Source organism: Molothrus aeneus, chromosome 18 (genome assembly GCF_037042795.1).
Source record: "Molothrus aeneus isolate 106 chromosome 18, BPBGC_Maene_1.0, whole genome shotgun sequence".
NCBI lineage: Eukaryota > Metazoa > Chordata > Aves > Passeriformes > Icteridae > Molothrus > Molothrus aeneus.
The window spans coordinates 8,489,433-8,697,091 of record NC_089663.1 but is presented as its reverse complement, the minus strand read 5'-3'; the positions used below and the strand labels follow the sequence as shown (position 1 = coordinate 8,697,091).

The window sequence follows — 207,659 nt, the reverse complement described above, 5'->3', positions numbered from 1 at the left end:
CGTTCGGGCTGGTGCTGTTCGCCCCGGGGCAGCGCTTTGGCCCCGCGGAGCCCTCCTCGCTAGCCGGGACGCCTCACTACAAACATACACACACAAACACACAGACTCCTCCATCCCAGCAGCGACCCAAGGCTCGCTCTCGTCACTCCCCTCGTACCCAGTGTCCCGCGGAAGAGGTCGGGCAAGAGCCCGTCAGCCCCGTGGCCTGGCGCGGCCGGCCGCTGCCCCTGCCCCGCTGGGCTCTCCCTGAGGGTGTCGGAGGCGATGGGCGAGCGCAGGTGCAGCCCGGCTCTCCTCTCCTTGAAGCCGCGAAGGCACGGACGGACACGGCACAGGGAGAGAACGCTGCAAACTTTCTGAGGGACGCGGGCGGCGAGGTGCCAGCGCCGCACGCTGCGATTTGGGGCGTCGTTCTAAAAGTGGAAAGGCAGCAGCCGCCCCGCAGACCGGGGAGCGCTGGCAGAAAGCAGCGCGGCTGCTGAAGCCGCCGTGTCCCCCGTAGGCCGCGTCCCGAGGCGGGCGGAGCTGAGGCCGGGCGGGGGCCGCTGTCCCGGCCGCGGGTGGCAGGGACAACCGCACAGACAGAATACAGACAGCCACACAAACAGGAACACACAGCCGCACAGACAGCCACACAGACGGGAACACACAGCCACAGGAGCCTACCACGCCCAGGGACCCGGGCATTGGCGGGCGGGCACGGGCACGGGGACGTGAGGGGGCACCCACGCCTACAGCGCAGCACACCCAGAGCGACAAACACAGCGGCCAGCAGCTCCCGACCGAAAGTGGCATCGTTGCTTTCTGAAAATGCACGTGCAGAAAGATAGGGTTTGGATTTGTGGTTTGTTTGGTTTGAGTTTTTGTTTGTTTTCATCTACCTGATGATCCCAAAGGACAAAGTGTCAGGGTGGTAATGTCAAACAATCGTCTAAACTTTTACAAAGTCCTTACTTGGCCTGTGAGACATTTTAGTAATGGTAGAACAGCTTTGCTAAGAACCAACCACACTAAAAAAACCCCCACACTAACAGTTAAAAAAGCATTGAAAAAGTTGCTTTGTCAGGAACAGAAATAGGGCAAACATCCTTTGTGCAAGGTACATCCTTGTACCCCCTTAACAACACTGCTGTGTAATCAAATAGCAACCCATACAGGCAGAGAACAATTTGTCATTCTGAAGGGGAACAATCAAAATACAGTTTGTAGGCCTTAACTATTGTATCAATACACAGTGTCGATGCATCTCACTTTTAGCATACAGAAACCTCCTGCCATATAAAGTTGTAAGGTTGATTTTGAGGGGGAAAATATGCTTACATTTCTTTTGGCCTTTGTGACACATATAGAAAGCAAAAAACGGTCTTCATACAGTAGCATGGCTTTACACATATATTTTAATATCATGGCATAATATGCCACGTTCTTATTTCTTTGAGCTGAATTCATTGTGAATGTAGCATTTTTGAGTGATGAAATACTGAAAAACAATATCAGTGTTCTGTTAGCTTGGCACTGTGCTTTTTTTTTTCTTTTTTGTGACAGGTTCAGAAGTATTTAGTTCTTCCTCATACATACAGTCTTCTTTCCAAGGGCTGGAACCCCATTTTGTTTCCGTTCACTCAATTTCGATTCCATTTTATCTGGCATTCTATTACTTGTGAACACTGGAACAGAGAAGGATTAAAAATTTGTAACAGTTGCTAACAAAGTTCAGAAAATTAACCATATCTCCATTAACCATCACTCAATCCACCAGTATTCCTGGCATTTTCATTCACTATGCTGCCCTCTTTCTCCACTAGTCAGTTTCACATACAGTTCAGTGTTTATACATCAGTTGCACTTTTTTTTTTACCTGTAGCACACTAGCAGTTTGTTGCCAGTGGTCATCACTAAATTATTATTTAAAAAGTCATAGCAGTTGCTATTTCTTTAAGAGGTTCATTTGTGTTTTCAGTTCAGTCAAGGCTTACCTCTCCTTTCTGCATAAATAACCCAGACGTCCCAGGACCGCAAGGCCAACTAATCCAAATACACTGCCAATAACAATTACTTGTTTGATAGCTGAAAAACAGAGACCAACCACAAAAAAACCATGAAGACTTTGATATACATATTTTCATATCTGTTTGAATGCAATTGCACGACAATTTTTGAAACTGTACATATAGTGTTAATTTTTCTATTCTCTTTATTTGTGGAGCTGCCTCCCTTGGCAGTGAGATTGGACTGAATGATGTCCAGAGGTCCCTTCCAACCCTTTACCCTTTCAGATTCTCTGAAACTGGTAAAGATTAGGAACTCACAGAGTTCCTACATTTAACTGTTAGGGCAGGTGGCTGCAAAAGCTTTGTAACACAAAGGGTGGCTAGTGGTTAATTTGTAGTCAACATTTTGAATGTGCAATATTGATGTGGAACTGTCAATCCCAAGAACTGAAATGGTTTTCAATCCTTATTCCATATGGTTTGATTACTTTAAATTTTGGCATTATTTTTTGAAACTACCTTTGCTGCTTAATAATCTACATAAAAGAGAAGTGACTGCTCTGATGTGGGTACACTGAACTGCATCAGAGAGTTTTAACACACTAAAACACAAAAAGTGTCAACTTGATTCTGTGACTGCCTAACAAGGACACCTGAAAGAGAGAAACAAACCAGATTATAAAACAAATTTTGAATAAAAATTATCATTTTGTTTTCTTATTCTACTAAGCAGTGGCAGATTAGATTCCCATATAAGAATATTTGTAAAAGTTAGGAGATGCAACATGTGGAATGAACTGTCTGGGAGAAACAATAATTCCTGCATTTTGTATCTGAGCCTTAATACATCAGGGCTGCATTTTTGTCAGCCCTTCCTTCCATCACTTTGTCACACCTGCCCAACCCACAGCCTAGCACACAGTGATGGCAGAGTGACAGAACAGACACTTCTATGATCCTAGAACAGATTATTCAGCTGCTGATCTGGTTTATAGTGAAGTTTAAGGAAAGAAATGAGGTACATAAACTGTTTCACAAGCATTGATCCATCATCCAGTAAATTCTTAACAAGGCTTAATGTTTGTCTTACACATCCCTCACAGGGAGGCACCCAGTCTCTGCCAAGTGATGAGAACTCACCACTGGCTAAAGTAGTTAGTCCAGTAGTGATTTGCCTCTGTTGTGAAATCTTTGTGTTTAGAAAAAGCATAGAAGACTAATGAGATTTCTGACAGCTTTTCAAAATGAACAGCATTTACACAGAGCCTGAGACTGGAAAAGGAAACCTAAATGTGAATAGAGGAGGAGGGGGGGAAAGGAGAATGTAACCCAAAAGACAAACAAAACTAGATTGCCCTTGATATCACCATATTGTCTGTCTCAGAAAGACTCTATGTACATATGTTGCCACTATCTTATGATTTTTAGCTGGATATTACATCTCATTTTACTAGAATCTCCTTTTTGCTTTTGCTGGATGTCTTCTTTGTTCTTCCTCTTTGTGATATTCAGTGAAGAGAGCTTGCTGTGGTACTGGCAAGACTTGCAGTGGGATTGTAATTAGAAGCATAGCAAAATAATTATTAGCAGAGGATTTCCATGGAAACTTTAGTCCAAGGAAGCAAAACTCAAAAACAACAATATGCATGCCCAACAACATAATTTGTATTTGAAGTTTCAAAATACCGAAACGGATTTTGTAAAATAACTGGCATTACATTTTCTTGTTTCCACCTCTTCCTATCCAATTTCCCTGGTTCCCATATCTTTATTTTAAATATTCTCTTTTGAAAAGGCATATAGCAACTAAAAAAACCTTGATGATTTGCAAGACAGAGCTTGAATCTGATGTGCTACACAACTGCAGCATCATGAGCACAGCACTGTAAAGAAATACACCTGTAGGCTTAGAATAACAGAGGGCTGGGCCCTGTGCTCCTGAGCAGCCTGAAAGAAATAACTTCAGAAAGTGTGTGTTTAATAGTTCACTTTCAAAGTAAAAAAGTGACTGCTGATCACAGTGGCTAGGTCAGTGATCACCCATTCAGGCACCCAGAAATTGGGAAGGGCTGTCCATTAATTTTGTCACCATTTTCCTGGTGTCAAGAAGGTCTTTGTCACAGGACTTGATAAAATGGATGTTGGTGAAACAGCAGCATGCTGCTGTGTAAGGAGGAAAACAATAAAGAAAACTGATCTCAGGAACAACAGATTTTGACAACACAAGGATCTTTTCTGTTCTGGAGAAGAGAAGGAGGCTTGGGGGATGGAGAATAGAGAAAATAGCCAAATAGAGAAGTAAGACAAGGAAAACTGGCACTGGATTTCAGCTGTGTCTTGGACCATGGGCAGAAGTTTCTTTAGTGAAAAACAAGTGCTAGCTGTCCATGCTTTAAAAATATGAGAAGTTTAGCTATTAGTAAAGGAACTTTGAACTGTATTGCCTCTCTTCTCTGTAGAGACCTGGGCCTGCCAATAAAATAGCCTTCTCTGACAAACACTGACATCTAGCAGAGCTCCTTATGGAAGAAGGAGAAACAAGGCTAGCTATAAATGCCACTAGTAGGGCATAGCAGTAAGAAAAAAAGAATAGAGAAATTTGTATTTTATATTGTGTTGCTCAGTTGTTGGTGTTGTCAGCATCCTGCTGCTGTGGACAGCATTGGAGAAGTTGGAGTATGCTGCTGTGGACAGCATACTCCAACTTCCTGCAGCTAATAAAACCCATCCATTTTGGTTCACATTGCATATTAACTAGAACAAAAAATATCAAATAGTAAGGAAGATCTTTGTTGCAATCAGATCAATAAAATTCTTTCACACCTTGTTTTTCTTTGTCACCTTCCAGGAAAGCATTGGAAAACACTGTGGGTTTTGTTTGCTTATCCACAAAGCTGTGTCACATCTCCATCATTCTGAATGCAATCAGTCACTGCATATCTTCCAGCTCCTTTCCTCTGATCTCACAGGGCTGCCTTTCTGTCCCCCTTTTGCTAGTGTAAATGTCAGCATCTGTTTTGCTTATTGAGACTGACTGGCTCTTATCCAGTATGTATGTGGTTGATGGCAGCAGTGGAAAAATATTCTTAGCTTTCAGCTTGGCAGAAAGTTTTGCCATTGCCTATTTAAGATCTAGCCTTTGTGAATTTTTCTGCTGCCCAGACTCACTGCAGTTCATCTTACAAATATTACTAAGTTCAGAACTGCACTGGAAATGTACAAGCAATTGGTACAGGCAGCAGAGGCTGATGAAATGTGCCGGCATGTCAGGAATTTGTTGCTGATGTGAAGTGCACTTCCCACATTTCTTTGGAAGGGTCTTAGAATGGAGAATCTGTTAGTATGAATTATTTGATGAGTGCTTTTGGGAGCTATTAACTCAGCATTGAAAGTGCTTCAACATGCCATCTGGCCTTGCACCACCCTGGTGCTTTGAAATATTGCCATCTTGAGGACATTTGGAGTGTATGTGGTGAATGAATAAAAAGAAAATTTTGGGCCATTTTCTGTAAATCATAGAGACAGCCTATGCTACTAAAATCCAACAATCCCAGGCTAACTGATAATCTATTAGTAGTGACACAAGAGGGAGAATAAATCTGTGTTATTTATACTAAATACTATTGCATCATTCACAATACTTTTACTGCTATAGAATAACAGAATTATGTTTTGAGATAAGATAATATTTTAGAAAAAAAAGAGTGGAAGGGTTCAACAAGTGTGGGCTGTGTCTGCTGTCCAATCACAGAATCACAGAACAGTTGAGGTGGGATGGGACCTCTGGAGGTAATTTTGTCCGACTCCCCTGTTCAAGCAGGACCACCCAGAGTGAGTTGCTCAGGACCATGAGCTGACAACTTTTGAATATCTCCAGGGAGGGAGATATTCAAACTTCTCTGGGCAAACTGTGCCAGTGCTCAGTCATAACCACAGTAAAAAGGGGGTTTCTGATGTTCAGAGGGAAGCTTCTATGTTTCAGAGCATGCCTGTGGCCTCTGGTCTTGTCCCTGGGCACTACTGAAAAAATCCTGGCTCCATCCTCTTTTCACCCACCCTTCAGGTACCTGTACCCATTGATGAAACAAAAATACCTCCACCAAAACACACAAAACCAGCATAAGTCACCTGTTATTTAGATTTGAATAATAGTCTTTCTAGTAATTCAGGCATCTCATGTCCAATGTTTTACCAAGTAAGAGAAGTTGCTTTTGTCAAGGGCCATCATGGTATACTGAGATGGCCTTGTTCTTGATAACGATTTTTTAGTGACAATATGTGATATCTAAAAGGCAACAGACCTGTTACTTGGCTGCACTGGGGTGTGTCCCCTGACCAGGCTCCTGACACTTGGCAAGTTCTTTCCTGTGACCCTCCTGTGAGTTCATAGCCCTCACTGCAGGTGAAATTGATGGTTGAGCCCAGCAGGTAGTTAGTACTATTCTTTCTTCCATTGGTTGGATGATCCAGCCAGCCACAAGAGATCACTAATAAAAGAAACATATCTGGTTAGAGTATTTAGGACTTAGACCAGCAAATCTCCATTGCAATGATTCAAACAGCATTTTAGTGGCAACTCATGGAAAAACAAAGATTTTTAGGCTATCTGAGAGACAATACTTCCTGCTACTTTTAAAATTTATTTTGAAGTCCAAGGAAGACAGCTTAATGTGTATAAAATGAAGATAAACTTTCTGTGCTGTGGTGTTATTATGGAAGAAATGGAAAGAAATTTATTTTGAGTTTGCCTAAGTATTCTATCAGTACAGAGATTTCCTGGTACAAAGACGATTCCCCAAAATCAGATTATTTATAGATGCATGAACCTACAGTTAAGCAAAGCCTCCTCAAACAGTGTTAACTCTTTAGATGCCCTGTAGAAATATCTATGGTGATGCTCCCTATGGGCCATTCACTTAAGGATTGGACTTGATGACCCCAGTGGGTCCCTTCCAACTCAGAATATCCTGTTATTCTGTAATGATGTTTTGTGGAATGTTGTATCACCTGGCTCTAGATGTTCTACCAACAGCTTGTGATTCTGATGGGAAAGTCTTGTGGAACTTCCCACTTGAAGGTTTCTTGTTGTCAGGACATCAAATCTGCAGAATGGGTCAGAGCCACAGCGTGAGACCATCTCTTCTAGCAGGGGATCAGCAGGGTCTTCATGAGGGGAGAACACGGGCAGAAAGGAGGCATTGTGCTTGTCCCCATAAAAGAAACTGTCCAGTAAGAACTCCGTGTCATAAGTAAAGAGAGAAGTTCCATTTTCAATTGCCCCTTGGGAGAGAGAGACAGAAAGAGAGATTCACATGTAACATTGCCAACACAGACCACCTTCTGCTATTAATCCAAGTGTTTATCTACAGAGATGTAGCTGGAGCTGGAAGAGATATAGGTACAAAGTGCTGCACATTCCATCATGGTTCTGTTTTCACTCCCCAGATGGGCAGAGGAGGGCATATTTCTCTTACTCCTTTTCTTCCCCCCATACTGGTTGCTTGGCACAGACTTAATTTCCTAGTCCTTAAATCATAAGCTGTCTTAAATTTGTAAAGAAAATGTAATAATAAAGCATAAAAATTACTTACAGCTAGCTCCAAACTCAAACACCTGCTGGGGACTTGCATGAACTGACATGGTGGTTTTATTCTTGAAGGTGTAGTCATCCTGTGGATTGCCATTCATTACTCCAAAGAGACCCCATGTGTGATTCATAAACTTCTCTGGGAGCAGAACTGTCAGGGTCAGAAATCCTCCATTTCCCCTTATTTCCACTCCTGACCCAGAAGAGAACATCACTGTGATGTTCTGATCAGGTGTAGAATAGAGGAAGAGACCTATAACCATGAGAGGAAGAGGACAAAATAGCGAATTATCCATAGTGAAAAAATTGTTGTGTTTTAGCATCAGTTTAAATCATCAGTTTTAGCCATTTTTCATACAGCTTTTCCTCCCTTCCACTCTGAGCTGCACTCTGAGAAGCATTTAAAGGGAAGCCACACCTTCACACTACAATTGTGACAAGATGGCTACTAGAGAGTGGCAGAAAAGAGAGGTCCACTGTTGATATAAGATGCCTCCTGCCAGTGTCTCAGGAGCTAAGATATGAGATGTCCACATCAGAGAGTGGCTGTGAGCTGGAAGCACTGCTCTCAGTGGTCACAGTTTTCCTCTCCTTCTCCCTTGTCTTGTCAACACCTCCCTAATATGGCTTCTTCTCCAGGCCCCCTCGATGGCCCCCTTTCATTTTGTTTTCCTCCCTGCATCTCTGCTTCTGCAGCTCCCTGGCAGTGTAGCCCTCCACCTGCTCTTCAGCCATGTGAGGAATATGAATTGCTAGCCACAGAAATGTTCCTCTGCTGAACAGGGAGATTACTGTTAAAATTTAAGTGATGTATCATGAGTATTTGTCAAATTATCATTAAGACTAATCAAATGATCACAGCCCTGTTGGACAGAAAGTCAACTTTTGATAGTCTTTTTGGCAGAAGAATAGAGGAATAATATCTGACCAATTGAGAGAGCTCCCAATAGGTAAATATGAAATTGAGTTATATTTTAGTATATATTTTAGTTACATTTCACTATATTCCGTTTTATTTGTTTGGCTTCATTGTACTAGATGCAGTAAGTTCAAAGCAGAATGCAGAGGACAGGGTTTTTAATTCCATTCACTGTCCACAGGATGAGGGGGAAAATCTCTGCTCTACAAACAAGTGAAAGAGGACATGGAAACCATGGACACTGAAGCCACCTGTTAGAACACTTGACAAAAGGATGCTGAAAAAAGAGTTGAAATGCATACACCTAGAGACACCTTTAACTCTCCATGGGCTCCATCAGAATGGAATTGCTTACAAGGCTGATATGTGTAACTAACCTTTCAAGTCCATCCAAGTTTGTTCAGAGAAGCTGAGAACCCTCTGGTTTAGGAGGACCTCCAGATGCAAATCCTCAGAGTAGCGCACTTCAATCACATCAGAGTTGTTCTCCTGCATGGCCACTGCACACAAGCCTGTCCCCCGAGCCTCAGTTCCTTCCAAATAAAAAAAAAAACAACAATGCTATCAAAATGCATCAGCTGGCATTGACTGATTTCTAGAACTGGCCTTCTGTTTCCTTATTGATGAGAATGGGCATGGAGAGAAATAAGAATTTTTTTGGAGCTCTTAAACACAGTAGAAAACTGTACACTTCCATTACTCACACCCAATAAAAAAACCTAGCAATTAAACTTTGATTGGGAAGCTTTTCCTGAAGATGTTGTCTGCTTTCTGATTATCTTCAGAATGGAGACTGTTCACAAATGGCCAAAAAAAAAAGACTAGAGATGACAGGAGGATTGCTGCTAAGTGCAAATCAAGCAAATATCAAATCTCAGTTCTGCAAATCTCAGAAGTTCTGCGATTTGCAGAGCTCTGCTTCCTCTCTTACCAACTCACCATTGGAAAAGTGTGCCTGCTGTGTCCTCCCTTGCACTCTCAAGGATGTGAGATTAGACTCTACCAAGGTGTATTCTCCTAGGCCATTGAAGGTGAAGTTCAGACCATCAAATGTAAAGAAATGAGGATCCCCAAAAGCAGATGCTATTTTTAAAAACAAAAAGAGAATAAAGATCAAGCAAAAATCACAACCTGTTACTCCTCAAGTTCATGAGAAAGGAAAGAGAAGTCTCTGTCACATGCAATATATGGGGAGATTTGGACATGAATACAGAGCTACTGCTTTATCTCTGCATCCATATCCTTTGCACCCTTATCCCCTTTTGCATTTCCAACTTCCATGTAAATTTCTCCAAGTTCCCAATTATTTATCTTCCTTTGTATGCTTTAATCTGTATGGTAACTAATACAATGCACCTTGCCATCAAATTGTAAAGTTGTATTTTCACAAATTCAAACTCTGCTTCAGCCAATACTTTTGATGGGTTTTCTTTAAGCAGCCAGACCACTCATTCATGACCCCTAACTACCTAATACAATGCCCTCTACAGTTTTCTCCTTTTTTCCTGATGCAAACTGCTGCCTCTTTGCACTTCTTTATGGGAGGCCAAGTCCTGCTGGACACCTCAGCATCTCAGCAGCATAGAAGGCAAAATGTGGTAGCAACAGAGGTATGGCAAGACTTGAAGACTGAGTTGAAAGCAAGTGGGAGAAAACCAGACACATTGTAAATTGTAAAACTTTCTTATTTGATATGAATATTTCTCATCATGACAGCTTTTCCAGCTGCTTCCTACCTGTCATTAACCATCTCTAAACACCTTTTTTTCTGAAGAAGTCCACACTGATGATATAAAGTCGTGGGCATTGACTATTATGCTTTGGCTATTTAGGTTCCAGGGATGAGTGAGATGCTCAACAGCAGAAAATCTTGCAGCACAATTAAAAAACACATACAGATTTTGTAAGTGATAGATCAAGATAAACCTTCCATGGAACTTTTCCACAGGACATTGTACCCTCACCATTGTCAACTCATATATGTATGCACATATAGAAATATTCTAAAAGACAACACTATGAAAAATCTACACTCCATAAGGAAATTCTGGAGCCCTTACCAGCTCGGGGCGGGCGGTATGTCCTGCAGTCACTAGAGGGCCGCCTTTTCATATAGAAGTCACAATTGTCAGACCACAGGCAGCAGTAATAGAAGCTGATAACATCATAAAGCCAATGGGAAAAGCCAGGTATCCGGGGAGGCTTCAAGAAAGGTGGAGAACCCCAGTCATGTCCTCGATCAGGTGTGCTGCCTCCGGTGGAGTCACGTGTGAGGATTTGGGTTCCCGTGGAGTCATAGCAGCACTGCTGTCCAGCCCCATACTGGGGACTGGGTGAGAAAAGCAGCAAGAAAATCATCATTTAGCTCTGTGGGGTCCGTTTCTATTTAGGGGTTGCTTAGTGACTTTTTATGGATACAGCTAAATATTTTGTTTGCCAAGCTTTATCTGATGTCCAGTTAGATTTCACCCCTGACTTCTGTGATCCTGCTGTCTCTGAGGTGAAAGGATTACTCAAAAAATTGCAGTTTAAAAAATGTTCTTTACCTGGCTTGAATGGCTCTTACACAATGCACAGCACCAGGATGATAAGTACACACGCTCCCCTTTTCAATGTCACAGCCATAATCTGTCTGAAAAAGATCAATATTCACACTTAATGGGGTTCTTGCCTTGTTGTCCTTTCTGTTCTTACATTCTGTTCCCACCTTTTGTATCTGACATGTGTGTAAAGTTGACATGAACTGGTTAGGGTTGTGTTGAACAGCATGGAATGATAGGAAAAATGGTGAATTTAATACTCAAGTGTCTGGAGCACATGTCTGACCTGAACATTTTGCAGTCTGTTACAACAGACCTTGAAGAACAAAGGCAGCCAGATGGGAATTCAACTGTAAGTGTACAGCAAACACAGACACAGAGTAAATGTTTATCCTATGTTCTTAGATAGAGGCAGTAGATCTATTCTTTATCTTCACAAGCTTTTTCACATCATGTTTGGAGCTTCATAACCAGAGTAGTAACAATTTTTATCTAAACTTTTTTTTTTAAATGCATGAACACATGCCACCATTTGGTATCATAAATAGGAGAGGAAGTCACTCTCATCTGGTCCTCAGATCAGCAGTGTAAGTGAAAGTGTAGACTGAATGGCAATTGATTTCTTAGCTTTTGTCAGTTCCTTGATAGCAGTGAAGCGAAGGAGGAAGGAAGCAGGTTAAAGGAAATAATGGATTACAGCTCTGGGATTGAGCTCTGATGTACATGGCAGAAGGGTTTGCAGCAAAGTATGAAAAACTAGGCAGAAATAGTTTGCCACAGCACGGGATATCACCTTCAAACACAGACTGTCCTCTTGTAGGATCTTGAAGAAGCCATACCTGCTCCCAGCTCCACAGAGTGTTTTCAGTTTGCCATTGGAACTACTGCTTTAATTCCCTGTTTGAATGTCATTTCCATCTCCTATTCTAAAGGCACTTGAATTCATACTGCCTAGATAAGCAGTATTTACCTCTGCCATTTGGTATGCTACTTGGGAAAATCTAAATGTAACCTAATTTCCTTGTAATGATGTTTAGAGAAGGGAACAGGGGTGTGTGTGGAGTTTGGCACTCCTTAAGCTTCCACCTGGAATTGTAATAAGCCAGAGGGATCAGTTAATAACTTACATGGAACCTGCCAGTGTCAGCTCTTGCCTGTGCCAAGGTGCAAGGGCAGTCTATAATTTCTTCCATGAAGTTTGGAAGCAATTCTTCCTTCCTGTCCCATTCCATACATTTTGCAGTTGCCCATGCACTTGGGTCATTTCTGAAGTCTTTCTCAAGGTGCCAAGCCAATGCATGGTCTGGGCTCCAGATTGATGGAATATTGCTGGTAAAAAAAAAAGAAAAAAAAGAGAAAAAATAGATCTGATAGCTGAACAAGCACTACTTGGACAGTAGCACTGTGGCTCAATTGCTAATTATAATTAAAAAGCATCTTTTGACTTCCAAGTTATTTCATTGCAAAGCCCACTGCTTTCTTTTTCCTTCAAAAAGTTATGGCACATCAAAATTTTCCAAATTCAGGAGGTGGCAGGACAGCATGCAGCAAGTATGCAATAATCAGAATACATTTTAGTAATAATGATTATGGCTTACATAGATCCTTTTAGAGGAAGGTTTTGTATTCATGCCTTTTGACATTGCAATTTCATTTAGGTCAGAATGAAGAATATCTGGATTCTTTAACAAAACATAAAAACTGTACCCCAGTAATATCAGGACTAATGGCTACAGAAACCATTTAGAATCCTTGAAATGTTCCAAAGCCACTCTGCTTTTCCCCCATGAAAAAAATATCTTACACAAAGTGTAATAAAAAGCCCCCTAGAAGGGGAAAAGGTTATCCTTCTATGTTCAAAAAGGTTCTGACATATTAGCAATATGTTGAAACACTAAAGAGGTGGCATTTATATATTTATATACTCACAGTCTATACCATCTACATCAAACCTGCAGATATGGAAGAATTATGAAAGAATATCCATGGAGCACTTACACAGGTAGTTCACCAAAAATCATGGGGAAATATGCAATGAAATAAAAGAAAATGGCTATAAAATTTGAAGGAATGCAAAAACCTGCACACAAAATAGAAGAGGAAGGCCTGTGGCTGCAGTGATTGAGCTCCACAATTAGGGACTCCTCCACAGTTGTGACAAAACAAAAGAATCAGCAGATCCTACTCTGCTGAGAGCATGGGTTTGGCTGGAGTAATTTTCTTCATAGCAGCCACATTTTAGATCTGTGACCAAGACAGTGCTGATAACACACCAGTGTTTATCTCCTGCTGGCACAGTGTCAAGGTCTTCTCTGTGTCTCGTGCTGGCCCCAGGGAGAAGGCCAGGAGGGAGCACAGCTGAGACAGCCAACCCAAACTGACCAAAGGGATATTCCATGCCCTAGACCAGCATGCCCATCAATAAAACTGCAGGGGTGTTTTTCCAAAGCAGCCCTTACTGGTGACTACCTGTGCATCAGTCTGCTCATGGGAGACTTCATGATTCTTCCTCCATGCTCCTCTTTACTTAGTAAACTTTCTTTATGTTGACCTATAAGTTTTTCTCACTTTTGACCTTCCAGTTTTCTCCCCATTTTTTTTCCCAGGAAATGGATCCTGAGTCTCAGTTTTGAATGCCAAAGGAGACAACAGCTTATAAGGTAGCTATTATTATTATTATTATTATTATTATTATTATTATTATTATTATTATTATTATTATTATTATTATTATTATTATTATTATTATTATTATTATTATTATGCACTTGCCTCTGCCCATCAAAATACTTGCTGGGTATAATTCTCAAAATTCCATAGTCCCATGTACTGTAATTTCCCTCAGCAGGCACAGGAATGAAAGAGTACTTCCCTGTGTTGGGGGTTTCTCTTGCCAAAGTATAAAGGTATTTCCATTCAGCCATCCAGTTTTCGGAATAACTGTCACCTGTCAGATAGAGGAGGAGAAGGGTTTTGGATGCTGGAAAAGAGCAATAGCCACAAGATTGAAATTAGAGGTTTCCTCCCATATGTAAATGAAGAGGAAAAGCTGACATTATTGTAATCAGTTATTTATACTTGCAGGTCTCAGTGAAAGTGATCACAAGCTGTGCAGAGCTCTGCACAAGAGTTATGTGTGTGATAAATGCTTGTAGGAAAAGGGTCACTTTACCTGTTTCCTGGTATCCCCAGACTTCTATGTTGACGTGGGTTGCTGCAAGTGTCTGGTGTGTCCAGGTAAGAGTTAAGTTTCCAGCAGTGTTGGGGGTGCCATAGTATTGCCATTTTGTCTCATTTACCAAAGTGCATTTTTCTCCATCTGAAACTTTGCTGTGATGTACTGCATTGCAGAGCAAAAAAGGAGGGCTAATGACATTTTGGTTTCGCGTAGTTCTGAAAAAGTGCTACTCTATTATTTAAGATTTAGCAGGATTTCCCCTGGTTATGTTTTACACAGCACAGGATGCATGACATGAAAATAATAAGCTGAAGCTGAGAATGCAACCCTTACTAATACTTGCAGTCCTTAGATTACAACACCACAATGCAATTATTTGAAGAGGGGACAAAAAGGGGTAGAAGTAGGGATGAAATGGGAACAGTTTTGGTCAACCTCATTTTTAAGCAGGACTTTTTATCAGTTAATGCTGCTGCTGCTACTCAATTGCTGTGAAAGTTCATCTCTCAAAAGATGAATTAACATGAAGCCAGTGAGACTTTCTTTTCTGAGGCCTGTTAAGGAAGAATAAAAGTGATGAAAAAGAAAAGACTTCTATAATCTTGCATGCATGGAGGAAAAATATAGCAAGAAGAGGGATGCTGTAGATATAAGTAACCTGATAACCAAGTTCCAGAGTAGGGAAACGTTGAACCAGCATCTGTAGAAACTTCAAAAGGTATGAAACCAGTCTCATAAAGCAATGGGGAGATGCAGTGGGCTTTTCCATCCTCATCAATATAGCCACTGGTTGTGATTTGCTGCTTGAACCTGTAGATGTTGAAAATACTTTTTAGTGTCACCATAGATAGAAGGAAAATTCTGAATATTCTTCAACAATCAGCCTTGTGTCATATGTGGATCATTTCAAGTCTGGGGCTGTTTTGCTTGTAGCAGGGAATATAAACTGGAAAAATCTGCCATTACATCAATGTGAATTCTGCTGTGAATTGCACAAATATACAGCAATCCACAAACCTTCAATTTACTATTTAATTTCTGGGGGAGAGAGATATAATAAATTAACAACAAAGGGGCAACAGGAAGAGGAAAATAACGTTATAGCATTAGTAAGATTACAGGGTGGCTAACAATGACCGTGATGCAGTTATTGCAAATTTCTGATTTGTTGATTTGGTTTTTTTTCCCCCTGGTAAGTCCTGTGAGGGCAACGAAAGGAATTTCATGCTGTTGTAGAATTTCTGTTGCAAAGGTTAACTCAGAAGGCACTGCTTGTTATTTAACCATTTGAATCCAGTTAGGGCTCTTGCCCAGAGTCCTGGGGATTAACCCCACCTGTGACTATTCAAAATTGATATATGGGGACTGAATATCTATTCCAAGTATCAGGAGCTGGGGCCTGCCAGGAAATAGGACCTTTGCTTTTCTGCACTGGAATTTGCCTTGGCTATAATTATGTAACTCTCTGCTTCGAAGTACACAGTTATGTTCTACAGAATGAATGCCTTGGTCAAAGGTTTTCCAAATAAAGAATTGAAAACCTTTTCAGGTACTGCTACCCAGATGGGAAGGACTCCAAAATCTCACTCAGAACCTTCTGTGGAAATAATAGCACAACATCTGGGTCATCAAAATTCAGTGTACTCTGTGTATTGCACATGCCATGTGCACCTAAGTGTGATACAGGCTGACACATTTAGGATCCACAGCTTTCTCTTACAGGAAAAACATCAGGTGTCCTACCTACATTTCTGTCTTGCTGTTTTCTCGCTCAGATTAAGAAATAAATACTTCTTTCCCACAAAGGGAAATGCTAGAAAAATATTTACAATCAAGTGCCCTGAAGGGAAAATCTTTTCAAAAAGTCACTGTTATAATATGTTAAGGGAACAATGAGCAGGGTTATGATTGTACCACACAATAACTCCACCTAAAAGAAACAATCCTGTGTGGAAACACAGTCAACAGGTATCCTTGAGGGTGAGATTGAGCAGAACTTTTGCACATTACAGGATTCTAACAACTTTACAACATTTTCACTCCTGTATGGACTGGTGGTAATTGCCTATTGCTGGAGAGTGAGATTTCAAAGTTTTGCCTCCCTTTGGCAGAGGAATATAAAATCAAGGCCCACCTGCATTTTAGCTTAGAAGAGAGATCAAAAGCTGTGTTGTTAATCAAAAAGTCTTTGCCTCCCATAAGAGATCCTGAGTATGGAGAAATTTGAAGACAAAATTCTTTATAATCAGGACAGCATGTCCCCAAGGACTGGCATGTCACCTGGCAAGAACAGGTACCAAGCAGCTCCCCACATCTCTGTGCACAAGAGTCTTCAGCTCCTTGTTAAAGGAAGAAAAAAAGAGTCAGGAATGTTATTGAACTCTTCTAGATGTTCTCTGAAGCACAAGTGCATCATCCAAAGGACTGCTGTAAGTAAATAAAATAGGCTGGTTAAGTTAGTTTAGGAATGTATTTAGGTGAAGGTTATAATCACCTGCATATTAAGGTTGCTCCATTTTGAATAGCGAAATACACTTATTTACCTCCCAGATAGTACATAATTTCATTAATTCCATAGGTATTTTTACATGTAATAGACAGATAAATCTCCAGAGCAGCCCCTCAGTGAGTGTCACTAATTACATTTATTTTTGAGGATAAGTCTTAAATGTACCAGAACCCCACCATCAACCTTACATGGGAATCATTAAGAACAGAAAGCCAGTGCTCTTGGAAAGTTAACATCAGCAACAAAAATGGGCTCCAACACAAGTTTATTAAGAACTACTGAAATGTCTTTGTTTTGTGCATTTCATTTGAGTCTGGCCTTAACAAGGCAGGTGTTAGGAGCTCTGGGTACACAGACAGGTGAGGAGGCTCTTGGCTTACAGACTGTCAGTAATTACTGGACATCACATGGGAAACTACTCAACAAATAAAACAGTGAGAAGGAGACAGACATTACAGTAGCACTGTCAAAAATTACTGGATTTCACAAACAAGGGGGAGTTAATTGAGATGAACAAGCTGCAGAGACAGCTGGGAGCACTGAGGACCTTTTGGGAAGTGGAATCTTGCAAGGATAACACTGCTTGGGAACTATGTCAAGAATACCATGCAATGCTGAGATGATCTAGGTAAGTATCAGAAATTCTAAACTTGGACATGGATCTTGCAAAATTGGAGCCAATTATGAAAAAGTAACTAAGGAAGGATTGATTATTTGGGAGGACACAAGCAAAAAGAAAGGCAGGGATCAAGGTGAGTGGTGAAGAAAAAAAGCACAGGAAAATGCAAAGAAGGGAAGTAAAAATATGAGAAGCTGGAAAGTTTTTCTATGTCTTTAAATATATTTACTGCATTCTCCAGATTGTCTGTTTACTTACAGAAGAATCCACTGACCTGCTGGAAATTACAGAGGAAGGGATTGAAAATGAAACCATGCAGGTAAAATCTGGCCTGTGTGCCTTTGCTTTAGCTTGTATAGATGGTATCAACAATTTCTTGCCAAAGTGTGCATTCTGAAGTGGAGAAGTCAAAAAAGTTTGCAGTTAAAAGCAGCAAAATGTTTGAAAATCACTTACCTGCATTCCAAAGAGCAGTGAGGGTGGAAAGAATGAAGAAATAAACATCTAAGCCAATGAATTTCATATTTTGTCCAGATGATTCAGGATGGCTGATTGTGGCAGTCTTCGTGCTAGTCTGGGAGAAACCTTCAATGGAAACGAGTGTCCAGAAATAAACAAGATTTTCTCTGTTCAAAGGTTTGTTGTAAATTACTGAAGCAAAACAAACTGAATGAAATGCTCCATTTCAGAGGTCGTGTCCAATCCAGGAAAAGATTGAAGGGGAGATAGTCATTGCAACTCCTTCACATTAACAGTCAAGTTTTTCTGAAAGGGGGGTAGATGTTTATTGCTTTACAAGCATTTCTGCTTCAAAGCTCAAGGCCATGGGGTCATTGGCAAAAGTTCTATGCTTTAATTTTGCTGGAGGAACTGAAATCTGTTATCACTTAGAAGAATGATAAAGAATACATGCTGACAGTACAGTTTAGTTCAGAAGATAATGAGATATAGAGGAAGCATGCTCACTGCACTGGATGTGACAGCATGAGGACTGATTTAAGTGAAGGCAGACCCCTCCTTTTGCCTCTTTTTAAGGGGTTAAATTGAAGGAAACTCACCCTTTTTCATCATTTTAAGGGCTTAAATCAGAGGGTTCCCCTCCATTTCAGAGCACTTCTGCCTGTTTCCCAGCACCACGTCTCTCGTGTGGGAGCAGTCCTTGGATATATGCAATTTTGGAGGTGGAATTGAAATTCCAGCAATGGGATCCAGGCAGAGAATGACAGCAATGACAGCTCCTTTCCATAGGAAGGAATGCACGTAGCCCCAGTGTCTCAGGTGCAGGTGACAGGCTGTCCTGGGGAGGTGAAGGTCCCCAAGTCCTCTCTGTTCTGGCAGCTTTTGTCTGGGAGCAATCCTCGGATATATTGAATTTTGTGGGTGGAATCCGAGCGGCGGGCACATGAGCAGAGGCTGAAATGACTCGCTGGTGGCACCTGGTGACTCACAGCGCTACTGCAAAGCAGAAATGAGCCCTTGTGCAGCTCTTGCAAGGGATATTCGTGCTCAGTAACTGCAAACCATCACCATGCACAGGAACAAGAAACTGCAGGCTGGAGCTAGGCTCTGAAAGCAAGGGAGCTGAAAGTGTTTCTTTGGATAAACCCGTATGGAGAAATTCCCTTTTTGTCTCATCAGTCTGGGTCTGTAGGACTGAATCTTTGCAATCAAGAGACAACAGAGTTGTTAGTAACACTTATCTCAAATCTCTCAAGTGTTGTTATCTCTCAGAGAACTGGGCCAGCACTGAGCTACTCCCATGTGCCTGGAGAGCTTTGAGGAAGGGCAAGATGATGTCCCACTTCTGTCTGGAAAAAATGGCAAGAAAATGAAAAGTAGTTTCCTTTCTCTCTCTCTGAGCCATAACTGAACCAGTTCTGTAGGACAACATGGACATCACTGCTCCCCCCCAGTTTGGGTGAAATATTAATGTAGTTCATAAATATTCCCTTTCCCTGCTCCTTCGCTGCTCCTCAGTGCTTCACTGCACAGAGAGCACTCAGATTTACTTTACAGATTTACAGATTTACTTTGTTCCCAACATTACCTTTCCATCCCGAATCCCAGTTCTCACAGGCACAAACTGAACAGACCTAAGGCATTGGTCTGTTATTGCCTGGGATTCCCAGCTCCATGCTCCCTGGATTGCTCAAACAAACACTCACAGCAGTCTCACCTCAGCCCAGAGACTGTGCTCAGACTAAGCCCATCACCAGTGGTGGTGGCTCAGATCAGAAAGATGGAGGAGCAGCAATGGTAGGATGGCCTTGGCACGGCTTTCCTGGAGCTCCAGGCTCTTAGAGTCTCTCAAGCCTAAGCCTAGCCCCAACCCTCATAAAAAAAGAATGCCTTGTGTAGGTTGTTGAGTCCTCTGCTGGAAGAGAGGGAGCAGCTCATCAGGAATGCATTTCCTTCATCTCTCTTGGCTCTGGAACACCTTCATTATCATGCACACCCAGGATAAACAGGTGAGATTAGAAACCCTCTAAGCAAAATCCGTGCTCGGGCGAGTAAAGCTTTGCAGGACCCATGCTAATCCTGCTCTACAAAGCACATTCCAAACATTTGGCACCTCCTGCATTTATAGGAATGAAGGAAATCATGTCCCTACTGGCCTTCACCTCCTTCAGGGGTATAGATGGGTCCTACCTCTCAAAGCTCTTGGCCCAGTGAGCCTGCCAGGGAAGCAAGCTCATGGCTGCCCTTGGAAGCTGTCTCTAAATAGTTTCATTCTGGCAGGATGATGGAGTGGAGCCTGGCTGTTATTGCTACCCCCTGGGTCACACAAGGTAGCAGTGACGTGATGGAAGAACTTGGGCTCTGTCACAGCAACTCATCTGTCACTGCCCTGCTGAGATGTGCAGCAGAGCTGGTGTCACTGCCTGGTGCCGCGGGGACGGTCCCGGTGCTGCTCCAGTGCCCACAGCAGGAGCTGTTTCTCGTTAGGAAACTGAAATGCTTTTCAACATGCTGCCAAAGGCCATCTGTCTGTTTATTTGCTGCTGTCCACCCTGCTGGGAGCTGGTGCAGAGCTTTGTGCTTTGCCCTGTCCTACCAGAGCCTTTGGCATGGGCAGGATGAGGTGGCTGCAGCTGGGTGAGCTGGCACGTCTGCAGATCCTGGGCAAAGCCATTCAGGTAATGCCTCTCCTCCCACGGGTGTCTGAAGACTGGTACAGGCTGACTTGGGAAGTGCTTGCCAAGGGATTGCTGACCCTTCAGCAATTCCTGTTTTCTTTGGTCCCTATAGGAGGCTGCCCAGAGAAAGGGGCTTGACCAACACCTGCAGGGGCTGCTTTCCCAGCTCTGGAAAGCATCCTTGCTGCTCTGCTCCCAAAGCATGGGAAGGGCTCTAATGCTATCCTGAGCCTTGCAAAACAATTGCTGAGTTTTACTTCCCCTCTGCTCTCCACTTTCCTGTGTGTGTCTCTGAGGGTGAACAAGCAGAGAGCTGCCAGCAGGCTGCACTGCCAGGCAGGGCTGAGTGCTCCTGCCCACGTTATCTCAGGTTTGTTTGGGCTGGGCCAGGCAGGTGTGCCCAGGGGAGCTCCAGGGCTGCACCCCAGTGGAAGATTGCAGAGGGAAAGTGCTGCATTGTTCTCTGCCTGCAGTCACCTTGCCTGAACCCAGCTCTGAAGCATGCTGGCACAGAGGGATGTGAAGAGCTATGGTAAATGTTAAGGAATAATTCTAACATGGATCAGGAATACCCAACATAGCACTGAACTTCTGAAGACAGATATTTTGGGTGTTCCCAGCACTGCAGCAGAACAGTTTGTGTAGCTGCTGTGTCTGGTTGAGCCCATTGCTATGCACAGAGCAGCGAAGAGAGTGTTGCTATTGGGCTTTTTGCTTCACTTCTTACTTCTTGAAGCCATGATTGCAGAGCAGATTCCAATTTTTTTTTAATGTCAGAAGAAAGGCCTGATGCAGTAGTTAGTATTGTTTAGTACTTGGCAAACCATGCTGGATTAGGGCAGGGTGAACAGTAGAGAAATATTAGAAGTTAATTCTAATCTTGTTTTTTTATATGGATTACAAGTTATGTCACTAGGGACTCATATTCCAAACTGGAGACAAGCAGCCCCTTGTGATTGCTGGTGAAATCAGCACCAGGAGTGAAAATGGAGCAGCAGCCAGCTGGGGAGACAGTGCCTTCCCAGAGCTCCTCAGCTCAGTCCTGGTGCAAATACAGGTCCCTGGTCACAAACTTCTCTGGTGGGTGTTTGACTCAAGGCCTGTCTTCTGAATCCTTTCCTCAGTGCTCCCAAGCTTCCCTCCTTGGGCCATGAGCCAAGGAATCAGGGATATCAACCAACAGACCGTTTGTTTTTCCAGGGCTGTGTAAATTGTGCTGTTGTTATCAGTGAAACCAGGTCTGCTCATGGCCTCCTGCTCTGCGGGCGGTGGAGGGCTCTGATCTCCTGCTCCTGGGCTTTCTGAGGGTGGGGCAACACCTTGCACGGGTTTCCAGAGCACCAAACATGAGGTGAGCACTCTGAAACTGCTTCCAAAGACAAGCTGGTCCCACCACAGCTGTGTATTTGACTCGCAGCAGATGTGAGAGTGGTGGGACATCATACCTGTGGGGTTGTGCAGCCAGAATTGCTGAGCTTTCCAGTGGTCCTGCCCTTGCTCTGAGATAAGGACAGGAAAATGCTGTTGTTTTGAAGGTGCTGTTTATCTGGTTCAAAGTTTGATCTGGTCAGGTGGGATGTAACAAGGCTGCAGCAGTTTAGAAGAAGGTCCAGATCTGGATTTTTGCCCAGATCTGGAGCAAAAGACCTCTATCTTTGGGTCTTTGGTTCAGTTCTGCTCACAGCCCCACAGACAGAGGATTTACCCGTGGGAGATTCTTCTCTGTGCTGTTCTTCATAATCAAGAGCCACCCTTGATGCACACCCTGATAAGGCTCCAGGAATCCACTCATCCTGCTGTGATAAAACTCCCTGTGCTGGTCTTCCAGCACACCTGGGCACAGCCCTGGAGCAGCCTCTGCCTCTCTCGTGTGCTGGTTTGGCTCATACCCAGCTCTGTCTCTCTTTTGCTTCTCCCATCTCACAAAACCAAAGGCAATCGTGTGTGTGTGCTTCAAGAGCCCTGCCAGGAACAAAGAGAAGTCCAAATATTTGTGTTGGGCTGTTACTCTTTCCATTCAGGCAATAAATGACAGACTGCAGCAGAGTCTTTGTGTGCTGTGTGGGATTTCCACTGTACTGGCTCCAGCTTCACAGCCTCACCAAGATGAAACACCTACAATTAACAGTTGGGTTTTAACTGGAGGGAAAACGACTGAGTGTGATTGAAATATGGCCTTAAAAAAAAACCCCACCAAAACCCAAAACAAAAACCCACAAACAAACCAACCACAAAAAAAAACCCAAAAAAACAAAAAACCAAAACCAAACCAAACCAAAACAAAAAAAAGAAACAACAAAAAACTGAGAAAAATCACCAGACCTTTCCTGTGTCAGATGAGAAGTGCCTGGTCTCTGTGTCCCTGCAGAACAGAATTTTCTCACTCTGAGGTCTGGGAGCTCTGTTGTTGATATCTGTCCCAGAGCCTGGGACACAAGCTGTCAGTCTGTACACAAATATTTCTGAGCTGCTTTCCTCTGCAATGTTCCAAGCTTAAATCCATGTGGAGGCCTGAGTTTCCTTGGGACTGAACCTCTTTTTGTCTGAGCTGACCAAGGGGATGAAGATGTTTGCTAACAAATTAATTCCTGAATTTCAGATCTCTGCTTCTGGGAAGATGCTGGGCTTAGTGCTTGGTAAACCCAGGAACAGAATGGTGAGACAGCTCCAGGTGTGAGCTAGCTCAGGACAACAAGCTGGCCTGGTGTTACTGGGCCTGTTCAAAATTTGGGATAAAGGAAGGAAAGGCATCATCCAGCCTTGTGGGATTTCACATACCAACATGCCAGACAAATTCTGCTTGCTCTCTCAAGTAAATTTGGTGCTCCCTGCTAGTGCCACCATGAGTTTTCTCACTCAGAAGTTTCTTATCAGGAATTAATTAGCCCTAAAACCTTAAGGATTGACTCTTCAAACATAAATACTCCCTATAATTACCTTCTCTTTGGATGATATCTTTAGTGTTTCATTTTACACAGCAGACAGTACTAATATTATAACATCAAGTTAAATCACATCTACTCTAGGCAACTGAAAAGCTATCAAAAGTGACAGGAGCTTCAGAAAAAAACCCTAATATGAGAAAAGAATCATGTCAGAAATCTTTCTGGCTTCCTTTTTATCCTATTCATTACACCCAGCAGAGAAAAGAAGCACTGTTTGAGTCTGCTTCAGCTGCTGTTTCCTACAAGGATCCATTTTGGCAGACTCTTTAAGCTCCTTCCTTCTTAGGTCACTTCTGAGATCACATAAGAGCTGAGGAACCTCCCAGCAGCCTGCTTCACTAAGTGCTCTGTCCTGTTTTGCTTCTGGGCTCAGGCTGGCATTTGAGAGTTACACCTACCTGGGCTGTAATAAAGTATGTGGATGTTCCAGGCAGAGAGTAGAAGGTGGATAGAATCCATATGGTCCACATTAGAACTGCCTAAATTCAATTTATTACCACAGCCTGACCCTAACCTTCACTGACTGACACCTTTGAGGAGTAGGTGGCAGAGGGATAAATCCTTTCCTGCCCTTGAGTCTTCATTACTGGCAGGGGAGAGGTTAAGGGTACAAGGAGAGAATTTTACTAAACATATTTATTTTTCAAGATAAATGAAATATAGGTCTCAAACCCTTCACCAAGGCTATGTGTGCATCACTATTTAAAACCAGTTGATTGATAACAGTTCTTGCAACCAGTCCAAGGAATTTTGTTGGAAATTTTCTGGAAAATACAAACCTGTTACAGCCAAGTACATGATAAGGTGTATTACTCTTCAATGAAATAAGAGGATAAACAGCAAAGAGGCCTTGAGTTTGTTTTGGTTTTGGATAATAAAAAGAAAAAAAAAAGCAGATGGTATGTAAGCCAGCAATGTATAAGCTGGTCACTTTATGTAGCTACAGAATAGGTTTAACAGTGCCTGAAATCATTGCTCCTTGTGAATCTGAAGCGTATTTTCATGATTTATGTTCTCCTGAAATTTTTCATCTCCCCTTTCATCTGATAAGCCATCAGACTTGTCCACCAGCCCAGTGGTTCTTCACTCCCACTTGTAACCTGTGGCACCCCAGTGAGGAGCATTTGTATGGAAACAGCCCAACACTGGCAGGTCTGTTCTGAGCAGCTGAAGCAGTTTGGCTATAAAGAAACTGAAACCTGGGCTGTGGTGGGGTGCTGCTCAGGAGCTGCCAGCTGGGATGCTCAGGAACTCTGCTGCAGTGATGCCCTCACATGCCCATGGCAAGCAGCTGGCCAGGACCAGGCAGGACATTTCCTGGGTGATGCAGAGAGCTGTGCCTCCTGGGTCCCAGGGAGCTGGCCAGGACCAGGCAGGACATTTCCTGGGTGATGCAGAGAGCTGTGCCTCCTGGGTCCCAGGGAGCTGGCCAGGACCAGGCAGGACATTTCCTGGGTGATGCAGAGAGCTGTGCCTCCTGGGTCCCAGGGAGCTGGCCAAACGATGACACAGGGCACACTTGATTTGCTGTGTAACAGCAGACCCTCTGTGATTCAGATAAGAGCACACTTATGTTGTTAAAATGGTATCATTTGCTCCAGGACCTATTCCTTCTAAAGGCATCCAGCCACAAGAATTTCTCTGATCAAATTAGGCAGGTTGGCTCGAAGTGGGTGGGTCTGTGGGTGGCACTTCTCATCCTCAGTGACAGAGCTGACTTGCAGTGCCTGGCAATGTTTGTGTTTCCATTGTTTCTGGTATATTTTCTCTTTTTATATGTACTTCTTTAAGTGCTCTTGGGGCATCCTATTTAAATGGGAGAAACCTTCCTCTGAAGCTCACTGTCAGAAAAACTAAACCTCCCATCTCCCAAGGCCTGTTCCTGCCAGCTCTCCCTCCCCTGGGATGACCAGAATGAACATGCAGGTGTGACAGGGAATGAGTGTGCACCTTGCTATGGCTGTCCCTACCCTTGTCCAGTGGCTTTTTCTGTGTCACAGTCACAGGGGACAGCTCTTCTGTGCTTTACACAGCAGGCTGTGCTCACACAGGTATCAGCAGGTTACTTCTTTATCATGGCCTCAATTTTATGTCCTGTGACACATTAAATTAATGTTACACATGCCTTTCAAGTTGATTCTCCTCCTAAGTATGTTGGCTGGCATTAGCCAGCTCCTCTGCTGGCTCAAGTCAGTGTAATTAGAATTGTTTCATCTGGCTGAGGGAGGCCCCAAGCTCCCATATGGGTGCTACAGTAAATTGAGAATGGCTGAGTAAGATCTGAAAACATACAGCCTGAGGATGATGAAGCACTTGGGAGTTTTTAATGAAAGATATATTAGTTAAAAAAAATTAAGACTGTTGACAGAAAAATCTGATTCTCAGTGTAAAATCTGAAATCTAAAGCAAGTTGTGCCAAGCTCAAAGCCTAGTCTTGTGAGCCACAGGATAATACCCCTAAAAATCAACAAGTTTTCTTAAAGCAAATATTTCTACTGTACCTCTCTTACCCCTAGCTGCCATTTAAACTCTATTATTTTGGGTTTTGGGTTTTTTCTCTTTATCCATCATATATAGCTTCTGAAGGAGAAAATCTTAAACATACAGTCAGTATTGGTGAAATGATACAATAGCTTATCTAAACCAAACTGACTGTTATGCTTTGAATGGAAAATGTACTACATTGCTCCCCAGGCTTAGGTCTGTAATATTATGTCTACACAAGAGAGTTCAAACAGGCCTTTAGGGTCCTGGATATAGAAAGGATCAGGCTGAGACTGAATGCCAAATTAAAATTATGGGGCATTTTCTATCTCCTGTAAGTCCCACAGTGGACAAGCTTTCCAATACCAATTCCTTTGTGTTCCTCAGAAATTTATACCTTTGACTAGCATGATCCCAGGCTTTCCTATGGCCTCTGTTACTGCAGCTGACCACTGCCCCCACAATATTTATTGTATTTCTTTACTCTTCAATTCCACTCACCCTATTTTACAGAGGGACAGAGCTATACAGGGGTTAGAGAAGTCTGTGCATGACTTAATTCTCATTATGTTGCTGCTAATGGAGAGGTGCCCCGAGCTTCCCAGGAAATTCATCGCAAAGCAGGGAGCACAAATAAACCCAGGACTTTGGAAATGTATTCAAAACCTCTCTTCCATGCCCTGTCCGTGGGGTCAGACCACTCTTTTTGTAGTGTTAAGCAAGTTCATAACCTTTTTGCAGAAGAGGAGACAGATAACCTTGTTTACCATATTTTATCTTGTGGTTCATTTATGGCCCCATTCTGGTTTCCATCTATTTGTCTGATTTTGTTTATTTGCACTAGAATGGAAGGGAACTGCAATTAAATACAAGTGGTATTAATAGCTTGCTGCATGTGGCTCTGCTTTCTGTAACCAGATTATACTAATGTTGCTATTCAAGCCTTGAAGCTGCAAAAAGTGTCCCATCCTAATTACATAACCCCAGCTGAGGTCCCTTGGTAATAGGTGAGTGCATAAAACTCTTCCTGACAAGTTTCTCACGAGTCAGAGGATGTTGGCATCCTGCTTATTATGCCATATTAATTTTAAAAGGCTCTTGTCAACCAATAACCCAATAACTTTTCTTCCCTCTGGGTTTTGTTAGGTTAATCCATGAGTCATGGAATATTTGACTATGAATTCATGACTCATGGGAAAGCACCACAGCCATCACAGTCCTGGATGATCCTGCTGCCTGGTGCTGCCTGGTCAAGTGCCTTCCCAGTGCTTGGATGGGCATCACAAATGCATCCTGCAACACTGCAGAGCATCAATAAACCCCAAACTCTCCACTGGGAAATATTAGTGTTAACCTGGCTTGTTAGCAGAACAATTCTCATTATTTGTACCCAGCTCTGGGGAGAGCATTGGTGATGGACAGAGAATTAAAAATAAAACCAGGGTCAGCCTTTTTCCTCTTGCTTTTATTCAGATATTTGCTTTTATTAGTGATGGTGTCTTGTTGCATTTGACAAAGGACAAATGACAAATGCTGAGCTGTGTATATTTCTGATCTTTAATTGGGAATAACCATTACTGCATTAGTTGCTACAAAAATCAAAGTAGTACAGAAATAATGATGAGAAATTTGGTCTTTTAAGGCCTTGTAATTCACACAGATAAGGGAAAAGGAGAGATAGCAGTCTAGGGGACTGAAATATCTAAATACTTCTCAGAAATGCATTTCTGATTTGTCAGGCTAGAGACCTTCAGTCCCAGACATGTGCTTCAGCTAAACTGCATTTCTGGGAAATTGCTCTGTGAATTTGTGGACCAGAGAGCTCAGTCCAGAAAAATACACACAGAAAAAAAATATCAGATATCAGATTAGAAATAATTTATCACCTTGTCCTTAGGTCTTCCTTTGCTGTGGGGCTATAAGTGCTGGAGTATAGGTATGGGTGGGCATGATGTCTTAGCAGACCAGTTGTTTTTTTAATATAAATTATTTTTAAAAATTTTAAAATGTGTTTGAAAGCACTAAATACAAAAGAAATCTTTCTCATGATCCACTGAGAGCTTTTCTTGCATGCCACTAATTACTGCAGGCTTTCATGTGGGAGAATGGTCTCTCTGGTTTCCTAGAAATACACAAAGACAAGGAATCATTGCTTTGGAGTGCTGCAACACAGGGACAGATCCCAGCTGCTGCACCCAGCAGTGTCCAGCCTTGCTGCAGGGAGCTTCTGTGCTGCCTTTCACATTGCTGGGAGCGTCCTGTCCTTGTCAGTTGACAAAACTGATAACAGGTTCAGAGGAAGAACTCGAGTTTGTCTTTTTTCAAAGGATTTTTCTGTGTATCCATAGGAGTGGTAGTAGCATGATAACTTTCAAGGCCTTTTTTTGGAGTAATTCCTCATCCTGGGCTTTTAGGGAAATTTTCAGCCTCTGCCCAAAACCAAAACACTGAAAACAAACCACAGAACAGGGGACAGAGCTGGGCATGACACAATTTGCTTATCCAAGGACACAGTTTGTCCTTAGCTGTGTCACTCCTGCCAGGTGTTTGCCCAACTTATCCCACGGAGGCTCTAGCAATGATCTGGGCAGCCTGCTCCCCTCCTGAACCCTTCAGCAGGGGCAGAGATCTCCTTCATCACTGGTGAAGCTTCTTATGCCTGGTCCTATCTCCTGTGGCCATTCCTTGTTGTTATTTACACATCTGTAAATAAAGGAAGCTATCATTTCTGCCCAGCTTTACACTGCATGACTAAGGCCCTGGCTGGAACAATGCCTATTTAAAATTGTATGTGCTACTGGTCTGCTTGAAAACAGAGACACCTCCGAGCCAGTTAGTCATAAAGAGGAAAGTTTATTAACAATCCCTTCCCAAGGCAGAGCTGGAAGCTTGCTGGAAGCAGTTAGGAATCACAAATGAGCTGGTGCCATGAGGGACAATGCTCCTGGCTGTGCCTCCCTTCTCCTGGGGCAGCAGTGCTGATGCACCAAACCCCAAAAAGAGCCCAGCTACAAAGAAAATGCCTGACAATCCTATTTTTAAACTGGTGCATGTCCTTGACCTCCTAGGTTCATGACAGAGAGGAAGAAATGACTGTTCTACAAGCCTGCATTCTTCTGTGGCTCTTTGCTGTAATCCAGCAGTGAAAGGGGGTTAAACCTGCTCTTAAATGGGAACCTCTTAGAGAAGGAGAAGCAACCAGGGCTCTGATTCATAACAGGACAGATACAGGTTTCTCTAGGAACTCACTGCAGTCCCGTAATATTGTAGATTTCATTGGTGAATTTTGTCTCAAGGCTGCTTTTGAGAAGGATGGAGACACCAAAGGTGACAAATGTGAATTCTCTGTCCACTTGGATTGCTTTGGAAAGACTTTGTTGGGCTGAAGGGTTCTTTCTGACCATGAATTTCAGCTCTCTGCTAGAGAAAAGAGAGGGTCCTTAAACCTGGAGGCTTCCCCTGCATTAGTCAAGCAGAGGCCAGGAAAGCAGGGGCTGGTGCTGGAGAGTGTTGGAGCTGCTGCAGAGGATCCTGCTGACTTGAATGGACACTGGAGGGGATCCCAGAGCCCAGGCTAAAGTGAGGCCCATATCCCACCCTGAACAACCCTTGGCCTCACCAGGACTGGCACGAGGGGATGGCACACACCAAAGTGTGTGTGTGGCTGTGGGGGGAAGCTGAGGGTGGTGAGGGAGGGTCTGTTCCCAACCAGGACAGAGACAACATCTTGTAAGGAACTGCATGATGAAACCTGCTGATTTATGGACAAGCAGTACTTGTTCTGGCAAAAAATAGCTTCCAATTAGCCTGAAAACAGACTGCTCTGGGTGGATTTGCAGACTCTTATTTATTGGCAAACTTCATTTTAATATAATCAGTTGCTTGGCAGGCAGGTTAGGTAATGATCCTTGATGTGAGCACTAACAGATTTGAACACTGAGCACAGCCTTTAGTGCCCAGAGCCCTCTGCCAGTAGCTGAAATGCATTTGATACCAAAATGCCATGGGAACCCAGGAAAGCCCTTGCCAGAGCACCTTGCTGAGTACATGAAAATGCCACCTTCAATAATTCACAATGTCTGTTCAGTAAGCTGGTGTGTATGTGCAAGGAGGGGAGTAATAAAACATCTCAGACCTGGCCTGCCAGGATAATTCAGTGGCTAGTTAAATCTCTCAGCACTATTAATCAATAGAGTGGCTCAGAGCATAAATAAATCCAGAATGTAATATGACAGGGCTATGGAAGCACATGGAAAACAACTCTCCCTCTCCTGTGTGCCATGCTAAGTGCCACACTGCTCCAGCAGTTATTTAAATAACATCAATGCTCTAATACTTCAAATATTCAGACCTCTCACCAGTGCTATCCCATGTTTGAATTTTACCTAAATGTTTTAAAATCTGCTCTGTGTGTGATGTAGGGAGCTGGCTGTGAAAGTTAGGGAGCAGATTGCAGACTCCATCACTTAATTCAGTGTCTCATTTCAGTGATCAAGAGCTGATGTTGTGAGTGGAGGATCTCTCCTTTCCTAAGACAAAAGCATTTTACCAGAGCTGGAATTATGTTTCTGCAGGTCCCTGGTGAGGTATGAACAATACTCTTGACACAACTTCTACTGCTGCTGTAAATCTGCAGATGTTTTCAGAGCTCCAGATTAATCTACTCCTTCAGCCTCTGTAGGAATGCAACACAACAAGGCAGTGTTCAAAATTTGCTTATCCTGGTGAATTATGTTGTACTGTAATCTCTGTCTTATCCTTACTGTAACTGAGCCAGAATCTAGCCTACTAGCAGACATCACAAACCAGTATGACTAAATAACATAATTTAAATTTTCCATTAAATTCAGCCTATAACTTCCCTTCTTCCCTTCCATTCATTAATGCCAGGCTAATATTTACCTTTAAAATTTACAGATATTTGTAGACCTTCCACATATTTCTTCCACCAAACTGTTCTTCAGCCAAGCATATTCAGTACCTTCACTCCTTCCTGATGAACCTGGCAAAAATTCCAGCTTTCAGGTTAGTGTTGGCTCTGCCCAGATACTGGTGGTTACGCTCAGCCACTGGGATGGTTGTGGAAAGCGGATGTGTAACTGCCTCAACATGTCTAAATTTGCATCAGATTTTTGAATCCACATGAGTACAGAGTCTGCTTTTCATCCAGATGTACTCTGAAACTCTGATCTTTCCTCCTTGTGCTACTCTGTCCATTTTCTTTGGCTGTGAAGTATCCAGTTTCAAGCACACATTTCTGTGAAGAAAATAATTACCCAGCAGCAGCACACCTACAACTGAGCTATAGCACATATTAAAGCTCATCTTCAGGCTTCAGTGCTCATTTCACACAAAGAGGAGACGTGGGACCAATTATAAGGCTCAGCCCATGTGCAGTAACATGTTCAATCACATCTTGCTCATGCACCCAAGCCTCATAATCCAGCACTTCCTCCAGAAATATTGATTTGCTGTCCTGTCCCTTAGTGCTTGTGTCCCTGGGGCAGTTGCTGTAATGAAAATATTACACTGGAAGGCCTTGGAGATTCCCTCTGTATCGAGCAGAAGTCTGAGTTCAAAACAGAGATTCACAGCAAGGGAAAGAATTTGTTCTTTGTGCTGCTGTCTGGGCAAGGATTGCCCCATGCCTTTCAGACACAGGGGTTCAGCTTCATGGGTGCCTGCTGGGAAGCTTCTGATCTCTCACTGGGCACTGAGGGGAGCACCAGGCTGGAGCTGCTGAACTAGAAAAGCAAAGACAAGATCTTAGGAAAGATGGCTGGCTGGCCAACAGAAGTGCTTGTATTAAGAAGATGGAACTGTCTAGAAAATAATCATGAAAAGATGGAAAATTCCTAATGGAAATCTTTATTCTGTCTTTATTATAAATCTATACTCTGAGTTTGCTTACAGAATTCCCTCACACTTCTGTAGCTTTAACCAATTCCCCAGCTCAGAGATAATTACATTGTGCCAAGAGGTAAGGATGGCACTCTTGGATTACAGGAGGTAGAAACAGCCATATTTATTACTCCTGATTAAAACATGGTATTGGAAAAGAGCATTACTTGAGTCATCAGGATATCACTTGTCCGTTGCTTCCCTTTACATTTAAATTAGAAAAAAAGAATATAAGTGCATTAAATTATAAAGAGACTTTCAAGACAATATTCCAAGGCTTCCCACAGTGGGTGGATTGTATGCTTATATTATTCTCCACCCATTGTAAATCTCAGCAGTGGATCTTCCCCCGCTGATGTTTTGCATTAGTAAATGGAACTCTCTACTCTGTCCCCTCAAAGATTAATGCCTCCATCTGAGGAAGTAGTTGAATACGTGCTGGCAGTAGTGCTTTCATGATTAGCAAATGGGAGACTGTGGGAGGAGAACAGAATTTGCATGTGTTGGATGTTGGCCTAAACATACTCTCACTGAATTCTGGACATCAGGGAAGAATTGATACAACACAAGCTTTTAATCAGCAAACCACAAGAAAAAAAAATAAAATTGAAGAATCCTACATTTAATTAAAAAGCTTTTCAGCCCTCTTTGTTCCAAAATGAACAAATGTGTCTGCAGAGTGCACTCCAAACATCTCAAACCCATATTTGCTGTCAAGGGGCATTACATTTTATTAGTGGTCCTGGGGGAAGTTTCTAAATTTTTGTAGAAGTTCAAAATACTTTCACCAAGCTATTTTTTTTGAAGACACACAATTGAAAGATGTTTAATTGCTACAAATATTAAACTGATCATTCAAAGTGCATGTGATGCCTCATGTGCCCATGGCATCCAGTGCTACTTGGTCCTGATCCTAGTACAGACTTTCATTCTGCTGTCCTGAAGTCCTGTTACTCATTAGAAAGCTACCCAGTGAGCCTGCTTAAAAACAAAACAAATTTGCCTAAAACAAAACCAGAATGTCAGCAGAGAGGAGGTTGACTTTGCCACCTGGCTCTGTAAACAGCTGCATGCAAAGAGCTGCCTTAGGACCCACGTTTAGTCAAATCTAACTTACGTTTGACTTTTTTTTTCACAACCAGCAGCATGTGAAGGAACAAATAAGCACACTCTGTACAGAACAAAGGACATTCATCAGTGGGATATTTTGGCCTCTAATTGAACAGCAGTCATATCAACTTCCTCCTTCACCCAGGACTGAATGTCTTTGCTGAGCTGGGGAAGGAAAGGCAGAAACACCTGTGGGCACTGCAGATTTTACCACAGCTCTTGCAAGAGTGCACTTGCTAACCGGAGTGCTCTGGCTGCTTTCCAGCCAAGGCAGATACAAGATTTTGCCTGCTCAGAAATCATCTAAGTAGTTTCAAAACATTTTCTTCACTTCCTGCCTAAGCTTTTTCAACTGTTACCTTCTGCATTAGAGACAGTGGCTTTTAACAAGGGGTAAAATTAATTCCCAAGTCTGGCATTTGCCAAGCACTATTTTTTGATGATGTTTGACATTTTTACTGGTTTCTGTGTTAGTTTTTAAATTAAACCATTATGATCATTGATAAAGGCCTGAAATTGTAGATGTGGATGATACAGAAGTGTGAAAGAAAAGTAGGTAAATATATTGTATGTTTTTTTAAAGGAGTTCTAAAATGAATTTCTGCTGAAATTACAAAGGTGCTCTAGTCTTCTTTTGGTTTAAGGGCTACTTCAACAGAGGCAGTTTTCAGATTCCCACTGAATAATATCCTTGTCACTTTCACAGTTCCCGACAAGCACTAAACTGCTGGAATTCGAGATGCCAATCCCTACCAGCCAGGCCCTGCTACTTAGTTCACACTGTCATTTTCCCACTAAAATTTGAAGTGGAGGAAGGTACCTGAACACCAGTTATGTGGGAACCAAGGACAACAGCCTATGGGCCAGATAGCATATCAGACAGCCACTGCCTCTGTGTAGATAACGTGTCCTGACACTGTGAAGTGCTGTTTGTGCCCAACTTGTGGTGAGACTGGTGATAACTGCAGCCACCCAACGTCACAACACCAGCACCCTGTGTGCTGGGTGTCTGCAGAGCCACTGGCATCACCCTGGCACTGCGTGTTTGGAGCTGCAGCGCTGGCACGGGTCGATAGCTGGGTCGATACCGCACAGTTGGGTAAAAAACAAACTTCAGGCAGAGCGTGTGAGCAGCGGCGCTGCCCACGGGGAGCGTTGTTTTCCCTGCAGTTGGGATTTGACGTTGTGATAAGTGTACAAACAGGAGCGAGTGCGCAAGCGGTGTGGGTGCTGCCAGGGCTGGTGGATTTGGGCAGCCTGGAGCAGAGGATGGGGCAAATGTGTGAGAGGTTCCCGCCACAGAAGGAATGACCTGTGAGCCCACACCCACAGGGCAGAGCTTGTGGGTCACTGTGCAGCAAGAGATGGGATGGCCAAACCACACACCAGGCTCACCAGGCTCCGGCCAGGAAAGGTTTCTTATCGCAACAGTGATTCCATGCCGAGCTCTGGAGCAGGACATCAAGAAGAGTCTGTCAGAGGAGAGCTCCATGGAGGCACCCTCGGGCACTTCTGGAGGCCTGGCTGGTTCCCCAAAAAGGAGCCGTGGTGCCCTGGCACAGCAGCGAGTGGAAAAGAGCCAGAGCCTGTGGAGGAGGAGGTGGGCTATGCTGGGTGAGAGGAATGGGTGCTGGGGATGCTGGGACCAGCTCCACCTGGACACTTTACAGCTCTTGGGGTGAACTTCACCCAACCCGACGCATTTGTTTAATTGTTTGAAAGATCAGTTGGGTCTGTTCAGCCTGAAGACAGGAGCCCTTATTGTGGTGTACAACTGTGGGGTTGGGAAGGGAAGTGAAAGGGCAGGCACTGATCTGCGGGTGACAGTGACAGAACCCCTGGGAATGGCCTGAAGCTGTGTCGGGAGAGGTTCAGGATGGATATTGGGAAAAGGTTCTTCGCTAATAGGTGGCTGGTCACTAGAACAGGCTGCCTAGAGAAGTGGCGACCACCGAACCTGACAGAGCTCAAGAACCACTTGGACAATGCTCTCAGGCACGTGGTGGGATTATTGGGGCTCTGCTGGGCAGGGCCAGGAGCTGCACTTCAATTTCGTTGTGTGTCCTTTCCAACTCAGAACGATCCCATGGTTGTGTCACCTCCCAAAGGCCGGGACGGGTGGCTGCCAGGAGCCCTCCCGGGCCGCCGGCTCGGGGGCCGCGGCAGCGCGGCGCTGACTCAGGCGCTCGGCAGGCGGCGCCTTTAAATGTGCCGGGCCCGGCCGCTCCGCCTCAGGTGCCGCCGCCGCTCTGCCCGCCTGCCCGCCCGCCTGCCCACCGCCTCCCCCGCCGCACATCGCGCCTGCGCCGCCCGGCACTCCCGCTCCGCTCCGCACAGCTTTGTCCGGGCCCGGCCGAGCCAGCGGCGGCTCCCGCGGAGCGACCCCGGCCCCGCGACCCCGGCCCCGCCAGCGCTCACAGCCGGGGGCGCGGGCGGCCCTTAAGGTGGATCGCGCTTAAGGTGGAGCGCTGCCGTGAGGCGGACCGGGCGTTAAGGTGGATCGCGCTTAAGGTGGACTCTCGGCGAAGCCGCGCCTGCCGGCGGGGGGGCCGGGGCTCGGCATGGGGAGCCCCGCCTGAAGCGGGGCCCGAGGAGCCGCGCCGGCCCGGCCCGAGGAGGAGATGGGGGAGGCCCGCTGCTGAGGAGCCAGCTTCGCCCCGGCCGCTGACAATGCCCGGCTCCCGGCCGCTCGGCAGGAAGAGGCAGCCCATGGACGAGGGCGAGGTGGGCAGCGCAGCCCGGCGCGGAGCTGCCGGGGCCGGCGGGAGCGGGGCTGCTCCGGCTCCCGACCGCTCCGAGGGGGGCGGTGGCGGGGGGTACCCCCGTCGTGTTTGGATTGGGAGAGGTTTGATTTTCTTTAAAGGCAGCTCCTTCATCACCGCCATCCTCCTCCTCCTCCTCCTCGTCCCTTTGCAGCTCTGAAGCCGTCCCGGCCGCAGCCTCGCCGCCGGCCCCCGGGACCCCCCGGCGCAGCGCCATGGAGACGGTGGGAAAGTTTGAGTTCAGCAGGAAGGACCTGATCGGGCACGGAGCCTTCGCCGTCGTCTTCAAAGGCAGGCACAAAGAGGTGAGAATCCCTGCTTTTTATTTCCACCCTCCCCGCTTCTGCTTTTCATTTATTTATTTATTTCCTGCTCTGGGCCGAGGTGGGGGCAGCGCGCCCCGGTCGCCGCATCCCCGCCGCAAGCGGCGGCTCTTGCCAGCCTGGGCATCACCCCGGGCTTGGGGTGCTTATTTTTATTTATTATTGTTCGCCTTGGAGTTTCTTCCAAGCAGGTGTGTGTCCCGGCAGGAGCCGGGCAGGTGGCTTCACCTTGGGGCTGGGAGGCCGTCAGCTGCCTCCCAGATCCACTCAAAACCCGTCCCCACCTCCAAAACAAGGGAGAAAAAAATCCCTACACACTATCTATGAAAAGAACTCTTTACTTTGTTTGGGATTTTTGTGTGTTTGTGTCTGTGAAGTCTTCTCCACTTAATTTTTCAAGGAGGAGGAGAAATCTCTTACTGGTAAATAAAAGGAAACCAATCCGGCAGTGGATTTTCCATCATTAGTGCTTGGGATAAGCCACGGCTCCCACAGTGCATTTATTTCTAGTGATTAAATAAGAGGATAATCATTGCATGAAGTAGTAACAAAAACCTAAACCTTGGGCTTTTCTCCTTGGGCTGACAAGCATAATTCAGGAAAGGGCAAGTCTGAACAAGTAAAGAGAAGGCATTAGGATGTGAAGTGAGAGGCCTTTACCGGTGCTGCAAGACACTTCTTTCAATAGAATTTGTAATCTGTTAAGAGGCTGCTTATCCTAATGTGAATGAATGGTGAAATTTACATTTGTTTGTGTTATTTATGTACTGTTTCAGAAACCTGAGCTGGAAGTAGCTGTGAAATGTATTAACAAGAAGAACCTTGCGAAATCACAAACACTGCTAGGCAAGGAAATAAAAATTCTTAAGGTAAAGGAAGACTGGCTTATTTTCTTCAGTCTTTATTCTATATGCCCTTTGTTGCTCCTAGCTTATGGTTTTTTTTTTTTTTTTTTTGCTTTTTCTAGGAATTGAAACATGAAAACATTGTTGCCTTGTATGACTTCCAGGTAAATACATTCAATTATGTCAAAGCATTCTAAATTTGGGAAAAGTTGAATGGCGTTTGTGAAATTTCACTTTTTAACAAGTGTTTGTATTCTGATGTGTACTCGGGGTGGGGGGAGGTGGGGGGGAGAGAAAGCCTTCTGATAAGTTATGGAAAGATAAACAAATACAGCAGATCATGTGTTAGTTGTTGGCTGGACCAGACAACTCATGTGTAATTGGGAGTTGAGGTGGGAGCTTCTGCTCCAGGATGTTACACAGTGAAATGCAGTGTGGTGAATACGTCTGTGCTGGAAGCTTTTAAGTTCTCAAAATGTTAGAAATAAAATTAGTAGTTATTTTTGGCATGCCCACTTCTTTATTTTATTTCTCTGGTCTGGATACACTCCCTGAGAAAATTTCTTTTTCGTAGGCCATGCGAAAATAGCGCAAGCATGACTTTGTAGCATATGATTGTCTTAGCTCCAGAGGATTTTAATTTGCATTTTTTCTGTTGTCCTTGTGGTCGTCACTAAGTGTTAAGTGTTAAAAATTGCAGCAGACATTTTTCCTTCAAAGCCAGCCCTGACAATCTAATCTAGAGGGGCTAAAACCCATCTGCTGCGAAACGCGAACCATCCAGTTTTAAATTTATTTTTTCCTCCTTGATTATTTGTTAAATCCTGCTTGATAACGGGGCAAGTTTTCTTTGCCGTTTGTGAACGCTTTTTAAAAAATAACGCTGCGGGATGGAAAGGCGGTGCTGGAGGATGAAGGGCTGCGGTCCAGGCGGTGCTGAAGGGTGAAGGGCTGCAGTCCAGGGTGGGTGACCGCTGTGTGACCACCCCCGGCCGGCCCTGGCGTGGCTTATCGGCCGTGTCCTGCCCTGTCGCCGGTATCACGCGTCCCGCAGGCCGCCGTGTTTGTTGACATTTCCTCCTTGTGCCGTGGATTGGCTCCGGTGGCTCCGCGTCAGCCCCGGCGGTGCCTGCTGGGTGCTGTAGTCCGCCGCTGTCACTCGGTGTCACCCGGTGTCACCCGCTGTGCCGCAGCCCCGGAGCTGGGACAGCCCTGGGTCCCTCCCTGCCGGAGCGGGGGGCTCTGCAGGGCTGCCCTGGGGAGCAGGATTGCTGCTGGGAACTCTCCTTGGATGGCTGTGCTCTGCTCCTGAGCTGAGCTGGCAAAGCAGCCTTTGGGCTGATGAGCGCTGCAGAGTAGCTGGGAAAGCTTCCTGTGGGCTCAGCCCACTTGGAGCACTAGGTCTCATGGTCTGGATGTTTTTGTTTGTTGGGTTGCTTTTTTTTTCCTTTTCATTCTCTGTACCTTCCTAATTTGCTTAATAACTTTTCACTTGAGAGAGTGACTGGCTGCTCCTGCACTCCATAGTTAGCATTTGTATGAAGTATTTATTCTTACTGAGATCTTTCAACACTTTTGTTAGATTCCTCTCCCTGCTTCAAATTACTGCTGAGTAGGAAGCAACTCAAAAGACATTTTCTGCAAAAGGAGCAATTTCATCACTGTTGCAATTATATAAATGTGTTTTTCTCCTTTTGGGATGAGCTTTATCAAATTCTGTGTTTAGCAGTGTAGTCTGGTGAGATTTTAGCAAGAAGCTATGTCAGATATCACAAAACAGGAACTTAAGAATGGTCCAGGGCTCAAGGCATGCCCAGGTTTGTGCTTAGTTACCAGCTTTGTCATAGAGTCCTTGTATGACCTGGGTAATTTGATTTCTCAGAGAAAATGAGATTATTTAGGGGGCATTGGGTGTGGACTCTCCTCTGGTGGGAGGTGATCTATTACCAGACAGTCTGTCACAGTTAACCCACATATGTTGTGTGTTTAGTGTGTCTGAGTGTTTGGTCTTGCTCTGTGTCTGCTTAGGGGTTGTGTGAGAGTAAATTATCTGCAAAGGTAAAAGTGCAGGTCTGTGGAAGGCTGGCTTCTGCCCACCTTTCCTTACTTTGTGGAAAAGACAACTACTCACATTGCTCCCCTGATACCAGATCAGGAGCTTCATTCATAGCTGCATGTGTATCCTCAAAAATACCCTCTTTGCAGTTAATTAAATCCTTACTTGTAGGCTTTCTAAAGTAGAAGATGTTTAGTCTTGTATTACAACATAGAGCAAAAGGGAAAAAAATACTTCCTGTGAAACTTATTGTTGCCCTGTAGCTTTGTCTGTCATTGCATTTTGTGTCCTCCCTTCCTCTGCACTGCCTGTCAACAGTGACTCTGACTTTTACTCGTGTGTTTCTTGCACACAAGGAAATGGTTACCAAAACCACAGTGGCTTTAAGCGAGTGATTACACCCAATGATGCTTTCATTTACATTTTCCTGGTTAAAAACTCATGTTAGCCAGACCTCTCACAACATGAGATTTTTGATGTAAGGCTAGATTTGCTCCAGACAAACACTTGCAGTACTGACATTTAGTACTGACGAGCAGCTCTCACCCTTAATTCATCCTTCAAATCTGGGAAAAATTGCTGTGTTCCTTCTCATTTCACAGATCTTTGTGATATTGGTTCATAAATAATGACAAAATAAGAAACTTCCTAGGAATAAAGGATTCTGATGAATGTTTAATCCATAAAAGTGCAGCAACTGGACTTTTATAGATCCCCTTGCTGGAGTCCTTAGTACAGCATCAGTACATGAGAATGGCTCACAAAATGAAATATGCATATTCCCATTATATGTGCTCTCATATTAATGAGAGGTGATGTTAATAGTTTAGGAGCCTAATGCAAGAACCCCTGCTCAAAAAGAGGATAAATCTTACTAAACCACATTTCTAAAGGTGCTGTCTATTTAGTGTCAGTATGGAGTTGTGGTGTGGGTTTTTCCTAGGCACAGGAGGTGTTTGGCAGACAGTAAAAGCTGTGTTCCACCCTGTGTGGGGTATATTAGTTGCTGCTGAGCACTACCTGACCCCTCAGCTGGCAGGCTGGGGTCCCCAGTCTGCAGCAAAGAGGAGCTGAGTGCTCCAGAGGGACATCTGGGTACCAGAAATCCTTTTACTCTGACAACAGCCAAATGAGCCCTTGTTCCTTAAGGTGCAAATTAGTAACAACAAATGATGGTTTCTGCCAAAGGAGGACTTGGTATAGAAATAAAGTTTCTTGGAAAACTGGTCTCCATGACTCAGGATCAGCTCAACTCTTCCTGTTCATTGACAGGAAAAGCTTAGCACATGTGCTCTGGTGTGTGGGGCTTGCTTTGGTTTCCTTTGGGTCTCAGGACATTAAATCTGTGATCAGATCAGAGACCACTTGATGAGCTGAGGAGATTGAATGATAGGAAGGGAACCCTTGGACTTGTCAGATCCTGGGAGCCCTGTGTGCCAGAAAATTTCTTCCAGCACTAGGTAGAAGTTCCTGCATACATAGCTAAGATCTTTGGGCAGTGGGAGATTCTGGGTGTCTTTCCCTCCCTGTTCTGTGCCAGCTGCCTCAGATTGAATATGTGTCAGCTGAATATTTCATATATGGCTGTGTTGGTGCTAGGGCAGAAAATCTGCTGAATCTGGACGTGTCATGCTTTGGATATTAGAAAGCATTTTCCTGCATGAAATAAGAAGGATTATTTTACTGACAGATTTTTCCCTAGTTGTGCACTGTGAGCTGAACTTGTTTCTTAAAGCAGCCTAGCTATGACTGTGCTTGAGTGGATATCAGGTGGTTTTTGTGTTAGGTTTTAGCCCCCCAGTTTCTGGATGGGTGGGATGGACTGGTTGCAGTAACACAGCTGTTAAAGGCACACGAGACACTGTGCTGTGCCGTTTCTGGCTCAGCCTATGTTACCTCAGGGTCTGCTTTCTACACTTTGGTAACAGGTAGATTGATTATACTCACCAGTTTGGGATGAGCTGAGACAAATGCTTTACTCAGTCACCTGGTACAGACTCACCAAAAATATTTCTGCAGCGATGACTGTATCACCTGGAGACAAAGAACACAGAGTCCTTGCAGTGCAGATTTTTCTTGTGCACATGGATTAAGGCATGGGTGGCAGAACAAATGCTTCTCAGGTTAGTGATCAGTCACCCTGGGCTGGTCTTGAGAGCCAGGTAATGACAGCCTTGTGTTGCTGCTGTGTAGAAAGTCCTTGTGATCAATAGAGCTATGGCTGCTGGGCTGTGATGTGCTGTGCTGGCTGCACCATCACCCTTTTTCTGACACAGAGCCTTTAGATGCTACTCTGCATCTTGTGTACGTGCCTCCTGCTGTCCCCCAGGACCCTGTGGACAGCAGTGTCCTTCTGTGTGCCCTCCAGCACCGCTCACCTCTGCTGCAGCAGTGCTCTGATGAGCGTGGGGCTGGGTGAATCAGTGCTGCTGCAGTGTCACCTCATGCCTGGCCACCTCTCGTGCCACCTCATGCAGGATCTTCTGTTCCTCAGGCACTGCTGTTTACATGCTCTGTCTCTGGAGACAGCGCTCCACTGAGGCACTTGGAATGACTGAAGAGGCACTCTGTGTCTGGGAGATTGCTCTCCTGAGGTCAGGCTGCCTGCTTAAACCCTGTTTTAATTCCATCCCCTAGCAAAACTGGCAGCTTGCCTGGTGAGTGGGTGTAAAGTGCAGCTCTCTGAACTGCCAAGCAATCCTCTTTCTGTTTGTGCTGCAGACAAGAATGGGGTGTCTGCTGTCCTGCTCCGTCAGCATCCTCGCATCTGTTGAAGGGAATCACTCTTACTGAAGATTGAATCTGGCTTAATTTAGAGCTAGAAGAGGAAAGGATGAAAACACAGCCACCCTCTGCCAGTTGTTTTGTAGGGAAATGTTTGGGAATTTAGTGGACCAGAATGGCCATGTTTGCGGAGAGTTGAGAGTTCTGTAGTGTTGAACTTTGATTTGATGCTGGCTTCCCCAGCCAAGTATCCCACTGTGCAGGTCACAGAAACATCCAGCTAATGTTGACCACTAAATATAGACCTCAGTCATGGGCTTTTTTTAGAGGGAGTTGTCTTGCCACATTTCTGAAATTATGGTCACTGTTTTACTCATGCTGTGTGTGAAGCACACACCTGTGTTCCTCTCACATGATTAAGGTGTCATGGAAGAGCCAGCAACGTGGTGGTTAATGGTCTCCAAAGCTCCTGTGGAAGGTAGCATTACTCAGCCTATAATGACAGATTAAGGAATGTTTCCCAGCAGTAATAGGAAACTGGAAGGCTGTTGTGTTCACAGTTTGATAGCAAAGCTCTGGTGGCTGCTGTTTGTGCTGCTGGTCTTGAAGCTCCACCAGTGTTTCCACCATGAAAATTTCCACTGTGTAAATCCTTGTGAGGACTGAACACATTTGGAGTGAGCAGAGCAAGGAGGTGAAGATTTGGATGATGGGTGGGAAGAGGTGTCTCCTAATCAGTGGCTGGGTGGGATTAAATTCAGGTGGAAAAACACTGTTTAAATTTATTTCAAATATTTATAGGATCAAACCAAAGCCTACTTGAAAGATTTAGTTTTGTGACTAGACTAAACTTGCCACTGAACTGTGAAACTGCAATAAACCTGTGTGTCTCAAAAGCTCATATTAGTGCTCATTCTTGTATGGAGAATGGAGGGTACAATTCACTTTGTTGTGTCCTCCCTTTTCCTCCTGCATTCCCACCTGTTGATACCACCTGAAAAGCTTTGCACAGACCAGCAAACAGAGGGTTGGTGCTGGTGGTAGGAATCCAAGCTGGATGGCTCTGGTTTGCCTTGGAAAAACATCCAGAGAACTGGATGTGGGTTTTCCATGAGGCAAACTGCCTCCATCCCAGAAGTGAGATCCAGTGGGAATGAGAAGCTAAGCACAGGGGTGGTCAGCAGAGGGGGTGGTCCATGCAAAGGCAAGGAGAGGTTTTTGCTTTGGTTTTGTTTTCAGAATAAGTATACATGGTTTTGCTGTGTGTTTTTTGTTGTCTGGCTGGTGCTTTTTTTTCCCTGCTGTTACTTATGTTCATGTAGCAGGAGCAAATGGCACATTTGGTGGAAAATGAACATGAATGATGTGATCTTCCAAGGCAAGGTTTCTCAGGTGCAGACCTAAACATACTTTGATTAAGAGAAAGCATCTTAATTGTCTTCAGATGTTAGGTTTCCTGTCTGAGAAATGTAATAACAAATGTTCACAGCAGAATGCAGGGACGAGCCCTGCCCATAGATAGCTTTGGAACCTCTGCTGTGCTTATTGTATAGCAAAGAGGCCCTTTAATTGTGCATTATCTCCAGCTTTATAATGTGCAGACCTTTAATACTACCATAAACACAGAGATGCTGTGAAAATGCAGAGTGTGGATCTCAGAGCTGCATCTGTTTACTAAGCAAGGTTGTTTCAAGGGGGGCCGATAGAAATGAATCAAATTGTGCATCACTGGTTGCTTAGGGCAGTAATGTTCAGTCTGGCTGCAGGAGCACCTGGCTTGTCTCCTAGCATCAGAATAACAGGAGGAATTAGGTCAGCTGAGCTGGCATAGTGGGGATCAACCAGACTGTGGTTCCAGTGGGGGGGAATGAAAGATGCATAATTTTAAGTCATTAGAGATCTCATTTAGCAAAGCATCTTAAAAACCTCCAGGGAAGGGGAGACTCCCAGCCAGCTCTGAGTGCATTGGTGGCCCACGGTGTGGGAGCTGCTGGTGTGATAGGGACCCCAGGGACTCCAGGCAGGGCTGGGAGGCAGCCCAGGGGCTGTGGGGTGGGCTCTGTGTGTCCCCTTGGGTGCTGTGTCACCTCACCCTGCACTCACCCTCTTCATTTGCATTTGATGCTCTTTTCATGTGGTTGGCAATCATAGCCAGCATACTAAATACGTTAAAAAGTGCTAATTTCTCTGTTATTTAAATAGTGCAGATTTGATCTTGTGTTTCTCTGGCTTCCAGTAACTGGATTTTTTCCCTTCTTAAATTAAGGCTGTTCTTATTTGAAAGAAAATGCATGCTCTTTTTCTTTATACCCCTTGTTTCCACCCCTTTGTGGTAACAAGTGGGCTTGTTTTCTTAAATCTGGTGAATGAAGTATGAAATAAATGGATGGAAAAGAGACTTGCAAAGGCCAGTCACTCATGCAGCTGCCATAGAAAACCCTGGGAGGTCAGACCTCTAATTTTCAGAGTTGCTTTAAAAAAAAAAGAAAACAAACACACCAGAAAAACCCAAACCAAAACAACTCTTGCAGAGTATCAGATTGTGTTTGGAATATCCCATTAAAAAACAAGCAGTTCCCAACTTTATCAGGGGGACTACGTTAATCAAACCTCAGGACTGAGTCACTTTGCTTGTAGTTGCACATATCTCAATAAATTAATGTATCTCAATGAGTGTGATTAAAACTGAAATATCCACCTCAACCCTTAGCTCTCCCCCACTACCCCTTCTCATTGGGCAGGCTCATAAAATGCAACTTTAAGGTATGCAAGGATTTAATTCAACTACATGTGACTGAGCTTAAGGAAAGGGGGAATTCAACCTTAAATGTTCAGTTTATGGTATGGCTGTGATACAAGAAGGAGATGAGGAATAAATACAGAAAAGCAAATCGGGTCTTGATTATTTTTGTCATTGTTTTTAGAATTCTGTAGTTTCCTCTCTTGATAGCATTAATATAATGCATTGCTATTTGCATAGGAGCTTGCTTTTGTTTGAAAAAGCTTCTAGATAATATTCTGCCTGTTGGCAAAGGGCTAATACTTCCACCCCATGTCAGAAAGTCCAAACTTTTCAGGATTCTGCTGCTCTTTTTTTCCTACATTCTCTGCTGCAGCCTGCATTCAGTGGTCTTTGGGCAGTGCATGGCTGGGGGGTCCCAGATGCTGTAGGAGCTGCAGTGTTACCCCCAGAGCAACGTGACTGCTCTAAGAAGGGGTTGCCTTTCAGTGCTCCAGCAGCACAAGTCTTAATTTGCTCTGATGTGCATGTTCTTGGTCTTGCCTGGAAGCTCTGTGACCTGTGAAACCCAGCACTTTTCTGTACCCCATTAGGATGTGCATCCCATGCTTTGGTTTCTGTGGTTAGGTTCAGTGGTGGCTCCAGCTGTGACTTGCTGTAGTGTGCTGCCCTGCAGAGGCCCCGCAGGAGGAGAGTCAGGTTTTTCTGTCTGAGCTCTCTGCAAGTGTGTTGGGTCTCAGTGCTCTGTTTGAGGCCAGCAGTGAATTTGTGAAGCCCAGCAGCAGGGCTGTGCCCAGCTGGGGGGAAAGGTGGGGCTGGACTGAAGGACCCTGTTGGAAGCTCATGCCCAGTGGAAGGGATGGTGAAGTTTCTCCTGGTCACTTGAAGGCTGAGCTGCCTCACCAGCAGTGATCCCATCTGGCTGTGGTGGTATGAGCTGCTTGGGAAAGAGCAGCTCCACGGACATGACATTGTCCTGTTTGTTTTCTAATGTCATGCAAGCAGACTTTAGAACTGTTGCCAGGGGAATGGGAAATAGTCTCCCTCCCTTCCTGAAGCCTGTGTAGTACCAGAGAATGTGGTTTTCCTGCTGTTTTTAATCTGCCCTGAAGTACAACCTGAAGTACAACCTGTCCTGAAACAGCTCATCTGTTGTACAGTGGAGAGTACAGTAGTGCCTGGAATGGGGCAATGGGCAGTGCTGACCCTTGGCATCACTGTTCTTCCAGTTCTACAAAAATCTGCCTGCTGCAAGGCCACCCATCAACCATTTTTGTGCTGCAGGGCCTCCCTTCTGCTTGCTCCATGTCCTAGAGCAAGCTGGCAGGTCAGAAGGAAGCAGAATGCAGTCAATGGCCAGCTGTGGGCTAATTGTGGACAGAACATGGTGGGCCTTGCCAGGTCTTGTTTCTGATGCTTACTCCATGGGATCTACATTAAGAAATTAGAAGCCCTCATTATTTTGGAAAGTCACAGATCTGCTGACTCTGGAAATAACACTTTCCAGTCAGTAGCAGTAGGTTTTACCTTTCTTCATCGGAGTTAATTGTCTCCTGAATTGGAAGCCTGCTCAAAATGTTCTTGAGTTCCTTATTGATGATGTTCAGGAGGAGTGAGGAGGATAACCAGGGCCAGAGAACAAAAGGCTCTGAGACCTGTTTTTCTTTTCACTTGGGGTCAAAAGCCATGTGAATATCTTCTATTTGCTTTAGATCAGTTTTCCAAAGGATGAGCAATGATAGGTTCTCCCACACTTCTGATGGATGTTGCTGTTGTCCCTTATCTCCCTTTCGTTCCAATAGATGAATCAGAAGATAATCCTTGCATATCATGACAGTTTTCCTTTCCCTTTTCAGAGGCTAGCCTGCTCAAGCCAAGCTGTGAGCCACAGTGAAACAGTTCTAAGAGATTTTACTTTTTGCAAAGCTGTTTTCCTCTCTTTAGAACAGCAGGTTTGTTTTTCCCAAACCCAGTCAGTTTGGGAGCCCCTGCCTGAGCTAGGGATTTTCCAAGTGCCATTGGCCTAAGAATTGGCTTCTGTAAAGCAAAGTTGTGTTTGTTTGGACTGTGTTTGACTCCAGTGCCACTGTCAGAAAGCAATAACAGGAGACCACAGGTCAGAAAGGTACTGGCTCCATGAAGTCCTGCTGGCAAAACAGGAGGATGTGATACACAGTGGTTCTGCTGCAGTGAGAAGGGGAAGTAACAAAAAAGAAATGGAAAAGCTTAGCTTTCAGTTGGTGTTGAGTTATCTTCCACTGTCAGACCCTCAGCTTTATGTTGTGCTTCTGTTGTGTTAGTGCAGTTGGTGAAGTTCTGGCCCTGCATAGAGAGATCCATGTGCAGCAAAATTATCTTAGCTTGGCAGCATCTCTGGGTGCTGTTGGAGAGGTGGTGTTGAGCAGCTTGTGGGAGATATGTCCTGAGAGGCACAAACCCTCTGCCATCACAGGGATGCCAGCAAACACCCAGAAAAGTGGTAAAACAAGTCTTGAGACTTGAGTGCTTATGGTTCCTCTACTGTAGGCAACAGGAGCCTTTTCAGCCCCACAGTGCTCAGCACATGGGTGTAACCCTGGAGCTGCCTTCATCTTCAATGTTCTTCCCAGTTGCCCTAGAAAAGAGGCCTTGTGTGAGGTAGAAGGCATTCTTAGCTGGTTTTCCCCCAGAGTGTACTACAGCACTGGTCTCACACAGATTGGTGAGAACACTGCACTGCTGAGAGAATCTTGGAGTGTTGTGTAATCAAATTTCCGCTTTTTGCCATTCCTGAGCATCTTTCTAAACTTGGTGGCAGGCTGAGCTCAGGGGTAGAGTGCAGAGGAGGATTTTTCTAAGGAAAATTCCTCTCTCAGACTTTTTAAGCTGTGGTAGGAGGATGACTAACTGTGGGTACACCCAGACATTTCCCTTTGGACACACCTAAACACACTCTTTCCAAGAAGAGGATCATGCCACCTTCCAGTATGGGTGGAGAGAAAATTTAAAGGGAGACAGGACAGTTGGGTCTTACTGTCCATAACACCATGTCTCCTGGTGTCACAGTGAGGAATTCTAACAGAGCACAGTCTTGGGGTGATTTATGGTGTATTGCCAAATGAGGTTTCTTCATTTCTTTGTCCTCCATCAGCAGATGTGTGTTATTTGTAGACAGCAGAGGCTGTTGCCTATTTTTACACTCAATTAAATTTTAACTTCATCACTGGGGCCTCTGCTGCAAGAACAAGCCAGGCAATGATCCAGACTGATTAATTATCAGCTTAATGCCTTTGGCAGAGGCGTTTTGCTGCCATTGTGGGGCATGGTCAGGGTACTGCTGCCCTTTGTGATGACAGGAAAAGTTAGGGGTTGTGTCTGTGCTGTTCCCTTCATTGAGCTTGTTTAGGGACAGGATTAGGCTTGGCTGTACAGACTGGCACATGTGAATAAGAGGTCCAGAGGAAATTATCTGTAACACTTCTTGAAAATAAGCCTCTGCAAAAATAGAGCAAACTGTAATACTTTTCTTGATGTGGAAATGAGTGGGTTGGGCATTTTGCTTTGGTTTTCAGAGAAACTGGTAGCTTGCAGAATTTGGCTTGCAGTATTTTTTTCCTTGTTTTGTTAATGAAAAAATCATAAATATAGTGGAAGGATAAAAATGGACAAGAAGTAGTTTCTGCTGCTGAATCAGCTTGAGAGAAGTCCATCAGCCTGTTTGAGAAACCAGATGTCTCTTTAGAAAGCTGAGTCTATTTTAACCACAGTAAGCTCTACTGGCTTTTTCCAAACACTAGTTTGTTTCTGGGACCCTTCTTGAAATAAGTGTTTAGTTTTGTTGGCAAAATTTTACAGATCTTTCTTGTAAGTGGATCTTGAAATGCTGAAGCTGCACATGTGTTTGTTATCCTTGCTACAGGCAACTCTGATTTGAAAATTCCCTTGCTAGGTGTTCTGGCCAGCTCTGCCTGGTGAGGTTGGGTTTTCAGAGGGTGCTGTTGCCAGTGATGGTTGGGGGAGCCACGAACTTCTCTCCTCAAAGCCTTTCAGGCATTGCCCTCTTATCATACCAACACAGAGTGAAGAGATAAAACCACCAACCACCAAGGTCATGTTGTTGTTGGGAAAGTCAGGCAGAGCATCCCCCTTGCCTGTGCTGGTCCTTGTTTAACCCTGGTCACTGCACACGCTGCATGCCAAAAATCAATGACTTCCTTGGTGATGTTTGTTTGCAGAGTCTTTAAATAATGTAGAGTGGATAAACAACCATACTGCAGAGTGTACATTAGCTGTTGGCTAATAAGTTATTACAAATATCTTCTGGACTTGGTTTGTGTAAGCTCTGGTTCCTCTTCATTTCCTATATAGGTAATAATACACTGAGCTTCCCCAAACCCTGCTGGCACTATGCATATTACAGTGCAGAGTTACTGAGCTGCAGTGATCACAGCACATTTAGCCTAGAAGTGTCTGTGAAACCTGTTTCTGTGGCAGTGATGAACCTGGTCTGGGCTGCAAAAACCACTTCAGACACTTCCTGTGTGCCTAGCAGTTGTTCTGCACTGAGTTCCCCAGCAGCTGCATTGCACTTCTGGTGTAGCTCGTATCTTCTGGTACATCTGGGGCTGCAGTTCCTGTAGCAGTGAAAGACCTGGGTGTCTTTATCAACCTTGGCTTTCTGCTCTTCTTGCTTAGCACAGCAGGAGCTGGTGGGCTTTGAATGCTCCTGAGAATTCTCCCTCAGTGCTTTGTCATGTGCAAAGTCTGTGATGATGCTTGGGGTTTTCTTCTTGCACTGCTTCCCTGGGCTGGTGCTTTTAGCCATAGACTGGTTTCCCACTTCATCCAATGTGTGTATGAAATTGGATGACTTAATGCATGCTGCTTTCAAATGCAGAGCTTGAAAAACAAAGCCTGTTGAAAGAAGTGTTTGTCATGCAGGGAAGTGCAACAAACACTTTCTTGAAGTATCACAGAAAATTGCTTTTTCAACAAACAAGGGGACTTCAGAAAGCTCAGCAGAGCTCGGCAGTGAGAACAGCTGTAAGAACAGAGGGTGGCTCTGGGCTGTGGTGGATGCTTGAGCCCCTCCAGGGAAGGTGGCCAGTTCCCCTGCAGCTGTGGCTGTCTCAAATCACAGATAATGCATCTTCCTCCAACCAGTCTTCAGCAAACATCTGGAAACTCAGATTTCAGGTGGTAAGGTTAAAAGGATAGAAGAGAAAGCAAGAGGTACTGAGGACTCCAGGCATTGACAAAAGCAGGGAATTTGGTACAGCTTGGTGGGAGGCAGAGTTCTGTGGACAGACCAGGGCGAAAGGGATGAGAGCAGACAGTGGAGGCTGCTTGGAAACTAAACAGCTGCTAGGGTGGATGCTGGGGGTTTTGGAATGGTTTGGGTCAGAAGAGAAATCAGGTGCACAGGTATCTAAACAGCCTGAGAGTAAAGTCATGCTGCCCTGAGAATGGAGTCCCATGCTCTGCCTGTGCCTTCAGGACTTCTCCACTCACCTACACAGTTGTTGCCTGTGAGTGTCCCCAGCTGGGTCTTGAGTTTAGGAGTGACTTCTAGCTTATAGGCTGTAGGAGTGACTTCTACCTTACAGATTTTATATAGTAGGTCTACTTCTGTCTGACTTCTGTTTCAACAACAGTATTTAGTCATTTGACCTCCTGGGTCTACCCAGGGTTGAAGTATTTGGCTGTTTTCACATCTGTTCTTTGGCAGTGGTTTGGTGGCTCTGCTGGACATATGCCAGGTTGGCACTGGTGTCACCACGTGCTTCACAGCCACCAAAGCTCCTGCTGTGGCTCTGTGCTGCTGTATTTTTGTGGGACACATCTCTGCACTCTCCTGTGCTTGTAGTATGGATATATGGATGTTTCCCCAGGCCTGGGGAGGGGTCAGCCAAGGCAGGAGGTGAACTCCCAGGATGGTAAGAGCATCACAGTGCAGCACCTGTAGTGAACTTAGGAAGATGAGGATTTGGCCTGGACTTTGCTGGTGTTGACCCCTGTTATGATCCAGAAAGCTTTAGCCTCCTGATAATGGCACTGCTAAGGCATGTAGAAAATATGGTTGGCAAATTTTACATTTTTTGTCTGAGATCTTTCCTTTTTGCCCTCTAATGGAAGGTGTCACTTGGGCACTTTTCAGCCACGGGGTTGAATTGCAGGTCCCAAAGTTGTGCTGCTCTTATCTTTCTGTTCAGCCTAGCCCTGCTCATGTGGGCACAGCTGCTATAAAGGGCCAAGTTAAATGTGGAAATGATTAAGGCTCTAAGATAGCAGTGTGCCAGCATCTGTGTTGCGTGCCAGTGTTAATCCCTGGAGCCTGAAAGGACATGGAGACCCAAGCCACAATACAGGAGATCAGCTTGGTTAAACAGATGCACTCTCACAAATCAATAATATGCTTAAATACCTGGCATTTTCAAAGCAAACAGTCTTCCAGGAATTAACCTATAATGTTTTTACCCTTTCTTCAGTCTGACTCATAGCAGAGAACAGATTATCTGTTTAAAAGGTAATACAGCAATTAAATGTCTGAAATATTTCAGTGCATAAATCCCTTAATTTTCCACTTTCTATTTCCCCAGGAACTGGCAAACTCTGTCTACTTGGTTATGGAGGTGAGTGTGTTGGTTTTTTTAACCTCCTTTCCCTCCCTCTTTCTCTTTTTGAATATTTTAAACCCATTTCAAGCAGATCAGCAAGTTTCACAAGTGGTGCTTCCTGCTGGCAGTCTCACCTGTGAGGCTTTGTTAATCTAATCTGCAGCTCAGGCCTTGGAGCCTGTGGGCGCAGAGAGCAGCCAGGGGATTTTCCTCTTGCTGCTCTCAGAAGGTCCTGCAGGCCCAGGCTTAAGCAGACACTGAACCTCAGGGGTCAGGACGGTGCCACAGGGGAGTGAGTGTTCAGGCATCCATCCACCAGAGAGAATGTTCTGGACACACATTACCTGCAGAGCCTCTCAATGTTTCCCTTGCTCTGCAGTTCTCGCTTGGAGGTCTTGTTGACTTTTCCTAATGATGTGGAACATTGATGTGAGGAGTTTCAGTTTTCAGCTGTGTCCACTCCCAGGCTTTCCTCAAACAGCTTTCTGCTGCTGTCTCCAGTGCTGACCCCTCTGCTTCGTTCTGGTTCTGCCTTTCTCTCTGAAGTGCTTGAACATGGATGATGCTGGTGTATCATCATGCAACATAACATTTAGGAGAAATAGGAGAGGAACTCAGAGGAATGGGGTCTTCCTTCCCAACTTCTGAATATGTATTTTGACATGTGTAATTATTTATGTTTAAATACTGTGATAAACCTGCCACCCTCCTGAAGTTTACTGTTTTTCTTGTTAATCTTTGATTTGGCCTGTATTAACTGAGCTTTCTCTTCTGTTTGCAGTACTGTAATGGTGGTGACCTGGCAGACTACCTTCACAGTAAGTACAGCAGAATGGAGAATATCCTCTGGGAGGGTCACCCTTCATAATCTTTGGAAAACTGAGAAAACATGACAATAAAAAGTGGTCTTGTAGTCCTTTCTATGTAGGTCAGTAGTGACTGTTGTCAGAAGCTAAATATTTTAGTTACAATGGCCTTATAGGTTAACCATATTCCAGCACTACTAGGGACACAGTTTGTGTTTTCTTGGTGACTGGAAAAAAGCTGTTTATACTGAAGCCTTGCAGTTCTGTAGTGTTGGATTAGAATAAGATGCCAAGAGTATATTCTCTAAGTTACCCTTAAGGTGTTCCAACATCTAGGGCAGAAAAAATTTCCTGTTTCAGCATATTGTGGATGACTGTGGTGTAGCCAGTAGTGCTGTGAGGGTGATCCCATTAATTTTGGGGTCTTCTGGAGAGTGTAGCACAAGTATCTGGGACCATGGTGCCTTGAAGAACCTTTTGGTGAGACTCAGGGCTGTCTTTGCCATCAAGCCAAATGCTTTACAGGTCATCCAGCTGTACTGCTGGGACTCAGGCAACCCCTCAAGGTATTTTTCGGTGCAGCACAGGTACAGGACCCTGGTTTGTGAAAATCACCTTGCACCTCAGTACCTAGGACAGGTAGGAGGATAAAATGTTTAACAATATATTTGGCTGCACCCAGATACAGCCCTTCTATTTTTTTTCCCCCTGACTTTGTTTTTTCCCTTAAAGTAGCTTTCTGGTTGTTTTGCATGTTAACTAGAAGATTACTAAATGTGAAAAGACAACTTTAATCTCATTTCATGTGTGGCTCTGGGTCATGGTTAAACAAAGTTTGTTCACATTGTTCAAATTAAAAGCTAGTCAGCTGGATAATACTTCAGGCTCCTTATTGAGGTATGTGATGCCTGGAAATGGCAAAAATTGAAGGATTAAAAGATAAATTTACATTTGCCCTACAGCTAGTGTTGGTGTCCCTAGAATAGTAATTTGGGTCTTGATGCTAGCATGCCACACTCTTCCTACAGGGTAATGAATTATAATGGTGGACTTGAATTTTCAGAAAGGGTTTAGTACTTGAAGGAAAAAGAATATTCTGTCTTTGATATGCTTTGTTTGTTTAAAGTGTGGGTGAGATAGAAGTGACAGGCATTTGTTTTTTAAAATCCAGGTTTAGTGTGCTTTGTCTTAGATATGTTTTGCATCTGTTGGGTATTGCTGTGCTCTTTTTAGATCTTTAATGGTGGTAGAATGTTCTTATGAACACCAGTGGAGGATGGTTTTGTATTTGGTACCTTCTTGTTCTTTCTGATTGCAAATGCAAATTTTATAAATCAAATGCTTTTAAAAAATAGCAAAACTTCAGTTTTACCAGTGCATGGGCTTTGAAAGCTAAATTTTTTAGCTTTCATGCACATGAAATGAACCTTGATCTTAAAGCAGTGGGCTGTGCACTCTCATTGGCAAAACATGTGTGCAAACAAGAAATTATAGAAACAAATAACAGAAACAAGGATTTACAGGAAATCATCTGGTCTGTACTACTACTTCTGTGTGTACATTGATGTTTTCCCTTCTGCCACCCTCTTCCCCCCAAAAAAACCCTCAAGAAAAAAGTGAAGCATGCAATTAGTTAGGCTTTAATACAGCTCACTTCCTGGTTCAGGAGGTTACTTACTCAGAAGTTGGTGGCTAGTTTGAGAAAGTGACAATGAATTGTGTTTTCCAAATAAAATTCAGTTTTACTCCAGTTTGGTTTGTTTGAGGTTTACCTGGTGCAAGACTTGATCTTTCTTTGCCTGAGTTCATGTTAGAAAGTTAACCTTTAGCTCTGTTTTTACCAATAAAATATTTTGGTTTGGCAACTGTAAAGATTGTTGTGACTGGGAAGTTGGTGCTTAGTTTTGTTTTAACTCTTAACACTTGTGTGCTGGTTGCCAGTGAAGAGAACCCAGCAGGCACCAATTTCCAAGGGAGGAGTCAGGAAGGGACTGCAGCAAGAAGGTTTAGTTACTCCCATCACTGCCAGATGCCAGAGCTTAGATAATGTCAGATTTCTGCATCCCACCACATGCTCCTGTGGGCTATCTCCTCTTCCAGCTTCTGCAGGCACCCAGGGTGCTTTTGACAGGAGTGATTTTTCACTGAAAACTCATCATGGAAAATTTAGATTTCTTCAGTATTAGACTGGTAATCAGGAGGCTTATCTCTATTGAGTGGTTATTGTGCTGCTTCAGTTATTTTGATAATTGTGTGATGGTGTTTAATTGCAACATCTACTTTCCCACTGGCTCCTCAGACATTTGTGCTGGTAGTTCCTGTAACACTTAAGCAAGCAGCACATACAAATCCCTTGGTTCTCATTGAACGAGTTGCTTGTAAGCTTCCAGATCCATTCTGCCCTCTAATTACAGGCATTAGGCAATCTAGTAATTCCATGCTGAATCCAAAGGCACTCCAATTCTCCTTGTCTTCATGACTGGAGGACGTGCACAGGTGCACGTTGCAGTGCACTCTGTGTGTGTCTCTGGCTAGGTTTTATGGTGTTGGGCAGCCCCATCCATCTCTGGTACAGCCCAAGGCTCTGTGTGCTCTGCTGTGGTGGTGATGTCCTTCAGAGGTCCAATGCAATTGGAAAATTTCCCTTCTGGGAGATCTCTAGAAGTTGCTTTCAGTGGAGGCCATTGTGAGTTGAGCTGAGAGTGGCAGGTCTGTGCTGTGTGCTGGAGCTGGGGGAGGTGTTACAGCAGTGACCAGCTTCTGTACAGGAATAGCTGGAATTGTGTCCTCAGGGACTCAGGAGCAGGATGGGCTGAAATTCCTTCTTAATTTCTGTGAGTTGCCATTGGCACAGGCTGTTATGGGCACTTCATAAGAGCATATTTGTGACCTTTCTTAAAGCTGTTGCTTTCATATCATAACAGGGAGTTTCTTGGTTTGACCATGACACATGCAGGGAGCTTTGATATTTCTAGTCCATCCCAAGTGGTGAAGGGACCCTGTTGCAAACCAGAGGTGTGAAGCATTGCTCTGTAGCTTTCCTCCCTCTACAGCCAGGTAATTAAGAAGGTCTGGTCCTATCACAGATATACCTGGAATAAGTCTTCTGGCTTGTACAGAAGATCCACAGGAGAGTGAATCTGTGTCACTGACCTTGGGTAGATGGGATAGGTTCAAAGCCAGGCCCCAAACAAGTCAGCTTGGTCTCAGACTTCAGTGTGACTTGGATTGGGCCCATGTTAGAGATACTTGTGACACCTGTGGGTAAGAGGAGATGTTCTTTTTCCTAAATAACTTTTCCACAATGATGATGTAACCCGGCGTCAGTGGGTGCACTGCAGTACATCTACTCCTGGATCAGCTGACAGGGGCTGTTTACTGCAGTTTCCAGGCTGAACTTCTCAGAACAGGCTGACCAGGGCACTTCTTAGGTGGCTTCATCCTTTTTCTCTGCCTTTAGAGCTCAAGGCATGTGGGCCCCACAGTGACCCAGAGTAAATATTTTCTCTGATCTACTGACCTGAGCAGTCCAAGGCACTAAGAGTGCCTCATCACTGAAGTGGAGCCCATGAAAATAAACACAGGGATATTATTGCTTCTCAGTAAGGGCAGAGTAGGGCTTGTGAAACAGCATCCTCTGCAAGAATGTCTTGCTCACCACAGACATCCACAGGGATACCCAGACTTTAATGCAGGATTAGTATTTTGCCAGCAGTTTTCTGGTGAAGATGAGAATATCCCCTTTTTACAGGGACAGACTTACAAGTTCCCTGTTTGAGATGTAGCAAGGGAAGAGAGTTGTTTTGTTCTCACCTTTTTTGTTTGTTTGTTTTTGGTTTTTTGTTTTGTTTTGTTTTTTGATGGCACCTAAATTGAATGAGTTTTCTGTATCTTCTCATTCCCTCTGCTGTTGGTAGCTGGTCTGGGAGGATTTTGCAGGCCAGTATTGTGCAGTCATTGCAAATGTCAGTTGTATTTATGTTTCTGTCCTTCAGTTGCAGATTGCTGCTGTCCCACAGTAGACTGATGGGCTGAGGATGAGAGATAAGGAGTTTTGTTTTCCAGTGTTACAGCCTGTTTGTTAATGGGGAGAGGTAAAAGGGTATTGCCCCTGCTCTCCCCAAGGAACTGACTGTCCTTTCTCTGTTCCTGAGGGCAGAGCCTCAATTTCCCAGTCCTGCCTTCCTGCCTGGATTTGTGAGATTTAATGCTGCCAGAGGATCCAGCAGACTTCTGTCTGATTTTGCAGCCCTGCAATGGTAGCTCCACTCTGCTACTGCAGTGGCACTGTGGGAATATGTCTGCACAGGCTCATGACACCAGTTTAGATTCTGTGTGCCAGGAAAACAGTTCTTTTACAGGGCTGAGAACTTTGTATGGACCTCTGTGAAGTGGAAATGTCTAAATTCTGCAGGAACAGGTAGATTAGAAGCCCTATTTTCTATGGATGAATGGATTTTTGTGATCTTGGTAGCAATGTTGTTGTTTTCAGTATTATGAAGAGTTAGAATTCCCATCAGGGAGGCTCAGCTGGTTTGCTGAGGGCTGTGGCTGGTGCTGTGTTATCCTTATAGCCCCCAAATTATCTGCAGCAGAGGGAACGCCTCAAAGCCGTGGCACGCTCCTGGGACTGCAGGTCAGGACAAGGCTCTCCACAGTTCCTCTGCTAGAGGCTGAGTGTGTTTAGCCAGGAGCTGGTAATTGCCTGCTGCCTTAATAATAACAATTATCAGGTTTCAAGTCTTGCTTCATGTTTGGAGGAGGGTGATCACCCTGTCCTTTCCTGGGCCGGAGCTGAATTGGGAAAAAACAACTTTTGAATTCCTGCTGTTTTGTTGAAAGATCGTGTTTTAACCATTCCTGTATAGATTTCCTTGAGTACAAATTGCAGAAATACTACAGAGCCCTTTTGTTGGAGAGAATATAGAGCACAGCTAAGAGATGCTGGACTTTTAATAGACAGAAAATGGTATGGGACTGAGTACACAGTGATATTTCAGCAGGAGGTTGGGGAGAGCTTTGTTAAAGATGAGGCAGTGCTTTCTTTAGAAGATGCAAGTGTGTTTTGAAGACTTGCATCTGAGCTGCCTCTTAGTATCCTTAAAATCCCTTCACAGAATCTCCCCTTCTGGGAGAGGAGTCTCGTGAACTCCAGCTGAGTGCCAGTTCATGGGGAAAAGGCTCAGTGAGGGGAGAGAAACTTTATGTACATGTGCACTGCTCTCACGTGTTGGGAGGCCAGGACCACCTGATAGCCATGGTGACACTTTAGCTGTGCTTGTGCCTCCTAGACCAGTGAGGCTTGGGAGTGGTGGGAGTTTATTTTCTATTCTAAGCGCTGCTTAACTTATCTGTGTCCCTTGCTGCTTCCCATCCATGTATTTTACAAGTTAGATTTTTAATTTCCTGTGTTGTGTTAAAGCTGTGTGCAGCCTCAGCTGTGTTTTCATAAGGATTCCTCCCTTATAGCAGACTGGCTAGAGTGATGTTTTGAAGCTCCTGCCAGCCTGTTTTAGTGTCTTACTAGAGAACAGCTGGAAGAGCTCTAATGAAGTCCCAAGTAATTTACAGGGACCTTTTACAAAAGAAATTATTTTTATTCAGCTGGAATGGTGCTTGCTTGAAGCCTGACTTGCTCAGTGACTGACAAGGAGGCAGGCTGGTAGCACTGTTGATCCTGGGGTTTGTTCAGCAGGCTGTTCCCAGCTTTGGCGAGAGTTTCATACGTGTAGTTCTTAAAATAACGAGAGCTGATGTTGCACTGCTCTGATTAGAAGAGCCAGTTGAAAATTATTTTAATCCCTTCAATGTTTATTTTCACACCATGGTCCCTGGGAAGCCTGTATCTCAGGAGAGGCCACTCCAGAGCTTCTATATTTGCAGATTTTGATCACTAATACATTCTTTTAAAAAACTTGACTTGTGAAAATATTTTGAGACATGCTTGCTGTATCTGTGGGTGGAGGGTGGCAGGTGATGGTTTGCAGGGGTCATTTGGTAAGGTCTTTTGTCAAGTACTGAACTGTGGTTCACCCAAACACAGGGTTTGGGATTAGATTTCTGGTTTGGTTGGGTGATGATGCACAAGGGTTAGGCCTAGACTTGGATTCATAACCTAAAGGTACAGATCCCTGCTGGCCATGTGCCCTAACCTACTGTGAATTTAACCTATCAACCCTTCCAAGGTCCAGCATGAGCCTTAATGACTCTTTCAGGCTTAAACCCTGGTCCCAATTGCCTTTCCTCTTAGCTCCACCTTTAGACCTAGTCTTTGTGATAAAGCTCTGACCTTGGGTATCCAGCTGCTGACCATAACTCACAGGTAGCCACAGCCCTGCCTGGTGCTTGCCTGGATCTGCCTGGCAGCCCTTGCTGAGGGAAGCCCTAAACCTCACCAGATGCCACTTTTGGACACAGTTAATGACCCAGATTCAGCACCCAGGGCTGGCCTGAGTTCACCATGAGGGACTCGGGGCTGAAAACAGCCCTGACCACAGAATAAGCTGGGAATGCAAATGCTCTCCCTTGTTGCCTGTAGGAATCATTCAGAAATGGTGTGTGGGGAAAATACATCATATGTGGGAATAAAATGACAAATTAGAGTTAATTGCTGTGAGACACTGCCCTGTGGGCTCCTCAGAGAACTGGCACTGTAAGTTTTTCATCTGTGGTTGTTTTTCTTTCCTCCTTGCCAGCTATGCGGACACTTAGTGAAGACACCATCAGGCTCTTCCTCCAGCAGATAGCAGGTGCCATGAAAATGCTGCACAGCAAGGGCATCATCCATCGGGACTTGAAGCCCCAGAATATTCTCCTTTCCTATGCTGGGGGCAGGAAATCAAATCCCAACAACATTCGCATTAAGATCGGTAAGGAGCCACTCCAAGGTCAGCCTGACCACTCAGGAGTTTGGTGATGGACACATGGAAACCTCCATCTTACTTTGGAGAGCTGTCTAGGAGGAGAAAAGCTTTTCTCCACTTTAAAAACACCGTAATGTTTCTCATTCTTAGCTCCTCTGGTAAATGCAGCCTTCTGCTGCCTGCAGGCAATAGGAGCAAAAGCTTTCTGCTCTGCCAGGACACAGATTTGACACAAAGGAATTGGGCAGGCCTTGCTCTGCTCTCAGTTGAAAGGTGCCACCCTCAGTAAAAACAAACACCAGCCTGCCCTAATTGGCTTGTAATCTCCAGGCTTACCAGGAAATAAGCAGAAGATGTGACTTTTGTCTTCAGCTTCTATTGAGGTTAAATGTTGTTGTCTGAAGACCTGACACTAGTTGCTCTCTTGGCTTGCCTCAGAGTGGGTTGTCAGGCAGACCCAAAAGTGGGAGTTTTCTCAGTCTGAACCAGAGACTGGCTTCTCAGCTGCATCTTGAAGAAATTCACATTCTGCACATTAGGCAAATGGCACAGATGGACAGTAGTTGGGATGAGTGCTCCAGAAATCCAGTTACAGAGCACATATTCCCTGCAGTCTCTCAAAAATAAGATGACAACACCCTCACATGTGGGCTTTTGGTTATGTTACAACTCAGAGCTGAAGCTGACACCAGTTAGGTAAAACTGTTCCTCACCTTAACCCTGTGCTGTGGAGAAAGTGTTAGTGCTTTCCTTCAGCTGGGAAATGATTTCCAGTGGAAAAGTTTGAAATGTTGCTGCTTGTTTGACTGAAGCATTTTGATGTGGTTTTTTGTTTTGTTTTTTGTCAATGCAGAGTTAATATGTGTAAGGAAGGGATTGGGAGCTGCAAACAGGCAGGAGGGCTGTGGGCACAACTGCTCTGGGTGTGATGTAACCTGCAACCCTCCTTGTGCTCCCTGAGGAGTACATGGTCCAGGGAGAGCCTGGCTGTACCAGTTCAGTAGTGACAGATGACAGTGTAAACAGCTGTGTCAATGTCCTAGCTTGAAATATCTGGTAACCTTGAGAGAACATCTCAGTGTCATACGATCAGATGCCCAGTAACCTGCAGAGGTAATTCCTCTTGGTATTCCTTGTTCCTGGCTCTTCTACTTGCTTAATGAACTGTGGCTCAGTTATCTGTCCTAGTGCTGGGGTTAGCACAGTTGGTACTCTTCTAAAGGAACAGAACAAGCCTCATTTTGGTAGGGCTGGTCTAGAAATGTGGTTATGGTGAGTAGAGGTTCCTCCTGAATGTGTTTCACATTGCAGCCTTTTCAATGGAAGGCAACTTTCAGTTCCCCAAATGAAAGGCTGAGGCAGCAGCAGATGAACTGGCTGGTTTTGAACTGGCACATTCTCACTGAAGTCAGGAGAGCCTTCCCAGCTGACATTTCAGAGTGCAGGCAAATGGGTTCTGATCCCTGAAAGAGGGATGGGAGTTTGTTCATCTGAGTACTGTTGGGCCTTGCTCTGTCCTTTTGTAGTGTCCGTACTGTGCATTAATAACTAGCACAAGGATGCTCCTGCTCAAGAAGAGCTGTCAAAGTCTTGCTAAGATGGGATAGAGGTTGCAAAAATTGATGGGAAGTGAAGGTAAAGTAGGAAGAATGAACTGGAGAAGGTGCAGGCTCTCCAGAGCTGGTGTCTGCTCCTGACCTACCTCTGTTTCTCTTTGCAGCTGACTTTGGGTTTGCCCGGTACCTGCAGAACAATATGATGGCAGCAACATTGTGTGGCTCACCCATGTACATGGTAAGTGTAATTTTTCTAGAGGATTTTCTGTGTTGTTCTTGCTTTGCTCCCCAAAAGCAAGGCTTTGTTTTTATCTAGTCTTTCCCCCAGAGGTGAAATTTTGTTTACTTGCCTGAAACCAGCACATTCCTGACGTTCTGGCTGCTGGTAATGTCAGACAGCAGGTGCCTGTGCTGTCATGTAACTTCCAGGTGAGATGTGGATAAACCATGCTTTCAGGATGGCTGCTTAGACTCTGAAACTGATGGGTGTAAGAAACCAAACTGATCCCTTTTACCCTCTTTGTACTTTGCACTCTAGGATCAGGTTGTGATGAGGTGATCTCTTATTTGTGCTCGTGGCAGCAGTCAAGGTCTCGGTGTCACATCAAGTCAATGAAAGGAAAAATGAGAAAACCAGACTGAAATAAAAATGTCATAACCAGACTTGTAATAGTTCCTGGGGACGTGGGTGTCTGAGCTCAAAGTAAAAAGATGATGTGAGTCAATTTAGGTTGAGGTTTTTACAGGTGCCCTGGGGTAAAGGGCACCTCATTTCAAACACTGTCTAATCCACTCTTAAGTTTTTTGTCTGTAGTGTTTGGGCAGAGTTAGGCTGGACTGTGCTGCACTGCTCAGGCCTAGTGCATTTGGTACCCTGCTCCACAGAACTACCTCAAGCAAAACACACTTCCTCTGTCTCCCTTATTTGAAGCCTGATGTTTATTTGAGCTATGCTATATGTGAAGATGATGTAACTCTCCTCTCCTGTGAGAGTTTCCTGAGTTGTCTATTTTTAGTGATACTTTTTCTTTCAGAGTCCCTTGTGAAAGTAATTGAAAACACCCAGCTTATTTTCTGAAAGGGCTGGAGGAAACTTGTGATGATGGTTTTTTCTATTTGTTTTTTATTTTTATTTTAAACAACACTGGATGTTACAAGAAATCTCAATGTTTCATATTGTTCTCTGTTTATTGATGGGTTTGAAGGAAGATGGGAAGGGAGGGTTCAGTTGGGATTTAGGGAGCATTTTGAAGTCTTTGCCTACTGCTATTGTAGGTCTTGTGCAGGAGCCCTGGGAGCATCTGCTGGCAAGGCAGGACTTTATTCCCTGCTTTAGCTCACAGCCTATTGCTGCTTTATGTCGTTTTGCTCTCTAAAAAAAACCAGAATGGTATTTTACCCCTACAAAAGGAGCTTTCTGTCTGAACCCCAGTATGAACTATGCCATGGCAAGACTTGAAACCTCCTTGTGCAGTTCTTGTCCTGCTGCTTTGGCTTTTTTTGGTGTCCTGCCTCCTTCCCTTAGGGACAGACAAGCTCCTGTCCACAATTTACTTGTTGCCATTTTTTTTTTTTTCCATTACGTGTGGCCTTTACTTCTAACAGAGCTGAAAAATTGATCCTGTTCCATGCTGGCAGCAGTGCAATGACATCTGTAGTTACAAACACGAGGGATTAGCCAACCTGGCCTCCTGTCCCTCCTCTGCTGCTGCTCCTGAGGCTCAGCCTGCTGAGCCAGGGGCGCTGGGGGCTTGCACTGTCTCCAGCTTTGGGAGGGAGCAGCTGAGGGCACAATGTGGGATTAGAAACCAGAGTCTGAGGCACAGCAGGGCTCAAGCTGTTGGACTGGAACACTGCCTTTGAACCCAAACTGTGACCTTGGCACCAGGCCCTGGAGCTGAATTAATGTGCTGCCATCTTGGGCTAAATGAGGGAAGTGCCCAAGTGGTGCAGCTCAGGATGGAGGCTGGAGTTTACCTGTGCAGTGGAAGCCTTTGCTGCTCTGGATCTTTCTCCTTGCTTTGGTTGAGGAGATCTGTTTGTGATTTCAGTGGGGTTTCTTCTGGTGGATTCAGCAGAAAATGGTACACTGGGAGAAGGGGAAGTACTGAGTTTCCCAAAATACACAATATTAGGATATATTTTTGTCTTCTGAATGAAAGTCTATGCTTCCCTCACTTAAATAGGGAAGTGGCCCTTTCAATGTAGTGTTACAGTCTTATTGGGAGTAAATCTTTCATGGTTATTGGGGAATCTAGCTCAAGAGGTTTTATAGCATAATAGTGACTTATCTCTTGGAGTTGCTTAAAAAAAAAACAAAACAAAAAACCAAACCACCAAAACTATTCCTTTTATAAAAGAAATTTCTCTTTTCTCCCCCAAAAGGCACCAGAAGTCATTATGTCCCAACACTATGATGCCAAAGCTGACCTCTGGAGTATAGGAACCATCATTTATCAGTGTCTAACAGGAAAGGCTCCCTTTCAGGTGAGTTGCTTAGATTTGATGTTTATGACTCTCTCCTACTTTTTTAATCTCTTATTTTTTCCTGCTAATCTGGTTACTCTAAGGCTTCTGTCATCCCTAATATCAACTCCCATAGATCCAGCCCCATGAAGGTCTGGCTAACACCTTGCCAGTGTTGTGCTTTATATGTTGTAATTCTGGTTGTGTTACTAGAATATGACTGTTCTCTGGGCTGCCTCTCATTAAAATGTATTTCCCAGTTATAGGAGCTTAAGAAGGGTCACTTATTAAGAAAATTACCATGAATCAGTTAAAGCAGTGGGGCTTTTTTAGGCCTACACTTAGGAAATCAGTTTCTATTTACAACTGTAGTCAGTGTATAATTTATAGTTATAATTCTGTTGGATATAGAAGGACTATAAGAAAGATTGTAATTGCAAGTTAATGTTCAGGATGATTTGGTGCTAAGTAGTGTATTGCAGCTAAATCAACTTGGTTTTCAGAGCAGTTAAGTAGGATAATATCAAAAGGTTCTTATCTGTCATCTCACAGCAGTCTCTTCCAGCCTGAAATGTTTATGTTCATCAGATCCAAACCCCTCCAAATATAACACAGCCCTGTAAAGCTCCACCCTGTACTTAATGCCATAACTTCTGGATGAGCTGCAGCATATCCTTTGTGAACGGCATTCTCTGATTTTTTTTTTTTTTTGAATGGTGGAGAATTCACCACAGCCTTACTCCTGTTGCTTCAGAATTACTTCACATATTTTTCATCATCCATAGCTGGAATTCATATAGACTCAGTGTATTTTTTTTGTTAGCAACACTGTGTGCTACTTTACTTCTTCCATCTCTGAGTGAGATCAGCAGATTCTCCCTTGAAATTACTCTTTCAAAGTATTGTTTTTGTCAGATTTTTTTCCCCCTTCCTTTCTGGTCCTCTCTTATGTCCTGACATATCTTTTTCCTGATTCCCTAACTAAACAAAATGGGAAAAATCCAAAAAAAACCCTCCAAAAATGAATAAAAAGGAAACTAAAACAAATAGCACAAAAGAAAGTCAGAGGCAAATTTCATGAAGTGAAGGACTTTATGAGCTTTAGTTCCACAGCTCTTTAGGATTTCACACAAGACCTGGAATGTTTATGCAGTTACATCATCAGGGAGGATAAAGTGAGTTCTGAGTCTGTTGCAGGAAAGAGTGGGCAAATGCAGGAGTAAACTAATGGTATGTTTTGGTTTTGTCTAAAGCCAAGAACACTTTTTTCCTTCAGGGTAATTTTTTCCCTGCTGCTATAAGAATCTTCCACTCCAATGCTTTATATTCTGTCCACCAGCTTCCTCTGTATTTAGAGCAAGACTTCATTTCCTTTGCATGTTACTTTTTTTATAAACCCCTGCAAAATGCACTGAAACTTCTGAATGGCTTCTGTTTAATGGCTGCATCCCCTTGTCATCAGTGCTGGTATCTTTGTTTGAGAGGAGAAAGGGACTGTTAGGATGAAAGAAAATAAATATTTGTGTGTTAAGAAGAAAATGGAGGGGAGGAGAAAGCAAGCTCTGACTGCATGCATAGGAGAGCCTGGCACAGATTCTCCCTTGTGTCTTGGTGCCTTTTAGTTATTAAAGGCACTTTGATACCTACTCATTCAAATGATTTAATTACTATTTAATGTGGTGACTTTGTCATAGGGGTTCTTTGTCTCTGATGGAGGCATGGCAATGCCCTGCCTTGGAGTGGGCAGTGAAAGGACACTTCAGTCCCTGCCCAGCAGTTCCTGACCTGGTTTTGTGCCTGCCTCATTAGATAACTCTGTCCCATAAACATCTGTTGGGCTGGGAATGGGGGTTATTGGTTTCTCTATTCCAGTTTTCCCCACACTCTTTCCTCTTTTGGAGGTTGTGTTTGGAAACAAAATGCCAGGCCCTGTTTGTGACTGCAGTAGCAGCTGTGGATGTGTTTGATCAGGGAGAGAGAGGAGCTCAGCCCAGATGGTTCTTTGTGCCCCATCTATTTGTTTTGGCCATGCATGTCACAAATTGCTTTCCAGTTTGAGATGCAGGTGAAAGAAGCCTGTCCAGGGGGAGCTGGTTAAAGGTTAACTGGCTTTCTGTCTTTGTTGGCATGACTGTGTTGTAAGAATTTGCTGATGGGCACTGAGCAGGCAAGAAGCTGGTGTTTAAAGGGCTTTTAGGAGAAAAGAGGGGTAGGGAACAGAGGTGATTGGGACACCATGAGCAGGAATGAGCTTTTAGGAGAAGAGAAGGGTAGGGAACCGGGTGATTGAGCACCATGAGCTTTTGGGAGGGATTACCAATGGGTGGGAAGAAAACAGGCAGATTCCACATAGTGCCACCAGCAGACCCAGTTGCACAGGGAAGCCAGGAACTGGATTTCTGAGTGAACCTCTTCAGGCTAAATCCTCACTGTGCCTTCCCTCTCAGGCTGGCAAAGACAGCCCCTCTTCTCTGTCTAGCTGAGATTCCCATGGGAATCTGGAGCTCATGAAACATTCTGAGTTTGGGTGCCACTGCCTGAGCCAAGGAGGCACCTTCAGGAGGAGGCAAACTAAAAGCACTCCAGTGTTATCTGCAGTGAGGAGGAATGAGCTGCCTAAAAATAAAATAGGGCTTCGGGGAAATGGGTTAGATGGAAAAAAGATCAAATGTGTGGAAAGGCTGAGGCAGCTGTCAATCCTGAAAGTGCTTGTAAATCAAGACAGAGATGTGCATGTGCATGAATGTGATTTCTGGCTGTCTCAGAGTTAAAATTAACTATAGCTGGGTCACCCAAGGCAATTTCCCAGAGCCATTCCTGTCCCTTCCATGCCTCACTGCACACAAAGAAGGAGGAAGCTGCTGATGCTCAGATGTGAACAGTTGGTAGGATGGCTGGTGAAGCTTTCTTAAGGAGCTTTTTGTATTAAACATGGCCATAAACAAAACAGTGAGACTGCCATAGGGATGAGATTAATGGGATTCATAATCCCTATAAACAGATTTGCTGAGCTCTGTATTAATGTGGAATTGTTAATTTGCCTTGCCTAATAAGTGGTCTGCACTCACATCTCTGCTTTTCTGTCACTGAGGACAGGACTTGAACAGGGCATTTCCTGCTGACCAGACCTGGGAAGTGCCTCGGGAGTGTAGTGGTTTACTCTTGTCCATACCTGAATTGAAAAGTTTGGGACCCCATTCTCACTGTGAGGAGGTGCTGGCTGTGTAAACAAGTGACAACCAGAAGCAAAGCTGGAGGCAAGAGAAGAAAGATTTACACACGGTCTAAAACAATCCCAAACCAATCTAGTCCTTGTCAGATGGTGTTTTAAATATGATTAGTTAAATGACCTCAATCTCCTCATCTTTTTTTTTTTTTTCCCCTGTGTGGGAGGAATCACACTGATATTTCTGGTGGTGGCTTCTGTTGTGTGACCCCTTTTAAATCTGGGCAGCTCTTGGTAAGCAGACACCCCACTGAGCACATGCAGGTTGTGTCAGAGCTGGCTCTGGCAGTGGCAGTGGGACATCAGATCCTGCCAAACACCCTGAAACCTGGTTGTCTGAGCCCTTGCAGGAATCTTGAGCTTTCTATGGACATGGTGCCCTGTGTCTGGGGGAGAATGAACCAGAGTAGGGAACTGATAAGAAAATTAGCACAAGTTTTTCTGCAGCTCTGAAAGAGTTAACCTGCCTGTTTATGTTCTCATCCCAGCTAGCTGTTAGGTGAAAAATTAATTTCTAAGTCTGGTGTACCAAGTTCACTGCTTTAATTCTGAGTTAATTCTGTCTGCATAAGTACTGGGATTATGTATCACTTACAGCAACTGCTATGTTGTGAAATGGCCTTGAGGAACACCAGGAAAGGCTGGATTTTATGCCAAGAATTTGAACCCCTGGTATATTTGTTAGGCAGCTTGCTCTTCTGTTCCCAGCTCTGTTCCTTTGGAGTGCCCTGTGTTCATGGGGACAGGAATTCCTGGAACTGGTGGGTAATTCTGCTGAGACTGGGTGCAGTGAGTGACTTGTTGCTGTAGTCAATGGACCACTGCCTTTTGGACCCACTGCCTTTGTGGGTCTTACCCTGCTCTGTTGGCAGTAGAGAGAAATCCATGGACTACTAAAGAAAAAGATTCAGGGTGTGGGCTTTTGTTTGCTTGTTTCTGGTCCTTGGGCTTTCAAGTCCTCTGAATGCCAACCACTTAGTTGTGGGAGTCTTAAAATACCAGAAAGCATTTTCAGTAGGTTTTCAAGTTTTTCCCTAGAGCTGCTGAGCTAGAAGCCACATTACTTATTTATTTTTTATTTTTAACATAACCGAGTCCCCTTTCTTCACCTCTAAATCCCCAAGGCAAGGATTCAAAGAGCAGAGCAATACCATACACCTGCTATGGAGTGTTGGATAGACAGGGAAGGTGTGAAAGTCTCTGGCCCTCTTCTGTCTGGATGTTGGGCTTTTGTGTCCAGCCGTGGCCCAAGCATGACAAATCCACTGCTGAGTGCTTTTGGAAGCACCGCCCTGCCTGCTTTTCACATGCAATTCACTGCCAGGCAGCCAGCACTGAAGGGGATTTGGCAGGGTTCTGCTGAATGCCTTTGTTGGCTCAACATATTTCCACTGCTGCTCAGGACAAAGTAACAGAGTGGCAGGATTGAATTTGCCCAATTGCCTCTATATATAGAAAGGGCAGACAAAACCAAAATGCAGCTGCTCCTAGTGACATGAGAGGGGGACTGAGGGTGTGCACTGACCTGCTGGGGTGCCCTCCTGGCCCTAGGGAAAGCTGAGCTGTTCTGCATCCCTGGTTCTGATAGATGGGTGCTGGCCCACAGGTAGAAGTTGGCTCTGTGTGCCTTGAATGGAGTGGTTGTTTCGTGCCTCTGGTGTTTTTCTTGGGCAGGGTGTATCTGCCTTGAAGGCAGATTTCAATTTAAGTTCTTAGCTTCCTAGGTGAGGGAATTCAAGTGACATTTTTATTATATTACAAACTTGAGTTGTTTTTTTTTTTTTCCATGCTTCTTAGAGAAGCAGCATTTATTGAAAGGAGAGGTGAGCAAAGTGGCTGAGGGTCCTAGTGCTTTATGAATTGTATGACAGCAAGAGAGCAGTGGTGAGGTTACAGAGAGCAGAACTGTGTGACTCATTCAATTAATAATGAAGTTACATGAAGCTGCAGGTGGTTTTACCAAATTATTGGTGATCCATGGCTGGCTGTGCTGGGCACTCACTGGAATGACTCTCTTCCCCTGGAATCTGCTCTGGGGCCAGCCTTGAATCACAGGCTCAGGCACAGCCCAAGCGAGGGAGTGTGGTCTGGGTGGGGAGGAGCCTGGCAGGGCAAGTGGGGCTGGAACTGAGACAGCAGAACCTGCAGGAGCAGCATCCCTACAGGGACGTCTCTTGAATCTGTACAAAGAGGAGGAAAACTTCATTGAGAACTTAGTTTATGTCCAAGCCAGTGCTTAGAAACCTTCTCTAATGAACTGGTCTGCATATATGTGCTGCTTTAAATATACTCCCTCTTTATTGCCAGGAAAATTCTGACAAAACAGTGTTTGAAGTAGATCAGAGCTTCATTGTATTTGTGAAACAATTGAGCTGTTGCAACAGGAAATGACCAGAGCAAGCAGCCAAGGCTTGTATCTCTCTGAAGTGAATGAGCCCTTCCCTCCCTGGGCTGGAGTTCTGCCCCTCCTTTTACTTTGTCTGTCAGGAACATTTGTCATCATTCTGGGCAATGTGGCCAGGATATTTGGTGCAGTGTGTATGCTTGCCTCCCTAAAGTTTGCCAAATATTAATGTAATTACATTCCAAGATCTGCTAGGGGAAGGTGTAAAATGGAGTTTTCCTGAATCAAATTGAGTGGCAGCAGCTGGAAATTATGATGCAGTTTGGCATCTGTGTAACAAGGTGCTCTGCTTTAATTTTGATGTTCTTTTGGTATAGCTTCTGTTGGTAAGGCTGTGTAAAAAACACTGCCCTGATGAATACTACACAAGTGTGTTGATACTATCAGCTTTTGAGACTACCTTTGGTTTCTTTTGAGGTTTTTTTTTTACTGAGCTCTCAGTTATCCTAAATTTTCATCTTCAGCCAGAGGGAGTAGGTGGTGTTGAAACAGCATCTTATGTGGCTGCTTTTCCAGCCATACAGTGATCTGCAGATTGGCCTGTCTGATTTGCCATTTTAAGCATCTTAATTGACCTTAAATGCTTCTAACTTAGAAATAGAAGTAGGTGGAAGGCTCAAGGGGTTTTTGAGCCTGCCCTGAACATCAGGAGAAGCTGCCTGTTGCCTCCTCATTCACACTTTCCTACACACTCTGCTGCACTAATAATTGATTGCAGATGAATCCCTCTGATCTTCCTGCCCTGTTTATGTGTCTCCATGTCTGTGTCGTGCCAGTCAGCCTGCTCTGCCTTTAATAAAGCAACTTTGCCTAAGCAGAAAAGCTTGAGACTCTAGGGTTAATTTACTGGCCTGTATTATTCATTGCATGAAAACAAGTGGAGAATTTATATTAGGGGATTTTTATGTGTCTGTGCTTGTCTACTGGTGATTTTATTTTTAACCTCAGCTGTAAACCTCTTGTGCCTAGCCCCCACCTTTTTTTTAATCCCATCTCTCAGAATTTGGAATCTTGTCATCAACATCCCCCACTGTGTTTATTACTGCACAAATAAAATAGTGCTGTGGCTTGAGACCTTCTGGCTTCCTGGAACTAAAGTAGAAAATCCTAATTCAGTTGCTGTTTCTCCGTGTTCCTAGCCTCTTCACAGATCCCTTGCCCATCATCAGGCTCCCTGCCCCTTTTCTAAATGCCCTGCAGCATTAATCCATGTTCTCAGCAGGAGCTGCCATTCCTCATTTGGGGCTCCTCACGTCTACAATTATTTTGTCTCCTGGGTGAGGCTATTAGGCCAGCTCAAACCTGAGCATCAGAGCCCAGTGCAGTGAAGCTCAGCCTGTGGAAGGGCAGAGCAGGACAGAACCAGGTCAGGGACAAAAGGGCAGCAGGTTGGAATATTGTATTTTCACTGCAGCACAGGGCTGCCTTTTCAGTCTAAAGCAAGCTGCATTGTCTGTGCTGGTCCAGCAATTAAAAAGAGCCTCTGCTCTTCAAAGCTACAGTGAAATAAAGATGCTAATCCCTTTTCCTTCATTGTCAACTGCTTCATGTGCTGGTTTCTTTCTCCCCCACAGGCCAGCAGCCCACAGGATCTCCGCCTCTTCTATGAGAAAAACAAGATGCTGATGCCCAAGTAAGAATTTTTCTAGTGTCAATGTTTGTAGGCACTTGTTTACTCTGTGTTTACACCTGTCCTTGCATGCTCCTGGCTTGTCACTTGGGGAGGTGACTGAAGTATTTGGCCTCCTGCCTTTGCCCATCCCTGAAGCCAGCAGTGATGTGGCCCAGGGGAAGTTGGACAGCAGCAGACAGCCAGGGCTGGGGTGTCCTGTCTCTCTGCAGGCACTGTTCTCCTACAGTGCCAAAATTCAGGGCTGTTGGTGATTCCAAGAGCCAGCCAGAGGTCCTGTTGCACACGTGGCTGCCCTGAGGCCGAGAGCCTTGGGAGGGACTCAAGGCAGCTCTGGGATGGTGTGAGCAGCCAGGCTGCAGCTCTGCTGGAACCTGCTGCACCTGACTGAGGATCACATTCCCATTTCTCACGTGTCAGGGCAGCAACTGCTTGTGTCCATCCTGCTCTTGGGGGAAACACTATCACCTCCCTGGAAATGGACACTGCTGCAGTTTCCAGGGGGAAGAGAGCTGCTCTCATCCCAGCAGGGTGTATGTTACCTCTCTGCTGTGATTTGTCAGGGTATTTTGGTTTTGTTGCTGTGGTCCTTTTCATTTCTGAGCTTTGAAAGCAGAAGCTCATGCTGGCTCTGAAAACCTCAGCCTGGTACAGAGACAGGACTGAAGTTCCAGATTGTGTATCTAAAATCTGGATGGCCTTTTTTAACCAGAAAGTTATCCTCCAGTTGGCAGAGCTGCTAATGCAGCTGTATATTCAGGAAGTTCATTGGGTTGCTGTATATGGATTTTTCTTTTCCCTTATCAATTCAGACAGCTCCAAGAGATAACTGGAAGGAACTGTCAAGAAGCTGGAGCTCTTATCAATTATTACCTGCATATCTTGTGATATGCAGTTAATTTCCCTTTAATTACTTCCTTTTTTTTGATTTGGGGAGAAGACACAAATTTCTACCAGGATTATCTCTGGGGCACTTGGACTGAACCAGAGGGTTTGATGGAATAAAACACCTAAAACCAAACAATTTAAATGTTTTGTTGCAAAAATGTGACTGCATAGTTGGAGCCAGGCTGTGTGAGCAGAAAGTAGAGCTTCTGTTTTTGCTACACAGCCCAAAACATGGCTGCTCACCTTTAAGGTGGCCCCTCTTACTAAATGAGAAATTAATCCATAAAACTAAGTTTTCTTGTGTTGATCTCACTGCCCTGCTGTTGTTTGGCTCATGGTGCAGGGAAGGGGAAAATTGAACTCAGCTGTAAGAGGAGAGCATGTCTGTTCTTGTAGGGATTAGTCCTTTGAGTCCTTCACAGTCTGCATTTGCCATTTTCACTTATCTGCACTTTTGAACTACCAAATTCCTCCAAAATTCAGCTCCAAGGTGATTGTTTTTCTCACTGTGGAAGTCAGATCTGACCTGGCCTTTGTGTAAATGGCAATTTCCTCTTTCCAAAGTCAGCTTGTCTCTTTTGCATGGGCTGCAATCTGTGCTATTCCTGAGTAAACATGAATAAACTCCTTGAGTGCCCTGCCAGCACAGGATGAAACACAAAACTACTCCAGAGACCTCCTTCTCAGACTGCAGCAGTGCCAGGATTTGGTTTCATTTTCCTTGGGGCTATGCAGGCTGGCACACACTTCTTGCCATGGCCAGGGAAGGTGTTTCAGCTTGGGAATGGAGTGGGAAGCAGTCCCTGGCTGCACTGCTGCTGCTCCAGGTGAGGAGATGCTCTTCTGCGCATCCAGGGGAGCCCATGGCAGCAGAAGCCCAAAGGCCTCACAATTTTGATAGTGCTGATCTAAACAATTAACATTGATTGTGCTGGTTTGCATGGCAAAGTACATCCAGGTCATAGGGGCAAGGAGGCAGATTTGTTGCTCATGTTTAAAAAGATAGTCCTAGAAAATAATACTGAAGGGTGGCAAAGCTTGATGCTTTGGACATGGGAGGTGAGAGGAGACAAACAGGCTGTTAATCTGCACCCTCTTCATCTGTGTTGTGCCATTTGAAGTCCATGAGTTGATGTGCCTGTTTCTTGGCTTTAAAACCAAGGTTAAAGTCATAGCTGGGAAATGGACTTGTTTTGAATGAGAGCTTTATGTGTCACAGATAAATAAATGATGGTGATAGCAGTGCAGGGCTGCAGGACTCCAGCACTAATGCATTTTTCAGGAGGCTGCTTGCTGTGGTGTCTTTGGGTTATTCCATTACACAATGTGCTTCCAAGGGACACCTCCTTTGATGGGGGGCTCAACCTGAGTCTCAGTCTGACTGCATCCCTTCCAGGGTCCTGGTGGCCTCCTCCTGTGTCAGCCTGAGATGGTGCACAAAACCATTCTAGCATCAGGCATGGAAAAGCAGCTCCTCCAGTACAAACAAGGATGAGGGATGCTTGCCATCATTCTCTGGTCCTGGGTTCAAATTCCTGCCCCAGCAAGGCCTAGGGCTTCACAGAGAAATAGCTGGATGGTACTGAAATGTGCAAACACATACCTTGCCTGCCATCTCCTGTTTCTGTGAACAGTTTGGTACTGCTAGCTAGCCCCCTTTTTTTCCCCCTCAGTATTTTTGAGCTTCTGTTTTACCCCTGTCTGTGGCAGGGAGCGTTGGTGGAGATGATAAAGGAAGGGTTTTTTCTCACAGCATTGGTCAGGCTTGGCCTCAGGGCAGTGACTGATGCCAGAGCCACGTGCAGAGCCACTGAGAGCTAAAATTACTGTGCTGGGCACACATGTCATTACCTCAGCTGACCCAGCATGGGGAGAGGGGAAAGCCTGGCAGAGCGTGGGGGCCATGCTGGGAACAGCCATGATAAACAGAGTTAATACTGAGAGGAGCTGCACCCACCCACGCCTCTCCAGGAGAGCTCTGCCCCAGCCCAAAGCCCCCAGCAGCACTCCTGGGGATGGAGGCAAGTCAGCAGAGCTGAATCCACTTATGCAAGAGCTGAACTCTGCTTTCCTTGCCTTAATCCATTCATTTATTCCCTGCATTTTTCAATCTGCAGGGGTTATGAAGAGCTGTCCTGGCCTCTCCCCCATCTGCTTGTGGGGTGAGGGAGAGCACAGTGCTTTACCAACTCTTTTGTGTTTCAAAGGCTATTGAAAAGAATATTTTCTTCCTAACTATGCTGAAAAGTGATGTAATAACTGCACAAATTTTAGCTTGCTGAGGTGGCAGTTGCTCACATCTTAGTGGCCTTTGATTAATCTATACTGTATATCCAGGAACCACATAGACAAAGGTTACTTGCTAGTCTTACATAAGCTGCACTGAAAAATAAATGCCTTAATAAAATGGTGGTAATTGGTGATACATTTCACCACCAGTGTCGTAATTGGAAGCTTCCCCTTGGAAACTGCTTTCTTCTAGTGATCTTATTCCCATTAGAGCAAGTAGGAGTGATTTTATTTATTATGTGTGAAATACTGCAAGTGGAATGGGCTTAGCTGAGCACCAGAGGGTTGACACTATGAAGGGAAGGATCTGCAGGTGCTCGTGGGAGAAGCCACTGAAGCAAGATGAGCTGTAGCCTGACCAATGGCAGTAGGGAGTGAAACTCAAAATAAATACATCAGTGATCAGCCTCCCTCCAGTGAGCTCCTGCTGTTCCTGGCCCAGCAGGCATGGAGTGAGTTTGCATCTGCCAGTTGCCTTCCTGAATATGTAAAAGCAGTTTAAGTAGACTGCCAGTCTCTTAATTTGCTGCTGTTTTCAATCCTAGCATCCCCAGGGAGACATCAAGCCACCTGAGGCAGCTCCTGCTGGGCCTCCTGCAGCGGAACCATAAGGACCGCATGGACTTCGGTAAGGCCTCCTTCCACCTGGAGCTCTGCTGCTCTCCCTGTTCTTTTGGCTCTGCTGAAGCCTCTCTGCTTTTGGCTGGTGCTAGGAGAAGCATCCAGACACCTGGATTTCACCTGTGCCTGGAGGGTTGCATGATCTTTCGGGTTTTAGTTTATGTGCTGGAAAGTCAGTGCTGATTTCAGTACAATTTTGTAAACCAGGGAGACTTGGCACACTTTCAGCATGTGTTTGTTACTTGCATTTCCTGTCCTGGCTTCTGCTTTTATCCTCTCTCTGAGCTGTGGTTAAGTGTGCTACTAGGTAAAATGTGTCTTGTGTATCTGTGCTTTTCTGTCACAGTTTCTTCCCAGAGCTGCAAGCTGTACTCATTTACTCAACAATCCAGTCACTACCCTCTGCTTCTCAGGGTTTGCTGTGATAATCTGAGCCAGGAGCTGCTTGCAGACCCTTCCCTGCTTCTCCAGTTTCTGTGGAAGGAAGCCTTGGTCCTTCTCAGGGCTCAAGCTCTCCAAGCCTTTGTCTCAGTCTCCTGACTTGGCTGACATGAGGATTTCCCCTTTTGTCTTAATTCCTTCCAAACTGAGATCATTCATTGTGAGCCCAGTGGTTCTGACTTGGCAGCATCTTACAGATGTGTTTTAGCTGAGCTCAAAGGTCTGAAGAACCTCCTAGGAAAGCCATGCCCTAGAGGAAAGCAGACAGAGGTGGAGCCTTTCCTTGAATGACTGAAAGGACCAGGTCATCTAAAGGCAAACACATCCTGTGAGGGTTCAGGATGCTGCTTTTTAGTCAGACTTGGATAAAATAGTTTGATATTTCTGGGATTTGAGGGTTGGTTTTCTGTTGGGTTTTTGTTTGCTTATCTGCTTAGGAAGGTTGTTTCCTCCTGGGCAGCACATGCTAGGTGATGAAGAGGAATTGTTTTGCACCCTTTGTTATTCTTTTGGATTAGAGATACCAGGAAAGCCATTCTGGGGATGGTCAGCTGGATAAGCAACTGTGGATTACCTGAGGTTGATGATAGTTATCCAGTGATTAATGCCAAGGACTGGTTACTGGAGTGTAGAAATGAGAGAATGAGCTTTTGAAGAGTTGTTGAAGCTCCTGACAGACTGGCTTGGATAGAATCACCTGGCAGGGTTATTCCCTGCAGATCTTTTATCTGGGCTGTGGATCTCTACCTCTTCTCTCATGCTGCTGTGCATTTCAAAAGAAGGTGTGTTTGAGGTTCTTGATTCCCTGCTGTCAGAAATTGTCTGGCAAACCTTTTTAGCCCATATAAGCTGGTTTTGTACCTCTTGGGAGTAGAGTGCATGAGTCCATGTCTAACACTTGGAAATTTGAGATAGTAGCTTTTGATATCACTCTGGACAGCAGTTACAGCACATCCTGCAGTATTGAGATTTTTCCTGTCCTTAATCACATATTTATCAATAAATTGGCATGTCCCCAGAGGAGAGGGTTTCCTGCTGTTCCTTGTTCCCTGAGACCCTCAGCCTGGAGATGTCACAGTGACCTCCACAGAGCTCAGTTGAGCCACACAACAGCAACTCATCAGCTTGAAACTTCATATACTTGTTGTGTGTCCCAGCTGCTCTTCTGCCAGGAACTGATGCTCTCTGCAATCTCGAGATTATCTAAAGGAAAACCAGGAGGGTTTCAAGTTGCAAGTTTCCTGCTGATGATTACAAGCTGGGTTGTTTGAATTTTGCTTTGCAAGCACAGCTAATAAGCAGTTTGGAGCAAGGAGTGGGGGAAAAGTGAAAGAAATCATCATTTCCACCCCCTCAGTTGAGTCAGCTTGGCTGAGGGATGGTACCCTCCTCTCCTGCAGCAGGCTGCAAAAGAAGCAGGAAACCCCAGCAGCTGAGCAGCTCCCACAGGATGGGGATGTTCTCCATCCACAACAGATCTAATCTGTGAGATGCCAGTTTTCCCTGCCAAAGATTTCCATTCCTTGCCTTGGGCTGAGCTCCAGACCACTGCACTCTCTGGCTGCAGGACTCTGGCACAGCAGTGGGGAGGAGAGGCTGTGGGGACAGGGATTGTTAAAGGTTAAAAAGCAGACAAACAAAAAAACCCAGTGACTGTGTTCTGGAAAGCTCAGTCCCCAAAGAGGAGCTGTTTACAGAAGAAGTTTGTAAACCTTGGGTGTTGCAACAGGAAATCCATTCTGGGAAAGAAGCTGGAGCTCAGTAATCAGCGTTGATCCGTGGCTGACACTCCCAAAAGTCTGAGTTGCTGATTGTGATAGGAGAGGGCTCTGGCACAGAGCTGCAGTGAATCAGAGATGAAGGAACTGGGAGAAGTGGCTACTTGTGAGGACAGGCAAACATGCAGAGAGTGCTCAGCAAGCCAGGACAGAAGCTTTTCTTGGCCTGGATCTGTAGAATGAATTCCCATAATGAGGGGAGGAAGCAGCAGTTGTGTTTGATGTGAAAGGGAGGGAGTTCTGGACTGTGGTTCTGGGCTGGCCCATTAAAAATGCATTTCTGCCCTCAGTGCATGATGGGTTTGAGTCTCTGTCATGGAAGATCACTCGGTGAAAGTCTTTTTGTCCATCATTCCTATTCCCTGGAGTGAGTGGCAGTGCAGTGTGATAAATGCAGCTCCCCTGGATCCCTATATTTAGGGTGATTCACCATCCTGATTAGCCAGGGATCCAATTAATTTCCCATCCTCATTTCATGAGCAGGTCCTGCATCCAGTCCCCAGGCTGTAGTCTTGACCACTTCTATATGCAACCACAGTCAGTCAGCTTCCATTGCTGCATGGAAAAATCACTGTATAACACTAACTTCCTGTGTTTTATCTGCTTTGTAAACTTTTTACAGGCGTTTTCTTTCACTGAGTCATTGTTCTTGATTTTTTTCAGATGAATTTTTCCATCACCCATTCTTGGATGCAAGTGCCTCTATGAAAAAATGTAAGTATTGCATTTTTGATTATAACTGTTTTTGAACCATGGCCTGACTTCCTTTGCTGTTAGTTCAAAAGGAAAGAAAAATACTGCTTTGTGTTTCCTTAGTTATTTAGGCAGGGATTCAGTGTTTATTACTGTGTCATGTCCAGATTTTGCCATCAAAATGTATTTAATTTTACTGATTTTGTTCAAAGGGATGATGTGGGGATATTTAGAAACCTAAAGTGGAAGCAAATGTTGTTTTGAAATGTATTCAGCTGCTTGTGGGAAGTGCTTGTACAGGATTTTGCCTCATAGTCTTGCTTTTCATCCTCACCTGTAGCACCATTCAGGCTGGTGAATGGTGGCACTCTTGGCCCTGCTTGCCAGGCTGGCTGTGCAAAAGCCAAATTTTGTGGCTACCAGATCTTGTTTCATCATTTACATCAAAGTTCTTGATACATCTTGCTTTAGAAAGGTTACATTTATTACTCTGTGGGAGCTGGCCAAAACAAAGATTTCCATTGCAAGTTCTCTCTTCCTCCTTTTGATCCAAAACTTCGGAAAAGTTGCAGCCACACATATGGTTCAGAGGTTTGTTTTTGGTGGAAAACAATTCAGAATTGCTTCTAGTGCATGGGGCATCATAGTCCTCTGCCAGGAGACTTGGGTTAGTGGAATTGTCTGTGGTTGTCTTCTCTGGAGGGATTCTCCTGGACATTTAATCTCCTGAGTAAATATAGCACCAAGAATCTTCATCAGTGACTAATTTGGGGTGTCCAGTGCCAAGTCTTGGAGGAAACATGTCCAGCACAAACCCAGTTTCCCTCTTAGATGTGTGCCATGGGTAGACACATCTTGTTTGATATCCACATCACTCCTGAGCCTCTCTTGCTTTCCTGCTGCCAGAGCAGCACTTCTGAGTTGTCCCTGATAAGATTTTACCTGTGCACTCAGGTGATCGTCCTGCGGGCAAGAAAAGGCGCTTCTGGTTTAGGGGAGCTTTCAAAGCAGCCAGGGCCCTAAACCCCCCTGTGCCAGCAGGGTGTGGGGCCAGCCCTGGCAAACAGGGCAGGAAAGGACTCTGGCCCTACAGGGCTGCTCCTGAGCCAGCCCAGCTCCTGGCACCTGCTGTCCTGCATGGGAAAAGCCCTTTGGAGTCTGATCCCCCTGTGGGCAGAAGATCTCCTCCTCAGGATATTCTTGCATGCCCACCAGCTCACCTCCTACCTCCAGCCATCCCACTGCTTCACTGGCCAGGGGAGCAGAAAACCCCAGAAAAACAGGAGAGGGTTCTCCTGACTTGGCCCCGGTTTCCAGCTTGTGCACAGCTGCTCTGTAAGAACCAGAGATGCCATTATGAGCAGGAAAATGTAGCTCAGCCTTTGCCACCTGCTGCACCAAGGTTAATGGTGTGGGGTCAAGGACCAAGAAAAAAAGCACCTTTACAGGCAGGTAAGGCCTGTGCAAACTCCAGACCTCTCTGTCACCCTGCTGATCCTCGCCTCCGGACATACATCCACAGCCTGGAGCCCTCTCCAGGCAGGAGAGACTGCTACTGGTTCTGAAGACATGGGAGAAATATCAACCCATTGCTGGAGATGTTGAAGCTGTGGTGCACAGAAATCTGCTAGTGGAGGAGAGAGTTCTGGTAGTCTGCTCTGAGGTCTCTGCCAGCGATGGATCAGAGCCCCTCTGACCTGTGCTGAAGAGCCTGGAGAAGAAAAGGCTGCCTGTGGTCATTTTGATTTCTGACAGGAGGGAGAAGAGCCAGTGTATCAGCAAAGGCTGGGTTATGGGGATCTCCATAAGAAGAACTCACCTGAGATTGATGGGATGCTGTCTGGCATGGCAGTGGGCTTGACCCTGGCACAGCTGTGGCTGAAGTGTCTTGGCAGGGCTGCAGTTCTCAGAGGGTGGCTGCCCTGAGTCTGTGTGCAGAGCTAGGATGAGTCCAAAACCTTGCTGGGCTTCTTCATCTCAACACATGGCTCAGCATCACAAGTGAAGGAAATACCAAAGAGAAGAAGAGCTGCATCTGAACCATGATGGTCGTGCTCAGACTGAGTATCATGCCTGCAGTGGAGAGCTGAGCAAGGACCAGTGTCCCTTGTATTCTTGCTCTCCTTGAGAGCTGATAATTAGCTACCACTAAGTCATTCACATCTGACTTTTTTTTTTAATATAATGGAACTTTGGAATTCTGGAAAACTGATGAGTCCTCAAATGTAGATCATTCTGCGGGTGGATAATTTTGAAGCTGCTAAGGCAGGGGAATTCCCCCTTGTTGAAATACATATTCATGTTTTTTGAGATGCTTCAGCAAAATCAACATTTCTTTCAGGAGTCTTTCAATAAGGCATTTCTGACAAGCACCTCTTCTTCCCTGCTGTTTTGAGGGATGATTGTTTTCATGTCCCTCCCTGGAGACTGGGTTCAGGGCCCTTGGGCTTTGTTAACTAAGATGCTGTACTTTATTTTTTTGTTTGTTTATTTATAATTAATTTTATATTGTGGGGTTTGTACCTGTGACTAAGCATGTACTTTAGATGTGTAAAAATTTATTAATAAAAGTTTTAAAATGCTGTGTCTAGTCAGACTGTCGTCTGTCTGTAGCCAGCTCTGATCAGCATTTGCTATGGGGCTGTGTGTTGCAGTAATAACACATGAGAAGCCATAATTAGATGCTTGTGCAAGTCTTCTCTCAGTAAACACTTTGTAATTGGTACCCGTGCAGAATATTTTGGAGGTTTTTCTGCTCCTGCCTTTAATGAATGAGAAGCTGCTGCCTCCTTGGCTCTGAGTTTAGAGAGCATGAAAGGTGAGCGGTTATGGTTCAGAAGTGCAGGGGTGCTTCACTCCCTGAAATACCTGTCAGGCTTAGCTTGACTTTTGCCATCTTTTTAATCTTATTGTACATCAAATACTCAAGTGAAAAGCAGCAAAAAATCCCCATGACTTTTGCATATAAAAGATTTTAATGCCGCAGACTTTTAAACTCTAAAAAGCAGCTTATTTGCACAAGTCCTTTCAGAGTTTGCACTCAAACTTTATTGCCTTGTCAGAGATTGCAATTAAAGAACTTTTTGATGAAGGGTTTTAATTGAATCAGATAATCAGGAAAGTGCATCTCTCCAGTGTATGTAGAACTCAGATTCCAAATAAAGCTTTTCTATAAAACTTGAGGGTTGGATATTTTTAGGACAACTGAGCCCCTGGTAGGATGATGTGTCAGAAGTTATTTTTGCAAATATAGGATCCAGCATCAGGATTCATACAGCTGGAGCACAGGCTTGCCTTTATGGCTTCCAGCTCTCCCATTTTGAAACCAGTTGGCATTGGTTACACAATGTACATAATGTTTTGCTGCTGGAGCAAGTTGGAGAGGACAATTATGAAAACAGACTTATTTACATTACAATTACAATCCAGCAATTTCTGGATTTGGGTGGGAGCCTACAATTCATGTTAACATTCCCCACATTCAGACTCAACTGAAAACATGATGAGCCAAGTGTTTGCACCCTTTTTAATTTTGAGCTGGGAGTGCCTGGGTGTGTGGAGGAGATGGAAGCAGGCGTCTTTCTTTCAAGCTGGCCTACATGGCTGACCCCAAAAAATGCCCCAGCAGGGATGTGGAGGTCAGAGAGGGTTGGTCAGAGCCAAACTTCATGGTTCTGCATGCATCAAAGTCTATTTGGACTGTCAAGACCTTCTGAGTTGGAACTCACAGCATTACAGTGTGAATTTGGGAGTTCAAAAGGAATTTAAATAAGAAAAGTGATTAATAGAGGCTGTATCTAAAGGAGTGCTTCATGCAGCTGAGTTTGAGTTTCAGATAATGGCAAAGTCTGCCAGCTTGTCTTCCCTCCTGATTAATGAAAAGCTATCTGAAGCAAATAGTTAAAAATAGAAGTGTCTCAATTCTGGCCAGGTTTAAATCAATAATCACAGAACCAAAATAGGCTGGAGGGGACCTTGTGAGAGAACTGGAATGACTCTAACAAAAATGCTAATTCCAGGAAAAATGAATGGTGATGCAAGTCTTGCATCAGGCATGTGTTGATACAATATTCACTTATCTTTTTTTTAAAAGCACCCTTCCATAACAGGAAGGGCTGTGTGTACACGGGTGATTTGTTCTGTAGCAGCTGGCAGGATAAATGAGGGAGAGACTTTTTTCCCCTCCTTTCTAGTATTAAGTCTGTAGGGAAGGTCCTAGGGATTGCTCTGCAGGCTCTGTGGGAGGACTGTGCAGATCAAAAGCAGTGTGATAGAGGCAGGACAGAGCTCTTCATTTTACAGGCAAGTGCTCAGGGCTCTGTGTGTGTTCTCTGAGTGTGGGGAGGGAAGGCAGCTGTGCTGGCTGTGGACAGAGTGGCTCTCCCTGCCAAGCCCCTGACCTCCCAGAACACCCATCCTTGGGACACCTCCATCCCTGCTGCTGTACAGGAGCCAGGGCAGTGTGTCACAGCAGCACAGCCCACCAAGGGCATTAAATCTGGTGCAGAATAGATGCAGAAGCTAAAAAGTGTGTGTCCAGCCCCCTGCTGCCATCCCACTGTAGGTTTCTACTTGTTAATGTTGGCAAAGGCTGGAGATCACTGTGACCCTGCTTAAACTGTTAAAGTGGTCAATTACTTACATTAAAATATATATTTTAAGTCTACACTGCTTTGGCTTCTCTTTCCTGCTGTTGGATCTTGTTACATCTCTCTCAGACTGAAGGATTCAGTGTCTCAGTGATTGCTCTCTTTGTGATAAAAGACTCTGGTCCAGTCATCCTTTAACCTTCTTTGATAGGCTGCATGGAAAGATTCCCTAAAGCCTTTTAATAAAAGGCATATTTTCCCATTCTTTTATCATTAGAACACTGTTTCAACAGTTAATTGCAGAGAGATAGACTTTTATTTTCTAGCTTGTTGAATAGAGTAAGTACTTTGTAGTATCTAATGGGATTAATGACAGAGGTAGTTTTACTTCAGACAGAAGCATTCCTCTTCTAGGTGTTATTAATCTCCCTTGTATTAGCTATGGAGTCATTAGCACAGCTACTGTAAAGGTAGAAATTTGATAGAAGGTGCTAATTCTCTGCCAGCTTAATGGAAGAGCAGCAAAGTGTTCCTCTCCTCAATTAAGCATTGTCTCTGATCTCTATCTTAAGTCATTCAAATACCAAAATGGTTCCAGTGTAAAATCTGACTTCAGGCTGCCTTGAAGTGGGGATTTTGGGTTCTTCTGTGCTGTTCAGTCTTGTGCATGTGAACTGGGGAATTTGAACCACTAAGTACTTCAAAGTCCTTTGAAGAGCCATTGTTACCTCTGACTGTCTCCCTGCTTGGCTGAGCTGAGCTCTTCTGTTATTTACTGAACCTCACTTGCATAAGTTATTTGAGTTAAATATTCTTTTCTCCTCTGATGCCTTAATCATCTTTTCTGCCTGAAGGTCAGTGCTAACCAGGTCTTTCAATGTAAGCTTTAGGCCTTGTGAGGGTTACAAAGGCCAGTGTAACAAAGAAGTGAATAAAATTGGCAGTTCCTATACTGAGCAATAAAACATAAAAGAGAGGGATGCGGGGATGGCCTGTGCTGTGGAAACAATTTCTGTACAAAGATACTGAATAACCAAAACATGTTTAACTTGCAGAAGTGACCAAGTTGAGCTATAGGAAGCAATGCACTATTTCCTGGAGGGAACCCCCTGAAAGGTTTTTTGTTGAGTTTTGGGTTTTTGCTAGGAGCACGTGGCCTGGGATGCCCGAGTGGCTGTTTGGACAGCAAACACACAGGCTTTGAGTAGGCATGTGTTTAACTTGGCACTCACCTCCCAATATTTGATGTGTGTGTGCCAAGCCCTGAGGTCTCATGAGGAAGAACGTGTCAGGGTATGGTCTAGCTCCTGGCTTCTGCCCCAGACATGAGCAGCTCTGTTCACTTTTTCTCTTTCTCTTTCCTGCATTTGCGAAGATGCTTTGGAGGCTCTTTAGGGTAAAAACTATCTTGCTGCTTGGGTAGGTCAGTGGTTGAGTGGGCATCTGATCTTGGTCAGGAGTTCTCAACCCTGTGAGAGTGTGCACAGAGGAGTGGATGCATGTAAATCACATAACTGAACAGAATGCTGATTTTCTTTTGTTCTCCTTTAATTGACCACTTTAAAAATCCACTAGGATTCATGAGACACATGATGGTGCATGAGATAAATCTGATGGGAAAAGATGAAGAAGACTTTTTATTATTGCTTGATCTTGATTTAACCACTTATTTTGGTTTTGTCTTTTGCTGGTTTTAGCTGCTTCCGTGCCAATGCCTTCTTATCCCAGTTCTGGCTCTGGTAGTTCCTCTAGCAGCTCATCCACTTCCCACCTGGCATCACCTCCTGTAAGTACAGCTCAGAGGCTGCACTGTTTGTGTTAATGGCTTTCCTGCTTGTGTGTTTGAAATGAGGTCTCTGCTTTAGTCACCAAACACTGTAGTTCTGGCTGGCTTTGGTGCAGTGTTCTCTCCAGTTTAGAGTTTTCCTGAAGGTTGACTTACTCTGCCCAACACATGTTTCAGTGTGCCATTGCCTGTTGGATGAGAAGCCATTATGAAAGAAGCTGGTATGAGCAGCACTAGCTTGTCTTGGCAGAGATGGAAAGCTCCTTGGAACCCAAACCAGTTGCTAATTCAGGGTGTAGCTCTGCTTCCTTGGCTGCACATTCTGTGTGTTCAAGCAGGGTCTCTGCAGCCTGACAGTGTATCCACCTCCTTCTGACCAGCATGTCCAGGCACCACAGAGGGACATTCAGCAAAGCTGTTTGCTCAGACCAGTGGTCTCATGAAAGATGATCTGAACTGATGGCTTTTCTCTCTGGTTATCCAAAATGGTGAAAACTTTTCTGGAGGGCAGAATATTTAAGTGACCAGTGAAGTGACATTCCTCCAGCTCACTGAACTGAAAGGTTGTTTTTGAAGGCTCTTGGTGAAAGCTGCCTTTGACTTTGAACTCAGGAATGCTGCTGGTGTGATTGGTAAGGGAAGGGAGAAGGATGGGACTTTTTCTTCCCTGGCATGACTGTTTTTTTGCTCTGTTCTCTGAGTTTCTCTGGGCCAAAGTATCTCAATTTGGTATGGGAAAGACCGAGGGGCACCAGCAGAAGTTGATGTAGGTGCTCATGATGTGAGCTGGACAGAGAGGACAGATCTGCTCTCCTCTGAATGTTTCATGACTGTGTCCCTGAGAGCTTCCTCCCTGCAGCCTGGAGTTGAGGGTGTTGGCTGAGGCCCTCCTGGCCATGAGACTCCAGGAATGAGCAGATGGTGTGAAAAGCAGACTCACTCTCCTGAGCTTTCCTGGTCTGGGAAGCTTAGGGATGGTACAGAATCACTGCCAGACTGGGAGGGGGTTCCATGTTAGAGGTTTACTGCACCTCTCCTGCTCTGCTGTGGAAGTTTTGCTGATGGAGGTGTGCTGGCTCAGTCTGGGAAAAATGCCACGTCTGCAGGGCAGAGTTGGCAGATTGGGTGGAAAAGAGACAACTTGGGCAGCTGGAAAATTCCTTCTGCCTGTATATCCTGTGTGTGCAGAGAGAGGGAATCCCCACTGCTGCAGCAGGGGTCTGCAGGGTGAACAAGGTCTTAATGAGGCCCAAGTGAAAGCTGCTTCAAGTCTTTCTCAGCCTGGAAATGCATTAGGATAAAGATTGTGATCTGCTCTGTGGGCAGTTCAGCTGCCTTAAAGCTTTCTTAAACCACCCAGCCTCCTCCATCTGTCTGCAGTGGGAGGGGATTGTGGGGCTGTTCATCATTTAGCTGAAGGAAGCAGGAAAATGGGACTTTTTAGGGACTATCCTGCCTCTGACAGCTGTGAGCTGTTTATCTGCTGGAAGTTTAATGTCTTTTGGGCCTTTCTTTAGCTCCTTAGCAGCAGTACAGCAAAACAGGGTGGTCTTGGAAGTTCAGGAACACTTATCTCCATGTTACCAAGTGCTGCAAAAGCACAAATAGAGACCAGATGGTTCTGTGTTTAAGAACAAAACAGAAAAAACATAACCCTAAAGAACAACCAAAAGTATCTCTGAAAGTTCCTCTCGTGTTCCCAGCCATACTAAAGTGAGTTGGTAGAAAATGTGTGATTGATCCAGAACACCTCAGCAGAGGGATGCAGTACCTTGAGTGAATTTTTCCTGTCTGTGGAGCATCAGACACACTGGAAGTATGTTTTGTGTAACAAAAGGTGCACTGTTCTGACAGGGACATGAAAGGCTGTTCCTTTTCAGCAATCGGAACAGCTGCTTCTGGCAAACCATCAGCCCTGGTTTATCAGCAAAATGTTGTTTGTAGCCTTGTCCAGCTCAGTTTAAGGGATGGAGGAGAATGATGAAGTAGCTGTGCTGAAGGCAGTGTTTGTTTTCTCCTTGAATTAGCAGTCCCTTGGAGAGATGCAGCAGCAGCTGCAGGAGAAGGCACTGGCATCTCCCACCCAGGACTCGCCCGGGTTCCTGCACGGATCCAAGGACTCTGCAGGGAGCAGCAGCAAGAATTCCTCCTGTGACACAGATGACTTTGTCATGGTCCCTGCACAATTCTCAAGTAAGGTGGTTTCTGAAAATGCAGATGTTCTGAGGAGAGGGGGATGTGGATGTTAAGGATAAATATTGAAAAGTTGAAGGAGTGGTTAAACTTGTCTGTTTGGACTGAATAGTAGGAGTGGTTTTGTTTTCAAGCTGGCAGAGACATCTGGCTCACTGGCTAGTTTGATGGGATGTTTTGTAATTACCTTTAAAGGCAGGATTTGAGAGTAAAGATTACTTGAGGACCTCAATAAGAGATTGAACCTGGAAATCCAACTGGAAAAGAAGATAAATAGGCTCACAGGGAAAAGTCTCTCTCACAGAAGCTTTTACCTTGTTATCCTGTCTTCATTTTCACTCAGCATCGCAGTCCAAGACAGGATTTCAGCCAGCAAGCTGGATTTTACAAAAATCCCTGAGAAAAACTAAAATATGTTGTTTTTTCTTCAAGTGCTCTGAATTTCAATTTATGACCTTTACGTGTTTGTACTTTGATAGGACTTGCTTGCAAATACAGATGTACATAGAACCAGGCCACAGTTCAGCCACATGCCTAAGTATGTCCATGCACAAATCCTTATTTAACCAGCAGAAGGACATTGTTCAACCTTGCCCATATGTGTGATGCTTTGCTGAGTTGGAACTTGGTGATAAATGCTGAGATTCCTCCTTTCACAGTTGCACCATTGTATTAAACCAGGAATTTGGAGGGGTAGAGTAATCTCTGGAAGATCTCTGCAATCCTTGTATTAAGGAGGAGCTTGTGTTTTCCCTGGAATCAGTGGTGGGACCAGTACACACTTGCCTGGTGCTGGTCATGTTCCCAGTGTTCAGATGTTTGTTGTGGATCCAGCTGCCAGCTCATCTGGCTGCCCTGGATTTTTGCCAGGGAGGACAGGGATGTTCCAAAGCTCTGTGAGGATCTTGTACCACTTCTACACAGCAGCCAGTGACTTGCACCAAGTGGACATGGACCTGTTGCCTCAAATGATTGTCAAGCCCCCTTCAAGAGGACTTGCTTTCAGCCTAAACTTTCCAAAACTTCAGGGTGTAAGGATTAGCAGCATCCACCATGAACTTCAGCTTCAGCCCACGTGTGGTTTGCAAAACACTGACTTCAGGAACAGCTCAGCAGGGCTTGGAGGAGCAGGAAATTCTACACAAAATCTCAATTGCTATGAATGTATAAACGTTTTTAAGAAAATTATCTTTAATTAATCTCTTTCTGCACTTCCTTGTTCCTCAGGTGATTTAGCTGCTGAGGCTGCAGGAGGGAAACCAATCCAGGACAGTCTGATGTACAGTGGGTAAGATCACCAAGGCACCTGAAATTGTGCAGCCACTGGAGCCTGCTGGGTGTTTGGGACTGTGGGGTTCTGGTGGATGGGAGGGAAGATCTTCCTGAGTTATCAGCCTTTTTTTCAGGGATGTCTGTCACCTGCCTGGTTCTGACCATTTTCAGTTGTGGTGGGAGCAGGGTGACAGTGCCCAGAGCTCCCACTGATGAGGTGCTGGGCAGACACAGCTCTGCTGCTGTGCTTTGTAGCAGGGAAACAGGGCTGGTTCCCAGGCTCTGACAGCTGAGTTCTTTCTATTTTCCTCAGGAGTTCCCTGGTGACTTCAGCAGGCTTGGAAAGCCAGGGGAGGACACCATCTCCATCACCCCCATACAGCAGTTCTCCAAGCCCATCTGGGTAAGAAAAACTTTTGGTGGTGTCTGTGCAACACTGAATAATCCAACTCCCATTGACTTCCAGGGGGGATTTTACTGCTGTTGGTGTGCTGGGCAAGATCCACATCTCTCCTCTTAATTAATGGGTAACAAGAAACACCCAGGAGAAACTCCCCAGCCTTGGGCACTGATCAGTCCCAACTACTGAGCCTGTCTCTCCCTCTTCTGGCTCTCAGGAGGGGCTAGGAGAGAACACAGGAGAGCTGGAATTAACTCTGTTCCCTGAGGGGCAGGGATTGTTCTCAGCAGAAGGTAAATGTTCTCTGCTGGCACGTTCCCCCAGTGCCCAGCCCTCAGAGGTGGGGAGAATTCCACCTAAAGACCCTTGTTTCTAATTCTAATTTACTGGACAAGTGTGAGGGAGTGTTGCTCATCTCCCCTTGCTGTTGAAGGACAGATGAGGGCCTGCTTAGTTGTTTGTGGTTTGTTGAAAAGCTCCTTGTGCTGTGGCTCTAGAAAGTAATACTGGACCTTACTTACTAATGGGAGATGCAGGAGTAGGAGGAGCATGTGCAAACAGGCATGGTCATGGGTTTCATTCCAACTAAAGCAGTTGCTCTAAACTCAATTTTGGCCTTTAGAAGTGTTGTAGGTGACAGCTGCCCACAGTACCAGCTGCCCAGAGGGGCCAGACACTTGTGTGTTCTGAAGGTGTTAATGGACTTTGGAAGGTGATCCCCTTGACTCTGGGCCCTGAAGCTTTAGAGTATGGGCTTAGCTTGCAGGGAACTGCTCCTGTTGCTTCCCATCTCGTTCTTGCCTGCTGGGGAAGCAGGACAGCTTTCATCTTCTGTTCTCTCAATATGGCACCTGTCGGGGGAGGATGGTTTAAGGGGATTTCACACTGGGAGATGGATGACCCTAAAATCTTTTTTAAGAAGAAAATATAGTCCCAGGCTGTGTGTTGAACACATTTGTCATGAACAGAGCCCAGAAAATGACAAAACATAGCCTCAAAGCATACAAATTTAACAGAGAATAATATAGCTCAGAGCCTGGCTGACGTGATCAGATTAATTGGCAAGCGTGTACCACAGTGTGGAGTTTAATTGCATGAGGCTTCTTATGCCATGGCCTGCTAAGCTTTTTAACAGCTTATTCCTTAACTGATTCCTTTGCATTCTGGAGATCAGTCTCTATTAAAGGATTTGGCCTTGCTTCTGGGCAGCAGTGAGGAGAAATTCAGGGAAGTTGACCACAAATGCTGCCCAATTCTCACTGTTCACCAAACTGGCCTCATCATTTTCTAGTGGATCCCAGGGTGGACAGTCAGTGCCAGAGGCTTTGATCTAAACATGTTTCCACTCTCACTGTCTTTCCTGCTCCTTCCCAGCAGCTTCTGTGGAGCAGATGCCAAACCCTCTAGTGCTACTTCCCACTTTTGTGTCTGCCTTGAAGTAACACTGAAAAGCTCATTTCTGTGCTCTTTGGGATGGGGGTAAGGCATCAGTAATGAAAGATTGGAGCAGTCACTCTGAGTCCAGAGGACAAAGCTTGCTCTTTGCTCTGTCCCCTGGAAGTGCTCAGAGCTGGTGCCACCCAGCTGTGCCCTCACTGGGTTTCAGTGCCCTTCCCTGCAGATGGCACCAGACCTGTTGGTTCAGCACTTGGCTCCACTGGTGCAGAGGGCTCCTGGTTTTCCCTCTGCCTGCTCACTTGGAAGAAACATTCTCCCTTCCATGTGTGGCTCCAGGCTAGCAAGCAGTGCTGGCTGCACTCCATCTGGGACAGAAAGCAGGGGCTGTTTCAGAGTGGCCAGCAGTGGGTTTTCCACAGGATGTTATGGTACACTGACAATTCTCCTTGTTCTTAATTAAGAGATTAGGAACTGGACAGAATAAAAACATGCCAATATTTGATCCTTTTTTATTTAATTCTTTTTTTTTTAAACACTTCCTTGAAGATGCTTAGTAAGTCTAATGAAAGATAATTCATTGGATGTACCCCACAGCACTAGATTTAATACTGTTTTCAAAGAGCTTTTAATTACTGCCAAGTAGTTAAACTCCCTGTCCCAGCTTTATCTCTTGGACTTTGCAGGTTTATGGTCAATTGCATTCTTAGGGCTTGAGGCCATTTAGCAGGTTTAGCGTGTGTCACCTCATTTGGATAATTTCCTTTACAACTTGCACCATGTGAAGGAAATAAGGATTTGATAGAACTCTTGGGGAGAGGGAGAATCCTTTCACCCAAGAATTTATTTTCTGATAAAGAATTTTGATCAGATAGAAAAGATAGCATTTGAAATGTATGTTCAAAGTGAGCACAAGGTTTCACGTCAACCTTCAGATTTCTTGCTAAAACTTTGTTTTGTTTATGTGTGTCACAATACCATGTTTTATACTCATGGAAAGCAGACACATCAAAGCCTCACCTTTTTGCTGAACTGCTGGAAAGCTTGAATGCCTTTTTTTTTGTGTGTGTGTCAGTGAAGAATCAAGGCATGCATGCTGCCTTTTGGAGACAAATAGGAAATTAAGAATCTCTTTTCTTGGTGGAAGAAATAAGTGCACACAAGGAAGAATATATGGAACTTAAAAAAGTTGAGAGTGGAATGAAAAGATCAGAATTATTTGATCATTCAGCCTTGATGAAAGATCTCTTCCAGTTATTTGGCTCTCCTGTGATGGAGAAGTGTCTTCACATGCACTGTGTGGAGATCTGCAGACACTTTACTGCAGATCACCTTTGTTCAGTGCTGTCACCATAAACCACAGAATGCTATGACCTTCCTCAAAACAGAAATTCTGGTAATGGGGTGCTTTGAACTACCAAATAAGTCACAAACTCTTCTTTCTTCCCCTGAATACATGTGTGTTCTTGCTAAATTAAGTATATCCTTTCATGTCATGTAAGATATTTCCATTCCAAGTGCTAGACCCCAAGGAGTGATGCTTCCATCTTGCCAGGGGCAGACCCAGGTGTGTTCCTTGCTTGACAACAAGGGAGACTGCAGAAGCCTTCATTACCAATAGGATCTTCCTGTAATTGTTCAACATCCCTGCAATTGGTGTTGTTGTAAATAGCAGTTGTAAATAGCTTTGCCATGGCAATTAATCCGAGAATTCTGGGGCCTTTGGGAAAAGACTTTAGGCAGCTGCTTAGTTTAATGTGGTATTTGCATGGGTTTTGTACAGCATGGTTTGTGTGTAGCCTGGTGGATAGGCCAAGAGTAACCTGGGGGAACAGGTATCAGACATGAGCCAATTAACCTGCTTGGATGGAAGGAGCCTGAAATTTGCAGAATGGACTCATCCCATTTTGTGTGTGTGGTATTCTATCTTGTCCTTGATGGGTATAGAGAGATACCAGCTCCTGTCCCTCAGATTTATTTTCTCCTGAGTTGCCTTCTCCACCCTGCAGTTAACTTGCCAATATTCTGGTCTGCAGCACTGCATTCCCTTCATGGTGTGAGGCTTCCACGGGGATGCCGTGGCTGCAGCACTGCCTGTGCCTGAGTCAGTCACAAGCAGCTCTTGTCAGCAAAGGCTGTGCTGGTGTCCTTTGTGAGCCAGGGATGTTTAGCCCCTGCTCAGCTCTGTCTGCTTGGCTGTGGATCTGAGCTGTTGGAAACTGGGCCAGCCATGGCCTGAAATAGCAGGGCTCTGGTTTTCCTGGAGGGAGTGGTGTGCTTGGGTGAGGTTTGAACATCAGGCTGTGGGTGGGAATGGTGCTGGAGGAAAGGTGCCTGCTTTCAGGAGATGTGTGGTGCCATTTCCCTTTGATATGACTTTGAACCACCCCCTGCTGCAAACCCACAGCCCCAGAGCAGCCCAGGGGACGCTCTCTGCGTGCAGTTGCTTCATGAAGATAAAATCTCCAATTAGCTGGTGGAAGAAGGCCCAGCCCTTACAGGAGGTTGTCTCTGTGTGTCTCCTTCCCACAGGCGGCCAGGGCAGTTTTCCAGCAGCAAGTACGGCCACTCCGTGCCCATCCCAGTCCCCACACAGATCCACAACTACCGGCGGATCGAGCAGAACCTGCAGTCTCCCAATCCTTACTCCTCTCCCCGGTAAGTGCTGGGGCTGGGACCAGGGGCTCTGGAAACAAACTGCTTTGCACTGTGCTTTCTGTACCTCTGTAAATTTTCCTGTGTGTTGGGCTCTCCCCCTCACAGAATCACAGAATAATGAGGTTGGATGAGACCTCTAAGATCATCACGTCCAACCTATGCCCTAACACCTCAACTATAGCACCAAGTGCCTTGTCCAGTCTTTTTTTAGTGGTGATTCTACCACCTCCCTGGGAAGAGCATTCCAGTACTTTATTATTCTTTTGCTGAAAAATTTCTTCCTAATATCCAACCTGTACCTTCCCTGATGTAGCTTGAGACTGTGTCCTCTGGTTTTGTCAGAGACCAACCCCAGCTGTCTGCAGCCTCCCTTCAGGAAGGTGTAGAGTCACCTCTAAGCCTCCTCTTCTCCAGGCTAAACAGCCCCAGCTCCTTCAAACGTTCCTCGCTGTAGGGGTGTGTTTTGGGGTGGTTTTGGGATGTTTTTGGGGTGTTTTTGTTGTGGTGTTGAGACTTATTTGTTAGCACTGTCAATTTTGCCTGTGTGCTTTTATGTGAGAAAGCTCCTGTCAGCTCAGAGTGAAGGCTGAGCCACTTTGAGTCTGACAGCTTTTCCCATGCCAGCTATGGATTGGGCATCCAAATGTCCAGGCAGAGAGAACCATCCATCTGGCAGATGCCTTTATAAAAGGAAAATTTGAGATAAACAACTGAAATGGATGGGACTACAGAACCTACCTGACTTTACCTTAATTGGTTCCTGTAGCCAGTCATGCCATAGATGATGTGTTGTGCACGAGTTGCATTTTAATGTGGTTATGCAGCCAGGACTGAGTAAATCATGAGCAATTTAAGCCTGTGAGGCAGAGCATGTTTTCTTAAGGCTGTCAGGAAGACCCTGATGCCAAGTCTGCAGCAGACAGCTGACCTGAGTGCAGAGGTAATGCCTGGTACATCCAAGACATGCAGGGCTTCTTTCTCTTCTCACATGTGATTGTTGGCTGGCAGCAGCAGCCCAGGTCATGGACTGATGGGAAAGAGAGCAACACAGGATCTTAAGGAGCTTGTGCAACAGGGGCACTCAAATAGAAGTGTCTAGGAGGTGTCATGTCCTCTCTAGGATGAGTTGTGTTGGTGTCTGGATTAGTTAAAGTTTAGATTTCGAAAGTAGGGTAATACCTACATCAGCCTAAGTTTGGGCTTCAGCCAGCCTAATTCAGGATGAGGCTTATTTGAAGTGGACCCAGAAGCAGAGACACAATATGCTGATACTGATCAAGGATAGGGATTAGCAGAAGGCTTGGTCTGTGCCACTGTTAACTTTAATACTGCTTTATGTTAAGTTTTTTAGGTGTGTGGCAGGTTTTGTGGTACTGTTTCCTACATGCCTTATGTTTTTGACAGCAAAACTTGTGGATGCTGTTGGTTTTGGACCTTACAAGAGTCCTGGTTATCCCTGTGAGGTATAAAGGGAGAGCTCTGTGCTGTGCCAACCCAGAGCTGCTGAGCTGAGCCTCACAGCCCACAGCTACAGCCAGGGAGCAAACTGCCATGTTTTGCTCCTTTTAGTCAGCTCTGTGTAATGCTGAGGGTGGCATGTCCCTGCACAGGAACTCGAGGAATGGGCCCCATCAGGGTGACTCACAGGCTGCTTTTAGCATCTTCTCAGCATCTCTGGCGTCATGTTTTTCTGCCCCAGGAAGCCATACTTATCTCTGGCCATCACTTCCTCTAATCAGCAGGTTCAGGAGACACCCTTCAGGAATGGCAGGAGAAAACTCCACCAGGCATTTTGTGATTCCACTTTTCCATCAGGTGGATCAAACAGGCCATTGGTGCCGAGTGCTGAGTCGTGTTTGCTGAGTCATTTGATTGCAAGCCTTGACGTGCACTCTGGTGGCTGAGAAATGTCCCCCTGTCACCTGGCTGGCTGCTGTGTGCCCGTGTGACTGCTGTGGTTGTGCACAGATGGGTGGCTTGCTGAGGTGCTAGTTAGGTGTGTGTGCCTCTGGCCACATCACCTGTCCTGCTCCTCTGCTGGCTTACCTGGGTCTCACAGGGTGGCATTTGACATTCCACATCTTCCAGCAGCAGCAGTCATCTGGTGGTTTTCTTCTGCAAGCTCCTGATAGATGAAATTCAGCTTTCTGCATGGCTCATGGTCTGGAGAATTAAAAACATGGCAGGGCAATGCTTTCTGCCACTGAATATCTAGGTGTCTTCTCACCTTTCTCTTTGGAAATTCATTTTGCTTCAGGGCCAGGCGCTTGATGAACATTGGCCTCTGAATCTGGAGCAACCTGAAGAGAAGTGATTTTTAGGTTAAAATTTTCAAGTATTTCCTTTTTTCCAAGCATGTGATTATAGCATGGATTTACTTGGGTGCAGAATGGGGTAACACATTGAATAGGGGCAGGGGGGTTGGCAGATCAACTACTCAGCTATCTCAACTACTTAAACAGATTTATTTTTTAAGTGTATTTATTTTCTGAAATGTGGCATAAAGTGAAATATACACCTAGAAGTGTTGCTGAGTAGATTAACTGACAGTTCATCAGGATGATTCTGCCAGTCCTGGCACTGCTGAAACCCACATCCTTTGTTCCTTCTGTTCAGATACATGAGGGCAGTTAAATGCAGCATCCCTGGCAGAGGAGGCAGGGTACCTTAGTGACAGCATCTTTCAGTGGCTCAAGCAAGGAGGGGTTTTTTTCAGCAGTCATTGATTCCTGTCCAGAAAACCACCTACTGGTTGAGACTAATGTTCTTGTAACAAAAGAAAACATGTTTCAAAATTGAGAATAGAATGAAGGGCTTGATGAAAAGATTGTGTTCTCATATAGAGGAGTGTAGTGGGAATCTTGGTGAAGGAGCCTGCAGAGGCAGAATGGCATTACAATTTAGGTTGTGTGTTCTTAATAAGGGTGGAAAGATTAACATATTGAGAAATAATTAATTGATATGCAGTAATCCTGTCTCTCTCCAGACTGATTGTTGTGGATGTACTCACTTTCCCACTAGTTTCCTCTTCTGTTTCATTTTAGCACTGGCTAATACTCAAGGTTCCTGCATGTGTGGGCTTTACAAATTAATTTTAACTCCCTAAGTTGAGCCTTTACAAGGAGTTGAAGGTGTTTAGACAGGCAATTCTCACTGTTCAGCCCAAAACCCCAAATTCCTCTGGGTAGCTGTGAAGTGTTTCAGATCTGACAGCTACACACTTGTGTTTTGCTCTGTAGCTCCTGATTGGAGTGCAAGCTCTGCTGCAGAGCAGTGCCTTGGCGCCCTTTACCTCACATTGAGCACAGAGCTTTCTGCCTAAAGGCTGCTCTGACTGAAGGGCAAGTGGCTCAGCACAGGAGGCACTGGAATAAAGCCCTCTCAGGGCATTCTGGAGACACTGCCTACAATCAACATCTTGGACATGGCAAGATAGGAAACTGTCTTGTTCAAGATTGATACCTGCAAGCATCTGAAATATCTCTGAAAAATGACTGTCCTGCTTACAGCTAAGCTAACCTGGATTGTTCTTTTCATTTATTTGAATTGAAACTCTTTTGAACGAGGATTATCACCTTAATCTGTTTTGGTGTAGTCCTAGAACAGTGGGATTTTGATCCAGGATAAAGAGTCATGAAGCTCTGCTTTTGTGGGAGTGACTGTGTGTGTTGTGTGATGCTGTTCTCCTTCCTCTGGAGTGACCCATGTGCTGCTCTTGTTTCCTCTAAGGTCTGGCACGGTCCGGAGGTCCAGCAGTACAAGTCCTCTTGGTTTTCCCAAAACTGGTGCTTCCCCTCCTTATCCTGGAGAGCATGGATCCATGCCCAGCACTAAGAAGCTCTCCTTTGGTGGTGCCAAGCCGTTTATGCCATCACCACAAGGTAAGATGGCAGCTGGCACGTTGCTGTCCTAATAAAATCATTTGCCTCTTTCCTGTAAAGAGGGGGGTTTCCACCACCTGTAGCTGCCAGGTAGTGGAGAGTTCAGATTGTTGTGTTCCCCTGTGGTTCTTCTCCACAGACAAGTGTTCTGACCTCAGTAAAATGGAGAGAAAAATACCTGTTAGCCCCAGGAGAGGCAAGCTTTGCTTTGGTGCCTGCATCAAACATTTTGCTGCCCTCAGAAGAGGGCGTCTGTAAGTGCAAAGTATGTTTTTCCTGGCTTGGGTTGGGGTGAGAACAAATAAAAGCCAATTATTGTCAAAGCAAACTTCTGACCAGCATGGAAAGGGCTTGAACTTCCAGACTGAAAAGTTTTGGCTGAATATCTCTTAGCCTGATCTAGATGCTAACAGGCAGTTCCAGTGGAAAGGGACAAGAGAAACCCCAATGTGCAATGGATGCAATTTTCTGTTTTCTGTAAAAGAACAGGTTGATATAATGAGCTGTTTTATATCCCTGGTGTCTTTGATCCTGTATTTATTAGTCTTTGCTTATGGGGAAATACAGAATATTCATATTCTATTCCTCTGAACTGCAAAGTCAGACTAAAACTTGCTAAACTAATACCAGGCAGAGTTTTTTTACCTCCTTTTACAGGAGTTGATGATCTTTTCACCACACAGCTAGGGCTCAGAAGATGGAAGAGATAACTGGCATCTTTCTATAAACAGGTGGTGCATAGTGCTGTTCTTGCCTATAAAAACTTAATACTGAATTAACTTCTTTTTTATTTAATTCACCCACAGTTGGAACAATCCCAGAGCAGCCCAGCCAGACTGTTATCCCATCTTCCCTTGGAGCAGAAGTGAGAAGCCGAGTTCCTGCTGCCGGTGCGTCGGTCCTTGCCTTCCTTCATTATTCCCATGGATAAAGCCAGAACTGTATCTCAGGGCATTTGAGGTTGGGTTGAGTGCTTCAGCAGCTTCTCTGGATGTTTGGCCAGCCAGGTCTCTGTGTGCTGGTGGGAGTTGGGGTTGTTCTATTCACATCCTGTCAGCCAGCATCTTCCAGTGCTGACAGGCCCAGTGTTGCAAAAACTCAAATTTGGGACTTGGAAGCCAATGGATTGAGTGAAGGAAAAACATCTCAAAACCTCTAACACCTCCTCTGCCAAGAGGCCTGCTTGGTGTGTAGTTTCCTTGCTCCTGAGCTCTGACAGTCAGGGTTTGTGTCTCTGAATGGGTGGCAATGAAAGAAAGAAGCTGCACTTTCATTTCCCTGTTGTTCATATCTCATCCTCCCACAGACTCAAAAATGACCAGGCCTGGCAGTGCTGTGGCTCTGCTCAGTACCATGCTTAGCCATAGAAGGTTTTGATCTGCAGCTGTTTGAGCTGTAGATCCTGGGACCAGGCTGTGTCTGCATTAGGACCAGGCAGTGATGTGGTTTATCACTCTGTGCCCTCCAGGTTCCCTGGCACCTGAACAGTCTCCTCGAGGGATGGGCTCCCGGCTCCACAGCGCTCCCAACCTGTCAGATTTGCATTCCTGCAGGCAGAAGATAACCAAGCAGCACTCTGACCCTCTTGTTGCTCACTTTGGTCACACCCCAGTCAGCCAGCCTCTGCAGATCCATGGCTTGCAGCACTGCCGGCAGCTCCGATCCTCACCCAAGCTCTCCGAGTTCATGCAGAGGAGCCCTTTGCCAACAATCATGGGCTCCCCTACAAAGGTGTGCCCAGGAGTCTGCTTCTGAGCCTCTCACAGCTTGATCTTCTGGGTGATCTGGGGATGAGCTGCTGCAGGAGCAGATAACTCTGACCTGGATTTATCAGCACTTGTGAGGGCTGTGCCGTGATCGGTGTGAAATGGGGTGGTGTCCAACTTCCCTTGGGCAGCAGCACTCAGCAGCTCAGCAGAGCCTGGGCTTGGGAGCAGGCAGGGGAAGGAGCTGCCCCAATGGCCTGAGTGACGGGCTGGTGGGGACATGGTGACCCAGCTGTGACACAAATGTGTGTCCAGCAGGAATCCCCAGCAGTGACAGCCCTGTGCCTCCTGGGGAGCAGGCACTGTGACAGCATTTCCTCTGCTTGCAAAATTCTCAGCAGTTTGTTGTCCTTTCATTTTAGCCTTTCTGGGATTAGAGACAAGTAATTGTTCAGGGTGGGATATCTATCCTTATTTCAGGCAGGTTGTTAAACAGTTTAATTTTGATAAACAAATGGGTACCAAGAGGAACCTTCCTCCTTCATTTTACATACAGATCTCTGTTCTTTTTATTCTTCTTAGGCTGTGTCCCCATTTGAGTTTCCCAAAACCCCAAGTTCCCAGAATCTCCTCACCCTGTTGGCCCATCAGGGGGTCATGATGACTCCGACACGGAACAAGACCTTGCCAGATCTGAAGGAGATGGGTCATTTCCACTGCCAGCAAACTGGGCTGGGATTGAGGCCTGTGGAAGAGATCAAGGGCAGGTGAGCTGCAGTCTGCTTCATACAGTGGTGCTTCACTCCTCAGTACACGACAATGGGGAAAATTTCAAACCCCAGCTGATGCTGCAGTTGTAGTGAGGCATCTGTAAACATTGTGTAGTTACCTGCTAGCCCCTTGGACTGCAAACAGCTATGGTGCAGATTTTAAGTCTTCCTCTAAAGGGACAGGCCATGGCCTGTTTCTTTTAAATTAAAGGTTGTCTGCAGCTTCACACCATGTTTAGTGTGCAGAGTTTCATCAAGTGAGGATGCAGGACTTTGTTACCACACAAGCAATTGCTCTCTGTGGGGCCTGTCTTGGAGGAGCAGCTGTTCTGGGTGTTCCTCCTCCATCAAACAGTGGCACAGATCTTCAGATCTGTTGGAAAGCCCTGTGCTGGCTGTCATGAGCACTGCAGGATAGAAGGTCACTCAGGTGCTGCTGTGAAGTTTTTCTTACATCCCTCTCTGCACACTGCAGCTTTCCCCAGTGTTCTGGAAGAGTCCTCTGATAGTAATTTTCATTCTTTTCAACAAAAACAAATTGTGTTGTATTAACATAGTAAGGACTTGCATTACTCCACTTAGTCATGATAGTTTTGTGCTTTCTGCAAGTAGCAGGAGGTGCTTCAGAGGCTCTGTTGAAAGAGTGTTTTTTTCAGCTCCAGACTGTTTACTGTGTACTGGTAAGTGGCTGTGGAGCAGGAATAGCACAAAGAAGTGAAGTTAGCTGACACCTTGCACCTGTTGACTTCCAGCATCACGTTGTATGTACTCTTTTTAGATCTCTGAGCACGGGCAGGCTCACTGACCTGCTCCTCAAGGCAGCCTTTGGGGCACAGATCTCAGAAGCTGGCAGCAGCGACAGCCTGAACAATGAGAAGCCAATGGAAATTGCAGGTAGGTGGGGAGGCCAGGCAGACCTGGCAGGATGTCCTGGGGCTGGGGTTTGCCTGCACCCCTCCTGCTTTGGGAGGCTGCTCTGCCGGTGGCTCTTGGCTCAGGAAGCGCCGTGTGTGAGGGGTGCAGTGGTGTTTGCTTTGCCCTGCTCTGTGGGCTGTGTGTGCCGTGTAACTGCTGGGTACTGGTGTGATTTTTGTAGGCAGGGCTTCCTCTTCTGGCCCCTCGTGAGCGTGATAACCTGTGGCAGTGGTGGCTTGGTGCCAGGCGCTCGGGTGTGAATGGCTCTGCAGGGGTGGGCGTTCTGGGCGTGCAGGCAGGCAGCGAGGAGGGAGAGCAGCTGCAGCAGTGGCTGGCCCTGCCCAGGCTCTGTCCTGGGGCCCGTGGTGCTGGGGGTGCCTCGGTGCTGGTACCCGCTGTGTGCCAGGAGAGTCTGCAGGAACACGCCCGCTGGGCGGGGCACCGTGCTCTGAGTGACCTTCCTGTAATGCCGGTCTGCACCTTTCAACTGTCTCCCCAGCTCCCTCAGGTGCTTACGGAGGGACCCTGCACTCTGGTGCCCGGGCTGGGGGCTCTGCCAGCCCATCCCCAGTGATTTTTACTGTCGGATCCCCTCCCAGTGGAACAACCCCCCCACAGACCACGAGGACCAGGATGTTTTCAGGTAAAGGGCCGATACCTACCTGCCTGTTCCAGTGGGAATGCCCGGGGGCAGAGAGATGTGCTGTGCTCCCTGCTGCAGGGCACTGGTGATGGCAGAAGGCTGCTCAGAGCCATCTGTAAGAGCTCAGCTGGTCCCAGCACCTTTGAGGTTCTAGTGCTGGCTCCTGCCAACCCCAGTTGTTGCTGCTGTTTGCACTGGCATTAGTGCCTGAGAGTGGTTTTCCAGTACTGTAAGAGACAGGCAGACTTTTACTTTATTGCTCTCTGCTTCAGGAATAGTGCTGCAGCTGTTCACAGAACCACTGTTGCTGAGAGGTCAACAAATGTAAAGATTGTGTTGTGTTCTGATTGTTCTCCCTGTGGGTTTTGGATGAGCTATAAAAGATGAGTGTGACTACCTGTGCCCAACAATTTCAGTGCACAAGGACTGTTGGGAAGGGGCCAGGAGGGCTCTGTGTGCAAATCTATTTGAGGTGTTACTTTTGCTCTGAGCTGCTTATGTAGGAGATGGGGGGATGCTCTCCTGCTTGGCAGATACTCCTTGGAAGGCACCAGTGCTCTGGCCTCATCAGCCAGCAGCTGAGGCTGTGGGGATTGGCCCTTTTGGGATAGAGTGTCTGGGAGCTGGAGTCTCTGTTCAGTTTAAGAAAATGTTTGGATACATTTTGATTTGCATATTTGGCTTGTTTGGTTTTTTTTCTTGGCTGGCATCCTCATCTGAATGTACTTGACTCTGTTGTCCTCAATTACTGCAGGGAAGGTTTGGATGTGACCATGAATAAACTGCTTGACTGGGATGGGGTACATGTGGGCTTGGTTCCTATGTATAGCTTGCATTTCCATCCTAACTAAAACCACTCTTGCCTTTGATTGCCTGGCAGATCGGAACCACAATTCTTTCTTTGTCTCATTTATTTGGAGAGTGAGCTTTAAGACTCTTAAAAACTGTGTGAGGGGCCTGTAGCACAGTGGGGTTACTGTCCTGGCTACGGCCTCCAGCTTCTATTGCAATGTGTTGGATAGAGGATTCAGACCTCCTGTGTTGCTTTTCAGGGATAATAGCAATCTGGAAGCAGATCCAAGCACCAGATTTTAGCAGGTTGATCCTCAGGTGCTCAAGGGTCTGCCCAACAGTCAGGATGTCACATGGGAGGCCTGGAATAGGAGGCTGTTGAAAGTGAACCTGCAGCACACACACAGTGTTAGGTCAGGGTGACCAAAGCAATGCTGCAGGACAAGCTTTGTTTATTGGCCCTGTGCAGGAACTCCTCATGTTATAGTTAATGCACAAAGTTAATGGTGCAAAGGGGAGACTTGAAAGCTGAAACTTTTCACCCCAAGTGCTTGCATAAGCCATGAGTAAGGACAGTACTAAAGCAGAGCCTTTCTGTGAATCATCCCAACAATTTCTGCAAACAGCCTCTTGGAATTACAGGGCACCCAGAATGGGATGTTGTAGGTCCTCTCCTCTCCTGTCTCTGAGAGAACTGGAAATACTCTGCCTGTCTTTGATGATCCTCTTGGCTTTGAAGCATTGCTGCAAACATGGAAAGAGCTTTTGGGAGGAAAAGAGGCTGTGCCTGTCTGCAGATCAGTTGTGCATTATTATATTGCTGAACCCTTAGAAGGCAGGGTAGGGCAGTAAATTAAACCTGTGGTTAGAAGAGAAACATCTTCCTCCCAAGGACCAGTGAGAGTGGAGAATACCACCTGGGTAGAATTAGCAGGATGTTGGAGCTGGTATTGGCATCCCCCATCAGACAGAATGTTTCCCTCTGTGGCAGTGTGCCAGGGGTGGGAAAGCCTCTGGAAGTGGTGAATGTATTGTGAGACAAAATCTCCTTTGTGCTCCTAGGGTGGATTCAGTGGTCCAGAAGGGGAAAAGCTGATGCTGAGGGAATTGTTTGATGGACATCATACTTACAGGGTCTCCAGAACCCTGGGGTTAGGGTCTTGACTCAGCTGGTCACTCATTCTCTGCCCAGCCTCTTATTTATAAAGAAGGGAAAGCAAAAGTGCAGGGCATTTAATGGAAAACTCTCCTGGCTTGCATACAGGATGTTCTAGAGCCATCACTTATCAGAGTGCTCATTCAGTGACAGTAACAGCAAAAAGGCAGGGAGCCAGGGTTCCAACTGTGCTGCTCCATGGTGGGGAAGTTGGCTATGACAGTGTATGATAAAGATCAGCCCAAGATATTGTGGTAGGATTCAAAAAGGGTTTAGCCAAAAAAAGGGTAAAGAATTTCTTCTGAATTGTCCCTGTAAATGATCATCATTCTTAAATCTGCCTGAGCTTGTCAGCTGGTCTGAGTCACTGAGGAGTTTATGCTGGGGAGTGGTTGTTCTGCATCCAGAGTCCTTGCATCTTCCTCTCAAGTACCTCTTGCTGGCTCCTGTCAGATCCAGGATCCTGAATCCTACAGAATTCTCTCTTCTGCATGAGGAATGTCTACCTGACCTGCTGTTAATACCTCCAGTTAATTCCTTTGTCTGTTTTTCTTCACAGTGGGGTCTTCCAGCTCTCTCAGTTCTGGAGGCTCCTTCAGTGGGAGGCACCTGGCAGTGGGAGCTGCTGGGGAGGCCCTGGAGGGCCCCTCGAGTCTCCGGTACACTTTTGCTGATCCCATCACTGCCAACCTGGAAGGTGCTGTTACATTTGAGGCACCAGAGCTGCCTGAAGAGACCCTCATGGAGGTGGGTATGGTATATCCTGGGGGAAAAGGACAGGGGAATAAAAGTAAAACTTTTATTAAATCCATGCTTTGCTTCCAGAGGTGGAGCAAACAATACAGCAAGTTCCAAGAGAGCAAGGCCAGTGAAGTGTTCAGAAAGCCCAGGGTATATTTAGCACCAAGCCCTTTATTCCATGTAACAGCCCATGACTGGGGTTAAAATTCCCCATCCCCAAAGCTGAAATTGCAGCTTGGAAGATCAGTTATCCAATGCATTCTGTATTAAGGGCCTCTGAAGCCAACCTGCCTGCTCTGGGGCTCTCCTTTTTTCAAAGGCTCAGCATTAGTACTGGCTGACTGAGAACATGAGTAGCTCAGTGTGTCAGGTGCCTGCCTGGTGCACCTGGGGAGTCAGCAGTGATATGGTCTCTGCTGAAAGGATCTGCAAACAAAGTAAACCTGACACTTCTGTTCCTGCAGGGGGGGCGGGGGGGACGCTGTGTTCTGCACCAGAAGAGCTGAACCAGATTGTGGAGCTGAAAGGCTGCCAGGCTCCCCTTCCCTGCAGGCTGAGGCAGAGCAAATGCTGTTATAGCTGAGATATATTTGAAATGTAGGTCAGGCTGCCCATTTGCAGTGGAGGTGGGAGGCAGATTCAGTCACGCTTTTGGCTCTGCTTGTGATACCTCCTTGGGCTGTCTGGGACTGGAGAAGGCTCTTTGTGTCTGACACTTGCTGGTGTTGCTGAAAACCCCAAGATACCAAGAGAGATATGCACACATTGTTTTAAGGATGTGGGTTTGCTCTTCTACTTGAGATTTTGTTGAGCTCATTTTTTCTGTCAGTTCTGCATTGGATTGCATTTGTTGGCTTCATTACCTGTGAAGCCACAGGGCAAAGGCTTCCAGCAATGATGTGATCACGATAGCAGTCAGTTTAACTGAGCATCCTACCTGGCTGAGGTGACAGAACTTTGGGTCCTTGCCAGCTGCCACCACTTCAGATGCTGGTCTGAAGAGAAGTGTCCTAAGGAAGAATCAGTTGATCTTGGAATAGCACTCAGCTTCTCTGGCTGTAATGACTCATTTGGCTTCAGTTGTTGTTTCTGCTGAGCACAGTAATCTGTTTGCATGTCACAAAACCTTTACAGCAGATTTCAAGACCCTTTTGTGCTCTGTGGAGTTGGCCAGAATGCAAACCTGGCAGGTTTTCTGCGTTCTGCTCATCTTTCAGGGCACTGAAGTCTCACTGTTTAGGTGCCCTTGTTTATCTTGAGCAGCACTGTTGCATTTGGATGGGTGATTCTTCTGTCTTGTGTGAAAGTTTCTTTAGGTGTAGACAAGGCATACTGGAGGCTGGGGTTTAGTTTCTTCTACAGTGCTCTGAAAGCACAATACAGAGATGGCTAAAGAAAACTTGTGATGGCAAATGAGGCCATAAATGCCAGCACAGTTAACAGAAGCTGACTGTAGGCAGAGGAAGGACTGCCTGTGGTTTAGAGATAAGAGTCTGAGACCTGCAAGATCTCAGCAGTTTCCTGCTCTGCCACAAACTTCTTGTATGACTTGGTAATTACTTAATCTCCAAGTTCCTCCTCTGCTTTTAAAGAAAATTGAGGAAGATGGAGATAACACTTCCTCACCATACTGGACTGTCCAGGTAGCAAGGTGGTGGGAGGGAGAGATTCATGTTCCACATAGTCAAAGCTGCCTGAGCAGCCCAGTGCCTGAGCCAGTGAAGGAAAGAAGGCAGCTCTCAGATCTTGAGCATGGGGGTTTCCTGGTAAATTCATGTAGGAAACATCCTTACCCCCTTTGAGAGAACTGAGCCAGTGACTCTTTGAAGACCAGGTTACCCACTTCTCAACAGAGAGTAAACAATGAAGTTGGCATCTGACCCAGGCAGCAATTCACTTTGCAGACCCACAGGCATTCAGTTTTTCCACAAATACTAACTTCCCAGAACTGGTTGCAGTGACTTAAGCAATGCAGCTTCCCAGAAATGGGATAATCCCCTTTGATCTGTAATAGCAGAGGAAAAACTGCTCTGAAATGACCACAGCACTTGGTGTGAGCACTTCCGTCACCAGCTGGGCAGGAGTTGCAGATAGAAGGTTGTCCTTGCTGTCTCCTCAAAGGACCTCACCCAAGGCTCACTGCACTGAGCTGTGAGGGGATGAAGGCTGGGATGTAGGGTGGGAGACACTTCACTGGCAGTTTTTTGTGGTGTAGGAGGTTTTCACTCTCATGAAATCCACATTGGCATTGCTGTAGTGGGAACAAGAGCTGGGCTTTTGGTGCAGATGGTCTCTCCCCTTTCCTGGCTCACTTCTGAAAGAATCCCACAGAGCTGGGATGCTCCTTGGGAAGGGAGCTTGTAATTTTGGAGTAAGCCTCACCAGCTTCTCCAGGGAGCTGTGTGGAAGTTTCTAGCCTGGGACTGTTGTTTGCTGCTGTTACTGTGCAAGAGGAACTGGTGCAGGCTCCAGGCTGAGCGTGGCCCAAAGCAGAGGTGCAAGGGGGTCTGGGGGTGAGCTGTTGTTTCTGTAGCTGGGGTGGGTTGCTGGCCCAGCTCAGGTGAGCAGCTTTGCCTGTAACCCCCCTGGCATCCCTCCAACAGCAGGAGCACACGGACATCCTGCGCAGCCTGCGCTTCACGCTGGCCTTCGTGCACTACGTGATGGAGATCGCTGCTCTCAAGGGCAGCTCCAGTGACATGGGCAGCTCGGTGACATCTGAGTACCAGCTCCAGGAGAGCGTGGTGGCCGACCAGATCAGCCTCCTGAGCCGGGAGTGGAGGTAAGGACTGGCAGAGCTGCTCCTCTCCCAGGGCTTGTCACTGCCTTCCACCCCACACATCCTCCTGTACCCACAGTCCTTGGGGACACGGAGCTGCTGTCACACTGCTCTGTCTGCTTTCTTTGCAGCTATGCAGAGCAGCTCGTACTGTACCTGAAAGTGGCAGAACTTCTGTCCTCGGGGCTGCAGATGGCCATAGAGCAGATCAAAGCTGGCAAGCTGTGCCTCTCCTCCACTGTCAAGCAAGGTAAGGGGCTGCTGCACTCATGGGGCAAAGGGCTCACCTGGAATGGAGCTATTAAAAGTGTCACAGAGGGTATGGAGGGGGTGGAGTGAGTGTGAACCCCACCAGGGTGGTGGGAGCTCATTTGTGATCGTCCCCTTGTGCAGCTGGATCTTTATTCACATGAGTACATTCCTCTTTTCACACTGACCTTATGGCTCAGAGCTATTGTCATGCTCCTGTGAGACTCTTCAGCGCTAATTGTAAGGGGGGATGGATCTTATCTGATTCTTTGTATATCTCTGTCTTAGGTGCTAATGTGTACTTGATGCAAGCCCAGCTTAATTACACAGTACGTGTCCTAGGAAGTGCTTACTCAGCAAATACAGACTTGTCCTGGCAGTGATGATTTTTCAAGTGAAACAAAAACACAGGAAGTGAAGTACTGGTAATGCCAGTGGTTTTTGCTGGTATTACAGCTTTACATTTGCATCTGACTGGCTGTGGTGAGAGCTGGCTGTGAGTCAATGATTAGAAAAAAATAATTTTTGAACTCCCATTGTAATATTACTGAGGGAGCTTTTGGAAGTACTTGAAATACTTGACCCACCAGCCACCTACCCCAAGAGCTTTGTCTTTGCAAAGTGCTGCCTTGGGATGGGGTGTAAAAAAATGGAAGTTAAATATGAATTGCACACATCTGTTGTAGCAGGCAGTGTGGAGCAAAATACACCAGATTTAGCTACACATCTTCCACAAGTTCAGGCTAACAGGAAAGTTGTCATAACCCAAATAAATCACTTCTTTTCAGAACAGATTGCAGCTTCTAGATTTGTAGTGTTGTTTCTCCTTCAGTGTGTGGGAATTGGGCAAGGCTGGCTTGTCTTTGTTTCATGCAGCATGGGGATTTTCAAATGTGTGTGTAGGAGTTAGTACTCACCAGATGTTGGTGGGAGTTTGTGTTCAGCACTCTGTGTAGATCATGCCATGTAGCTAGGGAGACTCAGCCTGTGGCATCCCTTGCAGTTGTGGATTGTTATTTAATCCCTCAGAGACATATCTGATTCCTGATTCCCTGTTCTGTAACCTGTGCTTCAGGAGAGGAGGTGGCCTTTCACAGCCACCTGTGTCCTTCCTTAGTGGGACAGGAGAGATTCCCTTGCTTAGTCAGTGCTGCTGATCCACACTCCAGGAGCTCCCACGTGTGAGCCATGCAGCCCTGCACAGCACCCATGGAGCAGCAGAAGCTCTGACTCTGCTGCTGGTGTGTGACACATCCTGTGCAGAGCAAACTGCTCCTGCCTTGTGACTGCTGGGGGAAACAAAAATACACCCGGCCTCAGGTGAACCACACTTGTGTAGGAGTTGCCATGTGCAGGCTTATAACTGGTGAAGGTGACAGAGGAAAGGGAAAAGACCTTTTTGGTGCAGGGCTTTCCTGCCAGTCTCTTGGCTTTAACAGAACCCTGTTGTCTGCAGGTTAATCCTTTGGGGTCCTGCACATGGAAATTAGGAGACATGGGGAGAATTGTGAGTAAAAACCATTTTTTTTCTGAAGTATTTCTTTCTTTTACTGTAGTTGTGAAGAAGCTGAATGAGCTTTACAAATCCAGTGTATCCTCCTGCCACTGCCTCAACATGAGACTGCAGAGGTTCTTCTTGGACAAGCAGAAGCTCATGGATCGGATCAACAGCATCACTGCAGAGAAGCTCATCTTCAGCTATGCTGTGCAAATGGTAAAAACCCACAGTGCCTGGGACTGGGGTTAGCACAGGGCAGTGTTGGGCATTTGTGGTTCCTGCTGGTGCCCTTAGCAGCTGGTTCCCCTCATGATGCTCCATCTGGAGGCTGGACAAGGGGGGTGTCCATGCAGCTGAGGGACTGAGCTGGGAAAGCTGAGTCTGCTCTGGGAGTAAGCTCTTGGCACTGGGTTGTTGCTCTCAGGTGCAGTCTGCAGCCCTGGATGAGATGTTCCACCACAGAGAGGACTGTGCACAGAGGTACCACAAGGCTCTGCTGCTAATGGAGGGGCTCCTGAATATCATCACTGAACAGGGAGACATAGAAAACATCAGTAAATGTGAGTATTAGGTGACTTTTTGTTATTTCCCCAACTCTAGAGCATGTGGGCTTTTTAGGTGCGTGGATCAGAAATTTCAGCCCCCAGCACCATTTTTTTTTCCTTTGGCTACATCTTGGTGGACATAGCAGAGATCTCTTGGCTTGTTACAGCTCCTCACAGCCTGGCCTCCTGCTTTTCCAACAGAAAAACTGTAGAAATGCAGGTCCTTATTCTGAGCCACATTTTGAGAGCTTCCCATGCAGAGCAGTAGCCAGCACTTTGTTGGAGCTTTGGATGTGTGAAAGAACTCGCTGAATGAAGTGGTTTGGCAGCATCAGGGGCCTGGGGTTGGTTTCCAGCCAGAACCATCCCTCTGCACAGAGCACTTGGGAACGTGAACCTGCAGTGGCTGCAGGGCAGAGATGGCTGCTCAGCATGGCAAGGGCTCCTTCCAGCACGTGTCTGAACCAGGACTGCTCACCTGCCTGCTTCCCCAGCCCTGAGACACAAACTCTTCTCATCAGCAGGTGCTTGCTGTAGCAGTGAAAGCTGAGCTCTGACCTTTGTGCTGTCCTTGGCCCTCCTCTCCCAGGCAGTCTGCTGCTCTGAGCTGTCCCCTCTCCAGTGCTCTCCCTGTCCCCTGAGGGCAGTTGCTCCATCTGGAGGGGAAAGGACTGACTCACTGCTCTGAGCACACTTTCCCTGCCCTTAAGGCTGGAGTTTAATCACCTCTGTCACCTCTTGCTGTGGGTGGTGGAAAGAGGGGATGGGGAATAACCATCATCGGTAGGAGCCTGGCTTGGCCTGGGCTCTGCTCCACCACAGCCATCCCAGCCCACCTGCAGCAGTCCCAGCAGTGTTCCTGTGGCCACAGCTGGCAGACCATGTGCCTGTCCCCTCTGCTGGTCACCCACTGCCTGCCTCAGGCCAGCATCCAGAGCACTGGACAGCTCTGGTTGTCCATGGAGGCAGAGCCCTTGGAGAGGCAATGAGAGATCTCTGGCTCCCAGGCAATCAGTCAGTTAATTATCACCAACTTTCACAGCTGACAGGAGGCTCACTGGAGGAGAACAAAGGGAAATGGGCATGTGGTGTGTTGTACTGGAGGGCTAGGTAATAGGGAATACTAGGTAGTTTCTGTTGTACTGTTTCTTACCAAACCTAGATCCCATCTTTTGATCCAGAGATACAGTTAATGCATGTCATAGATTTCTTTTCCCAGCTGTTATCCTGGTACTGCAAGCTCCAGCTTCCTGATTGAGCTGTTCTCTGATAGGCAGAAGTGGGTGTGTGTTTCATGTTAGATCTCAGGTCTATGATTACATATTTCTGAAAAGTAAAATGATGAACCTAGAAATACAGCAAGTATTCCTGTGAGAGGCATGAATTCCACCAAACATTGAGCTTCTGAAAGATTCTTGGGCTCAGGTGATGAGAGCTGGATGTTGGATGGGCTCTCCTAGTGTAAGCCATGGCAAATGGCACTGGAGACCCTTGAGCCATTCTGCCTGCTGGAAAAAGCTGCTCCAATAACTGGGAATGAATAAATTCTTCCTAGAGAATGGTCATCCTTTGTAAAATCTTGATATCTGTCAGCACTGCTGCCTCCCAGGTTTCACTGTCAGGTCTGTGACTGTTGAACTCTCTGACCAGTCCCTTCCCAGCAGGGTGTTTCTGGTCAGGTCTTCACTGGCCTCGTCAGTTCCTGCTGATGATTCTCAAAGTTCTGCTTAAATCTGTTGAAATTCTGCTATCTGTTTTCCCCTTTTTTGTTCAGTCTCCAGTGGTGGTCTTTACACTGGCAGGAAAATGAGCTGATTGCTTGTGCTGTTTCTTTCCCCAGGTAAGCTGTGCATCGAGCGCAGGCTGTCAGCTCTGCTCTCGGGGTTCTGTGCCTGACTCCAGTGGTGTTGTCCTTCACACAACTCACCCCAGCTGATTGCTTTGTCCCCTACAGCCTGTGCTGTGGTGGGAAACCACTCTGGCAGTAGGACACCTGGAGGATGGACTGCTCACTGTTCTGGTTTTGGGAAGTTGTTCCACAGACTCAGATTCCTTTGTGGGGACGTGTGACTGCAGCAAGCACAAATATTTCCCTGCCCAAAGGCCTGGGTGAAGACATAGCTGATGTGGAAAGGTCTCCCTCGTTGTCAGAGGGAGTGAAGGATAGAAGTCTGCTTCTTCCCAGCACTTTGAAGGATAAGACTGCTGCCTATCCCTCTTGCTTAAGAACAGGGTATTCCAGTGCTGTGTCCATTGCAGGCAATGGATGTGCTGAAACTGCTGGCTTCAGTTGATGTCCGAGTGTGTCATTCAGACATAAAGGCCAGTCTGTGTACTTTCCCCTTCCCAGCTGAGAGCCAGGCATCTTCAAGCTCCCTGGCAACTGGTGGCTCCCCTCCATTCTCTCCTTTGTCCTTTCTCCTTCTGTTTATGCGTTGGAGTGCTTGGAGAGGAGGGAGTTGGCGTTATGAAGTAGCTCCCACCTCAACAGACTCGCTGAGTGAGGCAGAGGACGTGTGGCTGCTGGGAAGCTTGGAAATCTCATGGCTGCTGTGTGGGCTCCCTGTCTGCCTGCCTGGATGGGCAAAGAACACAGGGAAAGGGGCTGTGCAGGAAACAGGAGGGCAACAGAAAGGGTCATGCTCCTGTGTTTGTAAGAAGCCAAAATGAATCTGTTCCTCCCTTGGTCCCCGGCTCAGAGGGATCAATGTGAAAGACTTGTGGCTGTTGAGCTCTCCTGTCAGCACGTTCCTACCTGAGGAAGCACTAGCACTGTCCTGCTTTCAGCTGTTGGCTCAATAACCCCTTCCCTGGAGCCCCCCAAACTGAAAACACTAGCTTTGTGAATCAAAGGAGCACTTTACACACTATGGGAACTTTGAGAAGTTGACTTTGCATCACACAACAACCCAGGAACATCACGACTGTTAGGAATGCTGTTCTTTTTATTCCTTTCCTTGCTTCCTGGTTGTTTTATTGCACTACGTGTGTGCGTATATTAATATGTATTCCTAAGAGTGAATATATATTGATATTGATATGGTTTGTGTGTAACTGTACGTATTTAACTGTACTGTATCTCGTGAGTGTGAGGCAAAGAGCACTGCAGAGTCTGTGCTGTTCCTCCTCCACACCAGGAAAAGCTGACTTGCAGTCTGGCAGTACCAAGATTTGTTTTTTATTTAAATGTTCTTTTAAGGACAGTCATTACAAAGCTCCATGCTTTTTAAGAGCTGAAGAACAGGCGTTAGGATCCCACACACTTGGAAACGCATTTTTAAAGAAGTGTTACTTGCTGCTTTGTTTTTGTTTGTTGGGTTTTTGGTTTGTTGTTTTTTTTTTTTTTATAAAGGAATCCCGTTCAGTTTTATGTTCAGCATTTCTTTCAAGGAGACTTTGTAGCCAAATGCGACTGCGGGTGCGAGTGGCTGGAGCTCTGGGTGAGGCTTGGGGTGCTGTGAGCATGTGTGTGAGAGGGGAGCTGCCTGCCTTCCATCTGTCTGTGAGAGATGAGTGTGAGTTCCAGAGTCGTGGCAGTGTTGTGGTAGAGCTGGGCAGAAAAGCATCTTTGAAAGCAACTCGAAACCTCAGGCTTAGTTTTTGGGGATCTAAAAATATTTTGCACATGGTGGTTAAGTCCTCATTGCTTTTTTTTCCTCTCAAGATTGGCACGTTCAGTGTGATACTTTGCAAGAGTTTCAGGAGCAACTTCATGGGCTTTGGAGCTGGCACTGCATTTGGCAACATGGGTGTTTCTGTTCACAGAGCAGAAGTGCCAATAAAGAAATTTAAAAATATTTCCAATTGCCCCAACCAGGGAAGCTTTAAGTGTAGCTTTCACAAATGCTTCACTATTTGGCTCACAGTTTGCTGCTTCTGTGGCCATTTGTGCTTGTGCCTGGGAAAAAAAGGAGAAAACAAAAAAAAAGAAGACAAAAACAACCAACCCCCCCAGCCTGTTGTGGACAGCAATGCCGAGGAGACCCAGACTGCTGCAGAAAGGCTTTGGCCAGCTGTGCAAAGGGCTACGCTGCAGCACGGAAGCACCAAGCCAGGACTGACTCTGCAATACCAAGCCCTGCACCCCAGACCTCGGGCACAGCCCCCAGAGAGGCCCAGCCCAGCCCCACATCTGCTGCCCCAGTGAGCCGTGTGTGTGGCAAGCTCAGCACTAACCTTCCAGCTGTACTTCATTACTTGAATGTATCAAAATCGTCCACATTCAATGTATACAAGTATATATTGCTCCAAAAAAAATTAAAAATTGTGGTTTACAGACCTACAACTGATATATATGTATGTGTTTGTGTATATACATGCAAGGCTGTGTGTGTGTGTGTATGTGTGTGCATGGGTAGAGATACACACACAAACGTGTATATATATGTTTTTTTCTCTCAATACTTGAAACTTAGCCACTGTGCTTGAATTAAAAAAAAAAGAAAAAAAAAAAACAACAAAAAACCAACAAAAAATTCACACAAAATAACCCCAAAAGCAGGGGAGGAAAAAAAAAAAGAAAAGTGATTTATTTTGCCATCACTTTGGTGACTTTCTTTTTTATCTAACTGCATGTAGCGTGAAACCAACTTTTTTGGTGAAAAATATTTATTGCTTTGTAGACAATAAGGTATGCAAAAAAAGAAGAAAAAAAAAAAAGAAAGCACCCCAAAAACCAACCCCCAACCATTGCTGAAGTTGCTAGTGTAGTCCACCTGCTATTGTCATGGCTTTGTTGCTGTTGCAGCGTTTGTGTCAGGCGTCTTTAATAGATTTCAAGAAACCTCAGTCTGATTACACGTACCTTCAGGTTTGTGAGAGCATATGATGATGTTCTTTATAAGGTAATGCTTGATACTTTGTCAACATTTTTTATTTGTGTTTTGTGTGACTTTTTTTTTTTTTGCTTTAAATTGTACAACACCAATTTAAGACAATAAAATTGATTTGAAATTGTTAGTGGCCTGTTTTCAGTCCTTTATGATCCCTGTTCATGTGGCATCTGAGCAAGGCCTTTATAATGTGTGTGGTTCTACCTGCCTCACCTTTTGGGTAAAAAAGGGCTGTTTTCTGCCCCCTTATCACAGCAGGTGAAGCTTGGGGCAGAAAAGCCACCTTTCCTTGAATTCACTTGAAGCCTATGAATTTGGGCAAGCTGAAGCCAGTTGCTGGGTGGGAGCTGCAGTTCCTGGTTTTTATGGTTTTCTGTCCATATTACCTCTCCTCTCCTCCTGCAGTGGTGGTTAGGAACTGTCACAAGTTGATAGCAGAGCCCCAACCTTTCCCAGCCAATTGGATGCTTAAATTCCATCCATATTTCAGTATTTGTAGGATTATACTGTCAGAATCTGTAACCTTGTTGCTGAACAAAAAAAAGACTTGAAGTGTGATATCATGATAACATTTGAGTATTTTAATTCTCATTAAATATTTTCCTGCTGTGTTTGTATGCATTGCAATTTGGTTTTTGAACAGAGCAGGCACATGGCTTAGAATTCTCTTGCCCACATAGCTTTGCCAAAGGTCACTGAACATGGCAAAAGGGACAGTGAGATGCTGAGTGTTGGTCCTGACTTCAGTGCAGGACAGGTGCCCATTCTGTCTGGACTGGAATACTCTTGGAGGAAAAGCTAAGCCCTGCATCTGGAATGTGGGAGAGGTGCTGAATTAATTAGTCCAGTCCTTCCATTCTTGCCACAGAAATTTCAGCCACACAGCTGTAAACTTTCAGAGGCCAAATGCCATCATTCCACCAAACATTTCCCAAAACTCCACTTGCTGAACTCCATGTGTTTTTGTTGCCCATGAGCATCACTGGGGAAAGTCCTGCCTAGCAGGCCTGAGTGATGCAGCATCAGCCCACAGTGTCGTGGTTTTGTAAGAAAAAATCCTATTTCAAAATCATCATTTACCATGAGCTGGAATTGTTTTTTTTCTTGCTCTGTCCTGTTTATAACCTCTGTTTCTGGCCCCTGCCTTTCCCACCCCAGGGAATTGCTCTGTGAGAACGGCCCTGCCTAGAAACGCTGGGCTCTTGTTGATGCTGGCTCACATGCAGGGACAGTCGATCCTTTCTCCCTGCAGAGCTGCAGCACCATCAGTGCTGGGGACAACTCTGAGAAACTGCACTTCTGTGTGCTGAAAAATACTGGCACAACCTGGGCAAGACCCCACGGCAGCCCTTGGAAAGCTGCTCAGAGCTGAGTAATCACAAATGCTGCTGTTTCTTTTTTCTGCTCAGCACACTTGGGTCTTTGTGTTTTGAGGATTTGTGGAGGGTTTTTTGGGGTTTTTTTAAACATTTTTTCCCTTTTGTAGAAAATTCCTTGTGTATGTTTGTTCCCTGCAGCATGGGATAGTAGTACATAATACATACATGAAAAAGTTTCTGATGCTGAGGGTAAGGGAGGGGGGTTTCTTTTGAAGCTGCCCATTAAGAATTTCAAAGGTGAAAACACTGTAGCCAAATGAAAGATGGACCACTGTGTGTCACATGGCTGTGTAGAGAACTCTCTGCTGAATCCATTGGACTCTTTCACAGGCAGCAGAGCAGAGGGGGAAAGTGCTAGCTGGGAAAACTTCAACAACAGAAATACACACTCTCTTCTAAAAGCACTGAACCATGGGACCTGGACAGTTCAAAAGCACCAGTGGAAATTGCACAACTTTCTGGATGTTGATTGTGACATCATGCTGCTGTTGATTCTAGGAGAAAACAAACCCGAGCAATTCTTCCAGGGCATTTGGCTTTGTTCCTGTATTTTATATTTAGTTGTTGGTAAGTACGTCAGCAGAAACACACTCATTCAACTCTGAAAGATCAGAGGTGACAGTGACATCAAGGAAGCAGAAACGGGTGGGTGGGTGTTGAACCTAGGCCATACAAAGATCAATTATTCTGCTTCCAGCTCTTTTAAAGCTTTATTTCACCAGGAGTTAACTCCTTCACAGCATGTTCGAGCTCTCTGGTGTTTAACTTGATGTTGGCTTCTCTGAAGTGGCCCCCTGTGCCTGGTCACCTTACACTCCAGGAGGGGAAGGGTTCTGTGCAGGGAGACAATACCCTGGCATAGCTCTGCAGGGCAGGACCTCATGCTCTCCAGAGAAATGCTAGCAGTTGGATTTATTTAGATTTATTTCCATAAATGTAGCACTAAGCATGGGTGCCATTCCCTGGGTGAGGAATGGCACGTAGTGCAGAGATGTAAACTTCCCTGGGACATATCTTTCTAAAAACAGCCTTTTTAGGGACAATAGAGTCAGAACCACCCCCTCTCCTGGGAGATGAAACCTGGCAGGGGATTTGAATGCTTTTACAAAACATGTTAAATAGTGTATTTCTAAGAAGGGGCTGAAGCATATGTCAAACACAGGTTTCCTCTTACCATGGACAGAGAGTAACCGAGTTCCCAAATGTGCATAATTTTTCCTCATGTTTCCAGCTAATGCCCAATATAAAACTGCTGGGGAGGAGCAGAATAAGACATGCTCTTTGAGTTCAGCATGTCACCAGTTCCCAACATGGATGTAAATGGCTTTTAACTACAACATTTGGTATCTCCTGAACTTCTAGTGCTGTGTAGCAAAGCCCTTAAAATCAACATCAGTTTAGCAGCTTTTTCCTTCCCTTTAAGAGAAAACAATTGGAAGGAAGCATCTTCCATAACACAAGGTTTCCTTGGAGCCTTTTAAATTGATTTAAAAGAAAATTTATTTCTCTGTGGATTGAAATCAAATCCTCTTGAAATAAATACTCCTTTTTCAAAGCAGGTATTAGGAAGATGAGAAAGTTGCTGGGTGCCATTGCCACAGCGGAGAAGAACAGGCTGCTCAGGGAGGGGACAGCCAGCTGCAGTGGGGCCATGGGCTCTGCTCTGCCAGCCGGAGGGGACAGCCCGCAGTGTCCCCGGGCTGGGAGGAGTGGGAGCAGTGCCAGCGGTGGCTGCCTGGCAGGGGACCCTGTGTGGCCAGGGCTGCGGCTGTCCCCAGGACACGGGACACGGGGAGGTGGCGGCGCGCGTTGCCAGAGCCCCATCTGCAGGCGGCTCCCTGTGCAATGTGGGGCGAGGAGCAGCGCTGACGAGGTTGGGAGAATGGAATGAAGTGCCTCAAAAAGCAGGCTAAAACCCCGTTCTGCAGCCATTCTGCAGCCATTCTGCTGCCATTCTGCTGCCCGCTCGACAGAGCTCAGGTGTCTGTGAGGCCCCAAGTGGTTGGCACCTGGAGAGCTCTGACAATGCTGATTTCAGTGCCGAGAGAACTCGGGACCTCCTGAGGCTCTGACTCTCCCAGCTCTGGCGAGTCAATTTCCCCTTGCCTTTGGTAGCAAGATAAAATATTGTATTAAATATCTATTTTATCTTGAAACACCCATGTATAAATTATACATGGGTGTTTCAAGATAAAATAGATAAGTTAGAAAAAGGAAGAGGTAGTGCGTGCTGTGAGAGGTCAAGGGCACAGCTTGTGCTGCCTGTTTTGAAGCTTCTTCGCTGGTCTTAGAAGGGTAAGGAGCTGGGATAGAAAGCTTTTTCCTTCATGGGATATCCATGCAAGTCTTTCTCCTATCCCATCACCGTTTTCCATATTGACTGGCTCCTTCTTCCCTCTCTCACATTTACTGAAATGAGCCAAACTCAGAAATCAGGGTAGGGAAGGAGGAGGAAGGGATGTGGTGGACAGACAATTGCATAAGATCCACTTCCTAAGGAAATGAGGCAAAAAGAGATTCAGACGCCCTGATTGAAGTGATAGAGAAATTTGTATTCCTGTTTCCCTTGGCAGCAGCACTGCACTGTGACAGGCCATCTTTTCTCACTTCTCTAAGCAAAGTGCAACTGGGACCCTGTGATAAATCTTCCCTTTGCTGCATCGCATTCCTGAAATAACTCAGAAGTGTCAGTTCGGAAAAGGACGTGCTGCATTTCTTCCCCTTATTAGCTGAAATAACAGGCCTGTGATAATCTGGCCTGCTTGGAAGTGTCAAGCTTTCCATGTTCCATCTGAATGGATAAATGGAGCTCTCCTACAATAACATTACAATGTGCCAGGGAACCCATGGGTAGCACCAAGCTACAGAGCACTTGAGCAAAAACTCTTTCAGGTGCAATTGGCTTTTTGGGAGGGCCATGCTGTGGCCTGGTAAGGGTTCCTGTTGAGCTCAGCTCCCCCATGAAGTGCATCACTGCGGATAAAACTTGCTGCACGAAACATGAGCACAAGGATTGCCTGAGCAAGCTGCCTGGAGGAAAACCTGAGGGGAAGTGGAGCCAGAGTGCCCATGCTTGACACCGACACACAGAGAAGGTGTGTGGAAAGGGGGATGTCACCAATGTGACATCGCTCTGGGAAGGGAACCGTGAGCTGTTACCGCAGACCTGTGTGCCTTGTGATCTCTTCTCCTCCCCTTGTCCTCACCTCGCCGGGACTGCAGCGCTGTCAGCGCCAGTTTCCCATGGAAAAGGAAAAATGGGCTGCTTTGCTTACACAGCCACCAGGTACCGCCGGAATGTCAGTTTGCCTTTCCCCCTGCTTTTTATTTATTTAACAATATGACAATTTTGGGGTATGCTGGAACCCGTGTGCAGGAGGTGGGGTTGAGCAGGGCAATGCCCGGACCCTGGTTACCGCCAGCACTGGAGCACGGCGGGCTCTCAGGCTGGGAATCCTGGAGCAGAGTTGGCTTTACACGCCATCCGTTTTCCCACTGAGAGGGAGCTCCGGGAAGGGCTCGGTTTGCTGTACGGACGCCGCTTCCCTCAGCCCGCCCCGCTGCCCTCACGGCGCCTCCCTCAGCCCGCCCCGCTGCCCTCAGCCCGCCCCGCCGTGTCCCCGCGCGCTCGCCGTACCGCGCACGTGCGCGCCCCGCGCGGCGCCGTCGCTGCGCAGCGCCCGCGTAAGTGGCGGCGGCGGCGGGCGCGGGGCTGAGGGCGGCGGGCGCGGCCTCTCCCGCCCGGCGGCTCCGGGGGCCATGCTGCGGTGGGGGCTCCGGGTTGTGAGCTGCGGCTTCTCCGTCCCGGGGAGCGCGGCGTGCGCCGGGCCGCGGCAGCGCAGCGTGGGTACTGCCGGGCCCTGCCCTGCCCGCTCCGGGGCCGGGTCAGGCCGGGCGGGGCCATCGCCGCTTGCCCTGCCGGCCTTCCCAGCCGGCCCGCCCGGTGTCCGGGCAGCGCAGGCCCTGCCTGCCTCCTCCAGGGAATGGTGTCACGGCCCAGGGGGGAACAGGGGTGCTCGCCCTTCCTGCCTCAGACTTGTTCGTGTGCTGTCGCTTTCTGCCCGAGTTTCGTGCCGTTCATGCTCGTCCCATCTGCGGTTGTTTCCCCTGCAGGTTCTTACAATGGCTGAGGATTTGATAGCAGCGGTTGCCAGCCAGACAAAGAGACTCAACAGCAGCAGCGAGGTGGTTCAAAGGCTGGAAGAAAACGGGCATCTGAACAAAAAGTTGAAGAGTGACGCAGATGAAGAAGATGCAGAGGATCAGAATAAGAAGTTACCCAAAAGGAAGATTGTGCTGTTGATGGCATATTCAGGGAAAGGCTACCATGGCATGCAAGTATGTTGTTTGGCAAAGCAGCATCTCCAGCTTATTTTTTGTTTTGGAGTCTGTTAGGTTTAGTCAGGGTGCGCGGGTAGGGAAACAGTTGAGCATTTGCAGTGTGAAAAACCAGGGCAGGAAGAGTGTGTGAATGGCTTCAAATGGCTTGGTAATAACTTAATTTTAAAAGGTCAGTGATGCATCTCTGATGATTGTAAGGACAGTGCTTTGTCATAGCATCAGACGTGCCTTTGCAGGGTGGTCTGAGGCACAGAGCTGGCAGTGAGAGGGTGATCCTGCTCCATCTGCTGCTCCTCTCCATGTACTGCAAGCTCCATACACTTGAAGAATGCTTCAGAAGCTCCAGGGAATAATTGACAATCTTGCACACAGACAGGGAAGGGAGCCTTTCATGCTTACACAACAAAGGAGGCTTTTTCACCAGCAGTAAACATCATGCTTACAGGCACATCAGGTGAACTGAGCAAAAGAACCCAATTTAATTTCTGGAAGAAAAATTTGCAGAGGCTTGTTTGGAGCAGCAGCTGTTGACTTGCAGGCACTGGGGCAGTATTGGTGCTGTTTCATGCATTTGAAGGAATCACCAAGAACCTCCAGGAGTGTTGCACAGTGAAATTAGAAATGAGCCCGTATTTGTAACAGTAACAGCTAAATCAGAATGATGTTTTATTAACACTGGTAAAATACAGTTAGGTTTATTAGAGAATGGCTCTTAAGGCTGCAAAGGGGAGACTTTTAAAGAAATTTCACAGCAATGTTTGTTTAACAAAATCCCGATCTTCGTTAATCCCGTTATTCTATTTCTTATTTTTACTACATATGGCCTCTTAGAGAAACGTGGGATCTTCACAGTTCAAGACAATAGAAGATGACCTAGTCTGTGCCCTTGTTCAGTCAGGATGCATCCCAGAGAACCACGGGGAGGACATGAAGAAGATGTCTTTCCAGCGCTGTGCTCGGACAGATAAGGTAGGTTGGGCAGGGCTGTGCTCTCCCGAGCTCTGGGCTTTACACAGCTCTGCTGCTGGGATGGACTGCTAAAGCATTGTCCACAGGAGATCCAGCAGCAAGTGAATGTTCCTTGAAACTTCTCCTTTTGTCCTCTATTAAATTAAAGTACAAGCAAATGAACTTGTTATTCAGTTGTTTCAATTCTGCAAGTGTTAGAGCTTCCAAAGTACATAATTATGTGGAGTTTTGCGGTTTTTGGTTTTTACAGGGTGTGTCTGCAGCTGGACAGATTGTGTCACTGAAGGTCAGGCTAATAGATGACATTTTAGAAAAGATCAATAATCATCTTCCTTCTCACATCAGAATTCTGGGTAAGAACACTGAAATGGGCAGAGAAAATGTTTTCAAGAAAAGCTCGAGCAGAGAAAATGTTTTCAAGAAAAGCTTTCTCCTGCAGAAGGTCTCTATAATTTTACTTATAAGGGTTTTAGTTTTAACATGCTTCTATTCGCTTGAAATTTGGGTTCTTTTGAACAAATCTACTTTTTGTTTATATTTTGCTTAAAAAATATTCTTGTTGGTAGGAGTGAGATCACAATCAATCTGTAACCTCCTGATTCAAAAGCCTAATGTCACTTTTAAATGCAGGCCTGAAGAGAGTCACTGGGGGATTCAACTCCAAGAACAAATGTGATGCCAGAACCTACTCTTACATGCTGCCCACGTTTGCCTTTGCCCATAAGGACCATGAAGTGCAGGAGGAGCTTTATAGGCTGGACAGAGAGACCCTTGAAAGGGTCAATCAGCTGCTGGCCTGCTACAAAGGGACACACAACTTCCACAACTTCACATCACAGAAGGGCCCCAGGGACCCCAGTGCCAAGAGGTACATCATGGAGATGTACTGTGGAGAGCCCTTTGTCAGGGAAAACATGGAATTTGCAGTGATCCAAGTGAAAGGTCAGAGTTTCATGATGCACCAGATCAGGAAGATGATTGGGCTGGTGATAGCAATTGTGAAGGGTTATGCTGCTGAGTCCATCATGGAGCGCAGCTGGGGAGAGGAGAAGGTTGATGTCCCCAAAGCCCCAGGACTTGGGCTGGTTTTGGAGAAAGTGCACTTTGAAAAATACAACAGGCGTTTTGGGAATGATGGGCTGCATGAGCCACTGGAGTGGACAGAGGAGGAGGAGAAGATTGCTGTTTTCAAGGAGCAGTACATCTATCCTACCATTATCAACACAGAAAGGGAGGAGAAATCCATGGCAAGCTGGCTAAAAACCCTCCCCATTCATGACTTCAACTCCTCTGCTGTTGAGGTGCAAACTAACAACAAAAATCCAAAGGTAATGATTGAAACCATTATTTTACAAATGGCAGCTGTCAAGTTGAAGCATCTTTTCCCTTTGTACCATTTTTCTTTTCCATGAAATGCTGTGGAAATGACAGTCATGTGGAGTATGAAATGTGTATAATCTTTTCTGTCTTGTGCACTTGATGGTAGTGGAATGAACTGTACAGAGCATTGTTTTTGCAGGGCTTTACAGGGAGTAGTTGAGGAGGGAGGAAGGAAAGCTTTAAGCACAAGCAATTTGCATAATCATAAACTGGCAACAGAAATTATGGACACATTGCCAGCCTTTGCTGTTGTGAAAGTGTTTGGGAGTCTAGGTTTCAGGTTGACAATTCTGCTTTAAATACCTGCTGGCTTTTTGTATTTTCTGATTTTGGGCTAATTCTCATTTTGTTACCAGATAAGGTTTGGGATCAGGGAAATTTAGGACCAACCCTTTTAAATTAATCTGCCATGAGCTCAAAATAGGCCATCAGAACAAATTCTGAGTAACTGGGATGTTGTGGAATTGGATTTGTGCCAACAGGAACTCCTGTAAGCTGTGAGAATACATTTTTGCCAAAAAGGAAATTTCTGTTAAAGGCTGGCAAGTCCTTGAAGGATGAATGATGGGCAGGGCAAAAACTTCTGTGTAGTGCAACTCAGAAGAAAATAATGGCCTTTTTTCATTTAACAGAATGCTTAAAATTAGCTTTATTTTGTGTAGCAAATGGAGAATGTTGGAGATGGAGACATGGAGAAAAATTATGTCTCTGCCATTTTATGCATGATATAAAACTTACAGCCTTGTTGAATAGCACAGGCAAGACACCATGAGTTTCTCAGGGTTATTTTTGTACCTGTGGTAATTTTTTTCTGAACTCTGGATACATGAGAGGGCTGTTTTATGACAGAAGGGCATGGAAAAAGCCACTTTGGTTTGTTTAAATGGGACCCAAAGAGACCATGTGGCTCAGAGTCCTTTACCTGGTGGTGTTGGCAACACCTGGTGCTGCCAGGTCCCCAATCCCTGCCATATTCCTGGAAGGAGGCAAGCTCTGCTCCCTGCTGATAGACCCAACCAAGTTGGGGTTTGGCATCACAGTTAGCACAAGCTGTCTGGGAAGGATAAATAAGGCATGATATGACAGACTCTGCTGAGACTTTGCAGGCTGTTTGCACTTCAGTGAGCTGTGCTTGCTGGTATGAAGTCAGCTGTGTGAGTGACTTGGAATTTGTTTTGTAGTAGGATATTAAATGGCCAGTGTTAAATTTGTGGGATTCGCTGTTTTCAGCAAGTGGTGGTGAGGGGGAAAAATGATAACTACAGCCAGATATATGCTGTAGATAGATAGATAGAACAGATGTATACTATGCTAGCTTCTCTTTATAAAAATGCTTTGATATCAGTCATATCAGCTAAAGTACTTGCTTCAAAAAATACATGAACCCCCCAAATTAACTGGGGGGTCCTTCACCATATTGCCTTACTCCTGAAGGAGTGGCTCCCAGAGAAGAACTCTGACTTCAGTCTCCTTGTAAGTTTCTAACATTTGTAGTTTTTCCTTAGTACTACTTTGTGTAACTGACTTCACTTTTAAACAAGTATTAGTGAGCCCTGGCTTATTTGCAATACAGGTTGGACATAAATTCTCTGCAGCAGACAAAATTCTCAAATCTGCCTTTAGACAATGGAACAAGCTTAGCTGTTGAGGGACTTGCATAAAAAAGCACTTAACTTGTCTCACCTGCATTTATTTTAAATATCAGTATTTAATGTTACTACCCCACTTTTAAGTTTCCCACATACTGCAGGTTGTAATTAAGGAGTTGTAAATGTTGTAAAAAGAAGACATTTCCTCTCTGGTAATTGTAATCCCAAGTATGTTTTTTGTTCCAAGAAGCATCTTTACCACCAGAGGTGTTTATTACAGTATCAAGTTGAGACCCAGGGCTATTTTCTTACACTTGTGGAGAAGTTTGAATCAGTATCTGTGACTCAGGTCAGTGTGTGGGTGTGAATGCAGCACTGACAAAGCATTTTGTGTTTTGCTTTGCAGAAGAGCAGCGATGCCGAAGGCAGCGATGGTTGTGGTGATGACTCTGACTGAGCCAGCAGCTGGCTGCACCTGGGGCCCTTGCTGCTTGCAGTTCCCTTTGTCTACAAAGAAGTGCCCTTTCCAAATCCAAGAATCCAGTGAAACAAGAGTTGGTGTGCTTGCTGAATGAGAACTGGATGCCCAGGAGAAACTGGGTGGGGAAGACAATGCAGCAGAAAAACCAGAAGCTTTTTATACCACTGACTGATTCACCTGACTGATATACTTGAAAACAGTGTACTGGGAAAGCAACTTTCTAAAAATAATCTTGAAATGCAGGATATCTTAATTGCTATTTCAATAATGTTTTTATTATGTTTACCTGGAAAATAGTATTTTAAATATGTATAATCTCTACGTAAAGATGGGGCAAATCATTTTAATATACTCTTTTTTACTGTGAAGTTACGACTTCATGAGCTTTTGCTTTTTAAAAAATAATTTACCTTTTCTTAAACTGAATCTCTAAGCTTTTATTTTTCATGTCATCCATGGTTTTCCTATGGAATAACATGCATGACCCTGAGATTAACTCAGTTACAATGTGGTCCTAAAAATGCCAGGGTTGTGGATTCAATCCCTTTATGGGCCATTCACTTAAGAGTTGGACTTGCTGATCCTTGTGGGTCCCTTCCAACTCAGAATACTCTGTGATTTAGAAACTATGGGTTAGAAACTCATCATGCTGACTGCTATGAACTCTTTTCGTTTTGAAACAAATTTCTGTGTTTTCTAGAGCTTTGTAGGTCTAAAAGAAATGGTTCTGCTTGGGCAGGTTCAAGGATATAAATCCACAGCCCCAGGTGTGGTTGGCCCTTTGCTGGCTGAGGTGTAACCCCAAAATCCTCTTGAACCATCTGCAGGATCCAGAGTTGAATTGACTTTGCATGTGGGAAAGAAATATGGTGCTGAATTCTCTGGGCTTTAATCAGGCCTGGGTTTGTGAACTCTTCAATCCCATCAAGCTCCTCAGAACAGGGAATGTCTGCAGTGATATGGGAGGCACATGTCTGAGCACTGCCATCCTCTGGGAATCAATTTCAGTTTTCTGTGTTTTCAGGAATTGCCTACTCTGGAGTTCGTGCTCCTTTTTCCCATCAGTGGTTTAACATCTGGTTCTTGTTTCCAACTCTGTGGAGGTGGCAGAAGAAATGACACTCTCCTGCCTTACCACCCTGCAGAACACCATTGAAGGATTGGAACAAGACTCCAAGAATTTGGATATTGGTACAAGTACTTGATACATTTCTCTTGCCAAGTCTCTGTGGAGATTTGCTTTGTAATATGGGACTTACTGAAAAAGAGGAGTCAACTCTTTGTTCCCACATTTAGTGGTGTTTTCCCAAAGCCTTTAATTTTATGGTTCCTTCTGGAATTATTCTTTTGGTTTTGCAGGGGTTTTTTTGAGTGGGTAGGAACTTTGGGGGACTTTTTGGGGGCACAGCTATCCTTTAAAAAAGGATTCCCACGTTCATTTTATCTGGGTTTTCTTTAGAGCTTTTTTATTTTATCATTAAGACCTTGCTTGATTTTATAAGAGCAAGTGTGTAGAAGTGCCCTGGAGAAGGTTTCTGCCTGGATTTTCATTACATCCCTTGCTGGTCCATACTATTGACCTACTGTGCATTATCCTCCATTCAAAGCTCCGTTTCTCCATACCTTTCAATCTGAAAAAAAAATAAAATTACCTTTATCTACTTAAAATAAAAGCCCCAAAGCTGTGACATGTACCACAGTTGAAATCAAAGAGAAAATTTATTTGGAGAGAGAGAAAATCGTGAATAACAATAATAATAATAATAATAATAATAATAATAATAATAATAATAATAATAATAAATACTTAAAGCTCGTGGCTCCCCCTCTGTGCGGGTGGGAACGCCTGGCTCCCCCCGCGGTGGGAGGCGAATGGTATCGCCGCGCGGGGCGGGGCGGGGCGAGGGGCGGCCGTGAGGGGGCGCTGCGGGAGAGTGCGGCGGGCCCGGGGCGGGTCAGACCGTGCGGGGTGTGCGGGATGTTACGGGGGTAGTACATGGCGTGCGGAGCGGCTCAGGCTGTGCGAGGGGGGTGTGGGGGAAGTCGCGGGATGTCACAGGGGTGTAGGGGGTAGTACATGGCGTGCGGAGCGGTGCGGGGCGCGCAGAGCGGGTCGGGCTGTGCGGGGTGTGCGGGATGTCGCAGGGTGTACGGGGGTAGTACATGGCGTGCGGAGTGGCTCAGGCTGTGCGGGGGCTGTGCGGGGTGTGCGGGATGTCACAGTGTGTACAGGGTAGTACATGGCGTGCGGAGCGGCTCAGGCTGTGCGGGGTGTGGGGGATGTCACAGGAGTGTAGGGGGTAATCCATGGCGTGCGGAGCGGCTCAGGCTGTGCGGGATGTCACAGGGATAACGGGGGTAATCCATGGCGTGCGGAGCGGCTCAGGCCGTGCGGGATGTCACAGGGATAACGGGGGTAATCCATGGCGTACGGAGCGGCTCAGGCTGTGCGGGATGTCACAGGGATAACGGGGGTAATCCATGGCGTGCGGAGCGGCTCAGGCCGTGCGGTGGTGGCACAGGGCGGTGCGGGGACAGGGCACACCCGTCTCTGGCGGAGGTTGGTGCCGGTGCCGGTGCCGGGGAGCGGGCACGCAGCGCTCTGAGGGCACTGCCCAGCCCTGCTCTGCTCCGGGGCAGCGCCGGCGCCCCGCGTACCGGGCTGGAATGGCCTTTACAGCCCGGACCATCCCGCCCCGCTGCTCTGGAGCTGGCAGCGGTGACACCTGGCAGTCCCTCCTGTCACAGCTGCCGTCACCTCCCGTGCGTGTGACAGCACTGGCCTCTCTCCCTGACTGCAGCCCGTGAGTCCCTGGGCTGGAGAAAGCCGAAATTTGGCCATCCTGCATCTTCGAAGTACAAACATATCCAGTCCAGACTCGGAATGAGCTGCAGCAACTGGATAAATCTACTGGGACCATGAAGAATTCAAGTGGTTAATTTGGGTTAAAAGGTCAGTGACCATTGAGATCAACTCCCTTTACAGTTGTGCAGGAAGCAATTCTGCAACCATAACCCCCATTCTGTAGCAAAATTAAGTGAATGTAAAATTTAAATCAAGATATAGAAATGGGTAGAGCCTTGGAAGTGGTAGTCCAATGCACCATTTTATTGATAATGAGACACTTTATTAGGTAAAACTTTATTCAGTTCCAAAATAGTACTTCACATAGAGACTCATAATTAGTTCTGACAGCAATTAGAAAAAAAAAGGCATGAACTTTAAAATAATGCTGTTACATCTAGTGCTTATATTAATGATTGAAGATTACATGTAAGTTTTAAGCTTTGTAATTAAAGATAACTGCTTTAATGAGATTTTCTGTAATTGTAACATTATATCCACTACCAATTGTTACACATTTTAAAAACCCTCTGGAGAAAATCTTAGAGATCCTAGTAAGTGCTGCACATCTCATTTTCCATACGTCGGGTTTAAATTTGTACCCTCTGAGCCCAATTTGTTGCTTTCCTTAATTAATGTTGTTGCATGAAATTTTTCCCTTTTGGTCATTTGATACCCTGATAGAGATTGGTTGTGTGTAGCTGTCAGCTCTCTGCAGGGTGTTGTTAGCAAAGATCTTGTCAGCTTCAGGAGTGGGTAAGTGCATCCTAGACTGACTTGCTGATTGAGTCACACCTCAGAGCTTCCAGGCAGGCAGGTCTGTTGGGGTGTGGTGGAAAGCTGATTTCACCAGCTTTGTAACAGGCTGTATTGCCACTTTCTTTGGTTCTCTTTGTCATTTCACTATTTTCTTTACTGAAATTGCCATTTTAACAGTCTCTCTGCAGGTGGAATGCCTTCTGTCCTTCAAGTGGCTCAGCAGATCAGCCAGGAGGAAAACCAACAGCAAAATGGACCAAATTTGTCAAATCTGCTTAATTCCTTACGTGCTGCACACAGCAGGAACCCAGCTCTGCCCCAGCAGGTACAACCAGCAGGGTGGGATAAGAACCATGTGCTTGTGGTCCCAGCTCCAGTTCCCTCACAACAACAGGTATATTTGTGTATTATACAACATTTATAAATACAACATTTGTATATTATCTTGTTTGAGGAGTGCTGACCTTGGTGTTTTGTGTGGAGACTTTGTGGATGGCAGAATTTATCACTCCAGCCTGGGGAGAAGGGAGCAAATAATTCCAGTATTTTTTTGCAGGTGACTTTGCCAAGCCTGATAATTTTCTTCAGACATCTGTGGTATAGCTCAGCTGGGTATGAATCTTTACAAAAAGATTTTGTATTAATTTAAATTTAGAATGCTCTGTGAATACCTGTGCCTCTCATTTGGTTTTAATTAGTGCTGCAGATATACATGATTTTTCTTGAAGAAAGGAAAGGGGTGAGAAGGAATCAGACATGTTCTCTAGGGAAGTAGCATTTGTTCCTGTAATGAAGCCCTAGAAGGAGATTTAATTAAACAGAATCCATTATTTTAAATTTTTAGGCACCATTTTAAAATAAGGGGGGAGGGGGGATGACAATGAAAATTTGTGCTGCTTGTGCTGACTTGCCAGCTGTTGCAGGATGCTTACATGTGTTAATCAAAATGCCAGAAACTAAATGTGTGTTTTAGATGAACTTTTTGGGGAATTTTGTCCATCTGCCATCTGGCAGAGTATTTAAATTCTGTGAAATTTCTCACTGAATCAGCCAGCCCTTCTGATGGGATCTAGGGGTACCATATTTTAGGAGGAAAACCAAAAGTTCTCAAGACTGAGTAGCTCTGCATCCCAAGATTCTCTACTGATTTCTCATCTAACTTCTGCCTCACAAAGTCCTTCAGAAACTTTACAAAAAGCTGCACAAAATGCATTGTTCATTTTCTTTTAATAAAGTGCAACTTCAAACACCATGGAATGTTTCCAAGGACTGGATAATTGTTTCTATTGATTGTCCATGTAACATTTTTCACAGTGTCTGTCTTGGTTTTGTGTTGTGCAGTAGGAAACATAAGTTTTATTATGTTTACTTGAAGGAAAATGAAATTCTGCAGCAAACAGCAGCACTGGGGAAGGAAAGTTTTTGATCTCTGAAACCTCTGCCCAAACTCCATGAGGCCCTACAGCACAAATCACACCATGATTTATCTTTTGGAAGAAATGCAGTGGATGGCAACAGATTTTTTTCAAGAAAGAAGATGAAAGATGATAACTGCCAAGAGAGTAATGTGATTTGATATTTTCAACCAGAAAATAATAGGCAGCATTTACATGGTCAGGATGTGATCACTGGGGATCTGGGAGTTTGGGGTTGCCTTTCCACTGTTTGTAAATTTTAAACAGTACTCCTAAAGGGGTTGTAATTATTATTTTTTTTCTTTAGAAATGTGCTTTTTAGATAGAATTGGGTATAAAACTTAAAATAATTTTATGGTTTTATTTTAGGGTAAATGTGTCAAGAGGGTCTGGAATGTCAGTTCTATAAAGACAAATGTTTTAATTACAAGCATTGAATTAACTGCAGAGCTTGTCATTTGAGGGTGCTGCCCTGTTTGTGACTCCTGGTAACATGAGCACAATGCTCTATTTCCATGTGTGGGCTCTTGGAACCTTTTAAAGTAACAGCAGCTGCTCTCTGCAGTGTCACATGACACGGGGCTCTTCCAGTTCCACTTTAATTCTGCCATCAGCTGGGAGCTTTTTCATCATTCTCAGATACTGTGCTATTATTGCTATTATTTTTTTAAACTGCAGCAGAAGAGTAGTAAAATACTTCTTTACTTTGTGTTTTGTTTTTTTTCTTTTACTGTAATTTAAGCACACAGACTGGTCTCTATTTGATGTGATTGGAATGGAAAACCAAATCATTTGCTATGAAGCACAAATGCTGCCAAAACTGAAGGTAACTGGAAAGTTTATTGAAGAGATCTCCTGCTCCCCTTCATCACCCAGGCTTGAACCAGTGAAGCTCCAACCAAACAGGTATGTAGTGTTCAAATTATTGATTTATTTTTATTGATTTTTTTTTTAAGTAACAGATGAAAAAGAGTAATATTTGTGAGGGCTGAGAGGGTTTATTCAGAATTATTTGTTTATTTTTTTTATCTTTTGTTTCCAAACTGATCACTGCTAAAGACTTTATGCCTTTAAAGCCTTCTCCCTCAGTCTTCTGAGGGAAAGCAGAGTGCTTGTTACTGCTTAATAGTTCTTTTCATTCATGAAAGCTCAGTTTTGATCTTTCTGGCCACACTCAAGAGTTTAAGTCACTTGTGGTTTTGATCAAACACTGAAAATTACTTCTGGAGTAGTTTCCTAAGCAGAATAATTAAATCTTCTCCTTCTAGTTAAGTACATTTTCAGATGTACTTGCAAAACACTTAAAGATTTTTTTTGGGGGGGGGGAGAAGGGGAGGGAAGGACAGAGGGAGAAAAAAAATGCTCAGTTAAATTTTGAGCTTATTTGATTTTTGCTCCTGAGCCTTCCCTCAGAAGAGAAGTTAGGAGGGTTCAATTTCGAGTCTTAAAGCCAATGTAATTCTGCTGTAGAGCAGTGTAGAGTTAAATCTTACAATAAATTAGCCTGGAATGAGGAGAGTAGGGTCAGTGAAGCCCAAGACAGCTTGTGTGACACGTGGCTGTGACAGGTGACAAGGAGGATGTCCCTCATGTTCTTAGGCTGTTCTGCCAGAAGAGAGCATTGGCAGTTCATGAAGGTAAGGACTTGGAAGGGACAGCTGAAGTATATTTGTAAAACAGAAGAAGAACTCATTCTTTTTCTGTTTAGACATCTTTGCTTTCCTGGAAATAGCCTACACAAACCAGTGATTGTGAAATCAGCTCTTACAACTGCAGGGCTTTTGAAACTGTACCCATAGTTAAAGCTTTGCTCCATTAAGAAGTTTGACCCTAATTAGCATTTTTTGGGGAGCTCTCTTGCTGTCTCCAGACTCCAAAGATGACTAAGGGATATGGCAGTTCTGTCATGCCCCTTCCATGTAATCCTTTGGAGATCAGAGCATTTGGTGTATTTGAATTTTACAGGATAGTGTGTTTCTTCTGTGTGTTGAGAGAAGCAGAATCCCTCCTGCTCTATGCTCTTCAGCTGGGTACCTCTTTTAGCTTAGATTACTGACTAAAAATAATATTTTTGCCAGTAGGCATAAACTAGAAAAGCAGATTTATTTTTCATTGCAATACCAAAGCAAACATTTGTCCTTGTATCACAAGTGTCAGCTTTTCTCCTGCTCTATTCTCCATTCATAGAACTCTTGCATGAGCTAAATTATCCTTATTTTCAAATTTGTTTTTTGCATAAGTTTTATCTGGTCACAATAGATTCAGAGAAGAATTTTGAATTTAAGGGGTATTCCAGAAGAAAGAGACAACTGAAGCAACACCTGGACAAAATATATTTCTGGAATGAGTGTCATTGTTCCAGAACCCCCCTGTATGGCAGAGACCTGTTGGAAACTTGCCCTTGGATCAGTGAAAGAAAAATCTCTCAGCATTGTTTTGCCAGGATTAACAAGTGTTGCTGGGCTGGCTTTGCAAATTGCCTTCCATGCTCCAGCACCTCAGAGGCTGTAAGGATCCATTGCAGGAACTCATTCTGCCATTGGAACAGCAGCAGATTGCCCTGAAAGATTATTATTATTATTATTATTATTATTATTATTATTATTATTATTATTATTATTACTACCAGGTAATTGAGGCAAGTCCATGTGCAGTCTTTGCACAGATTTGTTGGGTGTGTGCTACCCTCCAGAACAGGGTATTTATGTGAACAACTGTAAAATGCTAAATGCAAAATAGGCTGCCTTGTTTTATCCCTTTTGCAGGCTACATTCCTCTATGCTGAGCCTATTTGCATGCCAGATGTATAATTTTGGATCATTCTAGGATCTGAAACTCTCAATAGTTCCATGGCAACTGTTATTAGTTATATAACAATTCTACTTTATTTTGACATATCTTGTATTTGTTGTGTTAATGCTGACAAAAAAGAAGTAGGAGTTGTAATAAGCTTCTCTTGGTAACTTTATGGATAGTATAATTTCCTCTTCATTTTTTTTTTCATTTACTTGATGTCAACTTAAAACTACATGTCCTGATTTACTTTCTATTACCTTTAGCCAAGTGCTTTGTGCTTCTTTGCAAATATTACTGGTTTGGGGTAGTTAATAGCCTAAGCAGTTAAAAATCAGTATAACAAAGTTTTGATTTGTTTTATAGAGATCCGTGTGTGTTCCCAGCTGTAGCTGTTGCTCCTCCCTGTTTGTATGGAGCAAATCCTTCTTACCCATGGACCCGTGGAATGCAACCCCTGCAGTTCAGTCTCGAGGAGCAGAGATGGTGCAGGTATTGATGATTCAGGTATTGAACACCCACCACTGGCCACACCTGTGTGCAGGGGCTGTCTCTGATCGTGAGTGTCACCTGCAGAACCCTCAGCTTCTCACTCATAACCAGGCAAGCTGGGAGCTCTGGCTGTCCTGCTTTGGCAGCTGAAAGCAGAAGGGACAGCAGGTGCTGATTTTGACACAGATGATTGCAATGCTCAGCATCCTGGAGCTTTTCTGAATTTCCATTTCCCCATGTGAATGAGTTAGTGAGAGTGGTGCTCTCAGCTGGCATTATCTGGTAAGAGGATCTCTTCCTCAAGCTCATAGTGAGTAGATGCTCATGGTGGGAGGGAAAATGCTAAAGGGAAGTTTAAGACATTTGCAAGATTCATTTACATAATTTCCTTATTTATTGAAGCAAATTATGTATGTAGCTGTAGCTCAAATATGTAATTATATATGAAGTATGTCAGTCATATTACTATTTGATGAGGCATCTAGGGTGTTTCCAAGGAGTATGCCACTAGTTATCCTACGTTTATGAGCAATTTGTGCTTCAAATGCAGATGTTTTTTTTCACAATAGCCATTTGATTAATTTGCTTTTGCTTTCATTATCTGTAGCTATTTACATTGTTAGTACTTTAAGTGTAGTTGGTGTTTTTATGTTGGCAGTTCCTCAGCCTTACTCCAGGGGCTTTTATTTTTGTGGAGTGCCCTGGCATTGCCTGAGGATAAATTGAAAGTCTGCTCCTTTCCCTCCCCAGTAAGATTCTCTGTATCCTCTGGGGCCTACAATTTGAGCAAACATTAACAAAATATTGAAGTTTTTTCTTATTTTTTATTCCTAATTGCATCATTATGCTTTCTGTTAGATGCAGTATAAAACATAAAAGAATACTTTGCCTTAAAGCAACACAAGGCAGCACAACAGAAGGGATTTGATTTAGTCAATAGACAAGAAAAATGATGGAGCTTGTGCAGGAATAACAATTCAGTCAGATGTGCTGATGAGGCCATGATGTGATTACTTGTAATAGATATTCAGATTTTATATGGCTGACTGCACCATAAATTAAGAGTTTAAATGATAGATTAATTATGAACTGTGTAGATCTGTAATGTGGGCAGTAAGATAACTTGAAATGTTTGCACGCTTAATGTAGGTTGTGGAAGTAATGAGAAAGCAATTTTTCCAATCTTCTCACTCTGTTAAAAAAAGTTTGTTTAGAGATTTATCCTATATTAATGTCAATTTGTAGTTAAGTTGCTTGTTCCCCCATTTTAGGAATTCAGAAAAAGCTTCAACCGAGAGAAGTGATCCTTCTGTGCTGTCCTGTCTTCCCACACTCCCTGCACAGGTGGCAGTCACACAGATGTGATTCCTCTTGTCTTCTATGACACTGATGGACACAGAGATGGGATGGTGTGACAGAAGAGCAAGAGGCAGAGATAGCCACACATACAGGTGAATTTCATGCTAAGAAATCAGTGCTTTAAAATCAAAAGCAGAGAGAAGATGATTAGGGGAGAAACTAGGATTTTTGGTTGAGGTCACCCTGGTAGTTTAAGTAACTTGGTCTTTCGAGATGCCTTCAAAGATTTTATCATACCCCTTCCCTTCAAACTAGGGGGAAAATAAAAATCACGTCCTTCCCACACTGCTGCTTCTGTTCCTGTCTTTCCCTCCCACTTTCATCTAACAAACCATCTGGACTTGTGTGTTGGGGCAGCCAAAATAAATATGGGTGTTTTCAGCCCTTGATAAACAAAATATGTCATTCTTGATTATCACTGAGTTTCAGATCCAGTGATGAGATGCTGTGTGTGTAGGTCTAAGATGTATTTGAAAGCTTCTCTCAAGTGTTTCTTGCCTTGGAAGGATGTGCTGAGTGCACAAGGAATGTAATGGGTTTCTTTGTTTTACAGGTTTGTAAGTGGTGATTCTATTGAAGAGAGGCTGTTGAAAAAGAGTATTAAACATGATTCAAGAACTGGCTGCTCATGGAGGGCATTGTTCAACAGGCTTTTTATCCCAGGTACTGTAACATTAAGAATGTGAGCAGTTAGTTGATGATACATAAAAAATAAGTGTTTACTAGATCTGAGACAATTTTGAAAAGGTGGTGGTTTATTTATTTCTAGGCTTCTTTGGGAACCAGTGGTGTATGTTCATGGTTAAATTGAGTAGAAATCCTGAACTGTCAGCTCATATAGAAAATCAGAAGGTAACAATATCTAATGAATATTGATAATATTGATATTGATAAATTGTAATAAAGATTTGCTTGTTCCAATGATAATGTTACCCTTTTATTTACATTGTTTTTATCAATCAAAAGCAACATCTGAAGCAAAAGGTGCCAAATACATCTGTAATCTGACTTTTCTAAACTTGATTTGAGGATGACTAAATTATTTTTGTGTTTTTTCTTAAAGGTCTTGGATCACATCAGTGATGTGGTTAACTCTTGCAACAATGTTTATCACTCTCCAAAGCAACACCAAAATTGTTACATAAAAACCATTGCAGGTCCAGAGGGGAAGGAGGGTTTAAGTTGAACCATTGTGAGGACTTGGGAGCTTTTGGGGTCTTTATTGTTGGTTTTTTTTCCCTTTTTAATTCCTCATTGCTGTTAGAGTACTACATGAGTGTTTACTCAGCAAAAACATAACTAGATTTTAGAATTTTGAATAGCTTGGTATACAAACAAATGTTAGTAAATACATTCTCCTAACAGTATGACTAATATAGGTTATATTTATTACATTTCCATACACTTAGGAATATGAATTTCCCCAATGTAATGACAATACGACCTTGGATGTGTCATTTTGCACTACCAGTGTGTTAAAAGTAAGGGAGGGGAGCTGTTTATTTTAACTTTTTCGTGGTAGGATGTGAATTGTTTTCAGTCAAGACTATTGATAAGTATGAATTTGGAGACAGGGCACTTTTGATTATGTAATTTTGGTACCTAAGCCTTCACTTTGTATTTATTCCAGAATGTAGGTGGTCATCCTCTTTGTGTTAGACAAGCCTGTGCAAACCACCAGAATTCTGAGTGTATTCAAATCTGTATAAATCACTTTGAGTGGATGACAATGACTACTAAAAAAAGAAGTTCCTCAAATAGATTTCTCTAAGTTTACTTTTACCGTCAATATTTTCTCAGATTTAACAGTAAATCACTGGTGGTCTGATTGGTGAATTTCTTTTCTCTTAAGCACGAATGAATTTCACGGGGACCTTTTTCTCATCAAAGGCTCTGTGATGATCTTGAGCCTTAAGTAGTGTTTACTGTCCAAGAATCAAATCTGTGCTTGTGTTGATGTAAAGAAAAGCCTGAAGTGCGGCTCCATGTGATGTACCAAAGTCCTTCCTCATGTCCGGGTGGACCCTCCTGAGCATCAGTGAGTGCGCGTTGTCTCTTGTCCTGTCACCTGCACCACCGAGCAGAGCCGGCCGTGCTCCGCGCTCCCTGCACGCCCTGACAGACGGGGATGGGGCTCCCTCTCAGCTCGGGGCTCAACAGCGCATCGGAGATGCTCCAGCCGCTCCATCTCCGTTGTTCCCCGGCCGGCCCCGCTCCGGGCGCTCCCAGCCTCTCCTGCCCTGGGGGCTCAAGCCCCGCCAGCTGCAAGTGCGGCTTTTCACACCGTGTATTGAAGAGTAGCGACAGCCTCGCTTCGTGCGCGGACAGAAACTGCCCTTTGCTGGCTGCTTCCCCTGCCCTGCCTCTGCTCCAATAAATATCATTTCTCTGCACTGTCGCCGAGGCCGTTCCTATCGCGACAGGGCCCGCTCCACGGAGCGCGCAGGCGCGGGCCTGGCGCAGGCGCGGCGCGGCCCGCGGGTGGCGGCGCAGGCGCGGCGGGACGCGGTTTGTCTCCTGCCGGCGCTGGTAGCGGCGCCCCCGCCCGCGCTTCCTGCCCGCAGCGAATGGAACCCGCGGCGCCCGCGGTAAGTGCGGCCCGCAGGGCCCGCCCGGGCCCGGCTGCGCGCCCCGCTCCGCCCCGAACGGCCCCCGCCGGTCCCGCCGCCGCACCGGGGGCGGCCGCGGAGGGACGGGCCCGCCCGGCGCGGGGCGGGGGACGCGGGGCGGGCAGGGCCGGGCCGGGCCGGGGGAGCGCGGCCCCGGCGGGGGGAGCTCCGGGCGGGGGGCGCTCCCGCGGAGCGGCGGCGGGGCCGGGCTTCGCCCCCGGCCGGGCGGCCCCGCCGCGCTGCTCGCACACAAAAGGCGATCCCTGCTTCGGGACCTCCCTTATCGGCCTGTAATTAATTAAGTGTTTTCACCGGGGCCGTAAGTGTTAGTGAGGTGCGGGTAATTAAAATAATAAGACCTTGTTGCTAGTGGTATCTTTTGAATCTTAATTATTTGGTGTCGGCGCTGTGAAATAACCACAATACCTCGAAGAACAGCAGTATTGTTAAATCTTTTAGAAAAGCGGCCTGTAAGGAGTGTAGCTTTTTCCTCTTCCCGCTCTACGGAGCTCGCTCGCTCATGTTTGAGCTCCGGAGAGTGGGAGAGCCGAGACCCGGTGCGGAAAGCTGAGACCCGCCGGGTGAGCCCCGGTGCGGGAGAGGCGGAACCCGGCCGGAGGAGCCGCTGTGCCGGCTGCGCTCCGCGGTACCCCCGGCACGGGAGGTCCCGGGCTCTCGGCCCCCTGTCGCTGCTGGCACGTGTGTGACAGCGCTGCTCTGCTCCACCTTCCCGGACAGCCGCCTCTCTCCCGGGGCAAGGAAGGGAATCTCCATCCGCAGGGCTTGGGCGGATGGCTGCAGACAGCGCAGGGCAGGGCAGCGCTGGCTGTGATGTGCTCCGTGCCTGGGCAGCGGGAGAGCCGGCAGCTGCATCCCGCCGCTTCCCAGCAGCGCTGCCGTGCCGAGGTGCTGCTGCCTGTTGCCGCCTGCGACCAACTTGGAGTTAGGAACACAAAGGAGTGGCGGCATGTTTGTTTGTGTGTGTTTGGCCTGAAGTGCTAAAAGTGAAAGTGTTGCTTTTAAAAGAGGGGAGAGATTTTGAAAGGAAAAAAAAAAAAACATCAGGTTTCGTTTTCTCTTGCTGCTATTTCTGTGTGACTCCCAGCCCTGAATCTACCTGTCAGTGCATGTCATTGGAATTTTTGTTTGTCTGTGATTGAAATACAAAACCAGAACGTTTTGGAATTTCTGGGTAGCTTGACTCAATAAACAGCATTTTAAATGAAATGCAGATTTGGTTAATTTTCATCTCTTTTTGTGTTCTGAAGGAAAGAGAAGGCAAAGTTGAGGATCAAGTACAGTAGTTTTACATCCATTAGGATGACTTGGCCTTCAGTAGTTCGAACAATAAAGTTGAATAGTCTGTCCATCTTCTTATTTTTAGTTGCTGTTGAAACAATGAACTATATGTTTTAGCAATTACAATAACTATGCATTAAGAGTTAAAAGCACGGAAACATTGGTAATAATGAACATGAAAAAAGAGTAGATGCCTTTGATGCTGGAGACCGTTTTTTCTTGAAGTTCCACAGCAAGGGAAAAAGTCCTGTTCTTTTTTTTATTACTTGAAGTCATTCTGCCTAGCTAAGGGGAACACAACATTTGTAAGACTATTCAATAGCAGTATTAGCTAGAGAAATTTATGAGGGATTTAAGTGAGATTTGGTTGTGCTGAGGGTTTTGGATCATTCGAAACATTTTAAGTAACTGCAAAACCCAGATAACAGTGTTCTTACTGTAAGGTAATCTTTCTAGTTGTAACTAAATGGTTTCAGTTGCAGAAGAGTTTTTACATTCCCTGAATGTCTGTTTCTGTGTATTTCTTTAGACTATACTGTAAAACCTTAGATCAGTGAGAATGCACCATGGCAATGGTCCTCAGAATGCCCAGCGCCAGCTCCAGAGGTCCAGGTCCTTCACGGGCAGTGAGGGAGAAGAACAGCAGGCCAACTTACCCCAGTCCCCCGCAGCCTCCTTCGCGCCCTCCGCGAGCCCCTCGGCGCCGCAGTCGCCCAGTTACCAGATCCAGCAGTTCATCATGAGCCGCAGCCCCGTGGCCGGGCAGAACGTGAACATCACCCTGCAGAATGTGGGCCCGGTGGCCTCAGGCAACCAGCAGATCACGCTCACCCCGCTGCCGCTGCCAAACCCCACGTCCCCCAGCTTTCAGTTCAGCCCCCAGCAGAGGCGCTTTGAGCACGGCTCCCCCTCGTACATCCAGGTCACCTCTCCGCTGCCCCAGCAGGTGCAGTCCCAGAGCCCCACCCAGCCCAACCCGGTGCCGGTGCAGGCGCTGCCCAACGTCCGCGCGGGCACCCCCGGGCCCGGCCTGGGCATGTGCAGCCAGAGCCCCACCAGAGGCTTTGTGGATGCCAGCGTGCTCGTGAGGCAGATCAGCCTGAGCCCTTCCAACGGCGGGCACTTCGTGTACCAGGAAGGACCAGGGATTGCACAGATTGCTCAAGGAGCTGCTGCACAGGTGCAGCTGCCATCGTCCGGCCCGCCCGGCACCGTGAGGGAGCGCCGGCTCTCGCAGCCGCACTCGCAGTCTGGGGGCACCATCCACCACCTCGGCCCTCAGAGCCCCGTGGCCAGCGGGGCAAACATGCAGTCTTTGACTAGCCCGGGCCACATCACGACAACCAGCTTGCCACCCCAAATCAGCAATATTATCCAGGGGCAGCTAATGCAACAGCAGCAGCAAGTGCTTCAAGGGCAGCAGCTGAGTAGACCCATTGGATTTGACAGGACTTCTGGTGGATTGATAGCAGGAGTTGGAGGACCGAGTGCGTTTGGAATGACATCACCTCCTCCTCCCACAAGTCCTTCACGGGCCACTGTGCCACAGGGGCTGTCGAGTCTTCCTCTCACTCCTACAGCTAACACAGCGGTGAAAAAACAGCCCAAAAAGTTGGAGGAGATTCCTCCTGCCAACCAAGAAACTGCTCAAATGAGAAAACTATGTTTGGATCATCACCACAAGCAGATGGAAATTCTTAAGGAAACTTTTAAGGAATGTTTGATTGAACTGTTTTTCCTGCAACATCTTCAAGGGAATATGATGGACTTTTTAGCTTTTAAGAAGAAACATTGTGTTCCTCTGCAAGCATACCTGAGGCAAAATGACTTGGATCTGGAGGAGGAAGAAGAGGAAGAACAATCTGAGGTCATCAATGATGAGGTAAGACACTTTGTTGGAATAAAATCATAGATGAAGTTGTAGCACTGGGATTGTGAATTATTAAAGAAAGGGACAGGACATGAAAAATAATTTTTGCTTGGTGAAGTATAGTAGTTTTTCATAAAATAGTTGGCCTGAAAGAGTGCAGTTCTGCTGGGTAGTGTGATTCAATGGGTTGGTTTGAGTATGCTGTTAGATTTTTGGATTTAAAGTAAAAGCATAGAGAGAGAGCTTTAACTGTCCTAGCTGCACACAAATAAAGATGGTAGAAGTGTGGACATGGTTTTCAGCTCTCAGAATGGTTATGACTAGGAATTGTAGTTTGAATTTCACTTAGCTAGACTTGGACAAACCAAAAAAGAATGAGCAAAAGCATTACAAGAGGTTAACCTGACTCATGTGAGTTCTAATCATAGATGTAACTGAAGTTCAATGTTGCTGCAACCAACAAAAAATGTGAATTAATCTAATTAGTGAGGGAGAACATGTGTAAGGGTCCACAGTCATGTATTACATTATTCAGGGCGCCCTGGAGCTCTGTGTGTGAGCTGCTGTTTAAAGAATTAACAACCAGCACTTACAGACTGGACATTGACAAGTTCACTTTGTTACTTACGCAAAGGTTTAAATTACTAACTTGAATTCACTGCTTATTGATGGCAAAGAGCTTGAAAGAAGCTCGCCACAAACAGGTGCTGTGCAGCTTTTCCTGCACTTTTGTACCCATCTGTGGGTGCTGGAGCACTGGGCTGGTGCAGAGCCTGCCCTCAAGCCAACGTGGCAAGTGGTTGCAGCAGGGCAGGTAGAACTGATGCCCCTGCACCTCTTGGCACTCATAAATATCTTCTAAAATTTGTGAATTATGTAGCTGCCAGTTTGTAGAAGAACCAATATTTTGTAAAGAACCTTGTGTGTCTTTGAATACCCTGTGGAAATGAGTGCCTTCTCTCAAATTTAATGGTTCTTAGGTATGAATCATTAGCAATCATACCTTCAGTTGGAATTAGTGGGAAATTTTAACAGAATAATGGCTGAAGTTTAATTTGTCCAGTACTTTGTTGTATAAGCTTCTTAATTAGGTAAAATATATTTCTGCTTGTGACAGTTACTGACAATTTTAAAGGAATCATTACTTTATATAGTAACATAAAAGCTAGCCTGTTACTGTAATTTATTGACAATGGATATTCAGTATTTTTTTTCACCTGGTTTGTGTTTTGTCAAATTGTTTAGGTGTTCTTGTTGGGTTACGTGTTTGTCAGCTGAAATAACCAGGTATTTTTAACTACCATCTGCACACTTTGAGGGATCTTTAGTGGGTGTAAATGGTACAGGTTCCTTGAAGTCAGTGGTGGTACTACACTTTAAATGAGTTCAGTCTCTACCCCGTGGTGTTTTGGGTTGAGAATTTGCTGTACTTCGCTGCCTTCTCGTGGTGGATCCTCTTTTGTTTGTGGAAGCTTCTTGTCCCTGTAACTGCTGGAGAATTTTGCAAAGTGCAACAGCAAAAGTCCTTATGTGTTTTCAAGTGATGAATCCTTCTGAAAGATTAAGATACCTTTTGAGTATGTTCTTTCTTTGTATTTTGTTGTCGTCTTCTGTTTTATTTCCCCCTCCCCTCTATCACTTTCTGCTAAAGCAACGTGCTTCATCCCTTGCCTGGAAGGTTGATTTCTTTGGGAATTGGAGGGGAGAGTGAATGGTGGCTTGTGCTCATTGCTTAAATAAATGTTGAAGCTCTCTTACGTTCAAACTGTCTGTCATGCTAATTTGTTGTCTGTTAGCAGCAGCAATCATTCAATTTAAAGCACACTTTTATGTTAACTGGATTTAAGAAAACGTTTCCAGTGACAGAAGTCACAATAAACAGTCACAATAAACAGTCAAGGCTGTGCTCTGTTCTGCTATTAAAAGTAAGACAGAACTCTAAAAATGGGCTGTGCTCAAAACAAGCTGTACTGGTGGTGGTTTAGTTATTATCCCCTCTTCAGTGAGGTGCCATCAGTACCAAAGGAGTGTGTTGAACATTTTAAAAAAAGAAAAACTTCTAAAAAGAAAATGATTCTCCCTTCTTTTTTTTTTCCCAAAATATTTCTCTCAGGTAAAGGTTGTGACAGGAAAGGATGGGCAGACTGGTACTCCTGTCGCTATAGCAACCCAGCTTCCTCCAAATGTTTCTGCTGCTTTTTCATCCCAGCAGCAACCATTTCAGGTACTTTTCAATGGTTCTAAAATGTAGTTTCATCCCAGATTTTTTTTCTTCATTCAGATTTGATATTTCTTAGATGAATTAGAATTTTCCCAAGAGCCCATCCCTTATCATCTAAACAAAATCAAAAAACCTCTGCAGTCTTCAAATGCATCAGTATAACTGAAGCCTTGAGGAAGTTAAAGCTTTGTCTCCAGGTTGCTGGCTTATTGCATTAACTTTCAGCTTGAATGTTTTCACTTTGGTTTGTTTGTCTTTGTATCCCTAATGCATTTGGTTCATTTGTGCATTCTGCGTAGTGATGATATGGATTCTTTGTCTGTGGCATTGTAATTGTGGATTTCTTCTAAAATTCTTTTCTTTTTTTTTCTTCCCCTTATGTATTAAAGGTTTTGAGTGTGGCTACAGAAGGTTTTGGATTTGCCTTTCCTGAAATGTATTAAACAACAGTACTAATCCTCTGACACAATTTGTTTTAAATAATTAACTGCTTTCCATTAGCTCTGCCATAAATATTGGAAAGAAGAAACAGAAGTGCTTATTTTTATTAAAAAAGTCCTTTTTAACGATTTTTTTTTCTTTTTTCATGAGGAATGCTGGAGAAAGCTAAGAAATAAATGTGATAATCAGTTAAAATGTTTGTGGATCAGTGATGATACAGCTTTTCAGTTCAGTGTGGTTTTATGCAGCTGCCTTCAACTCTGTTACCCAGACATCACTGCATATGTACCCTGAGAAGTAATATACCCTAATTCCATCTGCAACTAAAATATTTACCTTTTAGCTCAACGATATGCTTAGCAGGTGTTGCAGGGCTCTGCTGTACACGCTCTGCTGCCTTTATCTGGGCTTTGGAAGTGGAAAGTGAAATGAAATACAGGATGGGCTGTGTTCTTGTGTGTAACAAATGGGATGTTCCCTGTGATATTGTACAAAGGAGTTGTGCAGCAAAGGGGATTGCACTGGGAGCTCTTCCTGAGGGCCAGTACTGACATGTCTTGGAAGTCTTCTTAGGTAGTCAGGCTTCATTTAAGCTGTTTAAAATACCTAATATTATATCAGGTTATTCATTGTAGTGATTAGGGTTACCACAAGCTGTAGCTGCAGCAGTGGTGAGACTTTTGAAGGTATTGTACCATTCAGTTTCAGGGAAACTGGTTCATGCTAAAAATGCACAAAGCTCTCTGTGTGGTACTGACCTTTTAGCACAAACTGCTAACAGAAAGTGGCATTTCTTTCCATCAGTCTTGCTCTTTGCAACTGTTTATGGAGAAATAATGTGTCCCAATCAGCATCACCATTCAAATCCCAGTGCAGAAGTGCAGTGCTCAGAGTGATTATTGTGTGCATGCTGCATAATCATGACCTCGGGACAGCTACATTATTTTAATTAAAGTTGGGACAGTTTTAGTCTAATATTATTGGTATGTGACTGCAATTTTTGAAGACATAACCTGTCTGCTCTCTGAAGAGTCTGGCCTAAATTACATGGTGATAATGCAGCTGGGAGGCATATTCTTAAGCAAATGTCACTCAAAAATCCTAAAGTAGACATACAGCCTGAAACTGTGAGTATGCAGTCATCCAGAGGGAGAGAGGAGGTGAGATAAATGGCATTTAATGTGGAGTTTGAAGAATATAATTTCTTAAACTGATGTCCCAGCAGCATCTGATGCAAATGGGACATAAACTGAATTTGTTAGTCAATTCAGTAGCATTTGCCTAATCAATTCTTGTGGCTTATTTTGAAAATTCTGTGAATGCCCAGGTCTATGATGTTCTGCCAGACACTGGCTGTTGAACCTAAAATATGCTGCATGTCTACCTTGTGACAAGACAAATATTTGAAAACTTAATCCCTATTGAATGTGAAATGGCAGTGAACTGTGAATATGAGTCAGAGACACTTAAAACCAGAATTTACATCTTAAGGCTGTAGCTGTATCGCTGGAGTAGCTGCAAATGCCCTTAGAGCAGCAGAGAGATTAAGTGTTATTAATTCATAGCTATTGATTGAGTCTGAGGGGCATGAGATATATTCAGCTCAAAAAGGAGCATTTGAAACCCAGTCATTGTAGGTGATGTTGGCTGTGATTATTAATAGCATGCAGTGAAGCACTGAAGATGCAGGATGTCACTGCTGTGATTTATTTCAATACAGACTGGTGTTTACCTCTGTGGGTTTAATTTACATTGGTAAAGTTTTGGTAAAAATCAGAGGAGAAAATACCTCTGAATAAAGTAAAACAAAAAATTCTGGGAAATTAATGTCTTTCTATGTTGTCATAAAAAAATTGAACATTTGCAAACCCTTACTATACCTCAACATGTTTAAGGTCTAACCATTAGAAAAGTACACTTTGAGAACTAGAGTGCTAAATTAATTCATTTCCCAGGATGCAGAGACTGCCATACATAAACTCTGTCTTTGTATTTTCTGATGGAATCTCTTATGACAGTTTTTGGGATAGCCCTTATTTTTCTCATATTAAGTTTCACAGTAAAATATTTGGTACAGCATAACCAAATACTGAGGAGAATTTAAAAATTACTTGGAAACTCACTGAAAGGAATTGGATTGCACAGACACTTATGGACATTAATAGGTACTTGCCAGAATGTTGAGGGCCCAAAGAGCATTAAAATTGTCATATACCCGAATTTGTTGCTTCAGTAATCCTGTATGTGAGCCTGTCACCTGTGCTTGATGCTGAAAGGATTCTCTGGGACAGGTTCTTGCCATCATTGCTGATATTAAATGTAGTGATTTACAAATAAAGTTTGAATGCACTGTGTAATCTTACTGAAGCTAAATTTCGGCTTGCTGAATCAGAGCCCAGTGATTCCTTTTGCATCTCAATATCAACAGTGCTCTTCCAGGCTTGTTAATTCATAGTTTGTGTGCTGTTTATCCTCAGACAAAATGGATAGTAATTTCTGGTGAGCTCTGATGTCACCTTAGCCTTAGGGCAATGTTGTTTCTCCTCACTGAGTTTATTCATGAGACTCATTTTGCCAGCTGTGCAAACAGGTACAAGTCCAGCATCTGGAAAACTGGAACTGGAAATTGTGTACCTTGGCTGAGGTTCTTTATTCCATCTTCCTAGCTTTTTCCTGAAATATTTCAATGGTAACTCTCACAAAGCTCTATCCTGAGAGAGCTGGAGACTCAAATAAGCTCAAGCTATTTTCAGGATGAGGATGAATTTGTGTTACTGATGTTTCACACAGATATAGTACACTAATGAAAATTTCCATTACTTAAAAAAAAAACCCAAACCAAAAAATTCTGGGCAAGTTTGTTTTTTACATATCCCATTTTCCTGAGTTTGGTATCACTTAACAAAATGTAGTTGTCATTATATATAAACAACTTAATCACTGTAAAATTAAACCTCTACAAAGAGTATTTGTGCATTGTGGATAACTAAAACTTCATAGCAGATACTGAATGAGTCTTGTTTCCTTTGTTGTACAGCTGTTCTGAAGGACTTTTTCTGCGCTGACTTCCTTAGATCTGCTTATAAATTCTCTCCTGGTGTCAGACCATCTGCAGATTGAACCTCTGTGATTTGTTTTCTTTTCCCTGTAGCAAACGCATACAGGGACTCCAGCGCCGGGGACTGTGAGCACCATAGAGATTGAAGCTTTTAAGAGACAGCAGCAGGCCCTTGCACCAGCAGGTATGTTCCACAGGCACAACTCCACTTCCATCCTCTTTTTTTCTCCAAACAGTGATCGGAGCCAACTGTTCAAAAATACATTTTTGCCTCACCTTGGGAATCACCAGATCCTTAGGACTATCTACTGTGTGACTGGTACTGTGGGAAGAGTGCACTCCACTCCCAGTAGATAGGCCTGGATTTGGCAGGCATGGAGACATGGTTAGGTTGATTGTTCTGGCTGAGAAGATTGGAGATGGCCAACTTGAAGTCAGAGGGACTCTGGCCCTGGAGCATGTTCTTCATAAATGCTACACATGTACAGTAGTTGTAGCTTTCGGAGCTGACGGTGGAGTCATGTGTAGTAGTTTGCTTTGTAAAATTGAACCCATTCCATTATACCATGCCATAAATGGAATTTGAATATCACAGATTCGTCTAAGAGACCACGAATTGAAGTGGGCCGTCATGGGATGGTTTTTCAGCACCCGGGTGTGGCTTCAGGAGTTCCTCTTCAACAGCTAATGCCAACGGCACAAGGTACTGTGTCACCACATGCCAGTTGCACATTAATTTCACAAGGAGATGTTGGTGATGGAACTAGAAACTTTGGCTTCTGGCCTGCCAAGATCCTAGTCCCACCACACACTTCTCCATGTAAATTAATACTTGGTATGCAATGCCTGGTTCGTTTAAGGAGCTGAGTGACGGGCTCCAAAGGTGCATGTGGGCATGGAAATACGTCACAGGTGCTGATGCAAAATGGCCAATCTGAGAATTCTGGAACTGAACCAATGATTTTTGAAAAGGAAACCATCTAATTGGAACATCATGACAAATTTTTATTCATTAGTCATGCCAAGCTTTAGAATATGTGTTAGAGTGAATGTGTTCTTAGAAAGACTTAGTAGTATTTAGACTTCATGCTGGTATTTTAGGTTAAATTCCATTAGTTCACCACTCCTTTTTTTTTTTTTTGAGTATACGAAATTTAGAAGACCTATAATGACATGCTCTTTTTTAGTTGCTGTGCTCCAAATTTTAGTTACAGTCCTGTGCATGAAGCACTTCGTTGTTTATTGTAATGGTGATTTATTTTGTGATTGTGATGTGGTATTTTCAAGTGATGGTGTCTTGTGGCAAAGTAAGTAACAAAACCACTCTATTCGCAGTCGATTTCCTCCTTAAATCCACAGAGAGCATCGGACATTTTAATGTTTTAATCTCACCTGCATGTTTCCTCTTGCCCTGCAGGAGGGATGCCTCCCACTCCGCAGACGGTGCAGCTGACGGGGCAGAAGCAGAGCCAGCAGCAGTACGACCCCTCCAAGGGCCCCCCGGTGCAGAACGCGGCCAGCCTGCACACGCCGCCGCCGCAGCTGCCCGCGCGCCTGCAGCCCGCCAGCGTCCCCATGGCGTCACTGCCCGCCACCCTGCAGCTGCCACAGCAGCAGCAGCCCCAGCTGGTGGAGCCTCCAGCCCAGCCCCAGATCCAGGTGAAGATCCAGCCCCAAAGCGTGCCCCTGACGGCCGCCCCGCTTCCAGCGCCGCTGCAGCAGCAGGTGCCACCAGCGATCCACGTGCAGGGACAGGCGCCCGGCCAAGTGTCACAGCCACAAGCTGCCATACAGCAACAGGTATGGAGTAGACATGGGTTTGTTTCCATGGCCAGTAAAACCTAAAAGTGCTGTCTTCATCTCTTAATTCCACTGGACAATTAAATCCTTTCCTTGTGAAAATGCAGGTGTGTCACCCTGTTCTCTTAAAGTTCTTCTAAAGTTCTTCTGACGTTTACATTTTTGTGATAGAGTTTCTCATGCACTTTTCATGTAAATAATGATTGCGTTGCATTCCTTTCTGGAAGAGGAGAAAATTGATAAACTGTTAGTTTGACCAGTGTGGTTGGAGAAGTAGTAATTTCGTCCTCCAATCCATGGTCATTTTTAGAATTCTATAAATATCAAAGTCCAGAAATAAATGCACCTTTTTTGCCTTAGACATCTCAGCGTGTGTCATTTTGTGTCGTATTGTGACACAAGTGTACATTTGTTATTAAGTTAAAGTCTCCATTATGTTCTGCTCTAGTGTAGATTAAGTATTGAATCCTCACCTCATCAGTAACCAGTGTGTTTCTTGGACAGACTGTGACTCTGACACGGCCATCTGCAGATCCTGCTCAGAGTTCTCAGCGTCTTGCAGCAAATCCACTGCCACCTACCTCATCCATCGCTCCAGCAGCGATCCCAGGCACAGCGCCGCCTTCTCCATACCCAGTGCAAACAAACAGGACCTCTCCAGCCACCAACAAGTCCCTGTCTCCTATTGCATCCAAGCCTCCTGGCTTAGCAGTAGCAGCAGCAGCACCTAAAACACAAAGTCCAGCTCAGAATGCAGCGGTGTTGCCACAGGAAAACTCTCAAGACAAGCTGGCTGAGCAAGTCAAGCTGGTAAGATATATTCTGTGTGATGCTTTTACACTTTTATTTTCCTGTCAGTTAATTTAATAAAGTGGGAGAATTACTATTTTTCTCTGATTCTGTGCTGTGGCTTCACTGTAAGTCTCTGTACTTCTTTTTTAGGAAAATCAAATCCACCAGCGGATAGCAGAACTGAGAAAGGAAGGTTTATGGTCCCCCAGGCGACTGCCTAAACTCCAAGAGGCTCCAAGACCAAAATCCCACTGGGATTATTTGCTGGAAGAAATGCAGTGGATGGCAACTGATTTTGCCCAGGAGAGAAAGTGGAAGATGGCAACTGCTAAGAAGGTACTTGAAAACTATTTTATAACTCAGAGCAGTAAATATTGATATCACTCAGTTGGGTAGCAAAGCTATTGAGGTATCTTTTACTACAGATATAAGTAAAGGAAAGATGAGGCACTAACTTTTACCTCACATGAGAAGTTTTGTTGTCAGTTTTGCATATGGCACCTGAGACAGACAAGATAATTGTACAGATTGTGAATGCAAATAACAGTTTGTGGATTTTATTCCTCTGGAGATTGAATACCTTTTTTAGGAGCCCACTCAATATGTTGACTGGGTTATATTTAAATAAAAACTGGAGTTGTCATGCCTGTCTCACAAATGAGTTATTTCCAGCCAATAAAGAGTAAATACAGAATTTTGTAAATAACTTCCACTGGGTGTGGTTGTCTGTCTAGTTATTTTTTCTTAATCTCACAGAAAAATAAGAGTAAGGACAGTAGTGGAAACATGGTAGAGAACTGTTTCCACAGGAGGAGAGAGCAGCACAGCAGGAATACAGTAGTGCAATGAAAATTTGTATGGTGTGAGATGAAACAAAATCTGTTAATTTACAGTAAGCAAAGGTTTTCTATGGATACCAGCAATGTTGCATCTTTTTTTTTTTGAGTACATTTATGACCATTTTAGGGTAATGAACAGAGCAACTGAAGGTCATTAGTTTAAATTGCCATGTTGTTTTCTACTGTATATTCTGAAATGATGGAAACTCAGAAGCAAAGTATTGAAATAAGTGTATTGTTTTGTACAATAAATATCTGCCTTTTGAATATAATTTAAATCTGGATTTCCATTTGTGGCCAATGGTAGGTTTTTAAGAATAGGAGAAACAGGAAGGGCAAATGTGAAATGATCCTTCCCCTGGCACTTTGCTTCAAACTCCTGGAAGTCAATGTTTTAGGGACCTCCTGAGCTAAAGGTTGCAATGAAGTCAGTCTTAACAGCCATTGACTGATCTTTCACTCATGTATGTACACACTTTTGGAACTCATTTTAGCTTTGGTCTCTGACATTTTGTGGTGTGATTTCTGTGACTTCATATGTGCTGTCTGAAAAAAAAAAGTTTTCTTTTGTGTGTTTGCTGCTAATTTTGTGGAATTTTTTCTAATTTTTTTGTATTCAGAGAGTGAATTAAGAGTTTCCTACTTGATTGCTTAGTTATAGTTGTATTTTTTTTTCTTTGAGTTTCATGTCTGTTGCTTTACTGGCATGGTAAGAATTAGAAATATTGGAGGTAAGTGCTATGTGTGTAAAGCTATGGTCAACATCTGGCTGCTGATAACCACTATAATCTTAAGAAATGCAATGAAATGTATTTTGAGTTAACCTAATTCAGTATTTCATGGTATTTTAGATGGTAAGAACTGTGGCTCGTTACCATGAAGAAAAGAAACTTAATGAAGAGCGAGCTAAAAGGGAGGAACAGAACAAACTGAGGAGGATTGCAGCATCCATTGCTAGAGAAATAGAGTATTTCTGGTCTAACATTGAGCAGGTGAAGTACTCACTCACTAAGACTTGTGCAATTTGTGGTGGTTTTTTCATCTTCAGGAGTTTATTTGTAAAATAAAAGTGATTCATTAGACTTGCTTTACATTTCAGGTTGTTGAAATTAAACTGCAAATTGAATTTCAAGAGAAAAGGAAAAAAGCTTTGAATTTAAAGAGATTTTCAAGGAAAGGTAATTGTATTCCATTTCATAAGAAATATAGTCTGAATTCTGATGATACTGTTTTATCTAATTTCACTCAGTGCAGGTTAATCTTGATGGTAAAATTGTGAATTGCTAATAATAGGTTGTGAATAGATCTGAATAATGAGTTATGGGTTTTTATGGTTTTGTGTTAGATTTCGTTAATACTTTTTTGTGTTTTCCTTTGAATGCATTTAAAAGTTCATGTGAGAAATGTAAAATTGCTAGGTGATGAATACATACATCAAGTGTAATAATTTTCCAGGCAAGGATGCAAAAGAAGACCTTTATTTGGAAAAAGAAAGTGAAATGGTAAGTCTCTGTTTTTTGAAAAACGATCAAATTGGTTTAAATGTGACTACATATGTGAAAAAGTTTTGATAAAGATGATTTAAAAAATATATATATGGTGATGATAAGATTTCACTGTCAAATTAACATTCAGTCACAAGCACAAGTATAATTTTTGTTTTCTGGTTGGGAAGGGGATTGTGGTTGGTACATGTCCTTAGTGGCTGTGAATCATTCATTCTGAGATTGAAGACCAAAAAACTGTACAAATTAATTATGAGACTTGGGCAGGAGTTTCATTTACAGTAGCCAGGGGTAGACTTTGTGGGGCATGAAAAGCGTTTTCAGGTGTTCAGCAGAGATTTATCTGCTGAAAGATGAAGGTGTATGTTACAGAATGGATCAAACTGAAGGAAACCTGGATATCTTTTTCCTTGGATAAAATGTGTGCTAAGGACTCCTTGGCTGTGTCTGTGTAATTGGAAAAAAATGGACAAGGGATCTGAGGCCCTGAGCCATCTGTTGTGGCACAGCTGATGCCCATGTGCTAGAATACACCCCCTCCACCAAGCAGAGTGCCTGCATCTGAATTTCCTGCTAGGAGCAAGCCTTAGCATGTGTTACCAGCCAAACTGAGGCCCAGCACTGGCTGTGAGAGTTAATTGGCACAGGCTAAACAATTCTACAGAGTGCACTGGACAGCTGAGACAATTATATTGCATATATATATGCATATTATATTATGTGCATATCTCTTTTTTATTGACTAGTGAAAAAAATTAGTCCTTGAGCCAGCCTGGCTAAAAGTTTTGTACCACAGCTGGACCTGAATAATTTGATCCATGAGCAGTGCAAGTGACAGACTGCACACTCCCATCAGTTCAGAATTAGAATTTCTGTTTTGGCATGACCAGGGAAGTGCTAATAGGTGTTAAATGTCTATCAGCAAATGCTTTTGGGACTGCAAGGCATGTTTTGTTGTCTTTAAAAAACAAACAAAGCCCCCTGCTTATCTTTTGTTTTCTCTGATTTTAAATATTACAATTATTTAATGCTAGGGGGGTTCATCATCTGGAAGGAAAAGAAAGGCAAGCACATCTTTGACTGATGAGGAAGGTAAGTCACTTCCCAAAATTTTGCATCCATAGCATAGTACATGAGTTGAATATTAAACCCACAAGTTTTCAGTCTGTTGCTGTGTGGGTGCAGTGCTCTTCATGAACCAAATACCAACCTTCATCTATTTCTTAGAGACATTAGGCAGTCAATTAAATAGTAAATTATCCCTAAAAGAGCTCTAGTGAAAATCTGAAAACAACATTTTCCTTGAAATGATGCTGCTATCATTATGGGTGGATTTGAATTCTTTCTGTCCTCATTACTTCATTTGTCAGGCCTTATTAATGGTCTTGAAGTTCTTTTGAGGATTTTAGACTGAAATACCCATCTGCTTTGGGTCCTTTCTTGTTGGTGACCACTCTGTCATGTTCCTGACAAAGGAACTCCCCTGTTCAAAGCTTCATTACAACCTGTGTTGAACATTGTCAATCAACACTTAAATGCCTTCTGTCCTGAGGCAGAAGTGTTTCTCTCCTGTTCATTTACCTTTCAAATGTTTTCCATACATACTTAATTCTTTTTAAATCCTGCAGGCTTAGAATATTCTGCAGACTAAGAATATTCTGTGCTCATTCACTTCAGGGGGAGAGAATTACAAGCCTCCTGAATTATTGTGCAATTTTAACCCAAGATTTGCATTTGCTTTCTTGCAGTTGAAGATGAAGAAGAAACAATTGAAGAACAAGAAGCTAAAGAGGGAAACATAAACCATCAGACTGAATTGTCTAATCTAGCCAAAGAAGGTAGGCACGTGGCTTGGTTCTTCTCTGGGCTGGGCTCTGAAACAACAGCTGGAAACACACAGCACTTGTTATATTTGTAAAGAGGATTAGAGGTGGGAGACTGCATTCAGATGTTCAGTCCTGTGTAGTCTGTGTTTACTTTTTTTCTGTTTGGAAAGCTGCAGCAGTTTATGGGGCGATGATCTGCACTTTATAAAGCAGTCCTAGTTATCACACAGAGTGGCTTGAGAAAAAGTAGTTCTCTAGTGAAGCACTGCATGAAAACCTTACACCAAGACTCTCAACCTGAGTTGTAGGAGTGCATGATGAACACTTAACACCAGGGTTGTATCTGATTGAACATGGACATTTTATCAACTGGCTTGAGTATCCTAGAAAGGTTTTGTGACTGACTTGGTAGCTCCAAAAGGGCATTAAGTGCTGACCTTGGAGGGTTGGGGGTGTATGAATATTTGAATATAAGGTGCTTTTAGGGACAGTGCTCTGGCTAGCAGCTCTCTCTCATTAGCAATGTGATTGCTATGCTGAACTTGATGTGTGCAAAGTAGCCCACAGAGATGTGTCACTTAGCCTGGGAAAAGCAGATTTTTAGAGGCAGGCTGCCCATTAGGCTGAGCGTGCCTGGCGATGAACACGCCGCTTCCAGATCTGTGTGTTTGCTCTCTTTGGCAGCTTAGTGGCTGCACTGAACTGGCCAGTTGGAGGGATTATAACCCTTGGCCAGTCAGCCAAGTTCCTAATGAGAATATTTGCTGATTGATTGGCCACTGCCAGCATGTACATTCCTGCTTTAGCAGCTCAGACAAGGGATCCTGGAGTTACAGCTCAGTTTTGAAACTTTTGAAGTCTTGCATTGTCTTCCAACCACTCAGCTGCATTTGATGCTCCTACCTTCCCAGCTGGGGATTTACTGAAGGTTGTAGGGTTTGTTTGTAATACAGTAAAAAGCAGGGTGGAGCAAACTGCTTGTGTAGTGCCAGATGTTCTCTGTAATCAAGGTTATTAAATAAATACTGTCATCATGCACTTAATAATTACCTCTGAAGTTAACTTCTGATTAGAGAACTGGCTTTATGCAATTGTGAAGAATGTAATGAGATTATAATTAATAGTATCTATTGTTCCAAGTTTTGGTATTTTTAAACTTCCATCCTTTAATAACCTTCAGCTGAATTGCCTCTGGAAGATTTGGTAAAGATGTATGAAGGTGCCTTTGCAGAAAATTTTCACTGGCCCCAGCCAAAGCCTGACAGTGAAGAGGAGAGCAGTGAGGAAGGTAAATTACTCTATGTTTAGAAGTAGTTGTGCTAATTTACAAGGTGAAATAAGTTGCTTGGCTCTTCAGGACTCTGAAAAGACATTTTGTTCTAGGGGAAAACACATCTTGAGGGAATCACATGTAAAATTTCACAGTTTGTGAAAAGAGGGCAGTGTTTGCCTGTCCTAAAGTGAAGATGTGTAAGATTTTCAAGAACAATACTGAGTCACAGAAAAGCCTCTCTACATTAAATTAAATAGCTCACTTCACATATAGCTATAATGAAAAAAAATAATAATTAAAATTAATTAATTAAATCAAAATTATTAATTAAAATAATTAAACCGTATTAGCCTAGCTAGTGTGAATGTCCACAACATGTACATGAACCTGAGCTTAGGCTTTGTATTTTACCTGAACTAGCTTGAAAATCACAGAAATGCTTTTAAAAGTTGGCTGCCTCCTTTAGACCCATGTCTGAACCCTGGTTATCTCAATTCCTTTGTGTAACTGCTACTGAAGTTTATTTTAGATACCACTTTAACTTTTCTCTCTCTCCTAGAAATGGAAGACCACATGTCTGATAGGGAAAGTCCCCAGAAAGAAGTTGTCCTCATAGATTCCCTTCTCACCATTGATCAGTACAAGGGCATGGACAGGTCGAGTCCTCCCAAGAAGAACATGAGAGACATAGCAGAAGTTGCTGCTGCAGCAGAGATGTTGTTACCTAAAGGCAGCTCCAGGATAACAACAGCAGTAAGAATCCCTATTTTCTGTGTGCTGATGTTTACATAAAGAATGCTTTTTTCTTCATTTTTTTGTAGCTTTTAGCAAGAAATTCCTTTTTTTTTTTGAGTTAACTTTTTTGAATGTTTATGCTTTATGCCATGCTCTATGAATTTAACTCAGGAAAAAAATACCAAATTATTCACATTACAGGTAAAATACAACACTCCATCACTGTTGTATGGGTCCCTCAGAGAATATCAGAAGATTGGGCTGGATTGGCTGGCAAAGCTGTACAGGAAGAATCTCAATGGCATCCTGGCAGATGAGGCAGGGCTTGGAAAAACAGTGCAAATTATTGCCTTTTTTGCCCATTTGGCTTGTAATGAGGGTAAGTTCTTTTGGCTAAAGTTTTCAACAGGTACTGTGCCAGCATTATCTTTGTGAATTGTAGCCTAGGATCACTTTTTTTCCCTACTGAACCATATCAGGCTTTAGTTAATGATAGGAGTTAAGATTGTATCAGAGTAACTTCCTGATATTTTGTGACATAAGGGTGTTATCTAGTCAAGTATAGTGTCTGATCAACCTACTACCCTCTAGATATTCTTCTGAATTCTTCTAAATTTTTACTAGTACAGAAAAACCTTACAAATTGTTTAATGACTAGGAGTAGACTAGTAATTAAAATGCCTCTGTTTGTTGCTATTTGATCTCACTTTTAATGATTCATTTAATGCAATGCACTTAAAAACTCAAGGAAGAATATGAGCCATATGCACTGTAAGGAGTGTCTTTTCAGTGTTAACTGCTTTGTTTCCCCTTCTGTAGGGAACTGGGGCCCTCACCTTGTTGTTGTCCGGAGCTGTAACATATTGAAGTGGGAGCTGGAATTGAAACGCTGGTGCCCAGGGTTGAAAATACTTCTCTACTTTGGGAGCCAAAGAGAACTTAGGGCAAAAAGACAGGTGCTGTATTTTGCAACTCTTACACTGTTGCCTATAGATTTAGCCTGTATATATCTGTCTTAAATGTCTTTTCTAATGAAGAAGTAACTGGTTGTAAGATATTTGAGAGTTCTGCCTTAACTTTTCTGTCTCATCCTTTCCTTTTCCATAGGAATGGACAGAACCCAACAGCTTCAATGTGTGCATCACTTCCTACAAGCAGTTGTTCAAAGGCCACACAGCATTCATGAAAATGAGATGGAAATATTTAATAGTAGATGAGATGCAGCAAATAAAGAATATGACTGAGAAACACTGGGAGGCACTTTTCAATCTCCGCAGGTACAGAGCAGAGAATTGATTTCCTGCTGGCAGTGAGTTTTTCTCTTTTCATGTCACACAGTTCTCTTCTTAACAGAAAACTTTATAAAAAAACCCTCTTGACTTAGTCCACCTAAATTCCTGAGCAATGTGCACCTATAGAAAAATGCTTTTATTTGAAACAGTCAGGATTCAGAGAAATGCTTGAGATCTTTTTGTTTCCACTATCACATCACTGTAATTCTTCTTTGCTGACATTCTGTGCTCCCAAACAGATTCCCTTGTATGTTCTGATACTCTGCAATGAAGAAGCTATTTGGTGGTATATTCAAGATTGGATAGATACTTTACCTTAGGTTTAATTTTATTATATCTACATAGTTCTTCTGTGTATTGGACAAACATAAAGGCATAGTAATCAGTCAATTAAAAATCTTCTTTTGTTCACAGCCAGCATCGTTTGCTTCTGATAGACACTCCTTTGCATAACACATTGATGGAGCTATGGACCATGGTACATTTTTTGATTCCGGGAATTTCCAGACCTTACCTGGATTTTCCAGTAAAAGCACCTAATGAGGAGAACCAGGATTATTGCCATAAACTGGTCATCAGGTTGCACAGAGTATGTTGGATTTTTTTCTCGTGTGTCCTACTACAGGAGTAATGCTGTTAAGGAGAGGGGGAATAAAAATATGTGTCTCAGATCAGAATTTGTGTCTTTTCTTAACACTTAGCTCAGTTTAGACAGAAAATCCTGCTGAAAGCAGAGGGTTCTACCAGAAGAATGTGGAGATTCCTTTTAAAAATAATACAAGGCTCAGATGTTGAAGCATGACATGCAGAAATTAAAGAGCAAATTAATGTCTATAACTGTGTGCATAGCAGAATGATTGTATATAGCATATGCAGTTTATCACATCAAATCTGTTAGGTGTGAATAAGTTTAGCTTCCTGTTGTAAACTCTTTGAAGTGAGAATTTTTTTCCTGTCAATTCTGCAATGTTTCAGATGATTCAGCCTTTTATTTTGAGGAGATCAAAGAGGGATGTTGAGAAGCAGCTCACAAGGAAGTATGAGCACGTGCTCAAGTGTCGTCTGTCCAGTCGACAAAAAGCCATGTATGAGGATGTCATATTGCAACCAGGGTAAGGGCTTGGAACAGTAAATATAAAATGCTGTCACTTTTAGTGCTTAAGCAAGGAAAGAAATGATTGTCATGGGGAGAAGTGTTTTAGTGCTTCTCTGAAATTTTGAGTTATGACCCATGAATAAAATGTGATTGCATTATAGACTAGAATTACAGCAGGTGGTGTAATTTTGTGATATTTTATGCTGATGTGATAAATGTGCATTTACCTCTGGAACCTAAGAATCCAGTTATGATGGTCAGGCCTCCTGCTGCATTGTTTTAACATTTGTCTCTAATGAGTGGTTCTTCATTTTTTTAAAGCCCAGAGTTTTTCCTCACCACCCTCCTGCCAGTGGTAATTGATAGGGGCAGGGGTGAAACAGAAACAAAGCAGGGAGAGCATGGGGAGCTGGATAGGTTCTATTTGATTGTGAGACAGCACTGGGTCTTTAAGTTTCACTTTTCCAAATTTACTTTTGGTACAGTGCTGCTTAAGACCTTGGTGAAATCTAAACTTGTTCTTAGACTTTTGTATAACATACTGCATTGCTCATTCTCACCTTGCTGATTTAGGGACACCTCCATAAAAGCTGCACATAAATCAATGTCTTTCTGTATAATTTATTTGGTAGAACCCAGGAAGCCCTCAAAAGTGGGCACTTCATCAGTGTCCTGCATGTCCTGATGCAGCTGCAGCGGATCTGTAACCACCCTGATCTGATAAACCCCCGGCTCTCAAGCTCCTCTTATGTATCAGAAACCCTGGAATACAGAACAGCCTCTCTGGTGCTGCGAGCCCTGGAAAGGGATATTTGGAAGGTCAGTAGAAAAGTGAAGATTTTTTTCCTCTCTTAGTGCCCTGGCAGAATTTCAATACTTACTGTTGTTTTGTTATATGTGATAAGTCTATCTGAAGTTTATAAATAGAAGCCATTCACTCTTGCATAACTGTGGCTACCAAGTGTGTTCTTGCTGCATCTCTTTTTTTGTTGTAGTGGTATCAACTTTTCAAGTGGTTTGTAAACAGTAATTTTTCATGAACTACTGGGTCAAAGAGAAATTACCTTTGCTTTTATCATGCTCATGTTTCCAGGAATTTTCCAGCACTGAAGTTCACCCTGGGTAGCACTGTGCTTATTTATGGCATTCTGCAATTTTCTTTTTGCTTTTACTAACTGAAGGAAAGCAAGACTTATTCTTTTCCACAAAGCAGTAAACATTCTGTTACAATGACTAAATTAGTACCCTTCTGTCAATCCATTTGAAGTACCACTATTTCTGTTATTGTTAAACAAGTGATCCCACTCCTTGACATGAAAATATAAAAGAAGTATGAGTAATGGAGCAGCTGACATTTTTTGTTTAATTTTATTTCCATCCTTCATATTTTTCTACTCCTGAATTATAGTTTGGCATTTAAGCTTGAGAGTTAACCTTCAAAGAGTTCTATTTAATTCTTTGGAAACTGTGATATATGAAGAATTGTTAAATGTCTTTTAATTTCCATAACTGGCTAATGATTTCAATTCTTTTTCTTCTAATGCTTAAAATGGGACTGTCAGTTTAAGATTTATTTCCAAAGTTTCTAGACAGTTTTTGGCTACTAATTAATAGTTTATTTCTTAAATTTACACAATTTATTTCAAGTTAAAAAGTAAATATATAGAAATTGAATTCAGCAATGAATGTAAAGAGGACTTAACTGGGTCATCACATAAAACAATTTTCTGAAATCCCTAGGAATCAGACCTGTCTCTTTTTGATCTCATTGGAATGGAAGACAAAATGACTCATTATGAAGCACAAATGTTGCCAAAACAGAAGGTTACTAGAAAGCTGATTGAAGAAATCTACAGCTCCCCTCCAGCACCAGCGAGGCCCAACCCAGTGAAGCTCAAACCAAGCAGGTGTGTACACCTACACTCCTTCTAAGCTAGAATTACAGCAGCAAAGGGTGCCTCTGCTGCAATCTTCACTGAGTTCTCTCTGCGTCTCTGCTAATGGGATTCACACAAAACCTCAGGCTTACCTTTGCATTTAATTCTTATCTTTTGTGTTTACCTTTGAAAATAAGAATTCTGTTCTTTGAGGCATGCAATTCCATTTGAAGTTAGTTGATGGATTTCCGTAGTCCTTACTTCAGCAGCAGATGAAGTTTGTTCTTGGACATTGTTTATGGCAATTGAGTGTTTTGCAGAATTAGCATGAGGATAATCCAAGACTAAGTTGGGCCTGCAGTGTCAGCTGTGCTCTCACTGTTATGGCAGAGACAAATGAAGTTTTATAGCAGTACATTTTTCTAAAGTATTTTTCTTCTAGTACTAGTTCTCAAAGTAATGTAGAACTAATGCAAGAGAGCTGCCTGATGACCTGCAACATGTTAATGTCTCTCTGGAGATTATATGGGAACCCTTTTTTGAGATATCTTCAGATACATATTTTCCCAGATATTGACCTAGCCTCTTTTTAAGATGTTTGCTGCAATTCTGAAGCATCCTGCATTAAACTGGGTGGCAGTGTAAGTTTTTTAAACTGTATGGCAATGAAAGTTTTTATTCTTGGATTCAGCAAAATCACTTTCTACAGTGTTCACTTAGGAAGCTTGTGAAGTGATGCGCCTTGCCAGCTTCAGCCATCTGCAGGAAGATCAGCATCTGACATGATCAGTTTCTATGTTCCTGGGGTGACAGAGTTTACTTCTAAAGGCCAAACTACGATCTTCCTGTGGAGTTTGACTTTTCCTGCTCTTGCCAGGTTGTTCCAGCCCGTTCAGTATGGTCAGAAGCCCGAGGGCAGGACTGTGGTTTTCCCAAGCACTCAAGTGCAGCGCACGGTGACCACAGCAACGGTGACTCAGCAGGGACAAGTTCGAGGCAGATCCCCCATAGCCACGGTGTCTTCAAATCAAGGTAAGACAGTCAGTGCCACCCTGGTCACCTGCACCTCCGTGTAGACAGATACAAGTTAGTCTGTTTAATAGAACTCCTTTTCCCTCTAGCTTATTGGTCTAGAGTACTAATGGCTTAAAAATACCAAGAGACTAATTGCCAGTTAAATTCCCCACTAGTTTCTCCAGTATGATCTGCCAGTATAATGCAAAACTAAGCTTTGTGTAACCTGTTAGCATATGGAGTAAATATGCCACAGTTGATATTTAAAGCCCGAAGATGTTTAATGTTCTGTCAAAGATGGGAATGTACAGTGCTTCTCTGTATTTATTTAGCCTTTAAACAATGCTTTCCAAATAGATAATGTTGTAAAACTAGGATGGAGTAAGAGGTGTGGCTAGAAATCCCGGTGTGTAAGGACAAAGCCGTTCTTGTAGCCATTTGATTATCCTGTCGGAAGGTTTCTTTTTAATGCAGGTTGTTTAAAAGAGCGGAGTTAAAACCTCTAACAGCTTGCACAAACAACCCTTATTGATTGCAGCTGCAGCAGCACAGTTTCAGACAACTCAGGCTTCCACCAGTGCTCCAAGACACCAGCCCGCAGCGACCTTCACCACAGCAACTAGCGCAGCCAACCCTGTGAAACCGCGGGGCCAGAGCGCGGCGCCGGCCCCGCAGCCGGGCCAGCCCCAGGCACAGCCACAGCCACAGCCCCCCCCGCACACCATCCAACAGAGTGTGCTGCCTCAGAGGCTCGTACTGACCTCTCAGGCCCAGGCACGGTTGCCTAGTAAGTGGCCTCCCCTTTCAAGGTTTCTCCCACCTTTGTACTACAATGAGGTTAAGTTACTAGGCACCCTAAGATGTGTACAGAATCGTTGTTTTTTTTTCACTCTTCTGATTAGCCTTGCTCAGTACGTTGCTTATGACCAAGGAAAATCGAAAATTGGATAAGAAACAATAGAATTGCTGTGGACATACATTAGCGGTGTCAACTTAATCTCCTATTTCTGCATGTTTCTTCTGCTGGCAAGACTTCCTTCAGACCAAATGTTTTAGCTCTCTCCTAATTATTCCTTTCATGTTAAACACTAATCCATCTGCTAAAGGCCTCTCTGGCAGAGAGGAGCGTCGCCACTGTTAGGCAGAGAAAAGTGATGAGGCTTTGCTTTAAGGTTGTATGTGCACTGCCTATTAGCATGTGTAGAGAGTACTGAGCACTGATGTATTAATTTTATCTCTGGGGTAATGCACTGCCTTTACAAAAGCTGAATTTTCACACCAGTATTTTCCCAATATCATAAAACTTAATGCTGAAATGCCTCTAACCTTTCTGCATTTAAATCGCAAAAAGCTTGGTCCTTGCCACTTCAAAGCTTTTTGGTTTGTCTAAATGCAGATTGCTTAAAATAAATCATGTTTCATCAGCAAATTTCGAATGTGTATTTAATGTGTCACACATAGCAATATTTTAATTTCTTCCTTAAACCTTCCTTCATGCTCTTGAAAAGGCAGTGAAAATCACTTTAATGTCTATACTTGTTCTGTTACAAAGTGTCACATGAGTTTTCAGGTAGCTCTTAACTTTTTTGCTAATGAAAGTGGTAATTTCTAAAATGTTGATGTTCTTACCCTTTAAACAATCAGCTTCTTTCCAGTTTGTCCAACAAATATAGAAAGCAATACCTGCTTAACTTTTATATGACACTTTTGATGCACTAAGTATAATTATGCATGGGAGGCGCTTCAGCACCAGTTTACTAACCAAAAAGTAGAATTGTGAATATTGAACAGCTCGCCTCCCACTTTGATTTTTTAATGCCTGTTTCCCTCCTTAACAGGTGGTGAGGTAGTAAAAATAGCCCAGCTGGCTTCTATAGCAGGAGCACAAGGCAGGATTGCTCAGCCAGAGACCCCAGTGACTCTGCAGTTCCAAGGGAACAAGTTCACCTTGTCACACAGTCAACTCCGCCAGCTCACTGCAGGGCAGCCCCTGCAGCTACAAGGTACTTACTTCAACAAAGGAAATTTTCCATTATTCAGAATGCTCATGTTTTGATATGGGCACCATGTTCCTTGTTGCTGGAGATTTTTCCATCCCCAGTGCTTGTATTGTCCTGCTCTTCCTATTTTCTGTGAGCCAAGGTAGCTCTGGTTTGAAAAGTAAATGCCTATCAGATGAAAGGCATGGTTAGTTTCTTTTTCTGTATTGTATTTGAAAAATGTTATTTCCTTTGTTTCCACATCCATGCAGTGCAGCTAAAGTAAGGTGAGGCATTATTTGATAAAAACTCCCTGCTGAGCAGAAGCAGAAAAACTGAGAACATTCTTGGCTTATTCTGAAAATGTGTAAATAATACTTCAAGATTGGCATGCTTCTGAATTCTGGCCCATTTATTGCCCTTGTCTGAATGCTCTACCTACACTATATTTTGTTCTCAAATTTCCCTTGCTGATGGTGTGTATTGCCAAATTTAGGAGAACTGGCATACCTTCATTCTCTGTGGCCAACTAAATAGAGGGAATTTTAAATGAAGACTTTCTGTTTGATTGGATTTTGTCCAAATTCTATATAAATACCTAGATTAGAATGATACCCCTATGACATGAAACTCCGCTTCAGCTATGAATACTTGGGTGTTTCCCTCCTTTTTGGCAGATTGGTATAATGAATGTGTCTAGTAATATTTAACATAGTTTGAAGCAGTAATGATCAGCTTGTAACACTAATAGATTTTGCTAGAGAACACAAATTCTTTTCCACCCTAATGTGTGTTAAAATCCTCCATTGCAGGAAGTGTCCTTCAGATTGTGTCAGCCCCTGGGCAGCAGTACCTGAGGCCTCAGGGCCCCGTGGTCATGCAGACAGTTTCCCAAGCAGGAACAGTGCAGAACGCCCTGAATGCTTTAGGAAACCAGCACCAGGCAGGTGGCCCAGCTTCCACTGCAGTCACACAGCAAGGTGGGTTCTCCAGCCTGAAGAAATGTCTCTGTCTAAATATTTAATTGTTTAAATCGCATTCGTATATAACTCCAAATTGTTGCAGATCATAATTCTCTAAGTTGAGCTCAGAAGTGGGTAAACTATGAGGCAAATCTCATAGTTTGTATTTGGTGTGTGCTGGAGTTTTAAGGAAATTTTTAGTACAAACTTAGGAAAGCATGTAACTTAATTATAGATTTTTTTTTACCAGTTTCACCTGTGATCAAATTTTTTTTTGAGAAGTAAATTTTAAACACTTGGTTACTTTTTGCAAGGAAAAATCAAGGCTGATAATTTTTTATACTGGCAGAGAATGTCCAGTGGTTGTCTCATCTCCATTTTTCCACATTGATTTTTTTATCTAATTTCTTTCACTTTTCTAGATGATCAAGCTACAGTTTTCCATTTCCCTCTGCAAATGTTGCTTAGGTATTTGGTGCCTTGCTGTAAATGGGATCAGTTCCTTGCTTAAAAACACAACCAAGATGTTGAAAAAAATAATGGAGAAATTTATGCATTTACAACAAAACAGATTATTAAATGAAGATAAATATAACACTAGGAGTTCATTCCCTGAAAATGGCCATCTGCTGTAATTTTCTTGGGATATAAAAAAAACATTCCTTCAAAATGGTGTGATGCTCTTACAGTGTAGTTAACTGTCTGGGTAAGCATCTGCTAATAGTTGAAATCACAAGAATGCTACTGAGATTCCATTATATGTTTTCACCAATTTGTAGATGCACTCAATTGATGTACTTTCTGAAAAATCTTAGATGATTTGCTCAAGATAAGTTAAATCTTTTTCTGAATTAGAACATTTTCTATTTTCTATTGTGTTCATATTAACATTTTCTGAATGTCAATGTATATATTGCGCTGTGCATGACATTTTGAATAAGGTACAGATGGAGCACAGCACTTTGCTTTGTACAAAGCGAAATAAAATTCCATTGATCTATCTTGGATTTTTGAGAGAACAGTTCATGTGAATATCTGTCAGAGATCTGTTGTATAATAAAGTACAAATTTGCAATACTCAATGGACATTTAGACTAAAAATTTGTCTGCAGCAATGATGTGTTACAGCTATGAAATATCTACTTATTGAAAATAATAAAGAGACCAATTTTCAGATGAATAAATATATAAACACAAGGTTTATCCTCAGTTTGTATTCCAGGTAGAGCTGCAGTTACTAATTTGCCATCTGGTGACATGGGAGCAGTGTTAAAACCAGCACCTTTGCATGGACAGTCACAGGTACTCAATTTTTATTTTCTTGTGGAAACACCACTTTTCAGAATCAATAATAAGTCTATGTAATAGTTGAAACTATAATTTGCAAAGCTGGAATTAATTAGGGACTTTGATGATTATAGAGTAGGTAAATATCCCAATTTCTGTCCATGTTTCAGGTTGACAGATCTGACACATTTGTAATCCATAGATAAAATAATCTGGTGTATAAAGGCAGCTGACAGCTTTCTTGTGCTGTGATAGACAAGTTTGAATTATATAGTAATGCATACATAAAGAAAACATGTGGGTTTTTTGTGTTTTGAACATAATAACAATCGGGCAAATTTTTATAGATTTCCAATCTTAAGTTTTAGGATAAGATACTCAAGCAACTTACAAAGTGCAGGGAAACATCAAGAATATATCAAAAGCTATGAAAATATACCTTTAAAAAGCAAGAAGATACTAAACTAAGGTAGAATTGACTCTTTGATAGGAACTGAATTCAGCTGTAGTCTTCAGATTTTATCTGAAATTTATACCTTTAATAATTGCTCTAAGTAGTAATTCTACTCTAGGATCTGTACTCTGATCCTGACAGTTTCTAAAGAAACTCAAATAGATAGATTCTAAAGAACCTCAAATGCCTCATTTATTATTACTGTGATGAGCAGCAGATGTGGTTTTCATTCCCCTTCTCTTGGCAAAGGAGACGTTTGAGGAGAAGAACCGGCTCTTGAAGGAGCGCCTGGACAGGATCTTCTCGGGCAATGAGCGCCGCTGCTCGCGGGCGCCGGTGTACGGCCGGGACGTGCTGAGGGTTTGCTCCCTGGCTGGGGACACAAAGGCCTCCCAGCTGCCTTCCAGTCAGGCCAACAGCTGGAGGTGGGCTGGCTTTGTCAACTGCTGCCTTTCCACAAGTGCCTGCGGAGGCCCAAGTAATCCCTTGAGGGAAATGATCCTGGGGTTGGTTCAGCAACAGGAATCTCTGAAGGATCTTGTTAACAGGTAATGTGTGCCTAACAAGCCTCTACACATACAGTGATTTCTAAAACTTTTCGACAAGGCTTAAAACCTTCTTTCTGTTGATGAGCTTATTTGGTTTAGACTGGTTTATTTAGCAGTAAATGATATACAGCATGGAAGTAGCAATAAGTCACTTCCTGTTTCCTTTAGATCTTTATAAACAAATGTTTTCAGTGTCTCTTTCCTAATTTCAAGCCCAAGTTCAGCTGACCATACTTAGACTTACACTCTTATGCTTTTGGATTTACTTGAATAGGTACCACTTGGACACAACTTACAAGAGTTAAGACCCAGAGATGCAGGCAGAAGCTGGTTTAGCCAAGACTGACTTTCCTTGCTGTGCCTGTGATTATTGATGATTATTATGTGTGTAGCTTTTTAAATCAATATTGCCTTGTTTTGATGCTTTTCACAGGGCTCTCTTCGTGTTGCCAGCTGCAGTTGCTGCTCCCCCGTGTTTCTATGTAGCAAATCCTCCCCCTTCATACAGTCACAGACTGAAACTCCTTAAGCACAGCCTGAGGCAGAAGGCAGCTCCACACTTGCATCAGTTGCAGCAGCTGACAACTCCTCACTTGCTGCAGTTCCCTGACCTCCGGCTGGTGCAGTATGACTCAGGTAAAGGACATTTGCTGACAAGATTTCAGTAATTTCCTCTATCACATGAATTGAATTTCTGTATAAAACCATTGTTGGTTTTTCTGTTTGAATTATAGGAAAATTAGAAGCTCTTGCTGTTTTGCTTCAGAAGTTGAAATCTGAAGGGCGCCGTGTGCTGATTTTGTCACAGATGATTCTGATGCTGGACATACTGGAGTTGTTCCTGAATTTCCATTTCCTCACCTTTGTGAGGATTGATGAATATGCCAACCAGGAACAACGGCAGGTAAGTGTGTCCTACCTGCTGCCCACTGGTACAGCAATTTGTGCTGTCCAAGCTTTTATACACTACAGCAAACAAAGGAAATTTGCCTTGTTTCGGATTCAGTTTGAAACACTTGACGTGTTTTCATCCCATTATTTGTTAGGCTATAGTGAATTTGGTTTGGTATTTTATTTTGGTGTGCATTGTATTTAGTCCTTGCTTTTATTCTGTTTTTGTAGGAGCTGATGAAGATTTTCAACAGAGACAAGCGCATTTTCTGTGCCATCCTCTCCTCTCACAGCCGTTCCACAGGAGTCAATCTTGTCGAGGCAGACACTGTTGTGTTCTATGACAATGATCTGAACCCAGTGATGGATGCAAAAGCTCAGGAGTGGTGTGACAGAATTGGGAGATGTAAAGATATCCATATATACAGGTGATGGTGACAGTCAATGTCTACTCTTTACCATGTTTTAATGTGAGGTTAGTTCAGAGAGTGCTGCCCTGGATGATCTGGAATAAAGTGGAAACAGTGCTTAAAACCACTTCCTTTCAATAAAAAAAAAAGCCAGGGTATCTATCCTATGAAAAAGTGTGGGGGATTTAACACCAAATGTAATAAATGAATCATACCTGCATGGGTATTGTCTGTTAGTCTACATGGAATTTTTTAAGGGATCCTTTTCATTGTTGATTTTTGTTTTGTTTTTTCTGTTTTTTTTAATTACATAAATTATTAAAAGAAAACTCTAAAGGTCGTTGTTTTTTTTTGGGCTTGCACCATAACTGAAAAAGCTCCCACATAATACCACATTTTAAACATTTAGTGGTATTGTCTAGGACAGTTTGTCTTTTTGTTTCTGAAAGCTGGTTTGGAAATGACTTACCAGATTTCTACTATGTTTTCCTTTTTTTTAGGCTTGTCAGTGGTAATTCTGTGGAAGAGAAACTTTTGAAAAATGGCACAAAGGACTTGATCAGAGAAGTGGCTGCTCAGGGAAATGACTATTCAATGGCCTTTTTAACACAGGTAAGTTAATATTCAGAATGCATTGAAAAACCCATGTTGCAGTGTTTAATAAATTCAAGCATCTGTGTTGGAGTGTTTAATAGCAGTTTAGTAGAAATCTGTCTGGGCTAGAATTAATAAGGAGGCATATTGGATTTCGTGATTGCTTGAACTCTCAGTGTTGGGGCCACATTCTTTCAAATATTGTCCATCTGTTTTGTTCTGTTATTTGCATAGTGATGCACAGACATCACCCATGACTTAATATATTGTGGTTTCTTCACACTGCTGCAGAATTTTGCAGGACTTCTAAGGGTGAAAGTCTCAACAGCTTTAAAAATGTGAAATAAGTTTAATAAATGTAGATATTTAGAGAACTAGGCTCTGAATTGTTGCTCTGAAAATAGATGAAACAGTGACTGCACTGGTGAAGCTAGGCTGTCCTGCTGGCACTCCTGATATAGAAAAAAAATAGTATGTTCCCAAAAACTGAACGTATTTCTCTTTTTTGTTTCCATTTACCAAGCAAACAATTCAGGAATTGTTTGAGGTTCATTCTCCTATGGAGGATTCTGGATTTAGAGTGAAAGCAGAAGAATTTGTAGTACTTTCTCAAGAGCCGTCTCCAGCAGAAAATATTTCACCTAAAGTTGCAAGACCATTCATAGAGGTAATGATTAATACACACATTAAAAATATAGCTGTGCAACACTAGTATTAAACAGCTGAGTAATCCCATTTTATTTGGGTAAATTCTGTCAGTCTCTTTTTCTTGTAGTTTTATGCTCTTTTGTCATTTGCCTTGTGACAAAACTTCCAAAAACCCAAAGCTGAATTTTATAATTTCTGGGACTGTTTCTCTTGCTGCTGCAGAGACTTACTCCAGAAATTTGTGTTGCATTTCATTGACTCCTTATGGAGTTCCTTTCCATATTTTTGAAGTCTTAATTATTTTTAAAATCTATCTCTCTGAAAGGCCCTCAACAGCATTGAACGAGAAGATGAGGAGTCAAATGATCACATACAAGAAACAGGATCTGAGTCAAGCATTGAACCTTTAATCTCAGAGCTCTGTGAGACAAAATACAATGAAGAGCCCTCACAGCTGCAGGAGTTAGTTGCTGTTGTGGATCAGGTACCATGACTTCCCTTGAATAGCTGGCTAAAAAGTAATGTTTAGTTCAAATGTTTCAATTTCTTTGCAGTCTGACCTTAAAGCAACTTTGTTGTTTCTCCCATTAAATGGAAGGGAGATCTCCCACTGCTTTAGCATGTTAGGATGAGTTTGAAGGAGAGCTTTGATACTTCATGTAATGTTTCTTTTATTATCCTCAAAGTAACATTTTTTCCCTTTGATACTTCCCTCAGCTGACTCCAATTGAGAAGTATGCTTTGAATTATCTGGAGCTCTTCCATGGTTCAGTTGAAGACAATGAGCCACGGTTGAGTGAGGTAAAACAAATCTTTCTTTGCCATGTTATTCTGTCACAGAACAACATTTATTATATTTTCAATATGAAATGGGAGTTTCTTCAATGATGTGGAATATATTGTAGGCACTTCTGTGATCTTTTCTTGCTATACCTTATGAACAGCATAATGTATTACAGAGAGCTCATTATTTTGGGATTCTGTGGTTTAAGCAGGTGTCAGTTGTTAATTTCTTTTTTTATAAAATGGGAATTGCTTTCAGCCAGGCTCAGCAAATATTTGTTGTACTCCATTGATAGCAGGGGAAAAAATTTCATTAGTTTTAGTGAGCCTGTGTTCTGGTTATCTTCATTGTTTAACTGAAATTCTTTGATTGCTTTATATTGATGGTTTTAAAACCCTCCACAAAGACCAATAAATATCTTCTAAATGGCTGGGAAAGTATCTGTTAAGAAATTGCTAAAAGATTCCTGTATCTGAAAGTGTCAAAGTTCAGGGTATTTATCCATAAAATTACAAATTGATGATTTCTAATCCAGTGTTTTACTGTATAAAGTTTCTAAGCAGTCTGACTTTAATCTAGATGGAACTGAAAACTGCAAAGAAAGCCTGGGAAGTCCAGCATATGAAGGAGTTAAAGGAAAGAGAGCAAAAAATGCTTTGGGAGGATGAAGAGGAACTTCTCACCTACACTCGGGAGGATGCGTACAACAAAGTAATTGCTGATTAGTCTTGTTTTTTCTAAATAATTATTTCTTAACAGTTAGTCTGAGAATACCTTTACCCTTCAGGTTTCAGTTGGATCATTTGAATTATGTTCTCTTTTTGCTGTGTAGGAATATGTCTATGAAGGTCCAGATGGACAAACTGAAATTATGCCAGTAAGTAAAAGTAACGCCAGGCAGCCTAAACAGGCTTTTTATTTTATGAAACATAAAGATCAGTGGAGAGTTAACATTGCAGTAATTACAGACTTTATTCTGTACAGCTCTGGACTCCTCCTACTCCACCTCAGGATGACAATGATATCTACATAGATTCTGTTATGTGCCTGATGTATGATACCACCCCTATTCCAGAGTCAAAACTGCCTCCAGTGTATGTCAGGAAGGAGCGTAAACGACACAAAACAGATCCCTCTGGTGAGTGCGTGCTCAAAACTGTTCTGGGATTTATTGCTGAAAGTTTAAAAAATCAGTGGGGTTTTCCTGCCTCCAGTATATTCAGAATGCATTGAAACACCCATGTTGCAGTGTTTAATAAATTCAAGCATCTGTGTTGGAGTCTGGTCCTGTAAAGATCAAATTTGCATTTGTAGGGATGAAAATTCTTGTCCCACCATGGCTTGAAGCAGTGGAGTCACTGGAAGGCCCATTTCTTATGGTGTGTCTTCTCTTTAGACATAAAGATATTCTTAAAAGGACAGTTTTAGATAGCAGATATTCTACTTTGTCAGCTAGGACAGGGCTGATCTTACTTTATAACAGCCTCTGTTTAGTTCCTGGCTGTGCTTTTCAGAGGCAGTGGAGAATACTCTGTACACGTATGAGCATTTTGCAGCTGTAGGCAGAGGAATCAAAGACTGACAGTATCTGCCAATAATGCTTTATGTTTTGTCTTAGCAGCAGGTAGAAAGAAGAAGCAACGTCATGGGGAGACAGTTATCCCACCTCGTTCACTCTTTGATCGAGCAACTCCAGGAATGCTGAAAATGCGCCGAGAGGGCAAAGAGCAAAAGAAGAACATCTTGTTGAAACAACAGACACAGTTTGCAAAGCCTTTGCCAACTCTTGTCAAACCAGCTACTGAGGCTGGACAGGATAATCCAGAGTGGTTGATCAGCGAAGACTGGGCACTTCTGCAGGTCAGATGATACCTGCAATTTCTGCTGTCATAATGTTTTTATTCCTGCACTTCATCTCTTTTAGGTTATTTCTAATTCTTAATGGCAATTTGCTGTCATAACTTGGAACAGCTTGCCTGTCATTTGTGCTCCTCTAAGGAGAAATTAAAGGTTAAAGTACAACATGTATGATTAAGCCCTATTGTTGCTTTAGAAAGCACTTACTATTATTCAGATTATTTGTGCTGGCTGGACACTGGATAATGCTGCTAAGGTTCTTCCCACTTTTGAGGGCAGAGCAGCATTTGAATAGCAGCTCCCCATTGTGGTATTTTCAGAGACCCCTGTTGAAGGGAGGAATGATGAATCTGACTCCATGTTCTTAGAAGGCTAATTTATTATTTTATGTTACTCTATTATATAAAAGAATACTATACTAAACTATACTAAAGAATAGAGAAAAACTCGTGACTCCTTCCAGAGCCCTGACACAGCCTTGACTGTGATTGGTCATTAAGTCAAAACAATTCACATGTTGGATAAACAATCTCCAACCACATTCCAAAGCAGCAAAATGCAGGAGAAGCCAATGAGATGATATTGTTTTCCTTTTTCTCTGAGGCTTCTCAGCTTCCCAGGAGAAGAATCCTGGGCAAAGAGGATTTTTCAGAAAATATGACAGTGACACCCCATCCCTCTCATACCAATCTCCAACTGTTTCCCTGCACATCAGTCAGCATTAAGGCACCTTATGCCTGTTCATTCTCTGTGACTGTAGCTGAGCACAGAGCCTTAGCTCTGAGCTGTCCCATTGTGCTAATGGTGTGTGGGCACACGCTGGTAAGGGAAGGTTTGGAAGATGGCAATGATTTGTCACCTGATGCATTTGTGCCTTTCTCTGTTGCAGGCAGTGAAGCAGCTGCTGGAGCTTCCTTTAAATCTTGCTGTTGTGTCACCAGCACACACTCCCAACTGGGACCTGGTCAGTGATGTTGTTAACTCCTGCAGCAGAGTCTATCGCTCGCCCAAGCAGTGCCGCAACCGATACGAGAATGTCATAATTCCAAGGGAGGAGGGAAAGGTGAGCTCACCTGCAGTGATGCGTCCTTTTTTTACCTTAAGTTGTAGAGTTTTTTTTTCCTTAACTCCATAAACACTTGTTTTTTGTTAAACGTTTCAACAGTGTAAATAAATAACTTTTAAAAGATCTTTTTTAAATTATTCTCATCAGGATTTCCACTTATTTTATGTGATTTCTTTGAAAAGAAAAAGCACCTGAACAAAATCTTCCACAAAAGATCATCTAACTTTCCTTCTTATTTTACAGCTAATGTACGAAGCTAATCCTAAAAAGAAGACAAAAAGTATTTATAAGGTGTGCATTGGTATTCTTTCAAAATCAAATCTAGACACTGTGGTATTTAGCAGCAATGGAGGTGGGCAGATAATTCATATGAGATCCATGTTGAGTGTTACTTGAGTTCTGAAACATCAATTAAAATTCCAAATTTATTTTTCCTTTCTTTGTTGATACAGTGGATTGACACCAGACTTCAGCTTTTGGATTTGATAGATAAATTTTAGATCATGCAAGAAGTTTGTGATTTCACTTAAACTGTAGTTGGCATTTTTCCACCATGTATCTTATCCTGATGGTATTTAAGATCTGTAAGAATGAACTTCATGCTAGAGTCTAAGTGGATTACAAATACATAGTGAATTTGATGCCTGAAATACGTTTTAGTAAATGAGGATGATAGGATGCTACAGAAACAAAAGCAAATTCCATGACTGTGAACACCTTCTTCCAAACCACACAGCAATTTAGTGACAGAGTTGGGTGGAGAATCCAGAACTTCTGGCTGTAGTCTCATTCTCTGACTGCTAAGGAGGTTTGTCCCTGACTGGCAGTTTCTGCTTAGGAGAAGCCAAATGTTAGACTGGCATGGTGTGTGGATGTTAACCTAGCTTTGTTGGGAGAGCAGTGCAGTGATGGTTTTATTTTATTATCTTACGTGTGCGCTATGCATAACTATAAACTAATGGGCTCTTGGTTTGGGTAATGAATTAAAGTTGCAAAATCTAAACTAAAGCAAAGATTCTTTCTCAAATTAGAGTTTGCCATTTTGTATGTCCCCAAGTGCTGATGCCAGTGTGACCGTGAGAACTGCTCCTTATTTTGCTCTTTCTTTATATATTTCCCATAGAGTTTTGTGTGACAGTAAGTTATCAGTGACACGAGGCAGGAACCAGTCTGTGATAGATATGTTGGAGAGCGTTTTTAAATAATCTACGAGCGCGCCTTGTGTTTAAACGTAGACAAAATGCCCTGTTGGGTGAGTTTGCAATTGAAAGTTGGTTTGTTTTCTTTTTTTAGACTAAAAACAGTCGCCCACTTCGTACCAATCAGATCTATGCTCAAGATGAGGGTGCAACCCACACACAGCTTTATACTAATCATTTTGAGATGATGAAAATGATTGCAGGGAAAAGAAGTCCACCTATCAAACCTCTGTAAGTTTACCTCCATTTGATCTCCACAGATCTCCAGGAAACTTGTTTTGAATGGCTCTCAAAACCCAGAGTTATTCTGCACTTTGTTTCTCTGTTCTTGATCTCTCTCTATGTGTTCTGTGTTAATGGTAATAGCTCCATATTTCATGTGTTTGGGTCTCACTGCAGGAATTTGCTCTTTGTCGTCAAGAGCAGAACTGCATTCACTTGGGGTTTTTTAATCTACTTTATATCTATCCATTTGCCTGAATTGTAGACAATTTGCTGTCTATGCTGTTTAGTAGTACACTCTTTCCTATGTGTCTTCCTGCAGTTTTTCTGTATTTATTTAGTATTTATTCTGAGTCTTTCTTAAATGTCTGTCTGTATTCAGGCTCCAGTACTGGCTGGAATATCATGGAAACTTCACCAAAACTGCAGTGTTACATGCTCAAATATGTGAAATGAAATATTGTTTTTAAAGTTTTTCTGTCCAGTAATACAGTTTTTCTCAATTTCAGGCTTGGCATGAATCCTTTCCAGAAGAATCCAAAACATGCATCGGTGCTTGCTGAAAGGTGAGCACTCCCTAGCTTGAAGGAGTTATAAATTGCATAAAAGTGCTCTTTTTTCTTTTTTTTTTTAGTTTAAGTTATTTCTAAATATTGTGTGTTTTGTCTAATTGTTGTTTTTAGTGGAATCAACTATGATAAGCCCCTCCCTCCGATTCAAGTCGCGTCCCTCCGAGCAGAACGCATTGCCAAAGAGAAAAAGGTATGGTCCCATCTCTGTGCACAAATGGCTGCAGTAATTAAAAAATCAGGCAACAGATGAGGTATGAGCAAAGCTGCCTCCTGGGAGAAGTTTGGCAGTGGATGTTATGAGCAGCTGCACATTGTTCATGTACAGGGGTTTAGATAACCAAGGCCCAAAGTGGGGCCTTTCCTTGTGCTTCTTGTCACTCTCAGACCCCTTAAACAATGAGAAGCATATTTTTGCAAAAGATGCTAAAACATCTTAAAAAGTTACTTAATTCTTGACCATTCTGTAGCCTCATTTCTTATATTATTCAGAAAGAACTACTTGTCCTTGCTTCTGGATAAGTTGCTTGTTGTTCTGTGCTCTAAGCTATAAAACCATCAGTATATCTTGTAGTTTGAGATGAGTCACATTGTGTAACTTGGACTTGAAAAGTGAGGGCAGCTTTGTGGGCTGTCTCTGGTTGGAATTAAAGGAGTTTTGTGGATAGAAATAAAAAGGTTCTGTCTTATTGTTTTGTTTTGCTTTATAAAAACCACATCTTGCTTGTTCCATGCTTGAAGACTGAAGGTGCCCCTTCCCTTGCAGGCGCTGGCGGAGCAGCAGAGGGCCCAGCAGCAGACGGGCCCCCAGCCCCAGCAGCCCCAGGCGGGCCAGCAGCCCCCCCAGCAGCCCCCCGTGCAGCAGGCCCAGCCACAGGCACAGGCACAAGCACAGGTAGTTCAGCAGCCACAGGCAGTGGTGCAGACTGCAGTCACTACTGTGGCCAACACAGCAGTATTGGTAAGAAAGGGAGAGCTTGGTGCCTCTGATGTAGTAACTTCAGTTCTTCTGTGTGTGATGTATTTGTGTCGTGTTTTCTCTGGGAAGAGAATTTTAGGTCAGTATAGTGAGATCAAAGATATTTTTTCTTGTTTGCTTTCCTTGGTTATGCTGAGTGCCTTCTGGTTCCCTGATTTATTAAGACTATTTGTACCGTTGTAGCAACAGATCTTGGCATTCTGAGGTGGGAAAACACCATGCAAAGATGGTTTTTCCTTTTTCACTTTAGACTTCCATTTAATGAAGTCTCAGTGAATAGATGCACATGGTCAATGAGATGTATTTGTACAGAGAGCTTGCAGAATACAGAGAATAAAAGAGAATGTAGCTGTAAGAATGACTCAATTAAAGAGCTTAAAATCCAAAGATTCATTAACCTTTGCAAGGCAAGTGAAATGATGCATCCTACAGGAAACACCATGGTACTTTTACTGCGAATTTATGCAAAGTTTTCATGTCTTCCCTAAATCTAGAGTCTGAATGAGTCTGATGACTGGTCTGTGTTTTCTTGTATTTAGAGCCAATCCAGTTTGCATAGTAATGTGTGCAGGCAGTGATGGATTTATTTTGCTTGCTGCAGAGCAAGAGTGCCACAGCTTTTGCAGAAAGACGCAGAGGATGTGTTCTGACCCACAAGCATTGCTGTGCATGAAGTGCACAGTGATGTTTCTGTGTGAGTGGTTGTCCAAGGCCTTGCTCCCTTCCTCTGCTAACAGGGATGTCCAGTGACCAGGGTTTACCACACACTTGGCTGGTCTACAGCTGCTCATTCATGAGGCAGAATCCTGATTCATGTATGCATTAGTTGCTGTGATCTGTAGAGTAAATGAACAACTGCAGAAATCTATGTGTTCCGTTGCATTTTTGTTATTTGTCACTTCTGGAATACAGCACTGTGTTAAGCAATGCTCAGTTTTCTTTTATTGTTTTTCTGAACTGTTACCTTAATTGTCTTCTAATTAGGCAGGCACCATCAAAACAGCAGTGACGGGGACGAGCATCCAGACTGGTAAGGAGAGTTTATAACTGGGCATAGGAGGTGATGGGACATTAGGATTTTCACTCTCAGAATCTCACATTTAATCCTGGCTTGCTTTCAGCTACAGTGAGTGGAAATGTGATTGTGAACACTGTTGCTGGGGTCCCTGCTGCCACCTTCCAGCCCATCAATAAACGTCTGGCCTCACCTGTTATACCTGGGACTCTGACTGTGAGTAGATCCTGTCACTAGCTGTATCCCTGGACACACTGGGTTCCATGTTTTATCAGCATAGCTTTAGCTTTCCGTGTTGTCAGAAATTCTGCTTCTTGCAAATGTCATGTGCATCTTGGGGTTCTTTATCAAACCTCTCTCTCTTACCAAAACATCAGAACACACTGGAATGGTTTATAAGAAAAGATTGCTTAATACTGTTAAAAATAGTTTATAGGGAAGTGCTGCTAAAAGCAATGTATTATGTCATTAACATTTTCAGCCTGTAACTGTTTTGTGCTTTATAATTATGATCTTTATTATTATGTTAATGGTTTAAGACTATGGAAGATAAAGCAAGATATTGAAAGGTACTAAAATCAAATGTCTGTAATGGAGTGAAGGGTTTGGTGATCAGCCTGTTGGAAAAAGATTTAACCACCTGCTGATTTTAAGATGCATCCAAACAGATATGTTAGACAGATTTGGTGTTTTGTTCTTGTGCTTATTTTTAAAATTGCCTAGAAGGTTATTCCATTTGCAGCAGGGGAATGTGAGGCTGGGAAGGGAGCAGTAAAGGCTGTGTTCCCTTGCAGACCTCGGGAGGCACGGCCACTGCCCAGGTGGTTCACAGCCAGCCCCGCGCGGCCGCGGCGCCCGCAGCCTCCACCGAGCTGGTGACCATCGCCTCCACGCAGGGCGTGCGTGCAGTGACATCAGTGACAGCCTCAGCCGTGGTCACCACCAACCTCACCCCTGTGCAGACCCAGACAAGGTCTTTGGTGACCCAGGTGACACCAGGTAATGATCCTGTGTAGTGGATGTTTTTGCCCCCAGCGAGGGGCAGAGATGAATGCGTCTGACTCCATCTTTTCAGAAGGCTAATTAATTACTTTTTTTGTACCATATTATTCTATATTACATTACATTACATCTAAACTGAATCTGCCCAGCACTCAACTGCATGCCACTGCTCAGAATCTCGTGACTGTCAGGCAACAGTCCCAGCACACACACGCCTGGCCCTGATAGGCCAAGGAAACAAAAACACCATCATTTTGGATAAACAGTCTCCATATTGCATTCTACTGGCACAAACACAGGCGCAGCAAATGAGATAAGAATTGTTTTGATCATTCTCTGAGGTTCAGAGAATGTGAAACCCAGAAATATTCTTGGGAAGAATTGTGCCTTGCTTTTCTCTGTGAAGAGAAATGTGTCAACAATCCTGTGTTCAGGGACTTTTTTCAGTAGTGCACAAAGGCTTCCAGAATCCCTGTAGAACCACCACCACAGCCCCACAATATTGGAAGTCTGGGACACAATTAAACAGGGCTGTGATTTTTAACTTGCTTTGTTGTTGGTGCTCAGATGACATTTATCTCCAGTATTTCTGGATAAAGTATGGCAATAGAGAGCTTGGCCCCTAGGCATCGCAATTTTAAAATATTATTAACAATCTAGCAGTAAAATATTAGAATTGACTGTCTTGACTAAAAACCATTGTGAAGAAAGGCCCTTCTATTTTATGATCTACTCTGTTTTTACATCATGCTCATGATAATGTGTTCTTACATGTAGTAAATCCACAAAGTGTGCAGGAGCAGAAAAATAAGCATTTAACAGCTTGACTTCTCAGGTGAAATTCATGAGTGAATCTTGAAAAGTGTTTGTTGTAACAATTTGTTTTTCCTTTATTCACAGCTACACCAACAGTCCAGCTGTCAGGCAAAACCATCACCCCTGCTCACTTCCAGCTTCTGAGGCAGCAGCAGCAGCAGGCTGCTCAGGTGCAGGTCCCACAGATCCAGGCTCAGGCACAAGCCCAGTCTCCAGCTCAAATAAAAACTGTAGGGAAATTGTCACAGGTGAGGAACCACTCATGAAGTAATGTAGCACATTGCTCTCATTACTGTAAGCTTCCTTGGCAGTGTCTCTTGTGTCCTGTTTTCTTGGGCTACAGTGAGATGTATTTCCCTCTTAAATTTCATCCTACTAAAATTTCATGCAGGCAGTGAATCTGACAGCACTTTCAGTAGTAGAGCAGGGCAGGATGGAAAGCACTTACTGCTGCTCACTGGAAGCCATTGTGTAAAAGAGTTACATTTTGGATACTTGATCTTAGCTCTAGTCTGGTACAGAATGTTTCTCCTTTTAAGCTTTGGATTCATCTCCATTTTTCTCCTGTAATGTAAACCATTGGAAATGATGGAGGTGTTTGATTTTTGCAGGAGCAGCTGATCAAGTTGCAGAAGCAGAAGCTGCAGCTCCCCCAGCAGCAGGCAGCACAGCAGACCCAGCAAGGGGCACAGCAGCAAACAGCACAAGTGCAAGTGCAGCAGCAGCAGCAAACCCAGCAGCTCACTGCTGTGACTGCCCCTCGTCCTGGCGCTGTCCTCACGGGCACTACGGTCACCAACCTGCAAGTGGCACGCCTGGTGAGTTGCCTTTGACTTGGCAAAAACTGTCTCAAGCATCTCACTCTTGGCTGGTTTAAATGAGCTGGGCACTGCTCATTCACACTCACAGGTGCCCTTTGCATTGCTCTGGCAGTTCAGAAGGAACAGCTGTAACATAAATAGCTTTAAATTGTATTTACCCATTGATACCATCTCTGAATTGTGTCACTGTACAGGAGCCATTACATTTAGAAACATTTACAGCTATCACTTTATAATCACCTGTTATGTGCAACAAATCTTTCTGTGCTGGTACAATAATCTTCATTCCTTACTGCTTAGACTCGTGTTCCTGCTTCCCAGCTCCAAGCTCAAGGACAGATCCAGGCCCAGACTCCACAAGCAGCCCAGGTTGCTCTGGCAAAGCCTCCAGTGGTGTCTGTTCCAGCTGCTGTTGTGTCATCTGCAGGAGTCACCACACTCCCTGTGACTGTGGCAGGCATTAGTGTTGCCATTGGGCAGCCACAGAAAGCTGCAGGTATGTGAATGCAAGTTGGAAATAGGAAGAATTGTATTTCATAGCAGTCTCCTCTAGTATAGACAATTTTTTTCTTGTAGGAAAATTGTTGTTGGAACAAAAAATTAGCTTACTCATGCCCTTGGAGAAGAAATTTTCTCCACTGTCAAAATCATGTCTTATTTCCATTAAAATCAGTAGGTTGTTAGTGCTCAAAGCTGTGCAAATGTGTAAGTCTGTAAAAGTAGAATCTGTGTGTGCAAGCTGTGATTACTGGGACAAAGCAGTAAACTGAAGACTCTTACAGTTCTAATTATTTCTGTAATTTTCAGGAGGCCAGACAGTAGTTGCACAGCCACTGCATGTCCAGCAGCTGCTGAAACTCAAGCACCACCAAGCAGCACAGCAGCAGAAAGCCATCCAGCCCCAGGTTGCACAGGGACAAGCTACTGTGCAGCAAAAGGTACCATTGTCTTCTCTGCCATTAACTTGTGCAGTGGTTCTGGATGACCAGGACACCCCTAGAGAGTCAGTCAGGATTTCTAGGGGTAAATCTTGGGTATATCTAGAGAGAACAGGTTTTCAGGTGCTTAATTTTTTCTGTAAAGTGGTTGGTTGTTTGGTAGTTTTCAGTAAGTTTGTTGTTATGTGAGTGTTGTGTGTAAGAGAGAAACTTTTCATTAAATACTTTAATTCTGGATACTTGTGTAAATGCATGAAGGCTTTCATCTAGTGCTCATTTTTTTTATTGCCTTTTTTTTCAATAATTAAATGTAATTAATCTCTTTTTCCCCACATAGCTGTTCTTTAAAATACACTTGCCTTTTGTAGTGATTGATGCCTTTTTTTCTCTTGTGCAGATAAATGCTCAACAGGTCACGGTCCAGACCCAACAGCAGACTTCTCAGCAGCAAAAAGTAACTTATGCTACACAGCCTGCCATTAAAACACAGTTCTTAACAACTCCAATTTCCCAAACCCAGAAACCAGGTGGAACCCAGCAAGTGCAGGCCCAGATTCAGGTACAGGTAACACAGGTTTACACCTTTAAACTGTACTGGGACTGGAGAATTGTAAAGACAACAGGTGCAGTAGAATTCAGCACCCACTCATTTTAATTCTAGTCACACATTTATTTAATTTGACTTTTTAATAAAATTCATTGGGGCTGCATATGTGGCCTTATAGTGAGTCAGAGCATCTGTGAGCTCCAATTTGCCTTTCCTCTTTGAAATAAAATAGTTGAGTCACTCCTTTTTATTAGGCAAGGCATTCCATACTGTGTTTACTAAGGAAAATTCAGCCAGAGGTTTTCCTGTTTCTGGTGCTGCCTCAGAGCCTAATCTCTGGCAGCCAAGAGTATGTGACTCACATACTTTCTTTTCTGCATAACTGGATCAGCCTAACCAAGGAAAAAGAAGGGGGTTAGGAATTGGAAGCCTTACTCTTTCAAAAGTATCTCCCAGAAATTGGAACCCGTTAGAACTCGTGTGCTTCCTGTGGTTTTCTAGGTAGTCGGGATGAAATTACTCTGTTGTAGTTAAAAATGAAAGGATTTCTCCTCCTTTCCTAGCTAAGTTCTTTTCATGGATCTAAAATGTTTCATAAACATTCAACCTCACTGAAAATGCCAAGCTGCAACTCATCATGAACAGGCCTGGGTGTTTTGCTGCTATCAGCAGCTTTTTATTTTGAGCCAATCTTTCTTTATTTCATATCACTACAGGTTGCAAAACTCCCACAAGTGGTCCAGCAACAGGCTACTGTTGCCAACATTCAGCAGATGGTTTCAGTTTCCCAACAGGTAGGTTTTGCTCTTATCAAATATAGCACTAGAAACATGATCTTTAGAAAAGCTCATTTTTTTGGAATGTATGTATTTTTCACATTATATGTGGCATAGGGAGTATTTTTGAAGAATATAGCAAGTGCCCTTTTATGAAAATAAATCTTGAATACTGAATCAGCTGAGGTATATTTTCTGGTTTAAAACTTTCATAGATGTAGCCATGTTTGTTCATCACTGTAGATAAGCTGAAAAACAGATTTTTAAAAGTGTTTTCTAGAGCTGAAGCGATGTTTAAAATTTGGTTTCTGGTGATGTGTAGTCACTATAGCAAATAATTGAACTAATGAGCACCATCTGAGCTTTTTCCACAAAAACTAGGACAAATTGAAGGTTACAGGTTGTTTTGTTTCAGTTCATAGAGCTGTGCCAAGTGCTCTGTAGAAGGCAGAATGGTGTGGTGCCTGTTCCAAATGTGTGCTGGTAACAGACAGGGCTTGGGCAGGAGAAGCTCAGGTGGTTTGATTCCACTCCCCTAATGACCAGGCAGTTTAATTATCACTGTTTAGAACAATGTCATCCAGATCATTAGCAACAGGCCTAACTTAGGCAGTTGATTGGCAGGAATGATTTAACTTTGGAGGGTGGATGAAGTTCTTGCCTTTGGTGCACAAAAATCTGGGCCAGTGGGCTCTTAGTCTGCCACAGTTCACAGTGCAATGTTTTAGTGCAGAATAAAATCTGGGACTGTTTAACTCCAAATGGTGATAAAGTGGTGTAAGCTGTCTGATAACCACCTTAGATGTGAATGCTTCAAGGGCAAAGTAGACAGCAGGAGGTGGAAACCTCATCAGTCAACACAACTTGAGTTGCCCTCTGTAGTCAGGAAAGAGCTCCTAAATCATTTTCAAAAGTCATCAGTGGTGGCATAGCTCTGTGACTGTTGGAGTCTGTGGCAAAAAGAGAAATAGCTTCCCTCCCATATACACCAGTGACTTCAGTGGCAGTAGGTTTAGGCCATGCTAAGTATTTTTTAAACTATGGTCTTTATGTGTATCTGGCATTCTTTTTATCTGCATTTTTAGTGCTTCCCACTGGAATCCTTTTGGATCATTCAAGAGTTAATTTTTCCTCTGGAGATGTCCTTGTAGCTTTGTTTGGCTTTTGCATCTGACAAAGGCAGCTGAAGCTGCTCAGTTTCATTACCTTGTCCTCTGAACAAGGAGATGTTGATTTTTTTTTCTCCCTTGCTCTGGTTAGAGCTATGAAAATTTGATGTCTGGATGGAGTTCAAACTATTCTGCCATAAATTGGCAATAGAGTAGTAGCAGCTGTAGTCTGAAAGGGCAGAGACTGGTGGGCAGCCTCAGTGGCTGTATTTATTGTCACAATATGGATGCAGAGTCAGCATTTTAACCTCTTTGGTCCTCTGGCTGTCCCTCTGTTCTTTTCCCTGCTCCTTCACTTCTGCAGTACAGGAATTTTCCTACATATCTGGTAGGGTTTATATACCTTTAATTTGCCTTCTGAATGTATCTGAGGGCATGTCCTTGGATTTGCACTGCAGAGACCAGAGTTACAGGCACTTTGGCTCTTAGTTCTGATTTATAAGGCTCTAGAAAATGTGACAGAATGGTGTTTCTCAGTGAAACCACAGAGCCTCTGTTCCCAGAATCATTGTCTGAGTTGTTTGTCAGTTAAGAGAGCAAATACCTAAGGAAGCAGGATTGTAGAGCAGAAATGTAAGGACTGCTCAGTTTAATGCTAAACCATTTTGTAATTGCCTTTTCCTCCTGATGTGCAGGTACAAGCTCAGCCCCAAACTGTGACCCTTTCTCAGACGACAGCAGGACAACAGCAGGTTCAGGTGATCCCTGCAACCACTGCTACTGCTCAGGTGGTGCAGCAGAAACTGATCCAGCAGCAGGTTGTGACCACAGCCTCTCCCCAGGTTCAGGCTCCAGGTGTACAGAACCCAGCCCAGACACCAGCAACACCTGAAGCCCAGAGTCAGCAAGCAAAAGTACAGATGAGGACACCGACTGTCAGATTAAAGGCACCTACTAAACCAAGCTGAACTATTGCAATAACAGAGAAACACAGTATTTTGTGTTTGCTGAGACAAGTGAGAAGCTACTCCAAACATCCAAATGAAGACAAAACACCTCTATTTTATTTTTTTTTTTTGTAGCAGAAGGTTTCTTGCTGGTGAACATTTAAACATGAAAACTCACATGTAACTTCAGTGTATTAGCAAATGTTTAGCACTCAGACTCTGTACAAGATGCATTCTGCCTGTGTTCTCTGTGCTCATTTAAACCACATAAAGCAAGCATTACTTAGGTTGAAATTCTGCCCAGCTTCTCAAAAGTGAAATGGTGGTCTGCCATAAATGTCAGTAAAATCCATCTGTGTTAGAATGCCACACCTGCCTGTGGGCATGTGCAGCTCCTTGCTGTAGTTCAGTGTGTGCTCAGTACCCACAGTGAAGCCACACAAAGAACCAGGTGTAGTTGATGCAGCACAGTATTTTCCACCTATACAAAAGCTCTGTGTTGTTCTTCCCTGTGGTAAACACCCCTGGAAGATCCAACACAGACTTGAAGTGCTCCCTGCAAAGTTTAGCCAATAAATGTGAAAACCTGTAAGTATATGTAATTAAAAAGGAAAAAAAAAAGGTTTCATTCTCCATTTTTGTAAGTCTTTTAAAATGTTTGTTAGTAGTTTTTGTGTACAGTTTACTGAATCACCCAACCTGTGTGCTCATTCTCGTATTTCACTTTAAAATAATGGATATTTTAGGCATGAGCTGAGTAAATACTGTGTTGATAGTAAATGTGTATTAAAGTGTAGCCCATTTTTTTTTTTGTAAAAGAATTGTTCAGTAGATGCAGCTAAACAGATGATCCATAGCTGTTTCTCATGGGACTTCTGTCACAAAAAATCTCCAGCTGATAAAATCTAATCTCTCAGTTTCATTCTGCTCTTGCAACATGTTTAAATGTTCAGTACTTTTTACACGGCTTTCAGCTTAGGGGGTGGGGGGCTGGGGGAAGGGGAGAATAGTGAAATTAAATCTAAGACTTAATTCTTCAACTGTGTAAAGAGTAAGATCTAACTTTTGTACTATTCTTTTACTAAAAGCTAACAATGAATGTATCTTCAGGTGGGTATTTTGGATGTGAATAGAGCGTGGCCTCTTCCTCCAAATCAGTTTGCCTTATTGTTATGGAGAAAAAAAAAAAAGCAAAAAGCTGCATAGAACTGTGGGGGTTTCTTTACTTTTCTTGCATACAATGAATAACAGACTTTGCAAACAGCACTGAGTGAGGAATCAAAAAACCCATGGTGGCTTGAAGGGATTTATTTTACTTTGGCCATAAAACTGCACAATGTGTAAAATCCAGACAAAATTACAACATTCCTTTTCTGAGATGGTTTTAAAATTAGTTTTTCATTCTGTGATCTTTTTACTCTTTTAGGAAAGGAGCCTATTTAAGGGCAGGGAAAGCATATATTTTGTTTTTACCTCTGTATGTCCACACTTGTTGGTACCTGGCAATCCACATGGCTTAAACAAGAAAGAATTCTCAGCCAGCTCCTCTGTGTTAGTTGGGATAGGTACTGCCAATTCTGTTCAGATCACAAATTTAACATTGGTTCAGGCAGCGTTCCTGATTTTTTTATTTTATACCTCTTTTGTCCTGCATACTTTTTTTCTTGGACCCTCAGGTGTACAAATACAAGGGCATTTTGTTTTTTTTTTTTTTTTTTTTTTTAAGCTGTTTTTGCATGCAGTAGTATTCCCCTGACCCTGCTAACCCCTGGCTTGTGCCATCCCCCAAACTTCCCTGCCAGCCAGGGAGCTGGCACTGCTGACAGCAGAGTAGTTTGAAATGCAAAGCAGATGCAGTGGTAATGGATAGTGACACTGTGTACAGTATAGCCTTGCTCATCCGAAAATATTGCTTAGGTAGCCCCAGTTTTACTTTTAAGTGTTTAGATTTATGATGTGCATGAAGGTCGGGGTGGGGGGGAACAGTTCCAGCAGTGGGAGAGCTGTTGGCTGCGTCTTTGTGCTGGTCTGATTTGGTGTCTAAAGAGGCGATTGTTTCTTGTTTAGGTCAGTTGATGAAGATAAAAAGTCACCATATTTTTTTTTCCCTTCTAATTATTTTTTTTTCTTCCTTTCGATGTGTCTTTCTCCCAGGAGTGTGTTAGGAAGTCAACCTGTACATAAGTGATGAACGTTTGTACTCGCCCCAGTAGGATGATAAGGAATAGTGCTGTATCCTACCTGAAGGTGTAATAAAGTGTACATTTTTATACCGCCGCCTCGCCCTGCCTTCTGTACCGGGGCGGGTTACCGGGAGGGGCGGTGCGGGTGGCGGGACGGACCCATCCCCATCCCGATCCCGATCGCGATCCCCGCCCCGCTGCCGGCCCCGCCTGCGGGCGGAGCGGCCGCGGCTCCTCCTCCATCCTCCGCTGCGAGCATGGCGCGGGAGGCCGCGCTCGCCGCCTGCCTGGAGGCCGTGCTGGGCAACCGCTCCAGCGCCAACCGCGTCTTCGAGCTCCTGGAGCCGCTGGCGGTGCGGGCCGGGCCGGGCCGGGCCGGGCCGGGGGACCGGGCTGAGGGAGGGAGGGCAGCGCGGCCGGGCCGCCGCTCTGACACGCTGTTCCCCAGGGCCAGGAGGAGCCGGAGGACATCGCGAGCGCCGCCAGGATCTGCGGCCGGCTCTTCGGGGCGCTGCTGGAGCGGCGGGAGCTGTTCGTGGGGCCGCTGCCCGAGCAGGACGCCTCTCTGGGCGGTGAGCACGGAGCGGGGCCCGCGGTGCTGCCCGGGACAGGCGCGGCCCGGCCCGAGCCCTGCCTGTGTCTGTGTGTCTGTCCCTCACAGAGAGCTACAGCGCCCAGGACAAGTACAGGATATGGATGCGGCACCGCTACAGGGACTGCGTGGGCTGCCTGGGAGAGCTCATGGGGCACGACGCCTTCCCGGTCAAGGTGGGTCCTGAGCCCGCTGTTGACACACGAGGGGTTCCCTTGAGGCTCTCGCCCACTATTTCAGTGTGGGAGGGCAGGCAGTGCTGTAAAACAGCACTGATGCTCTGATTCGCCTCTGCTCACCAGCAGTGAGCATGCAGATTTCTCAGGAAATAATATCTCATTTCATTCTTCCTCCTCTTGAAGGTGCCTCCTTTGGGTTTGACCCCTGTTGTTCTTGTTTAGGTGTTTTTTGTTTTTCGGGTTTTTTTGTGATGTTGCTTTCTTTTTTTTTTTTTTTTTTTTAAAGGAGCAGGCACTCTGCACACTCATGAAATTTGTAGAATTGGAGGCACAGTATCCATTGATCAAAATAGAGTGGAAAGGAACTTTAACTTTTCCCTGTGACCTTCTTAAGGTAAGCTGCAGACCTGAAAAGTCCCTCCTGTCAGTGACCTGATGGCACACGAACTCTTGTGCCCTCAGCCTCTCACTCTGTGCTCCAGTGCTGTGAGAGACTGACTTGTTGCTTTCCTTTCCAAACCCTTTGTTAGGTGGTTGTTGATGGTTTGCTTCCCACCACCGAGGACTCCTCCCTGCTGATCTCCCGCTTCCAGGAGTACCTGGAGTACGAGGATGTTCGCTACTTTGTCATGAAGGCTGTCACTGCCAGCATCGGGCAGGTGATGCAAAAGATGAAGGAGGTAACAAATTGTTACTGTTCAGGTGCCTCTGGATGAGCTGCTCTGGGTTGTGTGTCTTGTGTGTGAAGCAGGGACGAGTTAGTAGTATATGGAAATAGTTGGAAGCTAGAGAAATGAGTGTGCCCACTGGAAGCATTGATTTTTTTCTTATGTGTGTCAATATGCCAAGACTGGCTTTACTCTGAAATTGAAAGTATTTCAAGACACATACTGTTCTTTCTGGTCTAAGCTCTAGCTTCTATTTTACCCAAATCTTCATAATTTGGGTGACACACAGAGAACTTTTAATTCTGTGTGCTCTGGTGCAGAGGAAGAACCTGTTTCCTTCATTGGATCCACCAGTAGAGATAGTTTTCTGATCTGCAACAGAGAATATACCAGTATGTAGTTTATTTATGTAGTTTTTAATCATCATTTTCCCTTTCTCTTTCCTAAATATATTCACTACTTGGAAACAGGGCAATATTGAAGCCCAGCGTCTTGCTCTCTGATGTGGAACTTGCTTCATGTTTGTTTTTTCCTTTTTTCCTCAGAGGCCGCTGCCTTTTTACCAGCAGAATGTATTTTCCCTCATCTCACCCATCAACATGCCAAACAAAGAGTCTGAGATGGTCAAATTTATGGTCAAACAAGGTTAGTAAACTCTGCATGATAAACTGTGAAAAGGAAAATCAGGTTAAGATTTCTAGTGTGTAAATACTGTTATTTGCTGATGAAGAATTTCTGCTTCTTTGATCACTGTGATTCTACACAGTCTTAAAACTCCACATTCTTCAGTCTACATGGGGTCTGTTGTGGCCTTGTTTCAAATTAGGTACTTCAGCCCAAGTTTTTAGAGCATCAAAAGGCTAAGTTAAAAAAGCTCTTCTTAATTTTTTGAATATCCATTTCAAGTTCAACATCTGGTTTCTCTTTCTTCTTAGATAACCGTGAGGAGTTGAAATTTTCAAAGCTGCAGGTAACTGTTCATTTGGTGCATTAGAATTGAAATTTTGTCTTCTTAAAATAGAGCATTATCTGTACCAGTGTGTTTAACTCACTGTTTGCAATTCTGTTTTAAGGCACACAAACAGGTGTTTGAAAAAATGTGGTTGACTTTTTTGAAGCACAAGGTGAGTGTTACTTCTGCCACTGATCTGCATTGCTCTTAAATTTAGGATTGCTGATCCTTAGCAGTTGTGTCCAGCCTTGCAGGAAGCTGCTGGTAGGATCCCAGTATGTTTTGAGTGTTGGGTGGGAACAGCCCAGTGACCATTTCTGTTGGATCACACTGCCAAAAAACGTGACCTCATATATGGCCTGCTTTTTCTCCTTACCCTCAGCCTTTTTTGCCTACCTTAAACATCTCTGCCCATAAGGGTGATCTGCAGCATACCAATCTCTGCTCACAAGCTGAAGCTTCCCCAGCCTTTTTCCTGGTGATTTTCCCCCTCTGAGTGATGACACTGTTAGCTGTGAGCACCTGCTTGAATGAACTCCCTTGGTGTCCCCTGTAAACTCTCCCATTTGGGAACTGCTGCTGCAAGCTGTTCTGTATTTTCCTGGCACATTCCCTTCTGCTTGTGCATTGCCTTTTTGAGCCACAGGTTGCTGCTGCTGACTGAGTTCTCCCGGCAGTGCTTGTTTCTCTGTTGTTTTGTCCTTCACAGCTGCCCCCTGGCCTTTACAAAAAGGTTCTTGTCATTCTGCACGACTCTGTCCTGCCTTACATGAACGAGCCCACTCTCATGATGGATTTCTTGACAGTGGCCTATGGCATAGGTGAGTGAGATCAGCCTTTTTTCCTTTGTGGCACCTCCAGCATGGCACAGATGGACTTGGAAGCTGTGCTGGATGCAGCACCAAACCCTGGGTGAGGGAATAGCTGTACTTTTGGCTGGGATGGAGCTAAGGAATTAGGGTCAATTCCATTGTCTCTGAAAGTGAGATGATTTTACATGTGTTTGTCAATATCATTGCTCCTCGTGTGTAAGGAAAATAATATTTAAGGCTTTGGGGAAGAGTAGAATACTGAAGTGATTTGTTTTAAATATAGAGTTCAGCCAGTGCTGCTGATCCAAACACAGGATCCACAGATTGCTGCAGAAATGTCCTTTCTGAGCAGACCTTTGCCTCCCCAGTGTGACTTTGTTGAGGAATTAGAGCAGCACATTTTGTGTCTCAGTCGTTGAACATTTGTTCTTCTAAACTACAGCTTAATCTTTGTAAGAAACTTGGGAGTCTCTGGAGGGGTGCAGATGAAATTGTTTCACCTTTCAGCTGTCACACTGGCTCTGATTTCAGCTATTCAGTTTTGCTTTCCTTCTGGGAAGATTGTATTACAGAAAAAACTTAAGTTTTTTTTCTAGTTATTTTTATTGTGTTGATATCTGCCTGTTTTCTTACAGGTGGAGCAATCAGTCTTCTAGCCCTAAATGGGTTGTTTATTTTGATTCATCAGCATAATCTGTAAGTAAAAAGAGTATATTGTTTAAAGGAACATGGGTTTTTGCATTTATGTCTTTATGTAAGAGGAACTGAAATGGATTCACCACACCTTCAGGCTTTGAAATTCTTCCATGAGAAAGCCAAACTGGACAAGAGGTTCAGGCTGTTGGGATGCTGAGCTTTTTTGGCTGTCTGATTTCTTTTACAACTGAACCTAAATAGTCTGTTCTCTAGGCTGTGGTTGCTCAGCACTTAAAAATCAATTTCCATTGATCTGATTACAGAGTGAAGCCATGGTCTTTGGTGTCCCTTTCACTGCATCCTGTACCATTTGCAGTCACTGGTCCTGGCTTCACAACCTGAAGGTGGCTGAGCACTGCCAGAGCCATAAATTCACTTTGCAGTTTGTTTTCAGGTGGTGACTGTAGAGGGAAGCCTAAGAGAGCCAAACAGAGCACAGCAGTGGGCTGGGGTGCTCTTAATGACAGCACAATAACATTTAGCCACAGCCCCACTGTACACGTCTAATGGATGTTCTACACCTCTAATGGATGTTGTATTTTTTCTTTTTTTTAACAGGGAGTATCCTGACTTTTACAAGAAGCTGTATAGCCTGTTAGACCCTTCCATCTATCACGTGAAGTACCGAGCTCGCTTTTTCCACCTGACCGATCTGTTTTTGTCTTCATCGTAAGTAGCATCTTTATTTTGTATGCTCACATATTTTCCTCCTGCTTTTCTGTTCTTGAGCAGTCTCCCACATGTCTGGATTTAATGTATTCAGTGTGCCTGCTGGATTAGATACATTTTTATGAAGAAAACTGAATCCAAGACTATTATTGTAGTCTTGTGTAATTTTTCATGTGCTATTTTTGAAGATTTGCCTCACAGCCATAGATTTTCAGAAAGGAAGAATTGCAGTTAGTTATCAGAGTTTGAGCTGCAAGTGCTTATGGATGTGTTTTTGAGCTCTGTTCCACTTTGGGTGAAAGTGATGAATTTTCTGTCTTGTCTTTGTAAAAATGGAAAAGTAAAATTTGCTGGGTTTTTATAGATTACAAAGCTGTTGATAAATGGATGGCTTTTTGCAGACATAAAGCACTGAAATGTGAAGTGTTTGACAGCCTGTCTTGATGTTGTCAGTTCATTGTACACAGGGAAGAAGCTGGATAGGCAGCTGGTCATATAGTTGCTGTCATATGTTATAAAATAAACCAACAGTAACACAACACCAGGCACTTCATATCCAACCCCCTTGTAGTCCTGGTGTACTTTGGAGAGAGTGACAAGACCTGTGGGTAACTTTGTTGAGCCTTGCAGGTGTAGTGAGGCCTGAGTGACTGAAAATTGTAATTTTCATCTTCTGACATGAAGAAGGGGCCTAAATGAGGTGGTTGCTGTTAGAAATTTGCATTTTTACCATTAAAAAAAAAGAATTATGCTGCACATTCACACTACATGGGAGCTTTATGTTCCCATTAACAGCTGCAGTGCTTGGAAATGTTATGTAAATTTAACACCATGGCCTGTGTATTAATTAAACCCACAAAATGACATAAGAAGAATATAATTAAGGTTGCCTGGCCAAGCACTCAGTTTATGAAAGGACTGAATAAAGTTTGCCATGAGAATGGCTGTGTACAGGGGCTGTGCTTGGCAATGGTGCCACGTGTCAGGATTGGCTCTTGCAGTGATCTGAGATTATTCATGCACTGAATGTAAATTCCCCCAAAAATTTGTTCCAGCAAGCACACAACACTTTGCTGCTTAAACTTGAGATTCCTTGTCACTGTGATATTTTCTGGAAAATCCTCTTTGCCCAGGATTCTTCTCCTGGGAAGATGAGAAGCCTCAGCTTCTCCATGTTTTGCTGCTCTGGAATGTGGCCTGGAGATTGTTTATCCAAACATGTGAATTATTTTTAATTAATGACCATTCACAGCCAGCTGTGTCAGACTCTCTGAGTCAGTCACGAGTTTTTATTGTTCATTCTTGTTAAGCCTTCTGAGGTATCCTTTCTCTTTCTTTAGTATAGTTTTAGTATAGCATAATATAACATAACATGATATAGTATACTATGATATAGTATGGTATAATATGGTATAGCATGGTATAGTGTAGAGTAATACAGCATAATGTAGAATAATATAGCATAGTATAGAATAATATAGCATAGTGTAGTACAATATAGCATAGTGTAGAATAATATAGAATAGTGTAGAATAATATAGCATAATGTAGTACAATATAGCATAGTGTAGTACAATATAGCATAGTGTAGTACAATATAGCATAGTGTAGAATAATATAGCATAATGTAGTACAATATAGCATAGTGTAGTACAATATAGCATAGTGTAGAATAATATAGCATAGTGTAGAATGATATAGCATAATGTAGTACAATATAGCATAGTGTAGTACAATATAGCATAGTGTAGAATAATATAGCATAGTGTAGAATAATATAGCATAGTGTAGTACAATATAGCATAGTGTAGTACAATATAGCATAGTGTAGTACAATACAGCATAGTGTAGTACAATATAGCATAGTGTAGTACAATATAGCATAGTGTAGTACAATATAGCATAGTGTAGAATAATATAGCATAGTGTAGAATAATATAGCATAGTGTAGAATAATATAGCATAGTGTAGAATAACATAGCATAGTATAGTATAATCATAAATCAGCCTTTTGAGAACTTGGAGTCTGATTCTCATCTCTCACCTCGTCCTGGGGACCTTGCAAACACCACAATTCCTAAAGCTTCTCTTTACTCCACAGCCTGAGGAGCCCCCTGCCGTGCTGTGAGGGTGGCTGAGGCTGCTGGCTGTCCTGCCAGGGCTGTAACAGGCTGCTCCCTGCTGTCCCCTGTCCCCAGGCACCTGCCAGCATACCTGGTGGCAGCGTTCATCAAGCGGCTGGCGCGGCTGGCGCTCACGGCCCCTCCTGAGGCTCTGCTCATGATCCTCCCCTTCATCTGCAACCTCTTCCGCAGGCACCCCGCCTGCAAGGTGCTGCTGCACAGGCCAGCAGGGCCAGCAGGTAAGGGGGGACTTGTTTTATGTCTTTAAGGCAGCATAAAGAGGAGCATTCCTGTGGAGGAAAAGGGGAGATTGCGGTTCTGAGGTTTGGAAGGATGCCTTTGTCCTGTCCCTTGGGTTTGTGAAAGGTCAGCAGGCTCCTGCTGTTAAACTCAAAGCTGTTCCAAGTGCCTTACTTGCTCTGCTCTTTAAAAGTAACATGCTTCTGTAGTGCTGCCAGCTGTGACTCCTGGGTCATGCTGGGATTTGTAAGTTTGTCCCTGGAACCATTGGGAAGGAGCAACTCTGGCTGCAGCACTGCTCTGGGGCTGTGTTCCCTTTGGATTTATGTGCACCACACAGGAGCTGTTAGCTGTGTATCTCCTGTTTCCTTAGATATGTCAGAAGATCCATACATTATGGAGGAGAAGGAGCCATCTGAAAGCAGGGCTTTGCAGAGCTCTTTGTGGGAAATTCAGGTATGTCATCCCAAAATGAGCATCTGGGTCTGGTATTCCACCCTTGCTCCTTCCTTGACATGTGTTGGCAGTGGACAGCCCCTCTCACAAGAACCTGCTTGACATATATCTCGCAAATGAGATGAGTTCTTTTACTCTGCATCATTTTTTGTCCTAGCAAAGGATTCCATACACTGGAGAGATGTATGTGCTAGTTAGTGGGTGGCTTGTGAGCACACATTTGAACTTGCAGTTCACAGCTGACACAGACTAAATAGCTGCAAATGGACCAGGCTCTGGAGGGGAGAGAGTTGGTGAGCACTGATGGAAGTGAATTGAGTAGAGCCGGGTTATCCTCTAGAAATGGATGAGGGGTTTGTGTAGGGGGCTGTAGCAGCAACAAGAATGATGTGCAGGAGCTGGAATCCTGGAGAGCTGCAGCTTGGGCGTGGTGTGAGGGCACTGTGAGGTGGCAGAATTGGGTTATGCAGTGTAGGCATGGCCTGTGGATGAATTTGTCTTCAGCTGGATATGACCATGTGAGAGGAGCCTTTGACATGTTTGAAAGATGCCTGAAATGAGGATTGCTTCAAGCTCTCTGTAGTAGCATGGTGCAGCAAACTTGGATCTGATGGAATTTGATGGTCACTGGAGATCTGACCCACAAATGGGCAGACTCCTGTGTGGGAGTGCAGATGGATGTGTGCTACCCTGTACTTTTAGATAATCTCCCATTTGTCTTGCTTTTCCAGTCTCTCCAGAACCATTATCACCCAGATGTGGCCAAGGCAGCTGCTGTCCTGAACCAGTCCCTGTCTGAAATGGAGGATGACATATCAGGGCTCCTGGAGCTCTCAGCTGCTGAGGTAATGCTGCTGTGCCTTTGTGAATGACTGGAGCCAGAGGAAAGGAGGTTCTGGATGCAGCAGTCATGTCCTGTTATCTGCCTTGCTGCTGGGGAGGGAGCTACACTGACTTGGTTACCAGGGCAAGCCAGGAAAATGGTCTGTTAAATAACAGCATGAGCAACAGTGTGACAGGACTGGCTTTTTCTTTGAAGTGTTTATTTGCTGGATGTTTTAAGACTTTAGAGTGTGCAGTGTTATTGGGGTGAAGAGCCTGTGCTGAATTTTGACAATATTTTCTGGTTTTTATTTTGTAGCTTTTTGATAGAGAAGTAAAGAAAAAGGCTGTTGATGTGCCCCTGGAGTTTGAGCCTGTACGAGGTTTGTTTGGGAAGAAGAATGATATTTTTGCAGAGCACTTCAGTTTAGACTGATGCCATCTCTTACCAAAACACATCTGTCAGCAGCTGGATCTTAGGGACACACAGAAAGCTCCCCTGTGCTCTGCAGCCCTTCCCTGTGAGGAGAGCTGCACTGCTTGAGCTGCAGTGCCCCTTGCCACTGCCCCTGGATGGACTCTGCTGTGTTTCTCACACTTGCATTCTGCCACCTGGTATTGGGGAGGGATTTCTCCCTGAAGCAAAGAATTCTGGACCAGTTCATGGCTGGGATCCCAGTCCTTCCCCCAGAGCTGCTGGTGCTGGCTGTGACCAGGGGCTGCATCAACAGACATCTCACTGCTGTTCCATGGGACTGAGGGGAATTGCATTCTCTGACTGCTCTTATTTTTCAGATGTTTTACTTTTATATGAGAGCTGACAGCCTGTTTGTAATAAATGTCTTCAATACATAAGTGTAAACACCTGATGTATTATAATTATCTTTTTGTATGCATTTTTAAGCTCATCTTGAGAGGGATGTTTATCTTGTACTCAGCACTCCCACGTTCAAGGCATTGAAACTGGTTTGTCTAACAACTCAGAAGGTGCTCAGTAAATCCATCTAGGAAATGTTGCTGGTGTTCCTTCCTCTACATCCATCTCATGCACTGAGATTGCTGGATTCCAAATGCTCATGAGCTTTGGAAGTGAACATAATCCTGGTGCCTGCTGTAGCAGGGAGGCCAGCTGATGTGCAGTGGGAGGCTAATCCTTGAGTTTTGCTTCAGAATGATAAGCAGCTTGGTGTGGTTTTGCTTGCAGCCTGCATGTGTTTTAGGAGCTCTGGCCAGAGTGTATCCAGGGGCTAAAAACTTTTTAACCCCACTGCTACTGGATGCCCTTGTTAATTTTTCATATACTTCAGAAGTCATGCACAAATTCCATTTGATGGGGTTTCCCCCAAGGTTTTAAGTTTGAGATAAACTCATTTTTAACAGCACAGATGAACTCAAGACTTTTTTAAAACTCATTTTCAACAACTTAATGTTACCTCCTTAGATTTAAACTCTGCTTGCATAATTTGAAATCATATTTTGTGGAAGGGTAAATTACAATCAAGAAAGCAGAGGCCAAAAAATCCAATTTCTGGCAGCCAAGTCTGGTTAAGTCAAGGAAAACTGCAGCTGTCTTGGAGACACTGAAGTGTTACATTTTCTTCATCCAGTTTTTTCATGCTTTCCAAACAGTGGACGTGTCCTCACAGTGTAGAGCTCTCCATATGTTTTTTTTTCCTTTCTGATGCTTTTGAATTCAGATGGGGTGTTTCTGAGGATTGATATTTCTCCTCTTTTTCTTTGGAAGTCTCTTTCTTTGTTCTCTGGTGGAAGGGCAATGCTGCCTCCTCCCTGGCCAGCCTGCTTTTCTTCTTTCTTTGACTTCTGCTATCTGAGGTGGGAAGGCAGAATGGTTGAGATGGAACTTTGAACTTGAGAGGCCTCAGTTCAGGTTCACCCAGGCCTTGTATTTCATCTCTAAGATGTATCTCCCTTTGTCATGGGGTTCTGTCTCTATGTGTTTGGTAAACATCTTGAGGTGCTCTGCTGCAGCAATGAGAACCACATGGCTCACTTTGAAAGAGGGCAGTGTATCATCTCAGCTGGAATGAATGACTATATTTGAAAGGATGAACGTCTGTGTTGAATGGCTTTCTCTGATAGTTTTATTCAGGTTATAGCTGAATTATATTTGTGTGTAATTGCTGGTGGGCAGTGTCATTCACTTCTGTGATTATATTGACACTCAGGAGTGTTGGGCTCTTTTTGAAAGCACAAATATTCAACCATTTGGGCATGGGGCAAATTCACATCTCAAAGTGCTGAAAATGAGGGAGTTTGGTTGTGTTCTCCTGCATGGACAAAGGGTAAATAGTGTCCTCAGGGCTGTGTGACCTGTGTGCTTGTCTGTCCTTCTCGGGTCTCCTGGCACCAACAGGGACACCCTGCACGAGGGGCAGATGGATTTGGTGGGGAATATTGGAAAGCAGCAGCTCCTGCCTTGTGGTGTGGCCCTCTGCTGCCTGTGGGGAAAGCCTTGTGTCTGAGACCAAATGGCCACAGCCTAAAGCATTATCCAAGCACCAGGAAATGGGATACCATGGAAAGGAAATGCAAATGAAAAAAAAGGAAATGGAAATCCCAGTGTTTTTCAGGAGGAGGACTGCAAAGGCACCAGCATCTCCAGTGTTCCACCAGCTGTGGATGCCACACTGCAGTGAGCAATGCCTGCACTGGAGCAGGATGCAATTCATGTTTTCCATGGCATTCCCAGTGTGCTGGGAATGTGTGGTGCCCATGGGCTGCCCGTGGCAGCTCCTGCTGACGCTGAGGCAGAGGCTCAGGCTGACACAGGGTGTTCCAGATTCCTCAGCACATTTCAGTGCTGAGCTGGAAATGCTGTTAGCGCTTTACTTGAAGTATCTGCAGCTGACCTGGAGTGACTTAATTATGTTGTGATCATGCCTGGCAGCCCCAGCACAGTTCCACTGTGCTTGGTGCAGACAATCACACCACAGACAGCTCAGAGGAGCTTACAGCTGAAAGCCTGGGTGCACTTCAGACAGGCCTTGAGGTCTTCCACAGACTCCCCCAGCTCTGATGCTGCTCTTACCTGAGCAGCATTTTTAAACCAGCTCTTAGGTTTAAAAATAGCTTTAAGCTCCTCCCTGTCCTTGGAAAAACATTCCACCTGGTCTTTCATCAAGGTTTTATCTTTCAACTTTCACCCCTTTCCCCTCAAATAGGAGGCATCTAGAAAAAAAATCAGCAGTTATAAATATTGAAAGTTTCATCTGCACAGAGTGAGCAACCCTTATCAGGCTGCACACCTGCTGCTGCTCCTGCTCTACAGGTCTCCACAGACTGTAGATTATAGATGCTTTAATCATGGGGTGTATTAACTGGAAGGCCAGATTGAAGTAGCAGGCAGTGAGTGCATAAGTCACTCCTGTTATTATTTGGTTTTTATCAGATGTGGGGAGGGAGGAGAGGTCTGTTCTGGGGGTTTTTGTTGTTGTTGGGCTATTTCAGTGAGCATAATACACAGTTTTATGAAAATATTGACATAACCCTGCAGCCTCCCCACCCATCACTGCCTTGGTCCCCCAGCAGAGGGTAACAGTAAGGTCTCTGACTCAATGGACTGCCCTTGGTTTATTTTCCTGAGCTTCCATTCAAAGTCATCCCAGCCTGGCTGCAAAATAGAGCTGCTCAGCAAGAGCATGATGTGATTTATCTGGGGAGTCAAAGGTTGAGGTGACCACAGTGTTTGTGTTAATCAGCTTAGATTCTTACTTTTAAGATATTCATTGGGAGATAGAGGGAAGTGCAAATTTACATCTGCAAATGAGTGCTGCTATTAGCATTAAGGTGGTTTCATATCCCTGAGATTGTGAGAGCTACAGTGCAGCCATAACCCCTGTGTTTTCCTCTACCTAATTTTGAAAAACAAGCTCTCAATTAATTTACAGCCCTGCTCAGGCGAAAGGGCTACAGGATCTCAGTTTCACTGACACTAGCTTTTTCCAGCACTATCATAATCAATATTCATTAACTGAAGCCTATTGGACTTGGAGATTTACTGCTATTAATAAGCCAAGAGTCTATCTTTGTGTAGTTTATGAAGAAAGTTTGAGACCTGTTACTAAAAAAAATTGCTTTTCTGCAGTTCCTTTGCCCTGTCCCTGGGCCATACTTGCAGCTCTAAAAACAGAGTTCTGGAGCATGTGAATAGAGCCAAAAGAGATAAAATCAGAGTGAAACTGCCTTCCTCTTCCAGAGGAATAAACCCCAGCAGACAGGATGCTCTGCTTGATGGTGCATGCAGAGATGTGTACGTCATCTCTGTCCTAACAGAGTTAAAAGCTGCAGACTCCATGTCCTGCTGGTTATCCCCATTTTGTTGATAAATGCACAGAGTAAACCTTATCAAAAGGAGCAGGCTGCAGGCCTGCTAATGGAGCTGTGCTCGTGCTGAAGATAATTGATGCCTCAATAACACCACACGTTATCCAGAGAGCGGCTGGAGCGCTGTGTGAGGAGGAGCATCAATCACAGCTGCTCCTGTAACTTTTATCAAATACTGAGGTGGGTGGCAAGGTGCATTCTTGGGCTGCTCTTGGGGAAAGAGCGTTGGGCTCAGAGATACAAAACAAATGAATCATCACATCCCTTTTCCTACATCAGTTTCCTGCAGGCTGGGAGTGTGAGGATTTACATTTCAGTAATCTCGGCTGGAGATGGGAGATGCCACGTGCTGTGGTGCTGGAAACTGAGGTTTGGTGGCCGAGAGCTGCAGTTCCCAAGTGAGAGACAGACAGCCTTGCTGATGAGCAGTGTGACAGCTGCAGTGTCCCTGCAAGGGTGGCAGTGCCACCTCACCTGGATGGGAGGGGCGGGGAAAGGAAAGGAAAGGAAAGGAAAGGGAAAGGAAAGGAAAGGAAAGGAAAGGAAAGGAAAGGAAAGGAAAGGAAAGGAAAGGAAAGGAAAGGAAAGGAAAGGGGAAAGGAAAGGAAAGGGGAAAGGAAAGGAAAGGAAAGGAAAGGAAAGGAAAGGAAAGGAAAGGAAAGGAAAGGAAAGGAAAGGAAAGGAAAGGAAAGGAAAGGAAAGGAAAGGAAAGGAAAGGAAAGGAAAGGAAAGGGGAAAAGAAGGAGGGAAGGGGAAGGGGAGGAGAGGAGAAGGAGAAGGAGGGAAGGGAAGGCGCTGCCCCGCTCGCCCTGCCCCGTGGCCAGGGAAGCGGGCCCGGTGGCCGCTAGAGGACGGTGCAGACCGGGCGGCGGTGCCGCTGCGCTGCCGCGGGGCTCTGCCCGTGCCGAGGCTGCTCCACCTCACCTGAACCGATCCCTTCTGCAGCTCCCGGGCCGGGCAGGTGCCCCCCGGGCCGGGCATGGCCCTCGGGGGTGGGTGCGTAACCACACAGGAGAGCGAACCCCGCGGCAAAGCGGGGCACCGAGCGGGCTGGGGGCACCTGTGCTGGCCCTGCCCGAGGGACTGATCCCATGGGGATGGCGGCTGTGCAGGGCAAAGAGGGAAAAGCAGAGATCCCAGAGCAGCTGTGGTGTGTGCGCAGCGAGGGGACCCGAGCCAGCGTCCTCTGTCCCCTCACTGGGGCTGGCTCAGGGTGGCCCAGCAGGTGCTGGGGAGCGGGGGCAGGAGGTGAGCACACCCTTTTTGGGATGAGGACACCCTTTTTGGGATGAGGACACCCTTTTTGGGATGAGAACACCCTTTTTGGGATGAGCACACCCTTTTTTGGGATGAGGACACCCTTTTTGGGATGAGCACACCCTTTTGGAGATGAGCACACCCTTTTTGGGATGAGCACGCCCTTTTTGGGATGAGCACACCTTTTTTGGTATGAAGACACCTTTTTTGGGATGAGCACACCCTTTTGGGGATGAGGACACCCTTTTGGAGATGAGCACACCCTTTTTGGGATGAGCACACCCTTTTTTGGGATAAGTACACCCTTTTGGGGATGAGCACACCTTTTTTGGGATGAGGACACCCCTTTGGAGATGAGCACACCCTTTATGGGATGAGCCCACCTGGCAATGGACAGTGCTGGCTGGCACTGCTCTGCTGGGGGAGCAGCCTTCCCTGCCTCTTCCCAAACAGCCTCATGTTGCCTTTCATCCTTATGTTTCTAACCACGTCCTAAAAATGTTCAGTCCCAGTTTAGGAAAATATTCTGTTTCAGGGTAGCATTTAGATATTTATATGCTTTAAGTATCTTGGCAGATGAAATGTAAATTTGTGCTTTAGAGCGCTTGACTGTCTTTGACACTCCCCTGAATTCCTTCCTGAGGAGCGGGGCTGCAAAGCACCCCCCAGGGAATGTCTGAGCAGCACCCTGACAGGGCAAAGGCTGCAGCCCCCAGCACCTGGCTTGTTCTCAGAGCTCCCTTCAACAGCAATTCCACCTCCAAAACCTCATGGCAAGACAAAGGACTTGGTGCAGTCAGGCAGGAAACCTGCTGGAGAGGCTCTGTCCCCAGAGCTGCTGGTTGTATAGGAGCCCCTTTATCCCTCTATAATGCATCATGAAGGCTCTCTTGATAATTTTTTAACTGCATATAGCAAAACAGATTTGGATTCTCTTTCTGTTTCAGCTGGTTCTAACACCATTCATCATTGCTGTATCTTAACAGGATCTTACTTTGATAATAGGACTCCAAGCAGTGATGAAATAAAGTGAGATTAAAATAACTACATAATAAAGTTCCAGATTAATCTGAAACTATGGTAAATCTTCCAGGGCTATAGAAAGGCAATAGCTAAGCTGCATGGACTCAGTGTTCAGTGAATGACTGTGATAAAATGTGTTGATCCACATTATAGCTTTATGTCTGTTTAGGTATAATAACCATAACTACAGTTCAGCTGCAGTTTGGCACCTAAAAAAATCTTCTTTGAATTTATAACTTATTGCATGTCTTTTGTTTGGCTTTTAAAATATCCAAATATTTGAAAAAAAAAGTTATAGAGGATTGGTACTGATTCAGCACAGAGGCTGCTAAGCAAATGGGAAGGACAAAATCCTCTCGCCTGCTAGGAGCTCTTTGGTTGTCTTGATTCAGTGTGGGACCCCCTGCAATCCTGATTTCAGAGTGTAGCTGTAAAGCAGAGGGAGGTGGGAGGTCACAGGGCCCTGCTGGTGCTGAATCTGAGGCTGCTGAGTCCCCTTTGCCCCATCTCCCACACACAGAGCTGGCAAACGTCAGCGATGGACAGACTGATGGACAGAGCTGTCTGTCATCCAGGCTCCCAGTCAGGTATGTGGGGGTAAGGTCAAATCCTTCTCCCCAGTGGAACATCCCTCTCCAAGGACCCTCAGAGATGCATTTCAGTCCTTCTGAATCAGCTGATGCTACAGAAGGAGATTTGAATTTTGAACATGCAAGAGATTGCCCCTGTAGGCTTGAATTACTTGTAGAGTATAAATGATGCTGGAATGTTAATGCACATTCCAGAGGGGATGATAACTTCACTAAGTGCAGCCACGCTGCACCACTGATGGATTCAGCCTGGGGTGCTTGCTGGCAAACACAGCACCATCCATCCCTGCTTATTCCCTCCAGTTTGTGTCCACCTGTGAGCCCGGAGCGCTCCAGAAGAGAGGCAGGGAGTGGGGAATAAAAAAGATACGTCTGCATATTGGAAAGATAAATTGCTCCCTTGGAAAAAATGATCCTGAGGGTTGGCAAGTCACTGGTAAGCAGAGCAGCAGGCTGGAGCTGGAGAGAGTCCCTGGCTGAAGAAGGGATCAAGGCTGGGAGGCTGCTGGGAGGCTGCTGGAAGCTGCTATCAGACAGAGCAGCAGGACCAGGCTCTCCAGTGATCCAGGACTAATCCTGACCCTGCCTGTGACAGGCCAGAGCAGCAGTGGTACAGCCTGGCTGGGAAGGGAAGCTTGATTTGCCTGGCAGAATGTGCATTTTAATTGCTCATTTTCTTGCCTTTTATATGTGATTTGGTTGTGAATTATGTTTTCTGCATTTGTAATTAGAGGGTAGAGCAGATGGCTGGGTTTTGTCTGAAGTGATGTAGCTGTTGAAGTAACTCACACTCCTGGCTGACAATTTCCCAGCCAGGGAGTGCTGGGACATGAAGATACCCTGGGAGTGGCACGAAGGGAGCCCCACTTTCTAAATACTCTGGGACAGAGCTTTAAATTACAGAAACCTGCATTGCCCCACTGGAGTCAGCATCCAGGCTGGTTTGCACCACCTGTGAAACTGTTCACTGGGGAGGAGCTGCTTTTCTCTTACACCTAGAAATGCCTGCAGATTTTGAAATGCTCTCAGATTGTGCCTGCAGTGAGCTCTGCTGTATTTATTGATGTGTGACACAGCCAGGCCACAGAGTGTCAGTGCAGTTTGCCTGTGGGTCTGGAAGGGACTGGATGGTCAAAGCTGCTCAGGGCTTGATAGAGCCCATGGGCATGGATGTTCCAGGAGGCAGAGGAGGAGGAGGATGGTGAGCTGGATCTGGGGCCTTTCCAGCCTTTCCAGCTTCACCCTCTGAGGCTTTGGCTGCCCACAGCCTGACACAGCCACTCACTCAGCCACAGCCTGCTGGGACACGGGGTGCCAGCAGAGCATTCTGCACACCCATCAGCTCATCCACAAGGGACAGATGTCCACAGCCCTGGGAGATGCCCAGCTCTGCCTTGTCCTCCTCTCCTGCACTGGGAGGCAGTGTTTTGTCATCCAAAACTTCCAAAAGTTACAAAGTTGAAATTTGGGAAAGATAACTTGGAAAGCTGTGGGAGTTCCCCCGAGGCTGACAGCACTCGGTGCCTCTCTGTATCAACCACACACCTCATTCAGCAGCTTCCCACTTGGGTGGTGGTTTGCAGTGAAATTGTTGGAGTAGAGTCTCAAAGCAGAGCAGATCCTGACTATACTTTTGAAAAAGAGAGAAAAACCTTCCTAGAAAGTTGCCTAAATAGATTTTAACCTTTCATCCATGTCTTCTTTTATCAGGTACAAGCTTTCAGTGATAGGCCAGTAGGCAGAGCTGAGAGCTCAGCTAACAAACAGCTCTCACAAAAACCTGTTCTGCCACCTTCCAGCCTCTCACCTGGGGAAGATGAGGTGTTTCCCATCCCACTGCCTCTCTCCATGCAGTCAGAGCTTCTGCTTCCCTCCAGAAATCCTTAGCACAGTGTGAGTCTGCCTGACAAGGCCCAGGAAATGCTGACATTCAGTTCCTCCCTGAAGGACATTTGTTTGTGACATTTATTTGTGACAAATGGAGGACATGTGGAGTGTCACCCACACTGGCCCTGGGGAGCACACACTGAAACGCTGGAGGGTGAACATCTCACAGCCCTGCCTGTCCCACTGTGTAGGAACTCCTTGTGCAGTGCAATTTAAGGTGAACTTCAGGCTCTGACTCCATAAAATCCCTGAGGATCTGGGTTGCTCCACAGAAGCACCAGAACCATCTTGGTGCATCCTGACCTGCTTGCATCTCTAACCTGGAACCTGCCCCTCACTCCAGAGGCAGAGCTGATGCACAAAGGAGCACTGAGAAGGTCCCATCATAAATCAAACCTACTTATGGGGGTGTGTGCCTGCTCTGGCAGGGCTCTGGGAGGAGGGGTGGGAGGTTTCAGAGGGAGTTTGCTGGCTCTGGTGGCTGCAGATGGTCTGATGGCATCCTTCATCTCCTGGACAGATGCAGTTACCTGTTCTCTCTGGCTGGCACTTGTAAACACTCACAGATTTTTATTTTTACTCCTTAATACAGCAGCAGTGTGAGCTCTTCCATTTGTAAAATCTACCTGAAGAGAAAAAAAGGGAATATATTTAAAAATGCACTCTCAGGCACACACATATCATTTAAGACAACAAATAACTAGGAAAGAAGAGGCAGTAGTAATTCACTCTCGTTTTTCCTCTGATGTTTTTAAATGCCTCAAGTTTTCCTCTTATGGTTTATGATGCTATCGTGCTCCTGTCTAAACTACCACCTTAAAATACATTCTACATGGTTATTTTCTCCATAAAATCCTGACAATAATAATTTCCCCTGTACTCCTACTTGCACTGTAATTTTGGATCTGCCAAGCCATCCACACCTATTTGATGGCCAGCAAATTGCAGCTTGCAGGAATCTGCTCTCCCCAGCACCCCTCGTGGGTCACACTGCACCCCTCTGGGGACAAATGAGCTGGCAGAGGTGGTCTTGGGTCACCTCAGGTCACCAGCAAGGGCTGGAGGATGACAAGAGGCTCATTTAATGAATTTTGTCCTTTCAATATCAGTGGTGCTGCCCTGGGCCAGCTCATGCTGGTGACCTTGGGCAGGGCCTGGCTGACGCTGGTGTGGTGGCACATGCCAGCTGTGCCACCTGATCCCAAGTGTCCCTCGGGCTGTTTTCCAGCCCACAGGGCTGCCAGATGTGTCCTGCTGGAGCTGCAGCAGCAGCAGTGCCTGGCCAGGCTGGTTCCTGCCCTGCTCCAGCTGTTCCAGCTGTCAGTGCACTGATCCCTGGGCAGGGGCTTGGGCCAGGAGCTGACTGGGCAGGGCAGGGCAGGGCTGGGGCTGCAACAGGAACATTTAATGCAGCTGTGCCCTCCTGAGAGCCCTCTGTGCCTGGGCAGGGCTGTGCTGGGGCTGCAACAGGAACATTTAATGCAGCTGTGCCCTCCTGAGAGCCCTTTCTGCCTGAGCAGGGCTGTGCTGGGGCTGCAACAGGAACATTTAATGCAGCTGTGCCCTCCTGAGAGCCCTCTGTGCCTGAGCTCCCAGCAGGTGCCCAGGATGTGTGTGGGAATCTACAAAATCAGAGGGTTTTGAGAAAGCTGCAAAAGGGAAGTTTCAGAGACAGCAGAGCAGTGATTAGAGCTAAGCAGTGGCCATGGGATTGGTCAGCAGAAAAATTATGTAAAATGTAGAAAAGCAAGGACAAACAGAACAAATGGTCTGTGCATTAACGCTTGGCTAGAATAACTCTTTAAGCTACAGAAAAGTTTATCTAGCAAGATATTAAGAAGTTTTAAGCTTAATAATGGAGCTCTGTGCATTGTGTTTTAAGGCTTACAAGCAGGTATTGTATTTGAAATAAGCGAGCATTGTTTTAACCAAAGGTACATGTGCTTATAGTGGTTGGATGGAACTACTGTCAATGTGCTTTTGCTTTGTGTGATTGGTCAAAGAACTTTTAAAGTGAGTTGTAACATTTAGTTCTTGGTCTGCTGCCTGGGATGTGAGCTGATGGCATCTTCCCATTGTCATCACCACGTAATGAGACTGATGCTGGAAAATAAAACAGCTCAAGGCACAGGGTGAAAAAATGGGTTTTTGGGGTTTTCAGAATGGGGGTTCAGGAGGCAAGGTGGAGGAATCTGGGCGTGTCCAGCCTTTCTCCTTCTTCTTCTTGGCCTCCATCTTCTGGGTGATGGTGGCACTTTTGGATTGGTTTAAGGTAGAAGCTCACTGTCTAACACAGGTGATGGGTATTTGGAAGTTATGGTAAATAATGTACAGGTAGTTTTTAGTATAAAAAATAACACCCCCTCTGAGGTGGGCAGTGTGCCTCAACCCAACCTGCCAGACAGACCTCAGCAGGCCAGAGAAAGAATTTTATAGATAAGAAACAATAAACAAGCTTGAGAAAAAGAATAGAAGAATTCTGACTCCTTTGACTGCCAGGCTGGGAAAAGAGACTTTGTGACACATCTTGGGTGTCAGACCAGCAGAATCCCAAGACAGCAGGAACATTTAATTCAGCTGTGCCCTCCTGAGAGCCTCCTGTGCCTGAGCCCCCAGTGCGTGCCCAGAGCTGCAGCCCTCTCTGAGCACTCCATCCCAGCTGGACCAGGGTAGGAATGTGTCTTCTGTTGACAAAACTCTCTTTTGTCTCCTTAAAAAGGAAATAAGCTTAGAAGTTTCTCTTTTTGATTATGTTGAAAAGGGATTTTATAAGCTTAAGGGACTTCACCGCAAACTTAAGGATAGCTAATTGGGCAAGAGCTAAAAAGTCTCACCTAGGCAATTTACTAGAAAAAGAAGAGAACAAAGAAACTAATCACTTTTGTGAAGAGTTTTACTAAGAGTAAAAGGGATTCTTATACCTAAATCAGTTTTTCTCTGTAAAGAGTTTGTTATTTTGCCTTTTATTAAAACCTTTTTGTTTCTAACACTGCAACAGAAGCTATTTTGCCAATGCTTTCAAAGGTAGCTAAGCTATCCTAAGTGAAAAATGGCCTCCAAAAACTTATGAGACCTGACTTGAGGTAACTCCTATTTCTGACCAGAGGGTGGAATGCAGACCTTGAGGAGGAGCAGGTTGGTACCCAATGTCCTGGAATCTGTGCTTAGCAAAACCAGAGGTTTTTTGGAGCAAAATTCATCATTTGTTGTAGCCTGGTGGATGTTTTTTCCTATACCTTTGGAAAGAACTGCCACATTAACCCTGTCCTGGTTAGATTTGAAGCAAAGGCTTTGCTCTCAGTTACTCATTTCTAGTATTGCCAACTCGTTTGAAGCAAGGAAAGAAACCCTGGGAGTGTTGCCAAACCATGAGAACATCCTCTCAGAGCCTGACACAGTTCCTGCATGATATCATTTCTCCTCTAGCTTGTTTCAGCTCGTCTGAGATAAGGGTAAGATTATTTTTTTTTAGGTCGTTTGTTTGTTTAGATTTCATTTTGATTTTTGAACTTTCAGCTCACTGCATGGAACATTTTGGGATCATCTGATGTTCTATCTGGTCTTATCTCCAAAGCACACTGCTGAAAACCATCAGGGAGTGGGTCTGGCTTAAGCAGGAATTAAGTGGCTCTCTGGATTTTGAGATAGAAAAAGCATGGTGTCCTGCTGCTTGCATGTATCATTTGCAACTTTTTGTCCAAAAGTTGCTTCAGTCTAGTCCAGGGCAAGCAGAAATTCAAAAGTTCATTCAAAAGTTTTCCATGTAGGCCAGATATTTGCTGTGTGCAGTGGCACGCTGCATCCATGCACTTGCCCAACAATTGTTATGAATATTGTTATATAATAATAATAATAATAATAATAATAGCAAAACAGCTCACATGAGCAGGGGAAGGTTCAAGGGCACCTGTTGAGAAGGATAATGGGCTGTTTGGAGCATCATGTGGGGATCTGTGTGTTCAGGCTGCTGCTTTGTCTCAGATTAACTTCACTTGTGCTTGCAGAACTGAACTGAGCCAGGCTTTCTGCCTCATTTTGCCCTTGGAATGCTGATCCAGGGAGGAAATGTGCCTGCTACAGGCTTTGGGCCATGCTCTGCTCCTGCAGGTTCCTCGTTCCTGCTCTTTCTGGGACAAGCTATCCATCACCTCACAGGACCCTTTCACTTTTCCCCTTCCTTCTATTTGTTTTCAGAAAGGAGTGTTCCAGTAATAGCTAAATCACACACCAGTGAAGTTTATCAGTACTTTAGAAGAGATATTAGCAACATATTTGCTAAAAAGTCAGTGAGGGGAAGTATATTAGCTCATGAATAAAAGTGTGTATTTTTTCCTTTTGCTGCCTAGTTAGCTCTTAAATTTCTCTTAAAATTAAGTTGACACAGAAGAGCAGAGACACCCAGTTTCTTTTTTTTTCCTCTTTACCTCTATTATATATATATAAAGTTTATATACATATATAGATAAAGTAAATATAAAAATATGTAGTATTTATATATAATATAAAATATTTTTATATTATTATATATAAAATATATTATATATATTGTTATAGGTAATATTAATAAAATAATATATAAATATAAATATAAAATTAATAAAAATTACCCATTTAAAATATAAATATACAAAATAGGTAATATTTATATAGAGATATAATGTATTTAATAATACAATAAAATACTATAAATATAAAGATAATATATAAATATTAATATAATAGCATAATATATATTAAGAATAAGAGCAAAATTATCATCTTATTCTAATCAAAGATAATTTTCTGAGGAAGTGGTGCATTCTTATCCTAGGAGTGTAAGTCCAAATACCAGCACAGAAGTAGAACTAACAGAAAAAAAAATAGCATATTTAGGGTTTTTTGTTGATTTTCCTTTTTTTTTTTTAGCATGGCAGTAGCATCTGCACTTAATTTTTCTGCTCTGAACATTTGTACTTGCCACTATTTAACAAGATTATTAGCAATGAAAAACGTGAATTAAAAAGAAATACAATGCAATTATCCCATTCTCCCTGTAATGATATGGCTTGAGGAGTTCCCCATGCAGTTCTCATTTCACAAACTAATTATAGCAGCTGCATTATGAGCTGCACTGTTGGTATCTGCTGGCTGCACATGCAGCAGATGATGTGATTGCTCCACGCTGGAGCTGCTCTGGGAGACAGATCTGCACTGAAGGGGGAGAGCAGCAGCCACACAGGCAGTGAGGGCTGCTCCAGTGGCAGATATTTTCCAAGAGCATTGTCATGACAACTGAGCCAAGGAATTCCTTTTCCTGCCTCTGTTCTGGCCGTTGTTAGGTGAGAATGGAACCGTGGCACTCAATTTCTGTTTAATTCCTGTCCCTGCTGTGGATGTGCCCCATTTCACGCCCTGCACTTGCTCCAGGTGCTGCCAAAGTGGGCACTTGGCACCTTCCTGCATCTGAGCAGGTTCCTCCAAACAGTTTGGAGGGCACAATCAGCTCGTCTGTGCTTGTTTGATTTATGATGGTTTTTTTCCCTCCCCACAGAAGTGTCCAGGCACAGCTTTGGCTGGGTGTGGGATGGGCAGGGCTGTGCTGAGGGTGCTGCTGGAGCAGTGTGGATGCTGCAGGAGCAGGTCACACTGACACAGGAGCACTGTCACACTGTCTGTGCAGGAGCCAGGGACAAACCAGAGCCTGCCTGTCACTCCTGGGGCCACTGAAGCACCCTGGCACCTGTGCTGAGTAACCCTGGAGCTGGAAGGGAGATGTCCAGACTGATTTGAGAGCTGGGAAGGAAGGGCAAAGACACAGCTTTTATTTGTGCCAGCATGCCCCTGTGGCATCACTCTGCAGCATCATCCTTGCCCACAGGCACCCTGTGTACTCTAGCTCCTTTTTAAAGTGTTTGTACTCTGTCTCCTTTTTAAAGTGTTTGCTTATTTGTTTATTTCAATTTAATCTGAGGCTTCATCCTGCTCAGCTGGCAGGGCAGGGCAGCCTTTGCTCCCCTGGGGTTTTGCTGACGTGTGCTGGGGCTGTTTTTGGCTCACAGCATCCCAGTGACCACAGCAACCACCAGAGCTTCTGCTGTGCCAGCTGCACTGCCTGCTCTGCATGGCACTGAGCTGCCTGCCTGAACTTCACTGTGCAATAACAAAAGGGACCTTGCTTACAGAAGAAAAAGCAAGGTGGACATAGTAGTCAATCCCCCCAAACTCAGAATTCAGGAGCAGGAGGTGTTTGCAGCTCCTGTTGCTTTGGTGGCTGGGGGAGGCACCTCTTCAGATCTCTGTTCCTTGCTGCTACATCAGGACCTTTTGTTCTCCAGGTGTATTGAAGCTCTCAGAGTTTGTTTGCTCTGAGCATTTTGCTCCAACCCTCAGAGGGATCAGGAGCTTTGAATGTCTGCAGGGACCAACACGGTATACACCTTGGAAAGGCAAGGAAGAATGAGGCAGAAAATGTCTTTCTTAGCCTGGGAAAACGACTGGATGGCTGAAAGGGCAGAGCATGAGCCCCAGCCACAAAGCAGAGGCAGGAGAGAGAAGGAGCAGCCTGTGCCCCTGGCCCTGCTGCTGGGAGATGTGCCCTGGGAGCACCTTTGATCCAGCAGCCCCGAGCCAGACACCCCAAAGGCACCACAGCATCCTCAGCTTTGGGGAAGCTTTGTCAAAGCTCACGTGTGCAGGCAGGTGCAGGGTAAACCCAAAGAAACAGGTGACAGAGGCACAGAGCCCCTGCCCCTGGTGGGGTGTTCTTCAGGGTGTGCTGCTTTCATCCTGCTGTCACTGCTCTAAATAACCTCGAGCTCCTTCCAGGCTGTGGCTCACCTCTGGCTACACCCTCCTGGGAAAATCCACAATTACTGCAGCTCCTCTTTCCATGAAATGTGTCCACGTTCCCAGTCTGATACACAATGGTCTAATTTTACTCTTTTAAACTTATCTTTGTTTTTAAAATAAAAATTAACTTGCTGCTCATCTTTCATTTCCTTTTCATGCTCTGAGCAGTGAGTAATTAGAGCTGCATCACACTGGAGAAATTACAACAATATGATGTTTCTACAGTTAAATCTGCATAAGTATAATATCTTTGAAAAATAACAAGCTGCTCTAAGGGAAATTAATGATCCCATTGGGACTGTCATTATTCTGAAGCAAAAGCTCTCGGTTTTCTTTGCCCACTTTCATTTTGGGCATTTCTTTCATTTTAAGTACTGGCCACATATTGCATCCCTTTTCACTGTGACTGGAACATAAATAACAACATGTTTAAAGCAGCGTAGAGTCTGTCTCGGAACCTATTACAGCTATCACAAGAATATTAAACAACTTCAAAATTAAGTCAAAGTGCATTTTGCAAATCTGTGTTGGTGGCTATATATCATTACTGTTCATCAAGCCAGTTCAGCCTCATTTTCCTTGGCTAGCTTTTTTTTTTTTTTTTGTGATTTGCCGCTTCTTTGAGGAACATGACTCCATTTATCATAATAAGCATTTATTATCATCATATTCTCTACCCAGGCACAAGCACTGTATTTAAGAGAGAATTTTCTCCAAAGGGGATGGTGCTGCTGTACTTGGTGTATCCCTGGATTTGAGAATCCTCCTCTCCCCATCACCTATTATCAAGTCCTGCATGTGACTGCAATAGCTTTTGCAGTCAAGGTGAATTACAAGGATTCTTGCTGAATCCCTGACAGATACAAATACCTAGTTATCCTTGGCTTTCCTGCTGAACCTAATCAAAGATATTGTTTATTAAAATCCTATTGTCTCCGTGGTGAGGAACAAGGACAAGTTTCTCTGGAGTGATTTAATACTTCCAGCGGTTCTGTGTAAAGATTTATTATGGCCAGGAGAAAGAGCAAACACAAAATGCTTGAGTCATTACTTTTAATTTGCCACTTCTTTAAAAATATGTATACACAAGGCTGAAACCTTCTCTGCAGTTCAGTGTGATCTCTTATCAGCCAGGGGAACAGACCAAGGCACAAACCTTCACCCTTTCCATCAAACAGAGGGAGGACATGAAGATTTAGCCTTGGATTTGAAAGCAAACCACCATGCCTCTGCTTAGACTGGTGGTTTTTAGAGTTTTGAGAATCTTTAGAAGAAATTTATCAGTTTTAATGATTCAAACTACCAGTTCAAACTACCAGGTGTGCCTGTGATTCTTCCTGAGGTGATCCATTGGAGGGGACCATGCCCCTGCAGAGGGGCTCAGCCCTGCAGTCAGCTCCTTGCCTCACACCCAGGGGACAGCAAGACCCCTTTGTGCAGGGCCACAGAAACTGAACTCATTAAAAGTAAAAAACCCTTTTTTTTCCCCAAGTACTGAGCTTTTCTCTGTGATTCAGTTTTATTAAGGTTTCAAGGACTGTATCGTAAGTAAAGCCCAAAGATAAATGAGTGAGCACAATTAATAAATGCTCACAATTCATTCAGCTCTCTGAGCTTCTAAACTGCTTATCTAATCATATGTAATCTTCATTCCCAGTGCTAAAACTACCCCATTGCAACAGCTGTAGATCAATTAGGAAAATGGCTTTAATGGTTCAAAGAAGGCAAAAGGCAAGGTGGGCTTTTCCAGACTGCCTGTGCTCAGGTGAAGGGAACTCTGCCTTCCAGCTCTGCTAAGGACCAGCACCTCAATCTGACAGATTTCCATGAAGGAAAGCTGCTGCCCTCCCTCCCCTGTGATAAAGGAGCCCAAGTGCAGGAGAGAGGAGGGAGAAGGGAGAGCATCACACTATTCCACAATTATCCAGTGGGATTTCACTGTTTTCCATGGCTACCTTTTCTGCAGCCTGTTAAATCACAGCAGTCAGACTCACACCCCAAAATCTTCTTATCCTTCATTATTCCACAAGTCCTAGTTGGAACAGCTTCTTACTAAATGAAAGGAGTTGTCTATCTGACATTTTAATATTTCCAGCCACTGTTCCCAGCTCCTTTCTGTCTCATTGCTAAAGCCATGAATTT

The 207,659-nt window shown here is 44.2% G+C and overlaps 5 protein-coding genes, 1 long non-coding RNA gene and 1 other non-coding gene across 16 annotated transcripts; 6 read left to right on the top strand and 1 right to left on the bottom strand.

The window, feature by feature from the left end:
• Positions 1–1,379: 1,379 nt before the first annotated feature.
• Positions 1,380–18,027, bottom strand: SUSD2 (sushi domain containing 2). Its single transcript, XM_066562577.1, has 15 exons — positions 17,800–18,027; positions 16,350–16,554; positions 14,874–15,025; positions 14,210–14,377; positions 13,810–13,984; positions 12,165–12,366; positions 11,044–11,129; positions 10,558–10,826; positions 9,437–9,580; positions 8,875–9,030; positions 7,583–7,831; positions 6,999–7,271; positions 6,293–6,478; positions 1,977–2,067; positions 1,380–1,667 (listed from the first exon to the last, which is right to left on the bottom strand). The coding sequence occupies exons 1-15, from the start codon at positions 17,864–17,866 to the stop codon at positions 1,655–1,657; spliced, it is 2,436 nt and encodes an 811-aa protein (XP_066418674.1). The 5' UTR covers positions 17,867–18,027; the 3' UTR covers positions 1,380–1,654.
• Positions 18,028–35,544: 17,517 nt separating this feature from the next.
• Positions 35,545–109,938, top strand: ULK1 (unc-51 like autophagy activating kinase 1). Of its 2 annotated transcripts, none has more exons than XM_066562192.1 (29): positions 35,545–35,644; positions 35,837–35,987; positions 36,782–36,874; positions 36,973–37,014; positions 50,949–50,981; positions 51,748–51,784; positions 58,468–58,641; positions 60,356–60,429; positions 62,577–62,678; positions 69,862–69,920; positions 73,640–73,722; positions 76,598–76,648; positions 82,914–83,002; positions 85,033–85,195; positions 86,423–86,483; positions 86,781–86,870; positions 90,795–90,920; positions 94,650–94,801; positions 95,608–95,691; positions 96,270–96,532; positions 97,090–97,274; positions 98,056–98,171; positions 98,692–98,835; positions 101,343–101,530; positions 104,128–104,306; positions 104,435–104,553; positions 106,109–106,266; positions 106,475–106,610; positions 108,436–109,938. In XM_066562192.1, exons 2-29 carry the CDS (start codon positions 35,898–35,900, stop codon positions 108,489–108,491), a joined length of 3,147 nt encoding a protein of 1,048 aa, XP_066418289.1. In that variant the 5' UTR covers positions 35,545–35,644; positions 35,837–35,897; the 3' UTR covers positions 108,492–109,938. The 2 variants fall into 2 exon arrangements, with proteins under 2 accessions (XP_066418289.1, XP_066418288.1); XM_066562191.1 differs by having other exon boundaries at positions 85,030–85,195.
• A 6,504-nt stretch (positions 109,939–116,442) lies between these two features.
• PUS1 (pseudouridine synthase 1) lies at positions 116,443–123,260 on the top strand. Of its 3 annotated transcripts, none has more exons than XM_066562353.1 (6): positions 116,443–116,490; positions 116,920–117,144; positions 117,979–118,116; positions 118,367–118,469; positions 118,747–119,444; positions 121,492–123,260. In XM_066562353.1, the coding sequence occupies exons 2-6, from the start codon at positions 116,929–116,931 to the stop codon at positions 121,540–121,542; spliced, it is 1,206 nt and encodes a 401-aa protein (XP_066418450.1). In that variant the 5' UTR covers positions 116,443–116,490; positions 116,920–116,928; the 3' UTR covers positions 121,543–123,260. The 3 variants fall into 3 exon arrangements, with proteins under 3 accessions (XP_066418450.1, XP_066418449.1, XP_066418451.1); XM_066562352.1 differs by lacking the exon at positions 116,443–116,490 and adding an exon at positions 116,566–116,649; XM_066562354.1 differs by lacking the exon at positions 116,443–116,490 and adding an exon at positions 116,597–116,653.
• A 508-nt stretch (positions 123,261–123,768) lies between these two features.
• Positions 123,769–133,627, top strand: LOC136564467 (uncharacterized). Of its 7 annotated transcripts, none has more exons than XR_010784717.1 (9): positions 123,769–124,519; positions 125,348–125,495; positions 125,727–125,782; positions 126,546–126,732; positions 127,328–127,491; positions 129,745–129,870; positions 131,142–131,321; positions 131,783–132,444; positions 133,082–133,627. It is a non-coding gene; the product is annotated as an uncharacterized lncRNA (long non-coding RNA). The 7 variants fall into 7 exon arrangements; XR_010784713.1 differs by lacking the exon at positions 125,727–125,782 and having other exon boundaries at positions 125,348–125,564; positions 131,783–131,892; positions 131,999–132,081; XR_010784712.1 differs by lacking the exon at positions 125,727–125,782 and having other exon boundaries at positions 125,348–125,564; positions 131,783–131,892; positions 131,999–132,444.
• Positions 130,528–130,665, top strand: LOC136564536 (small nucleolar RNA SNORA49). Its single transcript, XR_010784725.1, has one exon. It is a non-coding gene; the product is annotated as a small nucleolar RNA SNORA49 (small nucleolar RNA).
• A 110-nt stretch (positions 133,628–133,737) lies between the features above and the next one.
• Positions 133,738–180,172, top strand: EP400 (E1A binding protein p400). The gene is made up of 52 exons (XM_066562039.1): positions 133,738–133,817; positions 135,667–137,019; positions 142,821–142,911; positions 144,145–144,527; positions 145,032–145,337; positions 145,470–145,655; positions 147,010–147,150; positions 147,258–147,336; positions 147,614–147,660; positions 148,698–148,755; positions 149,412–149,501; positions 150,670–150,777; positions 151,322–151,515; positions 151,699–151,876; positions 152,317–152,453; positions 152,605–152,774; positions 153,204–153,378; positions 153,765–153,901; positions 154,518–154,704; positions 155,626–155,792; positions 156,640–156,794; positions 157,315–157,563; positions 158,615–158,779; positions 159,568–159,735; positions 160,928–161,019; positions 161,708–162,006; positions 162,440–162,642; positions 162,741–162,910; positions 163,129–163,325; positions 163,808–163,919; positions 164,425–164,568; positions 164,875–165,033; positions 165,267–165,350; positions 165,913–166,044; positions 166,166–166,210; positions 166,318–166,471; positions 166,955–167,193; positions 168,080–168,253; positions 169,550–169,686; positions 170,187–170,243; positions 170,361–170,439; positions 171,013–171,207; positions 172,210–172,255; positions 172,347–172,456; positions 173,035–173,239; positions 174,143–174,306; positions 174,670–174,876; positions 175,180–175,375; positions 175,687–175,817; positions 176,215–176,376; positions 177,081–177,158; positions 178,945–180,172. Exons 2-52 carry the CDS (start codon positions 135,697–135,699, stop codon positions 179,215–179,217), a joined length of 9,138 nt encoding a protein of 3,045 aa, XP_066418136.1. The 5' UTR covers positions 133,738–133,817; positions 135,667–135,696; the 3' UTR covers positions 179,218–180,172.
• A 1,464-nt stretch (positions 180,173–181,636) lies between these two features.
• On the top strand, positions 181,637–190,450 carry NOC4L (nucleolar complex associated 4 homolog). The gene is made up of 15 exons (XM_066562405.1): positions 181,637–181,732; positions 181,828–181,951; positions 182,041–182,147; positions 182,437–182,544; positions 182,681–182,830; positions 183,364–183,463; positions 183,754–183,788; positions 183,892–183,942; positions 184,480–184,591; positions 185,218–185,278; positions 185,837–185,947; positions 188,146–188,309; positions 188,684–188,766; positions 189,498–189,611; positions 189,908–190,450. The coding sequence occupies exons 1-15, from the start codon at positions 181,637–181,639 to the stop codon at positions 190,022–190,024; spliced, it is 1,533 nt and encodes a 510-aa protein (XP_066418502.1). The 3' UTR covers positions 190,025–190,450.
• Positions 190,451–207,659: the final 17,209 nt, after the last annotated feature.

Coding starts and splice junctions, on each gene's coding strand:
- SUSD2 (XM_066562577.1), bottom strand. CDS start 17,866: ATGAAATTCATTGGCTTAGATGTTTATTTCTTCATTCTTTCCACCCTC. Junction 16,555..17,799: donor CACTGCTCTTTGGAATGCAG/GTAAGTGATTTT, acceptor TCCTTTAACAAG/GAGCTGAAGACTCTTGTGCA. Junction 9,031..9,436: donor GCAGGCACACTTTTCCAATG/GTGAGTTGGTAA, acceptor TTTATTTGGAAG/GAACTGAGGCTCGGGGGACA.
- ULK1 (XM_066562191.1), top strand. CDS start 35,898: ATGGAGACGGTGGGAAAGTTTGAGTTCAGCAGGAAGGACCTGATCGGG. Junction 94,802..95,607: donor GTTTATGCCATCACCACAAG/GTAAGATGGCAG, acceptor ATTCACCCACAG/TTGGAACAATCCCAGAGCAG. Junction 98,836..101,342: donor GAGGACCAGGATGTTTTCAG/GTAAAGGGCCGA, acceptor TTTTCTTCACAG/TGGGGTCTTCCAGCTCTCTC.
- PUS1 (XM_066562352.1), top strand. CDS start 116,566: ATGCTGCGGTGGGGGCTCCGGGTTGTGAGCTGCGGCTTCTCCGTCCCG. Junction 116,650..116,919: donor CCGGGCCGCGGCAGCGCAGC/GTGGGTACTGCC, acceptor TTTCCCCTGCAG/GTTCTTACAATGGCTGAGGA. Junction 118,117..118,366: donor GCTGTGCTCGGACAGATAAG/GTAGGTTGGGCA, acceptor TGGTTTTTACAG/GGTGTGTCTGCAGCTGGACA.
- EP400 (XM_066562039.1), top strand. CDS start 135,697: ATGCACCATGGCAATGGTCCTCAGAATGCCCAGCGCCAGCTCCAGAGG. Junction 150,778..151,321: donor AGAGGAGAGCAGTGAGGAAG/GTAAATTACTCT, acceptor TCTCTCTCCTAG/AAATGGAAGACCACATGTCT. Junction 177,159..178,944: donor TGGTTTCAGTTTCCCAACAG/GTAGGTTTTGCT, acceptor CCTGATGTGCAG/GTACAAGCTCAGCCCCAAAC.
- NOC4L (XM_066562405.1), top strand. CDS start 181,637: ATGGCGCGGGAGGCCGCGCTCGCCGCCTGCCTGGAGGCCGTGCTGGGC. Junction 181,733..181,827: donor AGCTCCTGGAGCCGCTGGCG/GTGCGGGCCGGG, acceptor GCTGTTCCCCAG/GGCCAGGAGGAGCCGGAGGA. Junction 181,952..182,040: donor GCAGGACGCCTCTCTGGGCG/GTGAGCACGGAG, acceptor TGTCCCTCACAG/AGAGCTACAGCGCCCAGGAC.